The 288358-nt window shown below is 44.9% G+C and overlaps 1 protein-coding gene across 2 annotated transcripts; it reads right to left on the bottom strand.

The window, feature by feature from the left end:
* Positions 1–97370: 97370 nt before the first annotated feature.
* WWTR1 (WW domain containing transcription regulator 1) lies at positions 97371–232844 on the bottom strand. 2 transcript variants are annotated; one of them, XM_063915941.1, is made up of 6 exons: positions 232030–232844; positions 143772–143908; positions 128146–128369; positions 106092–106225; positions 105750–105862; positions 97371–103602 (listed from the first exon to the last, which is right to left on the bottom strand). In XM_063915941.1, the coding sequence occupies exons 1-6, from the start codon at positions 232437–232439 to the stop codon at positions 103421–103423; spliced, it is 1200 nt and encodes a 399-aa protein (XP_063772011.1). In that variant the 5' UTR covers positions 232440–232844; the 3' UTR covers positions 97371–103420. The 2 variants fall into 2 exon arrangements, with proteins under 2 accessions (XP_063772011.1, XP_063772012.1); XM_063915942.1 differs by having other exon boundaries at positions 128161–128369; positions 232030–232842.
* Positions 232845–288358: the final 55514 nt, after the last annotated feature.

Raw genomic sequence — 288358 nt, 5'->3', positions numbered from 1 at the left:
ACTGGAGATCACAGTTTCTGTAGGCAGAATAGATGATACTCAGGCACTGATGCAGTGCCTGGCGCCTGAATTTATACTTCCCATCACCATCTGATTGGTGGGAAGCGCCTGATGACGTCACCCGCCCAGACGCCGGGCCGAGCGACGGAAGCCGGGAGCCGCCAGCGAGGATGGCTGCAGGGAGGACCAGCGCGCCCGGAGAGGTAAGTAAGGCGGACGAGGCGGCGGCGTGACACCAACAGTTTCCGAGATAAAAACTGCCGCTAGAGCTCACCTCTGATTCATCAGGACTTTTGTATAATTCATCACTAGACACCTCTAAGTAAGTGTGCCAAGGTTCAAAACTGTTGGAATTATTTTTAGGTGAAAACCTATTTTGACTGGGCTATTAGTTATCAATTCTAAGGGGTATATTTACTATTTGTAGAAGTGGAGAGGATGCCCATAGCAGCCAATTGGATTCTAACTATAATCTACTAGAAACAACTAGATAAATGTTAAGTGGAAATTTATTGGTTGCTATTGGCAACATCTCCACTTCTAAAACACTCCCACCTTAGTACATATATCTCTAAGGGTGCAGAGTCCAGGGAAGGAGGGGAAGCCCATGGAATTATGACTGTCAGCATCAAATTTTGGTAATTAACAACTGGGCAGAGAATAGAAAGAGAACATGCCCTCCACAATCTTGTGATCACTTAATGGTACTATTGCATTGGCTGCAAGACCAAAGGTATAATTGATGCCTGTTGGTGTAATTGACTCCATCCTCTTGTCATTTGCACTTAACTAATACCCCTTTCACACCGCCTGAGATGGGTCGCACCCGGGAGCCTGACATGGGAGCTCCCAGGACGCAACCCTGCATATTGCCGGATTGATGATGTCAGTGGTGACTTGGCTGGGGCGGCGCTTGGATATCACATGATCTCCACGTGCTGCTCGTACACACACACAGTGAACAGGAAATGGGTTGCATCGACCCGGCTCCTGTTCACAGTGCACAGCGAGCTGGGTTAAACACGAGTTCAACCCTGTTGCTACCAGGGTTGAAATACCGGGTCGCTCGACACTGTATTTTTCCCCTGGCACCTTTCAGACTGCACATGAACATGGGTTATGCGCACTCATGTGCCAATAACCCGTGTTCATACCTGGCGGTCTGAAAGGGGTATAATTGTTCATCAACTATGTGCAAATATTAAAAAGTCAAACAAAAAAATAAAACAAACATATTAAAATAACCACTAACTGATATTTATAGCCCAAGCTCTAGGGCATTGCTGCCATACTAAGCCTGGGCCTTTGTGACGTTTCAGCAGATCCTAGCCTACAGATACTGTACCTGTAAGGGTGTGTACACACCGTAAGATCCTTGCTATGCCTGATTTTCACTTGCGATTTCCCCTGAACTCCCCGGAGCCCAGCTCCACCGATTTTGACTTAACTTTTCTTGAGATATGGACTATGTTTGCTTACGATTTTGGCTTATGTGAGATTTTGGCTTATGTGAGATGTCATTGACATGTGAGATGAACTAGATAGTACACCGATCTAGCAAGGATTGACTTGCCTGCACAGTCTATCTTTTATTGCGATGCCGACTTGGCGGGACCGCGCATCGGGATCGATTCGGGATCGCAAGGCGACTTTCACCTTACGATATGCACTAACTTTTCTTGCGGTTTTGACTATATAGTCAAAATCGAAAGAAAATATCTCACCGTGTGTATACACCTTAAGCTTAACAAAACTGTAAATATTTATGATTGGTCACATTGAAATAAATACACACATTGTCATCCCAAAAACCCCCCACAAGGTTTCCCTCAGGAAAAAAAACACAAACAATTGGTTCCCCACAGGAAAAAAATAAAACACATCCATTGCTCCAGCTCACCTCAGAGAAGACTGACCTGACCTGTAGGTTAGAAGCATAAGAAAAGAAAGAGAGGCGTGATGGCTGCAGTCTGTTGGAGGCCCTGCAGGAGATAATGTCTGTAGTTGGAGAGGGGCACCACGTAGTTTCCATGTTGCTAATGGGAGTACCCCTTGGTGCTGATGGTGGGAGTATTGATGCTGAGAGTACCCCCATTGCTTTGACTGGGCTGCTCCAGGGAATCACAATATAATACTTACTTTAGCACCCTGTAGCACTTTTATTGTTTGGGTTTTTTTTTGTATATGTAACAATTTTCACACATTTTGGCCAAGATCATGCGATAAACCTGAGGCGCCCAAAGCATAAGCCATGATAACTGGCTGCCGAAGCAGCGATAACACATTTGATCGGAGGCTTATACTGATCCCACGTGTTTTCACAAGATCGTGAGTACGTTTTTGGGCAATCAAAATGGACCCTAATTGGATACCGCAATAGTGACCATCAGTCAAAAATTGCAATATCCAGTCGTTTCGATCCACCAAAAACAGATTGGTTGCCTAATTGATTGCCCCCCAAAGTAATTTATATGGGCTATTCCATAGAAAGTGAAACCAAACGGAATAAAATACATTTTTAAAATCACTGTTTTAATTTGGCGTAAAGAAACATTTCCATAGATGCCTACCCTCCTGCATCCTGCAGGACACTCACGGTTTACTGTGGCACTCTTCCTGCTCTGCATCCCTGCTGCTGTGCCTGTCCTCTGCTGCTGCAGCTGTCCCACTGACAGGCAGCGGCGCCAGCAGCTTGATGCCTCTCTCCCCCTGATGCCAGTGTTCAGCATCGCCACTACTGGGGGCGTTAAGTGCAAGCGCTGCCACTTCTGGGAGCATTATGTGTATAAGTGGCACTACTGGTGGCATTATGTGTGTAAGTGGCACTAGTGGGGTGTTATGTGTAAGCGGAGCCACTACTGGGAACATTATGTATAAGTGGTGGCACTACTGGGGGTTTTATGCGTAAGAGGCGGCACTACTGGGGTCATTATGTGTAAGCGGCACCACTACTGGGCCATTATGTATAAGTGGCGCCACTACAGGGGGTGTTATGTGTATATGTCATCACCACTGGGGCCATTATGTGTAAACGTTGCCACTACTGAGGGTGTTATGTGTGAGCGTTGCCACTACTGGGGCTGTTATGTGTAAGTGGCACCACTACTGGGGGAGTTATGTGTAAACATCGTCACCACTGGGGCCGTTATGTGTAAGTGTCGCCACTACTGGGGGCATTATGTGTGAGCGTCGCCACCATTGGGGCCGTTATTTGTAAGCATCACCACTACTAGGAGCATTATGTGTAAGCGCCAGCACTACTGGGGGTTTATATATAAGCAGAGTCGCTACTGGGGGCATGTTAAGTGTAAGCGCCACCACTTCTGGGGTTTTCAAGTGTGAGTGCCATCACTACTGGGGGTGTTATGTGTATAAGAGGCACTACTGGGGCCATTATGTGTAAGCATCACCACTACTGGGGGCATTATGTGTAATCGACGCCACTACTGGTGACATTATGTGTATAACCAGCACTACTGGGGGCGTTATGTGTTTAAGCAGCACTACTGGAGGCGTTATGTCTATAAGCGGCACTACTACTTGCGGTGTAATGTGAATAAGATTGTGCTACTGTGTGGTGTAATTTGAAATGGGGGTACTATTGTGTGGCAAAACCCCTTCCTTGTGACACCACAACCCTTTTTTAGACACAAGCTGACCTTTTGTAAAGTATAGGTGGGCACTAATGTATAGTTTGCAAGGGGGTGACGAACACCCTAGCACCGGCCCTGGCTGTGATGTCAGTGTGTATCCCTGCTGTGCTATGTAGCAGTTTTGTCACTGTGTAGCCAGTACTGTTCTTTAGTTTTCACTTGCCACTGCAGGAAACGTTCCTGAGTGGCTACCCATAGACAGGAGATAGACAGGTACACCCATAGGTGGAAAGGTGAAAAAAGATAAAGGGATCCCCCATTCTTTTGAAACCAGCACTGTGTTCCATTAGCCAAGGAGGTAATGCCACAGCCAAGGGACAAGCTTATATTGGTCCCTGTGGCCGTAGTATTTACCCCCCCCCCAAAAAAACTAGTCAGCCCTGGTTGGGGTTTCCTGGGGGGTTTGGGGATCAGCCAATAAAGGTGTCCCCCCTCCAGACACCCAAGACTAGGGCTGAAGCCCTTAGGCTGTGGGTGCCGAAATGATAGTCCATTAGTTTGAGTTTGGTAAAAATAAATATTGTCTTTTACAGCAGGGAGTACAGGTCCAGCAAGCCTCCCCTACATGCTGGTAATTGGAGAACCAAAAGTACCAGCATGCAAAGCATTAAGGGCCTGCTGGTTCCTATAGTCCCCACGTAAATTAAATATTAAAAAAACACAAGAGACACACCCTGGAGACAGTCCCCTGTAGCTGCATTCTGCAGCATGAAATGAGCTAAGAGCCCAAAGTTAGGAGGTGGTGACCATGAAGGTGGACCCCCATAGTCATGTTTTACTTTTGATGTCAGGTGATGCAGGGTGAAGGTGGGCCCGGGGGATGATCCACCACATCTGTAATCTGCTGCATAAAGTGAGGTGACAGCAGATAGGTGACAGACAGCATGGGGGCAGCAAGAGAGAGGGGTGTCAGAAGAGTGCAAGGGAGGCATGTCGCAGCCAGGAGCAGGCATGCCAGGCATCGGCAGTGGGCTGCACCTTTATAGTCTACAGTGGTCCTATCCTACGGGCCAGAGGTGGGCACCCCTCTCTGTCTGGACCCAGGAATCATTATCATCATGCATTTGCACAGCCCTCAGTGCACCCCACAAATTATATTGCTTAATTGACAGGAAGTGATGCAGTCAATTTACCTACAATCAAAACCCGACTGTCAAAATACTTACAACCATTGACCGATGGTCAAAATACCGACATGGTCAAAATACCGACATTTAAAATACCAACAAGGTCAAAATACCAACATTTAAAATGTCGACAGGTCAAAAAGTCAAAATTAGATTTTCATGATTATTTTCATTGAAACTGACTTGTTCATACTTTACCATCCCAGTGGACCTGGAGGGGGAATACAATAGTGTGCCGAGTGCAGCGAGGCACCGTGCCCGAAGCATGGCGAGACCACAAGTTGCGTTGCATAAAGAGCACAGCAGGTGCCTGACCGGTAGTGGAGTGATCAGTTCTACGATATATAAACAGGAAGATGTTACTCTTTTTTGTGCAAAGGTAGATGTTCATGGTGCATGGACTTGATAGCTTTTTTGAATGTTTGTACAAATCTCTCAGCCAAACCGTTAGTGGCTGGATGGTGTGAAGCTGATGTAAATTGTTTAATTCCATGTACTTTTTGAATTCCATGGACACCAACTGTGGTCAATTGTCACTGCACACTTGCTCCAGTTGACCATTTCTAGCAAAGATAGTTCACAGCACAGCAATTGTTTTGTCAGATGTAGTGGATTTCATCTTTATTACCTCTGGCCATTTTGAATGAGCATCCACTGCAATAAGAAACATATAATCCATGAATGAACCAGCAAAGTCAATATGTACCCGCTGCCATGTAGATGATGGCCATTCCCAGGGCTGTAACGGGGCTAAAGGTGGTGGATTTTGAACTCTTTGACATCCTTCACAACCCTTTGTGAATGTTTCGATTTGACCATCGATTCCTGGCCACCACACATAGCTTCTAGTGAGATTCTTCGTTTTTATTGTGCCTATGTGACCCTCATGTAAACTTTCCCAAACACTGTTTCACAGAGTATTACCACTCTTGACCTACACAATAGAGTTCCTAGACAGACATAAAGTTGATCTCTCCTGGCCAAAAACCAGTAATATTCAGCATTGCCATGTTTAGATCAACCTCTGAGAGTTAAGTCCATTACTTTTTATAGTACCATGTCTTTCTTTGTTTCCAGATTGATCATGTCATTGGTAATAGGTAGCTGTTCCATCAATATATTGTGATACACTTCAAGAAGGTCACCACCATTGTCCTCTTCACTTATGGGCAAGGGATAACGCGATAGAGCATCAGCGTTGCCATGTAGTTTTGTTCGTTTAAACTTAATGTCGTATGTGTGTGCACCCAGGAATAATGAGCAACGTTGAAGACTAGCAACAGTCATGGCTGGGAGTCCCTTGTGGTGGTTAAATATCAATACCAATGGATGATAATCCATAAATTATGTAAAACTTTGCCCATACAAATATTGATGACATTTCTTTACTCCCCATTCTAAACTTAAGGCCTCTCGATCAATTTGAGCAGAATTCTTCTCTGCTACTGTCAAGGACCATGAAGCAACCCTATTGGTTTCTCACTTCCATTTCTCAGTTGATGTGACAACACTGCTCCAATGCTGTATGGCGAGGCATCACACGCCAGTCTGATGGGTAGTTTTGGTTCAAAATGAGTAATCACTTTGGACCTAATTCAGATCTGATAGCAGCAGCAAATTTATTAGCTAATGGGCAAAACCATAGGGGTAATTTCAGAGTTGATCATAGATGTGCTAAATTTAGCACATCTATGATCAGTTACTCTGACATGTGGGGGGATGACCAGCACAGGGCTAGTCTGCCCCGCATGTCAGTCCCTGCCCCCCCCCCCCCCCCCCGCACAGGTACAAAACATCTTATGCCATTGGCATGCCCCTTCCAACCCCGTGACTGCCTCTGCCTGTCAATCAGGCAGAGGCGATCGCAGCCCAGAGATGCTCATAGTATCCCACTGGGTTCCCGGGGTGAGCACGCGCAGTGCAGCTGCTGAGCAGGCGCACTCCACAAAAAGATTCAGACTTTGATCACTGCCACTGCAGCGATCCAGTCTGAATTAGCCCCCATGTGCCCCATATAACATGTGCAGAGAGAGTTAGATTTGGGTGGGGTGTGTTCAAACTGAAATCTAAATTGCAGTGTAAAAATAAAGCAGCCAGTATTTACCCCGCACAGAAACAAAATAACCCACTGATAGCGTCGTTCAAAATAAGTGAAGAACAATGAAGTCTCTTTGGCAGATTTATTTCAGGTGAAGTTCACATGGGCTCATGATAAAAATAAGATTTTAAACCTACCGGTAAATCTTTTTCTCGTAGTCCGTAGAGGATGCTGGGACTCTGTAAGGACCATGGGGATAGACGGGCTCCGCAGGAGACATGGGCACTTTAAGAAAGACTTTGGATCTGGGTGTGCACTGGCTCCTCCCTCTATGCCCCTCCTCCAGACCTCAGCTAGAGAAACTGTGCCTAGAGGAGACGGACAGTACGAGGAAAGGATTTTTGTTAATCCAAGGGCAAGATTCATACCAGCCACACCAATCACACCGTATAACTTGTGATATACTAACCAGTTAACAGTATGAAAACAACATAGCATCGGTCCAAGACCGATGAAAACTATAACATAACCCTTATGTAAGCAAAACTATATACAAGTCTTGCAGAAGTAGTCCGCACTTGGGACGGGCGCCCAGCATCCTCTACGGACTACCAGAAAAAGATTTACCGGTAGGTTTAAAATCTTATTTTCTCTAACGTCCTAGAGGATGCTGGGGACTCCATAAGGACCATGGGGATTATACCAAAGCTCCCAAACGGGCGGGAGAGTGCGGATGACTCTGCAGCACCGATTGAGCAAACAGGAGGTCCTCCTCAGCCAGGGTATCAAACTTATAGAACTTTTAAAAGGTGTTTGACCCCGACCAAGTAGCAGCACGGCACAGCTGTAGTGCTGAGACCCTTCGGGCAGTTGCCCAAGACGAGCCCACCTTTCTAGTGGAATGGGCCTTAACCGATTTTGGTAACGGCAATCCTGCCGTAGAATGCGCCTGCTGAATCGTGTTACAGATCCAGCGAGCAATAGTCTGCTTTGAAGCACCAACCTTGTTGGCTGCATACAGGACAAACAGTGCTTCTGTTTTTCTGATCCTAGCCGTTCTGGCCACGTAAATTTTCAAAGCCCTGACCACATCAAGGGACTTGGAATCCTCCAAGTCCTGTGTAGCCACAGGCACGACAATATGTTGGTTCATATGAAAGGATGAGACCACCTTAGGTAGGAATTGAGGACGAGTCCGCAATTCCGCTCTATCCATATGGAAAACCAGATAGGGGCTTTTATGTAATAAAGCCGCTAATTCCGAAACTCGCCTAGCCGAAGCCAAGGCTAACAACATGACCACCTTCCAAGTGAGATATTTCAAATCCACTGTTCTAAGTGGTTCAAACCAATGTGACTTAAGGAAACTTAACACCACGTTAAGGTCCCAAGGCGCCACCGGAGGTACAAAAGGAGGCTGAATATGCAGTACTCCCTTCACAAAAGTCTGTACTTCAGGTAGAGAGGCCAATCCCTTTTGAAAGAAAATGGATAAGGCCGAAATCTGAACTTTAAAGGAGCCTAATTTTAGGCCCAAATTGACTCGTTTGTAGGAAGTGAAAAAAACGGCCTAGATGGAATTCTTCCGTAGGAGCATTCCTGTCCTCACACCAAGAAACATATTTTCGCCATATTCGGTGATAATGTTTAGATGTCACGTCCTTCCTAGCCTTTATTAGCGTAGGAATGACCTCATCCGGAATACCTTTTTCCGCTAGGATCCGGCGTTCAACCGTCATGCCGTCAAACGCAGCCGCGGTAAGTCTTGGAAACAGACAGGGACCCTGTTGCAACAGGTGCTGTCTTAGAGGAAGAGGCCACAGATCTTCTGTGAGCATTTCCTGCAGATCCGGATACCAGGTCCTTCGTGGCCAATCCGGAACAATGAGTATTGTTCTCACTCCTCTTTTTCTTATTGTTCTCAACACCTTGGGTATGAGAGGAAGAGGAGGAAATACATAGACCGACTGGAACACCCACGGTGACACTAGGGCATCCACCGCTACCGCCTGAGGATCTCTTGACCTGGCGCAATACCTTTGTAGCTTTTTGTTGAGACGGGACGCCATCATGTCTATTTTAGGGCAGTCCCCACCGACTTGCAATCTGTGCGAAGACTTCCTGATGAAGTCCCCACTCTCCCGGATGCAGGTCGTGTCTGCTGAGGAAGTCTGCTTCCCAGTTGTCCACTCCCGGAATGAACACTGCTGACAGTGCGCTTACATGATTCTCCGCCCAGAGAAGAATTCTGGTGGCTTCCGCCATCGCCACTCTGCTCCTTGTGCCGCCCTGGCGGTTTACATGAGCTACTGCGGTTACGTTGTCTGACTGGATCAGAACTGGTCGGTCGCGAAGTAAGGTCTCCGCTTGACGTAGGGCGTTGTATATTGCCCTTAGTTCCAGGATGTTGATGTGAAGACAAGTCTCTTGATTTGAACAAAGGCCTTGGAAATTTCTTCCCTGTGTGACTGCTCCCCAACCTCGGAGGCTCGCGTCCGTGGTCATCAGGATCCAATCCTGAATGCCGAACCTGCGGCCCTCTAGAAGGTGAGCACTCTGCAGCCACCACAGGAGAGATACCCTGGACCTGGGGGACAGGGTGATCCGCTGATGCATTTGCAGTTGTGACCCGGACCATTTGTCCAATAGGTCCCATTGGAAAGTCCTTGCATGGAACCTAATGAAGGGAATGGCTTCGTACGTCGCCACCATTTTTCCCTGGACTTGAGTGCAATGATGTACTGACACTTGTTTTGGCTTCAACAGGTTCTTGACTAGAGTCATGAGTTCCTGCGCTTTTTCTATCAGAAGAAAAACCCTTTTCTGGTCTGTGTCCAGAATCATGCCCAAGAAGGGCAGAAGAGTCGTAGGATTCAGCTGTGACTTTGGAATATTGAGAATCCAGCCGTGTCGCGGTAACACCCTCAGTGAAAGTGATACGCTGTTCAGCAACTTCTCCCGTGATCTCGCTATTATGAGGAGATTGTCCAAGTACGGTATAATTGTGACACCCTGCTTGCGCAGGAGCACCATCATTTCCGCCATTACCTTGGTGAAAATTCTCGGGGCCGTGGAAAGCCCAAACGGCAACGTCTGAAATTGGTAATGACAATCCTGTACCGCAAATCTCAGGTACGCCTGATGAGGAGGATATATGGGAACATGCAGGTATGCATCCTTTATGTCCAGAGATACCATAAAATCCCCCCCTTCCAGGCTGGCGATGACCGCTCTGAGCGATTCCATTTTGAATTTGAACCGTTTTAAGTAAAGGTTCAGGGATTTTAAATTCAAAACGGGTCTGACCGAACCGTCCGGTTTCGGGACCACAAATAGAGTTGAGTAGTACCCCTTCCCTATTTGAAGCAGGGGAACCTCGACCACCACTTGTTGAAGACACAATTTGTGAATCGCATGTAACACTATCTCCCTTTCCAGGGGAGAAGTCGGTAGCGCTGATTGAAAAACCGGCGAGGAGGCACCTCTTCGAATTCCAGCTTGTATCCCTGGGAAACAATTTCTATTGCCCAGGGATCCACCTATGAGTGAACCCAAATATGGCTGAAAAGTCGAAGACGTGCCCCCACTGGAGCGGACTTCCTCAGGGGAGCCCTAGCGTCATGCGGTGAATTTTGCAGAGGCCGGGGAGGACTTCTGTTCCTGGGAACTAGGTGTGTTGTGCAGCTTTTTCCCTCTGCCCTTACCTCTGGCAAGAAAGGACGATCCACGTACTCTTTTGCTTTTATTTGAACGAAAGGACTGCATTTGATAATGAGGCGATTTCTTGGATTGTGAGGGAATATAAGGCAAAAAATTTGATTTACCTGCCGTAGCTGTGGAGACGAGGCATGAGAGGCCCTCTACAAACAATTCCTCACCCTTGTAAGGCAAAAACTCCATATGCCTCTTTGAGTCGGCATCACCTGTCCACTGTCGGGTCCATAAGACTCGCCAAGCAGAAATAGACATAGCGTTTATTCTGGAACCCAGTAAACTAATGTCTCTTTGAGCATCCCTCATATATAAGACAGCATCTTTTATATGCCCTAGGGTCATTAAAATGGTATCCTTATCAAGGGTCTCAATATCCGCTGATAAGTAATCTGTCCATGCTGCTACAGCACTACAAACCCAGGCCGACACAATTGCCGGTCTGAGTAATGTACCAGAATGTGTGTAAATGAAATAAGTAGAAAAAAACAATCTGTGCGCAACAGGATCACAATTAAATATAAATTGTTTTATTAATAATCCAATATTGGATAGAAATAAGAAAAATAAAATATAATCTTTAGGAGTGACCACACAATTATAATAATAATAATTATCACAAATACATTTTAAACCATCTATAACTCATAAGGTAAAACCCACAAAAATATCACAGTCTCTCTGAGATATAACTAATCTGAACTGGTGTTGGTACAATAATTCAGAATATATTCCCCAAATAGTAATCTCAATTCAGTGCACTGATTGATTAATTAATTATGGAATGTCCACATAGGCTGGCCAGCCTGTATTTAAATGAGATGCATATTAATTCACCAAAAATTCATCCAAAGGAGTCAGTTAATTTGTATGTAAAGTGTCTGTGACACAGTACTGGAATTAGAGTAATGAAGAAAAGGTCACCGTGCAGTTGGACCGCTTACATACCGACCAGTTAAGTAGAGATGTGCACTTGAAATTTTTCGGGTTTTGTGTTTTGGTTTTGGGTTCGGTTCCGCGGCCGTGTTTTGGGTTCGACCGCGTTTTGGCAAAACCTCACCGAATTTTTTTTGTCGGATTCGGGTGTTTTTTTAAAAAAACACTAAAAAACAGCTTAAATCATAGAATTTGGGGGTCATTTTGATCCCAAAGTATTATTAACCTCAAAAACCATAATTTCCACTCATTTTCAGTCTATTCTGAATACCTCACACCTCACAATATTATTTTTAGTCCTAAAATTTGCACCGAGGTCGCTGGATGACTAAGCTAAGCGACCCTAGTGGCCGACACAAACACCTGGCCCATCTAGGAGTGGCACTGCAGTGTCACGCAGGATGTCCCTTCCAAAAAACCCTCCCCAAACAGCACATGACGCAAAGAAAAAAAGAGGTGCAATGAGGTAGCTGTGTGAGTAAGATAAGCGACCCTAGTGGCCGACACAAACACCTGGCCCATCTAGGAGTGGCACTGCAGTGTCACGCAGGATGGCCCTTCCAAAAAACCCTCCCCAAACAGCACATGACGCAAAGAAAAAAAGAGGCGCAATGATGTAGCTGTGTGAGTAAGATAAGCGACCCTAGTGGCCGACACAAACACCGGGCCCATCTAGGAGTGGCACTGCAGTGTCACGCAGGATGTCCCTTCCAAAAAACCCTCCCCAAACAGCACATGACGCAAAGAAAAAAAGAGGCGCAATGAGGTAGCTGTGTGAGTAAGATAAGCGACCCTAGTGGCCGACACAAACACCGGGCCCATCTAGGAGTGGCACTGCAGTGTCACGCAGGATGTCCCTTCCAAAAAACCCTCCCCAAACAGCACATGACGCAAAGAAAAAAAGAGGCGCAATGAGATAGCTGTGTGAGTAAGATAAGCGACCCTAGTGGCCGACACAAACACCGGGCCCATCTAGGAGTGGCACTGCAGTGTCACGCAGGATGTCCCTTCCAAAAAACCCTCCCCAAACAGCACATGACGCAAAGAAAAAAAGAGGCGCAATGAGGTAGCTGTGTGAGTAAGATAAGCGACCCTAGTGGCCGACACAAACACCGGGCCCATCTAGGAGTGGCACTGCAGTGTCACGTAGGATGGCCCTTCCAAAAAATACTCCCCAAACAGCACATGACGCAAAGAAAAATTAAAGAAAAAAGAGGTGCAAGATGGAATTGTCCTTGGGCCCTCCCACCCACCCTTATGTTGTATAAACAGGACATGCACACTTTAACAAACCCATCATTTCAGTGACAGGGTCTGCCACACGACTGTGACTGAAATGACGGGTTGGTTTGGACCCCCACCTAAAAAGAAGCAATTAATCTCTCCTTGCACAAACTGGCTCTACAGAGGCAAGATGTCCACCTCATCATCATCCTCCGATATATCACCGTGTACATCCCCCTCCTCACAGATTATCAATTCGTCCCCACTGGAATCCACCATCTCAGCTCCCTGTGTACTTTGTGGAGGCAATTGCTGCTGGTCAATGTCTCCACGGAGGAATTGATTATAATTCATTTTAATGAACATCATCTTCTCCACATTTTCTGGATGTAACCTCGTACGCCGATTGCTGACAAGGTGAGCGGCGGCACTAAACACTCTTTCGGAGTACACACTTGTGGGAGGGCAACTTAGGTAGAATAAAGCCAGTTTGTGCAAGGGCCTCCAAATTGCCTCTTTTTCCTGCCAGTATAAGTACGGACTGTGTGACGTGCCTACTTGGATGCGGTCACTCATATAATCCTCCACCATTCTTTCAATGGTGAGAGAATCATATGCAGTGACAGTAGACGACATGTCCGTAATCGTTGTCAGGTCCTTCAGTCCGGACCAGATGTCAGCATCAGCAGTCGCTCCAGACTGCCCTGCATCACCGCCAGCGGGTGGGCTCGGAATTCTGAGCCTTTTCCTCGCACCCCCAGTTGCGGGAGAATGTGAAGGAGGAGATGTTGACAGGTCGCGTTCCGCTTGACTTGACAATTTTCTCACCAGCAGGTCTTTGAACCCCAGCAGACTTGTGTCTGCCGGAAAGAGAGATCCAAGGTAGGCTTTAAATCTAGGATCGAGCATGGTGGCCAAAATGTAGTGCTCTGATTTCAACAGATTGACCACCCGTGAATCCTTGTTAAGCGAATTAAGGGCTCCATCCACAAGTCCCACATGCCTAGCGGAATCGCTCTGTGTTAGCTCCTCCTTCAATGTCTCCAGCTTCTTCTGCAAAAGCCTGATGAGGGGAATGACCTGACTCAGGCTGGCAGTGTCTGAACTGACTTCACGTGTGGCAAGTTCAAAGGGCATCAGAACCTTGCACAATGTTGAAATCATTCTCCACTGCGCTTGAGACAGGTGCATTCCACCTCCTATATCGTGCTGAATTGTATAGGCTTGAATGGCCTTTTGCTGCTCCTCCAACCTCTGAAGCATATAGAGGGTTGAATTCCACCTCGTTACCACTTCTTGCTTCAGATGATGGCAGGGCAGGTTCAGTTGTTTTTGGTGGTGCTCCAGTCTTCTGTACGTGGTGCCTGTACGCCGAAAGTGTCCCGCAATTCTTCTGGCCACCGACAGCATCTCTTGCACACCCCTGTCGTTTTTAAAAAAAATCTGCACCACCAAATTCAAGGTATGTGCAAAACATGGGACGTGCTGGAATTTGCCCATATTTAATGCACACACAATATTGCTGGCGTTGTCCGATGCCACAAATCCACAGGAGAGTCCAATTGGGGTAAGCCATTCCGCGATGATCTTCCTCAGTTGCCGTAAGAGGTTTGCAGCTGTGTGCGTATTCTGGAAAGCGGTGATACAAAGCGTAGCCTGCCTAGGAAAGAGTTGGCGTTTGCGAGATGCTGCTACTGGTGCCGCCGCTGCTGTTCTTGCGGCGGGAGTCCATACATCTACCCAGTGGGCTGTCACAGTCATATAGTCCTGACCCTGCCCTGCTCCACTTGTCCACATGTCCGTGGTTAAGTGGACATTGGGTACAACTGCATTTTTTAGGCCACTGGTGAGTCTTTTTCTGACGTCCGTGTACATTCTCGGTATCGCCTGCCTAGAGAAGTGGAACCTAGATGGTATTTGGTAACGGGGGCACACTACCTCAAGAAATTGTCTAGTTCCCTGTGAACTAACGGCGGATACCGGACGCACGTCTAACACCAACATAGTTGTCAAGGCCTCAGTTATCCGCTTTGCAGCAGGATGACTGCTGTGATATTTCATCTTCCTCGCAAAGGACTGTTGGACAGTCAATTGCTTACTGGAAGTAGTACAAGTGGGCTTACGACTTCCCCTCTGGGATGACGATCGACTCCCAGCAGCAACAACAGCAGCGCCAGAAGCAGTAGGCATTACACTCAAGGATGCATCGGAGGAATCCCAGGCAGGAGAGGACTCGTCAGAATTGCCAGTGACATGGCCTGCAGGACTATTGGCATTCCTGGGTAAGGAGGAAATTGACACTGAGGGAGTTGGTGGGGTGGTTTGCGTGAGCTTGGTTACAAGAGGAAGGGATTTACTGGTCAGTGGACTGCTTCCGCTGTCACCCAAAGTTTTTGAACTTGTCACTGACTTATTATGAATGCGCTGCAGGTGACGTATAAGGGAGGATGTTCCGAGGTAGTTAACGTCCTTACCCCTACTTATTACAGCTTGACAAAGGCAACACACGGCTTGACACCTGTTGTCCGCATTTCTGTTGAAATACTTCCACACCGAAGAGCTGATTTTTTTGGTATTTTCACCAGGCATGTCAATGGCCATATTCCTCCCACGGACAACAGGTGTCTCCCCGGGTGCCTGACTTAAAAAAACCACCTCACCATCAGAATCCTCCTGGTCAATTTCCTCCCCAGCGCCAGCAACACCCATATCCTCCTCATCCTGGTGTACTTCAACACTGACATCTTCAATCTGACTATCAGGAACTGGACTGCGGGTGCTCCTTCCAGCACTTGCAGGGGGCGTGCAAATGGTGGAAGGCGCATGCTCTTCACGTCCAGTGTTGGGAAGGTCAGGCATCGCAACCGACACAATTGGACTCTCCTTGTGGATTTGGGATTTCGAAGAACGCACAGTTCTTTGCGGTGCTTTTGCCAGCTTGAGTCTTTTCATTTTTATAGCGAGAGGCTGAGTGCTTCCATCCTCATGTGAAGCTGAACCACTAGCCATGAACATAGGCCAGGGCCTCAGCCGTTCCTTGCCACTCCGTGTGGTAAATGGCATATTGGCAAGTTTACGCTTCTCCTCCGACAATTTTATTTTAGGTTTTGGAGTCCTTTTTTTACTGATATTTGGTGTTTTGGATTTTACATGCTCTGTACTATGACATTGGGCATCGGCCTTGGCAGACGACGTTGCTGGCATTTCATCGTCTCGGCCATGACTAGTGGCAGCAGCTTCAGCACGAGGTGGAAGTGGATCTTGATCTTTCCCTAATTTTGGAACCTCAACATTTTTGTTCTCCATATTTTAATAGGCACAACTAAAAGGCACCTCAGGTAAACAATGGAGATGGATGGATACTAGTATACTTATGGATGGACTGCCGAGTGCCGACACAGAGGTAGCTACAGCCGTGGACTACCGTACTGTGTCTGCTGCTAATATAGACTGGATGATAATGAGATGAAATCAATATATATGTATATATAATATCACTAGTACTGCAGCCGGACAGGTATATATTATATATTTATTATGTAATGACTGATGACGGACCTGCTGGACACTGTCAGCTCAGCAGCACCGCAGACTGCTACAGTAAGCTACTATAGTAGTATGTATAAAGAAGAAAGAAAAGAAAAACAACCACGGGTAGGTGGTATACAATTATGGATGGACTGCCGAGTGCCGACACAGAGGTAGCTACAGCCGTGGACTACCGTACTGTGTCTGCTGCTAATATAGACTGGATGATAATGAGATGAAATCAATATATATGTATATATAATATCACTAGTACTGCAGCCGGACAGGTATATATTATATATTTTGTAATGACTGATGACGGACCTGCTGGACACTGTCAGCTCAGCAGCACCGCAGACTGCTACAGTAAGCTACTATAGTAGTATGTATAAAGAAGAAAGAAAAAAAAAACAACCACGGGTAGGTGGTATACAATTATGGATGGACTGCCGAGTGCCGACACAGAGGTAGCTACAGCCGTGGACTACCGTACTGTGTCTGCTGCTAATATAGACTGGATGATAATGAGATGAAATCAATATATATGTATATATAATATCACTAGTACTGCAGCCGGACAGGTATATATTATATATTTATTATGTAATGACTGATGACGGACCTGCTGGACACTGTCAGCTCAGCAGCACCGCAGACTGCTACAGTAAGCTACTATAGTAGTATGTATAAAGAAGAAAGAAAAAAAAAACAACCACGGGTAGGTGGTATACAATTATGGATGGACTGCCGAGTGCCGACTCAGAGGTAGCTACAGCCGTGGACTAACGTACTGTGTCTGCTGATAATATAGACTGGATGATAATGAGATGAAATCAATATATATGTATATATAATATCACTAGTACTGCAGCCGGACAGGTATATATTATATATTTATTATGTAATGACTGATGACGGACCTGCTGGACACTGTCAGCTCAGCAGCACCGCAGACTGCTACAGTAAGCTACTATAGTAGTATGTATAAAGAAGAAAGAAAAAAAAAACAACCACGGGTAGGTGGTATACAATTATGGATGGACTGCCGAGTGCCGACACAGAGGTAGCTACAGCCGTGGACTAACGTACTGTGTCTGCTGATAATATAGACTGGATGATAATGAGATGAAATCAATATATATGTATATATAATATCGCTAGTACTGCAGCCGGACAGGTATATATTATATATTTATTATGTAATGACTGATGACGGACCTGCTGGACACTGTCAGCTCAGCAGCACCGCAGACTGCTACAGTAAGCTACTATAGTAGTATGTATAAAGAAGAAAGAAAAAAAAAACAACCACGGGTAGGTGGTATACAATTATGGATGGACTGCCGAGTGCCGACACAGAGGTAGCTACAGCCGTGGACTAACGTACTGTGTCTGCTGATAATATAGACTGGATGATAATGAGATGAAATCAATATATATGTATATATAATATCACTAGTACTGCAGCCGGACAGGTATATATTATATATTTATTATGTAATGACTGATGACGGACCTGCTGGACACTGTCAGCTCAGCAGCACCGCAGACTGCTACAGTAAGCTACTATAGTAGTATGTATAAAGAAGAAAGAAAAAAAAAACAACCACGGGTAGGTGGTATACAATTATGGATGGACTGCCGAGTGCCGACACAGAGGTAGCTACAGCCGTGGACTAACGTACTGTGTCTGCTGATAATATAGACTGGATGATAATGAGATGAAATCAATATATATGTATATATAATATCACTAGTACTGCAGCCGGACAGGTATATATTATATATTTATTATGTAATGACTGATGACGGACCTGCTGGACACTGTCAGCTCAGCAGCACCGCAGACTGCTACAGTAAGCTACTATAGTAGTATGTATAAAGAAGAAAGAAAAAAAAAACAACCACGGGTAGGTGGTATACAATTATGGATGGACTGCCGAGTGCCGACACAGAGGTAGCTACAGCCGTGGACTAACGTACTGTGTCTGCTGATAATATAGACTGGATGATAATGAGATGAAATCAATATATATGTATATATAATATCGCTAGTACTGCAGCCGGACAGGTATATATTATATATTTATTATGTAATGACTGATGACGGACCTGCTGGACACTGTCAGCTCAGCAGCACCGCAGACTGCTACAGTAAGCTACTATAGTAGTATGTATAAAGAAGAAAGAAAAAAAAAACAACCACGGGTAGGTGGTATACAATTATGGATGGACTGCCGAGTGCCGACACAGAGGTAGCTACAGCCGTGGACTAACGTACTGTGTCTGCTGATAATATAGACTGGATGATAATGAGATGAAATCAATATATATGTATATATAATATCACTAGTACTGCAGCCGGACAGGTATATATTATATATTTATTATGTAATGACTGATGACGGACCTGCTGGACACTGTCAGCTCAGCAGCACCGCAGACTGCTACAGTAAGCTACTATAGTAGTATGTATAAAGAAGAAAGAAAAAAAAAAACACGGGTAGGTGCTAGGTGGTATACAATATTATATATATATTATATACAATTATATATATATATATATAATATATATTAAACTCATAAACTGGTGGTGATTATTAAACTGGTGGTCAGGTCACTGGTCACACTATCAGCAACTTGCAAGTAGTACTCCTGAGTCCTAAGCAGACAATCACAATATATATTATACTGGTGGTCAGTGTGGTCACAAACAATGGCAGTGTGGCTGGCACTCTGGCAGCAAAAGTGTGCACTGTACGTTATATGTACTCCTGAGTCCTGAGTCCTGCTCTCAGACTCTAACTGCTCCCCACTGTCAGTGTCTCCCCCACAAGTCAGATAATACAGTCACACTATCTCTCTCTATCACTTCAGCAAGTACTAGTAGTAGTAGTACTCCTCCTAATGCTCCCCAAATTACTACTGTGTCTCTCTCTGTCTCACTCTCTTCTCGAATCTCTATAAACGGAGAGGACGCCAGCCACGTCCTCTCCCTATGAATCTCAATGCACGTGTGAAAAATGGCGGCGACGCGCGGCTCCTTATATAGAATCCGAGTCTCGCGATAGAATCCGAGCCTCGCGAGAATCCGACAGCGTGATGATGACGTTCGGGCGCGCTCGGGTTAACCGAGCAAGGCGGGAAGATCCGAGTCGCTCGGACCCGTGTAAAAAAACCTGAAGTTCGGGCGGGTTCGGATTCCGAGGAACCGAACCCGCTCATCTCTACAGTTAAGTAGCGTGGGTATATAGCGAGTGTCCCATCCAGCCGAGCGGTATTTATCCTCCCCGTGCCGCTGGTGTACAAAGCTGTTTGCTGGGGATAATGATATCAGGCAACCGTCTCATTATCCCCAGCAAACAGCTATGTACACCACGCTACTTAACTGGTCGGTACCACAGGGAAACTCTTTTCTGAAGACAGGTTCCCCACCAGGCCCTTTGGAGAGACAGAGACAGAGTATGCCAGCACACACCCCAGCGCTATATGACCCAGGAAAAAACACAGAATGTTTACCCAGTAGCGCTTTCCAAGTATGTATATGCGCCAATTATGTGCCCCCCCCTCTACTTCAAAACCCTCTTTCACCATGGTATCAAGCAGGAGAGAGTCCGGGGAGCTTCCTCTCAGCGGTGCTGTGGAGAAAAATGGCGCTGGTGAGTGCTGAGGGAGAAGCCCCGCCCCCTCGGCGGCGGGCTTCTGTCCCGCTCAAAATTGTTAAAAACATGGCGGGGGCTCTTTATATACATGTACAGTGCCCAGCTGTACATGTATATATGTACATTTGCCACAGGAGAGGTTTATATTGCTGCCCAGGGCGCCCCCCCCCCCCCCCCCCCTGCGCCCTGCACCCTTACAGTGACCGATGTGTGTGAGGTGAATGGGAGCAATGGTGCACAGCTTCACTGCTGTGCGTTACCTCTATGAAGATCAAGCTGTCTTCTGCCGCCTCTGAAGTCTTTTCCTCTCATACTCACCCGGCTTCTATCTTCCGGCTCTGCGAGGAGGACGGAGGCACAGCTCTGGGACAGACGGCGAGGGTGAGACCTGCGTACCGATCCCTCTGGAGCTAATGGTGTCCAGTAGCCTAAGAAACAGAGCCCTGAAACTCAGAGAAGTGGGTCTGTTTCTCTCTCCTCAGTCCCTCGATGCAGGGAGTCTGTTGCCAGCAGGCTCCCTGAACATAAAAATCCTAACTAAAATACTTTCTTTACAGGAAACTCAGGAGAGCTCCCTGAAATGCACCCAGTCTCCACTGGGCACAGTATCAAACTGAGGTCTGGAGGAGGGGCATAGAGGGAGGTGCCAGTGCACACCCAGATCCAAAGTCTTTCTTAAAGTGCCCATGTCTCCTGCGGAGCCCGTCTATCCCCATGGTCCTTACGGAGTCCCAGCATCCTCTAGGACGTTAGAGAAAGAATATCATGAACTGCACATTGACACATTGATTTTAGAGATGAGCGCCTGAAATTTTTCGGGTTTTGTGTTTTGGTTTTGGGTTCGGTTCCGCGGCCGTGTTTTGGGTTCGAACGCGTTTTGGCAAAACCTCACCGAATTTTTTTTGTCGGATTCGGGTGTGTTTTGGATTCGGGTGTTTTTTTCAAAAAACACTAAAAAACAGCTTAAATCATAGAATTTGGGGGTCATTTTGATCCCAAAGTATTATTAACCTCAAAAACCATAATTTACACTCATTTTCAGTCTATTCTGAATACCTCACACCTCACAATATTATTTTTAGTCCTAAAATTTGCACCGAGGTCGCTGTGTGAGTAAGATAAGCGACCCTAGTGGCCGACACAAACACCGGGCCCATCTAGGAGTGGCACTGCAGTGTCACGCAGGATGTCCCTTCCAAAAAACCCTCCCCAAACAGCACATGACGCAAAGAAAAAAAGAGGCGCAATGAGGTAGCTGTGTGAGTAAGATTAGCGACCCTAGTGGCCGACACAAACACCGGGCCCATCTAGGAGTGGCACTGCAGTGTCACGCAGGATGTCCCTTCCAAAAAACCCTCCCCAAACAGCACATGACGCAAAGAAAAAAAGAGGCGCAATGAGGTAGCTGTGTGAGTAAGATTAGCGACCCTAGTGGCCGCACAAACACCGGGCCCATCTAGGAGTGGCACTGCAGTGTCACGCAGGATGTCCCTTCCAAAAAACCCTCCCCAAACAGCACATGACGCAAAGAAAAAAAGAGGCGCAATGAGGTAGCTGTGTGAGTAAGATTAGCGACCCTAGTGGCCGACACAAACACCGGGCCCATCTAGGAGTGTCACTGCAGTGTCACGCAGGATGTCCCTTCCAAAAAACCCTCCCCAAACAGCACATGACGCAAAGAAAAAAAGAGGCGCAATGAGGTAGCTGACTGTGTGAGTAAGATTAGCGACCCTAGTGGCCGACACAAACACCGGGCCCATTTAGGAGTGGCACTGCAGTGTCACGCAGGATGTCCCTTCCAAAAAACCCTCCCCAATCAGCACATGATGCAAAGAAAAAGAAAAGAAAAAAGAGGTGCAAGATGGAATTGTCCTTGGGCCCTCCCACCCACCCTTATGTTGTATAAACAAAACAGGACATGCACACTTTAACCAACCCATCATTTCAGTGACAGGGTCTGCCACACGACTGTGACTGATATGACGGGTTGGTTTGGACCCCCCCCAAAAAAGAAGCAATTAATCTCTCCTTGCACAAACTGGCTCTACAGAGGCAAGATGTCCACCTCATCATCACCCTCCGATATATCACCGTGTACATCCCCCTGCTCACAGATTATCAATTCGTCCCCACTGGAATCCACCATCTCAGCTCCCTGTGTACTTTGTGGAGGCAATTGCTGCTGGTCAATGTCTCCGCGGAGGAATTGATTATAATTCATTTTAATGAACATCATCTTCTCCACATTTTCTGGATGTAACCTCGTACGCCGATTGCTGACAAGGTGAGCGGCGGCACTAAACACTCTTTCGGAGTACACACTTGTGGGAGGGCAACTTAGGTAGAATAAAGCCAGTTTGTGCAAGGGCCTCCAAATTGCCTCTTTTTCCTGCCAGTATAAGTACGGACTGTGTGACGTGCCTACTTGGATGCGGTCACTCATATAATCCTCCACCATTCTATCAATGTTGAGAGAATCATATGCAGTGACAGTAGACGACATGTCCGTAATCGTTGTCAGGTCCTTCAGTCCGGACCAGATGTCAGCATCAGCAGTCGCTCCAGACTGCCCTGCATCACCGCCAGCGGGTGGGCTCGGAATTCTGAGCCTTTTCCTCGCACCCCCAGTTGCGGGAGAATGTGAAGGAGGAGATGTTGACAGGTCGCGTTCCGCTTGACTTGACAATTTTGTCACCAGCAGGTCTTTCAACCCCAGCAGACTTGTGTCTGCCGGAAAGAGAGATCCAAGGTAGGCTTTAAATCTAGGATCGAGCATGGTGGCCAAAATGTAGTGCTCTGATTTCAACAGATTGACCACCCGTGAATCCTTGTTAAGCGAATTAAGGGCTCCATCCACAAGTCCCACATGCCTAGCGGAATCGCTCCGTGTTAGCTCCTCCTTCAATGTCTCCAGCTTCTTCTGCAAAAGCCTGATGAGGGGAATGACCTGACTCAGGCTGGCAGTGTCTGAACTGACTTCACGTGTGGCAAGTTCAAAGGGCATCAGAACCTTGCACAACGTTGAAATCATTCTCCACTGCGCCTGAGACAGGTGCATTCCACCTACTATATCGTGCTCAATTGTATAGGCTTGAATGGCCTTTTGCTGCTCCTCCAACCTCTGAAGCATATAGAGGGTTGAATTCCACCTCGTTACCACTTCTTGCTTCAGATGATGGCAGGGCAGGTTCAGTAGTTTTTGGTGGTGCTCCAGTCTTCTGTACGTGGTGCCTGTACGCCGAAAGTGTCCCGCAATTCTTCTGGCCACCGACAGCATCTCTTGCATGCCCCTGTCGTTTTTTAAAAAATTCTGCACCACCAAATTCAAGGTATGTGCAAAACATGGGACATGCTGGAATTTGCCCATATTTAATGCACACACAATATTGCTGGCGTTGTCCGATGCCACAAATCCACAGGAGAGTCCAATTGGGGTAAGCCATTCCGCGATGATCTTCCTCAGTTGCCGTAAGAGGTTTTCAGCTGTGTGCGTATTCTGGAAAGCGGTGATACAAAGCGTAGCCTGCCTAGGAAAGAGTTGGCGTTTGCGAGATGCTGCTACTGGTGCCGCCGCTGCTGTTCTTGCGGCGGGAGTCCATACATCTACCCAGTGGGCTGTCACAGTCATATAGTCCTGACCCTGCCCTGGTCCACTTGTCCACATGTCCGTGGTTAAGTGGACATTGGGTACAACTGCATTTTTTAGGACACTGGTGAGTCTTTTTCTGACGTCCGTGTACATTCTCGGTATCGCCTGCCTAGAGAAGTGGAACCTAGATGGTATTTGGTAACGGGGGCACACTGCCTCAATAAATTGTCTAGTTCCCTGTGAACTAACGGCGGATACCGGACGCACGTCTAACACCAACATAGTTGTCAAGGCCTCAGTTATCCGCTTTGCAGCAGGATGACTGCTGTGATATTTCATCTTCCTCGCAAAGGACTGTTGAACAGTCAATTGCTTACTGGAAGTAGTACAAGTGGGCTTACGACTTCCCCTCTTGGATGACCATCGACTCCCAGCAGCAACAACAGCAGCGCCAGCAGCAGTAGGCGTTACACGCAAGGATGCATCGGAGGAATCCCAGGCAGGAGAGGAATCGTCAGAATTGCCAGTGACATGGCCTGCAGGACTATTGGCATTCCTGGGGAAGGAGGAAATTGACACTGAGGGAGTTGGTGGGGTGGTTTGCGTGAGCTTGGTTACAAGAGGAAGGGATTTACTGGTCAGTGGACTGCTTCCGCTGTCACCCAAAGTTTTTGAACTTGTCACTGACTTATTATGAATGCGCTGCAGGTGACGTATAAGGGAGGATGTTCCGAGGTGGTTAACGTCCTTACCCCTACTTATTACAGCTTGACAAAGGGAACACACGGCTTGACACCTGTTGTCCGCATTTCTGGTGAAATACCTCCACACCGAAGAGCTGATTTTTTTGGTATTTTCACCTGGCATGTCAACGGCCATATTCCTCCCACGGACAACAGGTGTCTCCCCGGGTGCCTGACTTAAACAAACCACCTCACCATCAGAATCCTCCTGGTCAATTTCCTCCCCAGCGCCAGCAACACCCATATCCTCCTCATCCTGGTGTACTTCAACACTGACATCTTCAATCTGACTATCAGGAACTGGACTGCGGGTGCTCCTTCCAGCACTTGCAGGGGGCGTGCAAATGGTGGAAGGCGCATGCTCTTCACGTCCAGTGTTGGGAAGGTCAGGCATCGCAACCGACACAATTGGACTCTCCTTGTGGATTTGGGATTTCGAAGAATGCACAGTTCTTTGCTGTGCTGCTTTTGCCAGCTTGAGTCTTTTCATTTTTCTAGCGAGAGGCTGAGTGCTTCCATCCTCATGTGAAGCTGAACCACTAGCCATGAACATAGGCCAGGGCCTCAGCCGTTCCTTGCCACTCCGTGTCGTAAATGGCATATTGGCAAGTTTACGCTTCTCCTCCGACAATTTTATTTTAGGTTTTGGAGTCCTTTTTTTTCTGATATTTGGTGTTTTGGATTTGACATGCTCTGTACTATGACATTGGGCATCGGCCTTGGCAGACGACGTTGCTGGCATTTCATCGTCTCGGCCATGACTAGTGGCAGCAGCTTCAGCACGAGGTGGAAGTGGATCTTGATCTTTCCCTAATTTTGGAACCTCAACATTTTTGTTCTCCATATTTTAATAGGCACAACTAAAAGGCACCTCAGGTAAACAATGGAGATGGATACTAGTATACAATTATGGACTGCCTGCCGAGTGCAGACACAGAGGTAGCCACAGCCGTGAACTACCGTACTGTACTGTGTCTGCTGCTAATATAGACTGGTTGATAAAGAGATGTCTATGTAACTATGTATGTATAAAGAAGAAAGAAAAAAAAACCACGGTTAGGTGGTATACAATTATGGACGGACTGCCTGCCGAGTGCAGACACAGAGGTAGCCACAGCCGTGAACTACCGTACTGTACTGTGTCTGCTGCTAATATAGACTGGTTGATAAAGAGATGTCTATGTAACTATGTATGTATAAAGAAGAAAGAAAAAAAAACCATGGTTAGGTGGTATACAATTATGGACGGACTGCCTGCCGAGTGCAGACACAGAGGTAGCCACAGCCATGAACTACCGTACTGTACTGTGTCTGCTGCTAATATAGACTGGTTGATAAAGAGATGTCGTAGTAGTATGTGTGTATAAAGAAGAAAAAAAAACCACGGTTAGGTGGTATATACAATTATGGACGGGCTGCCGAGTGCCGACACAGAGGTAGCCACAGCCGTGAACTACCGCACTGTACTGTGTCTGCTGCTAATATATAGACTGGTTGATAAAGAGATAGTATACTCGTAACTAGTATGTATGTATAAAGAAAGAAAAAAAAACCACGGTTAGGTGGTATATACAATTATGGACGGGCTGCCGAGTGCCGACACAGAGGTAGCCACAGCCGTGAACTACCGCACTGTACTGTGTCTGCTGCTAATATATAGACTGGTTGATAAAGAGATAGTATACTCGTAACTAGTATGTATGTATAAAGAAAGAAAAAAAAACCACGGTTAGGTGGTATATACAATTATGGACGGGCTGCCGAGTGCCGACACAGAGGTAGCCACAGCCGTGAACTACCGCACTGTACTGTGTCTGCTGCTAATATAGACTGGTTGATAAAGAGATAGTATACTCGTAACTAGTATGACTATAAAGAAAGAAAAAAAAACCACGGTTAGGTGGTATATACAATTATGGACGGGCTGCCGAGTGCCGACACAGAGGTAGCCACAGCCGTGAACTACCGCACTGTACTGTGTCTGCTGCTAATATATAGACTGGTTGATAAAGAGATAGTATACTCGTAACTAGTATGTATGTATAAAGAAAGAAAAAAAAACCACGGTTAGGTGGTATATACAATTATGGACGGGCTGCCGAGTGCCGACACAGAGGTAGCCACAGCCGTGAACTACCGCACTGTACTGTGTCTGCTGCTAATATAGACTGGTTGATAAAGAGATAGTATACTCGTAACTAGTATATATGTATAAAGAAAGAAAAAAAAACCACGGTTAGGTGGTATATACAATTATGGACGGGCTGCTGAGTGCCGACACAGAGGTAGCCACAGCCGTGAACTACCGCACTGTACTGTGTCTGCTGCTAATATAGACTGGTTGATAAAGAGATAGTATACTCGTAACTAGTATGTATGTATAAAGAAAGAAAAAAAAACCACGGTTAGGTGGTATATACAATTATGGACGGGCTGCCGAGTGCCGACACAGAGGTAGCCACAGCCGTGAACTACCGCACTGTACTGTGTCTGCTGCTAATATAGACTGGTTGATAAAGAGATAGTATACTCGTAACTAGTATGACTATAAAGAAAGAAAAAAAAACCACGGTTAGGTGGTATATACAATTATGGACGGGCTGCCGAGTGCCGACACAGAGGTAGCCACAGCCGTGAACTACCGCACTGTATTGTGTCTGCTGCTAATATATAGACTGGTTGATAAAGAGATAGTATACTCGTAACTAGTATGTATGTATAAAGAAAGAAAGAAAAACCACGGTTAGGTGGTATATACAATTATGGACGGGCTGCCGAGTGCCGATACAGAGGTAGCCACAGCCGTGAACTACCGCACTGTACTGTGTATGCTGCTAATATAGACTGGTTGATAAAGAGATAGTATACTCGTAACTAGTATATATGTATAAAGAAAGAAAAAAAAACCACGGTTAGGTGGTATATACAATTATGGACGGGCTGCCGAGTGCCGACACAGAGGTAGCCACAGCCGTGAACTACCGCACTGTACTGTGTCTGCTGCTAATATAGACTGGTTGATAAAGAGATAATATACTCGTAACTAGTATATATGTATAAAGAAAGAAAAAAAAACCACGGTTAGGTGGTATATACAATTATGGACGGGCTGCCGAGTGCCGACACAGAGGTAGCCACAGCCGTGAACTACCGCACTGTACTGTGTCTGCTGCTAATATAGACTGGTTGATAAAGAGATAGTATACTCGTAACTAGTATGTATGTATAAAGAAAGAAAAAAAAACCCACGGTTAGGTGGTATATACAATTATGGACGGGCTGCCGAGTGCCGACACAGAGGTAGCCACAGCCGTGAACTACCGCACTGTACTGTGTCTGCTGCTAATATAGACTGGTTGATAAAGAGATAGTATACTCGTAACTAGTATGACTATAAAGAAAGAAAAAAAAACCACGGTTAGGTGGTATATACAATTATGGACGGGCTGCCGAGTGCCGACACAGAGGTAGCCACAGCCGTGAACTACCGCACTGTACTGTGTCTGCTGCTAATATATAGACTGGTTGATAAAGAGATAGTATACTCGTAACTAGTATGTATGTATAAAGAAAGAAAAAAAAACCACGGTTAGGTGGTATATACAATTATGGACGGGCTGCCGAGTGCCGACACAGAGGTAGCCACAGCCGTGAACTACCGCACTGTACTGTGTCTGCTGCTAATATAGACTGGTTGATAAAGAGATAGTATACTCGTAACTAGTATATATGTATAAAGAAAGAAAAAAAACCACGGTTAGGTGGTATATACAATTATGGACGGGCTGCCGAGTGCCGACACAGAGGTAGCCACAGCCGTGAACTACCGCACTGTACTGTGTCTGCTGCTAATATATAGACTGGTTGATAAAGAGATAGTATACTCGTAACTAGTATGTATGTATAAAGAAAGAAAAAAAAACCACGGTTAGGTGGTATATACAATTATGGACGGGCTGCCGAGTGCCGACATAGAGGTAGCCACAGCCGTGAACTACCGCACTGTACTGTGTCTGCTGCTAATATATAGACTGGTTGATAAAGAGATAGTATACTCGTAACTAGTATGTATGTATAAAGAAAGAAAAAAAAACCACGGTTAGGTGGTATATACAATTATGGACGGGCTGCCGAGTGCCGACACAGAGGTAGCCACAGCCGTGAACTACCGCACTGTACTGTGTCTGCTGCTAATATAGACTGGTTGATAAAGAGATAGTATACTCGTAACTAGTATGTATGTATAAAGAAAGAAAAAAAAACCACGGTTAGGTGGTATATACAATTATGGACGGGCTGCCGAGTGCCAACACAGAGGTAGCCACAGCCGTGAACTACCGCACTGTACTGTGTCTGCTGCTAATATATAGACTGGTTGATAAAGAGATAGTATACTCGTAACTAGTATGTATGTATAAAGAAAGAAAAAAAAACCACGGTTAGGTGGTATATACAATTATGGACGGGCTGCCGAGTGCCGACACAGAGGTAGCCACAGCCGTGAACTACCGCACTGTACTGTGTCTGCTGCTAATATATAGACTGGTTGATAAAGAGATAGTATACTCGTAACTAGTATGTATGTATAAAGAAAGAAAAAAAAACCACGGTTAGGTGGTATATACAATTATGGACGGGCTGCCGAGTGCCGACACAGAGGTAGCCACAGCCGTGAACTACCGCACTGTACTGTGTCTGCTGCTAATATAGACTGGTTGATAAAGAGATAGTATACTCGTAACTAGTATGTATGTATAAAGAAAGAAAAAAAAACCACGGTTAGGTGGTATATACAATTATGGACGGGCTGCCGAGTGCCGACACAGAGGTAGCCACAGCCGTGAACTACCGCACTGTACTGTGTCTGCTGCTAATATATAGACTGGTTGATAAAGAGATAGTATACTCGTAACTAGTATGTATGTATAAAGAAAGAAAAAAAAACCACGGTTAGGTGGTATATACAATTATGGACGGGCTGCCGAGTGCCGACACAGAGGTAGCCACAGCCGTGAACTACCGCACTGTACTGTGTCTGCTGCTAATATATAGACTGGTTGATAAAGAGATAGTATACTCGTAACTAGTATGTATGTATAAAGAAAGAAAAAAAAACCACGGTTAGGTGGTATATACAATTATGGACGGGCTGCCGAGTGCCGACACAGAGGTAGCCACAGCCGTGAACTACCGCACTGTACTGTGTCTGCTGCTAATATAGACTGGTTGATAAAGAGATAGTATACTCGTAACTAGTATGTATGTATAAAGAAAGAAAAAAAACCACGGTTAGGTGGTATATACAATTATGGACGGGCTGCCGAGTGCCGACACAGAGGTAGCCACAGCCGTGAACTACCGCACTGTACTGTGTCTGCTGCTAATATAGACTGGTTGATAAAGAGATAGTATACTCGTAACTAGTATGACTATAAAGAAAGAAAAAAAAACCACGGTTAGGTGGTATATACAATTATGGACGGGCTGCCGAGTGCCGACACAGAGGTAGCCACAGCCGTGAACTACCGCACTGTACTGTGTCTGCTGCTAATATAGACTGGTTGATAAAGAGATAGTATACTACTAATATTATATATACTGGTGGTCTGGTCACTGGTCACTAGTCACACTGGCAGTGGCACTCCTGCAGCAAAAGTGTGCACTGTTTAATTTTAATTTCTCTATCGTCCTAGTGGATGCTGGGGTTCCTGAAAGGACCATGGGGAATAGCGGCTCCGCAGGAGACAGGGCACAAAAGTAAAGCTTTACGATCAGGTGGTGTGCACTGGCTCCTCCCCCTATGACCCTCCTCCAAGCCTCAGTTAGATTTTTGTGCCCGGCCGAGAAGGGTGCAATCTAGGTGGCTCTCCTAAAGAGCTGCTTAGAAAAGTTTAGCTTAGGTTTTTTATTTTACAGTGAGTCCTGCTGGCAACAGGATCACTGCAACGAGGGACTTAGGGGAGAAGAAGTGAACTCACCTGCGTGCAGGATGGATTGGCTTCTTGGCTACTGGACATTAGCTCCAGAGGGACGATCACAGGTACAGCCTGGATGGTCACCGGAGCCTCGCCGCCGGCCCCCTTGCAGATGCTGAAACGAGAAGAGGTCCAGAATCGGCGGCAGAAGACTCCTCAGTCTTCTAAAGGTAGCGCACAGCACTGCAGCTGTGCGCCATTTTCCTCTCAGCACACTTCACACGGCAGTCACTGAGGGTGCAGGGCGCTGGGAGGGGGGCGCCCTGGGAGGCAAATGAAAACCTAATTTGGCTAAAAATACCTCACATATAGCCTCCGGGGGCTATATGGAGATATTTAACCCCTGCCAGAATCCACTAAAGAGCGGGAGACGAGCCCGCCGAAAAAGGGGCGGGGCCTATCTCCTCAGCACACAGCGCCATTTTCCTTACACAGCTCCGCTGGTCAGGACGGCTCCCAGGCTCTCCCCTGCACTGCACTACAGAAACAGGGTAAAAAAGAGAGGGGGGGGCAAAATTGTGGCAAAAATATATTATTAAAGCAGCTATACAGGGAGCACTTATTATAAGGCTATCCCTGTCATATATAGCGCTTTTGGTGTGTGCTGGCAAACTCTTCCTCTGTCTCCCCAAAGGGCTAGTGGGGTCCTGTCTTCGTTAAGAGCATTCCCTGTGTGTCTGCTGTGTGTCGGTACGTGTGTGTCGACATGTATGAGGACGATATTGGTGTGGAGGCGGAGCAATTGCCAAATATGGGGATGTCACCTCCTAGGGGGTCGACACCAGAATGGATGCCTTTATTTATGGAATTACGGGATAGTGTCAACACGCTAAAGCAGTCGTTTGACGACATGAGACGGCCGGACAATCAATTAGTGCCTGTCCAGGCGCCTCAAACACCGTCAGGGGCTGTAAAACGCCCTTTGCCTCAGTCGGTCGACACAGACCCAGACACAGGCACTGATTCTAGTGGTGACGGTGACGAATCAACCGTATTTTCCAGTAGGGCCACACGTTATATGATTTTGGCAATGAAGGAGGCGTTACATATAGCTGATACTACAGGTACCACTAAACAGGGTATTATGTGGGGTGTGAAAAAACTACCTATAGTTTTTCCTGAATCAGAAGAATTAAATGAGGTGTGTGATGAAGCGTGGGTTGCCCCCGATAAAAAAATGCTAATTTCAAAGAAGTTATTGGCTTTATACCCTTTCCCGCCAGAGGTTAGGGCGCGCTGGGAAACACCTCCTAGGGTGGACAAGGCGCTCACACGCTTATCAAAACAAGTGGCGTTACCCTCTCCTGAGACGGCCGCACTTAAAGATCCAGCAGATAGGAGGATGGAAAATATCCAAAAAAGTATATACACACATACAGGTGTTATACTACGACCAGCTATAGCGACAGCCTGGATGTGCAGTGCTGGGGTAGCTTGGTCAGAGTCCCTGATTGAAAATATTGATACCCTGGATAGGGACAATGTTTTACTGTCTTTAGAGCAAATAAAGGATGCATTTCTTTATATGCGTGATGCACAGAGGGATATCTGCACACTGGCATCACGGGTAAGTGCTATGTCCATTTCGGCCAGAAGAAGATTATGGACGCGACAGTGGTCAGGCGATGCGGACTCAAAACGGCATATGGAAGTTTTGCCGTATAAAGGGGAGGAGTTATTTGGAGTCGGTCTATCGGATTTGGTGGCCACGGCTACAGCCGGGAAATCCACCTTTTTACCTCAAGTCACTCCCCAACAGAAAAAGACACCGACTTTTCAACCGCAGCCCTTTCGTTCCTTTAAAAACAAGAGAGCAAAGGGATATTCATATCTGCCACGAGGCAGAGGAAGGGGGAAGAGACAGCAACAGGCAGCTCCTTCCCAGGAACAGAAGCCCTCCCCCGCTTCTACAAAAGCCTCAGCATGACGCTGGGGCTTCTCAAGCGGACTCGGGGGCGGTGGGGGGTCGTCTCAAGAATTTCAGCGCGCAGTGGGCTCACTCGCAGGTAGATCCCTGGATCCTGCAGATAATATCTCAGGGGTACAGGTTAGATCTAGAGACGAATCCACCTCGCCGTTTCCTGAAGTCTGCTTTACCAACGTCCCCCTCCGACAGGGTGACGGTCTTGGAAGCCATTCACAAGCTGTACTCTCAGCAGGTGATAGTCAAGGTACCTCTTTTACAACAAGGAAAGGGGTATTATTCCACTCTATTTGTGGTACCGAAGCCGGATGGCTCGGTAAGACCTATTCTAAATCAGAAGTCCTTGAACCTGTACATAAAGAAGTTCAAGTTCAAGATGGAGTCACTCAGAGCAGTGATAGCGAACCTGGAAGAAGGGGACTTTATGGTATCCTTGGACATCAAGGATGCGTATCTCCACGTTCCAATTTACCCCTCACACCAGGGGTACCTCAGGTTCGTCGTACAGAACTGTCACTATCAGTTTCAGACGCTGCCATTCGGATTGTCCACGGCACCTCGGGTCTTTACCAAGGTAATGGCCGAGATGATGATTCTTCTTCGAAGAAAAGACGTATTAATTATCCCATACTTGGACGATCTCCTAATAAGGGCAAGGTCCAGAGAACAGCTAGAGATGGGATTAGCACTGTCTCAAGAAGTGCTAAAACAGCACGGGTGGATTCTGAATATTCCAAAATCCCAGTTAATTCCGACAACACGTCTGTTGTTCCTAGGGATGATTCTGGACACGGTTCAGAAAAAGGTTTTTCTCCCGGAGGAAAAAGCCAAGGAGTTATCCGAGCTTGTCAGGAACCTCCTAAAACCAGGAAAGGTGTCTGTACATCAATGCACAAGAGTCCTGGGAAAAATGGTGGCTTCTTACGAAGCAATTCCATTCGGCAGATTCCACGCAAGAATTTTCCAGAGGGATCTGTTGGACAAATGGTCAGGGTCGCATCTTCAGATGCACCAGCGGATAACCCTGTCTCCAAGGACAAGGGTATCTCTTCTGTGGTGGTTACAGAGTGCTCATCTATTGGAGGGCCGCAGATTCGGCATACAGGATTGGATCCTGGTGACCACGGACGCCAGCCTGAGAGGCTGGGGAGCAGTCACACAAGGAAGAAACTTCCAGGGAGTGTGGACGAGCCTGGAAACGTCTCTTCACATAAACATTCTGGAACTAAGAGCAATCTACAATGCTCTAAGCCAGGCAGAACCTCTGCTTCAGGGAAAGCCGGTGTTGATCCAGTCGGACAACATCATGGCAGTCGCCCATGTGAACAGACAGGGCGGCACAAGAAGCAGGAGTGCAATGGCAGAAGCTGCAAGGATTCTTCGCTGGGCGGAAAATCATGTGATAGCACTGTCAGCAGTGTTCATCCCGGGAGTGGACAACTGGGAAGCAGACTTCCTCAGCAGACACGACCTTCACCCGGGAGAGTGGGGACTTCATCCAGAAGTTTTCCACATGCTGGTAACCCGTTGGGAAAGACCAATGGTGGACATGATGGCGTCTCGCCTCAACAAAAAACTGGACAGGTATTGCGCCAGGTCAAGAGATCCGCAGGCAATAGCTGTGGACGCGCTGGTAACGCCTTGGGTGTACCAGTCGGTATATGTGTTTCCTCCTCTGCCTCTCATACCAAAAGTATTGAGAATTATACGGCAAGGAGGCGTAAGAACGATACTAGTGGTTCCGGATTGGCCAAGAAGAACTTGGTACCCGGAACTTCAAGAGATGATCACGGAAGATCCGTGGCCTCTACCTCTGAGAAGGGACTTGCTTCAGCAGGGTCCCTGTCTGTTTCAAGACTTACCGCGGCTGCGTTTCACGGCATGGCGGTTGAACGCCGGATCCTAAAGGAAAAAGGCATGCCGGAAGAAGTCATTCCTACTTTGATTAAAGCACGGAAGGAAGTAACCGCGCAACATTATCACCGCATTTGGCGAAAATATGTTGCGTGGTGCGAGGATCGGAGTGCTCCGACGGAGGAATTTCAACTGGGTCGATTCCTACAATTCCTGCAATCAGGATTGTCTATGGGTCTCAAATTGGGATCTATTAAGGTTCAAATTTCGGCCCTGTCGATTTTCTTCCAGAAAGAATTGGCTTCAGTTCCTGAAGTCCAGACTTTTGTTAAGGGAGTGCTGCATATACAGCCTCCTGTGGTGCCCCCAGTGGCACCGTGGGATCTCAATGTTGTTTTGGACTTTCTCAAATCTCATTGGTTTGAACCACTAAATAATGTGGATTTGAAATATCTCACATGGAAAGTGACCATGCTACTAGCCCTGGCTTCGGCCAGGAGAGTGTCAGAACTGGCAGCTTTATCTTACAAAAGCCCATATCTGATTTTCCATTCGGACAGGGCAGAACTGCGGACTCGTCCGCATTTTCTCCCTAAGGTGGTGTCAGCATTTCATCTGAACCAGCCTATTGTAGTGCCTGCGGCTACAAGTGACTTGGAGGACTCCAAGTTACTGGATGTTGTCAGAGCATTGAAAATATATATTGCAAGGACAGCTGGAGTCAGAAAATCTGACTCGTTGTTTATATTGTATGCACCCAACAAGATGGGTGCTCCTGCGTCTAAGCAGACGATTGCTCGTTGGATCTGTAGCACAATCCAACTTGCACATTCTGTGGCAGGCCTGCCACAGCCTAAATCTGTAAAGGCCCACTCCACAAGGAAGGTGGGCTCATCTTGGGCGGCTGCCCGAGGTGTCTCGGCATTACAACTTTGCCGAGCAGCTACGTGGTCAGGGGAGAACACGTTTGTAAAATTTTACAAATTTGATACTCTGGCTAAGGAGGACCTGGAGTTCTCTCATTCGGTGCTGCAGAGTCATCCGCACTCTCCCGCCCGTTTGGGAGCTTTGGTATAATCCCCATGGTCCTTTCAGGAACCCCAGCATCCACTAGGACGATAGAGAAAATAAGAATTTACTTACCGATAATTCTATTTCTCGGAGTCCGTAGTGGATGCTGGGCGCCCATCCCAAGTGCGGATTATCTGCAATAATTGTACATAGTTATTGTTAACTAATTCGGGTTATTGTTGTAGGGAGCCATCTTTTAGAGGCTCTTCTGTTATCATACTGTTAACTGGGTTTATATCACAGGTTGTACGGTGTGATTGGTGTGGCTGGTATGAGTCTTACCCGGGATTCATAAAGCCTTCCTTATTGTGTACGCTCGTCCGGGCACAGTACCTAACTGAGGCTTGGAGGAGGGTCATAGGGGGAGGAGCCAGTGCACACCACCTGATCGTAAAGCTTTACTTTTGTGCCCTGTCTCCTGCGGAGCCGCTATTCCCCATGGTCCTTTCAGGAACCCCAGCATCCACTACGGACTCCGAGAAATAGAATTATCGGTAAGTAAATTCTTATTATAATATTATGTACTCCTGGCTCCTGCTATAACCTATAACTGGCACTGCAGTGCTCCCCAGTCTCCCCCACAATTATAAGCTGTGTGAGCTGAGCACAGTCAGATATATATATACATTGATGCAGCACACTGGGCTGAGCAGTGCACACAGATATGGTATGTGACTGAGTCACTGTGTGTATCGTTTTTTTCAGGCAGAGAACGGATATATTAAATAAAACAAACAACTGCACTGTCTGGTGGTCACTGTGGTCGTCAGTCACTAAACTCTGCACTCTCTTCTACAGTATCACAGCCTCAGGTCAATCTCTCTCTCTCTCTCTCAACCCTAATCTAAATGGAGAGGACGCCAGCCACGTCCTCTCCCTATCAATCTCAATGCACGTGTGAAAATGGCGGCGACGCGCGGCTCCTTATATAGAATCCGAGTCTCGCGAGAATCCGACAGCGTCATGATGACGTTCGGGCGCGCTCGGGTTAACCGAGCAAGGCGGGAGGATCCGAGTCTGCTCGGACCCGTGAAAAAAACATGAAGTTCGTGCGGGTTCGGATTCAGAGAAACCGAACCCGCTCATCTCTAATTGATTTCATCTTATATACTTTCATTACATCAATACATAGTCCAATCAAATCAACAGGCCAATCAAATACACAGACCAATCACAATTCATTTATTAGAATATATTATTAATTCATATACTCCCCTTATGGGGGATTTCCCATTAATTAGCTCATCATCTTGTGATTAAAATCAAAATACATTTCACCTCTCACCTACTTTTGATTATCTTTATTCTTCAAAATACAATTCCCTATTCTGCAAAACACTAGCTAACCACAGTCTCATGATACACAGTGCAGCCGGCCTTACTTCTTGTTTTGACTAAAAAATCACAGTTTCTGCAAACATATAAAAATCAAGCTTGAAGCAACAGTTTATTTTCTGAACAATAGACAAATGCTGCTTTCAGATCGCAAATGCCGGATCCTACCCGGTAAGAGAAACGTGTACTTACCGGGTGGGATCCGGCATTTGCGCTCCGTTGCTGGCTTTCCGACCCGACAATATACCGGGTCGGTTGCCATAGCAGCGGAGGGCGCAGCAGCAGCAGGGGCGGGGGGTGGAGGCGGCGCCGGGAGATGAGCTCATCTCCTGCGCCGCCTCTGCCTATGCTGTGAATGGGAGCCGTGTCGCATCGGAACGGCTCCCATTTACACTGCACCTGACCCGGTAATCAACCCGGTAATAACCCTTCTTTTTTACCGGGTTGAATTACCGGGTCAGGCGACCCGCTAATTCCGAATTGGACCTTTCACATCGCACACTGACCCGTTTCGACACGGCAATATGCCGTGTCAATACCGGGTTTTTAGTGCGATGTGAAAGGGGTAAAACTGACATTCAGCTTCCATTTTGTATTCACTAATCTATATCATTCTTCTCTCTGCCAATATACTTGGCACTCTAATACACAAATCAGAAGCATCACAATTTCTAGGGAGGGTTAGGTAGACAAACAGCACAGGAAAAGGGTACTGTATGTTCACGGGGATGGGCTTGGCGCCAATGTTCGCCATACTGGACGGGAATCCCTATTGTTTGATGCAAACCTTCCAGTGTTGACTAAGAGGGTTTTGATACAGTTAATTGAAACTCACCTGTATTTCATGTCTAACATAATCATCTCGGTCAGTTTCTACCTGCTGAGCACCTTCTCTACCTTCCTGGTCACCTTCTAATGTCTGATATATGGGGGCAACTTCCCTTAGTTGTAAACTTTCATAAGACTTTTCCATATCAGCATATACCACCTGCCTTTCCTGCTGCTCCTGGCTAGTTCCCTGAGTCACCTGTTCCAGCGGATCCTCCTCATCTATTAACACAATGGTCATCTCTTGGTATATCTTCAACTTTCTAAATCCTTTACCACATTGCACACAAACTACCAGTCCACACGTGATGGTGAGATATATGATTCCCACAACAAGGGCAGCAAAAACAATATATTGTAATATTCCAGATAAGAGCTTTGCAATACTACCTCCTACCATCCAAGTGGATCCCAACCTTCACTAGCACCTAACCTCCTCATTTCTTGCTGCAACTTTCCTACTTTGCTCAGATGATCACCTATTTCATCTCTGTGGTCCTCAAAATAATTACAACATTCTTGTCCTACCACTGCTCACGTGCCACCTTCTGCTGCCAACAACTGATCCAGCGCCATCCTATTCTGTAAAGTCAATTTTCTTATTAGGGTCAGCTCTTCCAATGTCTGATTGATTGACACCACCAATTCTCCTACCATCTGATCTAATACTGTCAATATTTGAGACACAGCCTTTTCCACAAGATAAATAGTAGAGATGAGCGCCTGAAATTTTTCGGGTTTTGTGTTTTGGTTTTGGGTTCGGTTCCGCGGCCGTGTTTTGGGTTCGAACGCGTTTTGGCAAAACCTCACCGAATTTTTTTTGTCGGATTCGGGTGTGTTTTGGATTCGGGTGTTTTTTTCAAAAAACACTAAAAAACAGCTTAAATCATAGAATTTGGGGGTCATTTTGATCCCAAAGTATTATTAACCTCAAAAACCATAATTTACACTAATTTTCAGTCTATTCTGAATACCTCACACCTCACAATATTATTTTTAGTCCTAAAATTTGCACCGAGGTCGCTGTGTGAGTAAGATAAGCGACCCTAGTGGCCGACACAAACACCGGGCCCATCTAGGAGTGGCACTGCAGTGTCACGCAGGATGTCCCTTCCAAAAAACCCTCCCCAAACAGCACATGACGCAAAGAAAAAAAGAGGCGCAATGAGGTAGCTGTGTGAGTAAGATTAGCGACCCTAGTGGCCGACACAAACACCGGGCCCATCTAGGAGTGGCACTGCAGTGTCACGCAGGATGTCCCTTCCAAAAAAACCTCCCCAAACAGCACATGACGCAAAGAAAAAAAGAGGCGCAATGAGGTAGCTGTGTGAGTAAGATTAGCGACCCTAGTGGCCGACACAAACACCGGGCCCATCTAGGAGTGGCACTGCAGTGTCACGCAGGATGTCCCTTCCAAAAAACCCTCCCCAAACAGCACATGACGCAAAGAAAAAAAGAGGCGCAATGAGGTAGCTGTGTGAGTAAGATTAGCGACCCTAGTGGCCGACACAAACACCGGGCCCATCTAGGAGTGGCACTGCAGTGTCACGCAGGATGTCCCTTCCAAAAAACCCTCCCCAAACAGCACATGACGCAAAGAAAAAAAGAGGCGCAATGAGGTAGCTGACTGTGTGAGTAAGATTAGCGACCCTAGTGGCCGACACAAACACCGGGCCCATTTAGGAGTGGCACTGCAGTGTCACGCAGGATGTCCCTTCCAAAAAACCCTCCCCAATCAGCACATGATGCAAAGAAAAAGAAAAGAAAAAAGAGGTGCAAGATGGAATTGTCCTTGGGCCCTCCCACCCACCCTTATGTTGTATAAACAAAACAGGACATGCACACTTTAACCAACCCATCATTTCAGTGACAGGGTCTGCCACACGACTGTGACTGATATGACGGGTTGGTTTGGACCCCCCCCAAAAAAGAAGCAATTAATCTCTCCTTGCACAAACTGGCTCTACAGAGGCAAGATGTCCACCTCATCATCACCCTCCGATATATCACCGTGTACATCCCCCTCCTCACAGATTATCAATTCGTCCCCACTGGAATCCACCATCTCAGCTCCCTGTGTACTTTGTGGAGGCAATTGCTGCTGGTCAATGTCTCCGCGGAGGAATTGATTATAATTCATTTAAATGAACATCATCTTCTCCACATTTTCTGGATGTAACCTCGTACGCCGATTGCTGACAAGGTGAGCGGCGGCACTAAACACTCTTTCGGAGTACACACTTGTGGGAGGGCAACTTAGGTAGAATAAAGCCAGTTTGTGCAAGGGCCTCCAAATTGCCTCTTTTTCCTGCCAGTATAAGTACGGACTGTGTGACGTGCCTACTTGGATGCGGTCACTCATATAATCCTCCACCATTCTATCAATGTTGAAAGAATCATATGCAGTGACAGTAGACGACATGTCCGTAATCGTTGTCAGGTCCTTCAGTCCGGACCAGATGTCAGCATCAGCAGTCGCTCCAGACTGCCCTGCATCACCGCCAGCGGGTGGGCTCGGAATTCTGAGCCTTTTCCTCGCACCCCCAGTTGCGGGAGAATGTGAAGGAGGAGATGTTGACAGGTCGCGTTCCGCTTGACTTGACAATTTTGTCACCAGCAGGTCTTTCAACCCCAGCAGACTTGTGTCTGCCGGAAAGAGAGATCCAAGGTAGGCTTTAAATCTAGGATCGAGCACGGTGGCCAAAATGTAGTGCTCTGATTTCAACAGATTGACCACCCGTGAATCCTTGTTAAGCGAATTAAGGGCTCCATCCACAAGTCCCACATGCCTAGCGGAATCGCTCCGTGTTAGCTCCTCCTTCAATGTCTCCAGCTTCTTCTGCAAAAGCCTGATGAGGGGAATGACCTGACTCAGGCTGGCAGTGTCTGAACTGACTTCACGTGTGGCAAGTTCAAAGGGCATCAGAACCTTGCACAACGTTGAAATCATTCTCCACTGCGCCTGAGACAGGCGCATTCCACCTACTATATCGTGCTCAATTGTATAGGCTTGAATGGCCTTTTGCTGCTCCTCCAACCTCTGAAGCATATAGAGGGTTGAATTCCACCTCGTTACCACTTCTTGCTTCAGATGATGGCAGGGCAGGTTCAGTAGTTTTTGGTGGTGCTCCAGTCTTCTGTACGTGGTGCCTGTACGCCGAAAGTGTCCCGCAATTCTTCTGGCCACCGACAGCATCTCTTGCACGCCCCTGTCGTTTTTTTAAAAATTCTGCACCACCAAATTCAAGGTATGTGCAAAACATGGGACGTGCTGGAATTTGCCCATATTTAATGCACACACAATATTGCTGGCGTTGTCCGATGCCACAAATCCACAGGAGAGTCCAATTGGGGTAAGCCATTCCGCGATGATCTTCCTCAGTTGCCGTAAGAGGTTTTCAGCTGTGTGCGTATTCTGGAAAGCGGTGATACAAAGCGTAGCCTGCCTAGGAAAGAGTTGGCATTTGCGAGATGCTGCTACTGGTGCCGCCGCTGCTGTTCTTGCGGCGGGAGTCCATACATCTACCCAGTGGGCTGTCACAGTCATATAGTCCTGACCCTGCCCTGCTCCACTTGTCCACATGTCCGTGGTTAAGTGGACATTGGGTACAACTGCATTTTTTAGGACACTGGTGAGTCTTTTTCTGACGTCCGTGTACATTCTCGGTATCGCCTGCCTAGAGAAGTGGAACCTAGATGGTATTTGGTAACGGGGGCACACTGCCTCAATAAATTGTCTAGTTCCCTGTGAACTAACGGCGGATACCGGACGCACGTCTAACACCAACATAGTTGTCAAGGCCTCAGTTATCCGCTTTGCAGCAGGATGACTGCTGTGATATTTCATCTTCCTCGCAAAGGACTGTTGAACAGTCAATTGCTTACTGGAAGTAGTACAAGTGGGCTTACGACTTCCCCTCTGGGATGACCATCGACTCCCAGCAGCAACAACAGCAGCGCCAGCAGCAGTAGGCGTTACACGCAAGGATGCATCGGAGGAATCCCAGGCAGGAGAGGAATCGTCAGAATTGCCAGTGACATGGCCTGCAGGACTATTGGCATTCCTGGGGAAGGAGGAAATTGACACTGAGGGAGTTGGTGGGGTGGTTTGCGTGAGCTTGGTTACAAGAGGAAGGGATTTACTGGTCAGTGGACTGCTTCCGCTGTCACCCAAAGTTTTTGAACTTGTCACTGACTTATTATGAATGCGCTGCAGGTGACGTATAAGGGAGGATGTTCCGAGGTGGTTAACGTCCTTACCCCTACTTATTACAGCTTGACAAAGGGAACACACGGCTTGACACCTGTTGTCCGCATTTCTGGTGAAATACCTCCACACCGAAGAGCTGATTTTTTTGGTATTTTCACCTGGCATGTCAACGGCCATATTCCTCCCACGGACAACAGGTGTCTCCCCGGGTGCCTGACTTAAACAAACCACCTCACCATCAGAATCCTCCTGGTCAATTTCCTCCCCAGCGCCAGCAACACCCATATCCTCCTCATCCTGGTGTACTTCAACACTGACATCTTCAATCTGACTATCAGGAACTGGACTGCGGGTGCTCCTTCCAGCACTTGCAGGGGGCGTGCAAATGGTGGAAGGCGCATGCTCTTCACGTCCAGTGTTGGGAAGGTCAGGCATCGCAACCGACACAATTGGACTCTCCTTGTGGATTTGGGATTTCGAAGAATGCACAGTACTTTGCTGTGCTGCTTTTGCCAGCTTGAGTCTTTTCATTTTTCTAGCGAGAGGCTGAGTGCTTCCATCCTCATGTGAAGCTGAACCACTAGCCATGAACATAGGCCAGGGCCTCAGCCGTTCCTTGCCACTCCGTGTCGTAAATGGCATATTGGCAAGTTTACGCTTCTCCTCCGACAATTTTATTTTAGGTTTTGGAGTCCTTTTTTTTCTGATATTTGGTGTTTTGGATTTGACATGCTCTGTACTATGACATTGGGCATCGGCCTTGGCAGACGACGTTGCTGGCATTTCATCGTCTCGGCCATGACTAGTGGCAGCAGCTTCAGCACGAGGTGGAAGTGGATCTTGATCTTTCCCTAATTTTGGAACCTCAACATTTTTGTTCTCCATATTTTAATAGGCACAACTAAAAGGCACCTCAGGTAAACAATGGAGATGGATACTAGTATACAATTATGGACTGCCTGCCGAGTGCAGACACAGAGGTAGCCACAGCCGTGAACTACCGTACTGTACTGTGTCTGCTGCTAATATAGACTGGTTGATAAAGAGATGTCTATGTAACTATGTATGTATAAAGAAGAAAGAAAAAAAAACCACGGTTAGGTGGTATACAATTATGGACGGACTGCCTGCCGAGTGCAGACACAGAGGTAGCCACAGCCGTGAACTACCGTACTGTACTGTGTCTGCTGCTAATATAGACTGGTTGATAAAGAGATGTCTATGTAACTATGTATGTATAAAGAAGAAAGAAAAAAAAACCACGGTTAGGTGGTATACAATTATGGACGGACTGCCTGCCGAGTGCAGACACAGAGGTAGCCACAGCCGTGAACTACCGTACTGTACTGTGTCTGCTGCTAATATAGACTGGTTGATAAAGAGATGTCGTAGTAGTATGTATGTATAAAGAAGAAAAAAAAACCACGGTTAGGTGGTATATACAATTATGGACGGGCTGCCGAGTGCCGACACAGAGGTAGCCACAGCCGTGAACTACCGCACTGTACTGTGTCTGCTGCTAATATATAGACTTGTTGATAAAGAGATAGTATACTCGTAACTAGTATGTATGTATAAAGAAAGAAAAAAAAACCACGGTTAGGTGGTATATACAATTATGGACGGGCTGCCGAGTGCCGACACAGAGGTAGCCACAGCCGTGAACTACCGCACTGTACTGTGTCTGCTGCTAATATAGACTGGTTGATAAAGAGATAGTATACTCGTAACTAGTATGTATGTATAAAGAAAGAAAAAAAAACCACGGTTAGGTGGTATATACAATTATGGACGGGCTGCCGAGTGCCGACACAGAGGTAGCCACAGCCGTGAACTACCGCACTGTACTGTGTCTGCTGCTAATATAGACTGGTTGATAAAGAGATAGTATACTCGTAACTAGTATGACTATAAAGAAAGAAAAAAAAACCACGGTTAGGTGGTATATACAATTATGGACGGGCTGCCGAGTGCCGACACAGAGGTAGCCACAGCCGTGAACTACCGCACTGTACTGTGTCTGCTGCTAATATATAGACTGGTTGATAAAGAGATAGTATACTCGTAACTAGTATGTATGTATAAAGAAAGAAAAAAAAACCACGGTTTGGTGGTATATACAATTATGGACGGGCTGCCGAGTGCCGACACAGAGGTAGCCACAGCCGTGAACTACCGCACTGTACTGTGTCTGCTGCTAATATAGACTGGTTGATAAAGAGATAGTATACTCGTAACTAGTATGTATGTATAAAGAAAGAAAAAAAAACCACGGTTAGGTGGTATATACAATTATGGACGGGCTGCCGAGTGCCGACACAGAGGTAGCCACAGCCGTGAACTACCGCACTGTACTGTGTCTGCTGCTAATATATAGACTGGTTGATAAAGAGATAGTATACTCGTAACTAGTATGTATGTATAAAGAAAGAAAAAAAAACCACGGTTAGGTGGTATATACAATTATGGACGGGCTGCCGAGTGCCGACACAGAGGTAGCCACAGCCGTGAACTACCGCACTGTACTGTGTCTGCTGCTAATATATAGACTGGTTGATAAAGAGATAGTATACTCGTAACTAGTATGTATGTATAAAGAAAGAAAAAAAAACCACGGTTAGGTGGTATATACAATTATGGACGGGCTGCCGAGTGCCGACACAGAGGTAGCCACAGCCGTGAACTACCGCACTGTACTGTGTCTGCTGCTAATATAGACTGGTTGATAAAGAGATAGTATACTCGTAACTAGTATGTATGTATAAAGAAAGAAAAAAAAACCACGGTTAGGTGGTATATACAATTATGGACGGGCTGCCGAGTGCCGACACAGAGGTAGCCACAGCCGTGAACTACCGCACTGTACTGTGTCTGCTGCTAATATATAGACTGGTTGATAAAGAGATAGTATACTCGTAACTAGTATGTATGTATAAAGAAAGAAAAAAAAACCACGGTTAGGTGGTATATACAATTATGGACGGGCTGCCGAGTGCCGACACAGAGGTAGCCACAGCCGTGAACTACCGCACTGTACTGTGTCTGCTGCTAATATATAGACTGGTTGATAAAGAGATAGTATACTCGTAACTAGTATGTATGTATAAAGAAAGAAAAAAAAACCACGGTTAGGTGGTATATACAATTATGGACGGGCTGCCGAGTGCCGACACAGAGGTAGCCACAGCCGTGAACTACCGCACTGCACTGTGTCTGCTGCTAATATAGACTGGTTGATAAAGAGATAGTATACTCGTAACTAGTATGTATGTATAAAGAAAGAAAAAAAAACCACGGTTAGGTGGTATATACAATTATGGACGGGCTGCCGAGTGCCGACACAGAGGTAGCCACAGCCGTGAACTACCGCACTGTACTGTGTCTGCTGCTAATATAGACTGGTTGATAAAGAGATAGTATACTCGTAACTAGTATGACTATAAAGAAAGAAAAAAAAACCACGGTTAGGTGGTATATACAATTATGGACGGGCTGCCGAGTGCCGACACAGAGGTAGCCACAGCCGTGAACTACCGCACTGTACTGTGTCTGCTGCTAATATAGACTGGTTGATAAAGAGATAGTATACTACTAATATTATATATACTGGTGGTCAGGTCACTGGTCACTAGTCACACTGGCAGTGGCACTCCTGCAGCAAAAGTGTGCACTGTTTAATTTTAATATAATATTATGTACTCCTGGCTCCTGCTATAACCTATAACTGGCACTGCAGTGCTCCCCAGTCTCCCCCACAATTATAAGCTGTGTGAGCTGAGCACAGTCAGATATATATATACATTGATGCAGCACACTGGGCTGAGCAGTGCACACAGATATGGTATGTGACTGAGTCACTGTGTGTATCGTTTTTTTCAGGCAGAGAACGGATATATTAAATAAAACAAACAACTGCACTGTCTGGTGGTCACTGTGGTCGTCAGTCACTAAACTCTGCACTCTCTTCTACAGTATCACAGCCTCAGGTCAATCTCTCTCTCTCTCTCTCAACCCTAATCTAAATGGAGAGGACGCCAGCCACGTCCTCTCCCTATCAATCTCAATGCACGTGTGAAAATGGCGGCGACGCGCGGCTCCTTATATAGAATCCGAGTCTCGCGAGAATCCGACAGCGTCATGATGACGTTCGGGCGCGCTCGGGTTAACCGAGCAAGGCGGGAGGATCCGAGTCTGCTCGGACCCGTGAAAAAAACATGAAGTTCGTGCGGGTTCGGATTCAGAGAAACCGAACCCGCTCATCTCTAATAAATAGTGGACAGAGGAAATAAGGTTCTAGCAGTACGCTCACCATCAGAAAATCTAAAAGATACATCTCCTTTTTTCACTTCTCTTTTGCAGTGATGTCTCAAATACGTGAGGTTACTTGACACTAAATCATGCTCTATGGGAATATTTCTCGGGTATTGTTCAAGATTATTAGTGGCTCTTACAAAGGGGACTACATAGGAGAGGACACATTGTCCTTTAGCACCTATAGGAATCCATGAGTATACCCATTTTCCACAAACTCAATACATACCCTTAGGCAGAGGCATTCCAAATATTGTGGTGTAAATGATTCCTAAGTATAGCATAAAGTGCCCTGTATTATTACCATTGATATCTCCACATGTGCTGTTATCAAGAGTACACTCCTCTTTCTGTAACTGGTATAGAGTGTCGTTAGGCGTCAGTACCCCATTTGTGTCTATTGCAGAGGCGTAGCTAGGGTTTTTGGAGCCCAGGGCAAGATGGAAAATGGCGCCCCCCCCTCCCCCCCCCCCAAAAAAGCAGCAAAAGTAGCATGTGCGCGTGCCGAAAAAATGGGCGTGACCACACACCAGAAGGGGTGTGGCCACGCACCAGAAGGGGTGTGGCCACTGAAAAGGGCCCACAGTGCCAGTTACATTGTGTTAGGGTCTCCTGCCCTGTGCTGCCACGTCGTCATGGCAACCGGGAGACAAGTGCTAGCGGAGTGACCTGAGCGCAGCTGATACCCCGGTTCGGGTCTTTTGCTGTGCAGTGGTAATAGGCCTGGGGATTTGGTATTACACTCTGCCAATCCAGACCTAGCAGTAAGACTGGAGTCAGTCGTTTAGCTTGCTGGGGTTCTGTTACTACTCTGTGAACTTAGCAAGTTTGCGGCTGTATTCTAAGACTTGCCTGTCTAATCCTGTCTCACTGTGCTAGGTGTCAGGGGTCAGTTTAGTGGCAGTAAGCTGAACCTGTGCACTGCAAGTGAGAATTAGGATTGTGGAGACTCTCCTTGTGTCTATCATTCCATCTCTGACCAAGGAGTTTACTGCCACACCCGTTGGTAACCCTTTAGGGTTTTGCTGTTGCCCTTAGCAACAGCATTTCGGGTTCTCTACGTATTAAAACACAACATCTTGCTTTTCCCATCTGAGCAGTTCTAATACAAGGGAGATACCCAGTTCCTTAGCCTCTGGGCTTCTCTGTTCACTTTGTGTGTATTTTGTTAATCTATCACCTTCTGTGTACGTTATGTCATATTCCCCAGTCTGTCTGTAAGTCCATTTGTTTTGCATAACAGTTCAAACACCAGTACATTCCTGCAGGCACTGGAGTGCATAACAGTCCTGACACCAGTACTTTCCTGCAGGCACTGGTGTGCATAACACATTGCTCCACAGTTCCAGATACAATGCCTCACAGTGCCAGATACATGCCCCACAGTGCCAGATACATGCCCCACAGTGCCAGATACATGCCCCACAGTGCCAGATACATTGTCCCACAGTGCCAGTTACATTGCCAGATACATTTCCCCACAGTGCCAGTTACATTGCCAGATACATTGCCCCACAGTGCCAGTTACAGTGCCCCACAGTGCCAGTTACATTGCCCCACAGTGCCAGATACATTGCCCCACAGTGCCAGATACATTGCCCCACAGTGCCAGATACATGCCGCACTGTGCCAGATACATTGCCCCACAATGCCAGATACATGCCCCACAGTGCCAGATACATGCCCCACAGTGCCAGATACATTGCCCCACAGTGCCAGATACATTGCCCCACTGTGCCAGATACATGCCCCATTGTGCCAGATACATGCCCCACAGTGCCAGTTACATTGACCCACAGTGCCAGTTACATTGCCCCACTGTGCCAGATACATTGCCCCACTGTGCCAGATACATGCCCCACTGTGCCAGATACATGCCCCACTGTGCCCCACTATGCCAGATACATGCCCCACTGTGCCAGATACATGCCTCACTGTGCCAGGTACATGCACCACTGTGCCCCACTGTGCCAGATACATGCCCCACTGTGCCAGATACATGCCCCACTGTGCCCCACTGTGCCAGATACATGCCCCACTGTGCCAGATACATTGCCCCACAGTGCCAGATACATGCCCCACAGTGCCAGATACATGCCCCACAGTGCCAGTTACATTTCCCCACTGTGCCAGATACATGCCCCACTGTGCCAGATACATGCCCCACAGTGCCAGTTACATTGACCCACAGTGCCAGTTACATTGCCCCACAGTGCCAGATACATTGCCCCACTGTGCCAGATACATTGCCTCACTGTGCCAGATACATGCCACACTGTGCCAGATACATGCCCCACTGTGCCCCACTGTGCCAGATACATGCCCCACTGTGCCAGATACATGCCCCACTGTGCCAGATACATGCCCCACTGTGCCCCACTGTGCCAGATACATGCCCCACTGTGCCAGATACATGCCCCACTGTGCCCCACTGTGCCAGATACATGCCCCACTGTGCCAGATACATGCCCCACTGTGCCAGATACATGCCCCACTGTGCCCCACTGTGCCAGATACATGCCCCACTGTGCCCCCCCCCGGTCACTCACCGCCTGTTGTGTCTGTGAGGAGAGGAGAGCGCAGCGCCTCTCCTTCCCCTCACCGCTCCCGGTCTCCGGCGGCTGTGTGGCACCGGTTCGTCAGCTAATCAGAGCTCGCAGACCACCAGCCAATCAGGAGCCGGTCCGCAAGCTCTGATTGGCTAACGCCGGAGACCGGACACACGCAGCGCTGCTGGCAGCGCTGCTAGTGCTCTGGCGGCGGTGAGGGGAGGGAGAGACGCTGCGCTCTCCTCCCCTCACATTTCGGCGTGATGGGGGCGAGTGGGGCATGATGCCCTGGCCGCCGCCGCGGCGCCCCCCTCTCCTGGGCCTGCCAAGGCGCCCAGGGCACGTGCCCCACTCGCCCTACCCTTGTTACGCCTCTGGTCTATTGAATGCCAACAAGACCTGAGGTTCATTAGTGAACACTTCCTTGACATTTTAACTACAAATGTGGCTCCAGTACAGTTAGTGTATCCTAAATTTTGTCTTTTTACTTTTACTGTAATTCTCCTCCTACTTAACACATACTTGCCAGGTTTTGAATTGACACTTAAACAGAATTCAGGTTTCCCTGTGGCTGCAGTTACTTGTAGAGCAGGTGCATGCAGCTTGCCGGCGTTTGAGACATCCAAATATGGAAAGTCCACTATGTTTTGTACATTAGGTGTTTTATTGACACAAATGCGACTACTATTTTTCCTCTTATGACAGGACCATTCTCTGTCCATCATGTCTGGTGTGCTTATGTAATGAGCTAGGAGGGGTATACATGCATCTACACTGATGGGTAGGTGGGTACAATTCCAACATTTACTTTTGTTGTCCATTTTTAGTGAGGAACTTTAAGAGTTCTGCTGTGTCTTTGAGTGATGTTTCAAAATTAGGAGAACAAAGTAACAAATCATCTACATATTGGATTAAGGTAGATTCACCTGGAAAGGTGCGTCCTTGCAGGTTTTCAGCAAGGGACTGGCTAAATATTGTCAGGCTATTAAGCCATCCCTGCATCATCCTTGTCCAGGTGCATTGGTTACCTCTGTAGGTTAATGCAAAAAGGTACTGACTGTCTGGATGTATTGGTATGGAGAAAAATGCTGAACACAGATCAACTACTGAAAAGTGAGTGCTATCTGTGGGAATCTGCATTAAGATTTTGGCAGAGTTTGGTACCACTGGGAGCAAGGGTTCAACAATTGCATTAATTGCCCTAAGGTCCTGAATTAAGCAATAGCCACGCCCACTACTCTTCGTCACCAGAAAGATGGGCGTGTTGGCCTGGCTCTGGGTTTTAACCAACACCCCCTGTTGTAGTAGTTCTTGAATTACTGGATACACCCCTTGTTCAGCTTCTGTATTTAAAGGGTACTTGGTCTACTGGAAATTACTGCTCCTGCTTTTAGTTTAACTCTAATTGGTGGAGCATTTAAAATTTTCCCCACATCATTGGACCCTGTGGTCCACAGCTGGTCTGGAATTGTTGATAGCATTGCAGACACTTCAGGGGAGAGGATACTTAAGGAATTCAGTTCCACCTTTTTCTGGGCAAGGAGGGTCAATGAGCAGTGCATCAGTGACCAAGTCCTTGTTGGAATTTGGTACCTGTAAGTATACCCCATCTGGAGTGCAAAACACTGTGCATCCCAATTTGCACAATAAATCCCATCCCAATAAATTTGTGGGGGCATCAGCTGCCAACAAGAAGGAGTGGTCACTTGTAAAAGGTCCAACTGTTGCTTTTACATCTTGTGTCACCCTTAAGGGGATTACTTTGTTTACCACACCTACTTCATATATAACCTTGTTTGTGGTAGGCAATGAAACCTTATCAGCTATCAGGGATTGTGCTCACTGTAGCTTGAGATCGATGGCGGAACACCGATGGAGCTAGAGATCGATGGTGGAACACTGATGGAGCTAAGTATCGATGGTGGAACATCGATGAAGCTGAGTATCGATGGTGGAACACCGATGAAGCTGAGTATTGATGGCGGAACACCGATGAAGCTGAGTATCGATGGCAGAACACCAAAGAGCCAGGTAGAGCTGCAAGCTTGATGGAACTCAGGTCTCAGGACAGAGTGGAATCTTCTGGAGCAAGGTAACCTGGAAGCAGCTGAGAGCAAACAACCATACAGGGAATGACAATCATAGCACTGGCGACTAGGCAGTCCTTACCCAGCATTCTTATAGCAGCCAGTGTGCAGGGATTGGCTGGGATGATCAGCTGGACAGCAGGATGCTCAGGATAGGCTCACTGGAATCAGATGACTGGATCAAACATGCCAGCCCTCATGTTTGGTTTAGGAGGGAAACTATGTTTGTGTTACATGTGGCTGCAGATCTGCCACACTATGCAGTGGACGCAGACCACAATGATAGCAACTGGGCCTGGAGTGTAGTGACAGCTTGGGCAGGCACTTGAGAGGTAAGAATGTCTGTTTAATTACCTGGACCATGACAGCACCCCCCTCCCTTTAGGGGTGGCCCCAGGACACCTCTTAGGCTTGAACAGAAACCTGGCATGGAAGGCTTGGACAAGTTTCGGAGCATGGACATCCAATGCATTGGTCCAGGATTGCTCTTCTGGACCATACCCTTTCCAATCAATTAGGTGTTGGAGATGACCATACCGAATACGTGAGACCAGGATCTTAGCCACTTCGTACTCCACTCCTCGCTGATTTTGCACCTTAGGTGCCTTGGGAAGCTTGGAATGGAATCTATTCAGAACCAGAGGTTTCAACAATGAGATGTGAAAGGTGCTGGGGACCTTCAGGAAAGGAGGCAGTTTCAACTTGTAGGCCACCGGATTGACGACTTGCTCAATTGCAAATGGACCAATGTAGCGAGGAGCGATCTTCATCGAGGGCACTCTCAACCTCAGATTTTTGGTAGACAGCCACACACCATCTCCCGGTTGGAGAGCAGGAACCGCTTTCCGCATCCTATCAGCAAACTTCTTATACCTGACAGATGCCTTGAGAAGCGATGATCGAATGATTTTCCAATTTTTAGAGAATTGTAGGAGTGTAAGAACCACCGCTGGCAGAGAAGAATCTGGAAGCTGGCTGAATTCAGGAACTCTGGAATGGAACCCATAGTTTGCAAAGAATGGTGTGGATGAGGATGTAGAGTGATACTGGTTGTTATGGCAGAACTCTGCTCAAGGAAGCAAGTGGGCCCAGTCATCTTGAGAGGAGGATAAATAAATTCTAAGAAAGGACTCCAAGTCTTGATTCACCCTCTCAGTCTGTCTGTTCGTCTGGGGGTGACAGGCTGGGGAGAACTTCAACTTCACTTGGAGAATAAGGCAGACTTCACCAAAACTTGGCGACGAACTGGACTCCTCTGTCAGAAATAATTTCCACAGGTAGCCCATGCAGCTTGAAGATCTCTTGCACAAATAATTGAGCCAGCTTGGAAGCCGACGGAAGACCAGTGAGCGGAATGAAGTGGGCCATCTTGGTGAACCGGTCAACTACCACCCCGATGGTATTGTATTTATTGGACTCAGGGAGATCTGTAACAAAGTCCATCAAAAGATGAGTCCACGGATGATGGGGCACAGATAAGGGCATTAATTGCCCAGCCGGAGACTGACGACTGATCTTGTGCTGTGCACACTTAGAGCAAGAAGCAATAAAGTCCTGTACGTCCCGTTTGAGGGTTGGCCACCAATCAATACTGCCTTGTGATGAATTCGTAGGTCTTATGAATGCCTGCATGACCAGCGAAGCAGGAAGCATGTGTCCACTGAAAGATCTTTTTCCTGAGTGCTGGCTTGACAAAGCTTTTCCCTGGAGGAGGCATAGAGTCCACTCCCACTGTGGAGAATGCTACTGGATCAATAATTGGATACTTTTCAGTAGAACTTGACTAATTTTCTTGCTCCCAGGAGCGGGAAAGGGCATCAGCCTTACGATTTTGTGACCCAGGACAGAACGACAATTTAAAGTGAAGCCTGGAAAAGAAAAGGGCCTATCTGGATTGACGGGGGTTTAGACATTGAGCAATCTTGAGGTACAGCAGATTTTTGTGGTCAGTTAGAATGGTGATTTCATGGGAAGCGCCTTCGAGTAGATATCTCCACTCCTCTAATGCCAACTTGATTGTGAGCAATTCTTGGTCGCCAATAGCATAGTTGCACTCTGCGGGTGAGAATTTTTTTGAGAAAAACCCACAGGGGTGGAGATGACCATCTGGAGCCCTCTGGGAAGAACTGCCCCCATACCGACGGATGAGGCATCCACTTCTAAGATGAAAGGTAATGAAGTGTCTGGTTGTTTCAAAACTGGAGCTGAAATGAACTTCTGTTTTAGAAGATGGAAAGCTTGTATAGCTTCTTCAGACCACTTCACTGGATTGGCCCCTTTCCGGGTTAGCACAGAGATAGGAGTAATGATGGTAGAGAAATTCCGGATACATTTTCTGTAGTAATTGGCGAAGCCCAGAAAGCGTTGAACCCCTTTCAGTGAAGAAGGGATTGGCCAATCTTGAATTGCTTGAAGCTTTTCTGGATCCATTCTAATACTGGAGCCTGAAATAATGTAGCCAAGGATGGACTTTACCTCAAACATACACTTTTCAAGCTTGCAGAATAAATGGTTGGCACGTAGAACCTCTTTCACCCAAAATCGATGTTCTTCCAAATTGTTTCTGAAGATTAGAATGTCGTTCAGATATACAACGTGTCGGTAGAGCAGATCATGAAATATTTCATTTACAAAAGTGTTGGAAGACTGATGGAGCGTTACTGAGTCTGAAAGGCATGACGAGGTACTCATAATGACCGTCCCTGGTGTTAAAGGCCGTCTTCCACTCGTCACCCTCCCAGATACGGATGAGATTATATGCACCTCTCAGATCCAGCTTCGGAAAAATGGTGGCTCCACTGACTCGATCAAATAATTCGGTGATGAGAAGTAACGGGTATCGATTCTTTACTGTAATGTCGTTGAGGCCATCTTTTTTCTTCACAAAGAAGAAACCGGCTCCAGCAGGTGAGGAGGATGATCGAATGAACCCCTTGGCAAGATTCTTTTTGATGTAGTCTGACATAGCTTGAGTCTCAGGAAGCAAGAGAGGAAAAGTATGTCCTCTGGGTGGAGTCTTGCCTGGAACAAGGTCTATGGGACAGTCCCAATCCCTATGAGGAGGAAGTTCATCTGCGCTGGATTTACTGAAGACATCGGTAAAGTCGGTATATGGATGAGGTGGAATATCAGCAGATTTGGAAGCTGAAGTACATGCTGGAAGGACCCACTGAAGACAGATACCTAAACAAGAGGACCCCCAGGCTGTGACTTGAGAAGTCTTCCAATCGATCTGGGGGTTGTGGAGGCAGAGCCAAGGCAGGCCCAGAACCAGAGGATGGGTGGCTCTGTGTATCACTAGGAAAGACAACAGTTCAGAATGCAGGACTCCCACTTTGACTTGGAGAGGCAATGTTCTGCAATTTATAGTAGCATCTGGAATTCTGCTGCCATCCACAGCAGTGAGATACACAGGATGTGAAAGTTTTTCGGTGGGAAGAGACCACCGTTGAACCAGTTCTGCAGTCATGAAATTCCCTGTTGCTCCGGAATCCAATAAGGCAGAAACAGTCTTGAAGCGTTGGGAAACATGCAAAGAAACTGGTAGAATACAGTCACTTATAGATGGAGAAGATTTAATTTCTCCTAGCCAGCCTTCTCCATGACGGGCTAGGATTTGGAGTTTTCCTGACGCTTTGGGCATGCATTAATAATGTGCAAAGGAGCAACACAGTAGAGAAACAGGTTCGCAGAGCGGAATCTTTGTCGCTCCTGTGGAGACAGGCAGGAGCGATTTACCTCCATTGGCTCCTCTTTTGCTGCGGAAACCGGACTTGGATTGATTGGCTCTTCCACGTTAAATTGCACGTTCCCGAAAATGGAGGTCAACTTTGGTACACAAGGAGATGAGCTCGTCCAACTTCGAAGGTAAGTCACGAGTAGCTAGCTCATCTTTTATATACACAGAAAGACCATGCCAGAATACTGCGTACAGCTCCTCATCATTCCAGGTAAGTTCGGATGCCAGAATTTGGAACTGTACAAGATACTGTCTCACAGAACGAGATCCTTGATGAAGACGTAATATATCTGCACCTGCTGAAGTCACTCACCCAGGCTCATTGAATATTCACTGGAAAGTTGCCACAAAGTTCTTATATGATGACAGGAGGGCGTCCGATCTTTCCCATAATGGTGATGCCCAATCTAGAGCTGAACCAGACAGGAAAGAGATAATATATGCAACTTTAGCACGTTCTGTCAGGAAGTTGCTGGGCTGCAGTTCAAAATGGATCTCGCATTAGTTCAGGAATCCCCTACAGGCTTTAGGGGAACCTTCGAAGTTGGCAGGAGTTGGCAGATGGAGACGAGGCACAGCTGTAACAGTTGGAGGTGACGAGTCCACCTGGGGTACACTGGAAGCCCCTGTACCACGGAGGGTAGCCTGTGTCGAAGTCAAAATATTACATAGAAAGAACATACAAACTCTACACACATATAAGTTGCTATACTTGCAAATACGCACAGTGAGCACAGCAATATATGGTAACACACGCATTTACACAGACATGCCACAGAGATGGATTCAACACTTATTTCATACAGTACATAATTATAATAATATCAACCGCCAGACATCATGATGATTTAAAATTATATAATGAAGTAATGTCATGTATGTGTATTATTTGAATGAAGCAAGATACACCTGTCATATTTGGTATTTAAGCAACCAGATTAATGTGTAGATTCATTTGATACTTGTTATTAAGTTGTAGGACATTGCAACAAATAGTTATGATTAAATATATGAAAGCTAAAATCACTCTTATTAGTACAATGGACAGGAAACTCATGCCAGCCCCCTCAGACGTCCCCAAGGCTGAACCTGTTCAGCACACGAACAAACCAGTGACTCATCATGAATGAGAAAGTCCCCTCCCCCAAAAACTAGATAACACATTGCTGATCACACAGGAGTTGGTTGCTGTTTTGTCTCAGAGGATGATGGAGTTGCTTCTAGACCAGTTCCTGCATGATTTACACAGAGAGAGAGAGAGAGTGATATGGAGAGACGAATTTATATGAGAAAGATAATGGTATTGTATTCTGGCCTGTAACTGTAACTGTATGTATTAACAGCTTACTGTATAAATTGTAATCATGTAATTATGTGTATACTGTGCATTGTAATATATTGAATCCATATCCTTTTCATAACAAATATATACATCAATGAGCTTTGGAACTCAGATAATGGGGTAAATTTACTAAGATGGGAGTTCTATTTAAGATGGATGTTGCCCATAGCAACCAATCAGATTTTACTTCTCATTTATCTAGCACCTTCTAGAAGATAATACCTGGAATCTGATTGGTTGCTATGGGAAACATCCCATCTTAAATAGAACTCTCATTTTAGTAATTATACCCCAATGTGTGGGTGTATTGTTTTCTCTTATGGGATGCAGTGTTTTGCTATGTATAGTGCACATTCAGGGCACATGGTAATAAGAGGTGCAGGCGTTTACAATATATATTAGAGCGGGCATTTTAAATATTTGTAAGGAAAGCAATTTGGTATTCACAGATGGGTGCTCGTCCGGGATTTCATGGTCTTAATGATGCACTGCACATTATAAACACGATGCTGTGGTCGATCAGCTTGTGGTGGATGCATCGTGAAGCTGAGAAAATCATCCGTGTGTATTGTTGTGTTATAGCAGTAAGCCAATGATATGAAATTTCAAGGGACAATGCATTTCTCATAATATTTAAAATGCTAAAATGTATTTTTATTGTTGCAAAACAAAGTTCAAATAAGTCATATTGTGTTTGATTCAGATTGGATTGTTTATCTGTTAAGTAGGTTTAAAAGTACATTTAAAAGTTGCTGCATAGCCTTGATATAGTTTTTTTTTTAACTCAGGCCTAAAATAACTTCTGGTGCTTGTATATTGTGTGATTTCTGTGTGACAAAGGAAGCCGCATGGTCTGTCCTCCATTTTGGACTAACCACATGGCCTGTCCACCATTTGTGTAAATCTCATGGATGTGGAAGGGGGAGGAGCAGTGGCCATTTTAGGAAGGTCATTTTCTAAATAGCTGATTTTCAGTCTGCTCAGAACAATCAGTTTCCTTGGTCACATCAAGCACCATTTATGAGTTACCAATGCATTTATTTAACCCATGCCATAGTCAATTCCAAATAGTTTCAATTGGGCCTAGTGAGTGTAAATGGTGAGATAAATGCTTGGCTTGGAGTATGAAATTGCACACAAAAAATAAAAGAAAAAAATACTTTTTTTTCTTCTTCTTTCCCAGGATTTAGTTAACTCTCTGTTTGCTATAGGATAGCCATTGAAATGCAAATTAACCTGTGTAACTGCTTTTTTTTTAGCAGTGAAAAGCAAATAGCTTTGATATGCAAATAAGAGGTAAGGTGTCTCATAGGAGACCAGTGAATGGTACATATATATAATATTATTATAATTATGTGTATATTTATATCAGTGTATGTTCTGCAAGATAGCTATCCAATCTGAATCATATCATTTAAATTATAGATTATTGCAGTCATTATAGATCTGTGAAACCGGATACATTTGTTGCTATATAGTTAAAACTGAAATAACAGTGTTTAAGGAAGTAAATATAAAGCACAACATGCAAGTCTGGCCCGGTCGTTAAAGGTTTATACAGAAAAAAAAAACTGGGTGTTGTGCTAAGTGAGCGATTATAGTTAGTATTGCTCACATTTATAGAGACTGTGGTTTGTTTTATTGCGTACGCACTTTGGTACACATGATACGGAACGTGAGGACAGCGTACAAAAATGTGCATGTGGCACAAGGCCGCACACGTGGCATAGAGGTACGCACGGTTGCGTAATTACGCAAGTTTGCGTAGGGTTGTGTGCGCATAATAAAACCACACAATTTTTGTTCAATTAAGGTGGGATAGGAGCCATGCTACAATAGCACAAAACTACCCGGTCTCTAAAGCAGATTAGTATAAAACTTTTGTTTAAACTGTATCGCCTTTGGGGCTAAAGCTGAAAATCAGAACGAATGAAATATTTTTGTACAGAAAAACAAAGTGTATTTGAGTGAGCGAACTTGGAGTGAGTGGATTTGAACCCCGGAATTCGGGATCCCGTCGTTCGGTACACCAAGTGAGTGGAGGCTTGGTGGCGTGAGGCGGCTGACTCACGTTAGTATAGGATTTGAAATACGTAAGTCGTGAGGAGACTTGCACAGGAGCATGGTAGGGAATTGTGAACTGTGTGATCCATGTAGTTTTTTTAATACGCTCCGGCTGAGGTTTCGCCGCTTGTGATTCGATTCCAGTGGTCGTACGGCGGATACGTAACAAGTACCTATACGCTGTGCGATTGGGCCGCGCGTTTGTGGGTGCGATATATAGCGCAACTTGATACCCCTTTTACGAGCTTTTGTGTAAAATCGCGGTATCATTAGCGCTGTGTACAGCATACGCAAGCGTGATTTGTGTACAAGTGCATAAAGGGAGTTTTCGCTGGTCTCGCTCAGGAAAATCTCCAACGACAGATACTTTACTGGAAAGGGTAAGTTATTCCTAAAAAATTCCAGTAAATATAGGTCAATTAGGGGCCCTAGGTTGGGTACATCGCCTTCGCTATCGACAGTGTATAGTAGTACTGGCCAACGTGGGCGAGAGTGGGTGGAAGCGCTCTGAGAACTTTCACCGTCGCCTTATATTGAGTATTTTGGTGTTTGTGGGAAAAGGCCCACAATTATGGGAGCCAGTTGCACAACTAAGGGACGTTTAGCCAGGGTTCAGGTTGAAGAGCCGCAGCCCAAGGGGCCAGCGAGGTTTATTATGTGTGGAAAATATGGTCCACACGCTGAAGTTTATTGTGACGAATGGGTATGTATGACTGACAAAGATAGGGTACTGTCGAAGTAAAAAATATTACATAAAGAGAACATACAAACTACACACATTATGAGTCGCTATACTTACAAATACGCGCAGCGAGCAAAGTAATATATGGTAACACACGCATTTACACGGACATGCCACAGAGATGGATTCGACACTTATTTCATACAGTACATAACTATAATAATATCAAGCGCCAGACATCATGATGATTTAAAATTATATATAATGAAGTAATGTCATGTATGTGTATTATTTGAACGAAACAAGATAGACCGGTCATGTTTACTATTGAAGCAACCAGATTGATGTGTAGATTCATTTGATGCTTGTTGTGAAGTTGTGGGACATTGCAGCGGATAATTATGATTAAATGTATAAAAGCTAAAAATCACTCTTATTAGGACAGTGGACAGGAAGCTCAGGCCAGCCCCTTTGGATGTCTTCAAGGCTGAACCTGATTAGCACATACAAAGAGACTAGTGACTCATCATGAATGAGAGAGAGTCCCCTCCCCCAAACTAGATAACACATTGCTGATCACACAGGAAGGCAGTTCCTGTTTTGGTCTCAGAGGAATATGGAGTCCCAGCATTACTTTACAGAGAGAGAGAGAGAGATGGAATGGTATTGTATGCTGGCATGTAACTGTAACTGTATGTAACTGTAACTGTATGTAACTGTGACTGTAACTGTATGTTTTAACTGCTTACTGTGTGAGTTGTAACCATGTAACTATAGGTATACTGTACATTGTAATATATTGAATCCATATCCTTTTAATAACAAATATATACATCAAGGAGCTTTGGAACTCAGATAATGTGTGGGTGTATTGTTTTCTCTTATGGGATGCAGTGTTTTGTGATGTACAGCGAACTTTTATCGTATATGGTAATAAGATGCGCCTAGCGTCTGCAATATATATTAGAGTGGGCATTTTAAATATTTGTGAGATAGCAATTTGGCATTCACAGTACCATCCCCTAGGGTGGGCAGCTTTGAACCAGAGGTATTGCAGAACTTAAGGATAAGAATATGTCTGATAAAATCCCGAAAACAAAGGGTCAGACATACAAATTGTTTAAACCTGTGGCAGCAAGAGGGGTTGGTGAGTTTGATCCTAAGGTATTGCAGGTGGTATGTCTAACCAAAGTCATATAAGACAAGAATGGAAATATAAGAACTGTTTGAACTTGTAGCAACAATAAACAAGTAGGAAGAAAAAAAAAGAATGCAAGTACACCGCCATATGTAGATGTGGAAGCAGTTACGGCCAGCATACAAGCTATAGAAAATATGAAAAATATGAAAAATATGACTGTAACCTATATATGTACTAATGAATGTTGAAGTTTTATTTAGGAGGAGAAGGTGACCTGATTGTTTTCAGCCATTTCTCATGTACCTAGAGGAGTATCCAACCGGTAAAAGAAGAGCAGTAGCCTGTGGGGGAAGTGGCTGAGAGCAGTGGAACAGGTAAGTATGGTATCATTTGTGTACATATATAGTAAAACCCAAAAATAAAACAAAAAAATCAAGAAAGTAACATCAGAAATGGAGAAAAATCTGTCCGCACATTAGTAAAGCGGACAGAGACAAGGTAACCCCCGGGTATTTCTTTCAGTTAACATATAAGAAGTATTCATTCCTAGTAATGCCCCTAGTCAAGATGAGCTTGGAAATGTAATGTTTGTTGGACCATGTACAGACCCTTAATACGGGATGAGAAGGATTGAATGAATACTTTGCATGACCTAGAAGCTTGTTAAACTATTTTTTTGTTTTTGTCTCTTTCGGTAATAGAAAACTCTCCATCTGGATAAGATCACTGGTAAACACTAATTCGGCAAATGGGAGGTGGCTGTCTCTGTGCTAATGGACCGGCTCAATAAGGCATTGAGGGTCAGGGTGCAGACTTCTTTGCAAAATTGGAAAGGGGTCACAGTAGCTAATCTTAGATAGTGTGCTATTGAACATCACAAGAATAGTGCTAGGCGCAGAGAACAACAGGTGGAGAGGTTGAGGACGGTAAGTATACTAGGACATACAGGAAAGACCCATCAGTCCAAACCCCAGATCCCTAATGGTCAATAATATGTTACACTTGTAGGAAGGAAGGGCATTTTGCCAGAGATTGTAGGAGTAGTAGAACACATAGTCAATATAGACCCCTAGACAGAAAACACAAGCAACATTATTAAACACATAGATGGGACCAAGGGACATATAGTAAGGAATCACAAGCCATATAGAAAACACACATTCGGCTAATGGGAAGAACAAAATAAATGCAACATTACCCTTTGACAAAACTTGCTGGGGTTAAGATGGGGCCTATAAACTTTTGCTTCTTTTTCCTAGCAGAAATGGCCCCTGATTAACTTAATTTTGTTAGATATGATATACATATACTGTGCTCCCGCTCAGGAAGTACAAAGTATGTTAGACCCCCACAAAGACTAATGTCGCATCTACTGTTCTAGATGCATGTCCATCACAGGTAGAGGAAATTATCTCACAGATACCAGGTTCCCTATGAACTTAGGATGGACAGGACACTGGATTGATGGCTGGGATAGTCCCAATAGCGATACGACAAACATAGAATTTTTTTTTAAGGGGAGTAGACCAAGTAGAGAATCACTTCCCCGTAGTGCCCAATCCAGTTGTCAAATTTTTATAAAATCTTCTTCACCTCTACAAACTCATCTGTCACCAACCTCTATTCTGTTTCTCTACAGTTTCCTCTTCATCTTTTGGGTTCACACAGGGTGGTACAATACATGGACCCAAGTACAGTTCAAACTCCACATGCCTAGGTCCTTCAGAGTTCTGCCCAAACCCAGTATATCTCAACAGCACAATAACACCAGTATTACTGCAGTGTGCCTTGTCATGCACAAAGGGTGGAGAATGGGAATACTGGTGAAGGAAAATTTTGTATAGACACTGATATGCCTGTTGGTGAATGGCAAACCTGACATTTTCTTTTTCATTTTCTTCTTCCTTCTCTCCTCTAGAGATGTTTCTTTTTTCTTTTCTTTTTTTTTTGAGTTATGCTCATGGTACTCTACATTGCAAACACACGATAGAAAATTAAAAATAAAAATTTGTGTTCCCTACAGGAAAAGGCAGTCTGGAGGACAAAGGGGTATGGCCAGGAGTCCTCAGGACTGTGGACAGGTGGACACAGTAAGCCAGTAGCCCCCAGAGCATACCTTCCAAGTCTAGCTGAGGTGGCACACGGTCTGAGTCATCTAGGCAAAGAGGGTATGTGCAGGCTGATGAGAGCCTACTGGTGTGCGCCAGGATTCTATTCTCATGCAGGTAAGAGAGCAATGACCTGTCTTACTTGCTTGAGGAAGAATATTGGTAAAGCAATACCAACAGAGCCATCCCATATCCCTCCTGCAGACGGATCTTTTCAGGAAATACAAATCGACTTCGTACAGTTAACACCCTTTAGGAATTATTGTTATGTATTGGTGTGCACTGATGTTTTCTCAAACTGGGTAGAGGCATTTCCTGCCGCCACGGATGCTGCTGTGTTGACTGCAAAGAAAAATTGCGCAGAAATTTGTGTGTAGATAATGGTACCCCTAGAAGTAGGAGCAAAGCTTGAAATTGTACTATTGTGATCATAGATACTGCCACTAGTATTATGTAGCATCGGAACCACTCCCAGATATTCACTCAATGAATCACCCTCTTCGAAATTTGTTTTTGTTTTGGTATGTGTGTCTTTTTTTGGGTTGTTTTTGGAAGACAACCTCATGTCATGATTGATCCGCACAATGTTCAGAAATACACCAATGAGGTGACAGTACAGTACCTTATTGAGATGAGCCAGCATTTGAGAACTTGACAAAAGAACTTGAAACTGTTGATTGCTGGTATGCCAAATACTAACTGTCTTGATTGTGAACCAAGAGACTGTGTGATTGTTCTTACGCTCAGGTTGCCTAATAAACAGGTGGGAAGGACCATACCAAGTTTTGTTGACAGCACTATCCCAGTGAAAGTAGCAGAGAGAGAGACTTGGGTCCACAATTCCCATTGCAGGAAAGTCGGTAGTCCGGAAGGAACTCGTAAATGGAGTGAGATCGCAAAAGTATCACCAGAGACTCTGTTCCGTGAAGACTGAGAGGCGGCACTGTTGAACACTACCTGAGCGTACTAAAGGATTGCAGAAAGACCAGTCATTGTAATTGATTTGTTATGAACAAGAGTTGTTTTGTTCTATTTCTCTTTTCTCTCTTTCCCGCTGACAAACATTTTCTTTCAGGACATTCTATTTTTGTGAGGTTTTTTTATGAGGAGTCGAGTGTGGGACTGGAACTGGTTCTGTAGGATGGAGTGATTTCCTTATAGGATCCCAGGATTAGCCGATCAGTTTGTTAAAGTCAGAGAAAAATCAAAGGTCTAGTAGTTATGGAGTTCGGAGGTAATCAGGAACAATCAGACAATGGCTATTCACACATTGCAGATAAAGAGCTCATTAATATATGTGGAAGAAAGGTTTATGAGTGTCTCTCCCCGAACTCCGAAGGTTTATGTTATTTAGGAAGGACACTACTTATAACCCTTGTTCAATGATTAAACAGACCTAGCATACGTTCCAGAAATGGAAACAATGTTCAGGAAATGATAGGAATATGTAGATCATGAAAATTTTATATGTCACTTTCACGATTTGTTTGTGTCTTCTTCATCTACCCAGTAGAACCTCAATCGAATCCAAACATCAGTGTACAAAGACGTAGGTACATGTATGTGTGAAATGTTCATCGCAAGTCAGACATTATAGGCCAGTGATGGGGAACCCTCGGCCCTCCAGCTATTGTTGAACTACACATACCAGCATGCCTTGCTACAGTTTTGCTATTTAGCCATGCTAGAATTGTTGCAGGGCATGCTGGGATGTGTAGTTCAACAACAGCTGGAGGGCTGAAGGTTCCCCATCCCTGTTATAGGCCAAAGCACTGTCCCAGCATACTCTATAGGTTGAATGTTGTCCCACACCCAACCAGTGGTTCCGTGACTGCCGAGTGCATATAGTGGATGTCTCGTCCTCCTCCATGTCTTCCCCAAATATAGTCAAGTGTCTGATTTGTGAAATGAATACATACTTGTGTCTAGGTCACCGATTATTGTATGAAATATTTTTTTTCTTTTGTTAATAATTGATGGCAGTTATTGTTTACTGCCAAAGGGTGGACTGTCGAAGTCAAAAATATTACATAGAAAGAACATACAAACACTACACACATATAAGTCGCTATACTTGCAAATCCGCGCAGTGAGCACAGCAATATATGGTAACACACGCATTTACACGGACATGCCACAGAGATGGATTCAACACTTATTTCATACAGTACATAATTATAATAATATCAAGCGCCAGACATCATGATGATTTAAAATTATATAATGAAGTAATGTCATGTATGTGTATTATTTGAACGAAGCAAGATACACCTGTCATATTTGGTATTTAAGCAACCAGATTAATGTGTAGATTCATTTGATACTTGTTATTAAGTTGTAGGACATTGCAACAAATAGTTATGATTAAATATATGAAAGCTAAAATCACTCTTATTAGTACAATGGACAGGAAACTTAGGCCAGCCCCCTCAGACATCCCCAAGCCTGAACCTGTTCAGCACATGAACAAACCAGTGACTCATCATGAATGAGAAAGTCCCCTCCCCCCAAAGCTAGATAACACATTGCTGATCACACAGGAGTTGGTTGCTGTTTTGTCTCAGAGGATGATGGAGTTGCTTCTAGACCAGTTCCTGCATGATTTTACAGAGAGAGAGAGAGTGATATGGAGAGATGAATTTATATGAGAAAGATAATGGTATTGTATGCTGGCCTGTAACTGTAACTGTATGTATTAACTGCTTACTGTATAAATTGTAATCATGTAATTATGTGTATACTGTACATTGTAATATATTGAATCCATATCCTTTTAATAACAAATATATACATCAATGAGCTTTGGAACTCAGATAATGTGTGGGTGTATTGTTTTCTCTTATGGGATGCAGTGTTTTGCTATGTATAGCGCACATTCAGGGCACATGGTAATAAGAGGTGCAGGCATTTACAATATATATTAGAGCAGGCATTTTAAATATTTGTAAGGAAAGCAATTTGGTATTCACACCTGTAAATTATCCAGCCGAGAGGAGAGGTCTTGCAGACAACGAATTACCTGACCCTGTGCAGCTTCTTGATGTTGTAGATGAGCTGACAACAGTTGTACAGGGCTGGTCGGTGGGGTCTTTTCTCCGGCTGAATCCATTTGGCCAGTGATAATTGTCACGCCTGAGGTCTGACTCTGGACAGTAGAGATCTCAGGCGTAGGGGCAGAATAGTATCTGAACCTGGGAGCTTTGATTAAGTTCTTGTACATTAATCAGGATGTGGTGCACTAGAGCATAGGCCCGAAGGCGTGACCCAAACAACAGAGATTGTAAAATAAAATAAGTCTTTTATTCAGCACTCAAGATGGTATAGATAGCAGCAGTTGGTAATAGACTCAGATAATTGGTATTATAGATAATCTTAGGCATAGAGACTGAGGCAATGCTGTAGCATATGTAACATCGATGGCAAGATGTAATATTGGATGTAGTATGTACCACTAATGAAGTCTCAATATGGGTGAGCACACAACAATAGACTTTAGATGCAGTGTGAACCACTGATGAAGTCCCAACATAAATGAGCACAGCAGCATACTTGGATGCAGTGTAAACCACTGATAAAGTCCCAATTAGAATGAGCGCAAGGTTACTGAACACTGGAGATGAGATGGATACCGATGATACTGGATATTGATCCGGAGCACCACTGTAGCTTGAGATTGATGGCGGAACACTGATGGAGCTAGAGATCGATGGCGGAACACTGATGGAGCTAGAGATTGATGGCAGAACACCGATGGAGCTTAGTATCGATGGCAGAACACAGATGAAGCTGAGTATCAATGGCGGAACACAGATGAAGCTGAGTATCGATGGTGGAACACCGATGAAGCTGAGTATCGATGGCGGAACACCGATGAAGCTGAGTATCAATGGCGGAACACAGATGAGCCAGGTAGAGCTGCAAGCTGGATGGAACTCAGGTCTCAGGACAGAGTGGAATCTCCTGGAGCAAGGTAACCTGGAAGCAGCTGAGAGCAAATAACCATACAGGGAATGACAATCATAGCACTGGCGACTAGGCAGTCCTTACCCAGCATTCTTATAGCAGTCAGTGTGCAGGGATTGGCTGGGATGATCAGCTGGACAGCAGGATGCTCAGGATAGGCTCACTGGAATCAGATGACCGGATCAAACATGGCAGCCCCCATGTTTGGTTTAGGAGAGAATCTATATTTGTGTTACATGTGGCTGCATATCTGCCACACTATGCAGTGGAGGCAGATCACGATGATAGCAACTGGGCCTGGAGTGTAGTGACAGCTTGGACAGGCACTTGAGAGGTAAGAATGACTGTTTAATTACCCAGACCGTGACACATGATGTATGGCTATGGCAGCAAGATCTTCTGGGGTTTTCTTTCGCCATAAGTGATCATTGATAGTCAAGCGAGTTTTCACCAGGGATTTGAGACCTTCCACAAAAGCACCAGACAACATTGGAAGGAGCACATCATGTTGGAATATATCCTCAATCCCCCCCATTGTTTTGAACCTCAATTTTAAATCAGCCCCAATATTCCCTAACAGGCTCTGTGGGACCTTGTTTAATCAGCATTTTTTCCCAGTTAGGCTGGCAAGGAAACTGCTCTTAAAAGGCTGTCATTAAATCTTTCCATTCTCTATCCAATCCATCTCTATTAGTGTCTAATGCTGGCTTGAAACTTTGTACATCCCACCCTGCTGCTTTTGTGAGTTTCTTGTATTCTTCAGCTGTGAGTAAAGCAGTAAATAATTGTGCCATGTCCCTATGTGTTGGCTGGTGTGTTTTGTACAAACATTCAAGTTTAGTTTTGATTTCTGCTGGTTTCCATCTATAATCTGCTAGTTCTGTGCAAGTTTGGTGTAATTCAGCCTTTGACCAAGAAACATGTATGGACCCACCTGTGCACCCTGATCTGTAGTTACCACTCTCAGACGCATTGTCTCAACTAGTTTGCCCTGGGCGGATGTGCTATGAGTGCCAGAAGCCACAATGTTCGATGGGTTGATGTCTGTGTAATGTGCTCCCATTACTGGTGATTTGTCTACATAGGGAACTATGTTCTTGCATACTATGTGTGTGACAGTTTCACCATCTGCATTATCATACTGAGCTTTATATGTGTTAGTGAGGGGGTCATAAACATACATCCCACCAAAATCAAAATCCTTGTCATACATGTTCATCTGTGCTACCCAGATCCCATCAGCTCCTACAAGATAAGTGTCATGTTTCTGTGTCTTGAGGTTTATTAGCAACCTCTTTTCCTTTCTCCTTTGTTCTACTGGAGGGGCACTTGGGGCTCTAGCCAGCGCCATTATTGCTGGGAGTACATGTTCTAGTGGGTTTGGGCTTTCTTGGCTTCTGTCTTAACTGTCATTGCTTGTGTTACCAGTAGGGGAACATGCTTGGGTTGTAATTGCAATGTTCCTCCATCAACTACATGACAGGACATTTGTGCAACATAGGCTGGTGGTGGGGTAACGTTAGATGCCTCCAGCCATAGTGTGTAAGCTTTCCACTCTTCCCTTTTTTTTTATTTTAACCCTTAAGTCTTTCCATTTCTGCATATCAAAGGTTCCTATCACAGGTATTTCAGGGTGTTTTGCATGCCATTTCCTGAGAAATTTCACAGCCACACTCCCATGTCTCTGATACATCACTCTTGCTGGACTGCCGTGTGGGATCTCTAACATAGAAGAGCCCTTCAGTGTGGACATCTCTTGACCCATTGGAATGGCTAATCTTTATTTTGCAGTCCAGCCTAAATGTCCAATACAATGGTAAACAGGAACGCTCCCCTTGTTTAAAGAGATATTACTCCACTGAGGAAACCTCACCACCTCGTCAGGTGCCATGGCTCTGGACAGACACACATGTTCCACACTCTGCTAAGCTTGGCCTTTTAGTGTACAAGGTGCTCTTCACAGTGGGTGAATATCCCTGATACTATCCAGCATAGGAGAGTTTAACCAGAGCCTCTCTCCTACCTGGGCCCTGTCCAGACTCTGTCGGCGTGAAGCCTCGGCCAATCACACTGGCAATCACTCACAGACTTCACTCTCAATCTAGCAAGATATGGCAGACAAAAAATCCCATTAAATCTTTAACTATGATGATAACAGAAATTGCAATCTTAACAATGTAAACAACGCACTGTAACTGGTACTAAAATGCAGTTAAATTCAATTTGGTTCCATACTCACAATCTCCAAAAAGACTTCAAGAAGTTACAAACCAACAATAACACACAGAGGCAGCAGACCCAAGCAGGGAAACATGGAGCAGAAGTAAAATAACAGCTCTTACCTGTGATCACTGTTGATCCAGGTACCCCGACACCAGTCCACCTTCCTTCTTCATGTGTCAATGTTGGATTGATCTTGGTGGGACCTCCAAAATGGTAGCGCCATTTAAAATAAGTGAAGAACAATTAAGTCTCTTTGGCAGATTTTTTTCAGGTGAAGTTCACATGGGCTCACGATAAAAGAATATCATGAACTGCACATTGATACATTGATTTCATTTAATATACTTTCATGACATCAATACATAGTCCAATCAAATTAACAGGCCAATCAAATACATAGACCAATCACAATTCATTTATCAGAATATATTATTAATTCATATACTCCACTTATGGGGGATTTCCCGTTAATTAGCTCATCATCTTGTGATTATGACTTTAATATCAAAAAACATTTCACCTCTCACCTACTTTTGATTATCTTTATTCTGCGAAATACAATTCCCTATTCTGCAAAACACTAGCTAACCACAGTCTCATGATACACTATGCAGCCGGCCTTACTTCTTGTTTTGACTAAAAAAAAATCACAGTTTCTGCAAACATATAAAAATCAAGCTTAAAGCAACAGTTTATTTTCTGAACAATAGACAAACTGACACTCAGCTTCCATTTTGTATTCACTTATCTATATCACCACCCAAATCTAACGCTCTCTGCAAATGTTATATCTGCCCCACCTGCAGTGCACATGGTTTTGCCCATTAGCTAACAAATTTGCTGCTGCGATCAGGTCTGAATTACCCCCCTTTATCAGATTTAATCAATCTTTTTGTTTCTTCCCTCTTTTGTGTCTTTTGTCCACTTCCAACGTGCATTTTTATGTAGTAGGTGAATTTAGCAGGTGTAGTACTGTGGAGAGGTCTGGTAATAACTTGTGATAATAATTAACTAGACCCAGGTAAGATCTCAGTTGTGACACAGACTGGGGCTGGGGTGCATACAGTACTGCCTCAATTTTATCAGTCAATTTGTGCAGGCCTTCTCTCTCAATTACATGTCCACAATAGGAAATGCTTGGAAAAATGCAAAAAAGTCTTTATTTACTCTGAGTCCATATTCCTGTAGTCGGGTTAATACTCTTTACAAATTATTTAAATGGTCCACATCATCTTTGCCTGTTACAATTATGTCATCCAGGTAACATTTCGTACCTGGTATTCCTTGTAGGACTTATCCATTGCTCTCTGCCATAATGCTGGTGTGGAAGATAGTCCAAACACAAGATGGTTATATTGTAATAAGTCTTTGTGAGTATTGATGGTTAGATATTTCTTAGATGCCTCCTCAATTTCGATTTGTAAGTATGCTTGAGCTAGGTCAATTTCGGAGAAGCAGTCATCCCGAGAGAGCTGCAAAGATGTCCTCTATTTTAGGCAGAGGATACTGTACAGTCTGTAGTACTGGATTTATTGTCATTTTGAAATTTCGCACATGCAGATACTTCCCATTTTGTCTTTCTTTACTATCGGCACTATAGGCATAGCCCATTCACTCCATTCCACTGGGGAGATTATACCAGAGTCTTCCAGTTTCCATAGATCCTACTCAACCGCTGGTCGGATAGCATATGGTACTGCACCAGCATTACAAAACTTGTGGATGTTGCATGTGGATCCAACTCTATACTGGCCTTAATGCCCTTTAACGTGCCTATCCCTGGTTGGAAAATGGGTTGTGCAGCAGCTAACAATTTTGAAAGTTCCTTAGTAGCTGCGTCACTTTTGGATACATTAGACGCGGTAGACTGTATCATGTCAATGGAATGCCAATCAAGTTGAATTTTCCTTATCCATTTACAGCCCAATAATGCTGGTCCACCTTGTGGAAGTATGTATAAATGCAGCTTATGGGTATTGCCTTTGTATTTCCCAAAAACCTTTATTTACCCCAATGGGAACATCGGTTCACCCGTATATGTGCGGAGTGTTACGGATGTTTCCTTTAAAGGAATCGCAGCAAACAGGTGTTTGTAATCACTTGCATTTAGAACTGACAGAGCAGAGCCTGTGTGTAATTCCATTTTTAAGTCAATACCTGCTACTTCCAAAGTGACCCAAATCACTTGACGGTCTTTTGCGGTCACAGAGTGCATCTCTAGGCTGCATAACCCTTTTTCTGTACCAGTACTATCAGTAGACTCTGACTCGTTGTCGGCTACCTTATGCACCTAGGGGGGTTGTATATTTTCTCCCAGGAGCTTTGGGTACTTGCAGGAAGTTGGATGTTTTCCACGACTGGCATACCCTTTCAATATGGCCTCTTTTCCCGTATTTTCTACACACTTTGTCCATCCCACCCAACTGTCCCGATTTGCACGGGACAGTCCCAATTTTTTTGGGACTGTCCTGCTGTCCAACCCGCAGGCTGCAGTGTCCTGTAGTGGTGGTGGTGGGGGGGCAGTTGGGAGGCTGCTGTCAGTCACTGATCTGCCTAGAGCAGCGGTGAATAGATGCTGTACGCATGCACACAGCCTCTATTCACGGGACTCAGAGGGGTTGGGGGCATGCCAGCAGTTCACAGAGCGCTGGCCATGCCCCCATGGTTCTGGAAAATGGGGGCATGGCTCCACAGGAGTGCCACAATTGCACGCCACGCCCCCATTTTCCCTTTTCTATAGACCACTCCCCCTTTTTGGCCAGAGAGTCCCTCCTTCAAATATCCCGATATTGGGAGGTATTATTTGTCTTTAAACCAGCACTGAATGGCATCATGTAAGGACTTCCCACAGCAGACACAGAACTGCCTTAGGATTACATTCTGGTCCCTTTTGTTGCAATTCTGGTTGCAGTCTCCATTGAAATAGTGATAGATAATGCCAGCTCTAAGGGCAGTTAAGGCTCAGCCAGCAATTTCTTTTGAATACTTGCACTTTTTATTCCACAAACTAAATGGTCTCTTTGAGCATCTGATAAGCCTGCTCCAACTGCGCAGTGTTCAGATAACTTACTCAGCTCTGAAATGTATTTAGAAATGCTTTCAGTTTGATTCCTTCTGTGAAACGTGAATATTTCAGCAATCACTAATGGTTTAGGGTTTAAATGCTTTTGTAAAATGTCCACAATGTCAGTAAATAACTTGGTGGCTGGCTTCTCAGGTGCTATTAAACTCCTCAGCAAACTGTGAGGGTCATTCCAAGTTGACCGCACGTAGCAACTTTTTGCTGCTCATGCGATCAACCTGACGCCACCTATGGGGGAGTGTTTTTTAGCACAGCAGGGCTGCGAACGCTTGTGCAGCCCTGCTATGCTAAAAAAGTTTCAAGTAAAACAAGGCCAGGGCTGCAGTTACTCACCCAGTGCGAAGGATCCAACGATGAAGTCCTGACGTCAGACATCCGCCCTCCAAACACCTTGACACGCCTGCGTTGTACTCACCGCGCCTTGAAAACGGTGACTATCTGCACCGGAATGCCTCCCGCCTGTCTGTCTTCTTGCGATCGCTGCTGCGACCACATTTCTCGCTGGCGGCGTCGCTGCCCGGCGATGATCGCTGCCAGGTAATGACGCGCGTCCGCCATGCATGCGCATTTCCGACCCGTTCGCACCGAAGAACCGCTGCGTGCAAACGGGTCGGAATGACCCCCTGTATGTTTGGGCACCCATTACACCAAGTAAGACTGCTATTCTCTTGTCTCGTTAGCATCACAGTACAATTCCACTCTCTCAATATACTGTATGTAGCCCAGTACTATCAAAAGCAGCAATTGTGCCAATATATACTGACATTTTGCCTTTATATCCTTTTGTGAGGATACTGGGTTTATGTGCACTTATTATGGGAGCAGCCTTCAGAAAGGCTGTCCTTTAAAGCTCAGTGCGGTTACCCCAGTGCCCGGTATGGGTCGGGAAATACACAGTAAGGACACAATAGCAAGGTACAAAACGCACCTTTCTTTTCATACACACTAATTATACAGGAAAATCCGTAACACACTTTGTACAATATATAGAGGTAGCATTAATAAAAATTACAGTTAAGATTATATCAGAGAAAGAACCACAGAAAAGCAACAACTCCTGCCCCTACACAGTCACTAGCCACCTCAGGGAATACTTGCGTTTGGCGACTCCTGGCAGATACTGGTTCCTGGAAGGGGCGATGATGTTTGTCTTGCTGATTCCAGCTACTTTTGGCCTGATGGTCCTCTACCCTGCAGAGGTAGGGCGTGCTGACAGGATCTCTCGACTCCTGGCAACAGCCTCGTTCTCTAGTCAGAATCTCTCCTCCAATCTCTCTGCGGGCCCTTTTGAAACCTACTAAACTCCCATGATGCTTTGCTCACCTGGTGATGTGGCAGGGTGTCCCGATTGGTGGGATTTTGAATCCTAATATTTAAAAGTGTCCAGGGACACCAGGGGACCCCCTGTGGCTTTGGAGTCACTAAGTCTAGAAAGAGCCCTGTTAGAAGAAAGGACAGGTAATTATGCTGATAAGAAGGTTGGCTGCCCTGAGGCCATAACCTGAGTCGATGTTAACCCTACGTAGTTATTTGTGATGTCACAAGCCCTGCAGCTGACTGAGGGTTCCTGTGAAGGGGGGGTTGCGACAGAGGGGGTCAGCCTTGCACTTCCTGTTTATCACATAGCCAGATGTCCTAGACAGCTTACCTGGCTGGGCACACACCTGACAACAAGCACTTGCACCCACTAGTGCAATACAATACAATCACACATATACATTTCATAGGCATTTTGTAGGGAGCAAATCAGGGCTAGAAAGATATTGCCTGAGGGGCACAACCATATAAAAAAAGGACAATTACTTAAATACCAGATGTGTCCACTTACATCTTTGCTGTTTTGCTAAATATGGCACAACATGCAAAACACGGCTAAGCTGTTTTTAACGAGTAACAAGTAGATAGATTTTAAAATTATTATTTGCCATGATAGAACATGTATAAAGTAACATATTAAAGAAGTAAATTAAGAAAAATCACAAGGCATGGCTAAATCTCTGAGTCTATGGCATGCAAAACTGTGCCATACATGGCGGGATATAGAAAAGATGTATGTGGACACATCTGTACATATAGTAGATGACAGGTTCAGCATTTAACAATATATTGTCCTGTTAATGTCCACAATAGTAGAGGAAACACCGCTCCACTGAGAATGCAGGCAGTGGGCAATAGAGGGTCACACTCAGTTATATCCTGCATCTTGGACTTACATACTGAATGCAGGAACAGGCTGGGCAAAAAAAATATGTGACGTGACGCTGGCATGGCCGCATCCGTCACACCTTTGACCTTCCTTCCTTAGAGAATGAAAGATATAACTCACGTGCCCCTGATTTTTATGTTAGGTGGTGCTGGCTCCTTTTTATACCCCACAATTGTGCTGTATCAGCCCACTGGTGCTCCGCTGATCACTGGAGCAATGCCGAAGAAGAGTTTTATCCTCGTCGCCAGTGTTCAGTCTGGGACTTATATTTCAATAAGTGTTTTCATGTAAACAGGACATAGTAAGTGTTGCATGCTTCTTTACTGAAAAACTGAAGGTAGCCAAAGACACAGAATAGATATCATACGCCAACTATTACAAACACAAAATAAGATCCGTTGTATCCTTCCACTGGAATACATATACAGCAATGGGAATTATATACATCACAGTTGTCATTTTTTTTATATTTTTGACTCATGAAGCAAATGTCATCTCTGTTTTTATATGCATGGTATCAGTGGCATATCTACCATGGGTGCATGGTGTGTGGTGCACATGCCTCCACGGGTTTAGAGGTTTCTGAGCTGCAGACCCTGTACTGACCGATTTATCAGTGTGACCAAACATGTGGTGACCCCCTTCCAATAAGAGTCTGACATTATTATTACATTTTATTTATAAAGCGCCACAAGGGGCTCGCAGCACCATAATTACGGCACACATTACAACAATACAGGCTACACCAGAACTTAACATTACAGTAACTGAAAAACTGAAACAGAGCACAGGTAACAATTATCACCACAATACTCAGTACATAAAACAGCTGAGATGTAAGGGAGCAAAGGAGTAATCAGTGTACTACTAGGAGCGGGCAGCCATTGAAAGAGATGAACGGTTACGAGCGAAAGGAGATGTAGATATAGACAGTTGCTGAGTATGAGAGATCTGTAATTGAAGTGCAAGAGAAGAGGGCTTTAAGAAAAAGAGGGAAGAGAGCCCTGCTCCAAGAAGCTCACAATCTAGGGGGAGGGTGGAGACAGGTACTATGAGGTGAAAGCAAGCAGAAGGTGGTCTGATGGTAGGAAGTAAGCGAGGGAGAGATGGCCAATGCATGAGGCAGGGGGCCGGGAGAGCAAGCTCGAGACTAGGTTATGCAGGAGGGTATGCTTTGATGAACAGGTGGGATTTCAGTGCCTGTTTGAAGCTTTGCAAGGTCAGGGAGAGTCTAATAGTGTGAGGGAGCTTGTTCTAGTGAAGGGAGGCAGCATGGGTAAAATCTTGGATTCGCGCATGGGATGCAATGACCAGGGAAGAGGAGAGGCAATGATCATTGGCCAACCAGAGAGGACGGGAAGGCTTATGTAGGGAGATGAGGTTGGAGATGTAGGGAGCAGTGGAGTTAGAGAGGGCCTTGTATGTGATGGTGAGTAGTTTAAAGAGGATTCTGTAGGGGAATGGGAGCCAGTGCAAATTTTGTCGAAGGAAAATGGCAAATATGGAGCTGAGGGAATGGGACAGGGGGTTGTACATGTTTCCTACACAACTCTTAAAATGTCCTTGCATGGTATCACCAGATAAAAAAATCATGCGGATCCTACCTTATGGCCCTCAGTCTGAGTTGTTCGCTCGCTTGCTGCTTTTAGCAGCATTGCAAACACCAGGCCGCCGCCCTCTGGGAGTGTATCTTAGCTTAGCAGAATAGTGAACGAAAGATTAGCAGAACTGCTCATAAATAATTCTTTGCAGTTTCTGAGTAGCTCCAGACCTACTCCTAGATTGTGATCAGCTCAGTCCGTTTAGTTCCTGGTTTGACGTCACAAACACGCCCTGCGTTCGGCCAGCCACTCCACCGTTTCTCCAGACACTCACGCATTTTTCCCTGACACGCCTGCGTTTTTTTAGCACACTCCCGGAAAACGCTCAGTTACCACCCAGAAACGCCCCTTTCCTTTCAATCACTCACCGATCAGCAGTGCGACTGAAAAGCGCCGCACGAACAACAGCAAAACTGCTAAGTTTTTAGTTAAATAACTAAGCGCATGCGCCCTGCATGCCTTGCCATGCGCATTTAGCAACAAATCGCAGCATAGCGAAAATCGGCAACGAGCGAACAACTCGGAATGACCACCAATGGCCCTCATTCCGAGTTGTTCGCTCGCAAGCTGCTTTTAGCAGTATTGCACACGCTAAGCCGCCGCCTACTGGGTGTGAATCTTAGCTTATCAAAATTGCGAACTAAAGTTTCGCAATATTGCGAAAAGACTTCTCTGTGCAGTTTCTGAGTAGCTCGAGACTTACTCTTCCAGTGCAATCAGTTCAGTGCTTGTCGTTCCTGGTTTGACGTCACAAACACACCCAGCGTTCGCCCAGACACTCCTCCGTTTCTTCAGCCACTCCCGCGTTTTTCCCAGAAACGGTAGCGTTTTTTCAAACACTCCCATAAAACGGCCAGTTTCCGCCCAGAAACACCCACTTCCTGTCAATCACATTACGATCACCAGAACGAAGAAAAAACCGTGAGTAAAAAACTAACTGCATAGCAAATTTACTTTGCGAAGTCGCACTGCGGACATTGCGCATGCGCACTAAGCGAAAAATCGCTGCGATGCAAAAAAATTTACCGAGCGAACAACTCGGAATGACCCCCATGGTTTTGCCCATCTGCTAAAAAAAGTTGCTGCTACAATCAGGTCTGAATTAGGCCCACGGTTTTGCCCAACTGCTAACAAATTTGCTGCTGCTATCAACTCTGAATTACCCCCATTGGCTTAGTATTGTGAAATAAGAGGATTTTGGTACTTACCAATAAATCCCTTTCTCTGAGTCCATAGGGGACGCTGGAGAATAGTACCATGGGGTATAGATGGGGTGATCAAGTGAGCCGGTACTTTAAAAAATGTTATGTGTGTGACTGGTTCCTCCCACTCTATAACCCTCCCCAGACTAGTTAAGAAACTGTGCCTGAGGAGAGATGGCAACACGATCAACAGAGGAGGAGGTAAGCAAGACAACCAGAAAGAGAGCTTTCTGTAAAACAGTAACTTCAGAAGCACACAGACATACATTGAACGTGTGTGTGTGTGTGTGTGCGCATATATAGATATATATATGGATATATATATATATACATAGGATTGTCATATATTGTAAATCACACGGGTCTTAGCAGTCACACCAAGGATTTGAACCCATGTACCAGTGGTACAACCACACCGCCGTAAGAGAGCAGCGCAGGATGGGTGCCCAGCATCCCCTATGAATACAGAGCAAGGGATTTATCGGTAAGTACCAAAATCCTGTTTTCTCTATCATCATAGGGGACGCTGGAGTATAGAACCATCGGGACATCCCAGAACTTCCCAAGCGGGCAGGATAGCGCTGAGAATTCCGGAAAACTGTACAGTCAAGCCGAAACTCAAGGTCACAACCGAGAGAACTGTGGAGTGTGACAAAAGGATGTCCGGCAACCTAAGATGCAGTATGACCCAGAGGCAACCGATACAGAAAACCACCAAGAGAGCTGCCAGATATCATATCGAGGCTGGCCAGGCAGTTATCGAAACAAAGGTGGAGCCATGATGTTGTGCAATGATGAAGCCACAATCGTGCCCTGAAAAACATACAGTATAGACTGCAGAGGCTAGCCAGAAAGATTGTAACACTTCAAGAATCCGAAGGAGTAACACTGAATGTTGTAGGCCAACAACGCCCTTTGCGAACAGCTGAATGTCCGGCAGTGGTTATGACAGAGAAGACAGACAAGTGAGTCTTTTCCTTAAAGAAGCGCAGTCAGAGACCGGCTGCTAACAGAACTAGAACTGAAAAGGGGCCACCAAACCACCAAAAGTATGCACCCCAGGCAACATATGCCGTCCAATTGTATAGGAGTGATTGGACTAAAGGTGGCATGTTTCCACAGACATAGTAGAGTAACCGCCACAGAATGCCATATTTCCATCCTGGGAAAGAACTCCGGTATGTCACCTAATTGGGAGACCCAACATGCTGAGCCACCGGAGTTCCCCCATATACCATCTCCACACCTTGAACAGCCAATCTGTCAAACGTAGATGCCAGAACAAGCCCTAACGCAGAGGCAACATACCAGGGTCACCCGCGAGAAAGATCAGCAGATCTGGAGACCGAGACAAAAATTTAGGACGAAACAGACATATTTTGTATACACTGCATGAGTAAACAGGGAAGAAGCAGAAAAGGCAGTTGACACCTAAGCCAACTGGGAAGACCACAGAGCAGACAAGGTCTCCCTTGTTACAGACCCCTACTAGAGAAGATAAAATGAGGAGGACCCCACCAATCCACTAACTGTTATACTTTTTGTATAGAAAACCCCCTCTCACTGAAGGGAGGATTCGTCAGCTGATGTGGTATAGCACGATCTGTGGACTCCATACTGTTATAAGTATGCTACAGTAGAAGAGTAGAACACAATCTGAGTATACCTATATCTGAACAATACGCAACAGTAGGGATGTAGTCCGACCAGACTTAAAGGACCCATTCACAAAGGATAAGCGATGTGATCCAAGTAGTTCAAGTAGTCCTGGATCCAGGACATCCATGGGCAGTGCAGAATCCTATGGTTATACCTGCACCGGTCTGCAGAGACCAATTGGGGTGTACAACCCAAAACCTGGGAAAATCCTCAACTGAGCAAATTTGACCAGCCTGTAGGGGAGTAAAAATGTAGTCCCTGTGAAAAGGAGATCCCAAAGGAAAATGGAAAAAGGGCCCTATGGGAAGGTCGTATTTAACGCCAACCAACTCTCCGAGAAGTAGAGAACAAGAGTGACCTCAATTAACCCTGCTGCCTACCGCAGACCACAGGATTCCTACCATAGAGTGTACTCATGGAGAGTGTACTCCTCCATTATACACTATGGCCTCTGCATAACTGACAGGCCGGGACCCTCCAGCCAATTAGGAGAGTGCTATGACGGGGCGCTCCCTGATTGGCTGGCAGATCCTGAAGTGACATGAGTCACGGGGGGTCCCGGAATTCGCGCAAAAGGGGATCAATGTGTAAACATGGATCCCCTTTAGTTCAAGGGTCCGGGTTTTTTATGCTTTATTTTTTTTAACCCATGGATGCCTACTGTAAAGAAGAGGACTAGACACAAGGGGTAGGTGAGTATTTTATTTTTATTTACAGCGATCGTGGATGCTGCAGGACAAGTGGACGTGAATGTCTACGCTGGATGTAGGTAAGTATGTGTAAGTGTGCGTATGCATGTGAGTGTGCAAGTATGTTTTATTAAAGTTTTACTGTCACATTGTCTGTGTGTTTATTTTAATATTTCTTTTGTTGTAGAACTACAGGTACCAGCAGGCCCGTTAATTCCCCGCATGCTGGTGCTTGTGGTTCTCCAAGTACCAGAATGCGGGGAGGCTTGCTGGGACTTGTAGTTCCACAGCAAAAAGACAATATTCTATTTTTTACACTTTTAAAAGCTATCAGCCCTTCATCCACCCCCCTAGGGATGGGGGGGGGGGGGGGCAGCCTCGGCCTTCATCCCCGGCCCGTGGGTGCCTGGAGGGGGGGACCCCTTTATTTTAGGGGTCCCCACTCCCCCAGGGAACCCCGGCTAGGGGTGACCAGTTGGGGGGAGTGATGCTTTGGCAGCAGGGACCTATATAAAAGTGTCCCCCTGCTGCGGCATCACCTCCCTGGCTAGTGGAGCCCGGTGCTGGTTCCAAAAATATGGGGCACCCCTACTTCTTTTGTCCCTCGTAGTTTTGGAACCAGGACCGGTCCAAGAGCCCAGTGTTAGTTGTTTAAATATGGGGAACCCCCAATCAATTTTTTCCCTGTCTTTTTGCAACCAGGACCGTCTCAAAGAGCCCAAGGCTGGTTATGCTCTTGGATGGGACCTGCGCTTTTTTTTTTTTAACACTTTCTTTACTTTTACAGACAGAAGCATGCACGGGTCTCACTGATCTAAGTAATAAAAACATGACCTAAAATCCGCATGTTTTTATTACTAAAAATCGCATGTTTCTTTTACTAAAATCTGCAAATAATCACATGAGAATTGTGTTTTAACCTTAAGATTCGCACCCTATTACATTTGCGATTTTTAGTAAAAAAACACAAATTACAAACGTGCGATTTGGTGCGATTTTTTAGACACCCAAAAAATCGCACCCTATTACATCTAGCCTAAAGTATCAATTCCTCCCTTCCCGATACACCTCACCTTACCAGCAAACCAGCCAGAGGCGTAGGGTTTTAGGAGCCCAGGGCAAGATGAAGAGTGCCCCCCCCCCCAAAAAAAAAATACCCACAAAATCAAATTTGTGCGCGTGCCTCATGCGTGCGTCGAAAAAATAGGTGTGGTCACGCCCCAGAAGGGGCATGGTCACAAACCATAAAGGGGCGTGTCCACTGAAAATGGGGCATGCCAACATGACTATAACCTACCCTTTGTGTCCCCTCTCAGCACACTATCACCTCCCCCTGCATCATCTCTCAGCACACGATCACCTCCCCCTGCGTCGTCTCTCAGCACACTATCACCTCCCCCTTGTGTCATCTCTCAGCACACTATCACCTCCCCCTTGTGTCGTCTCTCAGCACACTATCACCTACCCCTTGTCTCGTCTCTCAGCACACCATCATTCAATTTTTGCACATTTCGGCAGTAGAGTCCCCTATTTACACAGTACACAGGCCGAGTCCCCTATTTACACAGTACACAGCCGAGTCCCCTTTTCACACAGTACGCAGGCAGAGTCCCCTTTTTACACAGTACACAGGCAGAGTCCCCTTTTTACACAGTACCAGATACACATTGCCCCACAGTGCCAGATACATATATGCCCCCACAGTGCCAGATACATATATGCCCCCACAGTGCCAGATACATATTACCTCACAATGCCAGATACATATTACCCCACAGTGCCAGATACATATATGCCTCCACAGTGCCAGATACATATTACCCCACAGTGCCAGATACATATTACCCCAGATGCATTTTACCCCAGTGCCAGATTCATATTACCCCAGTGCCAGATACACATTGCCCCACAGTGCAAGATACATATATGCCCCCACAGTGCCAGATACATATTACCCCACAGTGCCAGATACATATATCTGGCACTTATATACATATATCTGGCACATATTACCCCACAGTGCCAGATACATGTTACCCCATAGTGCCAGATACATATATGCCCCCACAGTGACAGATACATATTACCCCACAGTGCCATATACATATATGCCCCCACAATGCCAGATACATATTACCCCACAGTGCCAGATACATATTACCCCACAGTGCCAGATACATATATGCCCCCACAGTGCCATATACATATTACCCCACAGAGATACACATAGCCCCACAGCGACAGATACTCATTGCCCCACAGGGCCAGATACACATTGCCCCACAGAGACACACATTGCCACATACACATTGCCCCACAGAGATACACATAGCCCCACAGTGTCAGATACACATTGCCCCACAGTGCCAGATACACATTGCCAGATACACATTGCCCCACAGAGACACACATTGCCACATACACATTGCTCCACAGAGATACACATAGCCCCACAGTGCCAGATACACATTGTCCCACAGTGCCAGATACACATTGCCAGATACACATTGCCCCACAGAGACACACATTGCCACATATACATTGCCCCACAGAGATACACATTGCCCCACAGTGCCAGATACACATTGCCCCACAGTGCCAGATACATATTGCCAGAGACACATTGCCCCACAGAGATACACATTGTTCCCCCCCCCCCCCCGCGCGCTCACCGCTGGCACTGCCCGCTGCTATGTGAGGGGAGGAGAGCGCAGTGCAGCAGTGATAAAAGTGGAGAAGTGAGCCAGTGGAGAGGTTGGCAACCAATCAGCTGCTCTGCATAATTTTATAGTATGCAAATTATAAATGTTACATCAATGCTGATTGGTTGCTATGGGCAACGTCTCCACTGGCTCACTCCTCCACTTTTATCACTGCTTAGTACATCTCCCCCATAGTCCACTAGAGTACAGCAGCCGGCTTATCGCATCCATTAGAAGGGAGCTGATCTGGCGCCCCTCTCCAGTATGGGAAGTGGGATTACCCCCGCAGGTGCTGTTTAACGTCTGTGTCACAGCTCCTTTGTAACAGCCACCGCTGTGGAGGAGAAATAGAGCATATAACAGTGCCTTTTCTCCTCTGTTGGCTAGCCGCCAGTTGACCCGGGAACACTGCTTACGGGGTCCTGGGGTATACATACCCAGCTTCAGTTTTCAGCCATGCTGCCGGTGGTGGCGGGCTGCTTGGGGCTACATTCCAGCAGTAAACTGCTGGACCTTAAACACCCAGGCACTGATATCCCTGCAGCCGGGGACTCAAGCTCCAAATCCCGTGGGGTGGGTGGGACCCAGATCCCCCCCCCCAGCAGCTCCCACGCCCCCAGCAGCTCCCACGTAGCAGCCTGGCAGGGGCAAACTGCCAGACTGTTGTTTAAAACTTATAAATTAAAATAAAATAAAAATATATATCTCTGGAGCTCCAGAGTAAGTGACCGGCTCTACCGGGCACATTTCTAAACCTGGTCTGGGGAGGGGTATAGAGGGGGAGGAGCCAGTAACGCACATAAAAAAAATGTAAAGTGCCGGATCGCCTGATCACCCCTTCTATACCCCATGGTACTATACTATATAGATGATAGAGAAATATCATGTACTCATGATGCTTTCAGTGGGCATGTGATACACAAGCATGTTACTGTGGATGCTATATCACTGTCCATAGATAGATGGCAACATTGCTTCTCAGTGCAAATAAATTACAGGGAGTGGAAAGCAGCAAAACAGGGAGACAGCGGAAGATAAATGAATAACAATTATGTGCAAATCAACTTACTAGCATATAGAAATGTAAATTAAGTTTAGTTAATGGTTTCTTCCCTTTCTTGCTGCATTTATATAAGTTGTGAAAATGTTCCTGGACAAAACCCCTATCTGCCTTGATATGACTATATTAATTAAAATTAGAATTACGCTGTATAGCACAGTTTTTAGCCCAAATGGACACATCCAAGCAGTTTAACTGGCTAATTATTTTTGCCCCCAAAATTGTGATTAAGTTAAGAAAATATTTGTAAAAATGTTTTTAATATTTATTGCAAAAAAATTCTATGGGGGTATCTAGCGTCCTCTTTTGTCCTTTTGAGACCGGAGGACCTGCCCCTGCACCATTCTGTGCTCTGCAGAGCCATCTTCATGTATAGGCACACTGGGCAGCTGCCCAGGGCCCTATGATTCTAGGGGCCTTTGAGCAGTGGCTAGATGAGCTGGAGGTGGGTGCAGGGCTGCCATCAGAAATTGTGGGGCCTGGGACTGACAAGTAAGACAGGGCCCCTCCATCTGAAAAAAAAAAAAGATGGTGCTGCTTCGCACCACCCCTATGTGAAAGCTGATATACAGGTAAGGCTTGTTTTAAGAAGTCCTCCCTGCGCAACAGTCCACTGTCGTTTTATAGCCTTGTGCAGCTCTCCAGGTATTGGTGGTAGGAGACAGGGGTGGGCCTCACTCTCTGTAAGGGCCTGGGACACCAGTCCCCACAGTATCCCCCTGATGGCTGCCCTGGGTGTGTGTGTGTGTGGGGGGGGGGGGGGGGGGGAGAGGGATTTACCCCCGTAGCTGGTGTCTCTGGACCTTCTTGGGTGGCAGGTAGAAAATGCTACACAGCTACTCTGATTGTGAAATTAATTACACAGTCAGAGCTGCCAGGCAGCATTTTCTGCCTGCCTCCCAGCCTGCAGCCGAACAGTGAATGTCTGTCAGCAGGGCCGTATCTAGGTGTGTGCCAGTGGTGCATTGCACACAGCACATCTGCATTGTGGGTACATCCGCTGGCACACACATGTGGCATTGGGTTGAGCCGCACAAGTATTGCAGTGCGCGGCAACCTTGTTAGCGGTGTGTCACATAGATTGCAGAGTGCTGCAGCTTGTCAGCTGCGCTCAATGGTAGCTGGCTACCCCCGCTGAGGCACTGGGCTGCTGCTACATCAGCATGATCCCCCGCTTAGGTACCGGCCTGCACAAAGCTGCTGCTTCATCAGTGTGCTCCCCCACTGAGGCGTCGGGCTGCTGCTCCGTCATTGTGCTCCCTCGCTGAGGCGTTGGACTGCTGCTTCATCAGTGTGCTCCCCTGCTGAGGCGCCAGACTGCTGCTTCGTCAGTGTGATCCACTGCTGAGGCGCTGGGCTACTGCATAGTGTAGCTCTCTCCCACTGCAAGGTAATCACGCACATTCCCCTCCCTCTCTCTCGCTTTCTTTCTACCTGGTGCAATGTGTCTAAGGGGCTCTACCTGGTGCAATGTGTCTAAGGGGCCCTACCTGGTGCAGTGTGCCTAAGGAGCTCTACCTGGCATAAAGTGCCTAAGGGGCTCTACCTGGTGCAGTGTATCTAAGGGGCTCTACCTGGTGCAGTGTGTCTAAGGGGCTCTATCTGGCACAGTGTACCTAAGGGGCTCTACCTGGCACAATGTGCCTAAGGGGCTCTAACCAATACAGTATGTCTAAGGGACCTACCTGGTGCAGTGTGTCTATGGGGTTCTAGCTGCTGCAGTGTGCCTAAGGGGCTCTACCTGGCACAGTGCGCCTAAGGGGCTCCACCTGGTACACAGTGCCTAAGGAGCTCTACCCATTGGTGTTTCTATAATGGGTGCAGTGTGTGCGAGGCACATGGGCCCCCAGGTCCAGGGGGGCCCACCCCGCACACACTGCACCCATTTGCTTAATACTTACCTCTCTGAAGTCCCCCGTCGAAGCCATCCCTTTTCGGCAGTGCAATAGAGTTTGAACACTAGGGGGAACAAACTATATTGCGCCTGCTGAAAACTCCGGAAAGATGGCACGGCGGCCATTTTTCCAGAGTTTTGCGCATGCGCTTTAGCAAAATCCTCGGGGAAATGGCCACCGCGCCGTGGTCCTGGAGGTTTGTGCATGCACAATAGAGTCTGTTCTCAGACTCTATTGCCGCTGCTGCGGAGAAGGATGGCACTGCCGGGGGACTCCGGAGAGGTAAGTATTAAATCCTGTGCATCAGTCAGAGAGGAGGGGGCCCCTGAAGCAGAAGGCTGCACACGGGCCTCCTCCTCTCTTAAAATGCCCCTGGCTCTACCTGGTGCAGTTTATATAAGGAGCTTTACCTGGCGCAGTGTGTCTAATAGGCTCTACCTGGTGCAGTGTGTCTAACGGGCTCTACCTGGTGCAGTATGTCTAAGGGGATCTACCTGGTGCAGTGTGCCTAAGGGTCTCTACCTGGTGCACAGTGCCTAAGGGGCTCTACCTGGTGCAGTTTATATAAGGGGCTCTACCTGGCACAGTATGTCTAAGGGGATCTACCTGGTGCAGTATGCCTAAGGGTCTTTACCTGGAACAGTGTGTCTAAGGGGCTCTACATGGTGCAGTGTGCCTAAGGGGATCTACCTGGTGCAATGTGCCTAAGGGGCTCTACCTGGTGCAGTGTGCCTAAGGGTCTCTACCTGGTGCACAGTGCCTAAGGGGCTCTACCTGGTGCAGTTTATATAAGGGGATCTACCTGGTGCAGTATGCCTAAGGGTCTTTACCTGGAACAGTGTGTCTAAGGGGCTCTACATGGTGCAGTGTGCCTAAGGGGCTCTACCTGGTGCAATGTGCCTAAGGGGCTCTGCCTGGCACAGTGTGTCTAAGGGGCTCTATCTGGCGCAATGTGGCTATGGGGCTCTACCTGGCATAGTGTGTCTAAGAGGATCTACCTGTGCAGTGTGTCTAAGAGGCTCTACCTGGCATAATGTGTATAAGGGCTCTACCTGGCACAATGTGTGTATAGGGCTCTACCTGGTGCAATGTGTATAAGTGCTCTACCTGGCGCAATGTGTACAAGTGGCACTACTGTGTGGTGTAATGTGAATAACGGACACTACTGTGCGGTGTAATATGAATTGGTACTATTATGTGGCCATGCCCCTTCCCCATGAAGCCACCCCCCCGAATTTCTGTCAGCATGCTGATTGGTGGATGGGTGGAGCCATTCACTGTATGGAAGCATGTAGAGAGACAGCATGGTACCGCAGGAGGTGAAAGTATATATACTGGAAAAGGAAAACATGGCAGGTGTCCGACAGCCGTTTCCACCAGCCTTCTGGTGGTTTTCTTTTTTTTTTTTTTATTCTCATGAATGGGTGTGTAGGGGCCTCAGTTATTCACTTTGGCCAGGACCTACAATGCTATTAAAAGGCCCTGGTCCCCTGTACCCCTGGTTGAGCCAGCTGTGTACACCTCCATGTGACAGCAGAAGCAGTGCAGGACCTACCTGCAGCTGGGTCAGACTTCAGAGACATTTCTCGGCCACTGTGGGCAGCTGATGCGATGGCAGCGAAGGCTGAATTTGTCTGAGGATGGCAGCACCAGAGAGAAGGAGCTCCTTGGACACTCACCTCCTGTACACCCCCTCCCCACCCTGTTAATATGGCTCTGCTTCACCTTTTGTCCATATGTCCCCATTGTAACATCATACCTCCCAAATGCCGTGATTTCATGGGACAGGGGGTGCGGGAGTTGGTGGAAGCATAGCAGTAGATGAATTGCTGCCATGAATTGATGTCTATGTATTCCCTTTGGCACTACCTGCCACCTACTGTCCCCAACCATGTGTCACTAATGGGTAAAAAAAACCTGTCATATACAGCAGCAATGACCACACCTGCTCAGGGAGGTGCACACAAAAAAACCCAAACCTTGAATTCGCTGGGAAACTACAATGTGAATTTGGAATTGAATAGCAAATGGAAATCTCAATGCGAATTTGCTGAGAAAATGGCTCAATGGACCCAAATAATTCAGTTGTCCCTTATTTATGAACAGTATCCTCTACTCTGGGCCAATAACCTTTTATGGGGCACTACCACCAACCCCCCCCCTCCCCCCTCCCAGAGTCAAGAGATCCCCAACTGTGGCATTACCCATCCCCCTGTGACAATGCCTTTCCCCATTACAATCCTACAGAGCGGAGCGGAGAATGTGTCAGGGTAGACTGATCATTGTGCTGGCTGATCTCTGCATTCACAAAGACAGAGCAATAGTGTTTCGGGAGGAACTGAAGTTGCCCTTCTCGCACTTTTGTGACATGCGCATGTCATTCTGGGCTGCAAATTTGGCTGTGATGTCAGTGGTTAGAGACCTCATTTTCGAGGGCTCGTGAAGAAAATCCATCCTGCACTGCCGAGGCATGCAGGCAGCACTGTCCCATGGGATGAGACCTTGGCTGTGAAAGCCCAGCTGGCTGCGCACTTATTCCATGTGACCATGCCGGTTAATTGGTTCATGAAAGTGGGATGACTCCTGCCTCTCACTGTACAGTGGTTTAGCTGCATTGTGCATCGGGGGCAGGGCAAGGATGACACAATTCACAGCTGGGCTACTGTCTCTGTAGTCTGGGAGAGTTCCCACAAATTTGGAGCATTCGGGAGATTCCAAGAGCGTAGGAAAGTATGTTGAACAATTATCATATAACTAGTTCCTCCCCTCATATTATTATTACATATATTTATATAGCGATAGCACACTCCAGTGCTTTATGATTGAGACAAATAGCAAAAAACATAAAACTGGGTACAAACATACAGTTGTATGATCTAAATGACATTTCAGCTAGTTACATCAAATGCACATTTACTGATTGTTTTTGCTTGATACTTTGTATGTAGTAGAAAATATTAGCATGTTATGTTTTAAGATATACTGTATAGTATTTTATTTATTATATAGTTATTTTATATGTCTTGTCTGCAAGCTAGGGTTTGGTCTTTGGCTGCTTTAGATGCCTTTGACTGTTTAGGAGTTCATCCTGGTCTGTGGTTTATGTGGTAGTAATATGTTCCAGGTCTGTAAATGATACTGTTTTGTGTGTCTGGGATAGAAATGCTAACTTCTAAGAGAGCTGTCTGGGTCTGCTGGGCTGCGGTACAGGGATGTCTGAATTGAATTGTGGATTGCACTACGCAGAAATGTTATTTACATTTGGGAACGATAAAGTCTAAGGTTAAAAATATTAAATGTGTTGATGCTTTATTTAAATGTAACGAATAGTCAGACTTACCAGACAGGGGCAAGAAATGCAATCGCTGGGCGCGAGCAGGGCCAGATTAAGGGCCACATGTGCCTGGAGCTGAAGATTTTCAAGGGCCTATTGTGAGAATCGGGGAGATGTGAATCTGGCCACACCCACCCAAGACTGTTTGGGTGTGGCCAGAGCCATATGGGCATGTACTCCCTTATAATATAAGCCACAATGTCTCCCTAGTTATGTAAAAATATTAAAATTGCATACTTTTGTGGGAAAAATAGGATTTTAATTACCTACCGGTAAATCCTTTTCTCGTAGTCCGTAGAGGATGCTGGGGTTCCATTTCGTACCATGGGGTATAGACGGGTCCCTTGGGAGCCATGGGCACTTTAAGAGTTTAATAGTGTGGGCTGGCTCTTCCCTCTTCCCTCTATGCCCCTCCTACCAGATTCAGTTTAGAAACTATGGGGGTAATTCCAAGTTGATCGCAGCAGGAATTCTGTTAGCAATTGGGCAAAACCATGTGCACTGCAGGGGAGGCAGATATAACATGTGCAGAGAGAGTTAGATTTGGGTGTGGTGTGTTCAATCTGCAATCTAATTTGCAGTGTAAAAATAAAGCAGCCAGTATTTACCCTGCACAGAAATAAAATAACCCACCCAAATCTAACTCTCTCTGCAAATGCTATATCTCGCCCCCCTGCCGTGCACATGGTTTTGCCCAACTGCTAAAAAATTTCCTGCTGCGATCAACTTGGAATTACCCCCTGTGCCCGATGAGACGGACATAATTTGAGAGAAGGAAATACACAGATAGGGGGAAATTTACTAAGCTCCCGATTTTGACCGAGATGCCGTTTTTTCATCAAAGTGTCATCTCGGTAATTTACTAAGCACTAATCACGGCAGTGATGAGGGCATTCGTAATTTTTTGCAAGTTCAGGTAAAAAATTACGAATGAATACACCATCGGTCAAAACGCGGCTGTTTAAGTATGAATCTCGGTCATTTACTAAGAAGTGCAAAGCAAAAAACAAACAAACACTGCCGTGAAAAATTACAACTCGTAAAAAAGTGCTAAAAAAAAACAGACCTACTTTTTTTTTCCGTGATTGGATAGGCATGCAGGGATCCATGAGATCCGTGCATGTATATCAGTGGGAAGGGGTGGGAAAGTTGTTATTTTATTAAAAAAAATTGCGTGGGGTCCCCCCTCCTAAGCATAACCAGCCTCGGGCTCTTTGAGCCGATCCTGGTTGCAGAAATATGGGGAAAAAATTGACAGGGGTTCCCCCATATTTAAGCAACCAGCATCGGGCTCTGCGCCTGGTCCTGGTTCCAAAAATACGGGGGACAAAAAGAGTAGGGGTCCCCCGTATTTTTAAAACCAGCACCGGGCTCCACTAGCTGGACAGATAATGCCACAGCCGGGGGTCACTTTGATATAGTGCCCTGCGGCCGTGGCATCAAAAATCCAACTAGTCACCCCTGGCCGGGGTACCCTGGGGGAGTGGGGACCCCTTCAATCAAGGGGTCCCCCCCCCCAGCCACCCAAGGGCCAGGGGTGAAGCCCGAGGCTGTCCCCCCCCATCCAATGGGCTGCGGATGGGGAGGCTGATAGCCTTTGATGTAAAAGAAAAGATATTGTTTTTAGTAGCAGTACTACAAGGCCCAGCAAGCCTCCCCCGCATGCTGGTACTTGGAGAACCACAAGTACCAGCATGCGACGGAAAAACGGGCCCGCTGGTACCTGTAGTACTACTACTAAAAAAATACCCAAAAAAAGACAAGACACACACACCGTGAAAGTATAATTTTATTACATACATACACACATACATACATACTTACCTTAAGTTCCCACGCAGGTCGGTCCTCTTCTCCAGTAGAATCCAAGGGGTACCTGTTGAAGAAATTATACTCACGAGATCCAGGGGTCCAGGCTCCTCGGGAAATCCAGGGGTAATCCACGTACTTGACAAAAAAAAAAAAACGGTGTCCCGACCACGAACTGAAAGGGGACCCATGTTTGCACATGGGTCACCTTTCCACGAATGCCAGAAACCCACTCTGACTGATGTCTAAGTGGGTTTCTTCAGCCAATCAGGGAGTGCCACGTTGTAGCACTCTCCTGATCAGCTGTGTGGTCCTGTCCTCACTGACAGGCAGCACACGGCAGTGTTACAATGTAGCGCCTATGCGCTACATTGTAACCAATGATGGGAACTTTCTGCTCAGCGGTGACGTCACTTTAGGTCAACCGCAGGGCAGAAAGTTCCCATCATTGGTTACAATGTAGCGCATAGGCGCTACATTGTAACACTGCCGTGTGCTGCCTGTCAGTGAGGACAGGACCACACAGCCGATCAGGAGAGTGCTACAACGTGGCACTCCCTGATTGGCTGAAGAAACCCACTTAGACATCAGTCAGAGTGGGTTTCTGGCATTCGTGGAAAGGAGTCCCATGTGAAAACATGGGGCCCCTTTCAGTTCGTGGCTCGGCTTTCCGTTTTCTTATTTTATGCAAGTACGTGGATTACCCCTGGATTTCCCGAGGAGCCTGGACCCCTGGATCTCGTGAGTATAATTTCTTCAACAGGTACCCCTTGGATTCTACTGGAGAAGAGGACCGACCTGCGTGGGAACTTAAGGTAAGTATGTATGTATGTATGTGTGTATGTATGTAATAAAATTATACTTTCACGGTGTGTGTGTCTTGTCTTTTTTTGGGTATTTTTTTAGTAGTAGTACTACAGGTACCAGCAGGCCCGTTTTTCCGTCGCATGCTGGTACTTGTGGTTCTCCAAGTACCAGCATGCGGGGGAGGCTTGCTGGGCCTTGTAGTACTGCTACTAAAAACAATATCTTTTCTTTTACAACAAAGGCTATCAGCCTCCCCATCCGCAGCCCATTGGATGGGGGGGGACAGCCTCGGGCTTCACCCCTGGCCCTTGGGTGGCTGGGGGGGGGGACCCCTTGATTGAAGGGGTCCCCACTCCCCCAGGGTACCCCGGCCAGGAGTGACTAGTTGGATTTTTGATGCCACGGCCGCAGGGCACTATATAAAAGTGACCCCCGGCTGTGGCATTATCTGTCCAGCTAGTAGAGCCCGGTGCTGGTTTTAAAAATACGGGGGACCCCTACTCTTTTTGTCCCCCGTATTTTTGGGACCAGGACCAGGCGCAGAGCCCGATGCTGGTTGCTTAAATATGGGGGAACCCCTGTCATTTTTTTCCCCATATTTTTGCAACCAGGATCGGCTCAAAGAGCCCGAGGCTGGTTATGCTTAGGAGGGGGGACCCCACGCATTTTTTTTAATTATTTTACAGTGTTTAATTACAAAAAAAAAAAAATAAACCCCAGCACGGATCACACAGATCCGGCCGAGATTGATTGTAAAAAAAGTCGGCAGTGTTTTGCTAATCACTGCCGTAAAAATAGGTAAAAAACCACGAATGACATCGACATCGGAACAAAAGAAAAACCCGAATACGACAGCTTAGTAAATCCATCGTAATCAATTCAAAAAGTTGCAATTTTACACTGTCGATGTCATTCGTGATTGAACTTTGACCTGAAACGGGAAAATACGAATCTTAGTAAATTTACCCCATAGTGGTGAGATTCACACCAGATCACACATAGCAAACGGAAAGCCAAGCTAACCAGCTTTAAACGATTCAGCATCGGCTGAACAACAGTACTTAACCAAGTAACAATGTAGTACTTAACCAAGTAACAATGCAGGAAAACGAAGTGCTGGGCAGGCGCCCAGCATCCTCTACGGACTATGAGAAAAGGATTTACCGGTAGGTAATTGAAATCCTATTTTCTCTTACATCCTAGAGGATGCTGAGGTTCCATTTAGTACCATGGGGATGTACCAAAGCTCCCAGTACGGGTGGGAGAACGCTGAGGATCCTGCAGAACGGGTGGTCTTCAGGTTGCCGACTGTCGGGATCCGGGCGCACCGACAGCCGGCATACCGACAGTTTTTCTCCCTTGTGGGGGTCCACATCCCCCCTGGAGGGAGAATAAATAGCGGGGTGCACATAGCACGCCACCGTGCCCGCAGTGTGGCGAGCGCAGCGAGCCCGAAAGGGGCTCATTTGCGCTCGTCGCGCTGTTGGTATGCTGGCAGTCGGGCTTCCGGCGCCGGTATGCTGGTCGCCGGGAGCCCGGCCGCCGGCATACCATACCACACCCCTGCAGAACAGATTGACCAAACTTTAGGTCCTCAGAGGCCAAAGTATCAAATTTGTAGAACTTAGCAAACGTGTTCGACCCAGACCAAGTAGCTGCTCGGCAAAGTTGTAAAGCCGAGACACCCCGGGCAGTTGCCCAGGAAGAACCCACTTTACGAGTAGAGTGGGCCTTAACAGATTTTGGACACAGCAAGCCTGCCGTAGAATAAGCATGCTGGATAGTAAACCTGATCCAGCGAGAAATAGTCTGCGTAGAAGCAGGACACCCAACCTTGTTGGGATCATAAAGGACACACAGAGCGTCCGACTTTCTGTAACAAGAAGTTGTCTTCACATAAATCTTCAAAGCCCTCCAACATCCAAGGACTTTGAGGTAATTGAGGAGTCAGTAGCCACTGGCGCCACAATAGGTTGGTTGATATGAAAAGCCGACACAACTTTTGGAAGAAATTGCTGAGGCATCATGAGCTCAGATCTATCTTCATGGAAAATCAAGTAAGGGCTTTTGCAGGACAATGCCCCCAATTCTGACACACGTCTAGCAGATGCCAATGCCAACAGCGTGACCGCCTTCCAAGTAAGAAACTTGACATGAACCTCTTGTATACATTCGAACCAATCCGATTGCAGGAACTGCAGCACCACATTAAGATCCCAAGGTGCCGTAGAAGGCACAAAGGGTGGTTGGATATGCAGAACCCCTTTCAAGAATGTCTGAACCTCAGGGAGAGCAGCCAATTGTTTCTAGAAGAAAATGGACAAGGCCGAAATCTGGACTTTTATGGAGCCCAAGCGCAGGGCAACATCCACACCTGCTTGCAGAAAGAGGAGAAACCGTCCTAGTTGAAACTCCACCGTTGGAAACTTCTTGGATTCACACCAAGACACATACTTTTTCCAAATTCGATGATAATGTTTAGACGTTACTCCCTTTCTAGACTGTATCAGGTTAGGAATGACCTGATTCGGAATGCCCTTCCGAGCTAAGATCTGGCGTTCAAACTCCATGCTGTTAAACGTAGCCACGGTAAGTCTTGATAAGCGAATGGCCCCTGTTGAATAGGTCCTCACGAAGAGGAAGAGGCCTTAGATCCTCCAGGAGTAAATCCAGAAGATCCGCGTACCAAGCCCTTCTTGGCCAGTCCGGAGCAATGAGGATCGCCTGAACTCTTGTTCTTTTTATTAGTTTGAGAATCCTTGGGATGAGTGGAAGTGGAGGGAACACATACACTGAGTGGAACACCCACCGAGTCACCAGTGCATCCACCGCCACTGCGTGTGGGTCTCTCGACCTGGAACAGTACCTCTGAAGCTTCTTGTTGAGGCGAGAGGCCATCATATCTACCTGAGGGACACCCCCATCAGCTTGTCACCTCTGTGAACACCTCCGGGTGGAGGCCCCATTCTCCTGGATGGAGATCGTGTCTGCTGAGGAAGTCCGCTTCCCAGTTGTCCACTCCCGAAATGAAGATTGCTAACAGCGCCACCGCGTGCTTTTCTGCCCAGTGGATGATTCTTGTTACCTCTAACATTGCCACTCTGCTCTTCGTTCCGCCCTGTCGGTTTATGAAGGACACTGCCATTACATTGTCCGACTGAACCTGAATGGCCTGATCTTGTAGAAGATGTGCCGCCTTGGGTGACTGCTCCGCAACCTCTGAGACTTGTGTCTGTGGTTAGAAGGATCCAATTCTGAATCCCGAACCTTCGGTCCTCGAGAAGGTGAGAAGTTTGTAACCGCCAGAGGAGCGAAATTCTGGCTTTCGGCGACAGGCGAATCTGCTGGTGCATGTGAAGATGAGATCCCAACCATTTGTCCAGGAGATCCAGTTGGAAGGACCGTGCATGAAATCTTCCATACTGTAGAGCCTCGTAGGAGGCGACCATCTTCCCCAGAAGGCGAATGTAATGACGAACCGATACCTGGGCAGGTTTCAGGACCTCCCGGACCATTGATTGTATCACCAAAGCTTTCTCCTCCGGTAGAAACACCCTCTGCACTTCCGTGTCGAGGATCATCTCCAGGAAGGACAGACGCCTTGTCGGCTCCAAATGTGACTTTGGAAGGTTCAGGATCCACCCATGATCCTGGAGTAGTTGAGTTGAGAGAGCAATGCTCTGTAACAGCTTCTCCCTGCTTCTTCCTTTTACCCAGGGATCTAGGCAAGAAGACGCCCAGATGTGACTGAAATCTTTTAGTCTGGCTCCCACCTGCCCGATTACCAGGCTGGGAGGTCCACCGTCATGCTGAAGACTTAGAGGAAACAGAATCTGGCTTCTCTTCATGGGAACCTGTTGTTGCAGGTTTTCTGGATTTCCCCCGGCCGCCTCTAAAGAAAGTGGAAGGGGGTTTGGAGTTTTTAACTTTCGCAGTCCAAAAGGACTGCATTGTAGATGTAGGATAAGATTTCCTAGTCGGTGGCGTAGCTGAGGGAAGGAAGGTTGACTTACCCGCAGTTGCCGTGGAGATCCATGCATCCAATGCATCCCCAAACAGAGCCTGACCTGTGAAGGGTATGTTCTCCACACTCTTCTTGGATTCCGCATCCGCAGACCATTGGTGCAGCCAGAGTCCTCTCCGTGCCGAAACAGCCATGGAAGAAGACCTTGCATTAAGTAGGCCAAAGTCCTTCATGGCCACCACCATGAAACCTGCAGAATCCTGTATGTGACGCAAAAACAATTCAATGTCACTCCTATCCATAGTATCTAATTCCTCTAGTAATGTGCCTGACCACCTTACTTAATGCCACGCCTTTAGCTGTGTATAGTGATTTGAGCGTAGTCCCAATCTTGCGGTCAGCTGGCTCTTTTAAAACGGATGAACCAGGGACAGGTAAAACCACCTTTTTAGACAACCTAGATACAGTAGCGTCTACTATAGGCGGGTTTTCCCAATTTTAACTGTCCTCTTCAGGGAAGGGAAAAGCAATGAACCCTGTAATTTTTTCTCTGGGTTTTCCCATGATTTTTCAAACATGGAGTTTAACTCCTTAGAAGCAGGGAAGGCAAGGTAGGATTTCTTATTGTCTGTAAAGTAAGTCTCCTCTACCTGCTCAGGTACTTTTTCAGCAATGTGTAAAATGTCCCTAATGGCCTCAATCATTAAATGCACCCCCTTAGCAAGGGATGCATCTTCCCCCTGCATATCCCCATCACCGTCCCCTGTATCAGAGTCGGAGTCCATGTCAGCCTGCATTATCTGGGCCAGAGCACACTTTTTAGGGTATGTATTGGGGGCCTTAGATGAGGTAGTGGGAGCTGAACACTTCAAAACCGCTACAGATTGTTTTAAAACCTGCATTTCATTCTCATTATGTGACATCCTAGATGAAATCTGGGATATCATTTCCCTTATAGAATCGACCCATGGGGGTTCGGACTTAGAAGGTAATATTGCAGTCCTGAGTACATGGAAGAGACTCTTCAGGAGAAGATACACACTCTGCAGCGCAAGACACAGAGTCCCTAGACATGGTAATGTGTTATATACAGACACACACACACACACACACACACACACACACACACAGGAAAATGTCCGACACAGTTTCACCCAGAGTACCCTCAGAGAGTCAGAGTATAAGGAGCCAGCCACACAGCGCCCCAGTAGGCAGTTAATAGAATAAACGGCCGGCGCTTACTGAGTAACCTTAATAGGATAAACAGTTCTTACAACATTCTCCCCCCCCTGTCTATAACACCCTCGTACTGCAGAGGTATGCTGGAGTTAAGAGGAGGGCAGCTCTCCCTGTCAGAGTCTCATCTGTGTGATCTGCAGGGAGAAAATGGCGCTGATGAGTGCTGGATCCGCTCTGAGAAGTCCCTCCCCCTGTAATGGCGCATCTTCCCGCACGTAATAGATTATACTAGCCTGAGGTATTTGTGCTGCTAACAGCGGGATTAGCCCGTTAGCATATTTGACCAGTGTAGGGTATGTGCCCTGGCCCAGGACGCCCCTCACAGCGCCGTACACCAAGTGCCGCTGAGCCTTCCGGGGCGCAGCCTGTCAGAGCTGCGCAACCACCCTTGTGCCGCCATTCCCGCCGGCGACCACTCTTCTTTCTTCTGGCTCTGTTAGGGGGTGGCGGCCGTGCTGTCGAAGTGAACGGTCGCCTCATGGGCTTGCGATCAGCACCCTCAGGAGCTCAGTATCCTGTCAGTGGAGATAGCGAACCATTAACTTCTAGCGTTGGTTCCTACTCCCCCCTTAAGTCCCATGAAGCAGGGAGGCTGTTGCCAGCAGCCTGCCTGTACCTAACTAAACTCAAAAAATAATAAATCTAGAAAAACTCCTAGGAGCTCCCCTAGCTGTGACCGGCTCCTCCGGGCACATTTTCTAAACTGAGTCTGGTAGGAGGGGCATAGTAGGAGGAGCCAGCCCACACTATTAAACTCTTTAAAGTGCCCATGGCTCACAAGGGACCTGTCTATACCCCATGGTACTAAATGGATCCCAGCATCCTCTAGGACGTAAGAGAACATAAAAATAGTATCTTAAAAGATATGATTTATGGCCAACTACAGTATGTGGCTAGCGATCATCATGCTACCATGATGATGGGCCTATTTTTACGTGGAGGCCTGGAGCTGTAGCTCCATCCGCCCGATTGTTAATCTGGCCCTGGGCACGAGAGCACAACTGGGTGTATCCATAAAGAAAATGGCCCTCTATATACCATCATAAAGTCATACCCTTAGCAAGGTCTGCTTCTTCCCCAATCATATTAAACATACCTCCCAACTGTCCCAATTTTCACGGGACAGTCCCATTTTTTGGGACTGTCCCGCTGCCCCACCCGCAGGACACAGTAATAAGTATTAAGTAATAAAAAAGACCCTGTCAAATTCTGAGCTGTTTTGTGTGAAAAAAATAGTCAATTAAGTGGTTAAGGCTAATTTTTTATCTCTGGGACAAGGTTCTCTGTGGTGGTAGTCCCCATAGCGGTGACATGGCTATAGCTATAGTTACACCCTTGAGACACTCTCATCTGATACAAACTCTAAGTTCACAGCCCCTCTTTGTGCTCCTGTAGGTTGTCCGTTTTATATTGGCTGGCAGCAAGGTCCAGTGTGTATATTGGCTGGCAGCATGGTCCAGTGTGTATATTGGCTGGCAGCATGGTCCAGTGTGTCCAGATGCAGATGGCAAAGGAGCAAAATATTGCATTTATAAGGAGTAGTGCGGAGTGGGAAATCTTTGCTCTGGGTCCTATCATGCCCCTCATGTTCACATTGTGTATGTTTATTTGATACTAGTCATTATCATCATCAGTGTGCACTTGCCCCTCCCCCATAGTAGATGCCAAGTTGGGAGTTGTCACATTTATATTGATGCCCTGTTTGAGCTTGCTCCAGCATCTGCACATGCTCAGAAAAGCAGAGGGCATCTGGGGAGTAATCTAGCATTGTCGGGCCCCCCTCAGCTCTGAGCCCTTTGAACTTGAGTCCAGTACAGGTCCTAAATTGATAGTATCATGTGCTTTTAAACAGTATATAATTTTTAACATACAGTACAACAGCTTATTGCACATCGTACTCATTAATATATTATTATAGCTTCCCCAGTGAAGTGGGAAGATGCTGGATGATAGTGTACTCTCTCTCTCTCTCTCTCTCTCTCTCTCTCTCGTGTCTGGGAAAACTCCCCAAAAGTCTTTTGCATAGTAGGAAACTATACCTTGCATTTATAAATTGTCTCTAGAGCAGATACAAGCATTCAATATATATGCAGTCAATGCACATACTTCACAATTATGATTGCCAATTAAAAGTGTTTCATCAAATAGGACCATGTGGTTGCATTCTATCTACAGTATATGCTGGGCTCTATCTCTGATAACATACTCCAGGGGCTACTCACTAACAAAGTCCAAATGTGCAAATAAACTGCAGCAACCATTAAGACATTTGCATACATAGTATAACATGCACTAGATAAGAAAGCTAATTGCTGATTGGTTTATATGGAGCACTGTACATTTGACCTTTGTCAGTAAACACTCCTAAAGTATGGCCATCATTGGGATTTAACTACAGTATCCCATTTACTCATTATTATGATCTGATAACAGACATAACAAACATACATAATACACAATACACATACACGCTGCAATAAAGTAAATAAGAGAACAAGGCAGAATTACTTTCTGGAGGGTTTATTGCATAGTTGGCCAAACAAGAAAGCAGAGTCGGCTATTCACATCAATAAGATGGTATAAACAAACAAAAGGAAATACTATGGGTATTTGTTCTGTCCATGTGGCCCTAGCTTCATAGTCAACATATGTTCATATGCAGAACACTCAGACAAACAAAACAATCACTTTGATTATAAAGTACATAAAAAGATGGAGCATATTAAATTTTTTGCATTATTAATTGTAGTGCCTGAAATTAACTTACAGAAAAATACGCTATTTAATGTAGTCATATCAAAATATGTAAATAACACTGCATTGAACTGCTTTGATGTAGTGCCAATCAGCATAGAGCTGTAAAATGGCGGCCATAGTGTTCTTTTAATATATATTCATGTTCAAGTACTTATTTAAAGACATAATACAATGTGCTTAATCTGATATAACCCTGGTAACCAATCACCATATAGATGTCACTTTTCTGGTACAGATGAAACCTATCATTTGATTGGTAGAATGGGGGAGTAGGACTATAGCACACATCGCATTATGCTATTAAATAAACCCCTAGATGTGCCCAGGTGTTCAGCTACAAGAGTCTGATAACACATAATGGAAGTATGGAACAAACCATCAAGCTTTGGAGAGTGTGATAAAGTGGAGAAACATAAAGTACCAACTAATCTTCTCCTAACTGTCATTATTCAAACACAGGGGCAGATGTATTAACCTGGAGAAGGCATAAGGAAGTGATAAACCAGTGATATGTGCAAGGTGATAAACACACCAGCCAATCACCTCCAATATGTAAATTAACAGTTAGGATCTGATTGGCTGCTGCCTTTATCACCTTGCACATATCACTGGTTTATAACTTCCTTATGCCTTCTCCAGGTTAATACATCTGCCCCACAGTCTGTAACATGGCAGTTATGAGCCGATTGGCTGGTACATTGGGGCAGATGTATTAAGCCTGGAGAAGTGATAAAGCAGTGATAAGTGCATGGTGATAATGCACCAACCAATCAGCTCCTAACTGTAAATTTACATATTGGAGCTGATTGGCTGGTATGTTATCACCTTGCACTTATCACTGATTTATCATTTCTCCAGGCTTAATACATCTGCCCCATGATCTCTCTCCAGTTTATCACCTTCCAAGGCTTAGTACATATCCCCCAATGTGATTTGTATTGAAACACCAATTTTAGGGTGATTATCAATAACAACATTTTAGTGTCCATCAGTTCCATTATAGATTGAAGTGCAGTAAAGAAAACCAAAAGTGTTTAATGAGAATAAGAGATGCAATGCATTGCCCCATTTAATTACCAAGTTATCAGATCTTAACATGTGTTTGGTAAAATCTGCATATCCGTGTTTGTATTTTAAGGAACTTTTTGTCCTCTTCACTATTTGATTAGACAGTACTCTGTACATGATTATCTTGAAAAAAGATTTTAACAAATTAAAAGGTAAATTATTCACAACTGAAATAATGACCAATATCAATGAATTGAATTCCAATTGGCCTGGCAGGCTGCATTTTGCATGATCTAACAGTTAGATAGTGTTACAGTATATCAATTTACTGTATTTTAAATATGGTCTATAACAAAAAAGTGTGAAAAAAGTAACACAACTGGATACTATATTCCATGCACCCTGTAGTTGGGATGTCTGTATATTTACTCACTATATGAAAAACAAAGTACAGTATGTTCCATACACAGGGCCTGTGCTGTGAAAAATACAGATCCTTGTACTCCCCCTTTATGCACCTGACTCTATAACCAATGATCATTTTTAAGTAAATATGCATATATATTCTATTTATATCACCCTCTATACCACTAGCTTTGGCCTGTGTTTTAAGTGAGCATAAAGAGAGAGGGACGTACAATGGGCCTGGGTCCTGACGCAAGTGTAGCGCATGCCCCATGTTCGGTACTTTGCGCATGCGCCGGACCTGTACAGTGTTTTAATTGTCACCTTGGAGCATTGGCTGGTACCAGCAACTATTTTTTTTTTTTTTTTGCCGGCAACTTTTTTCCATGTTAGCAATGGCAGTGTGAGTGGTGGATTTCCCACTAGGCATGTGAGGCATGCGGCTAGGGGCGGCACACCAAGTGGGAAAATATACAGCAAATTTGTTGCCCGGAAGGAAGTAGGGGTTAGGTTGGTGCTGCTTTGGTGGTCTTGAGGTATCTGGACTGGCCCCGAAATAAAGGGGGGCAGTGATGTGATGGGGTGGTGGCTAGTAATGTGCCTAGGGGTGGCCTGACCCCTAATCCACCCCTGAGGAGTGTGGTGTTTTGCCAAGTCCGTATTCCCAAGAATAGAAAATGCCACCCTGCCACCCATTATGTATGAAGCAGGTGTTGATTTAGGGGGAATGGGCCCAAGGCATCCAGGACCCACCCAAAGGATACGAGAGCTTCCAATGTCCAAGCATTGTTGTATTTGTGATTATTGCATTAATTGGTTCTTGGTAAGGCTTGCCACACATGTTAAGATCTGGTATGGGCTTGGACCAAATTGAGCCAATAGTACACCAAAAAAAAAGAAAAAACACTGCAAATTCCAAACAGACAGATGTATATTTCATAGATACACAATAATGATTTGTTACACAGATTTCTGCTGGCCTTGTATAACATAGGAAAGCAGTAAAGTCATAACAATTGTTTTTTCTCATTCACTTCTTTAATGCAGTGTGGTATCTCCTTAGTTGCTATTTGACTTTTATGTTGTTCTGTTGGTTGCCAAGGTAGAACTGTCCTTCACGCTATTGGTGTACAGCAGGAAATGTACCAGACTGCCTTTGAGCTTGAACCAAGCATACTGTAAATGATCTCAGACTTATTTAAGGACATCTCGTATTGCACGACTATAAATGCTTCAGCTCCCTTGTAATTCATTGGTATAGACCTCAGTAACTTTCCTATCAATTTCAACCTCCAAAATCTGTACTGCTTAAAATCCATGCAACATGCTGTAAAAACATTAACTCCTGGCAGTAACTAAAATAACGTTATAAAGGCATAAGTTACAAAATGGAGTAGCAAATATTTCATAAACAAGGCTTATTTCATCGATGACTGAGTCAGTCTAGGTGGCACTACAATTCAGAACATCATTACCTCCGTTAGTTTATGGCTACACCCCACTTTCCATAAGCAACTGTTCCAACTACTGTACTTCCTAATCTCAATTAACACTTTATTATTTAGCAATTAATTCTGCAATCTACTTGTGATAAATGACAGTAAGTTTATTCACCTACAAACAATTACCAGCATACTTTGAAACACTGCTTTGGTACTTAAATCACATACATTGTGTTAAATTGTGATGCTAACAATAGAGAGATTGCCCATACCGTAGGAATTAAAGTGTGTCCATTGCCTAAAGTATAGCCCCTACCATTTAAGGACAGATTGGGACAAAAGTGGATACACCCCGGACTCTCCTAGGTCACACCTATTTCTCCCATACATACACCCATTACGCTCCAAACCATCCCCACTGGTACTGTGTCGGCGAGGGTACTACCTACAATGGAGGCAGGCATTTTCTGGGTTAAACTTCGATTCACGGGAACATAGCCTATCAACTGACAGTGATCTAGTAACATGATGCAGTGAGCCTGAGGATGTATACATGTTTTTTCCCATTTGACTTATAAACTAGGAGACAATGGAGGTTTGTATTATTTAAGCTTAAGTGGAACTTTTATTTAGAATGTCAGTCTATATTTAATTGTATTTAACAATTTAAATGTGACTTTTGTATGTATTAATAAGTATCCAGACACAGTATCCAGACAGACTTAAGCATATGACATTCCATTGAAACAATCCTCCCAACCTTTAGGTTCCAGACACGGAACAAGTGCATGCTTCCGCCTCTTACAGTAAAATAAGGAGTGGTCAGAATTTCTGCCATGTTGGACAGGTCCTTGTCCTGATCTCCCATCAATGTATCTTTTGAATTCTGCGCACATCATGGCATGTGCTCTATCCACCCATTCACCTGCTATGACATTCCTCACTACCTTCTGGCCAAATGGGGGCTAAGCTGTCCCGATCAGAACAGAGTCCTCAAATTGGGACAGTTGGAAGGTATTTACAGTAATTCTATTGTGTACTGTAAGGTTACTTTACATTATATTGAGCAAAATGCATCTTTCTTTGGCTGATTTTACTTTTTTTTGCGTTTTTGCCGTAAAATGTGTCCATCCCCACATCTGGCCCAGTGTTGTCTCTAGTTTTCCATCAATTGATATGCTGTATTTCAGAGTTTATTTTCTCAGCCCGCAAAAAGTCTCTAAAGTACTCTATGTGGATAAAATGCACATTTTAATTACTTCACCATGTCTCAACTTAAACTTGCTAGTAATGTAATGCTACACACAATTTGTATATTGACTATAGTTTGGTTAACTATTATATAAAAATGTACAGTACCAGCAACTGTAAATGGTCATTTTATTTCTCCATGAATATCCAGTCTTTCAGTACCCATGTCACCAAGCCCATTAGATTCCAGCCATTGCACTTCTAGAATTTATGTCATTCTTCATCTGCCCAAATAAAACAGAAGGTCTATCCTGCCAAATAAAGTGGTGTACTGCAATTCCAAGGCCGTACACCCACAGTAAGTGCAAAGAATATCTCTTGTGGATTAAACAGCAAGAGACTTGGTTCAATAATGCCTTTTAAAAATCCATTTACTCAAAAAAGTTACAAATAATAAAGCTTAGTCTTTTTATATAAATATTATATTTATTAAAAAATATTTATGGATTCTTAGGACGTCATCTGCATTTGTGACTAAAGCTGTCTAACTGGTGCTCTCAATGCTTATTCAGTCCCACATCTCCAATGTAATATACCACGTGCTGCACTCCAACTGTGGCTAATGATTAACATATCATTGTTGGAAGGGCAGGTCAGAAAATACAGTATATATTTTTCTTACCTTTAAAAGAATCATAAGGAATACAAATATGTAAAGTGGGTTCAGATATATATATATATATATACACACACATATATATATATATATAATCATATATAAACTGATTATATTTCCCCTAATTACCCTCCAATTGTTTTCTGCTCTCAGTAACCCACATGTGTCACTATTTAATTTTGTATTCAAAATACTCCCTTTGATAGTGTCAGAGATAGCGTTACATTATGTTATAAAAAAAACTGACTTCATCAGCTTCAATTAGTTAAAAAACAATAGTGCTTAATAAAATAAACAATAAAATCTAATATGCATTAAAAACAACAGTAAAAAAATTGTAATCACATTGTAAAAAAAAAAGAAAAAAAAAAGTGGTAGTTAGTACCAAACTGGTCAATGCTGTAGTGTTTAGCGGTTACTGAACATACTGCTACTTTCAAACTGGAAGTATATATATATATATATATTTTTTTTTTTTTTTTATCTAAAAGCTATACAGTAATATACTGAAAAACAACTCTAAACATAATGTTTGTGCTTCTGCAAAAATAAAGTCAATGGAAAAAAGATTTTAAAAAGGTAGCTTGGTTTCAAAACTACTTGTTATTCTATTTCCAGCACAAATTTTCTAATATTACAATGATTTTATTTAAAGCTTATATTAAAAAGGTTAAAATGCTTTAAGCCTTATAGTTATAAATAAAGTGTACATATACTGGACAGGTTGTATTTGATTCACTTCTTGTAACTTATAACCTTCTTAAAAACTAAAACCATTTATAGATCTGAATACAGAAGTGTAACATGCAAACGTGGCCCTGTGTGCCACCGTTAACTCTATGTAATCAAAGACTTGGCAAAGTGGTCATGAATCAAATAGAAAAATATACACACTAATAAACCAATATATATGATTCAGAAAATGATCAGTTTAGCTATCTTAATACAGCTCGAGTCAATATGGCAGCTTGTCTATGACAAACTCTTTCTGAGGCTCTTCGCATATTTCCACATGAGAAAAAGCAATTAAAGCAAGGTTGTTGGAAAGGAAAAGGGGCAGCCTGAGCATCAACATCTACAGCCAGGTGAGGTAGGTCTCATTTTTGTTCAGCACACATTCCACATCATTGAGACTTGGAATCAGATCTTCAGACTCCAGTGTCCCCAGGTCTACATTCGTCCCCGGAAGAGCATCAAGAAAGTCAGGAAAACGTGTTTGTGGGTTCAGGTTAAGGGCTGGCTGGCCGAGAATTTCACCTATAAAAAAAAATTGGGACTTAAAAGTAGAAAGAATTCCTGCGAGAACATAATAGAAACTTGGCTTTAAGCTGTAACTATGATCGGTTTGTCTTAAGAAAGGAAATAAAGCTAAACTGGCCAAACACGGCAACAACAAAACTCAACAGACCCTGGAGTCATTGGGTGGGCCAAGAAATAAATTCCCAATGGGCACCATAAAACTTTTGTCACGCTTGTGTGATCCAACTGAATCTTTATAAAATGCAACTGACTTATCTGTGACCACAGAATTAATCAGAAGCGTCACAAGGTGGCTTTGGGAGTAATTCTGGCTACTCCGCAGTGACGAGAGCCAGATTCTGCAATGTGACATTATCCTGCAGCACTCGGCCCCTGTCACCGAGCAGGAACCAGCAGTGCAGCCAGAGTCTCCGGTGGCAGCCCAGCCTCTCCGGGGATGCTGGGCATGCCTCCGGTGTGAGATAATCGGGGGCTTCCGGGGAGGCCGCGCCCCTGTAGTGATGACAGTAGGGGGACTTCTGTGAGGCCATGGCCCCTACCTGCAAAGCCATGCTTCCTTTTTGGGAACACGCAGAGGGGCTCTTGGCTGCAGCAGGTGTCACCCACCCCGATGCCGCCACTGGAATTAATACTAGTATGATGTCATACCTATTAGTATGTCATTTTTATTTCCTTGGGCAACGATTCTCTATTGATGTATCAGAACCCATTATTTTATTTTTTAAACAAAAGTGTAAACATAGCCCAAAAAATTAGGAAAGTCAGGTGAGCCGTCTTAATAGAATATGAAATAATGTAATAGGGATGATGGAGGAATTAAATTTGCATTGAAAATGAGGTGATTTAACCAGCTTTACCTTGGTTTTTAAATTTATTCGTATGTATTCATTATTATGGGTTGTTTATTGCAACATCCTTACAATAAAAGACTCATAAGAGGCATGCTGCCAGATACAGATGTGTCCTCCTACATCCTTGCTGCAGTCAGTTTAAACAGCCCTTCTAGTCATGCCATGCCGTGGTGTGACTCTGCAGTGCCGATTGTTTTTATTTCAGTTTAAATGCATCAAAGTCGCATTGCTATGTGAATTGGATGCACAATCAGCTTATGCTGATTAAAATGATATGCAGCATGCCTACATTCTGTGTGTGACTGCGGATGTATCTACATACGAAATGTTTTGCTGGAAATCACTGTAATGTAGCATTTCGTATATACAACAACAATGGTAAGCAACTGTGCGCACCCTCTTGGTGAACAATTAAGATAAAAGACTGGATATTTGGAGCCTATTTTTAAGATCGAATTAGACTGGGGACCGGAATATTCCAATTTATAACACATGGAATCAGTGTGATATTTTGGTATAAATTTCTGTGGTATTACACATAGACTCTTTGGGACTATACACCAAGAGGGTGCGCACAGTTGCTTACCAGTGTTGTTGTTTCTAGTATTTGTGGTGGTTGGGATCACCCTAGCTTCTGTTGCTGCACTTTTGAGTTGGAGCGCTGTTTTTGAATTTTTGTTGTATTTCGTATATACAGCCACAGTTGCACACAGAATATAGGCATGCCGTATACCACTTTAATCAGCATAAGTGCTTGTGCACATGTTCAGCCAAAAAAAGACGCCTGTCGTTAGCAGAACTGCCTGGGAGCTGCCAGGTGACTCACCCTAGGCATCTCTTGCTGCATGGCGTATTGAGGCAAGATGTATGAGGACACATCAGTATGTCACAATTTCCAAATGGGTGACAAAGGTTTATAGCATTCAAAAAAGTGAAAAGAATGGAGAAGTTGCCAATAGCAACCTATCAGGTTCTACCTATCAGTTTATAGAATGTACAGTGCTTTATAAATATTACCTCAATGCTGATTAATTGCTATAGGCATATGTACTCTGTAATTAGGCACTGCGGAACCCTTGTGGCGCCATATAAATAAAGGATAATAATAATAATAATAATAATAATAGGCAACTTCTCCACTGACCCACTTCTCTGATTGGTTGCTATGGGCAAATTTTCCACTCTTTTCACTGATTGATACATCAACCCCTAACTTTGAAGAACCTACAAAAGGTTCACAAAATACCACTATGCAAGCACAAAAGTATTATTTTATTTGTTGTATTTTTATACCTGTGTCCATTTCTTCCATATTACTGAGAAAATCTTCAGGTGTTGTGGAGATGCTATAACATCCCAGGCCGAGGCCACTGTCCGTGCTTTGTTCTCGTGAGTGGTATGGCCCACTGTGGAGGAAAAATAGATAAAATGGAGATTGGTACTTATCCTGTGCTGCTCATGTGGACAAAGCCATAGTGTGAGCTGAGGCAATATTCCCGATAATACATAGTAAAGGCCCTGTGAGCCTTATCCCTCGCATATCACTAGCGCCAGCTATTTGGTCGGCTGAGAGCCAACTCTTCCATGTTTACATAGATTTGTGAAGAAAATGTGGCTGTTAGTACAGTCACTTACCTATTGAGGAAAGGGTCAGATCCGTTATTTGTTATAGATCTTATCTCCTGGTTCATGGCAGGGGGGCTCACTGTGCTTTGAACGGGGCCAATGCTTTCTGACTCCATAGGAAGTTGTCGGCATAACGCAGCTTCCTGGATGAAAATATAAGTGACAGAAAGAGATATTAGGTCACATCAGACATTGATTTCTCACATAAGAAAATCATAGATGAAGAAATAGCCGCACCCTCTGGGTAAAGTGGTTTAATCATCTTGGCAATTTTTTGTAAAACGTGCAGCGCTTCCTACAACTAAACAGTACCTGAGTTATACATACAATATATAAACTGTTTCCACTTGTCCCAATAACCTGGAGCCAATGGGTGGGTAACTTACAGTGAAGCAGTATGATCATCTTGAACAATAGAGATGAAACATGACTCAATTTGAAGGAGGTAGCACGAGAGCCTAAATGCACGTGTTCCCAACCTCTTACCTCACTAGCTTGTCCACAATTTATTGACCTCATTATTACGCCTAATGTAACAACCAGATTAAGTAAACAAATTATCCTTTAGGATTTACTTCTGTGAGCATTTACTTTCATTCTTGTTTTGGAAAACAGACAAACAGCTTCTGCTTCCATCAGTAAACTTTGCTACTTTCACATCTACTTTGCATTCCTCACACAGAGCCGCAACTGAGGGTTGGAGGAGCCTAAGGAGTCACGTTCCCCCGGTTTTGAGGGGGCGTCAAAATCTCTGCCTGGCTCTCTCGACCAGCTGGTCCTCCACCCCAGACCACAGCAATCACTTCCTGTAGCCAGGGCCTGCGCATTAGGCACGTTATGCAGCCGCACATGGCGCCATCATGGTAAAGGGAGAAGGCCTTGCTCTCGCTCTCTCTCTCTATATATATATATATATATATATATATATATATATCTTAGTAAACAATTACATCCTAATGTGCCTACTAGTAAAAAACGTACAAAGTGCAAAATGTGCTCAGGTGAACAAATATTTTGAGAATAGACTTAGCTTTTTAGTTAGCGTCTTATATAACCAAGATGTATATAAAAGAAAAATGAAAATATAGAGACCATCGTGTGCAACATCTTAACTCTGCATATTTGTTTAAAAGCAACAGATACTGTGTAAAATCCAAGGAACGCAATCCCAACCAACAAGGTTTTTCCTTTTTTCAAAAACACAGTTTTAATCTTAATAAATACATACTTAAAAACAAATAAATAACACATATCAGCTAACGGTAGGTAGCACACGTACAGGAGGTCACAAATACAAAGGCTGATCTGTCCAAGATGGCATTCCTGGATACAACAAGAATACCAACGTGTTTCGTCCTTAGTGTGGACTTCATCAAGGGGATCTATATATATACTGTGTGTGTATTACTGGGGGTCTGCAGGTCTGAGGGATGTTTGGTGCATATTATCTCTCTCTCTCTCCCCTCTTCTATCTCTCTCCCATCGCTCTCCCCTCTCTTCCCTGGGAGGGGTACTAATGTGCAGTGTAATGAGAATAAGGTTGCACCACTATGTGGCGTAGTTTGGATTTTTTATTTTTTTATTTTTTGTGGGGATGGGGGCGGGGCACTAAATTACTGCCCGGGTTCTGAAAATCCCAGTTTTGGCCCTGCCTCACAAATCATACTACAGGAAGATGCAAACCTAAACCAATGATTTACTTACAGCTGATGAGAGGGTAACAGGGAAAGCTGATGTGCTGCTTTCCAATAATCTTTATTTAAGAAAAAGAAATGTCCCTTACAGCAACTGCACTCCAAGAACACTCCTTGCATGGCTTAGCTGCCCTGGGCAGACTGTCTAACAAAAGAATGGCTATTATTTGCAAGTAATCCTAACTGCCTGATGACAATCTATGGGCGGGTGCTCCGCAGGACAGCTTTGTAAAACAACTCATGAAAACTGCTAGATAACTAGAGGGGATATATTTGGGTATCTGCCTTTCCATCATGGGATATAATGACACTCAAAACATAGCCAGAAGCTCTTCACGGTTATCAAATTCTAACAAAGGCTAATAATACTTACAACTAGTGAGAGGCCCAGTTTAAGGAAAATGCCATTAACCCCGTTGCTGTTAGAACAAGGTAAATTAATCTTAGCACAATAAATGTGTAGTTTGGATTCTGTGGGGTCTATTTACTAATACTTGGATGGAGATATAGTCGCTGGAGATAAAGTATCAGCCAATCGGCTCCTAACTACCATATCACAGGCTGGGTTTGAAAAATGACAGTTAGGATCCGATTGTCTGGTACTTTATCTCCATGCACTTTAATAAGACGTGCTAGTATATATTTGATGTTGATTGGCTGCATATTGCAGGGTACTTAGAGAAGTTACTGCTCTGCTAGGCTACATCTGTATGGACGCTTTTCACCTGCTTGTGATTCACTGTGTTCACTGCATTGAATATGCAGCATAAACAGTACATTAAATTAAGTAGCGATCATTGGTGAACACATGATTGAACAAATGAAAATAAAATCAAGTAAGTAGTACAGTATGTCAACTGATAAACTGTGTCAAGAGTAAACAGAGAATGCATATACAGTAACGCCTAACCCTAATAACCACACCGTAGAAGGGCAGACTAGATGGGCCAAATGGTTCTTAACTGCTGCCAAATACTATGGGCCTAATTCAGACCTGATCGCAGAAGCAAATTTGTTAGCTAATGGGCAAATCCATGTGCACTACAGAGGGGCAGATGTAACATGTGCAGAGAGAGTTAGATTTGGGTGGGTTTGTTTCTGTGCAGGGTAAATACTGGCTACTTTATTTTTAAACTGCAATTTAGATTGCAGTTTGAACACACCACACCCAAATCTAATTCTCTCTGCACATGTTATATCTGCCCCCCCCTGCAGTGCACATGGTTTTGCCTATTAGCTAACATATTTGCTGCTGCGATCAGATCTGAATTACCCCCTATGTTTCTAGGAGTACAATAAGTGGTATAAAGTATATATATATATATATATATATATATATATATATAAGCACCGCGCTTGCCAAAGATTATTTAGATCAGGCTTTCTTAACCGTGAAATCTGTACCCCTCATACACAGTCAATGGGTGCTACAATCTGCTAGATTTAAGTCAAAATAACAGTTTAATGTATTAGCAAAGAAAAAACTTATATGAAACTAATTTATATACGTTAGTGGGTACTTGGAAGATATGAACAAACTTTAGTGGGTACTTGGGATACATAACAAAATTTTTTTTAATTATTAGGGAGTATGGCATAAAAATAGGTGAGATTTCCATATTTAGATAATTAATAATTTATTAAGACATAAAAACCTTGTATAGACCTGATTTTTATTTATTTTTTAATCTCCCTACATGAAACTTGCGGATGTGGTTAGCCATTATTTATGTTGCTCAGGCTGACATCAGCTGTCCCAAGTACCAAGGAAGGAGAGATGGTCTTTAAATAAAAACAAATGCACAAGGCATCTGTATTGACAGACTTCACAAGCTGCAGCTGACAGTAACAGATGAAGCAGTCACAGATCATTTTAGTTATCGCTTGGGTGCTGATCTGTATTTATTTCTTTACTCTAAGGAGAATTAATAACATTGGCTTCATTTTTAAGAAGATAATAATAATAATAATAATAATAAACATTCAGAATTTCACTGTAAAGCATCCTGCACTTGCTGGATCACAAACATTCTTCTTATCAAAAGTATTATAGAGAATTAAGGGGCTTATTTATTGAGTGATCAAACTCCTTTTGAATGATAAAACTCATTGCATACGATAAATGGTTCTCCCGCTAATCAGCACCTAACTGTCATGTGTTCATTTCCTAACTGTCATGTACTTGAAAAATGACAATTGGGAGCTGATTGGCTGGAGCACCATTAACATACGCAACAAGTTTTATCATTCACAATGAGTTTTATCACTAGTTGATAAATGGGCCCCTCTTGAGGTGTTCCCTACTCTCTCAGATGGAGTCTTTTTGTGTTATAGCAGGAGAGTGCATTGTTTTTTCCTTACGACATTAGGGATGAATAAAAGGACTGGTCCTTATATTAAAGCTCTACTTTGAATTGACATGTGTGAAATAACACACCTTTAATCCAAATAATTATGGTATTAAGTCGTAAATAAACTAAAAACTAAGAATTGTTCATACACACGATAGCGCTTTCTGATTGTTACTGGGTTTGTAGCTTTAAGTCAATAATAACTGTACAGACTCCGAGAACATATCTTGGTGTCATTGGATTGCACTGTAAATGTGCTTCATGAATGTGTTAGATAAAAATGCACTACAGGTCTTCACAAGTTCAAACAAGTTTTTAGACCTCTATTTTAGGTATCGCAGCAGCTGGGATTTATTTTTTATTTATCATGTGTAAGGGCCTTTCAAATTCTACTTGCTGCAAGAAAATGTTAAGTGATCCAGTGCGAACAACACAGAAAGGGTTCCAGGCAGTTCACAAGATATAGGGGTTCATCAATTATATGAAACATTTCCACGATAAAGCAGCCCTGCTAATCTCCCTGCCCCAGGCTGTTTGGTGACAGATTTGATGGGTGTGTAGACCCACATTACTGGACTCCTGCCTCAATAATACACTGTAATGTGCTATATTTTACATGTAACAGCATTATATATGTATATATATATATATATATATATATACATATACATCCTGGTCCGCACAACACTGTCCATATTTTATATAGGGTGCCCGGTTAGAGATCATTCAAATGAAATACTGCCACACCATGAGGCTCCAGCTGGGGCTTATGTTGTAGAAGAAAACCAGCACTCCTTAAATATCCAAAATTGCGTTTTTATGCCAATTTAAAAATGACAAACTTTTTGTGCAAAATAGCAGCTTGGAAATACAGTTCCAACAATCATATACATCTTACGTATCCTGAATCATGCTGGGGATGCGAGTCGGACCCAGCTGGGTCTCCCTACAGCTGTTTCGGCTATCGCTGTCCTCAGGGGAGTAAACCAAACCATTCTACCAAGCACCCTCTATTTATACCCACTAAATTACCCTAATGTGCTCACCTGTCCTTATCGTTATCCTAAGTGTCGCCCGGTGTCATGCTGGGGCGTGTGCGTAGAGCTGCCCGGATAACCGGACGGCTACCTGTGACGTCATCAGGTTGCGTCGCACTATGCAGAAGCGTCTCCCGGCGTCCCGTCCGTTGCCATGGACAAGGTCCGTTCCACCCCCACACGCAACGTGACCGCGACGTGTGGGTGCGTCACACACCCCCTCCAGGCATACAGCGGTTCACTCATTGGCCTACTCGTCCTAAGTTCGCCGCCCTCCTAACATGACGTACAGCCCATGGCCTCCCTGTAACCTAGCAACTCGGCTACATCACCCCACCCACCAAAAACGGCAACATCAGGACAACACAGCGTGTCTCAAAAAAATTACTAAATCTACATACAAAAACAAAAATGTACATCCGAAATCACAGATGTTATTGGCAACTATGCGTGTATATTATAGCACAATTCTTATTGGTGACCCGTTAGTCTTACCTATCTGGATGATCATTAGCACCCATAGCATCCTCCTAGCTTATAGTAGTCACCACTTAAGGCTGGCCATATGTCAATCTATTAACATGTAGCCACATATCTCCTGTGCAATAAATATCAACGCATATAGATCAATCTAAGCAAAAACTTAAAAATACTAATGAACTACATACATATTGTATTTAAACATGAACGGGAGTATCTGTGTGGAGAAGGTATCAGCTTATAAATCATACTAAATTGTGAACAGCAGACCTGGCCTCAAGACCACACATCATCTATAAAAAAAACAAGATAGACCTAATTCCTCATTGAGCCCAACTGGGGCAGTAGCATTCAGCATATATATCCATCGACTTTCCTGCTTTAGTTGCTGTTTATTGCGATCTCCACCCCTCCTCATTGGTCGTACATGGTCAAGAGGCATGAATTTAAAGTCCTTTATTTTGTGACCACAATTCGCAAAGTGTCTGGCCACCGGTGGTGTGCTGGGTTCCAATATCTGTAATGCTTTTTTAATTGATGAGCAGTGCATAGAAATTCGTTCTTTTAACATCCGGATTGTTTTGCCCACGTATATTTTTTTACAAGGGCATATAATAATGTATGTAACATATCGGGTATCACAAGTTATTCTGTATCTTAATGTATGTTTAACTCCCAGCTCGGGATGCACAAATTCTTTGCCAGTCAGCATAAAAATACAGTTGGCACAGCCACCACATTTGAAGGCTCCCCTTTGGAGGCTCAGCCAATTTGGGTTACCCATCACCCCAGGGCTGATGTCAGACTGCGTGATCCGTTCCTTAAGATTCCTGCTCCTCTTATAGCTAAAGAGGGGTGTATTGGCGCAGAATCTATTCAAAGCAGGATCCGTCTGGACAATGTGCCAATGCTTCAGTATAGACTTTTTGACAAGACCCGATGTAATTGAGTAGGTACTCGTGAATACCAGACGTTCAATTTCAGCACTTTTCTTTTTGGAAGCCAGCAGGTCCTCTCGTTTAAGACCCAGACATTTCGTAATCGCTTGTTTCACTTCCAATGGGTCATAGCCCCGTTCAATGAATTTTTGCCCCATATTAGCTAGAGCCTCTGGCAGTTTGGTGTGATCCGAGGTAATACGCGTCACTCTTACTAATTGAGAGTAAGGAAGTCCATTCTTTAGAGGCTGTGGGTGAAAGCTGGATGCAAGAAGAAGCGTATTTTTGTCTGTAGGTTTTCTAAAAACACTTGTAGTGAATTTTCCTACATCAATTCCTACCAATACATCCAAAAACTCCATTTTTACCTTATTGAATCGATAGGTAAATTTAATTGAGCCAGGCCTGCTGTTCAACTTCTCCACAAATTGAGTCAATGCTTGCTCACCACCAGTCCACAGCATGAAGAGGTCATCAATAAATCTAACATAAAATGGGATGTATTTTGCAAAATCTATATCATTCATGATATTGTTTTTCTCAAAATTGTACATGAATAAATTGGCGTACGATGGGGCCATATTAGACCCCATCGCTGTCCCATGAAGTTGCAGAAAAAAGGAATTATTAAATAAAAAATAATTCTTATGTAAGATGATCTCAATCAATAATAACAAAAAATCAACTGGTGGACCCTCATAGTGTGGACTGGTGGTGATAGCATCCCTGACTGCTTCTATCCCCTCTGAATGGTCAATACTAGTATATAAGCTAGAGACGTCTAGCGTCACCAAAAGGCAATCAGTGGGCGGCGGTCCAAATTGTTCCAATTTATTAATAAAGTCAGAGGTATCTTTGATAAAATATGGGGTACGTTGAACTACAGGCTGTAACAGGTAGTCGACATACTGTGACAAAGGTTGTCCCAGTGATCCTCTCGAGGAGATAATGGGTCTACCCGGAGGATCCACCAAACTCTTGTGCACCTTTGGCAGGATATACAAGAGGGGGATCCTCGGGTAGTCCTGAATCAGAAATTTCACAGTCTGTTCATCTATCCAACTGTTGTTACAACCTATTTGGATAATGGAGTCAATTTCCTTCTTAAAATTAAATGTGGGGTCAAACTGGAGTCTTTTATAACAGGTTTCATCTGACAGCTGTCTCATTACTTCCTCAATATACTTAGATTTATCCATTATAACAATGCCCCCGCCTTTATCGGCGGGGCGTATCACAATGTTAACATTATTATTTAAAGTTTTAATCGCTGATGCCTCCTCCTTATTTAGATTTGAATATTTAATCCTGCTTTTCCGTAAAATCGGTATCGTATCCATCCTTACTAGACGCATAAAGGTCTCTATTGATGCGTTAGTTGAGGGCGGATCAAAGGTACTGGCAATTCTAAAGGGGGTTGTTTTATAATCGGAGGCTGTCCGCTTACTGAAGAAGTCTTTGAGACGCAGCTGCCTGTGAAATCTGTAGAGCTCGACCTCAAAATCAAATGGTTTTTGTCGGTGAGTTTGAACAAATGACAGACCCTTGGCTAACACCGCAGCCTCTGGGTCAGTTAATTTATAAGAAGATAAATTAAACAGAGCTATTTGCGGGTCGTCCTGGGGTATTTTTCTCTTTGATTTTTGATGCCTGACACCCCCTCTCCTACAGGGTTTTCTAGCTCCTTTTCTGATGATGTTTTGTTGCGTGAAAACGCCTTGTCTCCTAAAAAATGTCTAGATTTACTAGAAGTATCTGAGTCACTCAGGGATGTGTTAGATTCAATGTCAGTAAATTGTCGTCTTTTAAACGTCTTACCCTGTTGCCACTGTCGTCTATTAGTTTGAGGTATCAACCATGGATATACCCGAAACTCCCTATAATCCTCTTTGACTTTCTTGTATTTACCTCTCTTAAAGGCTAGCAGGTCTGATTTAAATGTTGCTATATTTTCATCCAATTTAGCTAACCAATCAACACTGTTGTCGGCTTTGATAATATCTAAACCTGCAATCTCACAGGCTTTGATATCCTTCTCCACAGCTTTGATGTCGGCGTTCACCTGCTGGATGACCAAGAGCATTAGGTCAAAACTACACTGATTCAGGATCAAACACCACTGCCTGCAAAATTCCTTACAATTACGTCCCAACGTAGGTTGGTTTTTAATTCTAAAGCCTCTCGGCACTAAATTCTCTTTATGATATTGAGACAATGTTAACCCATGAAGTTCAAGTTCCACTAGTCTTTTACGTAACCTTAATAGGTCAGTGTGAACTTCCTGTGGGCTCTCCTGATCAAAAGCTAACTGATCGGTGTTGGAAAAAAGTATTTTAGATATATCTTTATCCTGAAATCTCTTGGTTCCAGTGATGTCGCCGACACCAAACTCCATCGTTCTACACGTGTGCACTCAAAAGACAAAAACTTGAGCACTATAAATAGCACCCTTACACCATGTGTAACAAGTGCAAAAACTAACTAATACATACAACAACCTGACAACATATACTTAAAAATCAATATCGTGGTGCAGTCCAAATCCAAATTAAGGAAATCAATACATATACATCCTGGTCCGCACAACACTGTCCATATTTTATATAGGGTGCCCGGTTAGAGATCATTCAAATGAAATACTGCCACACCATGAGGCTCCAGCTGGGGCTTATGTTGTAGAAGAAAACCAGCACTCCTTAAATATCCAAAATTGCGTTTTTATGCCAATTTAAAAATGACAAACTTTTTGTGCAAAATAGCAGCTTGGAAATACAGTTCCAACAATCATATACATCTTACGTATCCTGAATCATGCTGGGGATGCGAGTCGGACCCAGCTGGGTCTCCCTACAGCTGTTTCGGCTATCGCCGTCCTCAGGGGAGTAAACCAAACCATTCTACCAAGCACCCTCTATTTATACCCACTAAATTACCCTAATGTGCTCACCTGTCCTTATCGTTATCCTGACCTATTAAGGTTACGTAAAAGACTAGTGGAACTTGAACTTCATGGGTTAACATTGTCTCAATATCATAAAGAGAATTTAGTGCCGAGAGGCTTTAGAATTAAAAACCAACCTACGTTGGGACGTAATTGTAAGGAATTTTGCAGGCAATGGTGTTTGATCCTGAATCAGTGTAGTTTTGACCTAATGCTCTTGGTCATCCAGCAGGTGAACGCCGACATCAAAGCTGTGGAGAAGGATATCAAAGCCTGTGAGATTGCAGGTTTAGATATTATCAAAGCCGACAACAGTGTTGATTGGTTAGCTAAATTGGATGAAAATATAGCAACATTTAAATCAGACCTGCTAGCCTTTAAGAAAGGTAAATACAAGAAAGTCAAAGAGGATTATAGGGAGTTTCGGGTATATCCATGGTTGATACCTCAAACTAATAGACGACAGTGGCAACAGGGTAAGACGTTTAAAAGACGACAACCCAGACAATTTACGGACATTGAATCTAACACATCTCTGAGTGACTCAGATACTTCTAGTAAATCTAGACATTTTTTAGGAGACAAGGCGTTTTCACGCAACAAAACATCATCAGAAAAGGAGCTAGAAAACCCTGTAGGAGAGGGGGTGTCAGGCATCAAAAATCAAAGAGAAAAATACCCCAGGACGACCCGCAAATAGCTCTGTTTAATTTATCTTCTTATAAATTAACTGACCCAGAGGCTGCGGTGTTAGCCAAGGGTCTGTCATTTGTTCAAACTCACCGACAAAAACCATTTGATTTTGAGGTCGAGCTCTACAGATTTCACAGGCAGCTGCGTCTCAAAGACTTCTTCAGTAAGCGGACAGCCTCCGATTATAAAACAACCCCCTTTAGAATTGCCAGTACCTTTGATCCGCCCTCAACTAACGCATCAATAGAGACCTTTATGCGTCTAGTAAGGATGGATACGATACCGATTTTACGGAAAAGCAGGATTAAATATTCAAATCTAAATAAGGAGGAGGCATCAGCGATTAAAACTTTAAATAATAATGTTAACATTGTGATACGCCCCGCCGATAAAGGCGGGGGCATTGTTATAATGGATAAATCTAAGTATATTGAGGAAGTAATGAGACAGCTGTCAGATGAAACCTGTTATAAAAGACTCCAGTTTGACCCCACATTTAATTTTAAGAAGGAAATTGACTCCATTATCCAAATAGGTTGTAACAACAGTTGGATAGATGAACAGACTGTGAAATTTCTGATTCAGGACTACCCGAGGATCCCCCTCTTGTATATCCTGCCAAAGGTGCACAAGAGTTTGGTGGATCCTCCGGGTAGACCCATTATCTCCTCGAGAGGATCACTGGGACAACCTTTGTCACAGTATGTCGACTACCTGTTACAGCCTGTAGTTCAACGTACCCCATATTTTATCAAAGATACCTCTCTGACTTTATTAATAAATTGGAACAATTTGGACCGCCGCCCACCGATTGCCTTTTGGTGACGCTAGACGTCTCTAGCTTATATACTAGTATTGACCATTCAGAGGGGATAGAAGCAGTCAGGGATGCTATCACCACCAGTCCACACTATGAGGGTCCACCAGTTGATTTTTTGTTATTATTGATTGAGATCATCTTACATAAGAATTATTTTTTATTTAATAATTCCTTTTTTCTGCAACTTCATGGGACGGCGATGGGGTCTAATATGGCCCCATCGTACGCCAATTTATTCATGTACAATTTTGAGAAAAACAATATCATGAATGATATAGATTTTGCAAAATACATCCCATTTTATGTTAGATTTATTGATGACCTCTTCATGCTGTGGACTGGTGGTGAGCAAGCATTGACTCAATTTGTGGAGAAGTTGAACAGCAGGCCTGGCTCAATTAAATTTACCTATCGATTCAATAAGGTAAAAATGGAGTTTTTGGATGTATTGGTAGGAATTGATGTAGGAAAATTCACTACAAGTGTTTTTAGAAAACCTACAGACAAAAATACGCTTCTTCTTGCATCCAGCTTTCACCCACAGCCTCTAAAGAATGGACTTCCTTACTCTCAATTAGTAAGAGTGACGCGTATTACCTCGGATCACACCAAACTGCCAGAGGCTCTAGCTAATATGGGGCAAAAATTCATTGAACGGGGCTATGACCCATTGGAAGTGAAACAAGCGATTACGAAATGTCTGGGTCTTAAACGAGAGGACCTGCTGGCTTCCAAAAAGAAAAGTGCTGAAATTGAACGTCTGGTATTCACGAGTACCTACTCAATTACATCGGGTCTTGTCAAAAAGTCTATACTGAAGCATTGGCACATTGTCCAGACGGATCCTGCTTTGAATAGATTCTGCGCCAATACACCCCTCTTTAGCTATAAGAGGAGCAGGAATCTTAAGGAACGGATCACGCAGTCTGACATCAGCCCTGGGGTGATGGGTAACCCAAATTGGCTGAGCCTCCAAAGGGGAGCCTTCAAATGTGGTGGCTGTGCCAACTGTATGTTTATGCTGACTGGCAAAGAATTTGTGCATCCCGAGCTGGGAGTTAAACATACATTAAGATACAGAATGACTTGTGATACCCGATATGTTACATACATTATTATATGCCCTTGTAAAAAAATATACGTGGGCAAAACAATCCGGATGTTAAAAGAACGAATTTCTATGCACCGCTCATCAATTAAAAAAGCATTACAGATATTGGAACCCAGCACACCACCGGTGGCCAGACACTTTGCGAATTGTGGTCACAAAATAAAGGACTTTAAATTCATGCCTCTTGACCATGTACCACCAATGAGGAGGGGTGGAGATCGCAATAAACAGCTACTAAAGCAGGAAAGTCGATGGATATATATGCTGAATGCTACTGCCCCAGTTGGGCTCAATGAGGAATTAGGTCTATCTTGTTTTTTTTATAGATGATGTGTGGTCTTGAGGCCAGGTCTGCTGTTCACAATTTAGTATGATTTATAAGCTGATACCTTCTCCACACAGATACTCCCGTTCATGTTTAAATACAATATGTATGTAGTTCATTAGTATTTTTAAGTTTTGGCTTAGATTGATCTATATGCGTTGATATCTATTGCACAGGAGATATGTGGCTACATGTTAATAGATTGACATATGGCCAGCCTTAAGTGGTGACTACTATAAGCTAGGAGGATGCTATGGGTGCTAATGATCATCCAGATAGGTAAGACTAACGGGTCACCAATAAGAATTGTGCTATAATATACACGCATAGTTGCCAATAACATCTGTGATTTCGGATGTACATTTTTGTTTTTGTATGTAGATTTAGTAATTTTTTTGAGACACGCTGTGTTGTCCTGATGTTGCCGTTTTTGGTGGGTGGGGTGATGTAGCCGAGTTGCTAGGTTACAGGGAGGCCATGGGCTGTACGTCATGTTAGGAGGGTGGCGAACTTAGGACGAGTAGGCCAATGAGTGAACCACTGTATGCCTGGAGGGGGTGTGTGACGCACCCACACGTCGCGGTCACGTGGCGTGTGGGGGTGGAACGGACCTTGTCCATGGCAACGGACGGGACGCCGGGAGACGCTTCTGCATAGTGCGACGCAACCGGATGACGTCACAGGTAGCCGTCCGGTTATCCGGGCAGCTCTACGCACACGCCCCAGCATGACACCGGGCGACACTTAGGATAACGATAAGGACAGGTGAGCACATTAGGGTAATTTAGTGGGTATAAATAGAGGGTGCTTGGTAGAATGGTTTGGTTTACTCCCCTGAGGACGGCGATAGCCGAAACAGCTGTAGGGAGACCCAGCTGGGTCCGACTCGCATCCCCAGCATGATTCAGGATACGTAAGATGTATATGATTGTTGGAACTGTATTTCCAAGCTGCTATTTTGCACAAAAAGTTTGTCATTTTTAAATTGGCATAAAAACGCAATTTTGGATATTTAAGGAGTGCTGGTTTTCTTCTACAACATAAGCCCCAGCTGGAGCCTCATGGTGTGGCAGTATTTCATTTATATATATATATATATATATATATATATATATATATATATATAGTTATTGTGGATTACTTTGCTTAATTACAAGGGATTTACAAACAAAAGCTTTTTATTGCACCTTTCTTGTATAAATGTACCGTGCAGTATGTTAAACTTCGACCAGTAGCAGAACGACAGTACTGTATGCCCAAGATGTGCTATGCTTCACATGAAATATATTTTTAATATGGATCTAAACACAAAGAAGATTCTCTTTTCATTGCAATCTAATTCCATCATGGAATGCTTTACAATGAGTCATGTGACAAGAAGTAGTCTGTACTTCTGTCCCAACACCAGAAGTGAAAAGGTCTCCGTGCCTTTGGCAAGTAGGGCTGGGTTAATGTTCGTGAGGCCCCCAGGGCAACTTACTACCAATAACATGATCAATAAAACATGCTGGTGACGTTATTATCGAGTGTGTGTATTGTGTTAATACTTTCAGTACCATAAATATATTAAACACACTGTATTGCCCCTAGTTCACAGTATGCCACATGGAAAACCCAGTGCACACATGTGACAGTGTCCATACGTTGGTAATGTAAGCTATATGTGCCGCACACCAGCCCCAGTGTGTGGAGCCCCCTAGGTGATTGCCCTGTTGTTAATCCAGCTTTGTTGACAGGAAATGCCCCAAAATGGCCCAATATATTAGATCTCCATATAAGGGTAATGCTTTCTCCTTTAAAGTGGTAATACAGTATAAACTGACTTCCAAACCAGATTTTTTTTTTTTTTTTTACTATTAACTGTAATGATTAGAAGGGTAAAATGAAAAACTGATGGTGGTTACAGTTTATCTATATTAGCCATATTAATAACTTGTGGTGTAGGGCAGAAATAAGTATCATGCATTATGCACAATACACATAACTCTGACTGTTGCACAGCACTGCAACCAGTTGAAGCTAAAGAAAGCATGCAATATCAAATTCTAAAATAGGATCTAAAAAAAATAATTTAATACAAAAATTTGCAATGGGATCTGTACAATGTGGAGGACTACGAAGCAGGCAATGCTACTGTACAATAATTCTCAGTTCCTGTCTTCATATACATAAACTACTGCACATTGCCACTACAACTTTACAATGTGCCACAGTAGACTTGGGAAACAATGTGCAGAATGAGGCAAAAAAGGGGGAGAGATATACCGACAATGGTTTCTGATGTCAGACACAGATCTATTATATAAACCTTAAAAATTAATGTAAAATACATTTAAAAAAATACAGTGAGTATATAAAAAAGTTATATGAAATTTTTCTTGTAGTCCACAACACCAAGTGTTCCCCCCGTCCTCCACCCCAACCCAAGTTGACAATATGCCACATAGTGGGTGACAGGGAGAGGCAGAGGGTTACAGCGTAAGACAGGGAGAGGCAGCAGGTGGAAGCGGAAGGTAAGGAGAGGCAGAGGGTGACAGGGGGAGACAGTGGGTGCCAGGGAGAGGGTGACAGGTAAAGACAGTGGATAACAGGGGTACAAGTACAATGTCCTGCACGGTGCAGCTAATACCCCTTTCAGACTGACAATAGCCGGGTCGCACCCGGGAATGTGTACACGGGTGCTTCCCAGGTGCGACCCGGCTTGAGACCCCTTCAGACTTGTGTCCCGACCCAGCATATTGCCGGGTTGGTGACGTCACCGCTGACGCTACCGGAGGCTGTGCTTGGAGATAATCATCTCCAACCACCGCCTCCTCCTATGCAGACAACGGGTGCCGGGTCGCCTTGACCCAGCATACCCGTTCACAATGCACTGCATCCCGGGACGATCCCGGATTCAACCCTGGTCGAGACCTGGGATGAAATACCGGGACGCTCGTGCCGGGATATTCTTGCAGGACCCTTTCACACTGAGTAAATTCCCGGGTTGATGCGCGTTCATGTGCAATAACCCGGGAAATTTTTGTCAGTCTGAAAGGGGTATAACAGGGAGCTTGTGCTTTCCTCAGTTTGGTACTCAGTCAGGCAGACTCTGACAGTGCAGTCACTCCGAGTGTGAGCTGCCTCTAATTCACAGACAGCAGGGAATCAGAAAAAACGTAAAGCTGTCTGTTAATTAGAGAGAGTAAGTGGTTGTGATCATCAGTGCTGATAGGTGGCAGGACTCCTCTATCAGTCCGGCACACACAAGGACAGCCTTGCCTACCTATGGTAAGGGGCAGGTCCCACAGGCATTGGGGGTCACCCTGCTCTTTGCATGGGTGCCATTCCTCTGATATTGCTCAAAATGGTCTGCAGGGGGAGGGTCAGGGGATAACACATAGCTGGTCTGGGCAGCAGTGGGCCCCTTTGTCCTCAGGGGCCCTGTTGCAATGCACCTGCTGCACCAATGGTAGTTCCACCTCTGCACGTGTTGATTCTATTTGCTGCCTCTACATCCATGACATGTAAAGCTGCCCTATACATTGGAAGATGTGTCTCTAGCAAAGTTTGACTGGTTCTAATGTGTCTAATGTGCCCACAAACAGGAAAGTTCCAGTCATTTGTGATGAATAGAAGGATTGTATGTAACCTAACTAATGTACTTGGCTGATGGCATATCATGGTTGCTTAATGGTAACTCTGCCTCTACCAATCTTGCTTTTGAAGATATGTAAAATCAGCCAATAAAAAGGAATATCTAATTCAGACAAATCCTTTATTCTCTTAGAGCTCAGACAGAAGACTGACACTACTGCAGCAGTGTGTGGGTGTCCCACTTCATCTCTTTGCTATGTTCCTGTTAATTAAGCAAAACAACAGCTTCAGGCTATGATTACAAAGCACTGTTTTACTCTGCCGGGCTGAAAGTACATAAGCAAAGGATTAAAGTCAACAAAACTTTCCAAAAGCATATTACCACTTTCTGACAGAATAGGTATGTAAAATAAGGGACTACAAGTAAACAATATTTAACAAAAGGCTAATGTCCAACAAAATCAGCAAGTCATCTGTATAATAATAATTTAGCACTGGATACACTCCTTTTCCCCCATAATACAATACACTGTATGTTCTACACATACTTTATCCACTTAAAAAAAAATGATTTACTTATATTGCTTAACAAACTGAAAATGTGTAGAGATCCATGCTTAATGAATCAGCAACTAGCAAGTTGGACAATGAAAGGCAATGTATGGATGTTGCTATGGATTTCACACATTTCTACTTGGATATTAAATATACAAAAAGCCTCCAAGACTGAGGAAACATAGCGGCACATGACATTACGTTTACTTTACCTTGTCTATACCTATACCTATTCCTCCTCAATGCCTAATCTAATCTCATGTGATAAATACCTCTGACGATGCCATGTATGTTTACCCCATAAATCTGTAGCTTGTAGAAGCCCCTTTAACTTCCATTCATATTTGAGGCCATACATTTAAGCACAGCTGTCTTCAGGCTCTACCACAACTTCTCAGTACAGTTGAAGTTTGGTCTTTGACTAGCCATTCCAGTACCTTGATTCTTTATATTTCATCCATTGAGATGTAGATTTGCTGATTTACAAAGGACCATTTTTGAGTTTCGACCAAACATCAGTTGTGTATTAAGACCAAATGACCACATTTGTTCCAGAAGTTTTTTGCTTTTTTAAAATGCAACTTTGCTAATCTAGTCCTTACAACAATGTTGTCTTTGTCTCCTTCCTACCCTTCCATGAAAGCTGCACCTGTTCAGTATTTTTCTGATGGGAGATTCCTAAACCAGCTCATGGATTGTTTGTGATGTCTTAGAGCATCATACGGTCTCATCTTTGGGTTCATTTGTTGAGGTGCCCACTCCAAGGATTTTCAAAACTCTCACTATTGAATGACAGACTTCAAACTGTTTGGAAATTATCTTATAACCCTTTCTAAACTGATAAGTAGGAACAATTGTTTTTATGAGATCACTACAGATGTATTTTTTTCTTAGCATAGTGTTGGCACAAGCCAGACAATCTCCGGTCCGAACTGCCAAACATTCTGCTTTTATATTGCGGTGGGAGCAAATCCAGATGATCATATAGTAAAGTACACTTCATTATCAGCAATCTGCTAAACTGACTTTCTTATTGATATAGAAGCAGTAAGAACATACTTTTTTACATAGAACTTGTTCATATTGGCTTATTTTTGTTTAATAAATAATGACAAAGTAAAATGTATCATTCAAGTTTAGTTCAAAGAGCTGCGCCAATTCCTGCAATCTGCAGGAAGTGGCGCAATTCTGGCTATTTAGCCTTTAAAATTGGAAATAAAACTTGGTATTGTCTATTAAATTATTGGCACTTTAAATCTATGGGCTAAATCGCTTGAATTGCGCTAGTTCCTGCAACTCTCAAGCTATTACATTGCCTTGGTGACAACTAGAACATTGTTAAAAATGAAAACAGCTGTGTGCAGCTAAATAGCCAGTAGGTTCCCCAAATTCCATAATAGATTCCTCAGGGCATAAATTACAAATGCATTTAGCATTTATATATACAAACACTGCATAGCAATATGTTTTCACGATCGCTATCTGGGGGCTGTCAGGTACCATTCAGTGTCACGTTGTTTTCCATGAATAAAGGCTTTCACTTATTTAATTAACTCTTCCAGAAGGCGTCCTGAGGTTTCACCAAGCAAGATGCAAAACCCAATAAGAGAACTCCCTGAAACTGGTATTTTCTCTCAGCTGGGTGTGTCTGCTCATTGCACAGCAGCTGTCGTGTCTGGAGTGGTTGGGAAACGGACCAGTAACTGCTGTCAGGTTAAAAAGAGACTAGAAAGACCTGCCAAAGGAATTCCACACCCTTCCACCCGTGCCAAAGGAATTCCACACCCTTTCACCCGAGCCCTTCCGCCTCATTCCAGTTACCTAGCAACCACTCACAGTACTAAGTCAGCAGTTTTCTGGACAGGTTATATTAAGGACAATAAAGCAGGAGTGAAGGATTATCTTGAGGACAGCAATGAAATTATTACAGGGGGGTTTCTGTATGACAAATATCCTTTATGAAGGCTAACAATAGTTTTGCGTTTTTATGAACCTGTATTTTAAAGGAAATAGGAACATGCTCTCTTCTGGCTTGCCATGACTAGAGAGTGAACATGCATTATCTACTTTGGGGTAGAGTTCCATAGTGGTGAATGAGCTACATTTGTCCTTTTTGTATTACCGTTTGTAATTATTATCACTTTTACAGCGACAAAAATAATGAAATTATTGTTATTGCACAGTACAAAAGGTAACACTGCATTTTGTCATCGTGTCTCTGATGGGTTCCGGATGATAAATCGCCAGTCAATAGGTCAACCCTATATGGTTGAGGCGCATTAGGTAGACAGGTACAAAAGGTCGACAGGGTCAAAAGGTCGACAGTGCTTGAGGTCAACGGGTTCAAAAGGTCGACATGCCAATGGTTGACGCACATATGGTGGACACAAGGTATTGTGTATTGCTTTTTTTTTTCAAACTCTTTCATCATTTACCATCACGTGGACTACCAGTGGGCCGAGCACAGCAGTAGCATTTCCACTAATTTGATTTGCATTTGTTTAAACATACAAAATAAAAAAAATAAAAAACTTGTGTCGACCATTTTTGTGTTGACCATTTCCACAACTACCTTATATCCCCAACAACCTTTTGTACCTGTTGACTTTTTGTACTTTCTACCATTTCCATGTCGACCTTATGCATGACGGCCATATGGGGTCAACCTATTGGCTGTCGACCTAATTATGGTCAATCTAATTAACCACTCCAGTCTCGGACAATTCTGCTGCCTGCCCTGAGAGCCACATAACTACATGTAGATCACTTTTCTATATGCCGCACACCATCTCAATCAAAGCTTCTAAAGCATGGATAAATGGACAAGTGGCGTTGCAACCAATCACATTTATCAGGTACATTCTATAAATGATAGGTAGAAGCTCAATGTTTGCTATAGACAACGTCTCCACTCTTTACAAGCTTTGCTGCATCTCCCCCATTATAAGCTGTCCCAACATTGCTGTTCTATTATAATTTCTAATATGTTAATTTGTGCAACTACCTGAAAGTCTATGTGATACAAGTGCAATTCAAGTTGTTTACTTTGAGTATTATAGTCATTAAATACTTCCCCACCCACCTATTACTAAACACTGGTTATTCTGGGCTCCTACCTCGAAGCTCTATTTCATGGAGCGTGCAGAGAACCAGGTAATGATCTCTTTGTCACATAATTAACTTTTTTCTCCCATCTATTTGAAAATAAAGTTTAACTCTAGCAACTGGGTTTGTATGTGTAGGTTATGTTATTTCACAAAATTTTGACGCATGTGCATTTCTGTGTTGGAATTTCTTAAAATTTGTTGCAAGGCCTATGCACACAGCTAGGGCCAGTAGTGTAAGAGTTGTGTAACTACCACATGTGGTCACTAGCGCATCAACAGGTGATCAGGGGTGTTCACGTGTAAAGCTGGGCACGCACTAGAGCGATGTTGGGCTGATTTGCCATTTTGTAATGACAAACTGCCTACATCGTTCAGTGTCTTTGGGTGACTGAACGCTCCCGCGGTCGCTGGTCACCAGGTTTGATGTGCTGCACATCAAACCTAGTGATATCGCTAGCGACCTTTTTTATGCTTATAAAAGACGGAACATGATCGTTCTGTCCTTCATAAAACGCATTCTAGTGTGTACTCAGCTTCTGGGCTCAAAGGCATTTGTTCTGATATCGGAATGAATGCCAGTCACTCCAGTGTGTACCCAACTTAAGGCACAAACTAGTTTAGCACATCCCTTTCAGATGCATCTTAAGCACCCGAAAATAGGTTCTTTATCAAGTGTCAATTCTGCATATTCGGGTGATCAAATTAGGGATACTGATTGTTGGAGCTAAAATTGCATATGTTCTGCAATTTTGCCTGTAGTTTTAAAATGACAATTTGATTAAATGTTGTATGAAAATATTTGACAATTCGGTATTTGATAACTAAAGCTCTTTATGCCGATATCCTAAGAGGCGTATATATAAAATTGTGCACAATCATGTTTGCTTATACACAAAATGGGCTACTTGTATGTTTAAACTGAAATCTCCTCGTATGAGTCTATTATTGGGAATCATCAACCCTGTCATCATTTTTAGATAGACTTTACTAAAGGTTCTATTTACTAAAGCCTTGGATGGAGATAAAGTGGACGGAGATAAAGTACCAGCAAATCAGCTTCTGTCATTTTTCAAACACAGCCTGTGACATGACAGTTAGGAGCTGATTGGCTGGTACTTTATCTCCGTCAACTTTATCTCCATCCAAAGATTAGTAAATAGACCCGAGTCCCTTACTCCATGAATTTCTGCTGCGTTAGAATCAGACATAGCCATTGGAGCCCGCATGTTGATAATTATTGGGGTTGCCAATCCCTGAAAATATATAGATTGGAAATTTCATACAATATTACTGACAATTATCATTGCTTTTTACTGTGATGTTTATGTGCTGTTTCAAAACTAAATCAGAACAGAAAGCGAAGGCACTAGCTACAACAAAATGTGTCTCTGGGGTTTTAAATAAAGGAGGTTCAACCCTTCACAATCATTCTACCTAAACATATGTGTTTTGTTGAAGTGACAGGTGGAGTCTACGTTTTTTTTTCTTATTGATGGGTATAATAAATCGGACTTGTGTTATTTATCTTGATAATATAGAAAGCAAATTGGAAAACTTCTCCCAACTATTCTGTTTAGGGAGTTAGATTAACTCTTCTGGACACAAATGGCTTCTGAATTAGGGAAGCCAATCCCGGGCCATTTTTTCAATCCCGGGTATCGGTATTGAAAAATGGCCAATACCGGGATTCCCGGGATTGGCTTTTACCTAGGTGGCCGCCCCCACGCACCGCACATGCTGTGCTGAGGACCCGGAAGGAGGAAGCCGGGCAGCGTTTGAGCGTCCTGTGGACGCTCAACGCTGATCCCTCAATCCCCGGGATTGGAGCTTCCAATCCCGGAAATTGAATCCCGGCCATTTTTGGGCCTAAATCCCGGGATCCCGATCCCGGGATTGGCCACCATATTCTGAATGTGTGCTTACCATGAAAGTTAAGGACACAGCCCTTTATTATCTTACCAACAGCTTAATTGGACTCTCAATAATACACAAGTACTGAAGTTACATTTGAAAGCATTTATTGTACGTATGGCACTGCAACATAAGCTACATGTATGCTACAGTAACATACTGTATATGTAGGAATCTGTGCACACACTGTCATGTAGCAGAGCTGCATAAACACACAGGCAGAGATGCATCTGGTTGTACTGAACTGTCCATCATCAGTGGGTTTGACATTTTGGAAAAGACACTTAATACTACGCACATGCTCAGTTTGACAGTAATAGTAAAAAAAAGACTAGGAAAATGGATTTGCCATTTTCAAGTTTGGTAAAGTCCGTACGGAGATATATTTGGAATATTGGCAGGACCTGGGCAATATAAATACCAGTTGTTGCAAAGCGTATCAGGAGCAGAACTAAGATTGCAGGGAGTGTGCTTGGATAAACATAATGATATGCCATGTAACATTGATACCCGGCAATACAAACCGTGTTTGCAATCACCTGTCTCATCAGCTCCTCTTGCCGCATTCTGATTCGTTCTCGCTCCATCTGGATTCTCTGGAGCCTGAGTTTCTGTTGCTGCTGCTGTTGGTTAGTGAGCGCATTGGGCAAATTGATCAAGGAAGCTTGATGACTCTGGGAAGGGTGGGTCTGTTGGGATATGGCTGGGCTGGAAGTCATCTGCTGTTGCTGATGCTGATGATTCATTACTAGAAGAGAAGAAAGATGGACCAATCCAAGATTACTAAATGTTTATGTGTGATAATGCAGTCTTCTTTTGGGGAAACTGAAACTGGACAAATCAGCAATTACCAGTAATTTTTGGAATAAAGAAATCCAGACATCATGGGGTGTACTCAGAAGTGAGAGTGATGGTCAAAATATGAATCATTTCTATTGTTAGTATAGGGAGGATCAAAGTTGCCTCTACTCAGAATGCTATTTTTTTCTAAGTTTAACCCTTTATACTAAATAACAGTGCAGTTCTGTGTGACCCTACTACTAAGTGACAGTGCATTTTACAACACTAGGAAGCAATATGTGACGCTTTCAATGTAATCACTGATGACAGTTTGCATTTACACTAGATACAAATGGTCAATGTTATGGCAGCAAATCAGTTTGATGATATTGCTGCTAGGATGGCTCATAACTCATTGGCTCTGACTTTGCACTTCACAGGTCTAGAATCCTAGCGCACTTGGCCAAATAATAATTGTTATAATAAAACTGCGGAATAGATTTCTGACTGATTCCTGCAACCGTGTGTGTGTTTATGTGTACAGGTTGAGTATCCCTTATCCAAAATGCTTGGGACCAGAAGTTTTTTGGATATTGGATTTTTCCGTAGTTTGGAATAATTGCATACCATAATGAGATATCATGGTGATGGGACCCAAGTCTAAGCACAGAATGCATTTATGTTACATATACACCTTATACACACAGCATGAAGATCATTTTAGCCAATATTTTTAATAAGTTTGTGCATTAAACAAAGTGTGTGTACGTTCACACAATTCATTTATGTTTCATATACACCTTATACACACAGCCTGAAGGTCATTTAATGCAATATTGTTAATAACTTTGTGTATTAAACTAAGTTTATTTACATTTTGCCATCAGAAAACAAAGATTTCACTATCTCACTCAAAAAATTCTGTATTTTGGAATATTCCATATTTCAGAATACAGGTTGAGTATCCCTTATCCAAATATTCCGAAATACGGAATATTCCGAAATACGGACTTTTTTGACTGAGATTGAGATAGTGAAAAACTTTGTTTTTTGATGGCTCAGTGTACACAAACTTAGTTTAATACACAAAGTTATTAAAAATATTGTATTAAATGACCTTCAGGCTTTGTGTATAAGGTGTATATGAAAACTAAATGAATTGTGTGAATGTAGACACACTTTGTTTGATGCACAAAGTTACAAAAAATATTGGCTAAAATGACCTTCAGGCTGTGTGTATAAGGTGTATATGAAACATAAATGCATTCTGTGCTTAGACTTAGGACCCATCACCATGATATCTCATTATGGTATGCAATTATTCCAAAATACGGAAAAATCCCATATCCAAAATACCTCTGGTCCCAAGCATTTTGGATAAGGGATACTCAACCTGTATTAGGATATGGGATACTCAACCTGTATATACAGTATATCAGGTCACGGAAACTGGTTTTGTGCACTGCCTGTGGTGGACCTGCTTGGTCGGCCAGATCGCTGCTCACTTTGAACGTCTGTCCTGCCGATATCAAAGGCACAGCACCAAACCCAAATCTGTTTCCATGACCTGATGTTATCACCGTACACCAGTGACAAGTTGACGATGATATTCAGCTGCTTATGTGCCCTTTAGATGCAGAAATCTGATCACATGACACTACACACCTCATTGTTTGACCATGTTTCCTTCAGTCCCAACACAACTGATGTTGCGACAGTATGACCGATATGAGGTGCAGTCTGATGGCCGTGAGGGGAAGCAGTGGTCTACCTGCTCTAGCCTGGTGTGAAATTAGAATAAAATAGAGAATATATTTAATGTAATGAGTAAGTGCTTTGGACGCATCTTTAATATTGGTGTATGCAAGACAAGGAAGCTTATATATTACTCAGAATGCATGCAAGTAAACTCAGATGAAAGCTATGCTAGGCAGAAGATGAAAGATGGGTTCTGTTATTACATTCAGTGATAATGTATGTAGGATAGAACAGAAGTCTAATACCAATACATTGATTAACATAGGCTCTTGTGCTAGAATTACATCTTGGTACAATGAACAAGGAAACACTGCTCGTCCCCAACCCGAGATGCATACAACCCGATCCTCAACTAATCCCAGCCACATATTTCTCCTCTATGTGAAACTTTATCTATAGGCGTGTCCCGATATTTAAAATACAGCCTGGAAAGATAGGAACCCCCCCCCCCCCCCCCAGTAAAAATAACATCATATGCAGGGTTCGCAGAGAGGGCTTCCTTACTGCTGCACTGATTCTTACTCCTCAGAGACTCATATGTAACTGCAGAGGCCGGCAAAGTAATATCCTTTCACTATCACAGTATACAATAATCACTTACTAACTGATTGATTCTTTCACACACAGTAAAACTATTGTGATTACAGAAGAAAGGAAATTGTGAAATGATCTTGTCTTTTTTTTTATTGCTAAAGGCATGTCCATCTCTGCGTACATTTCTCTTTCCTTACAATTCAATGTACAGCTCAAATGCAACCGCCTCAATAACTTGTATTGATGGCTGGGTACACTTTGTACCATAGTGAATCTAACAAAACCCGGATATGCCGGAATAGAAGAATCAGCATAGCTGTATGTTACAGGGCCGTCTTAACAGCAGTGTAGGCCCCTGGGCAAAGCAGTGCACTGGGCCCCTACCCATCTTCCAGCAGTAGGGGATGGGGGCTGCTTGGGGTTCAGAGTTCTGAAGCCAGAGCAATCCACTGACGAAAATAAAAAACTGCATACCAGGTGTGTGGAGCTGGAGCAGGGACCAGCTGCTGGAAGGCTAATATCTCTGGTTCCAGGCATAGTAGAGACAAGCTGACAGTGTCCACTGAAAGGGAAGAATACCAGCTTTTGGAGTATACCCTCTAACTCAGACAGAACCAGAGATATCTGACTGGGAAGAGTAATTAACAGGCTCGGATGGGGACCACTGCTTTAAAGATGGACAATACTGGTTTGCCAGGGCCGGTTTTCAAAAATCTGGTACCCTTGGAAAAAGGGGACCCTCAGATATCAGCCTAGGGTCTCTATACTCCTGGGGCTCTTGGGCAACTGCCCATTGAGCAGATACCAAAAGACAGCCCTGGTATGTTACACACATTAGGGCAGATGTATTAAGCCTGGAGAAGTGATAAAGTGAGTGGTGATAAGGCACGGGTCAATCAGCTCCTGTCAAGTTACAGGCTGGGTTTAAAAAAAAAATGAGTTAGGAACTGATTTGCTGGTGTGTTATCACCTTCAGGCCCATATTTATCAAGCCCTGGGGAGTGATAAATTGCACAGTGATAAAGTACCAAGCTTCTGTCAATTTTCAAACACAGCCTGTAACATCTTAGGAGCTGGTTGATTAGTACTTTATCACTGTACAATTTAGCAATGTCCAAGGCTTGATAAATCTGGTCACTTTATAATTTCTACAGGCTTAATATATCTGCCCCATTCTCTTTGGCACTAGGGGGCTCTCAATAAAACTGTCAACATGTCAAGTGGCCAACTAACAAATGTATGCACTGAAGCAAATGAATGAACTGGAACAGGCTTCCTATGCATCAAAGACAACACTTTGTTACATAGCAACTAAGGTATCTTTGTATATTTGGGGAAAATATGATTTTACAGTTCTGCATTCAAGTATAACACCCGTGGCTTTTTAATTAAATTAGATAAACAGTGAAACAAAATGTGCATTGTCAGTGTTATAATGGTAAGTATTTAAAATTGAATGGAAGTGTTTATTTTTTTGCTGCATTTATCACGCTCTATCATGGCACTTTGAGAGCTGTATGGTTGCTCCCTCTAAGTGCTCTATGATGGCTTAAAAGAAAAAAGATTGTACAAGAGTAGTCACAGTAGTTTGTAATGATGAGAGGATCTAAAGTCAGGTGCTAACCTGACAGATCTTTTTCAACTGAGGTTTCATTCTGCCTGTGTCAGCAAACTCTGGTTCAGCTGAGAGCCATTTTTATCCCCCCATACCATTTGTTTGTCTTCACGTTAACTTATGAGGACTGTCCAATGTCAGGTGTCAGGCAGCAGAGAGCTTGATGGAAAACACATGTCTGTGGCTTTATGGAAGAAAAAAACCCACTGGCTTCATTTTTTTACAACACTTATTACACTGAAAATGAGGGAAAAAGGGAGGTTGGCCTCTTCTGTCCTTCCCACGGCTTTGCCAGCAAAGAGAGCTGTACAGTATGTAGCGCATATTTCTGAGAAGCAGCATTAGCCTTCCAAAAAGAAGGAATGAACTTTGTTCCAAAGTTCTGCAAATGCCTTTTTTTTTTTAAAGTAGGGATAGAAAAAAACAGTTACAAGGCCTTATTCAGAGCTGTACGCTAATGCCATTGCAACTGCTATTCTCTAGGCTACGGAACTGCTAATGTTAGCAAGCAAAGCTGGCACCCAGAAATGAAAACAGCCGCCTACCGGAGCAGTTGAAAACCCATTTGCAACTGAGCACACATTTGTAGCCTGCTCGAGTAGGTCTATGGCTACGCACACTGGTCGCAGCAGTAGCAACCCCAGACGCCATGTTTCTCTGTGTACATGATTGCAGTCGACGTCAGATACACTCCCCCGAAAGCGGCTATGACACATCTGCATTCATGCCTACACTCAACATTACCACCCCCAAACGGTCACTTACTGTCAATCACTCTGCAAAGAAATTCTCACTGTGAAATCGCAAAGTCACCTTTACACATGCGCAGTGCGACTGCGGTGCACGCTCAGCCTGCCGATAGTCACTCACTTTTGAAAACAACGGCATAGCGTACAACTCTGAATTAGACTTACAGTTCTATACACAAAATCCTTGTATGCAGGAAAAGGTGGCCACGTTGGAAAACAAATGGCCACTCGGCATGTGGCTGGGCAATTAGATCTCTTTCTGGTTCCCTGGGGGCTATTAGTGTGGTTGACAGAAGACAGTGCTCATCTTCCTACCATATATCCTTGCTGCAGTCACGCTAAATAGCCCTTGAAGTTGCACCATGCCGTGGTGAGACTCTGTAGCACAGTGCGTCTTTTTTGCTGCTTATTTTCCGTGAAAATGCATTTTAGACACAATGTAATGTAATAGAATGCACAAGCAGCTTCTGCAGATTAATATGATATGCAGCATGCCTATATTCTGAATGCAACTGCAGCGCTATCTGTATCTGAAATGCCACGTTACAGTGTTTTCCGTGTTTTCCATGAAAACACTGTAGCATAGCATTTTGTATGCAAATACAGCTGCAGTTACACACAGACTATAGGGATGCTACATATCATTATGATCAGCAGGAGCTGCTTGTGCATCATATTACATTACTTTGCATCTAAGAAACATTTTCACGAAAAAAAAAAAACACGCTCAGCGCCACTGATTACACACCGGTACTCACGCGTTGTGTAATTCGACTTTTAGCACAAGGAGCAAAGATATAAGAAGACACATCTGTATTTGAGAATCGGCTTGGAACTATCTGTATCGGTCAACTGAAGCAGATATAGTAAATACTGTATTTGCATATTTTTTCTTATCTTCAATTATTTTTTGAATAACTTTCTTGTCTGACAATAATAATTCAAACCCTTTTTAACAAATGATGGTCAAGCATCAGGCTAGTTTTTATACACTGTGGTATGAGGACAATTACCCAATGTATTGTAGCTGCAGATCCTGCAGCATGTGGCCAGCTGATCAGCCACCTATGGGCTGATGCATTCCGATCAGCCGCCTGTGGACGAGATTATCAGGTATATGCTTGAATATTATTACATTTACTTGTGATTATATTATTGACTGGTATTGTGCTTGTGTTTGGAGAATACAGGATATGATATTGAAGAAAATTGCTGACACCACATACAGCTTTTCCTGCATAAATTATATACTGTAGTTAAGAGTACTTAAACAAGTAAAATATATACTTACCAATAATTGTGGCACGGAAGCATTTGGAAATAGAAAACAGCCCATTAGTTAAAGTAAAATACTTATTTTTAGTAAATCAAATCTTTTTTTGTTTAGCAACAACAATAGTTTAATATACTAGAGTAAACCTGAAAGAATGATGCAATCACCATGATGATCTCAACATAGCACTTCATAGACATTCATAATGCAATGAAAGTAATCCAAATGTAGCACAACTAACAGCATTTTTTCTTATAGCATCAATATTAAAATAGTGAAAGTGGAGTTCTCTTGCTTCCATCGTAAAATTAATGAGTTATTAACCCTACAAAATATCTAGCACATAATACACTTTGTGGGCAGACCCAACTGAATCCAATGAGTCTCTCAATTGTAGCTGTTCAACTTAGTTAAAAGTGTCATGGTTTGGTGTTGTATGCCCACCCTAGACATCTAACAAGCATTCCTACATGTCCTCTGTTATGCAGTTCATCATCTTAAGGTGCCTACATACCCATACCATGATTGTTATCACTATGCAATCATATTAAATGAGATCTTACAAATAACACAATGAGGCGTATTCAATTAGCCTAGAGGCTAATTGCCGTGCCAGAGGTATTCAATTAGCGGTAAATACCCCACTCGCAAGTCCTCGCAGATAGTGTGAACCAAAGTCTGCTTACCAAAAAAAACACAAGATCGGGTCGGGCGCAGGAAAACGTATTGATTCCACAGTTTACGTTCACAATTTTTCAGCGCGGGAAAAAGGCTATTGAATAGCCATTCCCCACGCCGCAGGGAGTTTTGCCGGCAATTGGTCGCAGGGTAAACCCATGGCTAATTGAATAACTATGCGACATTAAAAATTTCATAAATGAAAAAAAAAAGTTTAAACATTTTGATCATGCAGTGGGTGAAGTGAATTGTAACCATACACCCAGCATAACCATACACCTCATGCTGCAAGACAGTGGTCCCTGCCTGCTGGGAGGACGGTCACGCCACACCTCCTGCATTCCCTGTGTGCGGCCATCTTTGCTCCAGTGTTCCATGCCGGCTGGGAGGAGCAATGATGTCACACCTCCCAGCATTCCGGCGCCGGGATCCCGACCACTGGAATGCCGGCAGCGGGGTGAGCGCAATTGAGCCCCTAGCGGGCACGGTGGCACACATATTCATTCTCCTTCCAGGGGGGTCATGGAGCCCCAAGAGGGAGAATAGTTGTCGGTATGCCGGGTGTCGGGATTCCGGCACCGGTATACTGAGCGCCGGGATCCCAATAGCCGGCATACTGATTACCACCCGTAAAAAAATTTCCATGTGGCCCACAAAGGTCTAACTATGCTCCAGATTGTAACGCTATGTGCGAGGTCAGACTGTACAATCAGCAAGAAGCAAATCTTTTTTCTTACAGCGACAGATGTAGTCAAATTAGTTTACTTAGCGCTTGTACAAATAGTAATGAAAGTATGGTTTGTACACAAATATAGCAGTGTCTGTGATTTCATCACAAAAACACAAGGGAATCAGTGCACATACATGATTCTGATGGTCCATTAGGCCTCGTTAGATGAAATTAGATGAAAATGCACATAAATCTCAGTGTGTATGGACCTGACTGTATATGCAGGCATTATGTAGATCCACTAAGATGCTTTGTTAGGTCGGTTTGTTCAGGCTGGATCTGGCCTCAAAATTGCATGTCTGTGTTGAGCGGTCAGACCGAGTGGATAAATAAGCTTCAGAGAGACAGTGAATTATAACAGCACATACTGTAGCACCCATGAGGATATCCTACAAATTGAAAACAGAGTAGAAAAAGAGATGAGTTTACTTTGTGTCGTCTAGTGGCTTGAAACTTGTGTGAACACACTGTAGCTCTGACGCTGCTGGATGGTAAAACCAAAATATTCACAAAACCCAATTTGAAAATTATTTTGCCAAAACGAAAACCAAACGAAAACAATTTGCTCAGCCATTCTGGAAAAACAGCAATCCATCTCGTTCTAGTGACACTGGAATGGCTCTCTAGTCTTCAGCATGAATTTCTATTTGTGTGTGGTGCCACATTTAGCAGTAACAGGGGAAATCCTGAGCAGGAAATGCTACTGAGAAGAGGGTCCTGGGTAACGCTTGTTTTGGTGAAAACTTTATCCCTTTGCTATAAATAAACACACTGTAATCTAGTGATCGCTCAAAGGTGCTTACTGAAACAGGAGGATGTGGAAGAGACATTAACCTCATCCACTCACATAAAAGCATATCTCCATGTTACAGGATTTCACTGCCTGTGGGCTGTATGGAAACCATGTTCTCCCACAAATACAGGAATACGTTCTTAACTCTTTTATAATATGAGCAGAAGTCCGCCACTCAATATTCTGGAACTCCATGTTCTAGAGAGCAGAAGTTTTATGGATTGCTATATCACGGTGAACATGTAGGCGATGTTACATTTTATTTAGTCATATGTAATACAGGTTGAGTATCCCATATCCAAATATTCCGAAATACGGAATATTCCGAAATACGGACTTTTTTGAGGGAGAGTGTGATAGTGAAACCTTTGTTTTTTGATGGCTCAATGTATACAAACTTTGTTTAATACCTAAAGTTATTAAAAATATTGTATTAAATGACCTTCAGGCTGTGTGTATAAGGTGTATATGAAACAAATGAATTGTGTGAATGTAGACACACTTTATTTAATGCACAAAGTTATAAAAAATATTGGCTAAAATGACCTTCAGGCTGTGTGTATAAGGTGTATATGTAGCATAAATGCATTCTGTGCTTAGATTTAGGTCCCATCACCATGATATCTCATTATGGTATACAATTATTCCAAAATACGGAAAAATCCCATATCCAAAATGCCTCTGGTCCCAAGCATTTTGTATAAGGGAGACTCAACCTGTATGTATATTTTGCAGCAACATCCAAACTAACAATTTGGCCAGTTTTTATACCACTGAACAGTGCACCCCGGGTAATTGGTAAACGGTAATCTGTGATGCCTGGTGACACATCTCTAGTTAGTTTAGCTGTAAATAGCTCTAATATATTTCAGGTAATGACAATATCCAATGCACTGCCATCATGGTGCACCATTTGGTACAATAAAATCTGCTCCATCTGTAAACACAGAAGGGTGGTTATAGCCTGTGGCTAAAATCTATCAGTTATTATTGTGCTGTATAATTACCACTTGTCTTACACACTAAATACTTATAATTAATTTTTTTGTCACACGGATATTAACATTTAATAGAATTTATCAAGGTGTTAAGTTATAGTGTAGGGGTTCGTCTGTTATTTTTACGTTTATTTCTACTTTCTGAAGATTTCTGTTGGATAACAAAGTAGAACACACTAATTAGGAAACATGAATAACTATTCTCCCCAGAGATGTAACTATATAAAATATCCCCACCATGACAATTCAGCTCTCCACCATGATGTCACCAAAGGCTGTGACTACTAAGTTACAAAATACAGGGGTCTATTTACTAAGCCTTGGATGGAGATAAAGTGGTTGGAGATAAAGTCCCAGCCAATCAGCTCCTAACTACCATGTAACAGGCTGGGTTTGAAAAATGGCAGTTAGTAGCTGATTGGCTGGTACTTATCTCCAGCCACTTTATCTCCATCCAATGCTTAGTAAATAGACCCCTACAATTTGTAAAGGTTTTACATGAGTGGTGCTATGCATATATCAATATATATATATAGAAGAACAGATACTGAGAATTGCAGTTTATGCATACTTGCATACTTTACATGAACGATCAGGGAGAGACCCATGCATTGCGGTCATCCTCCAGGACCCCTGGAAGTGCAGTGCACCCTCCTGTATACTGTCCACTTCCCGAGTGAAAAGGGAGGTGATGCATAGTTGCCTAACCTCCCTCATTCTGCAGGAGACTCCCTGAAATAGTAGCAATCTCCCTCACTCCCTGAATGGTCCCTCAATCTCCCTAAAAAAGAAAGAAATCATAGATACATACATTTAAATGGTATCATCAGTGCCATTTCCCTGTATTGGTTATAAGGCACAATGATCCCTATGGCTACATGCATTTTAAAGGTTTCTTGTGGCCACTTACAGTATATGGAACCTCTTGTAAAACACAATACACAAACAAATCCTGCAAAATATAATAGTCTTTTCTTCAACAACTAGATCTTACTAACTTTGGGGCTCATTTACATTTGGATGTAAGTCATTTTCATGACACGCCTCTCAGATGTAGCAGTACGCGCCCGCACTGATAGGTGTTACTTTCACAATCTCCCTGAAATGCTTTTTCAAAAGTAGGCAAGTATGAGGTGATGGGGTACGATGGTGCAACTTGTCTCATCATGGCAATATTGACATGTAGTACAATATTCAGTGAGCATGGCATAAAACATTGCAAAAGATACATTGTTTTCAGTAAGAAAAGCAAATCCAATGCCATTTGCTTCTGAAGCTGTGACTATTTCATGCTCATTAATAATGCTACTTTCGCATTGCCTATATGAAACCAGTCAGACTGACAGATTCCAAAATAAATGCAACAAGTAAGGGTTAACTAAAAGCTGGCAAGCTGTGGTGGAAACAATGGGTTAACAGCTAGGAAATTGAAAATGACCATTTTCCATTTTCATTTAGTAATCCTTTAGGCCAACCTGAGCTTTATTTCATGATCTGCTCCCTAAACAATAGGACATTCTCCTCATCATAGCAGCAGGATATGGAAAAGTCTGCTACATGTGTTTATAACTTTCAGGGCCGATTACTGAAACTGCTCATTGTTTTGGGGTTTCCTGATAATATTAGTTCTGATAAAGAGTAGCAGGTGCAATATACGACCTCTTCTACAGTTCTAAGCTACTGACAGAGAGAACTCACAAGTGACTTTTATAGCCTTCACTTTTTAGTATTTTTGTTTCTTAAAGGGGATGATCCAATTTTAAACACAGCGTTATGATTTTAGAACACAGAGGTGGGGACAGTACCACTAATTCTGGCCAATTCTTTAATGCACTGTACTGTAGTTCACCTATTACTGTGTCATGAAAGGGCAGTGGAAGCGAATACTTCTAAACCACCCTGCAGTACCTGTAGCATTTCTGCTGCATGTTTCACCTCCAAACAATCAACAGGAAGTGAGCTGGCACTTGTAAAACATTATGCACTGTGTTTGAGTCTATGGTAGTGGCCTGTTATATAAGTGCATGTGGGAGTAGTCTTTCCCAGGTTACTGAATCTATGGTTGGACAAAATGCAGTTGTTAACAATTTTTTTGCTACTGCGCTTGGCAGGGGAGTTTTAACAGAGGTGGGGCCCGCCAAGTTCCGAAGACTAATTTCACTGCTTCACATGCGCGGCAGCCATTTTGGCTGCAAATTTTTGCAGCGGTTGCAGCGCCTAATGTGGCTCTCCAGAAAGTAAGTATAACATGGGTGCAGTGTGCACGGTGTGGGCCCCCCTGGACCTAGGTGTCCGTGTGCACCAAAAGCATAGCATGAAGAAACACCAATGGCGCTTGGGTAAAAATCTCTGAAAACTCGTACAGTGCATGCATCCCGCAGCATGTATGCAGAGAGGCGCAGTTGCGATTGAGGTGTGAGGTATTAGAAATGTGCATTCCTGGGTGGTGATTGGGAGCTATTCAAACACATGAAGGTGGTCATTCAGTGGGTGTATTATAGGAATGTCTCAGGCATGTCACTAGACTGGTTGAGAACTCACTTACATTGGAGGCCATACTCTGATGGGAGAATCTGCACCCAACATGCAGCTGGTGCAACCAATGATTACAAACAAAGGTACACCTAGCGGTATTACAGCGTCCTAAGTTTGTGTCTTAGTCCTTGCACATTCAGATGCACACTTGTACACAACAGGAAGGGCTGCTACAGCATTAGCATAAAGTCACAACTGCGACTACGGTGAGCAGCGTGCGACTCTGAATTAGCCACTTAATTGGTGGTTCCCAAACTTCTTGGAATCACGGCGCCCTAGAGCATCAGAATTTTTTTCACGGCACCCCTAGGCCACAAGTTTCTTATTGAGAAATTTAGAAAAAAATATTACATTAAGTAAATTGTGTTTATATGTCATCCTTAGGTTCAACTGTTTGGTGAGGGACAAGATTTGCGACTGGTTGTCCACAAGTTTTAGGACTGGCAGCCACCAGCACTGGTTTTGCCTATTACATGGACCATAAATCATTGGAATTGGTCCAGGACCACAAATCCAAGGCCTATGGACACAGTTTTAGAACCAATACCCTAAGTGGTAATGCTTTGGAGATTTACATAAGAAACATTGGGGTCTATTTAATAAGGCTCAATGTGCCAATCACAGGGATGTTCAGCTGTGCACATATTAGCCATGTGTAGTAGCCCTACAATACCAATTTTCCAACGCACCTCTATGGGTGCAAGGCAAATTCGGTGATGTGTACGTCTCGCAATGTGCCCTTCCGGAACACAATGTACAGCACATCACAGCTAATAGGACTGTCCCCCATAAATGTGTGTTTTTGCAGTAAATTGTTTAAGTAATTAAAGTAGTAGATTTGGATATAGTTTCCATATTTAATCTTCCATAATTTTGTATTGCCTATTTAATGCCGCAACCTGTTTTAAAAAAACAATTAAACAAAACAATCTGACTGGTGTGTAATACTAAAGGTAAGCAGAAAATCTGTTGCCATAGCTCCGAAACACATCTTTTGAATGTTCCGTATGTATGCAATCACTAAACAAGCCATCACCATGTGAAGCATGACATTACTCATTTTTAAAGTGTTTCACATGGGAATCTCTTACAGGATCGCCCACCTAGATATGAGGATCCACTGATATAAACAACTTGTTATAAGTGCACTAAATTCCGTCTCTTGGAGCAGACCTCTCACCAGACCTCATCTTACGGTTGTTTGTTTCAGTTTGGACTCCTTTCATCAGCCGGCCAGAAAGACTTATGCATCTTTCGATATCACTATGCATTCTCACTTCAAAAGAAATGTCACGCAATTTGGTGTTTTACCATCCGTTTGGAAGGCACTGAATGCAAGAAAGCCATTACGCAGCTACTTTGAGTCATTATTGTTTTCCAGAATTAACATCACCTAATTTCTAACAGATGGGTTTTGAAATAAACAGTCGATGTTTTGGAAAGAGACGTCGTGAGCAGCTTGCAGAAGAAATGAACAAACAAATGGAAGGAAAGCAGGTTTTGTGGCTCTGGGTAAACTATTTGAAGATTAAGTGACCTCTACCCTGAGGTTTTCTTTTATTTGCTCACAGTCATGTTAGGATGTGGTACTGCTTAGTCACATTCATATTATTTTGATGAAAGTGTTTATAAGTGCTTTTGTATATTAAAACAAAGCCAAAATCTAGTGCAAGCCAGGGGAGGAGACTGTACAAAGCACACTCAATTTTCCATGTTATAAATAAGTTCTTCAGCGAGAGACACATATGTTCCTGATTAAATGTAGAAACCCAGGATCAATCTCTGCTTAAATGGTCGAGCCAAGGGATGGCAGGCCTTCAAAAGAAAGTTATGTTATAATTCCAAGTCTAGGAAGAGAAGAGAAGAATAAAGACATAGGTGTAGACCTCCATTTCTTTCAAGATGGAGCAGTTCAAAGTGGGTTCTGGGGTAGCGGCCAAGAAATCAGTTTAACACGCTCTGAGTTTTTCATTATTTTCTTGAAAAGTCTACAAGGATGTTGGCATGGCATGCTTTGGCAGCCTCGCAATTAGGAATTTATGTGTGGTTAAGTATGTGACATTTGACTATTGGAAACATACAAATAAAATCAAGCTACAGACTTACAGAGCTACTCTTTCTAAAGATCTGCAGCCAGAAGAAAAGTCACGAACAACCTTTGAATATATATTTGTTTTGTTATAACAGACCACAATGATATATCATTATGGGGGTGATTCTTCGGGGAAAGTATCCGATATACACTTTTGGGATCAGGAAAGGCGTTTTGTGTTTCTGCCTTTTACCAATAACAATCCAACTAGAATTTATGAAGGTTGAACTTGATGAACTTATTTTCAGCCTTATTAAATAAGTATAAACTGAAAATGTCTGTGTGAGAGCTGGCGCTACATGTTTTCTGACACGCTGGAAATTCCTGGACCATCAGCAACCTTGGGGGGTCTGGAGTCTTTCTCAAATGTTTTCTGGTAATCATCAATAAGGGCCAGGCGCTGGAACAGATAGTTACAGTACTGTGCACATTCCTCATTCTGTTTACTTTAACTTTATTTTAACTTTAACCATCTTTATTTAACATTTAACTATGCTGCAGTGACCGTTTTTGTCATTGCATAATCGCAACTCAAATAGTAAAAGCAAGTCGCTTAGTCAATCTTACCAGTCTGCATAGTGCTACCGGGAATTAACAATGACTGGTGCTCAATCCATCAAATCACAAACAAAAAAACAAAAACATCACCTCCTGGATGTGTCAGATGCAGTCCACTACTACTGCACGACCAAGAAATATAACAACTTTGTGGGGCTCCCTTCCAGGAGAGGCTAGTGGAGGAGATCTCAGGAGCAACTGTGGGGGGGGGGGGGGGGGGGGGTGGCACCATGATTCGCAATTTATAACATTTTGAAATGAGAGGTGGAGCCATGATAATGATGAGGGGTGGAGCCATGATAAAGCAATTCAATGCGAATTACGCCAACACAGTTCTTCATGCATTACTGTAGGAGCAGACAGCATGCAGTAGGGTTGTCTACTCTCCCGGGAGAATCCCCAGATATTTGGGAGCCTACTGGAGATTCCGGGAGAGGAGGCAAATATGGAACTCCGACTTGGTCAGTTTACAGCTAAGAGGATAGTGAATCAAAAAGAAAGGGTGCGGTGAGCCATATTTGTCTTGCAACCGCTGGTGGAGGTCATGGATTCATATGAAACCACTTGTCCAGTTATGTGTTCTTTAAAACACTGGAAATAAATCTGTCATCCTTTAATATTTTTGGGTGAAGTTCCTTTACCCATGGCACATTCTACAGAGCTGCAGAATAGTGGAGCATGCTTGAGAACCTATATTAACTCATTTGTATGAGAATTATTTTTAGAAGATTGAGCCCTAAAAGAGCTGCAACACAATAAATTGGTATTTTTCAGACATTCCTTTAATGCTTTCATGGTTCTAGTGTCTCCACACCGGGGGTTGCCGTACAGAAGCATCCAATTTGTTAGCTAGGTTCTGGTACACCCCTGCTGAAGACACCCCTGCCTGAGCACATCTGAATGGCATTGCCTGCAATGGCCATAGGCTTTTTCTTTGCAAGTGTTGAGAATTCACAGTAAAAATGTGGAGATAAAAGTTAAATCACACAATAACTAACATTGTTAAATGTTCCATACAATATATCCAGAAAATACGCACTAAGTGAACAAAACATACCAAGGTTGGGTTGTGACATCGCCAGTGATCTTTGGCTTATTGGGGTGGAAGTGGTAACAGGAAGGTGGCTCATATGGGTCATTGGCTGCGTCATTGTCTTCCGGGGGTCTTGCCATGTTGTAATTTTCTCCATGTGACTGTCACAAACAAAAAAGAGAACAAAGGTTATGATAACAATATTAAACAATGACATTAACTTGTCAAAGAATATTACAAATAATATGGCAGCGGTACAGGAAAAATACATATTATACAATGACTTGTATCTTTCTGGCAAATTCTCAATTTGCTGATTCCGACCAGAAAGTTATCGGGATCTGCGAGTCGGGGATTTTTTAACATGCTGGTTATTGCCAATTCCCCGACAGATCGCCAATAATCAATGATTGCCGATCATCGGATTAACAGAACAGGGAATCGGGCCACAGATGTATGGCCCACATTATATGTGAGGCTAACTATCATTCATAACATAAATTATATAGAATTGCGTTACGTTACAATGGACTTTATAAATAAAAAAATAAAAAAATGTTTTTAAGTCAACGTTTGTTCTCAGTGGCTATTTTTGTCATTATATAAAGGAAAACTAAGGAATAAAAACATGTAAATTAGTTACCAAAAAATGCAAAATTCTCACAAAGATATGAAAAAAGTAAAATGATTTTGACTGTTAATTATCAGCGACATCTGAAATGGTAAATGTTTCTAATTTAATTTAGTCAGTGTGACAACTTTCAAATGATTATTTGAGGCTCTAACGTAACATTACAAATTTCCTTGATTAGAATGTATTTTTCTATCTAAACCAACACACAACTGACTTTGTCCATATACTGATCCATGATATATAGCAGTTATAAAAATTCACGTGCTTTGGCATTTCTCACATTTTATTTTCTTTCATGATAGAATTCAAATGGATTTATATGGAAATTCTCACCACTGATCTAATCAAAATATTCTGCAATTTAAAATGAAAAAAACCTAAAACTATTTTTTTTTTTATTAAAAGTGGGTAAATACAGTTATTTATTACACCTCTTTGTTTTAATAGCTAGTAGAATCCCTGTAGTTGCAGTTATGAGTGTGAGTATATTATTTGGTAAGTCTCCACCAATTTTGCACATCTAGATACTGTAATGTTTATCCATTCTTACTTGCAGTAAGGCTTAAACTCGATCAAATGGGTCTCTTGGTAAACAGTACATTTAAAGCACAACTGCCTTTCTTCCGGAAAAGTCTGGGAGACTCAACAAATTTTGTGGAGCTTTCCCTTACTCCAGGAGAACAGGGAACGCTCATTGATGATGATGCAAATCATGTCAAAAAGGCCAGGCCCCTATGCAGCGTTGCTTTGATTTGCAGCATTACCCCACAAATTAGGGAGTCACAATCAAGGAAGTTAATCTATATGCCTCTCACAACTTGCCACTAGGACCTCCGATATTTGAAAGTCCCAAAAATCTGCAAGTATGTTCTTAAGTCATTCCACAGATCATCAGTGATCATCACCTGAAGTAGACAAGCATCCCATGGAATGTTCTTGGGGTGGATTCCATTGTTTTTGGGTGCCCAACTAGTGATGTTCTATAGTTTTGCCGACTTGGGCGAGATCTACGTGTGCCTATTACTTCTGACACATGTCGCACCCAAATGCACCAGGTTTAGATGCATAAAGCAGTTAAACTAATACAAAGTACTGGGAGAGCTGCATTTAGCCGACCAAAACCACGACTTTTGTCAGATGTCTGCTTGCCACCTCAGATGAGTGCAAGCAGAAATAAAGGGCACCTGCGCCACTCGCACCCATCGTCACAACAATTGACTATTGCCCGTCAGGCGCTAATTATTTATGAAAGCCCAAAAATAATTGATTTCCTCCTCTGCTATGAGTCAAACAGTCTTTAGATTAAGCTCAACAAGTTCAATCCTGTTCTCATCAGACCATAGAAACTTCCTCCACCTGGTATGTGAATCTTCCTGCTTTCTGGCAAACTCTAGGCACAAAGATTTCATGTGAATTTTCTTTAACAATGTTTTACAACCCTGCCATAATGCGCAGATGTGTAAAGTTTCTCACATCTCTGCCATGAAAGATTGTAATTCTGTCAGCTTATCCCGAGGCCTGTTGGTGGCCTCCCTGACAAGTGCTCTTCTCACATTAGTGCTCGGTTTTGGAGGACATCCTGTGCTAGTCAAACTAACAGTTGTTCTGTACTCTTTCCATTTCTTTCTATTTTTGTTCAAAATATTTTTTTTTATTGGTTTTCAAAAGCAAGAACAAGGAAAAGCACAATGCCAATAAAATATGACTAGGAGGGTGAAAGGGAACAGAAAGAGAGATGGGAAGGAGGGTGGGGGTAGCACTCTAAAGGTCCATACACACTTAACGATATAATGAGCGACGTCGCTCATTTTCCCCCTCCTTGAGCGACGTCGCTCATTTTATCGTCAAGTGTGTATGCCGCCAGCGACGACCGATGCGCGGCCCCGCGGGTCGGCAACGATCGTCGCTGTCGGTAGGGCATGCATGAAGGATGTGGACTGTCGTCCACGACCTTCATGCAGGGCTGGCGGGGGCGTGACGTCACTGAGCGATATGAGCTGTCATATTGCTCAGTGCATACAGGCGGCCGCCGACCGGCCGGCCCGGGAGGGGGAAACGTTAGACGATGTCGCTCACAGAGCGACATCGTCTAATGTGTATGGGCCTTAAGAGGGATGGAGTCACAGGCAGATAACATGTAGTAGTAACTGAAAATGAGTATGGGCCCAATTCAGACCTGATCGCTGAAAAACGAACAATTATCGAACAACTGCACGTGTACGGATCATAATGCACAGGCGCGAGGCCAAACTGCTAAAAAATCCTGTCTTTTTTGATCACTAGGCATACGCAAATTGATTGATAGGAAGCGACTGCTTGGGGGTGGTAACTGGCCGTTTTCTGGGAGTGTCAGGAAAACACAGGCGTTCCCAAGCGTTTTCAGGGAGAGTGTGTGACGTCAGCTCTGGCCCGATCAGCCTGTTTTTTCGCACACTGTAGGAGTAAGACCTGGGCTATACACAAACTGCAAAAATCCTTTGATGGTGAGTGAGTTGCGAACAGATTTGCAGCTGATCGGCGTTTGCAAAGCTTTTCGCACGGCGTACGCAGACTTGCACAGGGCGGATTTCACTCTGGCTGGGCGACGACTATCCGATCGCAAACCTCTGCAAATTTGCAGAGGTACGATCAGGTTTAAATTAGGCCCTGTGCTGTATCAATAGCAAACAACCAGAAAACAATTGAGGTGAGAGACAATGAGTGGACGAATAGCGTCTCTAAAGGTTTGCGGGAACATTGTTTCCTTCTGAGTATTCATAGGGAGTTTGGCTTCAAAGTGGTCTAAATATTATTATTTTTTCCCCTAACATTTGCTCTGATCTGATTTGCTTTGAATGTTCTTTGGTCTTCACGATGAAGACAATTATTATGTGACCTCTCAAGACAACTGGATTGTAACAGGAGTTTTTTGGGGTATAATTATGAAAGCTTATACTTAACCCATTATTGCATGCTTTGTTTTCATTTGTAACCAATGGGGGGGGGGGGGGGGGGGGTGAGTGTGTGTGTGTGTGTGTGTGTGTGTGTGTGTTCTGAAAAAAATGTATTTACACATTTGATTGTCTTTTATTTTAAATCACACATTTCATAGCAGTCATACCCAGGATTAGAACCCATGACCTGTTACACTGACAGCAGACACTTTACTGATGGAGCTATTTGCTCCTGTAGAGGAAGCATGAGAATTCTAACTATATGAAGTTACGTGTAATTGTCAGAGAAGTATCTTCATATAGTTAAAATTCTCTTTTTTACTATACAGGAGCAAACAGCTTCACCAGTAAGGTGTCTGCTTCCAGTGTAATAGGCTGTGGTTTCTAATCCTGGGTGTGACACTTGTAAAATGTGTATAATAAAGAGGGTGTGATTTGTAAGGTGCAGGGGGACCAGTGAGGAAGTCGGCCACAGAAAAGACAGCAGCAGCTGTCAATTAACTTAATTCAATGGTGTCACAGAATGGGAGGAGAGGTGCCCCCCTTCAGTGCAGGAGCCCGGCGGCAGATGCCTCCGTTGCCTCCCAGAGTTCTGCCTCTGGTGTTACTCATTGCCCCACCAACAGTTCATTTTAATATTGTGGAAACATTTACAACACAGAGTGGGAAGGTTGGAGATTTATATATTTTTTTACACAGTAATTGCATATGTTAAGCATAATTGCCTACTTTCCTGGAACATCTAGGAGATTCCCTGATAAGAGATGCTCCAACCTTTGAATGTCCCAAATATGTTTGTGGTAAAATTGTCTGTAAACTCTGATTCATTCACAATTATGAAGTTTGCATTCACAGTAAATGTAATGTTTTGCAAATAAAAAATGTAAAAATAAAATAGCAAGCACTATGGTGTTTTACGTTCGCAGTTCAAAAGTTCACTGTAAAAAAAGGAGATTTATGGTAGACTTACCATAGTTAAATCTCTTTCTGCGTGGTACACTGGGTTCCACAGGGAATACATCGGGGTGTAGAGTTGGATCTTGATCCGAGGCACCAACAGGCTAAAGCATTGCCTGTTCCCAGGATGCCATGCACCGCCTCCGGACACTGGAGCTCAGTTTCGTTAACCAGTCCAATGCAGTAGCAGGTAAAAGAGACGGCAGATGTTAGTCACATAAAACCACATTCTCATGACAGGAGAAGGGACCAGCGGGTAATGCCATACAAACCCAAAGAAGCTATGTGCGCCAGGGTGGGCGCCCTGTGGAACCCAGTGTACCTCGTAGAAAGATATATAACTATGGTAAGTCTAACATAAATCTCCTTTTCTGCAGCGGAGTACACTGGGTTCCACAGGGAATACATCGGGATGTCCTAAAGCAGTTCCTCATGGGAAGGGATGTACCGTAGCGAGCACAAGAGCCCGGCGTCCAAAGGAAGCATCCTGGGAGGCGAAAGTATCAAAGGCATAGAATCTAATGAACGTGTTCACAGAGGACCATGTAGCCGTCTTGCACAATTGTTCAGCAGATGCGCCTCAGTGCGCCAGGTCCAACAGACCGAGTAGAATGAGCTGGAAAACCAGCCTGTGCATATGCTTGTGCAATCACCATTCTAATCCATCTGGCCAATGTTTGCTTATTCGCAGGCCAGCCACGTTTGTAAAAAAAACAAAAAGGACATCGGATCTCCTGATAGGGGCAGTCCTCTCCACGTAAATACGGAGAGTCCGTACCACATCCAAAGACCGCTCTTTGGAGGGAAAACCAGAAGAGATAAAAGCCAGAACCACAATCTCTTGGTTAAGATGGAAAGATGACACCACCTTAGGTAAATTACCGGGGCGAGTTCTAAGAACTGCCCAGTCACAGTGAAAAATCAGAAAGGGTGGACGACAGGACAAAACGGCTAAGTCAGACACCCTCCTAGCAGAGGCAATAGCCAGCAGAAACACGACCTTAAGCGTAAGATATTTAAGGTTTACAGACTCAAGAGGTTCAAATGGAGACTCTTGTAGGGCATTCAACACAACAGACAGATTCCATGGAGCCACATGAGGGACATATGGAGGCTGAATCAATAAAACACCCTGAGTGAAAGTTTGAACGTCAGGAATAGATGCAATTGTTCTCTGAAACCATACGGACAAGGCAGATATATGAACCTTGAGGGAGGCCAGACAAAGGCCTAAGTCTAGACCTTGTTGCAGAAAAGCCAAAAGTCTGGCTGTTCTGAATTTGTATGCATCGTAATTCTTAATAGCACACCAGGTGAAGTAAGAATTACAGACCCTATAATAAATCCATGCCGAAGCCGGTTTGCGGGCCTTCAGCATAGTTTGGATAACTGCCTCTGAGAATCCTTTGGCCCTCAGGAGTGAAGCTTCAAGAGCCATGCCGTCAAAGCCAGCCTGGCCAGGTGGGTAGACACAAGGGCCCTGAACAAGGAGGTCTGGGCGTTGAGGAAGTAGAAGAGGACGCTCTATCGATAGACCCTGCAGGTCTGAGAACCAATGCCGTCTGAGCCACACTGAAGTGACTAGAAGTAGTATTCCTCCTTCTTGCTTAAACTTCCGCAGTACCCTGGGCAGGAGTGACACTGGAGGGAAAACGTATGGCAGCCAATAGTTCCATGGAATTGCAAGTGCGTCCACGAACGCTACTTGAGGATCCCTTGTCCTTGATCCGAAGACCAGAACCTTGTAACTGTGTCGAGACGCCATCAGGTCCACATCTGGTAGGCCCCACTTGTCCACTGGGAGTTGAAAGACTTCCAGATGAAGACTCCACTCTCTGGCGTGAATGTCCTGATGACTGAGGAAGTCTGCTTCCCAGTTGAGTACTCCGGGAATGAACACTGCCGATATTGCTGGCAGATGGCATTCGGCCCAATGAAGGATTTTTGACACTTCCAACATTGCCATGCGGCTTTGAGTGCCTTGATGAGTTATGTATGCCACTGTGGTGGCATTGTCTGATTGTACTTGAACAGGCCTGTTCTGTATCAGAGGCAGTGCAAGAGTCAAGGCATTGAACACTGCCTGCAATTCCAGAATGTTTATCGGGAGGAGAGATTCCTCCTTGGTCCACCGATCTTGGAGAGAGTGCTGCTCCAGCACCGCGCCCCAACCCCGCAGGCTGGCGTCCGTAGTCAGTAGGACCCAGTCGAGAATCCAGAAGGGATGGCCCCTGCTCAGCTGTCGGTCCTGTAGCCACCAGCTAAGTGACAGATGGACCTCAGGAGTCAAGGAGATCATTTGAGACCTGATCCGATAAGGCAGGCCGTCCCACTTCGAAAGGATCATCCTCTGCAGAGGGCGGGAATGAAATTGAGCGTACTCTACCATGTCGAAAGCTGACACCATGAGGCCTACTACTTGCATTGCTGAGTGTATCGACACTCGCGGGCGGGAAAGGAAGCGTCTGATCCTGTCCTGAAGTTTCAAGGCTGTGTGTGTCCAGCAGTGCCCCCAGGTGCACCATGCTCCGAGCAGGGACCAGCGAGGACTTCTTCCAGTTGATGAGCCACCCGTGGGCTTGCAGGAATTGTACCGTCAGTTCCAGATGACGGAGGAGAACCTATTGCGAGTTCGCCAGGATCAGCAAGTCGTCCAGATACGGCAGGATGCTGATACCCTGAAGGCGGAGAAGAGCCGTCATCACGGCCATGACCTTAGTGAAAATCCGAGGGGCCGTGGCTAATCCAAATGGCAGGGCCTAGAATTGATAATGTAGGTTGCCAATAGCAAACCGCAGATATTGCTGATGCGAAATAGCAATAGGTATATGCAGGTAAGCATCCTGTATGTCCAGGGATACCATATAGTCCTCAGATTCTATGGCCAGCACAATAGAGCGCAGGGTTTCCATATGGATTTTGGACACTCACAAATTTGTTCAAAGATTTGAGACGTATGGATTTCGAGACTAGGAACAGAGTCGAATAGTATCCTTTGTCTATCTGGGACAGAGGTACCGGTACTAGCACTCCTGTGTCCAGGAGTGTAGAGCCTGCACTTTCAACGGATCCGAAGGAAGAACCATTGTGCAGAACTGGTGAGGGGGACTTCTCTTGAAAGAGACTGCGTATCCGTGAGAGACAACTTCTCGCACTTATGCATCTGAAGTGGTCGTTAACCAGACCTGAGCGAATTGTAGAAGTCGGCCTCCCACCCTGGGATCCCCCAGGAGGAGGCCCGCCTCGTTATGCAGCGGGCTTGTCCTATTTGGAAGCATGCTGACGGGCAGCCCAGGATTGTTTAGATTTGGGCTTAGTGGCTTTGGAAGTACGAGCCTGTCTCGGGTACGTCTGACCCCACGAAAAGTGGTACTCTTAGCCTGCGGAGCAGAAGGATTAGTACTTGGGAGAAACGCAGTCTTGCCAGATGCCAAGTCAGTCACAATTTTGTTCAGATCCTCCCCAAAGAGGATGTCTCCCTTAAAAGGGAGCACCTCTAGGGTATTTTTGGAGTCCAGGTCCACTTTCCAGGACCTCAACCACAGAATACGGCGAGCCAGTATAGACGTGGTAGACGCCTTGACCGCCATAACACCTGCTTCCGAGGACGCCTCCTGAATATAGTGGTAGGTGGTGGTAATATGAGACATATATTGTCTGGCAGAGTCAGAGGTAGCTCTTCCTCCAATGCCTGAACCAATGCTTCAATCCATTTAGCAAGGCTAAAGCCCAGGAGGCTGCTATAGTGGGTCTATGTACAGCCCCGGTAAGGGAGTAAATAGTCTTCAGGCATCCCTCCACACGCTTATCCGTCGGCTCCTTCATTGAGGTGACAGGCAGAGTAGATGACACCACAAGACGGGCGACATGAGAGTCTACCGGCGGTGGATTTTCCCATTTGTTGATTAACAACAGGGATAGGACAACGAGCTAGAATCTTTTTAGACAGGGAGAATTTCTTTCCCGGAGAAGACCAGGATTCCTGATGTGTCAATTAAATGGTCAGAATGCGGTAAGACTACTTTAGCAACCTTCTGATGTTTAAACTTATCAGGTTTCTTAGACACTGTAGTGGGATCTACCTCATCATTAATTTGTAGCCTCCACTAGGTCAGGGACTTCAACCTGAGTTGTAGGTTCCTCATCAGAAGCAACTGATTCAGTGTCTGACGGATCAGTATATTCCCTGTCACACGCCAGAGGCGGCGTTCGCCGCGCTTACCCCTGCGTGCCTGCTGGTCTGTGTTGCGGCCTCCGCCTTCGGTGGTCCACGGGCTCCGGCGTCTGGCTGGCGCGGCTCCCGGCGGTTCTCCGGGGTAGGAGCGCCGCCATGACACCCGGCATCACGTGGGCGGGGAGCAGGTGATGTCATCAGACTGTTCCGCCAATCCAGTGGAGGCGGGAGATTCAAAGTCAGACGCCGGGCAGAGCCTCGGCGCCTGAGTATCGTCTTTTCCCCTGAAGTGGATGCCAGTGCTCTTGTTCCCGGCGTGTCTCTCTGTAGTTGTACTCCAGTGTCTCCGGCATTTCCAGGTGCCAGTTGCTGTACTGTTTCCAGCGTTCCCAGCGGCTGGTGTGTTCCTCTGCGGTCCAGTCACCAGCGCTTCTCGGAATCAGCGTGGGCCGCGGGCTAAACACCGCTCTCAAGTTCTACAGGTCATCAGTGTCTTTAACCACCACTCTCAAGTTCTACAAATCATCAGTGTCTTTAACCACCGCTCTCAAGTTCTACAAATCATCAGTGTCTTTACCCACCGCTCACAAGCTCTACAAATCATCAGTGTCTTTAACCACCGCTCTCAAGTTCTACAAATCATCAGTGTCTTTGAAACACCGCTCTCAAGTTCTACAAATCATCAGTGTCTTCAAACACCGCTCTCAAGTTCTACAAGTCATCAGCGTCTTTAACACCGCTCTCAAGTCCTACAAATCATCAGTGTCTTTAAACACCGCTCTCAAGTTTTACAAGTCATCAGTGTCTTTAAACACCGCTCTCAAATTCTACAAATCTTCAGTGTCTTTAAACACCGTTCACAAGTTCTTCAAATCATCAGTGTCTTTTAAAACATAGCTCACAAGTTCTTCTGTCACCAGTATCTTTTACATCGCTCACAAGCTCTTTAATCACCAGTATCTTTAAAAGCATCGTTCTCAGTGTCTTTCACCATCTCTCACAAGTACTTCATTTATTAGCATCTTTAACATTGCTTACAAGTTCTTCTATAGGCCTGGACATTCTCCCATAAGTTCCCTTGCTGCTATGTGACATTGTGTTGCTCCCTTCCTGCAATAAAGTTCTTCAATATTTTCACCAAGCATTACTGTCAGAATCCTGTATGAGGAAGACCTATATCAGGCCATCCCTGTTCCGACCCAGCTGTGGTTCCTCTTCCCTACCATTGGAAGAACCCCCGAGTTCACAACACCCCCAACCTAGGTCAGTGACAGTATACTCAGGCCTCATGGACCCGGGGGATCGGAACCCAGAGGCAAGTACCATCCAGGACCTGGTTTCCCGAGTTCAAAGTCAGGAAGCAGCACAGAGCCAGGTGATGCATTTTCTCCAGGAATTATCTGGTCGGCTGGATCAAATTCAGACTTCTCTGGCTTCAGTAGTTCCGGCCTCAGTTCCAGTATCCGCTCCAGTGGTTGTCTCTAGTAATGTTCCATCCTTGTCTGGAACCAGGTCACGCCTTCAGCTCCCTACTCCTTCTCATTATAACGGGAATCCAAAGAATTGCCGTAGTTTCCTCAATCAGTGCGAGGTACATTTTGCACTCCTTTCACATAACTTCCCTACTGATCGGTCCAAGGTGGCATACATTATTTCCTTGCTTGAGGGTTCAGCATTGGATTGGGTGTCTCCGTTATGGGAGCGATCTGATCCGTTGGTTTCTAGTTACACCAACTTCATTACGTCATTCCGGAGGATCTTTGATGAGCCCGGCAGGACGACCGCTGCCTCTGCAGACTTGCTCCGTGTCCGACAAGGCTCTCGTTCAGTGGGACAGTATGTGATTCACTTTCAGACCATAGCCTCTGAACTGCGCTGGAATAATGATGCCCTTCGGGCTGCCTTTTGGAACGGGCTCTCCGATCGTCTAAAGGATGAGTTGATCACTAGAGATTTGCCGGATTCCTTAGAACAGTTGATTTCGCTTTGTGTAAAGGTGGATCTTCGCATGCAGGAACGAGGTGGCGAACGTAGTCGGTCAGATCGATCAAGGGTCCGTTCTCTTCCGTCTAAGCAAACGGTTATTCCGAGTCCTGTCGAACCCATGCAGATTAATCGATCTCGGCTGTCCCCAGAGGAACGTCAGCGTCGTCGTGAGGGTAGACTCTGCCTCTACTGTGGAGCCGCGGATCATTTTCTCAAGTTTTGCAAGTCTCGCCCGGGAAACGGGCAGTCCTAGCTTGTTCCGGAGGAGTCGAGCTAGGGGTTTCTTCTAAACCTTCTCCAACAGTGGAATGTTTACTCTCCGTGTCTCTGTTTTCTGAGTCTATAGCCAAACCCGTTAAGGCTCTGCTGAACTCAGGGGCTGCAGGGAATTTTATTTCCCTTTCCTGTGCCCAGAATCTGGGTTTTCAGTTACGGTCGGTTGAACGACCTATTACGTTGACTGCTATCAATGGTACCCACATTTCTAACGGTCTGATTTCAAGTTGTACAGTGCCAATCAAGCTGCAAGTGGGAGCTCTGCATCAAGAACGCTTGGAGTTCCTAGTGATTCGGGAGATGCCCCACGATCTTGTTCTCGGCCTTCTTTGGCTTAAACTTCACAACCCTCACGTCGACTGGAGTTCGACACAAATAATATCTTGGAGTCCATTTTGTCATTCAAATTGTCTCACTCCTGTCTACCCGCTCCGTGTATCTTCCAAGTCAGATGAAGGGCTCATTCCGGAGGCCTATCGGGAGTTTTCAGACGTGTTCTCGGAACAGGCGGCTGATCAGTTACCACCACATAGACCCTGGGACTGCCCCATTGAGCTCATTCCGGGGAAAATGCCACCTCGGGGTCGCACTTATCCCTTATCATTACCCGAGACCCAAGCTATGTCGGACTATATCAAGTCTAATCTGCAGAAAGGATTCATTCGCCCCTCTACCTCTCCGGCGGGGGCAGGGTTCTTTTTTGTGAAGAAGAAGGACGGAGGGCTGAGACCATGTATTGACTATCGTGGTCTAAATGATGTCACCATTAAGAATAAGTATCCGTTGCCGCTCATCACAGAGCTTTTTGACAGAGTTCGCGGAGCCCGAGTCTTCACCAAGCTCAACTTAAGAGGAGCTTATAATTTGATACGTATCCGACAGGGGGACGAATGGAAGACAGCCTTCAATACCAGGGACAGGCATTACGAGTATCTGGTAATGCCGTTTGGCCTCAGCAATGCCCCAGCCGTCTTCCAGGGATTCATTAATGAAATCTTTCGGGATATGCTATACCTAAGTGTAGTGGTATATTTGGATGATATTCTGATATTTTCTAAGAATCTCACAGGAGCACAGAATACAGGTCAAAGAGAGAATCATCTTTATGGCAAGATTTCCAAATGTACCTTTGAGGTCCCTTCTGTTCCATTTCTTGGTTACATCATTTCGGGCACGGAGCTTCGTATGGATCCGGAGAAACTCACTGCCATTCGGGACTGGACTCAGCCTCTTTCCTTGAAAGCGGTACAACGGTTTCTGGGTTTTGCAAATTACTACCGGAAATTCATTAAGGGATTCTCTACCATTGTGGCACCTATCACTGCCCTAACCAAGAAGGGTTCTGACCCAAGTCATTGTTCCTCTGAAGCTGTAGCAGCGTTCGCTCAGTTGAAGGCAGCCTTTATGTCCGCTCCGGTACTTTAACAACCAAATTTTTCAAAACCATTCTTTTTAGAGGTTGATGCTTCCACGGTAGGCATAGGTGCCGTGCTTTCGCAGTACGCTCCAGACGGGAAGTTACATCCATGTGGTTTCCATTCTCGCAAGTTCTCTCCTGCTGAACGGAACTACACCATTGGAGACAAAGAGATTTTGGCAATAAAATCTGCCTTGAAAGAATGGAGATATCTTTTGGAAGGTGCTAAACACCTAATTACAATTTTCACTGATCACAAGAATTTGCTGTACCTCAAGACGGCCCAGTGCTTGAATCCCCATCAAGCTAGATGGGCGCTCTTCTTTACCCGGTTCTCGTTTGTTATTAAGTACCGGGCTGGGACTTTAACACCAAGGCTGATGCTTTATCCCGTTCCTTGACGGCTTCGGATGAGGAGAATTCCGTTGAGAAGGCTTTGATTCTCAGTCCAGTTTCTATGTCAGCGGCTCCCACCGCTCTGGGTCCTCCTCCTGGGAGAATGTCTGTGCCAGTTAAATTCCGACCAAGGTTGTTGCAGTGGGCTCATATTTCCAAGTTTTCCGGTCATCCTGGAGTTCAAAAGATGTGGGAGTTTCTACGAAGATCCTACTGGTGGGACACTATGAAGAAGGATATTCAAGGTTATGTCAACTCTTGTCCTCAGTGTGCTCAGCACAAAATTCTTCATCTGCCTCCTGTGGGGTTGTTGCATCCACTGTCCATTCCTAAGAGGCCTTGGACTCATATCTCTATGGACTTTGTCACTGAATTACCCCTCTCCAAGGGTCACAATACCGTCTGGGTAATTATTGACCCTTTCTCTAAGATGGCACATTTTGTACCTTTGACCGGGTTACCAACAGCTCCCAAGTTGGCTTTGTTATTTATCCGGGAACATTTACGCCTGAACGGGTTACCACAGGAAATCGTCTCTGATCGGGGGTACAGTTCACTGCAAGATTCTGGAGAGCCCTATGTACGGCCTTACAAATAAAACTCAAGTTTTCATCCGCTTACCATCCACAAACCAATGGGCAAACTGAACGCGTCAATGAAGATTTAGAGACTTTTCTCTGTGTTTATCTTTCTCCCTCGCAAGATGATTGGGTGGAACTGTTGCCATGGGCCGAGTTTGCCCATAATCATCTGTACCACTCTTCGACTGGTGAGTCCCCATTTTTCATTAATTATGGATTTCATCCCCAAGTTCCAGAATTACCCATTTGTCCTCCGGAGGATGTTCCTGCTGCAGCCTCTACTCTCCGGCACTTCAGTCAAATTTGGAGTCGAGTCCATGCTAACCTCAAGAGAGTCTCCGGCCGCTATAAGTTCTTTGCGGATAGGAAGCGACGAGCAGCTCCCCAATACAAGGCTGGTGACAGGGTATGGCTCTCTACCCGCAATCTTCGGTTAAGGGTGCCCACTATGAAGTTCGCTCCGAGGTTTATTGGTCCTTACCCCGTGTTGCAAGTCCTGAACCCGGTTGTCTGCAAATTGGGATTGCCTTCCCACCTCCGGATACCAAATTCCTTCCATGTCTCTCTCCTTCGTCCCCTTATTTTAAACCGGTTCCATTCAAAGTCCCCGAGGCCAACCTCTGCAGAGACTGAAGCTGGAATGGACTTTGAAATCAAAGCTATTCTTGACTCTCATTATCTTCACAAGAATCTACAGTATTTGGTGGAGTGGAAAGGTTTTGGCCCCGAGGAGAGGAGCTGGGTCAAAGCTACTGAAGTTATGGCTCCCCGACTGGTGCGGATCTTCCATTCCAGACATCCAACAAAACCTGGAAAGTGTCCGGGGGCCATTCTTGGAGGAGGGGGTACTGTCACACGCCAGAGGCGGCGTTCGCCGCGCTTACCCCTGCGTGCCTGCTGGTCTGTGTTGCGGCCTCCGCCTTTGGTGGTCCTCGGGCTCCGGCGTCTGGCTGGCGCGGCTCCCGGCGGTTCTCCGGGGCAGGGGAGCCGCCATGACACCCGGCATCACGTGGGCGGGGAGCAGGTGACGTCATCAGACTGTTCCGCCAATCCAGTGGAGGCGGGAGATTCAAAGTCAGACGCCGGGCAGAGCCTCGGCGCCTGAGTATCGTCTTTTCCCCTGAGGTGGATGCCAGTGCTCTTGTTCCCGGCGTGTCTCTCTGTAGTTGTACTCCAGTGTCTCCGGCATTTCCAGGTACCAGTTGCTGTACTGTTTCCAGCGTTCCCAGCGGCTGGTGTGTTCCTCTGCGGTCCAGTCACCAGCGCTTCTCGGAATCAGCGTGGGCCGCGGGCTAAACACCGCTCTCAAGTTCTACAGGTCATCAGTGTCTTTAACCACCACTCTCAAGTTCTACAAATCATCAGTGTCTTTAACCACCGCTCTCAAGTTCTACAAATCATCAGTGTCTTTACCCACCGCTCACAAGCTCTACAAATCATCAGTGTCTTTAACCACCGCTCTCAAGTTCTACAAATCATCAGTGTCTTTGAAACACCGCTCTCAAGTTCTACAAATCATCAGTGTCTTCAAACACCGCTCTCAAGTTCTACAAGTCATCAGCGTCTTTAACACCGCTCTCAAGTCCTACAAATCATCAGTGTCTTTAAACACCGCTCTCAAGTTTTACAAGTCATCAGTGTCTTTAAACACCGCTCTCAAATTCTACAAATCTTCAGTGTCTTTAAACACCGTTCACAAGTTCTTCAAATCATCAGTGTCTTTTAAAACATAGCTCACAAGTTCTTCTGTCACCAGTATCTTTTACATCGCTCACAAGCTCTTTAATCACCAGTATCTTTAAAAGCATCGTTCTCAGTGTCTTTCACCATCTCTCACAAGTACTTCATTTATTAGCATCTTTAACATTGCTTACAAGTTCTTCTATAGGCCTGGACATTCTCCCATAAGTTCCCTCGCTGCTATGTGACATTGTGTTGCTCCCTTCCTGCAATAAAGTTCTTCAATATTTTCACCAAGCATTACTGTCAGAATCCTGTATGAGGAAGACCTATATCAGGCCATCCCTGTTCCGACCCAGCTGTGGTTCCTCTTCCCTACCATTGGAAGAACCCCCGAGTTCACAACACCCCCAACCTAGGTCAGTGACATTCCCCATCCTCATCAGAAGAATTATCTGAAATGTAAGTGGATTGTGAGGAGGATGCGGCCCGCTTAGATGACCTCTTGACCCCAGCGGGGCGTGAGGTAGGCTTTTGTACCATCAAATTGATTTAATTGTTGTATCTGGGTAGAAAGAGCGTCTGCCCAGGGTGGATTAACTACAGGGACAATCTGTGATTGCAATGGCACAGGAGGTCCCCCAGGGGGCGTAAGACATGACACCAGCGTATGCAACGTACTGGAGAATGCTTGCCAAGGTGGCTCCTGAGTGACTACGGGAGCTGCGGGCTGACTGGGAGATGTATGGCACCCAGTACCTGGTGGCAGACATGATAGTAGATGCAGCCGCAGAGCTAAACAGTATAAAATAGCCAGACAAAAACAATACCACCTTATGTTATGTGACACAAACAGAGGATTAAAGCGGTATGATGTGACTGAAACACACAGTAAAACACACTAAATAGTATATACTGTGTAACACTATATATGAGACCCTGACGCACCTGGCCTCCCAGGGTAAAGAATACAGTGATAGCAATAGGTGGGGGTGGTCTTCACTATGCCGATTGTCGGGATCCCGGCGCACAGTATACCGGCGCCGGAATCCCAACACCCGGCATACAGACATATATTCTCCCTCGTGGTGGTCCACGACCCCCCTGGAGGGAGAATAAAATAGCGTGCACCGTGCCCGCAGTGTGGCGAGCGCAGCGAGCCCGCAAGGGGCTCATTTGCACTCGCCACACTGTCGGTATGCCAGCGTTTGGGCTCCCGGCGCCGGTATGCTGTTCGCCGGGAGCCCGGCCGCCGGCATACCATACTACACCCATAGGTGGGATACACTTATGAAATCCACACAGCAGCACACTCACAGTTACAATGCAGAAATTAATTCAGACAAACATTAAGACTGCACTGGACTAGTAAAATCACATATAAATATATGTATACACAGATATAACAATGCACAGTAGATACTGGATGTATATCTCTTGTACTAAATGTTCAGGCAGAAGCACACTTGTTCTTAACTAACGCTGTCTAAAATTACATGTAGAATACTTAAGTGACTGTAAAATCACAGCGCTGATGAGGCAAGCGGATTTACAGAGGAGACTTAACCCAGCCGTCCCGGAGACCAGACGCAGCTATGTGAGAAAATGGCGCCGAAATCTCAGTCAGGGAGTGAGGGAGAGTGAAATGCAACTCCAGGGCGGAAACACCAGCAGTAGATGGTGACTGGAGCTGCGGGAGGGGCTACAGGTCAGCGCCTTATCCCCTCTGCTAGTCTTCACCACCGAGTACTGTGGAGCCTATGAAATATGGATTTCTTAAAATCCGACCTGTGCTCCCTGCCCTGGTGGATATAGCGGGATCCCTGTACAGTACAGTGCCAGCGTCGCGGTCCGTCTCCTGGGACCACAACCGGAATGCGATTTACCGGTGGGTCCCGCCTGGGGGACCCTGTTACCTCCTCCCTGATGTGCAGCCACGAGATACTGGAGAGCATCAGCGACAGTGTGCCTATGAACCGGTGCGCCTCCGCTGCTAGTACCCGTGAACCGGCCGCGGGAGGTGATGGGGCCGCAGCACTGCATGTCAGAATGACATAGAAAGTGCTGCGGCCCTTGAAGTCTTCTAAAAAAGCTCTTTTCAGGGCTGCCTAGTGCAGCCCCCCTGTTAGGTGACCTGCTCTGCAGGCACCAACTTACAAACTGAGCTCCAGTGGCCAGAGGCGGGGTTATAGAGGAGGCAGTGCAAGGCATCCTGAGTTCAATGCTTTAACCTGTTGGTGCCTCGGCTCAAGATTCAACTTTACACCCCAATGTATTCCCTGTGGAACACAGTGTACCTCGCAGAAAGAGATTTAACTATGGTAAGTCTTAGTGATGAGCGGGTTCGGTTTCTCGGAAACCGAACCCCCCCGAACTTCAGCCTTTTTACACGGGTCCGAGGCAGACTCGGATCTTCCCGCCTTGCTCGGCTAACCCGAGCACGCACGAACGTCATCATCCCGCTGTCGGATTCTCGCGAGGCTCGTATCCTATCGCGAGACTCGGATTCTATATAAGGAGCCGCGCGTCGCCGCCATTTTCACACGTGCATTGAGATTGATAGGGAGAGGACGTGGCTGGCGTCCTCTCCGTTTAGATAGAGAGTGAGACACTTGATTTACTGGAGCATTAGGAGTACTCAGAGAGTGCAGAGTTTTGCTGATAGTTATACTAGTGACCACCAGTTTTATTTATTATTTAATATAATCCGTTCTCTGTCTGAAAAAAAACGATACACAGTCACATACCATATCTGTGCTCAGCCTCAGTGTGCTGCATGATAATATCATCTATGTATATCTGACTGTGCTGAGTAGTGCTCACTGCTCACACAGCTTAATTGTGGGGGAGACTGGGGAGCAGTTATAGCAGGAGTACATATTTAACAGTGCACACTTTTGCTGCCAGAGTGCCAGTGTGACTGACCAGCAGTGACCACCAGTATATTGTCTGCCTGAAAAAGTTAAACACTCGTGTGGTGTTTTTTTTTTTTATTCTATAAACGCATTCTGCTGACAGTGTCCAGCAGGTCCGTCATTCATTATATTTCTATCTTCTTCATACTAGTAGTTTAGGAGTCTGCAGTGCTGACAGTGTCCAGCAGGTCCATCATTATATAATATATACCTGTCCTGCAGTAGTGATATATATATATTTTTATATCATTATCATCCAGTCTATACTAGCAGACGCAGTACGGTAGTCCACGGCTGTAGCTACCTCTGTGTCTGCAGTCGCTCGTCCATAATTGTATACCTACCTGTGGTGTTTTTTTTTTTTTCTATCTTCTTCATACTAGTAGTTTAGGAGTCTGCAGTGCTGACAGTGTCCAGCAGGTCCGTCATTATACAATATATACCTGTCCTGCAGTAGTGATATATATATATTTTTTATATCATTATCATCCAGTCTATACTAGCAGACGCAGTACGGTAGTCCACGGCAGACGCTCGTCCATAATTGTATACCTACCTGTGGTGGTTTTTTTTTTTCTATCTTCTTCATACTAGTAGTTTAGGAGTCTGCAGTGCTGACAGTGTCCAGCAGGTCCGTCATTATACAATATATACCTATCCTGCAGTAGTGATATATATATATATTTTATATCATTATCATCCAGTCTATACTAGCAGACGCAGTACGGTAGTCCACGGCTGTAGCTACCTCTGTGTCGGCACTGGCAGTCGCTCGTCCATAATTGTATACCTACCTGTGGTGGTTTTTTTTTTTTCTATCTTCTTCATACTAGTAGTTTAGGAGTCTGCAGTGCTGACAGTGTCCAGCAGGTCCGTCATTATACAATATATACCTGTCCTGCAGTAGTGATATATATATATTTTTTATATCAATATCATCCAGTCTATACTAGCAGACGCAGTACGGTAGTCCACGGCTGTAGCTACCTCTGTGTCGGCAGTCGCTCGTCATCCATAAGTATACTAGTATCCATCCATCTCCATTGTTTACCTGAGGTGCCTTTTAGTTGTGCCTATTAAAATATGGAGAACAAAAATGTTGAGGTTCCAAAAATAGGGAAAGATCAAGATCCACTTCCACCTCGTGCTGAAGCTGCTGCCACTAGTCATGGCCGAGACGATGAAATGCCATCAACGTCGTCTGCCAAGGCCGATGCCCAATGTCATAGTACAGAGCATGTAAAATCCAAAACACCAAATATCAGTAAAAAAAGGACTCAAAAATCTAAAATAAAATCGTCGGAGAAGCGTAAACTTGCCAATATGCCATTTACCACACGGAGTGGCAAGGAACGGCTGAGGCCCTGGCCTATGTTCATGGCTAGTGGTTCAGCTTCACATGAGGATGGAAGCACTCAGCCTCTCGCTAGAAAAATTAAGACTTAAGCTGGCAAAAGCACAGCAAAGAACTGTGCGTTCTTCGAAATCACAAATCCACAAGGAGAGTCCAATTGTGTCGGTTGCGATGCCTGACCTTCCCAACACTGGACGTGAAGAGCATGCGCCTTCCACCATTTGCACGCCCCCTGCAAGTGCTGGAAGGAGCACCCGCAGTCCAGTTCCTGATAGTCAGATTGAAGATGTCAGTGTTGAAGTACACCAGGATGAGGAGGATATGGGTGTTGCTGGCGCTGGGGAGGAAATTGACCAGGAGGATTCTGATGGTGAGGTGGTTTGTTTAAGTCAGGCACCCGGGGAGACACCTGTTGTCCGTGGGAGGAATATGGCCATTGACATGCCAGGTGAAAATACCAAAAAAATCAGCTCTTCGGTGTGGAAGAATTTCAACAGAAATGCGGACATTTGTCAAGCCGTGTGTTGCCTTTGTCAAGCTGTAATAAGTAGGGGTAAGGACGTTAACCACCTCGGAACATCCTCCCTTATACGTCACCTGCAGCGCATTCATCATAAGTCAGTGACAAGTTCAAAAACTTTGGGCGACAGCGGAAGCAGTCCACTGACCAGTAAATCCCTTCCTCTTGTAACCAAGCTCACGCAAACCACCCCACCAACTCCCTCAGTGTCAATTTCCTCTTTACCCAGGAATGCCAATAGTCCTGCAGGCCATGTCACTGGCAATTCTGACGAGTCCTCTCCTGCCTGGGATTCCTCCGATGCATCCTTGCGTGTAACGCCTACTGCTGCTGGCGCTGCTGTTGTTGCTGCTGGGAGTCGATGGTCATCCCAGAGGGGAAGTCGTAAGACCACTTTTACTACTTCCACCAAGCAATTGACTGTCCAACAGTCCTTTGCGAGGAAGATGAAATATCACAGCAGTCATCCTGCTGCAAAGCGGATAACTGGGGCCTTGGCATCCTGGGCGGTGAGAACCGTGGTTCCGGTATCCATCATTACTGCAGAGCCAACTATAGACTTGTTTGAGGTACTGTGTCCCCGGTACCAAATACCATCTAGGTTCCATTTCTCTAGGCAGGCGATACCGAAAATGTACACAGACCTCAGAAAAAGACTCACCAGTGTCCTAAAAAATGCAGTTGTACCCAATGTCCACTTAACCACGGACATGTGGACAAGTGGAGCAGGGCAGACTCAGGACTATATGACTGTGACAGCCCACTGGGTAGATGTATTGACTCCCGCCGCAAGAACAGCAGCGGCGGCACCAGTAGCAGCATCTTGCAAACGCCAACTCTTTCCTAGGCAGGCTACGCTTTGTATCACCGCTTTCCAGAATACGCACACAGCTGAAAACCTCTTACAGCAACTGAGGAAGATCATTGCAGAATGGCTTACCCCAATTGGACTCTCCTGTGGATTTGTGGCATCGGACAACGCCAGCAATATTGTGTGTGCATTAAATCTGGGCAAATTCCAGCACGTCCCATGTTTTGCACATACCTTGAATTTGGTGGTGCAGAATTATTTAAAAAACGAGAGGGGCGTGCAAGAGATGCTGTCGGTGGCCAGAAGAATTGCGGCACACTTTCGGCGTACAGGCACCACGTACAGAAGACTGGAGCACCACCAAAAACGCCTGAACCTGCCCTGCCATCATCTGAAGCAAGAAGTGGTAACGAGGTGGAATTCAACCCTCTATATGCTTCAGAGGTTGGAGGAGCAGCAAAAGGCCATTCAAGCCTATACAACTGAGCACGATATAGGAGGTGGAATGCACCTGTCTCAAGCACAGTGGAGAATGATTTCAACGTTGTGCAAGGTTCTGCAACCTTTTGAACTTGCCACACGTGAAGTCAGTTCAGACACTGCCAGCCTGAGTCAGGTCATTCCCCTCATCAGGCTTTTGCAGAAGAAGCTGGAGACATTGAAGGAGGAGCTAACACAGAGCGATTCCGCTAGGCATGTGGGACTTGTGGATGGAGCCCTTAATTCGCTTAACAAGGATTCACGGGTGGTCAATCTGTTGAAATCAGAGCACTACATATTGGCCACCGTGCTCGATCCTAGATTTAAAACCTACCTTGGATCTCTCTTTCCGGCAGACACAAGTCTGCAGGGGTTCAAAGAACTGCTGGTGAGAAAATTGTCAAGTCAAGCGGAACGCGACCTGTCAACATCTCCTCCTTCACATTCTCCCGCAACTGGGGGTGCGAGGAAAAGGCTCAGAATTCCGAGCCCACCCGCTGGCGGTGATGCAGGGCAGTCTGGAGCGACTGCTGATGCTGACATCTGGTCCGGACTGAAGGACCTGACAACGATTACGGACATGTCGTCTACTGTCACTGCATATGATTCTCTCCCCATTGAAAGAATGGTGGAGGATTATATGAGTGACCGCATCCAAGTAGGCACGTCAGACAGTCCGTACTTATACTGGCAGGAAAAAGAGGCAATTTGGAGGCCCTTGCACAAACTGGCTTTATTCTACCTAAGTTGCCCTCCCACAAGTGTGTACTCCGAAAGAGTGTTTAGTGCCGCCGCTCACCTTGTCAGCAATCGGCGTACGAGGTTACATCCAGAAAATGTGGAGAAGATGATGTTCATTAAAATGAATTATAATCAATTCCTCCGTGGAGACATTCACCAGCAGCAATTGCCTCCACAAAGTACACAGGGAGCCGAGATGGTGGATTCCAGTGGGGACGAATTGATAATCTGTGAGGAGGGGGATGTACACGGTGATATATCGGAGGATGATGATGAGGTGGACATCTTGCCTCTGTAGAGCCAGTTTGTGCAAGGAGAGATTAATTGCTTCTTTTTTGGTGGGGGTCCAAACCAACCCGTCATTTCAGTCACAGTCGTGTGGCAGACCCTGTCACTGAAATGATGGGTTGGTTAAAGTGTGCATGTCCTGTTTATACAACATAAGGGTGGGTGGGAGGGCCCAAGGACAATTCCATCTTGCACCTCTTTTTTCTTTCATTTTTCTTTGCGTCATGTGCTGTTTGGGGAGTAGTTTTTGGAAGGGCCATCCTGCGTGACACTGCAGTGCCACTCCTAGATGGGCCAGGTGTTTGTGTCGGCCACTTGGGTCGCTTATCTTAGTCACACAGCTACCTCATTGCGCCTCTTTTTTTCTTTGCGTCATGTGCTGTTTGGGGGGTGTTTTTTGGAAGGGCCATCCTGCGTGACACTGCAGTGCCACTCCTAGATGAGCCAGGTGTTTGTGTCGGCCACTAGGGTCGCTTAGCTTACTCACACAGCTACCTCATTGCGCCTCTTTTTTTTCTTCTTTGCGTCATGTGCTGTTTGGGGGGTGTTTTTTGGAAGGGCCATCCTGCGTGACACTGCAGTGCCACTCCTAGATGGGCCAGGTGTTTGTGTCGGCCACTTGGGTCGCTGAGCTTAGTCATCCAGCGACCTTGGTGCAAATTTTAGGACTAAAAATAATATTGTGAGGTGTGAGTTGTTCAGAATAGACTGAAAATGAGTGGAAATTATGGTTATTGAGGTTAATAATACTTTGGGATCAAAATGACGCCCAAATTCTATGATTTAAGCTGTTTTTTAGGGTTTTTTGAAAAAAAACACCCGAATCCGACAAAAAAAATTCGGTGAGGTTTTGCCAAAACGCGTTCGAACCCAAAACACGGCCGCGGAACCGAACACAAAACCCAAAAAATTTCCGGTGCTCATCACTAGTAAGTCTACCATAAATCTCCTTTTTTTACAGTGAACTTTTTTGAGAAAGTTGGATGAAACACGTTTAAGATGATTTGCACATGTGTGAGCCTGTTCGTATATGTGCGCACTGGAAAGCACATGTGTGAACCAGCTCAAACATGGTGAAAAATATAGATTTTATGTTTTCCAACGTTCTAAAAAGTAACAAAATTCCAGCAAATATTCTAAGAACACTTGAGCAGTTTCCAGATTCAAAATGCATCCACAGTCTCAGCAGCTCAACTCCCACGTCAGTGAAAAACCTTCTTGAGAGCACATAACAGTGATAAGGTGGACAGGGCCATAAGATCACTTCATCAAGCCTCACCCATCTTCGTAATTACCATATTTCACTGGTGTGAGGATGTTGATGATGTCATCATGCCCCTGACATTTAATAAGGATTCCCCAATTACAAGATGGTGCTATTCGATAGCGATCAGGTCATTTATGGGTAAGCGAATGAGGACGGCAGATACATTTTCTGGAACACACAAAATTGATTTGCTATATTTCAATTGCATTATATTGATGAATTAGTCCTGCACAACTAAAAGGGATGTATAAATCCCTTTCAATATTCCACCAATAAGCCGGCATACACAGGGTCGGACTGGCCAGGCAAACCACCGGTAGGCCCCACTGCCTTCCTCTAGGGATCAGGTTTCAGACTGTGCACTTGTATTATACATGGTAGATATGTTGCATTACACTGCACTAAACTATTGTGTATTTCAAGCCTCTGTGGAGGCTGACCACACCCCCTATGCAGGCTGACCACGCCCTGTTTGTAGGCTGGCCACGCCCCTACGTGTGGGTTATTATAACTGCATTCCCCCGGTGGGCCCTTCATGCCCCAGTCCGACACTGGGCATACACTATTCCATTATTGGGCCGTTCAGTCGGTTATTGTCTAACCTGCATCATAACTGGATAGGGTATATGCATGAACTTTAGTTGATAAACGGCTTCATACGCTCCTGCATTGGTCAGATCTGAGGATCAGGATCTGGTGTGCTGCACATACTATCTCATTTCTGACGTCCCGATCCTGTTAGAGGAGATCTAAAGAAAGTAGACACTGAGCTAGAACTTGCTCAGCGGGTGCCCAGAAATCCAAAAATCACTCTGTCGGATCGGAGCCTTTATCGTATTGGCACACACTACTACAGTGTGCATATAACTTTAGTCGTTAATATGACACCAGTGTCACCTTACTGTGTGCTTTCGCTTATGCAAAAAAGCCACTCTGCGAAGCTGCATCTTTTATTCAGTGATAAATTGCTATTTTGCTAATACAGACAACCCAAAAATTAGAAGAAATGTAGAGAAGTCTGAGTCTTTTGTTATGCAAACACATTGCAATTACAAATAGCAGTAACTTGGAGTCAGACATACAATGTAATGACCACTGGTGCCAAGATAGGAGCTTTGTCACTGGGAGTAAAGATGAGATCTTATGACTCAGACACTTCAAAGCATGACCACCCTCTGGGTAAGTCAGGAAGGGATAGGTCATAAAATTCAAACTCGTGAAGGTTTTACTCATTTATTGCACTTTACTGACTGACAGCGCACACTGTGCCAGATCCCTGCTGAGACACCCACTCCAGATACACTGGCAGGAGTTGGGAAACCTATTGACATTGTAGTTGACTAAGTGATGCGTCACTCAGTGGAACACCACCAGTAATGACAGGATTAGATGCTGTGCCATTTCCCTTTCTGATATTCACGGTTGAATGCAATGACAGCACTGTAAAGCAAACCATTATTGTTGTATATGTTTGGGCTAACTGTCTTACAGTTATCTAACTCTTTCCAGAGAGAGTACTTAGTACTGTAATTGTGTACTGCAAACCACAACACAAAATAAACGTATTTGTGTAGTAAAGACAAACTTAGCGATGGTTTATAACAAGACTTGTTTAAGTGCAGGTTTGCCAATTGTAAAGCCTTGCGGAGTATGCTACGATATATAAAATACATAGTAATAATATAAAATAATGGATGGCTTAGCATTGCTCTAAAGAGAACTGAGTTACAATATATTGTCAGCTGGAATATCTCCCGTGTCAATATTTGTTGGTTTCATTATTAATATTGTCATTTGTCCAAAGTACACGGCAAAGGTGTGCGAGTTGAAATAAAGTCAAGTTTCCTTATTTCTTATCAAGCGCTCTGTTTGAAGTTATAGATCTGTTGCTATATTTTTGTCGGCTGCTGCTTCAGTGACAAGACAGGATATGTGAGAGCCTGTTCACCTTGCTGAGCTTTGCAGTCCTGCACACACACCTAGCTCAGAGGACGTTAGCCGACCTACCCAGCAGGTGCTGACTGGGGCACTGGAGCGCAAACGTTTACCTTATGAAAAGGCGGAAACTGCAGCCAGTCTGCCCACACCTAAGGACATGCTGGAAAACCGGCTCTTCTGGCAGTGAGAATGAAAGATAACAAAACAAGCAAAGTAAACAATTAACAAAAGAAAAACAGAGATTGTACGAAGATCACATCTTGTGCACAACTACACAAACTGCATCCTGCGGGTAACATGGTATTAAGTACAGTGTAATTTTCCCCATTTACAGTCATTTAGTCCTTTTTTGTTGTCTACATGTATGAATAGGACTTGTAAACATGAGCTTTAAAAAAAAAAAAAAAAAAGTTAACGCACTGACAAGACCTGTTGCTTCTGTATTTGATTTTCAACAGAACCTCTGCATTTTGCTCACTACTGTGACACATAGCTTCCCTGTAGCATAGTGCACTGCATGGCATCCTTAATGTGTTTCCATAAAACTGTATTTGGGTTGGGCACGTGTTGCCGGCTGCCGGGATCCTGGCGGAATACCGGCGGGGGGGGGGGGGGGGGGGGCAACAAAGCCCCTTGCAGGCTCTATGGGAGGGAATAGACCCTGTAGGTAGGCATTCTGACTGCCGGCATTTTGAGTGTTCGGGATTCCGGCTTCGCATGATGACCACCGGGATCCCGAGCGCCAGTCACATGACTGCATCCCCTTTATTTAAGTGTTGACACTCCAGAATAAATGCTTTAGGATAACCCACTTTTTAATATAACGTTAATACATCTATAGCTGGCCATACACTAGACCAACTTTCATCCAACCATCCAAGTAGTTGGCTGGTTGGAAAGAAAATCTGGTAATGTATGGGAGTAAATAACAATCAGCAATTTAAAGAAACAAGTTGTTTAAATCAAACACATTTAACAAACTTGACTGAACAACAGCTTTTGGGGCAAATTCAATTAGCCTCAAAATGTCTGTAATTTACTGCAAATGCCGTTTTCGCTGCTTTCAAGTTTTTTGCCATGAAATCGGACTTTAGACAGATATGTGCGCTCCCTCGATATGCCTATTCAATTGCAAATTTGCAAAAACGAGATTTCCATGAAAATTGTTGCTGAAAGTGAAAAATGGGTAAATCTGCCGGTACCCCTCAAAAAAGTCATTATTGGGCAATTAAAAATAATTTCAAACTTCTAAGTGCCTAATTAGTCATTCAGGGGGGGGGTTCCCAGGGGTTCTGAATCAAATCTTGAAATTTTTAACTTAAAACAGGGAATTTTTCCAACTTCTCATCTGCTTAGATGTGGTGTATTGAAATTTGCGGTAAAATTACCGTGAATCCATTTTTGCAGACAAGTGAATAGGTAGTTTTGCGATTCGCTGTAAAATCTAATTTTTTTACTGCGAAAATGGCTTTTCGGGGCTAATTGAATTTGGCCCCTTGTCTGTTTTCCAGCATATGGAAGCAAATTGCTGATTGTTATTTCCTCCCATACATTACCAGATTTTTATTCCAATCAACCAACTAGCGGACATGGTGGGGAGCCTGGACCGAACCCCATCACAGGAGGTACTCAGTAGGTCATTGTGAGGCAGGTAGAGAATGTTGCCTGGCAGCTCTGATTGTGTAAGTCAATCAGCATTCTCTACCTGCCTCCCAAGAAGCTCTGGAGGCACCAGCCCAGTGGGGCAGATGCCTCCTGACCCAGTCTGCCAATGTTTGAAGGCCCCTAGAATGGTGGGGCCCCGAGCAGCTGCCCAGTGTGTCCATACAGTAAGATAGCCCTACACAGGTTGGCCCTTTCACACAGACACATGACCTGAGTCTATCCAGGTTTATTCCAGTTCTAAGGCTCGGTGTAAAAAGGGTATTATTTCTGGCGGGCTTTGGGTAGGAGAGCTTAAGGCAGTGAGTCTGCAATGCTCGCCTCCAGTGCAGGATGGGCCGGTGTTGCGGATGGAACAGGCGCCCGGGATCCTTCTACTGGTGGGACGGCTCCATGCAATGAGCATCTATGCTGCTCACAGCACCCTCTGCTTGTTGGCACCAGCGTACTCTGTAATTTGAGACGGCCCTGGGTGGTGGACGGGGCACCCATTAAAAAAAGCCCTGGGGAAAACACTGAAAATAAAACCACGCTGGCCCTATGAGGGTGAAATAGAAACCAAAATACTTTAAAGATTAAATATTTAAAAAATAGCTGCCAGGGGACAGATGTAAGAGGTTGGTTTGGGCATACTGAATTTGTCAGGATAGTCCCAAACAGCAGACCTTGACAGTGTAATGACTAACGCAAAATGGACAGATTTTTGGCCAAAAGTGGGCATTATTGGGAAATTCTGTGAGGATTGATGGTGTGGCTTATATTAAGCCAATTTTGCATTTCTAAATGTTGTTTGGGGTACATTATATGTTATAAAATAGTACAAAAATTCACTAAAGAAAAGACAATTCCAAGTAATCCCTGGATTTCAAGCTTCACTCTTTCCAAAGGTCCTGATGTAGAAACAAAAATGTGAAGTCAACAGGAGGTATTCACAATGCACACCTCCTGTAACTATGTGTAGTGTGCATCCAGAGACAACTGCTCAGCCGTGATCATGAACAATAAAGGCAAATCTAGAAGCAACGTGACTTTGTCATACTCAGAAAATAAAACCATTGACAGTGTCATAAAAAGTGTAAAGTTTCTGCGGGCATCATGCCTTCATTAGGGCACACTGTTTGTATTGTACGATTCAGTAATATTGGATTTTGCATGACCATATAAAGAATTTGTTCCACATATGAGAAACCAGTTTTGTTTTAACATGTACGATGTGGAGAGTGCAATCGCTGTCCAGACATAGTAGACCTTCGAGGTGATTGCAAATTCATCAAGATGTTTTTCCAATCATACTATAAAGACAGCCGCAGAAAACAAAATCCTTGCTGTAAACTGGTCTAAGGACTACCCACACTGAGCCAATCTCTGGAGATCAATTTATATAGGTCTCAAAATAAATTTAAGTAGTTGTAGTATTTCTTGCTAAATAGATCTGTATAGGATGGCTGTCCTGCACTGTATGGAAGAAAGAATCATACTTTAAGATTACATCTCTCATGGAGAAGATTCTCCCATATGCCATTTCGCTGATGTACACTAGACTCTTGGAAACCACTTTCAGATGCGTCTGGCTACAGTAGAAAGCAAGCAAGAAGAAATTTCCTCACACATGTCCTCATCTCTTTTACAGTCTACAAGTGACTCATCCAATGGGGAAATAAGTAACTGTAATATATTGTAGCTTAATGAAACAAAACCGAGGTCTTTGGCACCCATCTGGAGACTTCTTCAGTCTGGTCACTGACTATTTAATTTCTAGCTAGCCTTGATAGCATAGTATTGGAAAAATATATTGGCAGGGGGCAAACATATATTTCTAATGACAACAACAAAGTGTATTAGCCCTCCTGAATACAAAAAGGATATCACTTTAAAAGAACATAAAGTTATCATAAGTGTCATCAATCTATCCTAGCTTTAATCTTGATGTATCCGTTCCAGATCTGTATAACTGCTCACACGGAATTGGTCCAATGATTCATTCATTCACAGCAGAGTTGCCAGCATTTCATAACATCAAGGCCAGCCTCCGGGAGAGTAAAAGGGCTGCCAGAGCCTGCCTGCATCCACCAGAATGTGTATATTAATTCTGCAGTTATGTTATAAAACCGTACAAAGGGATAAGACAGACTTACTATCACATCAGAATCCTTTTATAGTCTCTCTTGCCAATTGGACGGGCCGAAGATTACCTTATCTAGATATGAGATGTGTACCTTTAGGAGGTGACTAAGGGCAACTCTACACAGTTATAGAAGTGTAGGCAAGTATATTTATGGGGCAAGAATTCTAATTTGACAACGCTACAGTTAATATTCAGGGATATAAACTTTGTGAAATCTTTCAGAATAATTATGGCTAGATATTGTATTTACAGGCCTGAATACCTTGCAGAAGGGATACTGGAGTGAACCATATCTAATCCAGTCTAGGCTGGATATGTAAGGATCCAATTAACCAAAGTGAATGTTACTGCTAGAGTCTAAAATTGGGAATCTGGCCATAGACAAGACCAACTTTCATCTAACCATCCAACTAGTTGGCTGGTTGAAATGAAAATCTGGTAATGCATGGGAGCAAATGTCAAACAACAAATTGCTCTTAAACACCAGAAAATGGACAAAAACTCTTGTTCAGACAAGTTGCTTAAATCAAAAAACTTTAACCAGCTTGTCTGAATGATCGCTAATAGCCGATTTCCGGCATTTGGGAGCAAATTGCTGATTGTCATTTGCTCCCATACATTTTCAGATGGTTGGAATGAAAGCTGGTCTGGTGCATGGTCAGCTTTAGTCTTTAAAAAACAATGTAGGTATCAATATTGGACAGTTTGGATATTGAATTTTGCATTATGTAATTTCCAGAGCAGAAGAACCCCTCTAAAGCAAATCATTAATTCATGCAATGGTTTCACAGATATAATCGTGCCTGCCAGGTGGAGGTATGTCAGTTGCATTCAGCTGTATTTCCTTTCATGCATGCGCAGTGCAAAAAAAGCCCAAATTTGGACACAAATAAATAAATCTGCCACAAGGCAAAGCATGTGGACGTTACTACTGGCGAAGGTAAGGGGCGAAATTGCTGGAGAACACACAGTGTTAATGAGTTGGTAAAGACAGATAGTTTACTTTGCAAATCGAGAGCGAGAGAGAGAGAGAGAGAGAGAGAGAGAGCGCAAGAAGTATCACTAGGCAGGTTTTTAATTATTAACGTGGCAGTAGTCGCACCCGCGCATTTATTTAAATAATTATATGATCCGTTTCACTGCGAACAAGCCCTTATTTTGTTAATGTTATGACCCAATCTATATTTGTGTATCTAGGCTGTAACGAAAATCTTTAAACAGTTAAAGAGGTACAGACACAATTGGCGGAGGCTGGAGTGTGCCCAGCAGGTGTGTCAGGTAGAACCAGTAACTCTTCAACAGTGACCTAGTTATACTGCTTTAAATAGAATAATAAAGCCGATTATAAGCTGAAACCTGCAATCACGTTTGTGAGGCATGAGGCACATGGCTCAGAAGCGGACAGGTGTCATGTGAATTGTCTATGCAATGGCATATTTATAGTTCTGAAGTCAAGGTGTATAATTCTAGGATTCATCTATCTAGTGCCAGATTTGATTGGTGGACCTACTAGTAAAAACAAAGAAAAACATGGTTGATTTCTTGACATCAATACTGAATCCACGGGGGCCTGATTTCCCATCTAAAGTGATGGAAGATCAGGGGTGCGCAATTCAATAGTTTTTTAGTTTCTTTTAATTGTGCCCAGAAGTGCCAGGTTTAGCCGTTTTGACTATAAAAATTATCTGAAAAATACAAAGAATATAATATAAATATCGTCTTTGTATTATTCTAATAATTTTTATAGTCAAAACTCTGGAGTAAAAAGTCTATGACAGGTGAGGCAGTGCCTCCCCTGCTTTCCTTGTCCGCACATCTCTGATCAAAACTCACCATATTTCCAGCAGTATACATTGCTGGACCTTCGTATAATGGTCACATGAACCTTGAGGTTCATATACTGTATGTGTGTGTAAATCTGGCTCTGATACTAGCTAGTGCCTCCTCATCCATTTACCTCACCGCACATCACTGCTAGGGGCCCTCCTCCTCTTCTAGGTATCAGGTTCCAGACTGTGCACTTGAATTATAAGGTACATTTGTTACCTTATACCGCACAGGACTATGATCTATTTTCTACAGTGCAGTGCTGTTATTAATCTGGTACATTATCATGCATGCAGTAACAGTATCTACTATGTATTTATCAAGGGGCCCAGCCCATGCACTCTCTAATGGCTAGGTAAACCAAAGTGGTTGCTGGCCACACCCCCTCTGGAGACTAGTCACACACCCCTAAAAAATAAGAATTTACTTACCGATAATTCTATTTCTCGGAGTCCGTAGTGGATGCTGGGGTTCCTGAAAGGACCATGGGGAATAGCGGCTCCGCAGGAGACAGGGCACAAAAGTAAAGCTTTTACAGGTCAGGTGGTGTGTACTGGCTCCTCCCCCCATGACCCTCCTCCAGACTCCAGTTAGGTACTGTGCCCGGACGAGCGTACACAATAAGGGAGGATTTTGAATCCCGGGTAAGACTCATACCAGCCACACCAATCACACCGTACAACTTGTGATCTAAACCAGGTTAACAGTATGATAACAGAGGAGCCTCTGAAAGATGGCTTCCTAAACAATAACCCGAATTAGTTAACAATAACTATGTACAAGTATTGCAGATAATCCGCACTTGGGATGGGCGCCCAGCATCCACTACGGACTCCGAGAAATAGAATTATCGGTAAGTAAATTCTTATTTTCTCTATCGTCCTAAGTGGATGCTGGGGTTCCTGAAAGGACCATGGGGATTATACCAAAGCTCCCAAACGGGCGGGAGAGTGCGGATGACTCTGCAGCACCGAATGAGAGAACTCCAGGTCCTCCTTTGCCAGGGTATCAAATTTGTAAAAATTTACAAACGTGTTCTCCCCTGACCACGTAGCTGCTCGGCAGAGTTGTAATGCCGAGACCCCTCGGGCAGCCGCCCAAGATGAGCCCACCTTCCTTGCGGAATGGGCCTTAACAGATTTAGGCTGTGGCAGGCCTGCCACAGAATGTACAAGTTGAATTTTGTTACAAATCCAACGAGCAATCGACTGCTTAGAAGCAGGTGCACCCAACTTGTTGGGTGCATACAGTATAAACAGCGAGTCAGATTTTCTGACTCCAGCCGTCCTTTAAATGTATATTTTTAAGGCTCTGACAACGTCCAACAACTTGGAGTCCTTCAAGTCGTCTGTAGCCGCAGGCACTACAATAGGCTGGTTCAGGTGAAACGCTGATACCACCTTAGGGAGAAAATGCGGACGCGTCCGCAGCTCTGCCCTATGTCGAATGGAAAATTAAATAAGGGCTTTATAAAACAAAGCCGCCAGTTCAGATACTCTCCCGGCCGAAGCCAGGGCCAGTAACATAGTCACTTTCCATGTGAGATATTTCAAATCCACATTCTTTAGTGGTTCAAACCAATTGGATTTGAGGAAATCTAAAACTACATTTAGATCCCACGGTGCCACCTTAGGCACCACAGGAGGCTGTATATGCAGTACTCCTTTGATAAAAATCTGGACCTCAGGGACTGAGGCCAATTCTTTTTGGAAGAATATTGATAGGGCCGAAATTTGAACCTTAATAGATCCCAATTTGAGACCCATAGACAATCCTGATTGCAGGAAATGTAGGAAAACGACCCAGTTGAAATTCCTCCATCGGAGCACTCCGCTGCTCGCACCACGCAACATATTTTCGCCAAATACGGCGATAATGCTTCGCGGTGACTTCCTTCCTTGCCTTTATCAAGGTAGGAATGACTTCTTCTGGAATGCCTTTTCCTTTTAGGATCTGGCATTCAAACGCCATGCCGTCAAACGCAGCCGCGGTAAGTCTTGAAAAAGACAAGGACCCTGCTGAAGCAGGTCCCTTCTCAGAAGTAGAGGCCACGGATCGTCCGTGACCATCTCTTGAAGTTCCGGGTACCAAGTCCTTCTTGGCCAATCCGGAGCCACTAGTCTTACTCCTCTTTGCCGTATAATCCTCAATACCTTTGGTATGAGAGGCAGAGGAGGAAACACATATACGGACTGGTACACCCAAAGTGTTACCAACGCGTCCACAGCTATTGCCTGCGGATCTCTTGACCTGGCGCAATAACTGTCCAGTGTCTTGTTGAGGCAAGACGCCATCATGTCCACCATTGGTTTTACCCAACGGTTTAATAGCATGTGGAAAACTTCTGGATGAAGTACCCACTCTCCCGGGTGAAGGTCGTGTCTGCTGAGGAAGTCTGCTTCCCAGTTGTCCACGCCCGGGATGAATACTGCTGACAGTGCTATCACGTGATTCTCCGCCCAGCGAAGGATCCTGGCAGCTTCTGCCATTCTGTTTCTTGTGCCGCCCTGTCTGTTTACATGGGCGACTGCCGTGATGTTGTCCGACTGGATCAACACCGGTCTTCCTTGAAGCAGAGGTTCCGCCTGGCTTAGAGCATTGTAGATTGCTCTTAGTTCCAGAATGCTTATGTGAAGAGACTTTTTCAGGCTCGACCACACTCCCTGGAAATTTCTTCCCTGTGTGACTGCTCCCCAGCCTCTCAGGCTGGCATCCGTGGTCACCAGGATCCAATCCTGCATGCCGAATCTGCGGCCCTCCAATAGATGAGCCTCCTGCAACCACCACAGAAGGGATACCCTTGTCCTCGGCGACAGGGTTATCCGCAGGTGCATCTGAAGATGCGACCCTGACCATTTGTCCAACAGATCCCTTTGCATGGAATCTGCCGAAAGGGATTGCTTCGTAAGAAGCTACCATTTTTTCCCAGGACTCTTGTGCATTGATGTACAGACACCTTTCCTGGTTTTAGGAGGTTCCTGACCAGGTCAGATAACTCCTTGGCTTTTTCTTCGGGAAGAAAAACCTTTTTCTGAACTGTGTCCAGAATCATCCCCAGGAACAGCAGACGAGTTGTCGGCATTAATTGGGATTTTGGAATATTCAGAATCCATCCGTGCTGCTTTAGCACCTCTTGAGATAGTGCTAAACCCATCTCTAGCTGTTCTCTGGACCTTGTCCTTATTAGGAGATCGTCCAAGTATGGGATAATTAATACGCCTTTTCTTCGAAGAAGAAATATTATCTCGGCCATTACCTTTGTAAAGACCCGAGGTGCCGTGGACAAACCAAACGGCAGCGTCTGAAACTGATAGTGACAGTTTTGTACAACGAACCTGAGGTACCCCTGGTGTGAGGGGTAATTGGAACGTGGAGATACGCATCCTTGATGTCCAAGGATACCATAAAGTCCCCTTCTTCCCGGTTCGCTATCACTGCTCTGAGTGACTCCATCTTGAACTTGAACTTCTTTATGTACAGGTTCAAGGACTTCAGATTTAGAATAGGCCTTACCGAGCCATCCGGCTTCGGTACCACAAAAAGAGTGGAATAATACCCCTTCCCTTGTTGTAGAAGAGGTACCTTGACTATCACCTGCTGAGAATACAGCTTGTGAATGGCTTCCAAAACCGTCTCCCTTTCTGAGGGGGACGTTGGTAAAGCCGACTTCAGGAAACGGCGAGGTGGCTCTGTCTCTAATTTCAACCTGTACCCCTGAGATATTATCTGCAGGATCCAGGGATTTACCTGCGAGTGAGCCCACTGCGCGCTGTAATTTTTGAGACGACCGCCTACCGCCCCCAAGTCCGCTTGCGAAGCCCCAGCGTCATGCTGAGGCTTTTGTAGAAGCCGGGGAGGGCTTCTGTTCCTGGGAAGGAGCTGCCTGTTGCTGTCTCTTCCCTCGTCCTCTGCCTCGTGGCAGATATGAATAGCCCTTTGCTCTCTTATTTTTAAAGGAACGAAAAGGCTGCGGTTGAAAAATCGGTGCCTTTTTCTGTTGGGGAGTGACTTGAGGTAGAAAGGTGGATTTCCCGGCCGTAGCCGTGGCCACCAAATCCGATAGACCGACCCCAAATAACTCCTCTACGCATCGCCTGTCCACTGTCGTGTCCATAAAGCTCTTCTGGCCGAAATGGACATAGCACTTACCCGTGATGCCAGTGTGCAGATATCTCTCTGTGCATCACGCATATAAAGAAATGCATCCTTTATTTGTTCTAACGACAGTAAAATATTGTCCCCGTCCAGGGTATCAATATTTTCGATCAGGGACTCTGACCAAACTACCCCAGCACTGCACATCCAGGCAGTCGCAATAGCTGGTCGTAGTATAACACCTGCATGTGTGTATATACCTTTTTGGATATTTTCCATCCTCCTATCTGATGGATCTTTAAGTGCGGCCGTCTCAGGAGAGGGTAACGCCACTTGTTTTGATAAGCGTGTTAGCGCTTTGTCCACCCTAGGAGGTGTTTCCCAGCGCTCCCTAACCTCTGGCGGGAAAGGGTATAAAGCCAATAACTTCTTTGAAATTAGCAGTTTTTTATCGGGGCACCCCACGCTTCATCACACACGTCATTTAATTCTTCTGATTCGGTAAAAACTACTGGTAGTTTTTTCACACCCCACATAATACCCTGTTTAGTGGTACCTGTAGTATCAGCTAAATGTAACATCTCCTTTATTGCCAAAATCATATAACGTGTGGCCCTACTGGAAAATACGGTTGATTCGTCACCTTCACCACCGGAATCAGTGCCTGTGTCTGGGTCTGTGTCGACCGACTGAGGCAAGGGGCGTTTTACAGCCCCTGACGGTGTTTGAGGCGCCTGGACAAGCACTAATTGAGTGTCCGGCCGCCTCATGTCGGCAAACGACTGCTTAAGCGAGTTGACGCTATCCCGTAATTCCACAAATAAAGGCATCCATTCTGGTGTCGACCCCCTAGGAGGTGACATCCTCATATTTGGCAATTGCTCCGCCTCCACACCAATAACGTCCTCATACATGTCGACACACACGTACCGACACACAGCAGACACACAGGGAATGCTCTATACGAAGACAGGACCCACTAGCCCTTTGGGGAGACAGAGGGAGAGTCTGCCAGCACACACCAAAAAACGCTATATATGACAGGGATAGCCTTATGATTAAGTGCTCCCTTATAGCTGCTTTTATATTGATATATTGCCATTTATTTTGCCCCCCCTCTCTGTTATACCCTGTTTCTGTAGTGCAGTGCAGGGGAGAGACCTGGGAGCCTTCCTGACCAGCGGAGCTGTGACAGAAAATGGCGCCGTGTGCTGAGGAGATAGGCCCCGCCCCTTTTCCGGCGGGCTCGTCTCCCGCTATTTAGTACATTTAGGCAGGGGTAAATATCTCCATATAGCCTCTGGGGCTATATGTGAGGTATTTTTAGCCTTTTTAAAAGTTTTCATTTGCCTCCCAGGGCGCCCCCCTCCCAGCGCCCTGCACCCTCAGTGACTGCCGTGTGAAGTGTGCTGAGAGGAAAATGGCGCACAGCTGCAGTGCTGTGCGCTACCTTAAGAAGACTGCAGGAGTCTTCAGCCGCCGATTCTGGACCTCTTCTTGCTTCAGCATCTGTGAGGGGGCCGGCGGCGTGGCTCCGGTGACCATCCAGGCTGTACCTGTGATCGTCCCTCTGGAGCTTCATGTCCAGTAGCCAAGAAGCCAATCCATCCTGCACGCAGGTGAGTTCACTTCTTCTCCCCTCTGTCCCTCGTTGCAGTGATCCTGTTGCCAGCAGGAATCACTGTAAAATAAAAAAACCTAAGCTAAACTCTCTAAGCAGCTCTTTATGAGAGCCACCTAGAATTGCACCCTTCTCGGCCGGGCACAAAAATCTAACTGGAGTCTGGAGGAGGGTCATGGGGGGAGGAGCCAGTACACACCACCTGACCTGTAAAAGCTTTACTTTTGTGCCCTGTCTCCTGCGGAGCCGCTATTCCCCATGGTCCTTTCAGGAACCCCAGCATCCACTTAGGACGATAGAGAAATGGTTCTTTACAACTGCATTCCCCCGGTGGACCCATCATGCCCCAGTCCGACACTGCATTCAGATACCCAGCAACCACATACAAATACTGTACAAGTAGCCAGGATTGTAGTATAAATGGTCTATTTACTAAAGGGAGAAAACTTATATTTCCGTGGTAAAAGCAATCACTGGGTATTGTCGATGACAGCTTTTTCCTGGTCAGAACAGTGATATTAGTATGTGGGAAAATGCTATATATAAATATATTATTTATTTTTTTCGAACAATTACTAGTTTTAATTATTATTATTATTATTATTATTATTTATTTTTTCTGAAAGTGGAACTGAAGCCCAAGTGAAGATTTCCAGTCCACTGTGCATGTGTGATGACTTAGACATGGGAAAAGGGTTCCAGGACTAGCTGGCAAATCGGTCAGAGCACCAGACCCTCCAACATGACCCGCTCCACTAGGTACAAAATGCTCTGTTTCTGGACTTCCCTCTTAATTTATGATTTCCATCACCTGTGTTGAACTAGTTGAATGATAAGAAAGCTGTATCTTCACAGGTGATGGCAATAATAAATTAAGAGGGAAGTCCAGAAACAGAGCATTTTGTACCTAGTGGGGCGGGTCATGTTGGAGAGTATGGAGCACAGGTTCTCAAACTCGGTCCTCAGGACCCCACACAGTGCATGTTTTGCAGGTCTCCTCACAGAATCACAAGTGAAATAATTAGCTCCACCTGTGTTCCTTTTAAAATGTGTCAGTGAGTAATTAATACACCTGTGCACCTGCTGGGTTACCTGCAAAACATGCACTGTGTGGGGTCCTGAGGACCGAGTTTGAGAACCCCTGGGTTAGAGGATTGTTAATGCTGCTAGGCAGTATATATGGGGAACAGATTATCACTGGTGTCCCAGTGACACTTCATTGGTAAATTAGACATAAAAAGGCTTTATTATAAGAACGGGCTGAATGATGGCGGTAAAGGGTCAGACAGGTTTTTCAATTTTTTCATCTGTTTTCAGGCTGTGAACAATTATTGTTCAGGTCCAAACAGTGAACGAGTATCATTCACACCAGTCATTTGCCGCCTGGTTTGCACAATTATCATGCAGTATATGGCCAGCATTACTTATCTGTCACTGCAAAGCTCATACTTAAAATATAATAATGATTTTTAAGGTGACTGTGATAGTCATGTACTAATGCACTACTAACGAGTTATATCAGTAATACCAGGATTTGATGTCATTAATATCTTTCTCACAAAAATCTAACTTTATTTTACATTTGATGCACCTTAGCACACATGCAGCCTATGTCCATCTAATCATATAATCCGGGTCAACAAACAGCATTCTGAATAGGGCCTTCAGATGTGTAACTATGGTGACAGCACTTCCTGAAACTCTGGTGGGACCTTCTGCTTGTAAACTAGGTGGGATTTATACAATATGTAGTGCATTTATATCTCTAAGAGACAAACGAAGAACTGCAAAGGAAAGAAATGTCCATAAGCAGAACACTTTGTGCCATGTTAAAATTAAATAGATGTGTTTTATAGGCTGAACTAGGAATATAACTCTCTATTATTACAGGACTGACTTCCTGCTCATACAACACTCCCCTTCATCCACTACCACTTCAAATGAGATGGAATCAATAACAACTCTGTTGTAGAACATGCCATGTAGATTAAGGTAGGCTTTGAAGAAAATTGGAAACAAGTTGAAATTACTTGTTTAGCAAAAGCGTAATACTTATCCCAATGTAGGATGAATCAAATACAGTTTGAAGAATGAACGGAAAATTGCTTCTTCAAGCATGATATAGCTGTCACACACGAGAGCTATGGAGCTATTTAACTGTACTTCTGGCCTACACACACAGCATGCAGACATTTAGGGTGTTGAAACAATATTCATCTAGCGGCCTAGTCTATAATTCAATAGAAAATAGCGTCTTGATAGTCTATACCCCATGAATTGTTTGCCTCAGTAACGCCACTAGTTGCTAATGACTTAGGTTGAATATTGATTGAATCTATATAATAGGTGCCTCAACTGTCTGTAGATAATAGGTAGACTAGTTGGCTCTATGGTTCTGAACTGGAGGCCTTCTTGATACACCTGTAGGGGATATTTATCAAACCTTTGAGAGGTAAAGTGGATGTAGCAATGAATTAGCTTCTGTCCTTTTATAGACTCTGCTAGATAATTGACAGCTAGAAGCAGGCGGATGTATTGGTCAGGCAGCCCCTAGGAATAACATAATTGGCTGCCCCATACCCCAATTTTATTATTTTCATTAATAGGTTTTACGCCCTAATTTGGTAAACTACACATGTCCTACTCATTCACAGTCTACTCAAGGTAGCATACAGTGACCTACGCTGGAAATATTGTGCTGTTACTAGGAAATTTCAGACTGAGTAATAAAATGAGCATCCAAGTGGCGACCCCAGAAACTGCACCCCATGGCATGTGCCTCACGTGCCTAATGGGAAATTCACCATTAGCTAGAAGCGGATTGGTTACTATGGGCAGCTTCTTGAAGTTATCAGTCTCGAAGATTTGATACATCTCCTCCTGAAGGTGAACATTTAATACATTTTCCCCTGAGGGTGAATATCTGCTGGGCTGGTTCCCGGATTCTGCTTGTCTGGCATCTGAAAGGACCATGAGCTTGTCCATTAACCCTGTCTCTACCTATGATTTTAGACTGTTCATTCTGGTTAAACAGCTTGGAGTAAACTAAATACTTATAGCTATTGCCTTGAGTCCAGTTGGAGAAAGAGCGCTATATAAATAAAATTATTATTATTATTAACAAATAAAAAAGCAAATACTACGTGGTACAAGTTACATTTTGCATGAAATATACTAAACAATATAGCTAATTATGTTTATACAAGGTCAAAATGTTCAAATTGACAAAAAAAAATAAGATTTTACTTACCGATAAATCTATTTCTCGTAGTCCGTAGTGGATGCTGGGACTCCGTCAGGACCATGGGGAATAGCGGCTCCGCAGGAGACAGGGCACAAAATTTAAAAGTTTGACCACTAGGTGGTGTGTACTGGCTCCTCCCCCTATGACCCTCCTCCAAGCCTCAGTTAGGATACTGTGCCCGGACGAGCGTACACAATAAGGAAGGATTTTGAATCCCGGGTAAGACTCATACCAGCCACACCAATCACACCGTACAACTTGTGATCTGAACCCAGTTAACAGTATGACAAACGTAGGAGCCTCTGAACAGACGGCTCACAACAATAACAACCCGATTTTTTTGTAACAATAACTATGTACAAGTATTGCAGACAATCCGCACTTGGGATGGGCGCCCAGCATCCACTACGGACTACGAGAAATAGATTTATCGGTAAGTAAAATCTTATTTTCTCTGACGTCCTAGTGGATGCTGGGACTCCGTCAGGACCATGGGGATTATACCAAAGCTCCCAAACGGGCGGGAGAGTGCGGATGACTCTGCAGCACCGAATGAGAGAACTCCAGGTCCTCCTTAGCCAGGGTATCAAATTTGTAGAATTTTACAAACGTGTTCTCCCCTGACCACGTAGCTGCTCGGCAGAGTTGTAATGCCGAGACCCCTCGGGCAGCCGCCCAAGATGAGCCCACCTTCCTTGTGGAATGGGCCTTGACAGATTTAGGCTGTGGCAGGCCTGCCACAGAATGTGCAAGTTGAATTGTGCTACAAATCCAACGAGCAATCGTCTGCTTAGAAGCAGGAGCACCCAGCTTGTTGGGTGCATACAGTATAAACAGCGAGTCAGATTTTCTGACTCCAGCCGTCCTTGAAATATATATTTTCAATGCTCTGACAACGTCCAGCAACTTGGAATCCTCCAAATCGCTAGTAGCCGCAGGCACCACAATAGGCTGGTTCAGGTGAAACGCTGAAACCACCTTAGGCAGAAAGTGAGGACGCGTCCGCAGTTCTGCCCTGTCCGAATGGAAAATCAGATATGGGCTTTTATACGATAAAGCCGCCAATTCTGACACTCTCCTGGCTGAAGCCAGGGCCAGTAGCATGGTTACTTTCCATGTAAGATATTTCAAATCCACCGATTTGAGTGGCTCAAACCAATGGGATTTGAGAAAATCCAAAACTACATTAAGATCCCACGGTGCCACTGGGGGCACAACCGGGGGCTGTATATGTAGTACTCCTTTTACAAAAGTCTGGACTTCAGGAACTGAAGCCAATTCTTTCTGGAAGAAAATCGACAGGGCCGAAATTTGAACCTTAATGGACCCTAATTTGAGGCCCATAGACAATCCTGTTTGCAGGAAATGTAGGAATCGACCCAGTTGAAATTCCTCCGTCGGGGCCTTCCTGGCCTCACACCACGCAACATATTTTCTCCAAATGCGGTGATAATGTTGTGCAGTCACCTCCTTCCTGGCTTTTACCAGGGTAGGGATGACCTCTTCCGGAATGCCTTTTTCCCTTAGGATTCGGCGTTCAACCGCCATGCCGTCAAACGCAGCCGCGGTAAGTTCGTTCTTACTCCCCTTTGCCGTATAATTCTCAGTACTTTTGGTATGAGAGGCAGAGGAGGAAACACATACACTGACTGGTACACCCATGGTGTTACCAGAGCGTCTACAGCTATTGCCTGAGGGTCTCTTGACCTGGCGCAATACCTGTCCAGTTTTTTGTTGAGGCGGGACGCCATCATGTCCACCATTGGTCTTTCCCAATGGACCACAATCATGTGGAAGACTTCTGGATGAAGTCCCCACTCTCCCGGGTGCAGATCGTGTCTGCTGAGGAAGTCTGCTTCCCAGTTGTCCACTCCCGGGATGAACACAGCTGACAGTGCTAACACATGATTTTCTGCCCAGCGGAGAATCCTTGCAGCTTCTGCCATTGCCCTCCTGCTTCTTGTGCCGCCCTGTCTGTTTACGTGGGCGACTGCCGTGATGTTGTCCGACTGAATCAACACCGGCTGACCCTGAAGCAGAGGTTTTGCCAGGCTTAGAGCATTGTAGATTGCTCTTAGCTCCAGTATATTTATGTGAAGAGACGTCTCCAGGCTTGACCACACGCCCTGGAAGTTTCTTCCCTGTGTGACCGCTCCCCAGCCTCTCAGGCTGGCATCCGTGGTCACTAGGACCCAGTTCTGTATGCCGAATCTGCGGCCCTCTAACAGATGAGCACTCTGCAACCACCATAGCAGAGACACTCTTGTCCTTGTGGACAATTTTATCCGCTGATGCATCTGCAGATGCGATCCGGACCATTTGTCCAGCAGATCCCACTGAAAAGTTCGTGCATGGAATCTGCCGAATAGAATCGCTTCGTAAGAAGCTACCATTTTTCCCAGGACTCTTGTGCATTGATGCACAGATACTTTTCCTGGTTTTAGGAGGTTCCTGACTAGATCGGATAACTCCCTGGCTTTCTCCTCCGGAAGAAATACCTTTTTCTGAACAGTGTCCAGAATCATCCCTAGGAACAACAGACGTGTCGTCGGGATCAGTTGGGATTTTGGAAAATTCAGAATCCACCCGTGTTGTTGGAGCACTACTTGGGTTAGTGCTACTCCGACCTCCAGCTGTTCTCTGGATCTTGCCCTTATCAGGAGATCGTCCAAGTAAGGGATAATTAAGACACCTTCTCTTCGAAGAAGGATCATCATTTCGGCCATTACCTTGGTAAAGACCCGGGGTGCCGTGGACAATCCAAACGGCAGCGTCTGAAACTGATAATGACAGTTTTGGACCACGAACCTGAGGTACCCTTGGTGTGAAGGACAAATTGGAACATGAAGGTAAGCATCCTTGATGTCCAAGGACACCATAAAATCCCCTTCTTCCAGATTCGCTATCACTGCTCTGAGTGACTCCATCTTGAACTTGAATTTTTGTATGTACAGGTTCAGAGATTTTAGATTTAGAATCGGTCTTACCGAGCCGTCCGGCTTCGGTACCACAAATAGCGTGGAGTAATACCCCTGTCCCTGTTGTAGGAGGGGTACCTTGACTATCACCTGCTGAGAATACAGCTTGTGAATGGCCTCCAATACCGTCGCCCTGTCGGAGGGAGACGTTGGCAAAGCAGACTTTAGGAAACGGCGAGGAGGGGACTTCTCGAATTCCAACCTGTAACCCTGAGATACTACCTGCAGGATCAAGGGGTCCACCTGCGAGTGAGCCCACTGTGCGCTGAAATGTTTGAGGCGACCCCCCACCGCCCCTGAGTCTGCTTGTAAGGTCCCAGCGTCATGCTGACGCCTTTGTAGAAGCCGGGGAGGGCTTCTGCTCCTGGGAAGGAGCTGCTTGTTGCAGTCTCTTACCCTTTCCTTTGCCTCGGGGCAAATAGGAATGTCCTTTTGCTCGTTTGTTCTTATAGGAACGAAAGGACTGCGGCTGAAAAGCCTGCGGCTTTTTCTGCTGGGAGGTGACCTGGGGTAAAAAGGTGGATTTTCCGGCCGTTGCCGTGGCCACCAGATCCGATAGACCGACCCCAAATAATTCCTCCCCCTTAAACGGCAATACTTCCATATGTCGTTTGGAATCCGCATCACCTGACCACTGGCGCGTCCATAAACTTCTTCTGGCAGATATGGACATCGCACTTACTCTTGATGCCAGAGTGCAAATATCTCTCTGTGCATCTCGCATATAAAGAAATGCATCCTTTAACTGCTCTATAGTCAGTAAAATACTGTCCCTATCCAGGGTATCAATATTTTCAGACAGTGACTCCGACCAAGCCACGCCAGCACTGCACATCCAGGCTGAGGCGATTGCTGGTCTCAGTATAACACCCGTATGTGTGTATATACTTTTTAATGTATTCTCCAGCCTCCTATCAGCTGGATCCTTGAGGGCGGCCGTATCAGGAGACGGTAACGCCACTTGCTTTGATAAGCGTGTGAGCGCCTTATCCACCCTAGGAGGTGTTTCCCAGCGCGCCCTAACCTCTGGCGGGAAAGGGTATAATGCCAATAACTTCTTTGAAATTAGCAGTTTTCTATCTGGGGTAACCCACGCTTCATCACACACTTCATTCAGTTCCTCTGATTCAGGAAAAACTATCGGTAGTTTTTTCACACCCCACATAATACCCCTTTTTGTGGTACTTGCAGTATCAGAGATATGCAAAGCCTCCTTCATTGCCGTGATCATATAACGTGTGGCCCTACTGGAAAATACGTTTGTTTCTTCACCGTCGACACTGGATTCAGTGTCAGTGTCTGGGTCTGTGTCGACCAACTGAGGTAAAGGGCGTTTTACAGCCCCTGACGGTGTCTGAGACGCCTGGACAGGTACTAACTGGTTTGCCGGCTGTCTCATGTCGTCAACCGACTTTTGTAGCGTGCTGACACTATCCCGTAATTCCATAAACAAAGCCATCCATTCTGGTGTCGACTCCCTAGGGGGTGACATCACCATTACAGGCAATTGCTCCGCCTCCACGCCAACATCGTCCTCAAACATGTCGACACACACGTACCGACACACAGCAGACACACAGGGAATGCTCTGATAGAAGACAGGACCCCACTAGCCCTTTGGGGAGACAGAGGGAGAGTTTGCCAGCACACACCCAAGCGCTATAAATATATATAGGGACAACCTTAATAAGTGTGTTCCCTTTATAGCAGCTCAAATATTATAAATATCGCCAATAAGTGCCCCCCCTCTCTGTTTTTACCCTGTTTCTGTAGTGCAGTGGAGGGGAGAGTCCTGGGAGTCCTGGGAGCCTTCCTCGCAGCGGAGCTGGGCAGGAAAATGGCGCTGTGTGCTGAGGAGAATAGGCCCCGCCCCCTTTTCGGTGGGCTTCTTCTCCCGGTTTTTTTGGAACCTGGCAGGGGTTAAATACATCCATATAGCCCCAGGGGCTATATGTGATATATTTTAGCCAGAATAGGTATATAACATTGCTGCCCAGGGCGCCCCCCCCAGCGCCCTGCACCCTCAGTGACCGCTGGTGTGAAGTGTGCGGAGAGCAATGGCGCACAGCTGCAGTGCTGTGCGCTACCTCATGAAGACTGAGACGTCTTCTGCCGCCGGTTTCTGGACCTCTTCTCTATTCGGCATCTGCAAGGGGGTCGGCGGCGCGGCTCCGGTGACCCATCCAGGCTGTACCTGTGATCGTCCCTCTGGAGCTAGTGTCCAGTAGCCTAAGAAGCAAATCCATCCTGCACGCAGGTGAGTTCACTTCTTCTCCCCTAAGTCCCTCGTTGCAGTGAGCCTGTTGCCAGCAGGACTCACTGAAAATAAAAAACCTAACAAACTTTTTCTAAGCAGCTCTTTAGGAGAGCCACCTAGATTGCACCCTGCTCGGACGGGCACAAAAACCTAACTGAGGCTTGGAGGAGGGTCATAGGGGGAGGAGCCAGTACACACCACCTAGTGGTCAAACTTTTAAATTTTGTGCCCTGTCTCCTGCGGAGCCGCTATTCCCCATGGTCCTGACGGAGTCCCAGCATCCACTAGGACGTCAGAGAAATGTGTAAAACTGTTTTTTCTCTCTCTAACACAATTGTTTTCATATGGGCCCTACACACTGATAGATCCGCAGCCGAGCTGCCCGACGGCGGATACAGCCGACGGGTGACCCGGCGGCGGGGGGCAGTGATGGGGGGGAGTGAAGTTTCTTCACTCCCCCCGTCACCCGGCTCCACAGCAGTGCAGGCAAATATGGGCGATCTCATCCATATTGGCCTGCATGCACAAACGATGGGGCACCAGCGATGAACGAGTGCCTCCACACTGAAAGATATGAACGGTATCTCGTTCATTAATGAACGAGATCGGTCATATCTCTTTAGTATTATCTGCCAGTGTGTGGGCCCATTAGTCTATATAACATTTGAGACTTTATAGCAGAATTTCAAACTTTTGAGCAGATTGGCCAATTATGATGAGGTGATCATATCATATACAACCCATTAAGAACCTAGCAACCTGGGGAACCATTATGTGACAGGTAGCATCTATCCTTGTGTATCAATGCCTATTTCCCTATAGATTGTAAGCTTGCGAGCAGGGCCTTCCTACCTCTGTCTGTCTGTCTTTGCCCAGTTTTGTTCTATAATTGTTGTTCTAATTGTAAAGCGCAATGGAATATGCTGCGCTATATAAGAAACTGCTAATAAATAAATAAATAAATAAATGAGGAAGGTATAAACAAGTTATTTATTGTAAGCTATTGTATAGGGGGAATGCACTCACTGGGGAGTAATGGGTGCCAGCTGCGGTTACCATATGAGATGATCTTATCTTATTAAAAATATATAGGTGGATACAGGATAAGAGTCTGATATCACAGCAAACTATGAGCCGGATTCTGATTTGGAAATAAAGCAAAAAAATAAAATAAAATAAAAGCAAATTCATGTAATGTGCACCTGGGCAAAACCATGTTGCAGTGTGGGTGGGGCAGATGTAACATGTGCAGAGAGATTTGATTTGAGCGGGGTATGTCCAAACTAAGGGCATTATTCAGTATGAGTTGCATCTGAAATGCGATTCATACTTCCAAAAAACAGGTCAGTGCGCACGTGCGCAGGCAGGGAGATGTGATTACATCTCAGTAATGTGAACGCTTCAGCCTTATTGAGAAGCAGAGGAGCTCATTGGGCACTCGGAGGCAGTGACGCGGCATTGTGGGGGAATGGCGATGAGAACGTAGATGGGTCCAGGCCATTTTTGGGGCAGCTGCATGACGTCACATGCAGCCGCTGCAACAGGTAAAACGGTCGCACTGTGCCTGCCTTTGCAGCCAGTGGGCATCACTTATTTTGCGGGGACAGTGATGCGATTGCATAGTTGCCAGCCATTAGCATGCTGGGCAGCTTTGCCCTGTTCTGTGCGGCCCCAAGCATGCGATCATTATAAATTGCAGTTTTGCTAATCCTAAATCTAAATTGCAGTGTAAAAATAAAGCTAATATTTATGGGTTACATGCAAAGGCAGCCAGTATATACCTTGCACGGAAAAAATATAAAATGTACTTGCTCCTCTTGCATTGCAGCATGGTTTGTTCCAGATACACTGTATAAAGTTATTTGCTTTGTTTGCTTTACTCACAAATCAGAATCCAGCCATATCCTGCATGTGCTGCTAGACAATTTAATCTGTTTGTCCTGTATCAGGTCCACTTTGTAAAGTGTCCTTATTCCTAAAGATGTATGATGTGGATTCCAAAATATGCAATGAAAGAGGAACTACTTAATCCAGAGGTTCCCAAACTGTGTGCTGTGGCTCCCTGGGGTGCCTCGGGACACTTGCAGGGGTGCCCTGGGTTGGTGGTCCAGGACCAATTCAAATTATACATGGTCAATATAATAGGCAAAACCAGTGCTGGTGGCTGCCAGTCATAAGATATGTGGCCAAACATAAGCAAATCTTGTCCCTCACCACACAACTGACCCTAAGGATGACATATAAACGCAATCTACTTAATGTAATATTTCTTTCTAAATTTCTCAATAAGAAATTTTTGGCCTAGGGGTGCCGTGAAAAAAATTCTGATATTCTAGGGCGCCGTGATTCAAAAAAGTTTGGAAACCACTGACTTAATCCGATTGTATTTCTTATTCCAGACTTGTGGTTAAAATTTAGGATAAGAACAGTGCATTTTGCCTTAATGTTCAAGTAATAGGAATTGGATTTTGTTGTCATATAGGAACAATTTGTTTAACTTGTTTCCAGATATTATTTTAAGTTTGAAATATTTTGCTGGCACTTATGGTAAATTGAATGTAGTAAGTATAGTAGTAAATTGAGAGTACTAATGTGTAACACTGCTTTACCATATAAACTGATTGGCTGCATGGATAATGAAGACATCTCAGGCAAAACAGTATGACAAATGTGATCTGGGAGATAATGGAACTTGCCATATAAAAGTCTTCACACATCAGTCAATTACAGCACATCTGTCGCCTACTCTCAGTGGAACGTGAAGTCTATGGGAGGAATCCTATTCCCTGGGAAGGGTGCAAGTTGCTGTTGCAGCGGCATGTTAATGCTGGCAACAGAACTCAAACCCGCACCCCTCATGGCCCTTTCTAGTGCCGGACTCGCACATTTTAGCATGCAGCTCTATGGGGCAGTGAAAAAAGTCTGTGAGTCGGCAGTACCATAAGTGCAGCACACAGCCGCACTTATGTATTTGCACCCACAAATACATGGCAGATAGTTGGATTCTCCCCCATAAATTCAATAAGTCCTAGTGACAGCACGGAGCATTAGTTCTGAGCAAATTATGAGAGATCTTTTTAATTGTTAAGCTGGGTATGCATCTGTGCGATCACTCACTCCCGATCAGCCAAGTACTGTGTCAAGCTGGATTGACCCTCTGTGAGCCCTGTACACATTGTGCTAGAAATAGGTCAGTGTGTAAGGGCAGTGGTGGATATCCCACTAGGCACATACTTAGGGGTGACACTTGCATCACTAGGCCGCTGGCAAGATGAGGACAGGTGATTCTTTTGGTTTTGTCATTACAACTTACTTTGTTATTTTGTAACTGCCGTATGTTGGTGGTGGTGGGTGGAGGCAATGGTCAGTAAATTGTGGTGGCGGAAGGTGGGAGTGGTTGGGGGTGTTCTGGCAGGTGGGAGGCATTGGAACCGGCCCTTACATAAAGGAGGCAGTGACGTGATTGGGGACGACAAATAATGGTGTACCTAAGGGCAGTTTAACCCCTAAATTTGCCCCTTTGTATACGCTATAATTGGATCAGGAAGTCAGGCAGATAAATATTAAACAGCTCATAATATGCAACCTCCCGACCCCAACCGTGGCAGGATCGGTTTAGGCCGTTTCCTGCAGCGGTCCTGCATACACAGCTATACGCTACGATAATGGGTGAGTAGTCCAGCGATTATGTAGGTGTTTGCCCAGCTTTGGTCTGAGGAGAAAGCAATTTAGAACCATTGAAAATGAAGTTAACATTTATTGAATTGTTCTTGAACAAAGGAAATGAGTCATGTATTAGGAGGATGGTTCAAGGTCATTTCTAGAGGGACAATTATCATAAACAAAACAGATTACAATAGGTCTACAGAAAGCAGATAAAGAGATAAAACAAAATCTTATTTTTTTTTATAAAACATCTAAAATGAAAACCCCAGTGTTCTCTCAAATTTCTTTCTAAATAATATTTCTCTCTAATAACTATGGCATGTTTACTCAATTTGCTTAGAAACATTTGTGTTATTTTAAGTAGGACACTAAATGCTACTGTACCTTTTGTTCTGTGGAACAGACACTGTGATTTTAAGATGCGGAGCCCCTGATTAACCTCCATACATGGCCGAATGTCCCAGCGTGGAGGTGAAGATTCCAATGGGACTGCTTGTTTGTGTCTATTCTTAGGCTGCTCTTAAAATACTCTGTTGGCACACAGTATAAACTTCTTGCCTTCGTCCCACATTTACAGCTGTTGCAAAGCACTCTGGGTGGCTCCACGCTATACCCTTGAAAACAACTGGTGGGAACACTGAGCCGGTCTCTGTGCAGCTGTCAAACTTTACATCCAAACTTAAGAAATGGACCTGCCCTCTTAAATGCAATATCTGTATGCAATGCAATTCAACGAGCAACATAAAGTATACTACATTTTAGCCAGGTAATGAGCAATAGTCCAAGTATTTACATTATGAGTGTGAGTCAAAAGATTAACAAAAATGTCCCCCTAAAAAGCTGCACTGAAAACATATTATTCTTATTCAGAACACTGCACGATGCATCTTTCCCATCAAGTTTTAGCTTTTAACGCTGTAATTTCTGGATAGCTCAAAAGTGGTGTGGGCAGCAAATAACTGGTGTCATGCAAATGTCCAGATTACAACAATTTAAAGACATCTAGCTAAGTTCTGCGCTATTGACTGAGTTCATTGTTAGTAGACTGAATGCTCCAGACTTACCACTGTAACCAATGACACATTTGGAAACAAAACCCTCTTTATTTCTATTGGTAATTTAACATTTAAAATCTGGACAGGACCCAGAGAGCGAGAACAAAGGGAGAGAAACTGAAACAGACAATTCACATTGTGTTTCTTGCTGCAAACAGACTGATACAGTATGTCTGTAACGCATTAGTAGGGATGCATTTATCTAGCTAATAATGTCGCCATTGAACTATCCAAGCAATTGTGCTCTATGTCTTTGAAGTGTAGAGCCTCATACATATGAGTATTCATTTTCCATATTTCATGCGCCTTCTTTATATTTATTTAAAGTACTTGGGTGCCAAAAACCCAAACAATAATGGACGTGATTGCACACACACACACACACACACACACACACACACACACACACACACACACACACACTTTCTGACAAGCATTTGCTACTATCTGCATTCATTTAGACATTGACGCAGCTTCCAAAAGCTTAACATTTTGTAGAAACAATGGGGTTCTCTGGGGCAGGGCCGGACTAAGGGTAGTGCGGGCCAAGGGCAATATAGATTGTGGGGGCCCCCACTACTACTACAATTACTGGCATAGTCTCGTCCAGTTGCACCACCATCCCCCCCGCAGGCATGCACACACACATATAAACACATACACAAACCATCATTTACAGGGCAGCATGGAGCGCAGACCGAACAACACCGGCGGCTTGCAGTCACTGTCTCGTGGGATTTCCATGTCCCGTGAGACTGACTGTGCAAGAGCTCCTCGGCGGCGCTGTTACTGAACAGCTGAGCTGCCGAAGGAAGACTCCTACAATTGAAAATGCAGGGTGTGGGGTCCCCGGGAAGGTAGCCCCTGCCTTAATCCAGCTCTGCTGTGGGGAGGCTCAGGGCATAGCATATTATACTGCAAGGATGCTTTGAGAATATGCTTCTAACTTTATAAGGGAGATTTATCAAACCTTCTAAAGAGGACAAATAGAGGGTGTTGCCCATAGCAACCAATTAGAGTCCAGTTATCATTGTATAGAATATACTCTGCAGCTCAGCCTTTGATTGCCAGCATTGTGGAACAGGTAAAGGGGCCACGATAATGTGATTCACTCCAAAACATGTCATCAATCACCTGGACTGGCCATTTTACTGGGGAAGTGGATGTGATCCGATAGGCTGGTCTACCCTCCATGGAGTTGGGGTGAGCTCCCTTTAACAAGACAAGTTTGGTTTGCAATATTTAAGTAGATGTACGCAGTATATTAACCCCCTTTGGCATTGTTATCATTTTATTTTTTTACACTAAAGAATCTAAATGGAGTGATTACCAGTAATCACCCCAAATAAACTCTTTCAAAAATGCACTAGTAATTAATATTAGGTAAGTATACAAATGCTTTTTTTTTAAATGAACTTTTAAATGTACTTAAATTGACCTAATAACTTGTCTTCAGAATTATAATTAAAATGTTTCTATTCATTTAAAAATAATCACCTTTATGTGAGGTCCCAGAACTCTCTGCTGCATTTAAAAAAAGAGCGTCTGCCCAAAGAACAAAGAATAAACATAGCATTTCAGAGAAACTAGTATTGAAATGTACCAGGGGAAGGATATGAAAATATTTCAGACTTAATATCACATAAAGCACTTTAAAGGCCACCACAAACAAATGGAGAGAATCTGACAGCATGCTGAGCATTTGTGCAAAGTGAACGTTTTAGGGAGACCACTATGAGGGAGTAAAACCTGCTGCAGTCGCCAAGAAGGACTATATACTTATGCAGGACAATGAGTAAAAGGCCAAATGGAGCAGCTTAAGTACAAAAAAAATAATTGCAAAATGTCTTGGATTTGCACAGACTTCAAAGTAAATGAAGTGTGACATTACCTTCAGGAGGTGAAGTCTTTTTAGAACCAATCAGGGGAAGGATAAAAATGCACCAATCAGGGGAAGGATATGAAAATAATTCAAGGCAAGCTAGTAGTCCTTCAAATCTAAAAATGCAATATTAAAGTACAGAAGATAATGAGATCAATACCTTCTGTATTAAGGAACCTATTCAGTAAGGATTGAAAAGTCAGCTTTTTAGCAGAATTTGCAATCCTTTGACTCACATGCTGAGGGTGGCCCATCGCAGGGCAAGGCCGTGCAGCATGCTAACCACCGCTCCCCACCTGCGACCCGCACTAATTGCGATCACACATCAATTAGTGCGTGATCGCAGAAATTAGGGAAGCCTATTGCCGGCGCAGCCTGGCTGCGACGGCAGGAGGCCCGCCCCCATCTTTTTGATTCTAGTGGCTGCGTGTGAAGCTACGCAGCCGCCCTGATAAAGCCGCCACCACGCCCCCGTTAGGAAGCCACCGTCCCCGCAACGCTCCATCTTGGAAACGGAGTGTTGCCACCCCACGAACGCCTCTGTCTGTCAATCAGGCAAAGACGTTAGCAAATACTGCGGGGTGCCCGCAGTAAATGCAGGTGCATGCGCAGGATGGGCCCTACACATGCACCCGCAACATCACTGTAATTATTGCGGTTGGATTGCGATTTGCGATCCAACCTGAATGAGGTCCTATGTTGCAGAATTTATAAGTTAAAATAAGGATCAGCACTTTTAACTGTAAGGTGTTTGGCAGGTTGGATTCCTGACACTTGTGAAGGGGCTGTTTTCAACTTGGTGACAAACTCACTTCTCCCTCTACTCAGAGTTTCCAGTGGATAATGCAAGAGGTCTTGTAGAGTTCAGTTGTCTGACAGAGCAGTCCCCTTCTGTGGAAAATTAGCACCATCCCTCCAAATGCATTTGTGCAAAGCAGGTCCTGGCACAGCAAGTAACACTAATCATTCTCAGAGCCCAAACTTTAAACTTAGGAAAGGATTAACCTCTTCAGCACCTGTTCCCAGACGAGCCACAGCATCTTTTTGTTTAAATAATATGCTATTTTCCAAGCAAGCCCACGTTCTATATTAAACATTCCAATGCCACTTGACATATTCAGGGGGATATCCTATTAGGCTCGGTAAAACATCGGGTGCAAAGCGATTTTTCCAGATGTTTCACCAATTTATTTATTTTTTACAGGCTATCCAGTTTGATCGCCTGTAAAAAAAATGCCCTTTCTCCTGAAAACACATAGGTTCAGTGAAACTCTCTCTGCACATGTTATATCTGCCTCACCTGCAGTGCACATGGTTTTGCCCATCTGCTAACAAATTTGCAGGTACGATCAGGTCTGACAGTATGGCAGGTTATGCAGAGTTGTGCACACACCATCTGTTTTCAAACAGAACCTTTGCTGGTGCAAGTGCACATTGATAATGATGGTGACAGCTATGAACCCAAGTGCAAGCACAGGGGTAGTCCGCCCATAGAGATGCATAACTTTCCATACTTGCAAATATCCAGATGTTTTCCATATATGCAATGCGAGAGTAATTATTATAGCCGACTTGCAGATATCTTTATTAAAGTGCACCACCACCCACAGAAAAATAGTGCACAGAGGAAACCTACATCAACACAAGGAGAACATACAAATACTTGTTCAGATACTGGCAATCGTTCTAACCACCGTGCTACCATGCCATACAATATAGTTGCTGCTCTGCTGCTATACTCTTGCATATCTAAACATCCGCTGCTTTATACATCCCAATTGTAAAGCGCAATGGAATGTGTTGGCACTATAAAAAAAATAAAAGTTAATAAGGTTAATAATCTGAACTTTTTCTGCACTGCTGCTTTACTGTTCTTACATAATGAAGATTCTTCCCTGAAAAGCACTTTATACCTTTAATAAGTTGGTTGTAACACATGAAATAAAGGAAAACAGCCTCCATAACCGGCCTAATCACGAGAAGTTCAAAATGTTGGCCTTCAGCGATTCCACTGTCTGCTGTATCCAGGATATCCTGCCAGACAGACACTGTTTGCAAATGACTGAGGAAAATGGTCCACTGCCATGAAAAACACATGAAAAAAACAGAATCCATTTTAAAGAGCCAGTCTTTTGCCCCAACCGCTCCCCGTCCAAGATAAAGAAACCGTGTCTCGTTAAGTCACTTGGTAAATGATCTCACTTCAAAAAGAGATTGCATTAAAATCGATCCTTTTTAAGGCCCCAGTTTAAAAGACAGGAGGGATTTTTCATGTTCATGGGAAATTCAAGTAATTCCACCTCTATGGACTTAAACAGGGGCAGATGGACAGAGCAGCAATAATGTAGGAATTTTACAACCAGAAAATTCTCAGCTGGGAGGTCACCATAGTAGTTCGATTGAATGGAAAAAAGTGGTAAGCGCCATTGTACTGTATTTTGTGAATTTGTACAAGAAGAAATAAAAAGTTTATTGAAACATTCAAATTTATCCCAAATATTTGAGCTTTTAGAATGTGCATGACTAAAAGGGAGTCATTGGGATGTGGGTCTGTATATATTATCCTAACCCTTCACACCTGGCAGCATGGAGGAATGTGGTATAAAAACATGATATTGAGCTGTGACTGGCTGCTCCCTCCTGTATGTATTTTAGAATGGGAAAAATTAACATGATACAAAACAAGATGAAGTAAGAAATGTTTACATTCCAATATGGGATGCTTCAGGTGGACAAAGACCTGTTCCTGTTTTCCCACTGAATTAAATTATCATTGTTCTTGGACCTGATTCAGGTTCAGTTGTTGTTGCTATTTTTACACAGATCTCCTTGGAAAACGGTGCATACACAAGACCCGCCCTCACACGCAGTGAGGCGTCAGGCGAGTGACAGTCTGCAGATGTTTGGGGGTGCTGAGTGGCGATGGGTTCCTTTTCACAAAACAAAGGCGTGTCGCCTAATGGAGATTTCCTGGCCTCAGCAACAGAGCTGCAGCAACCTCAGGGTTACTTAGCTGACGATGGTGTCGCAGAGTGATCCAATGCTGTATCCTCGGATGCAGCAGTGGATAATACATTCAGGCAGATGGCGTCTATTTGTGTCAGGCTCCTCCTGCTGCATTAGCATAGACAAGTATCGCTCGTGCTGCGCTAAATCCATCCGAACCTGACTAACGCCCAGCATCACTGTGAAATAGCTCATAGATAAGTTTAAACCACCCATCAGCTTTCTACTTATACAACTTCTGCTGAAGAATGTATATTTGCTGGTAAACAAATCACATATCACAATTTACCGGTCCTAATATGGGTGGAACATATGGGAAAGTGGGTTGGGGCTTCCTTAGAAAGCTGGCACGTTGGCACAGATTAGGATTTTGAGTGAAATAGGAACAGACCATGCACTGATCATGGGCGGGGCTTATTCTTTCCTGCTTTGAATGTTGGGGTGTATATAAAACATAGCTGATTGTAAAATAACTCTCCTTATACAGTATTATATGTTAGTATTAGGCAATTGTTTCCAACATTTACACCAGAATCTGCAAGGCACTCCTGCACGGGTTTGGGACTCAGGGTCGATACCAATTAGGTCGACACCTGAAAAAGGTCGACACGGAAAATAGGTCGACATGGAAAAAGGTTGACATGAGTTTTTAATGTTTTTTTGGTATCGTTTTCTCCGTAATGTGACGGGGAACCCCAATTAGTGCACCGTGTCCCCTCGCATGGCTTGCTACGCTCGCCATACTTCGGGCAAGGTGCCTCACTCTGCTACCGCTGCACTCAGCACAGGTTACCGTTCCCAATTGTAGTCCACGTGGATCGTAAAGTATGAAAAAGTTCAAAAAATAAATTTTTTTTTGAAAAACTCATGTCAACATTTTCCATGTTGACCTTGTTCATGTCGACATATTGTCCATGTCGACCTATTTCATGTGTTGACCTAAGGTGTGTTGACCATTTGGTGTCAACCTACGTGGTGTTGACCTGGAGTCCGGATACCCTCCTGCACCATACCATAGGAAAGGTGACTGCACAAATACAAAATGGATGCCATTACAGGAGCCATTTTTACAAAAGGTGCTACATACATTACATAACCTTATTCGTCTTGGTATTAGCTAAGAAGTCATAATACTTACAAATAAGACTGTGTCAAGTCCAGTTATTTTTAAGTTTAATTTTCCCAGAAGGAAGTGTAATCTTCTATAAAGAGTTTTCTCTTGAGCACAGAAAAAGACATAAGGGCACCATTTTCTTTTTTTCCTGGACAGGTGCTGGGCTTCTGGTAATCTTAAAATATCTCAGCATTTAAAGTTCAAAAAGATGTCTCAGCACCATGAATCAGTTATGTTCTCTTTATTAGCTGATCTTAATCCATGTCTTGGTGTGACATAAAACGTACCAGATGCTGTTGTGAAATGGTCTGATCTCTCTCAGGTTTTCCGCACCAGATTCTAAATAAAAGCTCTTCTTTGATAATATATTTTTTTCCATATAGATCTTTGATGTAAAAAGAAAACCTGTGAAGACAAGTACAGAAATGCTCCTCTTCTCACTACCCCACAGTTCATAAAAACCTTGCCATATATGACGGGAAAGCGTTGCACAGCAGTAATTAGTGTCATCATTCATCTCTTCATTGAGCTTGTTTTTATAGCACTTCATGTGCAAGGGAGAAGTCACTTACCCTACACTAACGGTCTCTTAGACAGGGTGAAACAGCCTGTCTGTAAGCGGATGTCTCCTCTATCTATTATAGACTATCTACTTCATACTCTGAACACCCACTGAATTAAACATTGATTGAATGAGTTATGTCTGTCAGAGGCACAACCGCTGCAAGGTAGGCAGAAGTTTAAAAAGTGTCTCTCATTTGAGTCTCTTGGCAAGACTACCTTTATTGAAAAACAAATTTAGAAAAATTCAGGTATTACATATGAAGACCATTTATTACAAACAAAGAGCACAAATCAATGACACTTAAACGGGGCACATATCTACGGATATACAGTGGACTGGGTGGGCTTAGAAGGTCATTAGAGGACTCTTGCTCGTACAATTTGTCTAGAAAACATATAGTTCGTTTGTAAATACAAATGAATACAAAAGCAACTACCAATCTCAAGTATAGGTTTTCACGCTATAGAGGAAATAAAACATGGCGCAGTTTGGGAGTCATAAAATAATTGAAACAGCTGACAAGGCAGTACAGAAAGAACACTTCTGGTCTATAATGCTTGATATTTCAAAACCTGGTCTATACTATATTTATATGAGATTTGAAATTGCATTTGAACATCCTACTTTAATCCATCACGGGTGCGCTGAACCCAATCAATGGTGGTGTTTCACAATCTTTGTTAGTTAAGAAGCACTGAATGCATGCCGCCCTACTGTCCTGATTTTCATAGTACAGTCCCTATTCCTGGAGTTTGGGTCAAGAAATGTACGTTTCGACCAGGACTGGGGCAGGCTTGAGTGCATTCATGCAAAGTGTGGGTAATTTATTGTTCAGATATGGCATGGGTAAATGCTAGGAGGGTTGTGAGCATTCAGAGGTGAAACAATGACTTTCCTCCTGTTTATGGTTGCCAATCCCGGGATTGGGATCGGCGGGATCCCGGGATTTAGGGCTAAAAATGGCCGGGATTGAAAGCTCCAATCCCGAGGATTGAGGGATCAGCATTGAGCGTCCACAGGACGCTCAGACGCTGGCCGGCTTCCTTCTTCCGGCTCCCCAGCGCAGCGTGAGAGGTCACGCTGCGCCGTCAGCAGCTGCTGGGAGCCGCCAGCAGCGATCAGAGGTTGTTCCCAACCCACCCGCTCCCAGTATATGGTGAGTTATGTGTGCGGGGCGGGGTGGGGCGAGGGGGCGGCCACCTAGCTAAAAGCCAATCCCGGGTATCCTGGGAATCCCGAGATTGGCCATTTTTCAATCCCGATACCCGGGATTGAAAAAATGGCCAGGGATTGGCTTCCCTACTCCTGACCTGTCCTAATACCCCCGCCCAAGCGAAATGGTGTGCTCTGTAAATAAGTTATAGTACTAAATAAAAATGGACAATCACAATACTAGAGTGTGTGGGTCTCGGACAGAGGCTTACGTCTAATTAGCATATTTACTAAATGCTTCAAAGTATCCAATTCACTTAAGCTGGCCACCAAACACAAAGAAGCAAGCCTGTTTTCTATCACCCTGCTAGGCCACAATGGGAAGAAATATAACACTTGGCCATTATGCATGGCAACCACCTCTGTCAATATTGTTTTTGGGAATGGTATAGATTTTCATTGTACTTTGCAGTTTCCTGTTTTCAGTAGGAAAATGAATCAGTCCTTTGCTTATTTAAGATAAAACTGGAAAAATACCCTAGGAATGATATTGTTCTTCAACAGGAGATGGAAGAGCTCATGAGTCAGTATCCTGCGTTAGTGATCTCTCCCCTCAATTCACTCAAGACGTTGCAGGTTATGTCAACTCAACGCTTGGATGATGCATGTGAAAAGACACATAAATGAAAATCAATATTTTTATTATATACCACCACTATCAAAATACTACTAATACAGGCACATTTCTCTCCAAAATATGGAATATTACAAATCATTTTCCGAGACTGCCCTAAACACAGCAAAAAATTATTCCATGATATTATTTGTGCGGCTACCTCTTCCATCACCAAGGTCTGCAAAAGGGTATCCTGTAAATGAAAGGCTAACGCTGCTCCTCACCTGTTGGGGGAATTCAAGTGTGTTGCGTGCCAGCGGCCACTAGGCGGCACCCTACAGAGCAATTCAAGTGTTGACGCACACAGACACCAGCGCTGACATTACTGTTATGTTGTTACATCATTTTGAAGGGCTGGTAACCAGTAAGGTATAAAGTGTGGGATCTCTGGATCATCATGGTATAATCAGACCCTCCTTGTCCCCTCATTCATCCACCGCCCATCCCCCATACTTCCTCTCTCCCCTCTTAATCTCTCCACTCACCCCCCCCCCCCCCCCACACACACACACACACACACACACACACACACACACACACACACTTCCCCTGCCTCATAGATAAAGAGCATCACAGATATACATTTTCCAACTCTATTGCTTATTTGAAATCACCTATTACTGTTTCTATGTGGTTGCATCGTGTCCTATTTATTGTGAAGCATTTGTACTTTGGCGATCTGCACTTGTAACAGATTTCTGAGTGTACACACAAGTGGCACAAATTAGCTTCCTGTCCATTCTTCAAATACAAAGGAAGAGGAAGTCTGCTACACATTAATAAAATAATGATATTAAAAAAAAAGTATCTGTGATGGAATCCTAAGAAGACTATATTCGTTTAAAGGGGTTTGAAAACTTTAAAAGGAATCTAAGCTAATTGCTATTTAAAAATAAGATTCCTCTAGCAAAGGTGCAGTAAGCAGAACTGTATACCGTCTTATATTCATATTGCATTGTTTTCCCATACCTTTTGTAAGAGTAACAAGACAAGGAAGGGATGTGAAGCTCTGCTAATGACCTTTTATTGTAATGAGCATTCTTTAGCATGTGTCTTTTCAAAAATCTTATTCCCAATCAACTACCTTACTACTCCTTTCTTTCATCTCAGTTTATGTAAGAGGATCCGCGTTAAATTGAAGAGACACATGTGCAAACACATGTGGTCACAAGAGGCCAATGCCACTAAACCCGAAATACAATTCACACCATAGCATAAAGAAATATGCCTCACCGCACTATGGGGGTCATTCCGAGTTGTTCGCTCGTTGCCGATTTTCGCTATACTGCGATTAGTCACTTACTGCGCATGCGCTTAGTTATTTTACACAAAAGTTTGGTATTTTACTCACGGCATAACAAAGCTTTTTCATCGCTGTGCTGATCGTAGTGTGATTGACAGGAAGTGGGTGTTTCTGGGCGGAAACTGTCCGTTTTATGGGAGTGGGCGGAAAAACGCAGGCGCTCGAGTTGCAAAACGCAGGAGTGGCTGGAGAAACGGGGGAGTGGTTGGGCAAACGCTGGGTGTGTTTGTGACGTCAAACCAGGAACGAAAAGGACTGAGCTGGTCGCAATGGCTGAGTAAGTCTGGAGCTACTCAGAAACTGCTAAGAAATTTCTATTCGCAATTCTGCTAATTTTCCGTTCGCAATTCTGCTAAGCTAAGATACACTCCCAGAGGGCAGCGGCCTAGCGTGTGCAATGCTGCTAAAAGCAGCTAGCGAGCGAACAACTCGGAATCACCCCCTATGCCTATTGGATAGACAAAACAACCGTATTTACAAACTGACCAATGTGAAATATAAATAAAGAAAAAATATGTTCTAAAACCTTAAACATATTTTTTTGTGAATGTTACGCCGAGTTATTTCATATTAAACAAATTCTATTTTTGCTACAGTTTTCCTTAAACAAACACATTGGATGACATCCAAGATGAAAATTCCTCAGCAATAACTGTCTTTTGCAGTGTAAAACCAATTACATCCCACAAAGTCTGAACATGGTGGATGTTTTCTGTTGAGAGACAAGACGCTTTGAGCATCTGACAGGTGGAAAGATCTAAAACATAATCCAATAAGCACTAGCCTTGGCTGATCTGATCAACAACTCTACGCAAAAGACGGAAAAAGAAACAAAAGTTGACTCAAATAACTTCAAAAATAATATTAAAGAAGAACTGCAGAAGTAGAAAACATTTAGTATTAGCTACTTTCCTCTATCCTCTTAGCACTCTGCTGGCAGAGAGAATGTCAATGTTCCAAACCCATTCACATGAATGGAAAGTTCAATGAGTACAGGCATCAGCACATGCCCATCCAGTATGAAACAGGCCAAGCGTTAAGAGAGAGGAGAGCAGCACGGGACAATTACAACCATCTCCAGATGAACCCGTGAATGGTTCATCCAAGGTAAGTTCTTCATTTTTAAATGTAAATTCTTGAACTTTATTCAGTTAATGTTTGGTTGCTTTGGTAGCGTTATCCTTTATTTCAGTGATTTGCAACCTTTTTTTACTCGCGGTTTTAAAATTGCCAAGGCACACCATCCGTTCCCCACAGAAAACCCCCAAAAAAACACACATTGGCCCTCACAGTAATAAAAAATCCACACATACATTGGCCTATACAGAAAAAAACAATGACATTGCTCCCCACATAAATCATGTTGCTCCTTACATGAATCCTATTGCTCCCCACATAAATCATGTTGCTCACACATAAATCAATTATATTTCTCCCCACATAAATCCTATTGCTCCCCACATGAATTATCCACATTATTACCCCCCATAAATCTATAAATCCTATTGCTCCCCACAGGAGAAATAACATAACAAACATTAGCCCCTACCAGTCAGCTGTCCTCCTCCCTGTCCCTCAGTGGCGGAGGTTGTTCATAGTGGAGTGTTGCGAATACTGAGCAGCGGGCGGTCGGGCAGGTGTGGATGTGGGTGGGCAAGGAAAGCTGTGGATGCAGGCGGAAATTGGAAGATGTGTATGCAGGCGGGTGGGTTGGCTGGGTGGTGAGATGCGCCAGCCGTGACCTATGATATCACACCGCCGCGTCATCAAGGCACAGGTCACAGCCGGAGCACGACTGATCCTCTAAGAAGAGCCCGGGCCAACAGTTCATTCTGAAGGTGCATGAAGCTGCTCTGGCTCCGCGGCACACCTTGCAACTGGTTGCGGCACACTAGTGTGCCACGGCACACTGGTTGAAAAAGCCTGCTTTATTTATACTTACTGTAGTGCTGTGTTGATCGCACACTATGTAATGTGGGGCTAATTCAGACCTGATCGCTGCTGTGCATTTTTGCACAGCAGCGATCAGGTCTAGACTGTGCATGCGGCGGCGCCGCAGTGCGCCGGCGCATGCCAGACAGCAGACGGCTGTCTTAGCCCTGCGATTGCCTCTGCCTTATTGACAGGCAGAGCCGGTCGCTGGGCTGGAGGGGGCGGACCGGCGGTCCGGGCAACGCAGGCGTGCCCATACCATTGGGGAGCGGGCCTCAGCGGCTGCGTGACGTCACACGCAGCCGCTGCGACCCAGGCAGCAACAAGTAGCTCCCTGCCAGCGCACAGGAACCTACTCCTAAAGTACAAAAGCATTGCCGCTGTGCGATGATTTTGTACTAGTGCAGGGGGGGCAGAGAAAGACATGCGGGCCGGACTAGCCGTGTGCTGGGCGTCCCACCACATGTCAGGGAACGATCAGGTCTGAATCACTCCCATGGTGCGGTCCTTTTCCTCCAAACATCCATGGTGAGTATTTCAGTATAGCGTTATAGGCATGCTGGCATTTGGTACTAAAGTATATCAATTCTGGTTGATGCTGGGACAGAATGTGCGGATGCGCATATTACTGTATATTACGGGGCAAAAATCAGAGATGTCGAAGGTTGCAATGTGCTGTTTCGTTTAAATAGCGTGACCATCACACAGAATGAATTGTCCCCTATACGAGCCATAGATTCATCTTATACAATCAACAATACAGGGTTAGTTTACGGAGCTAGTGAGTGAACTCGGTGCTGCTGTGTTTGATAGATGCTAGGGAGCATGCGCTGTCTGCAAGAAAATCAATCTTGTGTGAGACTCACAATCAGGCCCATAGGGGCAAATGTACTAAACCTTGGACAGTGGTAAAGTGGAGAGAGATAAACTACTAACCAGTCAGCACCTAACAGCCTGTAACATGGCAGTTATGTGCTGACTGACTGGCACTTTATCTCTCTCCACTTTATCATTCTCCAAGGCTTAGTACATCTCCCCCATAATACCTAAGTAACATATAGAAAGTACTTGGAGGTTGTTAAATATAATATACAGGGGCAATTTGTGATTGGGATTATGAACGTACAGGTACCTAATTTTCATTATAGAAAACTGCATTTATCAAGTAAAAGGATCAATGTGTGTAACCTTCTTGTGTTCTGCCAGAATGGTCTAAGGGCCTGATTCAGGGTTGTTAGCAAAGCAAAAAAAAAAAAACATAACTAGGCAAAATCATGTTGCACTGCAGGTGGGGCAGATGTAACATGTGCAGAGAGATTTAGATTTGGGTGGGTTATATTTTTTCTGTGCTGGGTAAATACCGTCTGCTTTTGCATGTAACCCACAAATGTTAGACGGTTTTATTTTTACACAGCAATTTAGATTTCAGTTTGAACACACCTCACCTAAATCTAAATCTCTCTGCACATGTTACATCTGCACCATCTGCAGTGCAGTATAATTTTGACCAATTGTGTGCTTTTTTGCTTTGCTTACAAGCATGAATCAGGCCATAAGTTGGCACCAAATAGTAAATGTACACTAAAGGAATGCATCACTACAAATTGCGCCATCAAGCCCCAGGACTGCCCATTCCAATGGAGTGGAGTGGATCTAGTAGTCTGATCTACTCTAGCGGAGTGAGGGAGAACTCTGGATTTGTGAGTCTCCCAGATTCCAAGCGAGTGGGCATGTATGTGTATATGGGACATGCAAATATCAAACTAATTCTGTAAATGTGTCTCACACTTTGATTGACAAGGATTTACTCTTAGTAAAACTACACTGAATAAAATGTATCGTAATAGTCCAATATGCAATATATATTACGCGCCATCGTATCAGTCGGGTATTTCAGAAGTCCCTTCATCAAGCATTACTTTTGAGAGGGCAGTTACTGGTAGAAAGTATTAATCAGAGCTGTGGGTTTGTACATTTCAATTTGGCCGGCGTGACATTTCCTTCTTTAATTGCTTCCATACAATTTATATCTGCTAGTCACGCTAGGATTCTCACTTCTAACACATGGTGTTTCAAAGGCATCTCTTGTCCTTTAATAACCTCCAGAAAGTCTGTCCAGTGAACTTTGGGCAAGACCCATAAGCCCTGAGTGAAACAAACAGGTTTTTTCACTTCATCTAGGACATATTGGAGCAGGAAGTAAGTCAGTTCTAAGCATGAAATTGTCCGCAGGCACTGAATGGAAAAGCGATCCAAAGCAGCTTGCTACGCGATGCAACATTACAACTCTGACCTACAGTAATAAAGCGTGCAGCGGGATCACACTGGCAGGCCAGAATCAGGATCGGAGACATTATAACAATACCCAGACATATGGAGGAGACGTCCTGGCCTGTTTCTCATTTTATGAAGAGACGGTTACACAACATTTTACTTCATCCGCCAGACTTGGTTCAGGCACATCTCCCTGCTCCTTAGGAAAGCGCAGGGCAGGGCTCATAGCTAGGGGGAGTAATTAAAGGGCAACTACTAAGCGCTGCGGAATATGTGCGCTATATAAATAACTGGTAATAATAATAACTATCACAAACATTTCAAAAACTAAAGCACGTTTGTTGGACACAGGAAGAGTCCACCGCCATGTACTGTCCTGAGATCAGTCAGAAGCTTTGCCATATCATTCTTTAGAGCAAAGCTAGCATGGTCAAAAGAATTCACGTTCTGGTGAATGTTCAACTTAATGCTTTATAAGTTTTAGGTGTACAAATTGCTGTCTACTCTGGAGCTAGAAGCACATACCCAGTGGAAGTATGGGGCCCAACCATGAAACATTTGGATGGCACTTAGTTAAACATAGAAACCTAGAATTTGATGGCAGCAGAGCCGGCCCTAACCAATATGATGCCCTTGGCAAGATTTTGACTGGTGCCCTCTTGCACGGACGCCAGTTCCGCCTCTGATCCTGAACCCCTTTCCCAGCACCATCACCCCTCACCCATAGCAGTCCTCATTTTGGTGTGCCTACCCCTATATTTTAAATAGGAACAGTGCGCACATTTGGGGGGTCATTCCGAGTTGATCGCTAGCTGACGTTCTTCGCTGCGTAGCGATCAGTGAAAAAAAAGCTTATCTGCGCACGTGTATGCACCGCAATGCGCACGCGCGTCATACGGGTATGAAGTCCTTTGTGGTTTTGCACTGCTTCTAGCGACGATTCCAATCGCACAGCCGAAACGAAAGGAGATTGACAGAAAGAGGGCGTTTATGGGTGTCAACTGATCGTTTCCTGGGAGTGTTTGAAAAAATGCAGGCGTGGCCGGGCGTTTGCTGGGCGGGTATCTGACATCAATACCGTGTCACTCATCGCAGCAATCATCGCACAGGATAAGTAACTACAGGGCTGGTCTTGTTTTGCACAAAATGTGTTTGCAGGCGCTCTGCTGTACAGGCGTTCGCACTCCTGCAAAGTGAAAATACACTCCCCCGTTGGTGGCGACTATGTGTTTGCACGGCTGCATCTTCTAGCTGGGAAGGGGCATGGCCACACAATAATACTCCCAGTTGAAATTACGCCACCCTGTACTGCAACTTTAGTCACATTAAATCATGCAATAGTGTCTCTTATTCACGTTACATCACACAGTAGTACTACATTACTCCTTATAGTAGTGCCTCTTATTCACATTATACCACACAATATTGCTCTTTATTCACATTAGACCACACAGTAGTGCCCTTTCTATACATTGCGCCACAAAGTACTGTAGTATAGCTTATACACATAATGCCGCACATTAGTAATGCATTTCGTATGCAGATAGAGCCGCAGTCACACACATAATATAGGCATGCTGTATATCATTTTAATCAGCAGAAGCTGCTTGTGCCCCTAGGCATTCCAAATGCCCTAGGCATTTACCTAGTTTGCTTATGCCTAGGGCCAGCTCTGGACGGCAGCTAAGAACCACTTGGCCCGTCCAGTCTGCCCTAAAAATTTTTACAAACTTTGGTTCATTTTTTTTTTTTGGAGTCAATTAACCTACAGTATATATTTGGATTGTGGGAGGAAACCGGAGTACCCAGAGGAAACACACACAAGCATAGAAAGAATATACAAACTCCACACACTTAGGGCCATGGTAAGAATTGAACCATGACCTCAGTGCTGTGAGGCAGTAATGCTGACAATTACACCACCGGTACTGCGTAAACGTATAGAGAAAGGAAACATATGGGCTTTGAGAATTATTTTAATACTGCTTAAACAGCCTGATACTGGGACACAGCATTACTACGGATTACTTATTAACTGTCCCCATTTTACAGGGACAGTAACACATTTTATTTAAGGAGTTCAGATTAAAGGAGTTCAGATTAAAATGTTATTGTCACTGATTCAGCCTTAGAACTGATTGCCGCTTTAAATTTAACTACAACATAGACCCCCATATGCAGACAACACAAGTCATGAGTCCCACGCAGTAGCGTCTGTTGGTGGGCTGTCTAGAAGTTTATGCAAGTATCGCTACAAATTCCTTACCTGATGTATATCTGCTCACCCAACAAGGTGGAGAGACACTCACTTGTAGCCTCCATACACACTGCAATACGATTGGAACATTATTATAAGCCACCATGGCTCGCACCATCAAAACTTGTAGAAGCTCTATGGCAGGGGCAGTTTCTCCATCTGACCACGGCCTTCTATGCGCGTGGCTCTGAGCCTGTAAACGCAGCTGCTTGTACTGACATGCCTGTGACACTCCATAACACGCCCACTGAACAGACCATTTTAGCATTTCTAATGACATCCCAGTCACCGCCTGGGAACGCCCATCACTATTCCGCCCAACTTCTGATACTGTCTGTCCCGACCGCAACAGCACCTTTGTGCATACACTTAGGGTAACGCGTGAGCCATAGGAGCAGGAGATAATGGCTGTATTCCTGTTATAACGTTCTATATAATGTAATATTACTGATGCATCTGTATAATCCTTTAACCTGCTTTTATTGATGTTGCATATGAAGTATGAGAGCAAGAAGTTGGTTATATATGTGTACTTTATTATTTGTATTTATTGTTTTATGCGATTGTTGATGATTAACAGTGATGATTAATTATTTCATGATTTCTTTGCGTAATCCTGGTATGCAACGTAGAAAACTTGTCGGTATCAAGTACACACTTTGCCGTTGTAGCAATAGATCTTCTACTGTGGAATTGTTTTTGTTTTCTATGAAGTAGAATTTCAGTAAGATATTTCTCAATACGTCCGTCACAGTGATTGCCTCCTGGGTGAGTGATTCTTTCCAACATAACACTACAACTTCATTAAAAGTGTCACCACATTCGTAAACTAGACCCAAGTTCTACCATTGTTTTATATTACATCTCTCTATGGGATTAATTTACTAAAGGTTCTAAAAAATGATACTTGGTGATGTTGCCCATAGCAACCAATCGGATTCTGTCTATCATTTCTCTATTGCCTATTAGAAAATGATAGACAGAATCTGATTGGTTACTGTGGGCAACATCACCTCTTTTCATTTTTAGGGGTTTATTCATAAAGCAGTGAAAAGTGTGGAGAAGTGAGCCTGTGGAGAAGTTACCCATGGCAACCAATCAGCTGCTCTGTACAATTGTATAGTATTCATATTATAAATGTTACTTCAATGCTGATTGGTTGCTATGGGCAACTTATCCACTAGCTCACTTCTCCACACTTTTTAGTGCTTCATGAATAGACCCCTGTGAACCTTTAGTAAATTCACCCGTATGTGTATATAATTGATATGGAAAACTCAGGGGTTCCAGGACATGTGAACCCCATATTTCTGACAGTTAGAGAGGGGGCTGGAATTCCTCATTAAACATTAACATACGTATAGAATTTCATAGACGTCAGTAAATAAGCACAGTAGATGTGACTGCAATGTTTGCCGTTAAAAATAAAAAAGAAGTGTGTTAATATAAAAAAAAGAAAACCGAGAGCTCTAATGCCACCATAACTATAAAGCCATATGTTCGGTACAGCTATTCTTTACTCCTCTCCTGCAGTTTCTACGAATCACAAGTTACTGGAAATGTTTCGCACTTGGTAAACTGATAACGTTGTCTGAGCACTGTGCCATAATACACTACAAAAGAAATAAAAGTGCCATGAGAGTTCAGAAACTGAACATGCAGGTTATACAACATTGATGTCTGAGAACTCTCTACGTGAAGGAAACTAAATGTGAAAAATAAATAAATAAATGGAATAAAACATCAGTTTTGCGTGTCATATCCTACAAAAAAAAAGCAGCTTCTGTGCTGCTCCAAAACTTGTTTTTACAACACAAAGCTCACTTTGTTAGAGCAGGCATTTAGAGGCAGCATCAGTAAACCCAATCTGTGACTTTAAGTTCAGCAGCCAGAGTCAAGTTACAGCATGTTAGCCGAGAACGGTCATGGCCCTTTTTATACAGCAAGTTTACAGTAAAGACCAAAATAGAAATCTAGTGCTGTACAAAATGGTTCTGCAAAGGCCTCTGATAATTCTAAAACCAGGCTCTGCAGTTATTTTACCATATTGAAATGCCAATCAAGCGCAGAACAGAGAATCTATAAGATATATCACACCTTAATTCTACAGTATTCTATAAATGACTCACAGGGGGATAAAGCCACTACACATGAGAATGCAGTTCACTGTGAATAAGTGACATCCCTGAGGCATAAAGGCTGACTATTGGTTCATACGTCAACATTGGTGCCTCCACTATGTAGGTGAAAGGGTGCACTAAATATTTATACAGCAAAACTAAAACTTAAGACAAATCCTGAACGCTAGTCCTTGGTCTGGTTTAGTGCTGACACTGTAACTGTTGTATACACAGGGAAAATGAAAGGTGTCTCTAAGTAACATAGGGCCTGGCTCAGAGAGAGTACAGATCGCTCAGCAGATGGGTTTGGACGCAGTTGCCGAGTGTAAATATGCTAGTGCGGCAGGAGGCGTCTTGTGTAAGCAGATGCCTCTTGTCAGCTTCTGTGATTCGCTGCTGCGTCCCACTCTGCAGGAATAGTGGTCATCTCAACAACCCTTGGGATATTCAGCATTGCCGGTGTTTTCATGCAGCCGGGGCCAGTTGAGCTGACATTCCCCCATTTTCGAGAATGGGGATTGCATCAATATCCTGACGGTTAAAATCCAGACGGTCAGAATGCCAATGGATCCCAGTGAGCATTTTAATCCTAATCCTAACCCACCCCTCTTGCAGTCTAACCCTAACCCACCCCTCCTGCAACCTAACCCAACCCACCGCAGCCTAACCCTAACTCACTTCTCCCACAACCTTGCAGCCCTCGCTGCCCTGTGTGGCAGGGATGCAGAAGTCGCGAATGACCGAGCGGCCGCGGCCCCCCACAGCCCGGGTGGCGACTGGCGGGCGGGTCAGCGGCCCGGAAAGAGAATGACAGGGGCCCTCATGTCGGCCCTAGTAGAAGGATTTGGATTCAGAGGAGAGGCTGTCGCGCAGGCGCCCTAGTGAGGTGGCAGCGGCGAGGATACCGGTCTGCATTTCCCGCGATCCTGCTCTCGAACCTGCGCTCACTGGCAAACAAGTTCAACTAACTGTCCCTTCTTCTGGGCAGCGCAGGGTCAGGCATTACAGGGTCGCCCGTCCTCTGCTTTACGGAGACGTGGCTGGACAACCATATTGCGGACAACCCGATGTCTCTGCCTGGCTTCGGTCTCTTCAGGGTCGATCGCTCCAAGGTTCTCTCAGGAAAAACAAAGGGTGGTGGCATCTGCTTCTACATCAACGACAGATGGGGCACCTATGTCACGATCCTAGGCAAATCATGTAGCCCACATCTGGAGGTGCGAAGTATCAACTGTAACCACTTCTATTCCCCCTGGGAATTTGCCTAAATTTTCCTTGTGGGAGTGTACACCCCTCGCCTGCGCAAACGAAGCCCTGCACCACCTGGCCGTATGCATATCCGACATAGAACAAAAACACCTAGACTCTCTGATAATAGTGCTGGGCGACTTCAACAGAACTAACCTGAGCAAGGAGCTACCTAAGTACAAACAACAAGTCACGTGTCCCACTAGGGAAGGGTGCACCCTTGACCACTGCTGCACTACCCTCAAGTCTGCCTTCTGGTCTATCCCGTGTGCTGCACTCTGCCTATCTGACCACTGCCACGTCCACCTACTCTCTACCTATACACAGAAGCTGAGAGCAGTTAAGCCTGTAATCAAGACTGTTAAGAAATGGACCAACGAGGCTAAGATGATGCTCCAGGCCTGCTTCGACTGTATGGAATGGGGGATCTTCGAAGCCTCGGGAACAGACTTGAACAACCTGACAGACACTGTCACATCCTACATCAGCTACTGTGTGGACATGTGTGTACCTACCAAGACTTACCACATTTACAACAACCACAAGCCTGGTTCAACGCCCAGCTCAGGCATCTTCGTCGGGTCAAAGAGGAGGCCTATAGCAGCGATGACAGAACACTATACCACCAAACTAGGAACTCTCTGACTAAAGAAATCAGGCTACTAAAAAAACAGTTCTCGGACAAGCTGACAAACGATCTCTCCAACAATGATGCCGTATCTGTATGGAAAGGAATGCAATCTATAACCAACTATAAGAAAATATCGAAGTCCCCCACCATGCACCAAGACCTAGCAGATGAGCTGAACCACTTTTATTGCAGGTTCGCAAAAGAAGTCCCCTGCGACCCAAACAATTACCTCTACGATGCCCCGAACACCGACATGAACTCCAGGCACTGCAAGTCGCCTAAGAAGAGGTGGAGGCACTGTTCAAAAGGGCCAAACCCAGGAAAGCACCGGGTGCTGACGAAGTGTCACCATCTGCCCTGAGAGCATGTGCGGGTCAGCTCAACAAATCGCTGGAGCTACAGAAAGTCCCTTCCCGCCTCAAGAGGTCCACTTTCGTCCCGGTCCCCAAGAAACCCTCTATCACGAACCTGAATGACTACAGGCCGATAGCACTGACGTCTATAGTCATGAAAACGTTCGAGCGTCTGGTTTTTAAATCACCTGAAAACTGTGACTGGCCCCCAACTGGACCCCCTGCAGTTTGCCTATCGATCGAATCGGTGTGTCGTGGATGCAGTCAATCTACAGCACATAGACATTCCCGGTACCTACGCGAGGGTCCTGTTTGTCGATTTCAGCTTGGCCTTCAATACAATTTTCCCTAGCATCCTCCACCCCAAATGACTTTGCCTAGGGGTCCCAGAAGCTACCTGTTCTTGGATAGTAGACTTCCTCACAGATAAGACATAGGTGGTGAAAGCGGGGGAATTCACCTCTCAAGTGTGGTCCATTAGTACAGGAGCCCCTCGGGGCTGTGTCCTCTCACCCCTGCTCTTCTCCCTGTACACAAATGACTGCACCTCAGAGGCGTAATCAGTAAAGATGATCAAATTCGCCAATGACACCACCGTCATCGGCCTCATCAAGGACGGGGACGAATTGGCCTGTAGACGGGAAGTAGACCAGTTGGCCCAGTGGTGCAGCCACAACAGCCTTGAGCTCAACCCCCTCAAAACTGTCGAGATGATAGTGGACTTCAGGAACAAATCAGCTAGTGCACTTCCGCTAACGATTGCTGACAGTGTGGTATCCTTAGTGGACTCCTTCAAGTTCCTAGGGACCACAATCTCCCGGGACCTTAAATGGGAGTCCAATGCTGACGCCACTATCGGGAGAGCGTAGCAGAGGTTTTTCTTCCTCAGGCAACGAAGGAAGTTCAATATCCCAAAGAAGCTTCTGCTCCTCTTCTACGCCGAGATTGTGGAGTCGGTACTGTGCTCATCGATCCTGGTATGGTACGGTTCTGCCCACGTGAGGGACAGATGCAGGCTCCAAAACGTGGTCAGAACCGCAGAGAAGATCATCAGGGCCGACCTTCCCTCAGTCCAGGACCTGTGCCTGTCCAGGGCTAAAAAGCGGGCAACAAAGATAGTAAAGAACCAGCTACACCCCTGCCACAGCATGTTTAATTTGCTTCCTTCAGGCAGACGTTACAAGGCCGTCCCCGCCAGGTCCACTAGAAGCCTCAAAAGTTTCTTTCCCCAAGCGGTCCGCCTGCTTAACTCCTGAACACTGACTGACATATAACGGTATACCTATCTGAATGACTTTATTTGCCCGCCCCCGCCCCGCCCCCCCCGCCACCTGTTTATCTGTTACCTACTTGGCTGTTGTATAGCAAACCAAAGACAAATTCCTAGTATGCGCAAGTATACCAAGCCAATAAAGCGGATTCTGATCTCTAGAATATCCCAAAAATTAAAGAACAGTATATTTTCAGGAAGTATCAAAATAAATTCAGTGCTGTAGTTGCTTCTGTTTTGTAGAAGTGCATGCAGTGCTGCAAAATAAAGCAAAGGTAATCTGGTGCTACAGTATTTTGTAAACAAAAATATATATAATAATAATAATAAATATATATATATATATATATATATATATATATATATATATATATATATATAAAAAAAACAGTTGTGACCGGCACTCCTACAGCAGAACTAAATACCTGGGTGCCTTCCTGTGGCACTGCAAGGCCCAGCAGACAAGGTAAGGTAATGGGCGGCACTTTCAGCAAATACAACAGCACACCAGGCCGATTAGTGTTTCAACGTTTCAGGTGTCTTTATTCACACCGTATCCTGACGAAAGGTGTGAATAAAGACACCTGAAACGTTGAAACACTAATCGGCCTGGTGTGCTGTTGTATTTGCTGAAAATCCTTTGGAGTGCCGCCCATTACCTTACCATATATATATATATATATATATATATATATATATATATACATACATACATACACACACACACACACACACACACATCAAAATCCAATTGTACAGGCACTCACCAATTTGCTTCAACACGTATTTATTTTGCCTTACAGGTAACAGATAATGGCTTTCAATAGCAGCATGTCGGTAGTTGTGTCGACGTTTCGGTCCCTAAGGACCTTTTTCAAGACCAGCACAAACAATGTGTATAATCACCAAGCAGCCCATATTGCACAATGGACCAGCCACCTCTTATATAGCAAACATGCATCACATAGACCCTCCCCTTCATCAACCAACAGGAAGTTCCCATATCACAGTAACTATCTAGTTTATGGACATGCAGATGTAATTGATAGCAAACCCACCTTACTTATAACATCAATAGCTCAAAGATATATCATAAAATACATCACACACCACGGGAGCAAGCGAGCATGATATGTATCAGATATAACATTTGCAGAGAGAGTTAAATTTGGGTGGGTTATATTGTTTCTATGCAGGGTAAATACTGGCTGCTTTATTTTTACGCTGCAATTTAGATTTCGGTTTTAACACACCCCACCCAAATCTCTCTGTGTACATGTTATATTTGCCCCACCTGCCAGTGGCATATCTATAATGGGTGCAGTGCACCCATTTCTTCTAAATACTTACCTTTCTGGTGTCCGGGTGTGGGTCCCCTCCTCTCCCGAGTCCCGTAGCCGGCAGCCGGCAGCAGCGTTGTAAGTGCTCTGTCTGAGCACTAGAAACTCTGGCACAATGTCAGAGTCTACAGCGCATGCGCAGGTCTCAGAAAAAATGGCCACCGTGCCATTTTTTTTGAGACTTGCGCATGCGCTGTAGAATCTGGCACTGTGCCAGAGTCTCTAGCGCTCAGACAGAGCGCTAACAGCGCTGCTGCCGGCTACGGGACGGGAGAGGAGGGGGCCCACACCCGGAGACTGCACACAGGTCCCCTCCTCTCTAGATACGCCCCTGCCACCTGCAGTGCACATGGTTTTGCCCATTAGCCAACAAATTTGCTGCGGCAATCAGATCTGAATTAGGCCCTTATTGTGTAAATAACCTTTGTTCCAATGTTACTGACAGAAATGTTCTATACAATAAGCTTCACAGGTTAATAAATGGAGTTATCAGGGAACATAGGACGATTAGAGACACATCATACCATATAACATCTGTAGTGCTTATCTATGACTACTACCTGTACCAGGAATACAATGTAAAAGGCAAATCAATAGCTTTTACCATAACAATAAACAATACATTTTCATTTTTTGATGTTGCTCTCAAGCAATCTAATACCTGTAGTATATTTTGATTTCTTTAGGATATTTAGGACAGACATGCAGTTGGCACCCTAAGGAAGTCCACTGCTTTGTATTTTAATTATTTAGATACCTGTCTCATCCTCTCCACGGTACACGATACAGAGGGTCATGCAGATTACTCTTTCAATACTCCACCTCGGCCCAGAACATTGAAATGGCTGGTGCAGGGGTATAAGAGAGAGAGAGAGAGAGAGAGAGAGAGAGAGAGAGAGAGAGAGAGAGAGAGAGAGAGAGAGAGAGAGAGCAAAGGAAAGTATGGTCTTATTAACATACAAGTTGGGCTTGTTAGCAAATAGTGGGGGGGGGGGGGGGGGGCGGGAGGACATTTTCATGGAGAATGTTTCTATTGGCTTCTACTTAAAATTTCTGAGGTCACACTCTGATGACTGCTCATCTTTAACTCTATGCAGGCTACATGCATTTCACCTTAGGTACAAGCAAATACACAAAGCTAATTCAACAGCTGTTGCAATCTTATAGATCTTGTTGTCACCGAGATAAAGATTGTGGTTTCTGCTGGAAGCAGAGTTGGCTATCTGAATCATTCACCATTAGAAATCAGAGCCTCAAGTCTTCACTACTGGTTCTCTAGGTGGCTCCCAATAAGTTAGCAGCTCTGTTAGGATAGCAATGGAAAGCATTAGTTTAAGAAACACTAAACCTTTAGAACCTATTCAGAACTCCTATGAAGCAGCCTGGATGGCTGGCAGAAATAATAAGAAGTAATAAGTGACTGACATGCTCACACATGTACTGTTATTAAAGTCCCAGCAGATTTCATTCTGTTCCCTATGGGATACTTACAGAACCAAACATGACAAATAAATAAAGCTGAATTATTGCCCTCTGCAAAGAAAACTGAAGTGTGTTTTATGTGCGCCAAGCAAACAACTTCCTAAAACTACCTGCAAATGTTCTGCCAAGTTATGATAACGGATGCCAGCGTCATGTTGTCCTCTATAGCACTGGAATGCTGCTCGTTTCTCCATGTTAAACATAATCTCAGTTAATAAATGCCAGTAACTCAATAATTATTAAAATTTAAGCATCAGACAAATAGGAGGAACAATGAATGCTCTATGTCCTACACAGTCATGAGCATGAAACTCCAACTTTTTGAGCACTCCATGTACAATTTTTTCTTTGTCCCTGTAACTCTTTCACTACTTATGTCATAAAGGTAAAACGCTGAAGAGGGCTTCACCTCGTACGTTTAGTATTATAGCGTTGGTGCAGAGTCAAACATCTCTCCTTTTGTAGAGTATGTATGTTGCGTGTTTTTGCCCTGCACATGCTCCGTAGTCACATGAACACAACTAGGGGCAATGGGCATGAACGCATCTCCGCTTGGCACTGAAAGGGCATAGCTGGACTGTGATGTGGCATCCTCGCACTGTCTAAGCTCAGTGAGCATGTGTCAATGGAACTGCGGGCCATGCATATGCGTAGTTATACCAGTTTTCTTGCACCAAGACCATGGTTGGTACAAGCGTACACTGATGATGATAAACCAAGCGTGTGGGTAGGAGTGGCCACAGAGAATCTTTTAATGAAAGAGTTGCCACTATATTGGTAAGAGTTTGGCCTCTTGGCCTGATTCTGAATGTATGCAATGCCTATATTTACAAAGCACTGCGCACACACCAAGGTACCCTCGCAATGTCACTCACAGTAAAGGTTTATTCTCAGAGTGGTTTAGGAGAGGTAATTGGGAGTGGTGGCAAAAACGCAGGCGTGTCACAAACATTTTCAGGGCATGTCTCTGCCTACATCTGCGATTGTGCATGCAGCTCTTGTGGCTATTCTGCGAGACCATACACTCATCCATGCAATCTATGGGGTTAATTCAGACCTGATCATTGCTGTGTGTTTTCGCACAGTGGGCGATCGGGTCTGAACTGTGCATCCGCTGTAGTGTGCATGTGCATGCCAGAGATCCGATCAGCATCTCAGCCCAGCGATCGCCTCTGCCTGACTGACAGGCAGAGGCGATTGCAGGGTGTGAGGGGAGGTGGCCGGACCTTGCAGGGGGGCGGTCCATGGCGGCTGCGTGACATCACACTCAGCCGCTGCGACCCGGGGCGCGGCAAAAGTTCCCTACCAGCGCAGAAATGCTACGCAGGTAGGGACTTACTCGCCGGGTGCAATAGCATCGCTGCCGTGCGATGCTATCGCACCCATGCGTTGGGGGGTGGGCTCGATATGCGGGGCGGATTAGCCCTGTGCTGGGCGTTCTCCCATCTGTCAGGGTGGCTGATCGTAGCCGTGCACTACGATCAGGTCTGAATTAGCCCCTATGTTCTTTGGATTTTCATCGATACTACAAATGTGCACGCAGTTGCTTAGATTTTGTGATGGCTTTGGAGGGCGTCTCTATTCATTATTTGGGCGGCGGCTTCACTTGCATTGAAAAAAGGCAGCTGCATAGGCTTTAGCATACAAATCAGAATTAGGCCCTGTATGACCAACCTAGTAGGTTGCAGAGTCTCCTGGGAGCACAGAGTACGGCTTGATGTACACTGACTAGACCACATAGGAGCACCAGTGCAGAACCAGTGTTTGCAGTGCGTATCCTGTGTACGTCTCTTTTTCTCCATATCCCGCACAAAGAAGGAACATAAATTAATATTTAGCAGAATGAAGACAACTTGTAGTAAAATATCAGTTAATTTTTTTTTTCCACTGCATGTTGAAATGTAAGTATACAAATATAAAAAGCTGTTGAAAATATCATTTTTAAACTTTGCTATGTTATGCACAGGGTTCCCATCATTTATAGGTTCCAAAATTTGATAAGAATTTCAAAGAAAAATTTTGCAAATATGAATGTTCAGCTAAATACGTCACACGCAGTAAAGCCTGGGTCAGTGTTTCCCAAGGGGCACTTACAGGGGTGCCATGGCAGGGTTGTTGGTCCTGGATCAAATCAAATTATTTTTAGCAAATGTAATAGGCAAAACCAATGCTGGTGGCTGCCAATCATAAAAATGTGGACAATCAGAAGCGCAACTCTGTCCACCACTACATAACTGAGCCTAATGAAGAAAGGTAGACACAATTAAATTAAATGAATAATATTTTGCTGAATTTCTCAATAAGAAACTCTTGGCCTAGGGGTATTGTGAAAAAAATTCTAATACAGCACCACAATTCAAGAAAGTTTCAGACCCACTGGTCTAGGTGAACTCTGGTGCTCTGTGAGTCTAGGCCAGAACTTTCTTATTGAGAAATTTAGAAAGAAATATTAAAATTAAGTAAATTGTGTTTATGCGTCATCCTAAGGTCAACTGTGTGGTGAGGGATAAGATTTCCTTCTGTTTGTCCACATTTTTAATGATTGGCAGCCACCAGCACTGGTTTAGCCTATTACATTGACCATAAATAATTTGAATTGGTCCTGGACCACCAACCCAAGGCACCCCTGGAAGTGCCCCGAGGCTCCCCAGGGTGCCTAGGCACACAGTTTGAGAACACCTTCCATAAGTGTATATGCAGTAGTGCTGCCCGATAAACGGCTTCAAACTCTCCTCAGGAGGTCGCACCTTATGAGCTGCTTAAAAATGTAGATGTCCGACCTCCCAGTCCCATAGAAGTACACACTGATCAGATAATAGCTCCGAGGATCGAATCTGGAGAATGACCTACACAGGGTGATCTGCACAGTGTGTACTCAGCTGTAGAAGCACATGAACAGGAGCTTTGACAGGAACTGATATCAGGAGGCTCAGATGTCTTCAGGCCTCATCTCAGTTTTCTGCAGTTTTAACCCCTTCTCATCAGAATCAGATTAACAATGGGGCAAAATAAAATACAGCACCAGGCCACCACATAAAAATAGTCCTATAATTATGACATCATGTTGATGACCAGCAGCCTAGCAGGTGACATGGTCGACCATAAGTCCCAAGTATTAAAACTGTATTTTTATTTCCCTTACAAAATTATGTCATTATTCTATTTTTATGTATTTACGGTGGGATGTATCATGTATAACATATGCTATGCGCTACATCCCACCCCTTATCGCATGTATAGCGGCATTTATTAACGCTGTATGCATGAATAACTGCAATTAACTCTTGGGAAAGCTCTTCCCTTGTGTTGTGAGAACTTCCGGCTTTATGACCCAGGAAGTCATATTGCACAAGCTGCAGGGGACACTGAGAGATCTTTTGGATTCCTCTAAGGGGATTTAGCGTACATCAGTGGTTCTCAAACTCAGTCCTCAGGATCCCAACCAGTTCATGTTTTCTAGGTCAGCTGTGGATCTTTAACATATGACAGTTGGCCATACACCTATGCCCGTGTTGAGTGGTCTGGAAAATGTAAACTGTTAGAGCAAGGTTGAGAAACACAAGTATACTTGCTCACTTGGCAGTGACCACGTCCACACAGCGCTAGTCACACCTCCTCAGAGTCTCACATTTGTCCCTTGATCATTATCAGCCCTAGGCCTATGTGGACCTTAATCAAGAGTTGCTTCTCATCCTGGCAACCCAGTGAGTGGCTAGTGACTATGGGGCCCGTGTACGATTAGGAGAAAAGGGCGGAAAATGCATGTACATACTATATATACTATTGGATTGTATCTGCTGTTCAGCTGCCTGCGCTAACTAAATATGTAATAGGCTCCTAAGGCAGCGCTAATGTGTTACAGATGTTACTAAAGAGAGAGGTCAACTACTGTTGGGTGTTTTCTTAGCGCAAAATTAGGATGGAGCATTGGGGATAATTCAGACCTGATCGCTCGCTAGCTGTTTTTTGCAGTCCTGCGTTCGCATAGTCGTCGCACACCGGGGAGTGTATTTTAGCTATGCAAGTGTGTGATCGCATGTGCAGCCCAGCGGTACAAAAAAACTTTGTGCAGTTTCTGAGTTGCCGAGGACTTACTCAGCCACTGCGATCACTTCACCCTGTCTGGGGCCAGAATTGACGTCAGACACCCGCCCTGCAAACGGTCAGTTGCCACCCACAAACGTCTTCGACCTGTCAATCTCCTTGCGATCGGCTGTGCAAATGGATTCTTCGTAAAAAAACCATCGCACAGCAACGATCCGCTTTGTCCCCGTGCGACGCGCCTATGCATTGTGGTACATATGCATGTGCAGTTCTGACCTGATCGCAGCACTGCAAAAAACGCTAGCGAGAGATCAGGTCTGAATTACCTCCATTGTCCCTGTTTGTCATTCCTTTGCAGACACGGCATCTGCTATATGGTAAGCAGCTCCATTGCATACCACTGATCTCCACTTCAAACACAAGACTGCAAATCGGAGAAGCCTCAGCAACTGTGCACTGCAGTTGTCTCTCGACCTCTAATGTGCGTTTTGGTGTAATTTTAGAAAGATCGCTCTAGGGTGCATCTTTCCTCCCTGTAACTCAGTTCTGGAGACATTGGGCCATGTGAAAAAAAGAATTCAATTGTAGAATATTAAAAGCAAAATGATCATGAACACCTTAAAGCCACCACATACAAACAAAATATAATGCTTTATATAATCAAAATGGAACGGCAAGAGCATCTGATGAATATGACTTTTCATCTACCTCTGTACATTGGTATCTGTACACTAATATCACCTCAAGAGTCACGGAATTATAAAACTCTGGTTAAGTGATAGTGGATGGCTACAATGGGACTAATGCAGATGCGGTTGCAAACACCAGTGCAGCAGCGATCCTTTTCAGTGACGGAACTGTGAAGCACTGCGTGTGTAGCGGTCGCCCACAAGTGAACCGAGACATGCACCGAAGCCATTACAACAATCTCAGCAACTGCATACTCCATTGCAAACTGTGATACAGATGCAAGGAACATTAACTCCCTGAGTGCCTCCATCGTGCAGAATGGACACGGGAGCTGCGACACTGGAGGCAATTTTTTTCAGAGGGCATATCTCATAGTGTAACTGAAATTGCAGTTGCACTCTGAGATACACCCCTGAAAAATGTTCATGACATGCATGCGTCCTCAAACGGACTCTTCCTGTCAATCACTCTACAACTGCATTGTAAAAGTACCTTGGTGCATGCGCACTGGTGCAGAGACTGATAATCGCTCCTTTGCGACACCATAGAAGTTGGGATCACATCTGAATCAGGTCCAGTCTGTATTTACATTCATCCCACTTGAATGCCGTGGTATGGTATACAAGGCCGACATTCATCATAGTGTAAAGGGCCCTACACACTTAAAGATTTCACTGAAAGATATGAACGATCTCATTCATTAATGAACGACATACCGTTCACATCTTTCAGTGTGTAGGCACCAACGAGGAACGATGCATGGCCCCGCGCTCGTTCATCGTTGGTGCCGGCTCGTTCATACCTGCAGGCCAATATAGACAATCTTGTCCACATTAGCATGTAGGGCTATGGAGACGTCACACCCACTCCCGCGGCCAGGTCGTCCGATGGCCGTATCAGCAGTCGGGCAGCTCGGCGGCCAGTCGCAGAGTGTGTAGGGCCCATTACACTGTACCAAAGGCAATTTAATAGTTCCATCAACACTGCTGCACTGAAACCTGTAAATCTGGATGCGTAAAGAGTATATGGAACAAACCACACAGAATTACAAATTTCCATTGCAGAAAGAGGACTATATATGTCCAAACTGTCATTCTTTAAAGATGTCTAAAATGTTGCAAAGTTTGAACTATGGAATTAAAAGCAATATTTGAACTAAGGAAATAAAACAATGCTATAAAATACACCTATGTAATGTTCAGAATTAGTGCATTTCTACACCTGCTCTGCAGAGTGCAAATGTGTGGGCTGAAAAGCCAATTACTGCTTATCTCTCTACAAGTAATAAATGACTTATCTGCCCACACTGTGTTGCCCCTGCATCACCTTTCTACCACACAGATGCAGTGATTGCGCAAACGCTGTTTATAGCATAAATGACTAGCTGATTACTAAAATGCTTCAGAGAATAAAAGTCAGGGCAGTACGGATGGGTGTGGTATGTTAGGTAGATTAGATTTAGGTCGACAGTGTCTAGATCGACCACTATTGGTCAACAGTAAGTAGGTCGACATGGTTTCTAGGTCGACAGGGACTCTAGGTCGACATGTACTAAGTCGACATGAGAAAATGTCGACATGAGTTTTTTTTCCTTCTTTTCTTGGTGTCGTTTTCTCCGTACAGTGACCGGGAACCCCAATTAGTGCGCCATGTCCCCTTGCATGGCACGTGCTTCGGGCAAGGTGCCTCGCTCTGCTGCCACTGCGCTCGGCACAGGTTACCGTTCCCAATTGTAGTCCACATGGATTGTAAAGTATGAAAAAGTAAAAAAAAATGTGAAGAACTCATGGCGACCTTTTGTCATGTCGGCATATAGTCCCTGTCGACCTAGAAACCATGTCGACCGATAGTGGTCGACCTAGACAGTCTTACTTACTGTCGACCTAAAGACCGGATCCCGTATGGATGGTGTAATGGTTAGCATTACTGCCCCACAGCACTGAGGTCATGGGTTATTTTCCCACCATAGCCCCAACTGTGCAGAGTTTGTATATCCTCCCTGTGCGTGAATTTTCTATGGGTACTCCAGTTTCCTCCCACAATCCAAAAATATACTGGCTTCCAATAAGATTAACCCTAGTGTGAATGTGTCTGTGTGTACATGTGGCAGGGAATATAGATTGCAAGCTCCACTGGGGCAGGAACTGATGTGAATGGGCAAATATTCTCTGTAAAGCGCTGCAGAATATGTGTGCGCTATATAAGTAACTGGTAATAAATAAATAAATAAATAAAAGTCATATATTGGCAAAAGACAGATTTTGAATGTTAAGCATAAATAACTATTTTTAAACTTATTACTAATTTTTTTATTGACATTGATTTACAGTGATTAAACTGAAAACCCAGATCAAGTCGGCTTACGCAATTACAGGAAGTATCGTTATACCAATGGAGTATCGCACAGTTGCGCTGGTTATAGTTTTTTGTTAAACTGCTACAATAATAAAGTCATACTGCTGCAATTGGGGACATTTTGATAAATGTGTCCTTTATTCTAACTCGGTGGGCTCATGCAGTGTATCGAGACATTAAGCATAGACCCTAAATCTTGCCTGCTATTGACTTTCTAATCGCCCCAAAATGTAACAAATTCTTAGTACCTGGATAATCATGAACAAGTGCAGGCGAGAACATACTCTTATTGACAGTATTATAGGTGAGAATTGTGGAATCACAGATAAAGTAGTAATATATAAGCAACAAATTGGGATATATTTCTGAAAACATTTCCAGTAATAAGATAGTGTGTACAGACAGCAAATGAGCACCTATTTTTTCTTGTGCAGTTTTGATAATAAAAGCAACATTTTATTGGATGTGCTGGGCTACAATAAGATTTCCTTTGCACCAATTTCCCCAAGTGAGTTCCTTACTGGAACTTTCAAATCCAAGGGGAAAAAGTCAACGTTGACAATGGTCACAGTGTGCCTTTGGAACAGTAGCACTTTGCGACCGCCAATTTCCCCAGCACTCCATAGAGGTAGGAAAATTGATGATGTTGGGGTATCACAGAGGGGATGTAGTACAAAAAGGTTCTCAAAAACAATGTTCACATACATAATAACGACACTACCATGTTGACAGTTATAATGTAGACATTGTTAAAATGTTGACAGCCAATGTGTCAGCATTCGCAGAATGTGGATAGGTGAAATTACAATATTGTCAGAATGTTGACATTAGAGTTAGGCTGCTGCGGGAGGGTTAGGGTTAGGCTGTGGGGAGGCGGGGGGGGGCACGGTTAGGTTGCCGGGGAGGGTTTAGGCTGTGAGAGGCTAGGGTTAGGCACTAGAGGGAGTTTAACAAGGGAACAAGGCCAATGTTGGTGGCATTCCAGCCATACCTATGGCGTTCTGAGCGTCACTCTGCGGACATTGCAGCATTAAAGATGAGTTCCCCAGACTGTTTATTTAGAACTTCATCCAATGACTACAAAGGGAATATTTGTTACAATGTTTCTACACTGACTGTAGCTCAGATTGAGACTTCAGAGATATCCAGTACAACAAAACTAAGCTCTAGTGATGTCAGCTGGAACACTTGGATTTCGCTGTCTCCTATGAAATACTTGTCAGATTATTCATTAAGCCTTGTTGCTGCTGGACAGGGTACTATGGCATGGAAACTCTCTTTGATGTCAATGTGATTTTCCATTCACTACATCTCTGACTGGCGCCTCCAGAGCTTAAAGAGACAGTAACTTAATCAATCAAAATAGCTCATATGCCATGGTCTTAGGCATCCTGTGGATGTCACCCTGTGCTTGAATTACACCTCACAGAGTTGTTTGTCAGCTAAAGATCGGCAATCTGAGGCAGCAGGCAATAGATGTTGTGTGGGGGCACATTAGTTACCTTGATAAATGGTGAAACCATTTGCAAAGTTTGAGATATAATTATTCACAGTTATTCTTCACCAATACCAAGCCAGCATTCTCTGCCTCCTGACCTGCACCAGTATCTATTGGTAGAATTCCAGATTACAGATTACCATGTCAGACTAAGCAAAATACTGGAAGTGAAACTATGAAACAGTTAATGGAAATATAAAGAGGAAATTCTTATATTCATGTGGAGAATAAGCCTTAATTGAAGAGAACAGTTTAGATTATAGATTATATGCTAATCAAAATTTGGCAACGTTAAATCCTGGAAAATCCTTTCTGGTGTCTTTTCCTCAAAGTCTTGTGATGATATTACTGTAGACAGTACGGATATTGAATGGTTCCAAATTCAAACGGAAATCTGCTCTGCTCACTAAAGCACAGGGAAACGAACCACAACAATAATCCCTCTTTTAAAATCACTGCATCTCATCTGCAACATGTGACCATAATTAGTTTTTTTTAATACAAGATCCTATTTATCAACACACAAGATGCGGAAAATCCAGGTGTCTGAATGTTAGTGCAATGTGAGTGCATGCATAAACCAGGAGTCTGCTTGGATGCTTCTATGTGATTGGAGAAAAGTGTAAGGAGATCGTTCCCTATTGATCAATGGAAAGTTTCATAGTAACTAAAGGGACCCACTATAAAGAGTATGAAGCACTTACTGTAGTCCAAAACTTAGATTGATAACTCTTGCTATAGCATTGTACAGTATATACATATATATGGTATCCGTTTGGATGGTCGACCATGTTAAGGTCGCCAGTCATTAGGTCGACATTGAGATGGTTGACACGGAAATATGGTCAACACATGAAAACGGTCGACACATGAAAAGGTCGACATAGCAGAGTGAGGTACCTTGCCTTCGCGAGCCATGCAAGGGGACGCGGTACACTATTTGGGGTTCCTGGTCATGTTACGGAAAAAATTACACCAAAAACAGTTAAAAAATCCATGTCGGCCTTTTCATGTGTTAACATGTCCAGTGTCGGCCATTTTCATGTGTCGACTATTAGTCCATGTCGACCATGTCTATGTCGACCTCAACATGGTCAACCATTCATTCCAGAACACATATATATATATATATATACACACATACGTACGTACGTACGTACGTACGTACGTACGTATGTATGTATGTATGTATGTATGTATGTATGTGTATGTATATATATATATATATATATATATATATATACACATACACACTACATAACATTGTAGCGAACACAGGCCTGCAGTTACTGATTCCATATGAGTAGAGACTAGAGAATGCTGGTTAATAGCGTGGACGTACTATACTTTTTTGTGGAAAGGTAAAGTAGAAAGGAATGTATGAAAAGTCAGAGGTGAAAGAAGCCATCACATATCTATTGTGAGGTGTTTTCTGGTTAAGCATTACAGACCACAGTCCTAGTACAGCATTTGCCAGCCTCACTTCCCCAGAAGTTCATTTTCTCAGCTGTTTCATGTAAACATTGACAGACAGTAAAAAAGGAAACCAGATATCACCTTTACATACATACATACATAATGCTATATGGTGACTGGATAAACAGGCCCAATAACCACTGCAGCGCTTCACGTCTACTGTATTTTGCCATTATTTATTTATACAATGCCAGCAATGTTGTATTTACCAATGGGGAGTAACCATAGTTTATACCCTTCTCACACAGAAATTCCTGGTCCAGTCTGGGTCACAGTGGCTTGAAACCCTTTTACACTGCAGCCTGGACCTGGGATATTGCCAGGGCTTCTCCTCTGCAGGCGCTTTCAGATTACATCATCTCCAAACGCTGGTGAACCAGCTCTCCATAGGGTTTGAACTGGCTCTCCATAGGCTACCCAGGTTGAATTCACAGGTTACTGGATCCGGATTAACCTTTTCACACAAGCTGAGACCTGGGTTAACCCGGCAATAACCCAGGTTATTGCGGCAGTGTAAAAGGGTATTAGTAATCACACTCCAAGACCCCACTTCTGAGGGCTCATAATGTAAAACAAGAAGAAGTAGCCTGTAGTTCTACAGCTGTTATTGTGGATCTACAACAAGCCCAGGTACTAAAAAGATTTTATTCAGATACAACATGCCATAGGTTTAATCAAATCTGCTACCTGTAGTTCAGCACCAAAGAGAGAGATCCTCTTAAGTGCGCATCATACAGTGTGTACCCAGCTTTAGCTGGATCTGGTGTTTGACACTACGGGATACGGTCATTAGGTCGACATGGTCATTAGAGCGACATGTACTAGGTTGACAGGTCAAAAGGTCGACATGAGTTTTTCACATTTGTTTTACCTTTTGGACTTTTTCACACTTTACGATCCACGTGGACTACAATTGGGAATGGTAACCAGTGCCGAGCGCAGCGGTAGCGGAGAGAGGCACCTTTCCCGAAGCATGGCGAGTGTAGCGAGCCATGCGAGGGGACACGGTGCACTAATTGGGGTTCCCCGTCACTTTACGAAGAAAACGACACCAAAAATAAAAAATAAAAACTCATGTCGACATTTTGACCTGTCGACCTAATGTATGTAGTAGACCAATAGTGGTCGACCTAAGGACAGTAGAGCCTAAGTTGTGTCGACCCAACGACCCATACCCGACACTACAGATTAGAGGATATGGATGCTCGTGATATTCAAAGCAAAAGATCCCATTGCAGGATACGGTTCTAGACCTCACATATAAGAGGAAATGAACATGCATGATTCTCAATGTATTTAGGCAATAATGTTTTACTGTACACATTTAGGTAAATGTTTAGCCTTGGAAATTTATTAAACAGGTCACCACTAAGAAATCATAGATTCCTTTATTTACTGCGTCACTATAGGAAGTTGCGGGGATCATGGTGTGTAACCAGTGTACAAAGTACAGTTTTTGAAGCACATATAGTGCCATCTCTAGATACTTACATTTCACTGCAATGTACAATGTGCGCATGTGCCGTAGAGCGAAATCTGGGGAACGTTCACTGAGCAAGCACCCACTTATCGGCCTATGGATGCACAGCATGTGCTAACTCTCCATTTTGGGCATGTCACTTGTAAATGCTGACTGCAACAAGGCATACCACCAGAGCATTACACTTCCTGTGGGGACTATTTAGGGTAGTCCTAATAATCACAGATTACCGCAATTAAGAGGCACCTTTGATTAACTGAATTGGTAACCCATTTTGAGCTGCTTTTTGAACAACTGTGGTACAAAACGTTACTTTACCACTGCAGTAACATGTAATTATAATCCTAGGGATCAAATAAAAATTTGTAACATCCACCACCTAGATTCATCATTCTAAAATATGAATAACTGTGAATACTATATATTTTTTTCGCAATTAATTTAAAATAGTGTCTTTGGCGGCAGCTATGCAAAGGTGCCTTTAACACCACAGATAAACATACGAGACATACATCAGGCATAGCCCTTGTTATGCAGTTGTCAACAGAAAATGTACTGTATGCATTGCATTATCTGCAGAACCATTATTTATCGTGGTTTAGTTAGAAAGCCTCACAATAATCCACAATGCTAAACAAACAAACACACGCACCTCTGCACACACTTGGTATTACACACAGGAAATGTAATGACTAGTGTTTGTATTGTTTTGGCAGAACTCTATTTTAGCTAGAGGGGCCTACTGTATCAATTATTGAAAGCACCACCGTGGGTTTATCATCCCTTATCCCAATGATAATTTAAAAAAAAAAGTTATTCCAACAATTTAATAAAAAACAACAACATTGCTGGGCACCTGAGCAATACTCATCTGCTCCGGAGATACTGTAATAAGGTTTACCTTGCCACTTTGCCAGGCCAGACATTGGGCCTCATTTATCAATGGATTTTAGCTATTTAAAATTAATTGGTCACGATTCAATTCGATGACAACTGAATAGCGCTGGGAATTAGCTCCTGGGGCTATTCAATACAGCGCCATGTGACACCCGTCGGGATTTCTTCTCGCACCCTCAGAGAGGTGCGAGCAGAAATCCGACTAAAGTGCCGGCGCGATGCTGATTTGTGCCCTTAGTGCGGCGGAAACAGTGTCGCTTCGGGCACTTAAGTCGGAGAATCTCCGTTCCCCCGACAAAACACCCTGTTTAGTCCGGGAGAATGGGCATTCTCCGATTTACCACTGCACTGTATTGAATAGCTCCAGGAGCTAATTCCCGGCGATATTCAACTGTCATCTAATTAAATCGAGCCCATGGTGTATGATAAATGGTTCTCCAGCCAATCAGCAATAATTGTCATATGTGTAAACAAATGACAGTTGTGAGCTGACAGGCAGGAGCACATTTATCATACACAATGAGTTTTAAATAGCTAAAACGTGTTGATAAATAGGCCCCATTGTATAGGTGCTATGAGTGGCGATAAGAGAACAGATATCCGCTAAACTTGGAGAATAGGTTTCGCCATTCAAACTCCAGAAGTAACCCTTTACATATATTGGTCAGTAACAAGTCCTATAATTGGGAAAAACACCCATTTCGCACACAATATTGCTAATTTTTCAGTACAGAGATCTGGCAAATTATGCCTATGCTTTATGGATTACAAACAACATAGTACGGATTGTTATGGAAATAAAAGAGTTAAATCTGAGTGTTAGAACAACTTCATTGTAGCAGTAACTGAATTGGTTAGTGCAGCCTGGAAAATGCACTGTTCATTATCCAGCCAAGTATAACAATGCAATGATCAGATTTATACAGATGTCTAACCCTGTGCTGTGTATTGAATTACAGTTGTGTAGAGCAGCAAACGAGTTAAACCAACAGCACACAGACACCTCCAGTTTAAGGCTGTGGATTGCATAATCCTCTGACAGCAAAGGAAATAGCAACATTCCTTTGCTGGGGGCTTTGGTGTTAAAGGGGTTAATACAACCAGTGTTCGGATTCTATGCTCTATGTGTATCTAATGGGCCATCACCAGCATGGGGACACTGTGGCATATGTGAACTGAGGTTTTTGTGTGGCATAATGTGAACTGGGGGCACTACGGTATGTTTACCACGTCTGTGGTGCTGGGGTCATTTATACACTACACTTTCATATTGGCACTCTTATAGATAGGGGCCCCTATAAGCCTTAGCAATAGGTCATCTGAGAATGCGGGCCCTTTGTGCAGGGAAATGTCACTTACTTCAGGAAATATCTCTGTCCCGTGTGGGTATATGCCATCTCCCAGCCGGGTGGCAGAGGCAGCTCATCCGTCACATCATAGGACTGCTGGCGGAGGTGAGCGTGCTGCTGACTTGGGCTTGGAACGGTCCCGGTCCCGGCACCCAGCTGTAGGGAAGCAGGAGACGAATGGGATCGGACGTGCTGTATCCCCAGCCTGGGAGGGTGGCTTCCAGAGTCTGTGCTAGATTGCCTGGAGTGGGAGCCCGAGTCTGGCTCTTTGAAAAAGGACTCTGGAAGGATCTTCTTCCTCCAAGAGTTGGGTTTCGGGTTCATCACAGAGTTGAAGAGATTCTCTAAGTCCGTGTCCAGGTCCTGGGTGACATGGATCACTTGCTGTCCCGGTGGTGGGAGACCTGGATTCTGGTTCATCCTGGCAGAACCAATGACAACAAACTCTGCGGAGTTCGCGAACTTCAGGTTCAGCAGCCAAAAGTAACACCCCAGATGAGTTTCCCAAATGGATAAATAGGAACAGATCGGGGCCAGTTACGATGACTGTAAGAAAAGGATTTACAACGTTGCGAGGCTGAAAGTTCCAATAAAGTGCAGGAGCATTGTGACGTCACGGCTGGATAGTTCCTGTCAGCTCTCTGACCTGAATCGGTCTCCGGGAGATAAACGAAGGTTTACAGGCGTCCAGTCCCCGCTCTGGTGCCCGGCCGGATCACAGGTCCCGGGTTCCCAATCCTCACTGACTTCCCTAACATTAACAAAGTGAGAAAATGTCAGCTCACAGGACGGGGAGAGGCACTTTCCCTGCCTATGAATAATGCATGAGCTGCAATCCTTTGCCCTGCCCTTCTGTACCTCCTCCTCCAGACCGGGACTTTACCTTACAGGGCCACAGCCCCAGGCTCTCACTCCCACGTACAGTTCGGGTTACAAGTGTGGGGGAAAACGTGCAGGAGTCTGCCTGGCCGGGAGATCACTTTCCCAGCACGCTATATACAGATACTCTACCTCTCCATACACTTCTTTTACATGGAACTAGAGAAAGTCACGCGATTGTGTTTTTACGACAAATGGGTCTCTTTAGTTGCATGTAAAAAAGTATATGACTGCAAGCTCTCAGGGTTAGGACATAATACTGTTCCTGCTTCTTTCAATTTATTAAAATATTTGTTACTTTAGATAACTGATGTCATTGCGCTAGCTCCAACTTCCCCCCCCCCCCACACACACACACACACACTCCCCCGCTGGCCACCTAAAAGTTGAGAGCCTGCGGTCAGTATGGTGACCGACGGTCACATGAACCCAACCCGTCGGGCTGTATCGATGCAGCTTACCTGTTTATACTGCGCTGGGACCCGGGTCCTTCTCGGAACTAACCCTCAGTGGCACCGAGAGAGGAGGGGAGAGGGTACAGAATACCTGGGCATGCCAGGGGGGCCCTGGCCAGAGCACACCAGCAGCCATTTTGTTTCTTTATTAAAAATCATCAGGCAGGCGGCCGAGCGGTGGGTTGCCCCCCCCCCCTTCCCCCGCGTGTACGCATACCACCCAACATGACCCTCTCCAAGAGGAACAAAATGCTCTGTTCCTGGGCTTTTCTCTTAATTTATGATTGCTGGCACCTGTATTATACAGGTTAATGGATAAGAAAGGTGTTTCAGCACAGGTGATGGCTATCATAAATTAAGAGGGACGTCCAGGAATAGAGCATTCTGTCCCACCTGGAGAGGATCATTTTGGGAGGTATGTGTACGTGTGAGTCACCTGGCTGTGACTTCTGGCCGCACACCACTGCTAAGGTCTCCCTATGTGTGTAAGATTCCATAAATGCGCAAAACGTTAAATAAATTAGCAGCCTATACTGGTTACACTCTTGTTGGCACTCCTAAGCCTCCCATATTGGACAATCCACAAGCTTCCATCAAATAAACATTCCGTGGCTTAGAGATTGGTGTAGGAAAGAAGGGTTTGTGTTCTTGGAACACTGGGCGGACATCTCAGTCATGAGCCATCTTTTTTGTCGGGATGGATTGCACCTGAATGAGGAGAGGGCTGCAGTGCTGGGGGGCAGGATGGTTAGAGGGTTGGAGAAGCTTTTAAACTAGGAGCCTGGGGGGCGGGTTTAGCTAGAAGCTACGGGTCAAAAAGTGAGAATAGTAAAGATGGGGGTAGTGATCAATTTGGGGGAGGAGTAGGGGGGAGCGAAAGTTCAGCTGGCAAGGGTAAGGGTAATTGCATGGGTATTGGCACAGGATCTACTGACACAGGTATTGCCCACGATATTCCCAATTTATTACTTAATGATTATGACAACAACATGTTTTATAGAAAATGATGTTAGGTCAAATAGAGATAGTAAAGAGGAGGGTTGTATTAATTATGATGGGGGTGGAAAGGGAGGGAGGAGAATAACAGTCGGTAAGGGTAGTTTTAGAAAGACACTCGTACACATAGATAAGAAGATATTCTCTTTTCAGGAGGGATAGGGCTACCAAAAGGGAGGAGGGGTATGTCTCTTTGTTAAATTATCTCTTGAACCAAACTTAATAGATGTAATTTACGAGGGGACTGGGGATAATGTGGAGTCGCTATGGGTTGAGATCACTAGTGGGGGCACTGATGCAAAGAAACTAGTCATTGGCACATGCTATAAGCAACCAGATATTAGCATACATGAGGAGGAACAACTCTTACAGCAAACAGAAAAAGCTGCGGGAATGGGGGACATCCTAGTGTTAGGGGATTTTCACTATCCTGATATTAATTGGAGTAACGATTCATGTGTAAAAACTAGGAGCAGCAGATTCTTAAATACATTAAAGGATCAATACTTGACTCAATTAGCAGAGAACCCAACTAGAGGTAAAACTATTTTGGACCTAGTTATTACCAATAATGTGGACATTATATCAAACATTAGTGTTGGGGAGACCTTGGGAAACAGTGATCACTATATGATCACATTCGACATCAGTTTCAAGAAACATACCTATAAGGGATTCACCAAAATATTTAACTTTAATAAAGCTAACTTCAATATGCTAAGACGGGCACTAAACGACATTGACTGGGAAGTTTTGTTTCAAGGTAAAGACACATCGGAAATGTGGGATTCTTTAAAAGGGTTGCTTGATAGCAATAGCCACAAATTTATTCCCATGAGTAGTAAACGCAGGAGTACTAAACACAAACCAATGTGGCTTAACAAGGATGTCAAAGTAGCAATGGCTAAAAAGAGGTGTGCTTTCAAAACATTTAAATCCAATAGTGGGGAGGAGTCATTCCTGTATTATAAGGAATGCAACAAAAGATGCAAAAAAGTTATAAGAGCAGCTAAAATTTTAAACGAAAAGCAAATCGCTATAGAGAGTAAAATCAACCCTAAAAAAAATTCTAAGTACATAAACAGTAAAAGGTTAAAGAAGTAGAGCGTAGGCCCATTAAAAAATGAACTGGCGAGCTTTGATAAACGACGACAAAATAAAAGCGGAAATACTGAACAATTTTTTCCCCCTCAGTATTCACCAGGGAGGATCATACAGTTAGAGTAGTGCATAAAGATAGTGATGATAATGACTCTTGGCTTGATACTCTTTTAAGGGAGGAAGTAGTCCTGGAGAGACTAAGCAAAATAAATATTAAAAAATCACCAGGCCCTGATGACATTTATCCGAGGGTTATTATGGAGTTTAGGTCACAGCTAGCAAAACCCCTATACTTGAATTTCTATAGTTCTATTAGATCAGGCAAGGTACCAAAGGATTGGCGCATAGCTGAGGTAGTGCCCTTATTTAAAAAGGGAACTAAAGATAATCCTGGTAACTATAGACAAGTTAGTTTAACCTCTATAGTGGGTAAAATATTGGAAGGAATTTTAAGGGATAACATAGAGAATTATCTGCATACTACTAAAATTGTTAGCAAAAGTCAGCATGGGTTTGTAAGGGGCAGATCATGTCAAACTAACTTAATTAGCTTCTACGAGGAGGCGAGTGAGAAGCTTGACCAGGGAAAAGCAGTGGCTGTGGTCTATCTAGATTTTGCAAAAGCCTTTTCGATACAGTGTCTCACGGGAGACTGGTCATCAAATTAAGGGAACTTGGCCTAGGATATATTATTTGTACATAGATAAGTAATTGGCTGGATAACAGATTACAACGTGTAGTGGTCAATGGGATGTTCTCTAGCTGGGCACCAGTAGTCAGCGGAATACTGCAAGGGTCCGTACTTGGCCCGCTACTGTTCAATGTATTTATCAATGATCTAGGAATAGGCCTGGAAAGCACAGTGTCAATCTTTGCAGATGATACTAAACTGTGTAAGGTAATTAATTCAGAAAGTGATGTGGATTCTCTACAAAATGACTTCTGTAAACTTGAAACATGGGCATCTAAATGGAGAATGAAGTTCAATATAGAGAAATGCAAAATTATGCATTTTGGGTTAAAAAACACATTTGCATCCTACACTCTAAATGGGGAAAATATAGGGGAAATTGTGGTGGAAAAAGATTTGGGGGTGCTCATAAATAATAGGCTTAGTAACAGTACACAATGTCAAAATGCAGCAAAAAAGGCCAATAAAGTGCTTGCGTGCATAAAACGGGGCATTGAGACAAGGGACGAGGCTTTAATCCTGCCATTGTATAAATCTTTGGTGCGTCCCCACCTGGAATATTGTGTTCAATTTTGGGCACCATATTACAAAAAAGATATAGGGGAGCTAGAAAGAGTTCAAAGGCGAGCTACTAAATTGATTAAAGGGTTAGATACTCTGGACTACAGGGAAAGACATACTAGGTTAAATATGTATACACTAGAAAAGAAGCGTCTAAGAGGAGACATTATTAATATCTGCAAATATGTAAAGGGTCACTATAAGGAGTTAGTGGGGGATTTGCTTATTAAAAGAACTCTGAATAGGACGTGGGCACTCTCTGAGGCTAGAGGAGAGAAAATTCTGTATACCTGCATAGGAAATGGTTCTTCACGGTAAGGGCAATAAAGATTTGGAACTCCCTGCCGGAACAGGTAATAATGCCGGACTCTGTAAATAAATTTAAAGATGAATTGGACAAATTTCTAGCTGGATAAAGTATCCAGGGCTGTAGCTCTTAACATAGTGACATTATATATCTGGGATTGGTAAGAACCATAGTTATCAATTGATACTAAACCGTTACTACAGCATGTGCACAGCTTGACACAGAATACAGCTTGAACCTGATGGGCATTTTGCCTCTTTTCAACCTCACTATGTAACTATGTAACTTGCTCTCCTAGTGGAAAGCACATTTGAGCTGTGTATAGCTTGTATCAGTCATGAAAATGTGGACACATGGGGACAGTGTATATTAAAGGTGGCATTGTTATGCGTGTGAAATATTTCATTACATCTATCTATCTATCTATCTATCTATCTAGAGAGATATTATAGTAAGTGATAATATATATATATATATATACATACACACACACACACACACACACACACACACAAGCATATATACTGTATATCAATATGTATACATCTCTATAGATATTTAAATATATATATATATATATATATATATATATATAAATACATATTGTAACTAGTGATGTGCACCGGAAATTTTTCGGGTTTTAAGTTTTGGTTTTGGGTTTGGTTCCGCGGCCGTGTTTTGGGTTCGAAAGCGTTTTGGCAAAACCTCACCGAAAATTTTTTGTCGGATTCGGGTGTGTTTTGGATACGGGTCTTTTTTTCAAAAAACCCTAAAAAACAGCTTAAATCATAGCATTTGGGGGTCATTTTGATCCCATAGTATTATTAACCTCAATAACCATAATTTCCACTCATTTTCAGTCTATTCTGAACACCTCACACCTCACAATATTATTTTTAGTCCTAAAATTTGCACCGAGGTAGCTGTGTGACTAAGCTAAGCGACCCAAGTGGCCGACACAAACACCTGGCCCATCTAGGAGTGGCACTGCAGTGTCACGCAGGATGGCCCTTCAAAAAAATACTCCCCAAACAGCACATGACGCAAAGAAAAAAAGAGGCGCAATGAGGTAGCTGTGTGACTAAGATAAGCGACCCAAGTGGCCGACACAAACACCTGGCCCATCTAGGAGTGGCACTGCAGTGTCACGCAGGATGGCCCTTCAAAAAAATACTCCCCAAACAGCACATGACGCAAAGAAAAAAAGAGGCGCAATGAGGTAGCTGTGTGACTAAGATAAGCGACCCAAGTGGCCGACACAAACACCTGGCCCATCTAGGAGTGGCACTGCAGTGTCAGACAGGATGGCACTTGAAAAAAATACTCCCCAAACAGCACATGACGCAAAGAAAAAAAGAGGCGCAATGAGGTAGCTGTGTGACTAAGATAAGCGACCCAAGTGGCCGACACAAACACCTGGCCCATCTAGGAGTGGCACTGCAGTGTCAGACAGGATGGCACTTGAAAAAAATACTCCCCAAACAGCACATGACGCAAAGAAAAAAAGAGGCGCAATGAGGTAGCTGTGTGACTAAGATAAGCGACCCAAGTGGCCGACACAAACACCTGGCCCATCTAGGAGTGGCACTGCAGTGTCAGACAGGATGGCACTTGAAAAAAATACTCCCCAAACAGCACATGACGCAAAGAAAAAAAGAGGCGCAATGAGGTAGCTGTGTGACTAAGATAAGCGACCCAAGTGGCCGACACAAACACCTGGCCCATCTAGGAGTGGCACTGCAGTGTCAGACAGGATGGCACTTGAAAAAAATACTCCCCAAACAGCACATGACGCAAAGAAAAAAAGAGGCGCAATGAGGTAGCTGTGTGACTAAGATAAGCGACCCAAGTGGCCGACACAAACACCTGGCCCATCTAGGAGTGGCACTGCAGTGTCACGCAGGATGGCCCTTCAAAAAAATACTCCCCAAACAGCACATGACGCAAAGAAAAAAAGAGGCGCAATGAGGTAGCTGTGTGACTAAGATAAGCGACCCAAGTGGCCGACACAAACACCTGGCCCATCTAGGAGTGGCACTGCAGTGTCACGCAGGATGGCCCTTCAAAAAAATACTCCCCAAACAGCACATGACGCAAAGAAAAATGAAAGAAAAAAGAGGTGCAAGATGGAATTGTCCTTGGGCCCTCCCACCCACCCTTATGTTGTATAAACAGGACATGCACACTTTAACGAACCCATCATTTCAGCGACAGGGTCTGCCACACGACTGTGACTGAAATGACTGGTTGGTTTGGGCCCCCACCAAAAAAGAAGCAATCAATCTCTCCTTGCACAAACTGGCTCTACAGAGGCAAGATGTCCACCTCATCATCATCGTCCGATTCCTCACCCCTTTCACTGTGTACATCCCCCTCCTCACAGATTATTAATTCGTCCCCACTGGAATCCACCATCTCAGGTCCCCGTGTACTTTCTGGAGGCAATTGCTGCTGGTGAATGTCTCCACGGAGGAATTGATTATAATTCATTTTAATGAACATCATCTTCTCCACATTTTCTGGAAGTAACCTCGTACGCCGATTGCTGACAAGGTGAGAGGCGGCACTAAACACTCTTTCGGAGTACACACTGGAGGGAGGGCAACTTAGGTAGAATAAATCCAGTTTGTGCAAGGGCCTCCAAATTGCCTCTTTTTCCTGCCAGTATACGTACGGACTGTCTGACGTGCCTACTTGGATGCGGTCACTCATATAATCCTCCACCATTCTTTCAGTGGTGACAGAATCATATGCAGTGACAGTAGACGACATGTCAGTAATCGTTGGCAGGTCCTTCAGTCCGGACCAGATGTCAGCACTCGCTCCAGACTGCCCTGCATCACCGCCAGCGGGTGGGCTCGGAATTCGTAGCCTTTTCCTCGCACCCCCAGTTGCGGGAGAATGTGAAGGAGGAGATGTTGACGGGTCACGTTCCGCTTGACTTGACAATTTTCTCACCAGCAGGTCTTTGAACCTCTGCAGACTTGTGTCTGCCGGAAAGAGAGATACAACGTAGGTTTTAAATCTAGGATCGAGCACGGTGGCCAAAATGTAGTGCTCTGATTTCAACAGATTGACCACCCGTGAATCCTGGTTAAGCGAATGAAGGGCTCCATCCACAAGTCCCACATGCCTAGCGGAATCGCTCTGTTTTAGCTCCTCCTTCAATGTCTCCAGCTTCTTCTGCAAAAGCCTGATGAGGGGAATGACCTGACTCAGGCTGGCAGTGTCTGAACTGACTTCACGTGTGGCAAGTTCAAAAGGTTGCAGAACCTTGCACAACGTTGAAATCATTCTCCACTGCGCTTGAGTCAGGTGCATTCCACCTCCTTTGCCTATATCGTATAGGCTTGAATGGCCTTTTGCTGCTCCTCCATCCTCTGAAGCATATAGAGGGTTGAATTCCACCTCGTTACCACCTCTTGCTTCAGATGATGGCAGGGCAGGTTCAGGTGTTTTTGGTGGTGCTCCAGTCTTCTGTACACGGTGCCTGTACGCCGAAAGTGGCCCGCAATTCTTCTGGCCACCGACAGCATCTCTTGCACGCCCCTGTCGTTTTTTAAATAATTCTGCACCACCAAATTCAAGGTATGTGCAAAACATGGGACGTGCTGGAATTTGCCCAGATGTAATGCACGCACAATATTGCTGGCGTTGTCCGATGCCACAAATCCCCAGGAGAGTCCAATTGGGGTAAGCCATTCTGCGATGATCTTCCTCAGTTGCCGTAAGAGGTTTTCAGCTGTGTGCGTATTCTGGAAAGCGGTGATACAAAGCGTAGCCTGCCTAGGAACGAGTTGGCATTTGCGAGATGCTGCTACTGGTGCTGCCGCTGCTGTTCTTGCAGCGGGAGGCAATACATCTACCCAGTGGGCTGTCACAGTCATGTAGTCCTGAGTCTGCCCTGCTCCACTTGTCCACATGTCCGTGGTTAAGTGGACATTGGGTACAACTGCATTTTTTAGGACACTGGTGACTCTTTTTCTGAGGTCTGTGTACATTTTCGGTATCGCCTGCCTAGAGAAATGGAACCTAGATGGTATTTGGTACCGGGGACACAGTACCTCAATCAAGTCTCTAGTTGGCTCTGAATTAACGATGGATACCGGAACCACGTTTCTCACCGCCCAGGCTGCCAAGGCCTCAGTTATCCGCTTTGCAGCAGGATGACTGCTGTGATATTTCATCTTTCTCGCAAAGGACTGTTGGACAGTCAATTGCTTACTGGAAGTAGTACAAGTGGTCTTCCGACTTCCCCTCTGGGATGACGATCGACTCCCAGCAGCAACAACAGCAGCGCCAGCAGCAGTAGGCGTTACACTCAAGGATGCATCGGAGGAATCCCAGGCAGGAGAGGACTCGTCAGACTTGCCAGTGACATGGCCTGCAGGACTATTGGCTTTCCTGGGTAAGGAGGAAATTGACACTGAGGGAGTTGGTGGTGTGGTTTGCAGGAGCTTGGTTACAAGAGGAAGGGATTTAGTGGTCAGTGGACTGCTTCCGCTGTCACCCAAAGTTTTTGAACTTGTCACTGACTTATGATGAATGCGCTGCAGGTGACGTATAAGGGAGGATGTTCCGAGGTGGTTAACGTCCTTACCCCTACTTATTACAGCTTGACAAAGGCAACACACGGCTTGACACCTGTTGTCCGCATTTGTGTTGAAATAATTCCACACCGAAGAGCTGATTTTTTTTGTATTTTGACCAGGCATGTCAATGGCCATATTCGTCCCACGGACAACAGGTGTCTCCCCGGGTGCCTGACTTAAACAAACCACCTCACCATCAGAATCCTCCTTGTCAATTTCCTCCCCAGCGCCAGCAACACCCATATCCTCATCCTGGTGTACTTCAACAGTGACATCTTCAGTTTGACTATCAGGAACTGGACTGCGGGTGCTCCTTCCAGCACTTGCAGGGGGCGTGCAAATGGTGGAAGGTGCAAGCTCTTCCCGTCCAGTGTTGGGAAGGTCAGGCATCGCAACCGACACAATTGGACTCTCCTTGGGGATTTGTGATTTCGAAGAACGCACAGTTCTTTGCTGTGCTTTTGCCAGCTTAAGTCTTATCTTTTTTTCTAGCGAGAGGATAAGTGCTTCCATCCTCATGTGAATCTGAACCACTAGCCATGAACATAGGCCAGGGCCTCAGCCGTTCCTTGCCACTCCGTGTCGTAAATGGCATATTGGCAAGTTTACGCTTCTCCTCAGACGCTTTTAATTTTGATTTTTGGGTCATTTTTTTACTGATCTTTTGTGTTTTGGATTTTACATGCTCTGTACTATGACATTGGGCATCGGCCTTGGCAGACGACGTTGATGGCATTTCATCGTCTCGGCCATGACTAGTGGCAGCAGCTTCAGCACGAGGTGGAAGTGGATCTTGATCTTTCCCTATTTTTTTAACCTCCACATTTTTGTTCTCCATATTTTAATGCGCACAACTAAAAGGCACCACAGGTATACAATGTAGATGGATGGATAGTATACTTTATGTATGACGACGAGTGACTGAAGACACAGAGGTAGGTACAGCAGTGGCCTACCGTACTGCTATATACAGTATAATGGACCTGGTGGACACTGTCAGCAGACTGCGTTTATAGTATAAAGAAAAAAAGACACCACAGGTATACAATGTAGATGGATGGATAGTATACTTTATGTATGACGATGAGTGACTGAAGACACAGAGGTAGGTACAGCAGTGGCCTACCGTACTGCTATATACAGTATAATGGACCTGGTGGACACGGTCAGCAGACTGCGTTTATACTTATAGTATAAAGAAAAAAAGACACCACAGGAGTGTTTTTCAGGCAGACAAACGTATACTGGTGGTCACTGTCAGCAAAACTGTGCACTGTACTCCTGCTATAGCTGCTCCCCAGTCTCCCCCACAATTAAGCAGGGTGAGCACTCAGCACAGTCAGATATATCATGCAGCACACTGAGGCTGAGCACAGATATGGTATGGAGCGTTTTTTTCAGGCAGAGAACGGATAAAAAAAAACTAGCAAAACTCTGCACTGTACTCCTCCTAACAGCTGCTCCCCAATCCTCCCCACAATAAGCTAAGCAGTAGCAATCAGATCAACTAACTATAACTATATAAACGGAGAGGACGCCAGCCACGTCCTCTCCCTATCAATCTCAATGCACGTGTGAAAATGGCGGCGATGCGCGGCTGCTTATATAGAATCCGAATCTCGCGAGAATCCGACAGCGGGATGATGACGTTCGGGCGCGCTCGGGTTAACCGAGCCATACGGGAGAATCCGAGTATGGCTCGGACCCGTCTAAAAAGGGTGAAGTTCGGGGGGGTTCGGTTTCTCGGAAACCGAACCCGCTCATCACTAATTGTAACAGGAGTCTTGCTAAAATGTGCTCTGCTACAAAAATTTCACCAGCGACCGACTCTAGAGTTGTGCAAAAACAACAAATACCTTTTATTCAGGTAGCTCAAAAACAAAGATATACATAAAACAGAGATCACTGTCTTTAGTATAAACTACCAGGGAGGTTGGGCCCTGCCTCACTCCCTTTTACTTAATAAGGAACCCTTCAGGTCCCGGCATCTTGACACTAGTGGCCCAGCCATCCAGATCCCACTGTCCCTAGCTGGCCTATCACCTGGACACTAACTGCCTTCAGGAGTCCTGAATCATGGGAGAGACTCTGCTTTAAAGCCAGCAGCCAGGTGCTGGCTGATGAAGCAGCTTCTTGGGCTAAGAAGCCTATAAGACCTGGTCTGGACCAAATGGATGGGAACCTGGTCCATCCACACTTCCCATCCACCCCTAGGATCCTGTGTGTAGCTTACAGGTGGCAAAGTACCTCTCCTGCCACAAACCCTTTCCCTCAGCTTTTCCTGGCTCAGAAAAGCGGCATGTGACATTGGCAAGGTTTCACATTTGCCAATTATTTTGGGCTGACAAACCTTTGGGACATAACTTGGGCGCATACACCTGGGCAGGGCCGTAACTAGGGGGGCTAAGGGGGCATGTGACCCGGGCGCCGGTGTTGAGGGGGCACGCAATGCGCATCCACCCTGATTGTCACCGACCTACCGCTGCAGCAGTGATGCCATAGACATTGATCACAGGTGCAGTCAGCGCATCCGAGTCTGCCCTTCAGATGTTCCGCCTCCCCTCCCCTTCCCTCACGCCTCCCCTCCCCTCTACTCACGCCTCCCCTCCACTCCACTCACGCCTCCCCTCCCCTCCCCTCTCCTCATCTGACTGCAGCGGGATTTCCGGGTATAGGAGGCAGCTGTGGAGGGACAGCGGGAAGCGCAGTGAAGAAAATGAATGAGAAGGAAGAGTTCCCTCCTGCTGCCCACCACGGACTTTCCTCTCACATGCTGCTGTATGATGCCCTCCTGATGTCGGGTCTTCTGTCCGGATCTTCCTGCGGCTCTATCTCCCGCTGTGTGCACGGCCTGCTCTGCTGTCTGATCAGGGTTCCATGTGGCACAGCCCGCAGTCCTCTCTGCCTCCTCCTTCTGTACTGTGCTTTGGTGGTGAGTCTCCAGCCCCAGTGGCTGCCCCCAGTTTTCGCTGTTAGTGTATGTGTTATTGGACTGCCTTATAGTGTGAGAACTGAGGCACCATTTTGAGGCAGTCACTTGTGTTATCTGCTGGCTGCTCTGAAACCCCTGTGCCTCCCCATCTGATACACTACATTTTTGGGCCCAAGTTTCTGAACACCACTGGGTCCTAATTGCTTTCCTCATAGCTGCAGTTGGAAGGGGAGGTGTGTGTGTGTGTGTGTGTGTGTGTGTGTGTGTGTGTGTGTGTGTGTGTGTGTGTGTGTGAAGTGTAGCATATAGGGTATTTAGTGTAGTGCAGCGTATAGGGGCATGTTTTGTGGTGTAGTACAGTGTGTAGTGATGCAGTGCAGCGTATGGGGCATGTAGTGTAATGATGTAATGTAACATATGGGGACACACAGGGGGCACATAATAGAACACGCTGCTGGGAGGCCATTTTACAGAAGCGGGAGGGGGCGCCAAATTCATGCCTTGCCCCGGGTGACGAAAATCCTAGTTTCGGCCCTGACCTGGGTCCCAAGTTCCTCTCCCAAGTACACGCCCGAGGCCCTTTTAACTGGCCTTGGATTCTATTTCCATTAAAGTTTGGTGGCATCAACTCCACATTGCCACCTTCCCTTTCCCTCCACTTTGGCATAGTGTCCAAAGTGGTCGTTTTAGTGGACAACTTCCTGTTGCCCACTAAACTTCCCCTTCTCTTCACCTTTCCACCTTAAGGGATGTTTCCGTTATCGGGCTCGGATTTACTGGCCACTGAGGAAGTCGCTTCATTCTTTTCTGGGTGTTTGTGACACCTGACATTAATCAACTCTGGACTGGGGAAGGTTTTTAAGTTCACTCTGGGCCTAGTAGTCACACCGGCCCTCACTGGTCTTGGCCTATATGGACAATTCCATCGGTAACACCTAGTCTCTGCCCTGACTTTAATTGTTCCAAGGTCATAATCCAATTTTGCCCCACCCTTTCCCTCAGAGTGAGGCACTGGTCCTGAGTCTCAGAAAGTCCTTTCATTTGTTGAACTTTTAGTGCTTCCTTCAGTCTTTCCAGCTTTAATAACATTTCCTTCATTAACGTGACTGCTTCGTCCTCTGATCTCCCATCTTTGACCCTAGTCACCGACTCCTGCCGTTCTATGACTGGCACATAACCCATTTTGAGTCTCTTGTCCAGGTCTCTTATTCGACTCCGTAGTTTAGGAATCTCCTTCACTGTTTATTTTAGCTGGCTGTTACTTAGGGCCAGCTTTTGGAACTCTCCCCTCAAGTTTTGAAGCTCTCGGATCTCATATAGAGAACTCTCCCTGGGTAGAGCAACCTCAGAAATGGGACTCTACACCGATTCCTCTGAGACAGGTTCTTGCTCCTTACTTAGTGTGTCCTTTATGAACTGTCCCAGTTCAGCAATTGGATCTTGAACCTCTCGTGATGGTCCATGCCGGGGTGCAACAACCCCAAGATCGAAATCTTGCACCTTATCCTCCTCATACACGAGGGGAACCCCTTCAGAAGAAGGTTCCTGGATGACTTCGGAAGTAGACTCCTGTATTGCCACTAGCTCAGCCATGACTAGCTCACATGGGCGAGACACCTCCAAAGGTACGGTCTTTGTCTGTGATTCATCTGAAAAAGTCTCACATGTGTACTGGATATCCAGATCCGGGGGCTTCTGAACCTGTGATGTCCCATCAGGGATTAACTTCTGAACGCACATCGCGTCAACAGGAGAATGATCCTGGGTTTCCAAGACCTCAACAGAAGCTATCTCCAGCTCAGATAAGACTTTCTGTTCTAGGATGGGCTCTTGAGTAGTCATCAAATTGCCATCTGTCCAGGTAGATTCCTGGGGTTCATCATTCTGCCACAGATCCAGCAGATTAGAGGATTCTTATTTTGGAGGTGGGTGATCACTTGACATCAAGTCAACCTCTCCCAGCTCCATTACCGCTTCCTCCTCACTCCCTGTCAATGAAGGAGCAGCCGGGAATCCCACATCCTCATCTCGTGTCTCCATAAACACATCTTCTGTGAGCCCCTGTGGCTGCCATGCTCCATCTTAAACAGGTTCCACTGAATTCAGGGCTTTGTTCCACTCTTCACCCAAGCTACTACAATATTCTTTTTCCAGAGAATGAGGTGGTCCTGCTTCGGAGGAACTTCTCACTGCCATCCTAGGGGTTAACAACAAAACACTGCCATCTGATGTGGCTCTCTCTTGCTGCTTGAAAAATCCCTGTGGATTTTCTGTGCGCTGCGCAATAATGGCTGCAGCTTCCTTCATGCTCTGGAACGGCAATACCAACTGAATGGACTTTAGTGCCTGTAAATGTTCTACCTCTGAGGAAGGGCCATCATTTCCACTTTCCAGGCAGATGGCCTTACTAGTGGCATAGCAGGGAGCCTTCCGGGCCTTAGGCACTGGCAGCTCTGGCACAACTTTCCTGTTCCTTCTGGCTGGAACAGGGAATCCAGTATAGCCGGGTTCCACTACAGTATGGTACCATTCTTCCGCAGCCTGCACCACTGTTGGCATCATTTCCCCCGAAGATGGCATCTCCACTTCGGCTGATAATGTCTCTGACCCAACCTACGGCATAATGTCTTCAGCAATTGGTGTAGCTACGCCTGTGTCTGAACTGAAACTAGGCATAGCCAATGGTTTTAGCTTAGAAACCTCCTCCTGAAGCTCCGCCAAGTCTTGCGACAGAGCCTTATTGGCCAGCACCAAACTCCCATATCGTGTCTGGTCACAGGAGATTTCCTCTAATCATCCTTGGCTATTTACTACAAAGTTTTCAGATCTGGGTTTAGCCTTTGCCAAGGTTTTCTGCAACTCTGACACCTGACCTGAGAGCTTGGAAATCTCTTCTCTACTCCTTCCCAATTTGGTCAGAGAATCAGACAAAAGAGATTCCTTCTCCTCCAGCTTTTGCGTTAAGGTGTTCATCTGCTCTTGAAGGAAATCACATTTTTCCTTAAGCTCTTCTAGCTCCTGGTCCTTTAATTGGACATTGCTTTCAAGGTCACTTATCGTGTGACACCAAAAAATGGGTTCCATGCTAAAATCTTCACCAAGTTCTGGATTACTCCCCAATAAGCTCTCCACTTCACTCTCCAACTGTGGGGCTTTAATAGGGTCACATAAGTTTCTGACTTGAGGTGTTAGAGCTGTCACCCCTTTTGTTTTTTTAGCATGAATTCTCTTTTTGTTACCCATTTGAAAACTGTAAGTTAAAGGGAAAATAAAAATTCATTTTTTTCTTTTTAGCACAGATTAAGCTATTAACAAAGCACTGAAAAGTAGCATGTACATAGTCATCCCAAATACCTTACACTGGTAGTGCAAATAAATAACTTCTCACTTCAGGCTCTTAAAACTAGAACTCAGGGATTGCTGGGACACATAGTGCCACAAAAATTATCTATTTAAATAGAACCACATTTATAAAAGGTTTCAACTTTGCTTGATTGGTCTTAATGAGCTAATTAACAGGGACACCAGACTCCCATTACCAGATTTTGCAGGCACGGGTAATTATAAGCTTGGAAAAGAAATTCAGTCATAAATTATCAGCTGCTTGCAACCCCTTAGAGCAAATCAGCACAGCTACTTTCAATAAATGGTGCAAATCATATAGGGGGTAATTCCAAGTTGATCGCAGCAGGAAATTTTTTAGCAGTTGGGCAAAACCATGTGCACTGCAGGGGGGGCAGATATAACATTTGCAGAGAGAGTTAGATTTGGGTGGGTTATTTTGTTTCTGTTCAGGGTAAATACTGGCTGCTTTATTTTTACACTGTAATTCAGATTGCAGATTGAACACACCACACCCAAATCTAACTCTCTCTGCACATGTTATATCTGCCTCCCCTGCAGTGCATATGGTTTTGCCCAACTGCTAACAAAAATCCTGTTGCGATCAACTCAGAATTACCCCCATAAGACAAAACAGGCCACGCACCCTGTTTAACCTCTTTGCTGCCAATGCAAACCTTTGCACCAAAATCAAACACATTAAGTTTAAACAAAACATATAATTATTTTTACCCCGTGGGGTTGGGTTTAACCACTACTCACAACACCCTTGGTCTGGTACTGATGCCCACGAGTTCAGCTTGGTCTGGAGTTCGCTGGTATGTGTGCCACTACCTTGCGGCTGTTGGGTCCTCTGTCATGCGTGACACAACTAGCAGAAGGGCCCCACGTTGGGCGCCATTTGTAACAGGAGTCTTGCTAGAATGTGCTCCACTACAAAAATTTCACCAGCAACCAACTCCAGGCTTGTGCCAAAACAACAAATACCTTTTATTCAGGTAGCTCAAAAACAAAGATATACATAAAACAAAGATCACTGTCTTTAGTATAAATTACCAGGGAGGTTAGGCCCTGCCTCACTCCCTCTTACTTAATAAGGAACCCTTCAGGTCCTGGCATCCTGACACTTGTGGCCCAGCCCTCTGGATTCCACTGTCCCTAGCAGGCCTATCACCTGGACACTAACTGCCTTCAGGAGCCCTGAATCATGGGAGAGACTCTGCTTTAAAGCCAGCAGCCAGGTGCTGGCTGATGAAGCAGCTTCTTGGGCTAAAAAGCCTGTAAGACCTGGTCTGGGCCAAATGGATGGGAACCCGGTCCATCCACACTTCCCATCCACCCCTAGGATCCTGTGTGTAGCTTACAGGTGGCAAAGTACCTCTCCTGCCACAATATGTATACATATAGGTAAAGAGAGATAGGTATCTGTGTATATAGGTACAGTGCATCACTGCTTTTTCCACATTTTGATATGTTACAACCTTATTCCAAAATCGAATAAATTCATTTTCCCCCTCAAAATTCTATACACAATGGCCCGCATTCCGAGTTGATCGCTCGCTAGCTGCTTTTAGTAGCAGTGCAAACGCTAAGCCGCCGCCCTCTGGGAGTGTATCTTAGCTTAGCAGAAGTGCGACCGAAAGGTTCACAGAACTGCTCCAAAATATTTTCATGCAGTTTCAGAGTAGCTGCAGACCTACTCCTACCTTGCGATCACTTCAGTCTGTTTAGTTCCTGTTTTGACGTCACAAACACGCCCTGCATTCGGCCAGCCATTCCCCCGTTTCCCCAGGCACGCCTGCGTTTTTACCTGACACGCCTGCGTTTTTCAGCACACTCCCAGAAAACGGTTAGTTACCACCCAGAAACGCCCCATTCCTGTCAATCACTCACCGATCAGCAGTGCGACTGAAAAGCATCGCTAGACCTTGTGTGAAACTGCATCGGCTTTTGTGAAAGTACTTCGCACATGCGCAGTGCGCACCATATGCATGCGCAGAAGTGCCGATTTATTGCCTGATCGCTGTGCTGCGAACAACGGCAGCTAGCAATCAACTCAGAATGACCCCCAATACCCCATTATGACAATATGAAAAAAGTTTTTTGAGATTTTTGCAAATTTATAACAAATAAAAAACTAAGAAATCACATGTATCACATGTAAGTATTCACAGCCTTTGCTCAATACTTTGTTGATGCACCTTTGGCAGCCAGTACAGCATGAAGTCTTTTTGAATATGATTCCACACACCTATCTTTGGGCAGTTTTGTCCCATTCCTCTTTGCAGCACCTCTCGGGCTTCATCAGGTTGGAGGGGAAGCGTCGGTGCACAGCCATTTTCAGATCTCTCCAGAGATGTTCAATCGGATTCAAGTCTGGGCTCTTGCTGGGCCACTCAAGGACATTCACAGAGTTGTCCTGAAGCCACTCCTTTGATATCTTGGCTGTGTGCTTAGGTTTGTTGTCCTGCTGAAAGATGAACCGTCGCCCCAGTCTGAGGTCAAGATCGCTCTGGAGCAGGCTTTCATCCAGGATGTCTCTGTAGATTGCTGCATTCATCTTTCCCTCTATCCTGACTAGTTTCCCAGTTACTGCTGCTGAAAAACATCCCCACAGCATGATGCTGCCACCACCATGCTTCACTGTAGGTATGGTATTGGCCTAGGAATGAGCAGTGCCTGGTTTCCTCCAAACATGATGCCCGTCATTCATGCCAAAGAGTTTAATCTTTGTCTCATCAGACCAGAGAGTTTTGTTTCTCATGGTCTGAGAGTCCTTCATGTGCATTTTGGCAAAATCCAGGAGGGCTGCCATGTGCTTTTTACTAAGGAGTGGCTTCCGTCTGGCCACTCTACCATACAGGCCTGAATGGTGGATTGCTGCAGAGATGGTTGTCCTTCTGGAAGGTTCTCCTCTCTCCACAGAGGAATGCTGTAGCTCTGACAGAGTGACCATCGGGTTCTTGGTCACCTCCCTGACTAGGGTCATTCTGCCCCGATTGCTCAGTTTAGACGGCTGGCCAGCTCTAGAAGAGTCGTGGTGGTTCCAAACTTCTATTTACGGATGATGGACGCCACTGTGCTCATTGGGACCTTCAAAGCAGCAGGCATTTTTCTGTACCCTACCCCAGATTTATGCCTCGAGACAATCCTGTCTCAGAGGTCTACAGACAATTCCTTTGACTTCATGCTTGGTTTGTGCTCAGACATGCACTGTCAAGTTTGGGACCTTATATAGACAGGTGTGTGCCTTTCCAAATCATGTCCAATCAACTGAATTTACCACAGGTGGACTCCAAGTAAGCTGTAGGAACATCTCAAGGATGATCAGTGGAAACAGGATGCACCTGAGTTCAATTCTGAGCTTCATGGCAAAGGCTGTGAGTACTTATGTACATGTGATTTCTTAGCTTTTTATTTTTAATAAATTAAAAAGAATCTCCAGAAAACTTTTTTTACGTTGTCATTATGGGGTATTGTGTGTAGAATTTTGAGGGTAAAAAGAATTTATTCCATTTTGGAATAAGGCTGTAACATAACAAAATGTGGAAAAAGTGAAGCGCTGTGAATACTTTCCGGATGCACTGTATAACTATATAGATGGGATGGTATCAGGATCCCAGCACTTGGGATGGCGGTGGTCAGAATAACGACAGCAGCATCCCCACAGGCAGAATCCTGACAACCATTAGGTGATTATTTTAACCCTACCTCCCAATTCCTCCCAACCCTAAAGAGCCCCATACACTAGATTGATAATGCCCGATTTCAGCCCAATTCAGGCATTCGGGCCGATATATTGGGTGAAATCTGGCATTTTCGTTGTGCTTTACATCCGATCCGATCCAATGCGCATTCCTGTGAGCATCGGATCACCCTAGATCCGACATATCACGAGTGCTGCACTCGTGATATGTCGGATCCCACAGGAATAGCTGGGATCGTATAAGATACATTGTATGCAAAAGGACCGCATACAATGTATCTTATACTATCCTGCCGCCCGGGAGGCTGCCGGGAGGTTGAAGGAAAATCTAATACGACATGACGGACCGTCATGTCGTATAAGTGTATGGGACCCTTAACTCTCCTTAGTCGCATCCTGAACCTAACCAGTCCCCTCCCCCCCCCAACCCCGACCCCCGTGCAATCTAACCCTAACCCTCCCTAGTGGTAGTTATATGTTATTTACATAACATATGTATAAAATAAAGTTGTTGCACTGTCATTTTTGTCTGTTTCATTATAACATCTAAATACATCCAGTTAACAATGCAGCTTTTATGGGGCTGTCCTGCCATACTAATAGTGAGTACTTTTGTCCCAGCTGCTGGGAAGCATGCCATGCTCCTGTGAGTGGGTGCTTCTCATGTGCTAGACACCCCCCCAAAGAGGTGTGGCCATGCCCCTGCATGCTGTGGTCACACCCCCTCTGGGAAGGGGGTCCCAGGAAGTTGTACTGGGGCCCAAGATTTCTCTTGGCAGCCCTGCCAACCCTGCAAGCAAGCTTGGTTGGATTCCCATGTCACTGAACCTGGGTTAACCCTTTTCCACTGAGCAGCTCCTGAGTTATCATGGTAATAACCCGGGTTTTAGCGGCAGGGAAAAAGGGATATAAGGGAGGAATTTAATTAGGCGCAGGGTTGGCCACTCTGGCAATAGCTCTGGGTTTTACGTCTCGAGCTATTCATCTAATCAGCATTTTCCCTGCAAGGTAAACCATGGGTTAATGCACGCTAATCCAGTCCAGTAGATTACGCACAAAATGCTGCAATCTGGTTTTCCCTGCGTGTTAAAATGCGTAGTCTGCATTTTAGTGCCTTATTCAGGTACAGATGAAAATTCCAAATCATCCGAATTATCGGATGACTGCACGTGCACTGTATCTGAGTTTGCGTGTGCGCTAAGGTTGATATGCAAACACAATGCGATTGCAGGCCCAGCAAAGTGCAATCACATAGCGATTGCCAGGAAGTGACTGTTAGTAGGAGGTAACATGGCATTAGTGGGGAGTGGTTGGGAAAATGCAGATGTGTCATGGCCATTTTTGGAGAAGTGTATCTGACGTCAGCTGTGATTGCTGCAACTTAAAAACATGGCGCCCGGTGCAACTGCATTCTCATAGGGGGTAATTCAGACCTGATCGCTGCTGTGCATTTTGCACAGCAGGCACTCAGGCACAAACTGTTCATGCGTATGCACCGCAATGCACAGGCGCATCGCACGGGTACAAAGCAGATCGCCGCTCAGCGATGGGTTTGTGCGACGGATCCGTTCACACGGGCGATCGCAAGGAGATTAACAGGAAGAAGGCATTTGTGGGTGTCAACTGACCGTTTTCAGGGAGTGTCTGGAAAAATGCAGGCGTGTCCATGCGTTAGCAGGAAAGGTTCCTGACGTCTCTTCCGGTCCTGGACAGGCTGATCACAGTGGCGGAACGCAGTGGCTGAGTAAGTCCTGGGCTGCGCAGAGACTGCACAAAATCTATTTGTACAGCTCTGCTACACATGCGTTTGCACACTTGCACGGCTAATATACCCTCCCCCTGTAGGCGGCGACTAACTAATCGCAGGGCTGCAAAAATTGCTTGCTAGTGATCAGGTCTGGATTAGGCCCGTTATTTTAAGAAGCACTGGGTCATCCGCAACTGTCGATGGTGCTCGATTTCTGCGTATGCATCGATGTCGTGGGCATCTTTTGCCTTTCTGGGTGGCTCTTCACATGCAAATTTTTAGCAGAAGCAGGATTGAGAAAATCGCAATTTCTGTTTTAATATCGATACAACTTGAATAAGGCCTTTAATGCAGATTTTTCCTTGCAGATCCTGAGGCTACGAGGAAAAATCCTGCCTCTATTGATTAGCACACATTCCTCAGCTACTGTAAGTGAATCGGGCAGCACATTCAATCAGCTGCAGTGCTTACCCCAAGTCTAACTGAATCTCTCCCCCCTAAGTATATTGAAAAAGCCAGATATATTGTCTATTGAAAAAAATCAGAATAGCCACTTTCACATGCACACCCAGAAAAGCCGATCCATATTAAGACTATTGAAAAAGTTTAATCCATTGTAAATCTAAAGAAATGGATCCAAACTAAATTCACCTACACACACGCACACTCAGAAAAGCCAGATCAACACACTAAATAAACATGCACACCCAGAAAAGCTGGATCCATGCTTATTTTACACTCTCAGAAATGCCATATTCAATTTAAACCTATTGAAAAAGTTAGATTTACACTAAATAAAAAAAAATTTGGAGACAAGGGATAGATAATATTCTGGACCTTCCATAAGACTCTATTGTGAGTACGCAATTAGCGCCAAAATCGCTGCAATTTACTGCAATTGTTTTTGAGTGTATGCACGCTCCCGCAATTCTATCTATTCATGTGCATATTAGCGAGAACGGGATTTGCACAAAAATTGGTGGCGAAAGTGAAAAGTGAAAAATGGGTAAATCTGTCCGTTCCACCCAAAAAAGTTAACTTAACATCGGATAACAGTATAAATGTTTATTATTGGTTATAATAAAAGTATTTATAGAACTTAAATTGGGTCAACTGGCTGTTACATGCATTTTTGTTTAAATGTAAAAGAATGATAGAAAACTTTTTTTTCTTTAAAAAAAGTGCTTAAATTAAACTTGGGGTACATAAAAATGGGTATAAGTATATATTTGGGTCATTTTAGGGGACTTTAAAAAAACCCAAGTGGAAACAGACCGATCACTCCCATCTGCAAGTCTAAAAACACTTGTCCCACTCATAAAGCACCCCAAAATACCTGTCCCATACCATGTACCCCAATTTCCATCACTTTGCATTTTTTCACCCCAAAAATGACGTCATTATTGGTCACTTAAAAATAATTAAAAACGTCTAAGTGCCTAATTAGTCATTCAGGGGGTTGTCCCGGGGGCTCAAAACCAAATCCCGACATTTTTTACTGAAAATAGGGATTTTCCCCAAGTTTATCACCTGCTCAGAGTTGGTGAATTGAAATTTGCGTTAAAATTACAGCTTTTGCGGACAATTGAATAGGAGTTTGGCAAAATTACTGTGAATTGCGGTAATTTTGGGTCTTTTTACCATAAAACCACATTTTAGCCAGTACTTGAATACCCCCTATGCCTTTTACATGTTAATCCCTCAATGCCTAACTCAAAGACATGGATTGTGCAGGATATATTAATTATTCAAACGCACAAATATATAATAATGGTCAAGTTTTAGGCTGCCCCATTTGGGTGGGTGCTGGTCAGTGGGAGGCTCAGGGCATGGGACAAGCTAGCAGGGGTAGTGGTGCAGAGATTTCTTCATCATGGCCCTGTCTCCCGCTAAACAATGCTGCGATTATCATCATTGTAAAGGAGGGTGCAGGTCCACAAAAACGTGATTCTTTGCTATTCACACGAGAAGTAGGCGACACAAGGTGGGTGTGGACAGCAGTGCCGTAACTAGGCATTTTAGCGCTGTGTGCAAGAAATGGCATTGGCACCCGCCCCCCCCATGAAAAATAGGGGCAGTGCGTGCCGTAGGCGCGTGAAAAATATATAGGGGCGTGGCTTCATGGGGAAAGGGCGTGGCCACAAAATAATTCCAATTCATACTACGGTGCACAGTAGTCTCCATTATTCAAATTACGCTGCACAGTAGCGCCACTACAACAGGTAAAGCCCCTTTTACACATTACGGCAGACAGTCCCCCTTTTTACACATTACGGCAGACAGCTTCCCCCTTTTACACATTACGGCAGACAGCGTCCCCCTTTTTACACATTACGGCAGACAGAGTCCCCTTTTTTTTACACATTACGGAAGACAGCGTCCCCTTTTTACACATTACGGCAGACAGCGTCCCCCTTTTTACACATTACGGCAGACAGAGTCCCCTTTTTACACATTACGGGAGACAGTCCCCCTTTTTACACATTACGACAGACAGCATCAACCTTTTACACATTACGGCAGACAGAGTCCCCTTTTTTACACATTACGGCAGACAGCGTCCCCCTTTTTACACATTATGGCAGACAGCGTCCCCCTTTTTACACATTACGGTAGACAATCCCCCTTTTTACACATTACGACAGACAGCGTCAACCTTTTACACATTACGGCAGACAGAGTCCCTTTTTTACACATTACGGCAGACAGCGTCCCCCTTTTTACACATGACGGCAGACAGAGTCCCCTTTTTACACATTACGGCAGACAGCGTCCCCCTTTTTACACATTACGGCCGACAGCGTCCCCCTTTTTACACATTACGGCAGAGTCCCCTTTTTACCCCTTTACGGCAGACAGCGTCCCCCTTTTTTACACATTACGGCAGACAGAGTCCCCTTTTTACACATTACTGCAGTCAGCGTCCCCCTTTTTACACATTACGGCAAACAGCATTCCCCTTTTTACACATTACGGCAGAGTCCCCTTTTTACACATTACGGCAGACAGCGTCCCCCTTTTTACACATTACGGCAGACAGCGTCCCCTTTTTTACACATTACGGCAGACAGCATCCCCCCTTTTTACACATTACGGCAGACAGCATCCCCTTTGTACACATTACGGCAAACAGTCCCCCTTTTTACAAATTACAGCAGACAGCGTCCCCCTTTTACACTTTACGGCAGACAGTGTCCCCCTTTTTACACATTACGGCAGACAGAGTCCCCTTTTTACACATTACGGCAGACAGCATACCCCTTTTTACACATTACGGGAGACAGAGTCCCCTTTTTACACATTACGGCAGACAGCGTACCCTTTTTTACATATTACGGCAGACAGCGTCTCCCTTTTTACACATTATGGCAGACAGAGTCCCCTTTTTACACATTACGGCAGACAGCGTCCCCCTTTTTACACATTACGGCAGACAGCATCCCCTTTTTACACATTACGGCAGACAGCGTCCCCCTTTTTACACATTACGGCAGACAGTGTCCCCCTTTTTACACATTACGGCAGACAGAGTCCCCTTTTTACACATTACGGCAGACAGCATCCCCTTTTTACACATTACGGCAGACAGCGTCCCCCTTTTTACACATTACGGCAGACAGTGTCCCCCTTTTTACACATTATGGCAGACAGAGTCCCCTTTTTACACATTACGGCAGACAGCGTCCCCCTTTTTACACATTTAGGCAGACAGCATCCCCTTTTTACACATTACGGCAGACAGCGTCCCCCTTTTTACACATTACGGCAGATAGTGTCCCCTTTTTACACATTACGGCAGACAGCGTCCCACTTTTTACTAGAGATGAGCGGGTTTAGTTTCTCGAGATCCAAACCCCCCCGAACTTCACCCATTTTACACGGTTCCGAGGCAGCCTCGGATCTTCCCGCCTTGCTCGGTTAACACGAACGCGCCCGAACGTCATCATCCCGCTGTCGTATTCTCACAAGATTCGTATTGCATATACTGAGCCGCGCGTCGCCGCCATTTTCACTCGTGAATTGGAGATGATAGCAAGAGGACGTGACTGCGTTCTCTCAGATTCTGTGTTCAGTGTGCTGCAAATATCTGTGCTCAGTGTGCTGCAAATATCTGTGCTAAGTGTGCTGCAAATATCTACGTTCTCTGCCTGAAAACGCTCCATATCTGTGCTGCATTGTAGTTGTGCACAGTATATAGTAGGAGGACAGTCCAGAATTTTGCTGACCACCAGTATCTATATAGCAGTACGGTACAGTATTCCATTGCTCTACCTCTGTGTCGTCAAGTATACTATCCATATCTGTGCTGTATTGTAGTTGTGCGCAGTATATAGTAGGAGGACAGTGCAGAATTTTGCTGACCACCAGTATATATATAGCAGTACGGTACAGTAGTCCATTGCTCTACCTCTGTGTCGTCAAGTATACTATCCATATCTGTGCTGCATTGTAGTTGTGCGCAGTATATAGTAGGAGGACAGTGCAGAATTTTTCTGACCACCAGTATATATGTAGCAGTACGGTACAGTAGTCCATTGCTCTACCTCTGTGTCATCAAGTATACTATCCATATCTGTGCTGCATTGTAGTTGTGCGCAGTATATAGTAGGAGGACAGTGCAGAATTTTGCTGACCACCAGTATATATATAGCAGTACGGTACAGTATTCCATTGCTCTACCTCTGTGTCATCAAGTATACTATCCATATCTGTGCTGCATTGTAGTTGTGCGCAGTATATAGTAGGAGGACAGTGCAGAATTTTGCTGACCACCAGTATATATATAGCCGTACGGTACAGTAGTCTATTGCTCTACCTCTGTGTCATCAAGTATACTATCCATATCTGTGCTGAATTGTAGTTGTGCGCAGTATATAGTAGGACAGTGCAGAATTTTGCTGACCACCAGTATATATATATATATATATATATATATATATCAGTACGGTACAGTAGTCCATTGCTCTACCTCTGTGTTGTCAAGTATACTATCCATATCTGTGCTGCATTGTAGTTGTGCGCAGTATATAGGAGGACAGTGCAGAATTTTGCTGACCACCAGTATATATATATATATATATATATATAGCAGTACGTGTCACACTCGCGGCGCTGCGGCTGCCGCGCTTACTGCTCCGGGTGCGCTGGGTCTCCCGGCGCTCCTCGCCCTGGTTGGCTCCGGGTCGGCGCGTCTTGCTGGCACTGCCTCCGGCGGGTTCCCGGGGTGTGGGCGCCGCCATTGCGCCCGGCATCCACGAGAGCGTGGTGAGCGGGTGACGTCATCTGCCCCTTCCGCCAATCGGGAGAGGGCGGGAAGTTCAAAGGCAGACGCCCTACAGAGCCCCGGCGCCTGAGTATCGTCTTTCCAATGATCACCAGTGCTAGCAGCGTTCAGCGTGTTCTCAAGCTGAACGTCTCCTGTGTTCCAGCGTTACAGAGTATCTTTCAGTGGGACATTCCCTGTGCTACCAGCGTTACAGAGTATCTTTCAGTGGGACATTCCCTGTGCTACCAGCGTTACAGAGTATCTTTCAGTGGGACATTCCTTGTGCTACCAGCGTTACAGTGTATCACTCAGTGTAACCTTCCCTGTTCTACCAGCGTTACAGTGCATCACTCAATGGAACCTTCCCTGTGCTACCAGCGTTATAGTATATCACTCAGTGGTACATTCTCTGCATTACCAGCGTTACAGTGTATCTCTCAGAGGGACACCTCCTGTGCTTCCAGTATTACAGGGTATCCCTAAGTGGAACGCCTCCCAAACTTCCAGTGTTACACTGAATCTCAAATCCTCAGTTATTTCTTCAGCATCACTCACAAGTTCTTCATTCTTCTGTGTGCTTCAACATCGTTCTCAAATCTTCATTCATCTCTTCAGCATCGCTCACAAGTTCTTCATTCTTCTTTGTGCTTCAACATCGTTCTCAAATCTTCATTCATCTCTTCAGCATCGCTCACAAGTTCTTCATTCTTCTGTGTGCTTCAACATCGTTCTCAAATCTTCATTCATTTCTTCAGCATCGCTCACAAGTTCTTCATTCTTCTGTGTACTTCAGCATCGTCCCCAAGCCTTGGCCACAACTATTCTTTAGCATTACACGTCGGTTACAACGGCTAAGTTCTGCATGAGGGAAACCTACATCCGGCCATCCCTGCTCCGGCCCAGCTGTGGTTCCTCTTCCCGATCATAGGAAGAACCCCCGAGTTCTCAACACTCCCAACCCAGGTCAGTGACAGTACGGTACAATAGTCCATTGCTCTACCTCTGTGTCGTCAAGTATACTATCCATATCTGTGCTGCATTGTAGTTGTGCGCAGTGTATAGTAGGAGGACAGTGCAGAATTTTGCTGACCACCAGTATATATATATATAGCAGTACGGTACAGTAGGCCATTGCTATTGATATATTACTGGCATATAATTCCACACATTAAAAAATGGAGAACAAAAATGTGGAGGGTAAAATAGGGAAAGATCAAGATCCACTTCCACCTCGTGCTGAAGCTGCTGCCACTAGTCATGGCCGAGACGATGAAATGCCATCAACGTCGTCTGCCAAGGCCGATGCCCAATATCATAGTAGAGAGCATGTAAAATCCAAAAAACAAAAGTTCAGTAAAATGACCCAAAAATCAAAATTAAAAGCGTCTGATGAGAAGCGTAAACTTGCCAATATGCCATTTACGACACGGAGTGGCAAGGAACGGCTGAGGCCCTGGCCTATGTTCATGGTTAGTGGTTCAGCTTCACATGAGGATGGAAGCACTCATCCTCCCGGTAGACAAATGAAAAGACTTAAGCTGGCAAAAGCACAGCAAAGAACTGTACGTTCTTCTAAATCACAAATCCCCAAGGAGAGTCCATTTGTGTCGGTTGCGATGCCTGACCTTCCCAACACTGGACGGGAAGAGGTGGCGCCTTCCACCATTTGCACGCCCCCTGCAAGTGCTGGAAGGAGCACCCGCAGTCCAGTTCCTGATAGTCAAATTGAAGATGTCACTGTTGAAGTACACCAGGATGAGGATATGGGTGTTGCAGGCGCGGAGGAGAAAACTGACAAGGAGGATTCTGATGGTGCGGTGGTTTGTTTAAGTCAGGCACCCGGAGAGACACCTGTTGTCCGTGGGACGAATATGGCCATTGACATGCCTGGTCAAATTACAAAAAAAAATCACCTTTTCGGTGTGGAATTATTTTAACAGAAATGCGGACAACAGGTGTCAAGGCGTGTGTTGCCTTTGTCAAGCTGTAATAATTAGGGGTAAGGACGTTAATCACCTAGGAACATCCTCCCTTATATGTCACCTGGAGCGCATTCAGCAGAAGTCATTGACAAGTTCAAAAACTTTGGGTGACAGCGGAAGCAGTCCACTGACAACTAAATCCCTTCCTCTTGTAACCAAGCTCCTGCAAACCACACCACCAACTCCCTCAGTGTCAATTTCCTCCTTAGACAGGAAAGCCAATAGTCCTGCAGGCCATGTCACTGGCAAGTCTGACGAGTCCTCTCCTGCCTGGGATTCCTCCGATGCATCCTTGAGTGTAACGCCTACTGCTGCTGGCGCTGCTGTTGTTGCTGCTGGGAGTCGATCGTCATCCCAGAGGGGAAGTCGGAAGACCACTTGTGCTACTTCCAGTTAGCAATTGACTGTCCAACAGTCCTTTGCGAGGAAGATGAAATGTCACAGCAGTCATCCAGCTGCAAAGCGGATAACTCAGGTCTTGGCAGCTGCGGTGGTGTTAAACGTGTGTCCGGTATCCACCGTTAATTCACAGGGAATTAGAGAATTGATTGAGGTACTGTGTCCCCGGTACCAAATATCATCTAGGTTCCATTTCTCTAGGCAGGCAATACCGAGAATGTACACAGACCTCAGAAAAAGAGTCACCAGTGTCCTAAAAAATGCAGTTGTACCCAATGTCCACTTAACCACGGACATGTGGACAAATGGAGCCGGGCAGACTCAGGACTATATGACTGTGACAGCCCACTGGGTAGATGTATTGCCTCCCACAGCAAGAACAGCAGCGGCAGCACCAGTAGCAGCATCTCGCAAACGCCATTTCGTTCCTAGGCAGGCTACGCTTTGTATCACTGCTTTCCATAAGAGGCACACAGCTGACAACCTCTTACGGAAACTGAGGAACATCATCGCAGAATGGCTTACCCCAATTGGACTCTCCTGGGGATTTGTGACATCGGACAACGCAACCAATATTGTGCGTGCATTACATGTGGGCAAATTCCAGCACGTCCCATGTTTTGCACATACATTGAATTTGGTGGTGCAGAATTTTTTAAAAAACGACAGGGGCGTGCAAGAGATGCTGTCGGTGGCCCGAAGAATTGTGGGCCACTTTCGGCATTCAGCCACCGCGTGCCGAAGACTGGAGCACCAGCAAACACTCCTGAACCTGCCCCGCCATCATCTGAAGCAAGAGGTGGTAACGAGGTGGAATTCAACCCTCTATATGCTTCAGAGGATGGAGGAGCAGCAAAAGGCCATTCAAGCCTATACATCTACTTACGATATAGGCAAAGGAGGGGGAATGCACCTGACTCAAGCGCAGTGGAGAATGATTTCAACGTTGTGCAAGGTTCTGCAACCCTTTGAACTTGCCACACGTGAAGTAAGTTCAGACACTGCCAGCCTGAGTCAGGTCATTCCCCTCATCAGGCTTTTGCAGAAGAAGCTGGAGAGATTGAAGGAGGATCTAAAATGGAGCGATTCCACTAGGCACGTGGGACTTGTGGATGGAGCCCTTAATTCGCTTAACCAGGATTCACAGGTGGTCAATCTGTTGAAATCAGAGCACTACATTTTGGCCACCGTGCTCGATCCTAGGTTTAAAGCCTACGTTGTATCTCTCTTTCTGGCAGACACAAGTCTGCAGATGTTCAAAGACCTGCTGGTGAGACACTTGTCAAGTCAAGCGGAACGTGACCTGTCAACAGCTCCCCCTTCACATTCTCCCGCAACTGGGGCTGCGAGGAAAAGGCTAAGAATTCCGAGCCCACCCGCTGGCGGTGATGCAGGGCAGTCTGGAGCGAGTGCTGACATCTGGTCCGGACTGAAGGACCTGCCAACGATTACTGACATGTCGTCTACTGTCACTGCATATGATTCTGTCACCACTGAAAGAATGGTGGAGGATTATATGAGTGACCGCATCCAAGTAGGCACGTCAGACAGTCCGTACGTATACTGGCAGGAAAAAGAGGCAATTTGGAGGCCCTTGCACAAACTGGCTTTATTTTACCTAAGTTGCCCCCCCTCCAGTGTGTACTCCGAAAGAGTGTTTAGTGCAGCCGGTCACCTTGTCAGCAATCGGCGTACGAGGTTACTTCCACAAAATGTGGAGAAGATGATGTTCATCAAAATGAATTATAATCAATTCCTCCGTGGTGACATTCACCAGCAATTGCCTCCAGAAAGTACACAGGGACCTGAGATGGTGGATTCCAGTGGGGACAAATTAATAATCTTTGAGGAGGGGGATGCACACAGTGAAAGGGGTGAGGAATCGGACGATGAGGAGGAGGTGGACATCTTGCCTCCGTAAAGCCAGTTTGTGCAAGGAGAGATTGATTGCTTCTTTTTTGGTGGGGGCCCAAACCAACCAGTCATTTCAGCGACAGTCATGTGGCAGACCCTGTCGCTGAAATGATGGGTTTGTTAAAGTGTGCATGTCCTGTTTATACAACATAAGGGTGGGTGGGAGGGCCCAAGGACAATTCCATCTTGCACCTCTTTTTTCTTTAATTTATCTTTGCATCATGTGATGTTTGGGGACAATTTTTTTAAGTGTTATCCTGTCTGACTCTGCAGTGCCACTCCTAGATGGGCCAGGTGTTTGTGCCGGCCACTTGGGTCGCTTAGCTTAGTCATCCAGCGACCTCGGTGCAAATTTTAGGACTAAAAATAATATTGTGAGGTGTGAGGTGTTCAGAATAGACTGGAAATGAGTGGAAATTATGGTTATTGAGGTTAATAATACTATGGGATCAAATTTACCCCCAAATCCTATGATTTAAGCTGTTTTTGAGGGGTTTTTTAAAAAAAAACACCCGAATCCAAAACACAACCGAATCCGACAAAATATTTTCAGGGCGGTTTTGCCAAAACGCGTCCGAATCCAAAACACGGCCGCGGAACCGAATCCAAAACCAAAACACAAAACACGGAAAATGTCCGGTGCACATCTCTACTTTTTACACATTACGGCAGCCAGTCCCCCTTTTAACACATTGTGGCAGACAGAATAGAGAGAGAGAGAGAGAGAGAGAGAGAGATACTTACCATCTCTCCAAGCAGGCAGTCAGGCTCCTCGTGCTGGCAGCTCCGGGTGCGGGGGGAAGGAGGAGGAGGGAGGGGGACTGGATCCGCAGCAGCGCTATGTAATTGGTAGAGGCGCCGCTGCAGCAGTCCCCTCTCCTTCCGTATTGGCTGCCTGTCGCCGCTGTGAATGCTGGGATGAAGGAACCGCATCCCAGCATTCACAGCAGCGGTGGGCAGCTAAAACGGAAGGAGAGGGGACTGCTGCAGCAGTGTCTCTACCAATTACATAGCGCTGCTGCGGCTCCAGTCCCCCTCCCTCCTCCTCCTTCTCCGCTGCCTCCGGCGCTGCTGCTCTGCTCCCCTGCCTCCGGACCGGCTCCTCCAGCGCGGCGCACACAGCAGAGGCGGCTTGTAATGAGCCAATTTGACTCATTACAAGCCGCTGGCCGTTGCGCCCCCAGGGCAACTGCGCTGTGTGCCTTGCACACCTGTCACACACGTAGTTACGGCGCTGGTGGGCAGCTTCCAGGAAGACTTGCCTATTCTTCTGGCTATCCGTGAGAGTGCTAGATTCAGGAGTGTCCCAGACATTCCAGGAGAGTAGGCAAGCAGTGCCTACCCGTCATTGCCGAGTGATTATTCATTTTATTCAATTATAAAAAAAAATTCTATCCCATTTTTTTAGTTTACTCATCTGTCTTAATATCTTCTGTAGTAAAAATTAATTTTTATTTTCTTATTGTTTACTAAACAGATCATGGTGATTAGCATAATCTGTCGAAGGGTTATAATAAAATGCTGATTTAACTCCATACCTCCCAACTGTCTGGATTATCGCAGGACAGTCCAGGTTTTCTAGGGCTGTCCTGCTGTCCCACCCGCTGCCCGTAGTGTCCCACGGTGGGGGGAAAATTGGGAGGCCCCTAGTCACTCGCTACTCTGCTTAGCAGAGCAATGGTGAATATATGTGGGAGACTGAGGTGCTTGGGGGACGCTAACAGCTCATAGAGCGCTGGGTATGTCCCCACAATGACGAAAACGAGAGGCGTTATTCACAATAACTGTATTCCCCCTTTAGCTGAGGCTGTGCCCATGAAAATGGAGTGCACAGGAGTCCAGACCGGAACATTCTCGATATTGGGAAGTAAATACCTGTAATACGTAAAAGTTGCATTTCTGATTCGCACTGTACAGTCACATTGATCATGTAAATGCAGCTCTCTCTGATTACTGGATTCCACCGTCCTAGCCTGAGAGTTGTATGCAAAAGCAGTTTAATAATACATCACACGTTACAAAAACCCTTAAGCAGCCTTCCATAATCTCCTGACTTGATTTTTGCAACCTCCTACTATCTGAATCTTCATCTCACCCATTAATCCAGCATCATTCTGAGTGGTGCATCACACTGCCAATTTCTACTTTGGCTCCACATATCCTCAAGAGCACAGTTTATGCTTCACATCCACCCCTTCAAGCACTTGCAAATACTTTATTCTCATGCATCTGTAAGCTCTTAGGTTAGTATATAACCAATTTGTGCTGTACCACCACTGCTTAGGTTACCAAGCACATAGCTGGCTACACAGTAAATACAGAGCATGGTGGTGCATGATACCACTGTGTTGAGTGTTGCAGTGCTGCACGGACATGTAGGGTTGGACTGCCCCATAAGTGTACAGGGGAAACCCCTGGTGGGCTCCACTGCCTGATAGCCCGCCCCTTTTGCTAGGGGTCAGATTCTAGACTGAGCACTCAAATTATACATTGACAATTTACTAGAGGGTTAGTAACTTGGTGGAGCAGGACCAAGGATGAACTTGGAATCTCAAGGGGGGTACTCACGGGAGAGATGTGTGCTGACCGATCTTAACACAGACCGCTCAGCACACATCTCTCACCCCGCTCAGCACAGTGCGATGTGCTGAGCGAGGGGGAAAGCCGACGGGGGGCCGCTCACTTCACACAACGGTGAAGTGAGCGACCTGCTAGATTGAGCCTGCATGCAGGGGCCGCGCATCGCTATCGCTGGGGGGCATACACACGGCAGATCCGTGCTTAAAATCTAAGCAATCTAGCAAGATTGCTTAGATTTTAAGCACGGATCTCTCCGTGTGTACCCCCCTTTAGTCTATTTTTACAGAAACTACATCATGATTAGCCCTCTTGCCAATGAAATCAAAGTGGGCAGTCCTGATATACCTCTCTTCCCTACCTTATAAAGGGGTGTTCTTGTAGACTAATTATATCCTCTTTAGTGGTAGACAGTACATCTGTGACATCACAAAGCAGTCAATTGCAGACAAGTAGAGTACATCTGGGACATCACAAAGCATTCAGCTGCAGGTAAGTAGACAGTACCTCTGTGACATCACCATGTATTCAGCTGCAGACAGCTAGACAATACCTCTGTGACATCACAATGCATTCAGCTGCAGGCAGCTAGACAGTACCTCTGTGATATCACAATGCATTCAGCTGCCGGCAGCTAGACAGTACCTCTGTGATATCACAATGCATTCAGCTACCGGCAGCTAGACAGTACCTCTGTGATATCACAGTGCATTCAGCTGCAGGCAGCTAGACAGTACCTCTGTGATATCACAATGCATTCAGCTGCCGGCAGCTAGACAGTACCTCTGTGACATTACAATGCATTCAGCTGCAGGCAGCTAGACAGTACCTCTGTGATATCACAATGCATTCAGCTGCAGACAGCTAGACAGTACCTCTGTGATATCACAATGCATTCAGCTGCCGGCAGCTAGACAGTACCTCTGTGATATCACAGTGCATTCAGCTGCCGGCAGCTAGACAGTACCTCTGTGATATCACAATGCATTCAGCTACCGGCAGCTAGACAGTACCTCTGTGATATCACAATGCATTCAGCTGCCGGCAGCTAGACAGTACCTCTGTGATATCACAGTGCATTCAGCTGCCGGCAGCTAGACAGTACCTCTGTGATATCACAGTGCATTCAGCTGCAGGCAGCTAGACAGTACCTCTGTGATATCACAATGCATTCAGCTGCCGGCAGCTAGACAGTACCTCTGTGATATCACAGTGCATTCAGCTGCAGGCAGCTAGACAGTACCTCTGTGACATTACAATGCATTCAGCTGCCGGCAGCTAGACAGTACCTCTGTGACATCACAGTGCATTCAGCTGCAGGCAGCTAGACAGTACCTCTGTGACATTACAATGCATTCAGCTGCAGGTAGCTAGACAGTACCTCTGTGACATCACAATGCATTCAGCTGCCGGCAGCTAGACAGTACCTCTGTGATATCACAATGCATTCAGCTGCCGGCAGCTAGACAGTACCTCTGTGACATTACAATGCATTCAGCTGCAGGCAGCTAGACAGTACCTCTGTGATATCACAATGCATTCAGCTGCAGACAGCTAGACAGTACCTCTGTGATATCACAATGCATTCAGCTGCCGGCAGCTAGACAGTACCTCTGTGATATCACAGTGCATTCAGCTGCCGGCAGCTAGACAGTACCTCTGTGATATCACAATGCATTCAGCTACCGGCAGCTAGACAGTACCTCTGTGATATCACAGTGCATTCAGCTGCCGGCAGCTAGACAGTACCTCTGTGATATCACAGTGCATTCAGCTGCAGGCAGCTAGACAGTACCTCTGTGATATCACAATGCATTCAGCTGCCGGCAGCTAGACAGTACCTCTGTGACATTACAATGCATTCAGCTGCAGGCAGCTAGACAGTACCTCTGTGATATCACAATGCATTCAGCTGCAGACAGCTAGACAGTACCTCTGTGATATCACAATGCATTCAGCTGCCGGCAGCTAGACAGTACCTCTGTGATATCACAGTGCATTCAGCTGCAGGCAGCTAGACAGTACCTCTGTGATATCACAATGCATTCAGCTGCAGGCAGCTAGACAGTACCTCTGTGACATCACAATGCATTCAGCTACCGGCAGCTAGACAGTACCTCTGTGATATCACAGTGCATTCAGCTGCCGGCAGCTAGACAGTACCTCTGTGATATCACAGTGCATTCAGCTGCAGGCAGCTAGACAGTACCTCTGTGACATTACAATGCATTCAGCTGCCGGCAGCTAGACAGTACCTCTGTGACATCACAGTGCATTCAGCTGCCGGCAGCTAGACAGTACCTCTGTGACATTACAATGCATTCAGCTGCAGGTAGCTAGACAGTACCTCTGTGACATCACAATGCATTCAGCTGCAAGCAGTTAGTACCTCTGTGACATCACACTGTCTTCAGCTGCAGGCACTTAGAGAGTACATTTGTGACATTAAAAAGCATTCATCTGCAGGCAGCTAGACAGTATCTCTGTAACATCACAATACATTCAGCGGCAGGCAGCTTGACAGTAATACCCCTTTTCCACTAGCTCCTTAAAACATGGATAAATGCGCGGGGGCGCGCATTTACCCGTGTTTTTCCCTAGTGGAAAAGGGTCCCCCTGCAAATTCCCGGATCAAGTGATCCGGGAATCCTACCCGGGTGCTGTCTAGTGTGTACGGGAGCTGTGTCGAGGCGACAAGGCTCCCGTTCACAGTGTATGGGAGGGCGGCGCTGGGAGACCATGTGATCTCCCAGCTCCGCCCCTGCTGCGTCACTAGCAGCGTCACCAACCCGGCAATATGCTGGTTGGGGAGCGCTGTCTGAAAGGGCTGTAGCACGGGTCGCAGCTGTGTCAGGCGACACGGCTGCGACCTGTGCTACTAATGGAAAAATAAGAATTTACTTACCGATAATTCTATTTCTCGGAGTCCGTAGTGGATGCTGGGGTTCCTGAAAGGACCATGGGGAATAGCGGCTCCGCAGGAGACAGGGCACAAAAAAGTAAAGCTTTACTAGGTCAGGTGGTGTGCACTGGCTCCTCCCCCTATGACCCTCCTCCAGACTCCAGTTAGGTACTGTGCCCGGACGAGCATACACAATAAGGGAGGCATTTTGAATCCCGGGTAAGACTCATACCAGCCACACCAATCACACCGTACAACTTGTGATCTAAACCCAGTTAACAGTATGACAACAGAAAGGGCCTCTTAAAGATGGCTCCTTAACAATAACCCGAATTAGTTAACAATAACTATGTACAAGTATTGCAGATAATCCGCACTTGGGATGGGCGCCCAGCATCCACTACGGACTCCGAGAAATAGAATTATCGGTAAGTAAATTCTTATTTTCTCTATCGTCCTAAGTGGATGCTGGGGTTCCTGAAAGGACCATGGGGATTATACCAAAGCTCCCAAACGGGCGGGAGAGTGCGGATGACTCTGCAGCACCGAATGAGAGAACTCCAGGTCCTCCTTTGCCAGGGTATCAAATTTGTAAAATTTTACAAACGTGTTCTCCCCCGACCACGTAGCTGCTCGGCAGAGTTGTAATGCCGAGACCCCTCGGGCAGCCGCCCAAGAAGAGCCCACCTTCCTTGCGGAGTGGGCTTTTACAGTTTTAGGCTGTGGCAGGCCTGCCACAGAATGTGCAAGTTGAATTGTGTTACAAATCCAACGAGCAATCGACTGCTTAGAAGCAGGTGCGCCCAACTTGTTGGGTGCATACAATATAAACAGCGAGTCAGATTTTCTGACTCCAGCCGTCCTTGCAATGTATATTTTTAAGGCTCTGACAACGTCCAACAACTTGGAGTCCTCCAAGTCGCTAGTGGCCGCAGGCACCACAATAGGTTGGTTCAGATGAAATGCTGATACCACTTTAGGGAGAAAATGCGGACGAGTCCGCAGTTCTGCCCTATCCGAATGGAAGATTAGATAAGGACTTTTATAAGATAAAGCCGCCAATTCAGATACTCTCCTGGCAGAGGCCAGGGCTAGTAACATAGTCACTTTCAATGTGAGATATTTCAAATCCACCTTTTTCAATGGTTCAAACCAATGGGATTTGAGGAAATCTAAAACTACATTTAGATCCCACGGTGCCACCGGAGGCACCACAGGAGGCTGTATATGCAGTACTCCCTTGACAAAAGTCTGGACCTCAGGGACAGAGGCCAATTCTTTTTGGAAGAATATTGACAGGGCCGAAATTTGAACCTTAATGGATCCCAATTTGAGACCCATAGATAATCCTGATTTCAGGAAATGTAGGAAACGACCCAGTTGGAATTCCTCCGTCGGAACCCTCCGATCCTCGCACCACGCTACATATTTTCGCCAAATGCGGTGATAATGTTTCACGGTGACTTCCTTCCGTGCCTTAATCAAGGTAGGAATGACTTCTTCTGGAATGCCTTTCCCTTTTAGGATCTGGCGTTCAACCGCCATGCCGTCAAACGCAGCCGCGGTAAGTCTTGAAAAAGACAGGGACCCTGCTGTAGCAGGTCCCTTCTCAGAGGTAGAGGCCACGGTTCGTCCGTGAGCATCTCTTGAAGTTCCGGATACCAAGTCCTTCTCGGCCAATCCGGAACCACTAGTATTGTTCTTACTCTTCTTTGCCGTATGATCTTCAATACCTTTGGTATGAGCGGCAGAGGAGGAAACACATACACTGACTGGTACACCCAAGGAGTTACCAGTGCGTCCACAGCTATTGCCTGTGGATCTCTTGACCTGGCGCAATATTTGTCCAGTTTCTTGTTGAGGCGAGACGCCATCCTGTCTACAATTGGTCTTTCCCAACGGTCTATTAACATGTTGAAGACTTCTGGATGTAGACCCCACTCTCCCGGATGAAGATCGTGTCTGCTGAGGAAGTCTGCTTCCCAGTTGTCCACGCCCGGGATGAACACTGCTGACAGTGCTATCACGTGATTCTCCGCCCAGCGAAGAATCTTGGCAGCTTCTGCCATTGCACTCCTGCTTCTTGTGCCGCCCTGCCTGTTTACATGGGCGACCGCCGTGATGTTGTCCGACTGAATCAACACCGGCTTTCCTTGCAGGAGAAGTTCCGCCTGGCTTAGAGCATTGTAGATTGCTCTTAGTTCCAGAATGTTTATGTGAAGAGACTTTTCCAGACTCGTCCATACTCCCTGGAAGTTTCTTCCTTGTGTGACTGCTCCCCAGCCTCTCAGGCTGGCGTCCGTGGTCACCAGGATCCAATCCTGAATGCCGAATCTGCGGCCTTCTAATAGGTGAGCCTTCTGCAACCACCACAGAAGTGACACCCTTGTCTTTGGTGACAGGGTTATTCGCAGGTGCATCTGCAGATGCGACCCTGACCATTTGTCCAACAGATCCCTTTGGAATATTCTTGCATGGAATCTGCCGAATGGAATTGCTTCGTAAGAAGCCACCATTTTTCCCAGGACTCTTGTGCATTGATGTACTGACACTTTTCCTGGTTTTAGGAGGTTCCTGACCAGATCGGATAACTCCTTGGCTTTTTCCTCTGGAAGGAAAACCTTTTTCTGAACCGTGTCCAGAATCATTCCTAGGAACAGCAGACGAGTTGTCGGGATTAAATGGGATTTTGGAATATTCAGAATCCACCCGTGTTGTCTTAGCACCTCTTGAGATAGTGCTAAAGCTGTCTCCAGCTGTTCTCTGGACCTTGCCCTTATTAGGAGATCGTCCAAGTATGGGATAACTAATACGCCTTTTCTTCGAAGAAGAATCATCATCTCGGCCATTACCTTGGTAAAGACCCGAGGCGCCGTGGACAATCCGAACGGCAGCGTCTGAAACTGATAGTGACAGTTTTGAACAATGAACCTGAGGTACCCCTGGTGTGCGGGGTAAATCGGAACGTGTAGATACGCATCCTTGATGTCCAAGGATACCATAAAGTCCCCTTCTTCCAGGTTCGCTATCACTGCTCTGAGTGACTCCATCTTGAACTTGAACTTTTTTATGTAGAGGTTCAAGGACTTCAGATTTAGAATAGGCCTTACCGAGCCATCCGGCTTCGGTACCACAAATAGAGTGGAATAATACCCCTTTCCTTGTTGTAATAGGGGTACTTTGACTATCACCTGCTGAGCGTACAGCTTGTGAATGGCTTCCAACACCCTCTCCCTTTCGGAAGAGACGGTTGGTAAGGCAGACTTCAGGAAACGATGAGGAGGATCCGTCTCTAATTCCAACCTGTACCCCTGAGATATTATCTGCAGGATCCAGGGGTCTACCTGCGAGTGAGCCCACTGCGCGCTGTAATTTTTGAGACGGCCCCCCACTGTCCCCGAGTCCGCTTGAGAGGCCCCAGCGTCATGCTGAGGTTTTTGCAGGAGCCGGGGAGGGCTTCTGTTCCTGGGAAGGAGCTGCCTGTTGGTGTCTCTTCCCTCTTCCTCTGCCTCGTGGCAGGTACGACAAGCCCTTTGCTCTCTTATTTTTGTAGGAGCGAAAAGGCTGCGGTTGAAAGGTCGGTGCCTTTCTCTGTTGGGGAGTGACTTGAGGTAAAAAAGTGGATTTCCCGGCAGTAGCCGTGGCCACCAAGTCTGATAGACCAACTCCAAATAACTCCTCCCCTTTATACGGCAAAACCTCCATGTGACGTTTTGAATCCGCATCGCCTGTCCACTGTCGTGTCCATAAGGCTCTTCTGGCTGAAATGGACATAGCACTCACCCGAGATGCCAGTGTGCAAATATCCCTCTGTGCATCACGCATATAGATAAATGCATCCTTTATTTGTTCTAACGACAGTAAAACATTGTCCCTATCTAGGGTATCAATATTTTCAATCAGGGATTCTGACCAAACTACTCCAGCACTGCACATCCAGGCAGTTGCTATAGCTGGTCGTAGTATAACACCTGCATGTGTGTATATATTCTTTTGAATAACTTCCATCTTTCTATCTGATGGATCCTTAAGTGCGGCCGTCTCAGGAGAGGGTAACGCCACTTGTTTGGATAAGCGTGTGAGCGCCTTGTCCACCTTAGGGGGTGTTTCCCAGCGCGCCCTAACCTCTGGCGGGAAAGGGTATAATGCCAATAACTTTTTTGAAATTATCAACTTTTTATCAGGAGCAACCCACGCTTCATCACACACGTCATTTAATTCTTCTGATTCAGGAAAAACTGTTTGTAGTTTTTTCACACCATACATAATACCCTGTTTTACGGTATCTGTAGTATCAGCTAAATGTAACGTCTCCTTCATTGCCAAAATCATATAACGTGTGGCCCTACTGGAAAATACGTTTGAATTTCTACCGTCGTCACTGGAATCAGTGCCCGTGTCTGGGTCTGTGTCGACCGACTGAGGCAAAGGGCGTTTTACAGCCCCTGACGGTGTTTGAGGCGCCTGGACAGGCATTAATTGATTGTCCGGCCGCCTCATGTCCTCAACTGACTGTTTAAGGGAAGATAAACCATCACGTAATTCCACAAATAAAGGCATCCATTCTGGTGTCGACCCCCTGGGGGGTGACATCTGCATATTTGGCAATTGCTCCGCCTCCACACCAATATCGTCCTCATACATGTCGACACCACGTACCGACACACACCGCAAACTCACAGGGAATGCTCTAATGAAGACAGGACCCACTAGCCCTTTTGGGGAGACAGAGGGAGAGTCTGCCAGCACACACCACAAAACGCTATATATACAAGGGATATCCTTATATTAAGTGCTCCCTTATAGCTGCTTTAATATATATATATATAGCCATTAATGTGCCCCCCCTCTCTGTTTTACCCTGTTTCTGTAGTGCAGTGCAGGGGAGAGACCTGGGAGCCGTTCTGACCAGCGGAGCTGTGACAGAAAATGGCGCCGTGTGCTGAGGAGATAGGCCCCGCCCCTTTTTCGGCGGGTTCTTCTCCCGCTATTTTTCCAGTCAGGCAGGGGTTAAATATCTCCATATAGCCCCTATGGGCTATATGTGAGGTATTTTTAGCCTTGTATAAGGTTTATATTTGCCTCTCAGAGCGCCCCCCCCCAGCGCTCTGCACCCTCAGTGACCGCCCAGTGAAGTGTGCTGAGAGGAAAATGGCGCACAGCTGCAGTGCTGTGCGCTACCTTATGAAGACTGAGGAGTCTTCAGCCGCCGGTTTCCGGACCTCTTCACGCTTCAGCATCTGCAAGGGGGTCGGCGGCGCGGCTCCGGGACCGGACTCCACGGCTGGGCCTGTGTTCGATCCCTCTGGAGCTAATGGTGTCCAGTAGCCAAGCAGCAAATCCACTCTGCATGCAGGTGAGTTTACTACTTTCCCCCTAAGTCCCACGTTGCAGTGATCCTGTTGCCAGCAGGACTCACTGTAAAGAAAAAAACCTAAACTAAACTTTCTCTAAGCAGCTCTTTAGGAGAGCCACCTAGATTGCACCCTTCTCGTTCGGGCACAAAATCTAACTGGAGTCTGGAGGAGGGTCATAGGGGGAGGAGCCAGTGCACACCACCTGACCTAGTAAAGCTTTACTTTTTTGTGCCCTGTCTCCTGCGGAGCCGCTATTCCCCATGGTCCTTTCAGGAACCCCAGCATCCACTTAGGACGATAGAGAAAGGGGTATAACTCTGTGACATCACAATGCATTATGCTACAGGCAGCTACACAGTACCTCCGTGACATCACAATATATTCAGCTGCAGGCAGTTAGTACCTCTGTGACATCACAATGGATTTAGCTGCAGGCCACTAGACATTACCTCTGTGACATCAGAATGCATTCAGCTGCACACAATTAGTACTCTGTGACATCACAATGCATACAGCTGCAGGCAACAAGACAGTACCTCTGTGACATCACAATACATTCAGCTGCAGGCAGCAAGACAGTACCTCTGTGACATCACAATACATTCAGCTGCAGGCAGCAAGACAGTACCTCTGTGACATCACAAAGCATTTAGCTGCAGGCAGCTAGACAGTACCTCTGTGACATCACAATGCGTTCAGCAGCAGACAGCTAGACAGTACATCTGTGACATCACAAAGCAGTCAATTGCAGACAAGTAGAGAGTACATCTGGGACATCACAGAGCATTCAGATGCAGGCAAGTTTACAGTACCTCTGTGACATCACCATGTATTCAGCTGCAGGTAGCTAGACAATACCTCTGTGACATCACAATGCATTCAGCTGCAGGCAGCTAGACAGTACCTCTGTGATATCACAATGCATTCAGCTGCCGGCAGCTAGACAGTACCTCTGTGACATTACAATGCATTCAGCTGCAGGCAGCTAGACAGTACCTCTGTGATATCACAATGCATTCAGCTGCAGACAGCTAGACAGTACCTCTGTGACATCACAATGCATTCAGCTGCAGGCAGCTAGACAGTACCTCTGTGATATCACAATGCATTCAGCTGCCGGCAGCTAGACAGTACCTCTGTGATATCACAGTGCATTCAGCTACCGGCAGCTAGACAGTACCTCTGTGATATCACAGTGCATTCAGCTGCAGACAGCTAGACAGTACATCTGTGACATCACAAAGCAGTCAATTGCAGACAAGTAGAGAGTACATCTGGGACATCACAAAGCATTCAGATGCAGGCAAGTAGACAGTATCTCTGCAACATCACAATACATTCAGCTGCAGGCAGCTTTACAGTAACTCTGTGACATCACAATGCATTACGCTACAGGCAGCTACACAGTACCTCCATGACATCACAATATATTCAGCTGCAGGCCGTTAGTACCTCTGGGACATCACAATGCATACAGCTGCAGGCAACAAGACAGTACCTCTGTGACACCACAATACATTCAGCTGCAGGCAACAAGACAGTACCTCTGTGACACCACAATACATTCAGCTGCAGGCAACAAGACAGTACTTCTGTGACATCACAATACATTCAGCTGCAGGCAGCTAGACAGTACCTCTGTGACATCACAGTGCATTCAGCAGCAGGCAGCTAGGCAGTATCTCTGTGACATCACAATGCATTTAGCTTTAGACACTTACAGTGTGCATTTGTGACATAAAAAACATTCATCTGCATGCGGCTATACAGTACCTCTGTGACATCACAGTGCATTCAGCTGCAGGCAGCTAGACAGTACCTCTGTGACATTACAATGCATTCAGCTGCAGGCAGCTAGACAGTACCTCTGTGATATCACAATGCATTCAGCTGCAGACAGCTAGACAGTACATCTGTGACATCACAAAGCAGTCAATTGCAGACAAGTAGAGAGTACATCTGGGACATCACAAAGCATTCAGATGCAGGCAAGTAGACAGTATCTCTGCAACATCACAATACATTCAGCTGCAGGCAGCTTTACAGTAACTCTGTGACATCACAATGCATTACGCTACAGGCAGCTACACAGTACCTCCATGACATCACAATATATTCAGCTGCAGGCCGTTAGTACCTCTGGGACATCACAATGCATACAGCTGCAGGCAACAAGACAGTACCTCTGTGACACCACAATACATTCAGCTGCAGGCAACAAGACAGTACCTCTGTGACACCACAATACATTCAGCTGCAGGCAACAAGACAGTACTTCTGTGACATCACAATACATTCAGCTGCAGGCAGCTAGACAGTACCTCTGTGACATCACAGTGCATTCAGCAGCAGGCAGCTAGGCAGTATCTCTGTGACATCACAATGCATTTAGCTTTAGACACTTACAGTGTGCATTTGTGACATAAAAAACATTCATCTGCATGCGGCTATACAGTACCTCTGTGACATCACAGTGCATTCAGCTGCAGGCAGCTAGACAGTACCTCTGTGACATTACAATACATTTAGCTGCAAGCACTTAGGGAGTATATTTGTGACATCACAATACATTCATCTGTATGCAGCTAGACAGTACCTCTGTGTCATCACAATGCATTCAGCTACAGACAGGTAGACATTACATCTGTGACATCACAATGCATTCAGCTACAGGCAGGTAGACATTACATCTGTGACATCACAATGCATTCAGCTGTACCCAGTAAATACCTCTGTGACATCACAATGCATTCAGCTGAAGGCAGCTACACAGTACCTTTGTGACATCACAATACATTCAGCTGCAGGCAGCTAGACAGTACCTCTGTGACATTACAATGCATTTAGCTGCAGGCACTTAGAAAGTACTTTTGTGAGATCACAAAGCATTCATCTGTAGGCAGCTAGACAGTACCTCTGTGACATCACAATGCATTTAGCTACAGACAGGTAATCATTACTTGTGTGACATCACCATGCATTCAGCTGCAGGCAGCTAGTACCTATGACATCACAATGCATTCAGCTGCAGGAAAGTAGACAGTACCTCTGTGACATCACAGTGCATTCATCTGCAGGCAGTAAGTACCTCTGTAACATCACAATGCATTTAGCTGCATGCACTTAAAGAGTATAATATCGCTCATAATATATATATATATATATATATATATATATATATAGTCCAGCATGTCAGGCGGCACTACGTTTACAGATGAAATAACCAATAATGCCGGTGCCCTCCAGGGGGAAGCAGGATGGAGCCCCTTCCAAATGTATAACAACAGTCAGGCGGCACTCACAGCGGAAAAAATGAAACAGACGCCTTGCAGAGCTGTCAACGTTTCAATGTATAGACAAATACATTTTCATCAGGACAACAAGACATAAGAAACATACATACCTATATAGCCCTCTTCATCTCTGCATGGCGCCGTCCGCCCGCCGCGTCCCGCTCAGTCCAATTACGTCATCCGCAGGCGCCGGCGTCCAGCGTCATGACAACCAGACGAGGTTCACTATAACATGAAAGAACAACAACAACACATTAAAACCACAGTGAAAAATACAATCAAACACCTGTGAGCAAACAAAAGAAAACTAGAACCAAGTACACAGAGTAACGCATAATAGATCAAATGCCAGCTGCAGAGATGTCTAATAGAGATGAGCGGGTTCGGTTCCTCGGAATCCGAACCCGCCCGAACTTCATGTTTTTTTTCAAGGGTCCGAGCGACTCGGATCTTCCCGCCTTGCTCGGTTAACCCGAGCGCGCCCGAACGTCATCATGACGCTGTCGGATTCTCGCGAGACTCGGATTCTATATAAGGAGCCGCGCGTCGCTGCCATTTTCACACGTGCATTGAGATTGATAGGGAGAGGACGTGGCTGGCGTCCTCTCCATTTAGATTAGAAGAGAGAGAGTGAGATTGATTTGAGACAGAGACACTTGATTTACTGGAGCTTAGGAGTACTGTAGAGAGTGCAGAGTTTAGTAGTGACTGACCACAGTGACCACCAGACAGTGCAGTTTTATTTAATATAATCCGTTCTCTGCCTGAAAAAAACGATACACAGTGACTCAGTCACATACCATATCTGTGTGCACTGCTCAGCCCAGTGTGCTGCATCATCTATGTATATATCTGACTGTGCTCACACAGCTTATAATTGTGGGGGAGACTGGGGAGCAGTGCCAGTTATAGGTTATAGCAGGAGCCAGGAGTACATATTATTAAAATTAAACAGTGCACACTTTTGCTGCAGGAGTGCCACTGCCAGTGTGACTGACCAGTGACCTGACCACACTGACCACCAGTATAGTTAGTAGTATACTATATTGTGATTGCCTGAAAAAGTTAAACACTCGTCGTGTGACTTGTGTGGTGTTTTTTTTTTTATTCTATAAAAAACTCATTCTGCTGACAGACAGTGTCCAGCAGGTCCGTCATTATATAATATATACCTGTCCGGCTGCAGTAGTGATATATATATATATTTTTTATATCATTATTTATCATCCAGTCGCAGCAGACACAGTACGGTAGTTCACGGCTGTAGCTACCTCTGTGTCGGCACTCGGCAGTCCATCCATAATTGTATACCACCTACCCGTGGTTTTTTTTTCTTTCTTCTTTATACATACATACTACATCTCTTTATCAACCAGTCTATATTAGCAGCAGACACAGTACAGTAGTCCACGGCTGTAGCTACCTCTGTGTCGGCACTCGGCAGTCCATCCATAATTGTATACCACCTACCCGTGGTTTTTTTTTCTTTCTTCTTTATACATACATACTACATCTCTTTATCAACCAGTCTATATTAGCAGCAGACACAGTACAGTAGTCCACGGCTGTAGCTACCTCTGTGTCGGCACTCGGCAGTCCATCCATAATTGTATACCACCTACCCGTGGTTTTTTTTTCTTTCTTCTTTATACATACATACTACATCTCTTTATCAACCAGTCTATATTAGCAGCAGACACAGTACAGTACAGTAGTCCACGGCTGTAGCTACCTCTGTGTCGGCACTCGGCAGTCCGTCCATAATTGTATACCACCTACCCGTGGTTTTTTTTTCTTTCTTCTTTATACATACATACTACATCTCTTTATCAACCAGTCTATATTAGCAGCAGACACAGTACAGTAGTCCACGGCTGTAGCTACCTCTGTGTCGGCACTCGGCAGTCCATCCATAATTGTATACCACCTACCCGTTGTTTTTTTTTCTTTCTTCTTTATACATACATACTACATCTCTTTATCAACCAGTCTATATTAGCAGCAGACACAGTACAGTACGGTAGTCCACGGCTGTAGCTACCTCTGTGTCGGCACTCGGCAGTCCGTCCATAATTGTATACCACCTACCCGTGGTTTTTTTTTCTTTCTTCTTTATACATACTACATCTCATTATCATCCAGTCTATATTAGCAGCAGACACAGTACAGTACGGTAGTCCACGGCTGTAGCTACCTCTGTGTCGGCACTCGGCAGTCCGTCCATAATTGTATACCACCTACCCGTGGTTTTTTTCTTTCTTTCTTCTTTATACATACTACATCTCATTATCAACCAGTCTATATTAGCAGCAGACACAGTACGGTACAATAGTCCACGGCTGTAGCTACCTCTGTGTCGGCACTCGGCAGTCCATCCACAATTGTATACTAGTATCCATCCATCTCCATTGTTTACCTGAGGTGCCTTTTAGTTGTGCCTATTAAAATATGGAGAACAAAAATGTTGAGGTTCCAAAATTAGGGAAAGATCAAGATCCACTTCCACCTCGTGCTGAAGCTGCTGCCACTAGTCATGGCCGAGACGATGAAATGCCAGCAACGTCGTCTGCCAAGGCCGATGCCCAATGTCATAGTACAGAGCATGTCAAATCCAAAACACCAAATATCAGTAAAAAAAGGACTCCAAAACCTAAAATAAAATTGTCGGAGGAGAAGCGTAAACTTGCCAATATGCCATTTACCACACGGAGTGGCAAGGAACGGCTGAGGCCCTGGCCTATGTTCATGGCTAGTGGTTCAGCTTCACATGAGGATGGAAGCACTCAGCCTCTCGCTAGAAAACTGAAAAGACTCAAGCTGGCAAAAGCACCGCAAAGAACTGTGCGTTCTTCGAAATCCCAAATCCACAAGGAGAGTCCAATTGTGTCGGTTGCGATGCCTGACCTTCCCAACACTGGACGTGAAGAGCATGCGCCTTCCACCATTTGCACGCCCCCTGCAAGTGCTGGAAGGAGCACCCGCAGTCCAGTTCCTGATAGTCAGATTGAAGATGTCAGTGTTGAAGTACACCAGGATGAGGAGGATATGGGTGTTGCTGGCGCTGGGGAGGAAATTGACCAGGAGGATTCTGATGGTGAGGTGGTTTGTTTAAGTCAGGCACCCGGGGAGACACCTGTTGTCCGTGGGAGGAATATGGCCGTTGACATGCCTGGTGAAAATACCAAAAAAATCAGCTCTTCGGTGTGGAAGTATTTCACCAGAAATGCGGACAACATTTGTCAAGCCGTGTGTTCCCTTTGTCAAGCTGTAATAAGTAGGGGTAAGGACGTTAACCACCTCGGAACATCCTCCCTTATACGTCACCTGCAGCGCATTCATAATAAGTCAGTGACAAGTTCAAAAACTTTGGGCGACAGCGGAAGCAGTCCACTGACCAGTAAATCCCTTCCTCTTGTAACCAAGCTCACGCAAACCACCCCACCAACTCCCTCAGTGTCAATTTCCTCCTTCCCCAGGAATGCCAATAGTCCTGCAGGCCATGTCACTGGCAATTCTGACGAGTCCTCTCCTGCCTGGGATTCCTCCGATGCATCCTTGCGTGTAACGCCTACTGCTGCTGGCGCTGCTGTTGTTGCTGCTGGGAGTCGATGGTCATCCCAGAGGGGAAGTCGTAAGCCCACTTGTACTACTTCCAGTTAGCAATTGACTGTCCAACAGTCCTTTGCGAGGAAGATGAAATATCACAGCAGTCATCCTGCTGCAAAGCGGATAACTGAGGCCTTGACAACTATGTTGGTGTTAGACGTGCGTCCGGTATCCGCCGTTAGTTCACAGGGAACTAGACAATTTATTGAGGCAGTGTGCCCCCGTTACCAAATACCATCTAGGTTCCACTTCTGTAGGCAGGCGATACCGAGAATGTACACGGACGTCAGAAAAAGACTCACCAGTGTCCTAAAAAATGCAGTTGTACCCAATGTCCACTTAACCACGGACATGTGGACAAGTGGAGCAGGGCAGGGTCAGGACTATATGACTGTGACAGCCCACTGGGTAGATGTATGGACTCCCGCCGCAAGAACAGCAGCGGCGGCACCAGTAGCAGCATCTCGCAAACGCCAACTCTTTCCTAGGCAGGCTATGCTTTGTATCACCGCTTTCCAGAATACGCACACAGCTAAAAACCTCTTACGGCAACTGAGGAAGATCATCGCAGAATGGCTTACCCCAATTGGACTCTCCTGTGGATTTGTGGCATCGGACAACGCCAGCAATATTGTGTGTGCATTAAATATGGGCAAATTCCAGCACGTCCCATGTTTTGCACATACCTTGAATTTGGTGGTGCAGAATTTTTTAAAAAACGACAGGGGCGTGCAAGAGATGCTGTCGGTGGCCAGAAGAATTGCGGGACACTTTCGGCGTACAGGCACCACGTACAGAAGACTGGAGCACCACCAAAAACTACTGAACCTGCCCTGCCATCATCTGAAGCAAGAAGTGGTAACGAGGTGGAATTCAACCCTCTATATGCTTCAGAGGTTGGAGGAGCAGCAAAAGGCCATTCAAGCCTATACAATTGAGCACGATATAGGAGGTGGAATGCACCTGTCTCAAGTGCAGTGGAGAATGATTTCAACGTTGTGCAAGGTTCTGATGCCCTTTGAACTTGCCACACGTGAAGTCAGTTCAGACACTGCCAGCCTGAGTCAGGTCATTCCCCTCATCAGGCTTTTGCAGAAGAAGCTGGAGACATTGAAGGAGGAGCTAACACGGAGCGATTCCGCTAGGCATGTGGGACTTGTGGATGGAGCCCTTAATTCGCTTAACAAGGATTCACGGGTGGTCAATCTGTTGAAATCAGAGCACTACATTTTGGCCACCGTGCTCGATCCTAGATTTAAAACCTACCTTGGATCTCTCTTTCCGGCAGACACAAGTCTGCTGGGGTTGAAAGACCTGCTGGTGAGAAAATTGTCAAGTCAAGCGGAACGCGACCTGTCAACATCTCCTCCTTCACATTCTCCCGCAACTGGGGGTGCGAGGAAAAGGCTCAGAATTCCGAGCCCACCCGCTGGCGGTGATGCAGGGCAGTCTGGAGCGACTGCTGATGCTGACATCTGGTCCGGACTGAAGGACCTGACAACGATTACGGACATGTCGTCTACTGTCACTGCATATGATTCTCTCAACATTGAAAGAATGGTGGAGGATTATATGAGTGACCGCATCCAAGTAGGCACGTCACACAGTCCGTACTTATACTGGCAGGAAAAAGAGGCAATTTGGAGGCCCTTGCACAAACTGGCTTTATTCTACCTAAGTTGCCCTCCCACAAGTGTGTACTCCGAAAGAGTGTTTAGTGCCGCCGCTCACCTTGTCAGCAATCGGCGTACGAGGTTACATCCAGAAAATGTGGAGAAGATGATGTTCATTAAAATGAATTATAATCAATTCCTCCGCGGAGACATTGACCAGCAGCAATTGCCTCCACAAAGTACACAGGGAGCTGAGATGGTGGATTCCAGTGGGGACGAATTGATAATCTGTGAGGAGGGGGATGTACACGGTGATATATCGGAGGATGATGATGAGGTGGACATCTTGCCTCTGTAGAGCCAGTTTGTGCAAGGAGAGATTAATTGCTTCTTTTTTGGGGGGGTCCAAACCAACCCGTCATATCAGTCACAGTCGTGTGGCAGACCCTGTCACTGAAATGATGGGTTGGTTAAAGTGTGCATGTCCTGTTTATACAACATAAGGGTGGGTGGGAGGGCCCAAGGACAATTCCATCTTGCACCTCTTTTTTCTTTTATTTTTCTTTGTGTCATGTGCTGTTTGGGGAGGGTTTTTTGGAAGGGCCATCCTGCGTGACACTGCAGTGCCACTCCTAGATGGGCCCGGTGTTTGTGTCGGCCACTAGGGTCGCTTATCTTACTCACACAGTCAGCTACCTCATTGCGCCTCTTTTTTTCTTTGCGTCATGTGCTGTTTGGGGAGGGTTTTTTGGAAGGGCCATCCTGCGTGACACTGCAGTGCCACTCCTAGATGGGCCCGGTGTTTGTGTCGGCCACTAGGGTCGCTTATCTTACTCACACAGTCAGCTACCTCATTGCGCCTCTTTTTTTCTTTGCGTCATGTGCTGTTTGGGGAGGGTTTTTTGGAAGGGCCATCCTGCGTGACACTGCAGTGCCACTCCTAGATGGGCCCGGTGTTTGTGTCAGCCACTAGGGTCGCTTATCTTACTCACACAGTCAGCTACCTCATTGCGCCTCTTTTTTTCTTTGCGTCATGTGCTGTTTGGGGAGGGTTTTTTGGAAGGGACATCCTGCGTGACACTGCAGTGCCACTCCTAGATGGGCCCGGTGTTTGTGTCGGCCACTAGGGTCGCTTATCTTACTCACACAGTCAGCTACCTCATTGCGCCTCTTTTTTTCTTTGCGTCATGTGCTGTTTGGGGAGGGTTTTTTGGAAGGGACATCCTGCGTGACACTGCAGTGCCACTCCTAGATGGGCCCGGTGTTTGTGTCGGCCACTAGGGTCGCTTATCTTACTCACACAGCGACCTCGGTGCAAATTTTAGGACTAAAAATAATATTGTGAGGTGTGAGGTATTCAGAATAGACTGAAAATGAGTGTAAATTATGGTTTTTGAGGTTAATAATACTTTGGGATCAAAATGACCCCCAAATTCTATGATTTAAGCTGTTTTTTAGGGTTTTTTGAAAAAAACACCCGAATCCAAAACACACCCGAATCCGACAAAAAAAATTCGGTGAGGTTTTGCCAAAACGCGGTCGAACCCAAAACACGGCCACGGAACCGAACCCAAAACCAAAACACAAAACCCGAAAAATTTCCGGCGCTCATCTCTAATGTCTAAGCAGTTTACATTAAACAGAATAAACTATACATTAGTGGCACCAATCCCACATTGGGGACACTTGTCCGCAATATGGGGAATGTACAACGATCCTATGGTACAGAATGGTAGGCAATACTACTGCAACTAATAAATGACAATACTCAGCAAAAATTCATGAAAAAAGAGGAGGACTGAGAACATCCAAACTCCACACAGAAGCATATCATGGTAAGATTAAAACATAATCCAGATGTTAATAGCAACTATGCCGCAGATGGGATTAAATAAAACATGCTAATCCTTTGTGTTCATTAAGGCCACGGGGAGACAAAGTATCTAAAAGAAAGATCCACTTCGCTTCCCTTTTTAACAGTAATAGACCCCTATCCCCCCACGTTTGAGTGGAGGAATGTGGTCTATAATACGGTGTCGTAGCTGGGCTAAAGAGTGACGTGCCTCAATGAAGTGGCGAGCTATCGGCTGATCACTTTTGCCTGAATTGAGATCCGCCCTGATCGAAGACCTATGTGCCGCCATCCGTTCTTTAAAGGCACACTCCGTCTTGCCTACATAATGAAGGCCACAGGGACAACTCAACAAGTACACCACAAACCTAGTGGTGCAAGTCACCCGATGAAGGATCCTAAATTTTTTCCCAGTATACGGATGATGAAAGCTGTCTCCCGCAATCATGTGGCTGCAAGTTGTGCAGCCCAAACATTTAAAACAACCCAAACAAGCAGGGTTGAGAAAACCAGTGTCCCTCCCGCTATTCAATGGTGGAAATTGTATATCAGTTTTCATGACATGATCCCTGATGTTTCTACCCCTCCTTGTAGGCTGGCATAATTTTAGCATTATTGAGACTCCTAAGCTGTTTGTCTGATCGAACTACTGGCCATAGAGATTTACTAAGTTTATTAACTTGATTACTCTGGCTGTGAAATTTATTCACCCATATCAAACGATCCTCAGTTTTTTTCACAACTGGGGTAAGCGCAACAGATCTAGGAGTGGCAAGAACCTTTGACTTAATCGCTAGAAGATCATCCAAGGGGTAACCTCTCTGATGGAATTTGGTCACCATGGAATCTAATGCTGGCTCAACCTCACTAGCATCATTGATTATTCTACGCACCCGTAGCATCTGTGAATAAGGGAGACCTTTTTTGATCTGGGGGGGATCACGGGAGGGTCTTGAGTCCCTGATCGCTGGGCATAATGCTTCGGACTCTCCTGTGAAACTCACACATACTATTGACCAGAGGAGCGTTAATTTTTTGGATGTATGCATTACCATCAACGATGGAAAGGTTAGCACTGGGCTCTTTGTGAAGCCTACCGACATGAATAATATGTTGTTAGCCTCGAGTCATCATCCGTTACCCCTCAAAAAAGGTCTCCCTTATTCACAGATGCTACGGGTGCGTAGAATAATCAATGATGCTAGTGAGGTTGAGCCAGCATTAGATTCCATGGTGACCAAATTCCATCAGAGAGGTTACCCCTTGGATGATCTTCTCGCGATTAAGTCAAAGGTTCTTGCCACTCCTAGATCTGTTGCACTTACTCCAGTTGTGAAAAAAACTGAGGATCGTTTGATATGGGTGAATAAATTTCACAGCCAGAGTAATCAAGTTAATAAACTTAGTAAATCTCTATGGCCAGTAGTTCGATCAGACAAACAGCTTAGGAGTCTCAATAATGCTAAAATTATGCCAGCCTACAAGAGGGGTAGAAACATCAGGGATCATGTCATGAAAACTGATATACAATTTCCACCATTGAATAGCGGGAGGGACACTGGTTTTCTCAACCCTGCTCGTTTGGGTTGTTTTAAATGTTTGGGCTGCACAACTTGCAGCCACATGATTGCGGGAGACAGCTTTCATCATCCGTATACTGGGAAAAAATTTAGGATCCTTCATCAGGTGACTTGCACCACTAGGTTTGTGGTGTACTTGTTGAGTTGTCCCTGTGGCCTTCATTATGTAGGCAAGACGGAGTGTGCCTTTAAAGAACGGATGGCGGCACATAGGTCTTCGATCAGGGCGGCTCTCAATTCAGGCAAAAGTGATCAGCCGATAGCTCGCCACTTCATTGAGGCACGTACTCTTTAGCCCAGCTACGACACCGTATTATAGACCACATTCCTCCACTCAAACGTGGGGGGGATAGGGGTCTATTACTGTTAAAAAGGGAAGCGAAGTGAATCTTTCTTTTAGATACTTTGTCTCCCCGTGGCCTTAATGAACACCAAGGATTAGCATGTTTCATTTAATCCCATCTGCGGCAGAGTTGCTATTAACATCTAGATTATGTTTTAATCTTACCATGATATGCTTCTGTGTGGAGTTTGGATGTTCTCCATCCTCCTCTTTTTTCATGAATTTTTGCTGAGTATTGTCATTTATTAGTTGCAGTAGTATTGCCTACCATTCTGTACCATAGGATCGTTGTACATTCCCCATATTGTGGACAAGTGTCCCCAATGTGGGTTTGATGCCACTAATGTATAGTTTATTCTGTTTAATGTAAACTGCTTAGAAATCTCTGCAGCTGGCATTTGATCTATTATGCGTTACTCTGTGTACTTGGTTCTAGTTTTCTTTTGTTTGCTTACAGGTGTTTGATTGTATTTTTCATTGTGGTTTTAATGTGTTGTTGTTCTTTCATGTTATAGTGAACCTCGTCTGGTTGTCATGACGCTGGACGCCGGCGCCTGCGGATGACGTCATTGGACTGAGCGGGACGCGGCGGGCGGACGGCGCCATGCACAGATGGAGAGGGCTATATAGGTATGTATGTTTCTTATGTCTTGTTGTCCTGATGAAAATGTATTTGTCTATACATTGAAACGTTGACAGCTCTGCAAGGCGTCTGTTTCATTTTTTCCACCGTGAGTGCCGACTGACTGTTGTTTTATATATATATATAGGGGTCTTAGCGGAAAGGGAAGCTGTGATCAATTCTGACCTTTGGGGTCCACCTGTTGACTTTGTTTGCGAGATGATTTACAATGTTCTAACCTTGAACCATTTTCAATATGCTGATTCTTTTTATGTGCAGAATTCTGGGACCGCGATGGGGTCGAATTTGGTGTCGGTGTATGCAAACATCTACATGACTCAATATGAGAATACTCATATTTACCCCAACTATGGTCCCAGCATTCTGCACTATTATAGGTTTCTATTGTGGGGGGATACCCATGAGAAGTTCCTGGAGATGGTCTAGGACCTTAATGGGCTTAATGGCCTAATACGATTTACAAGCAATATCCAGACCAACCAAATTGAGTTTTTTGATGGTTTTGTTTTTTAAAAAATATGGGACTTTGGGTACCACTTTATTCCATAAGGACATGGATAGAAATACACTTCTATATTCCACCAGCCACCATCCGAAATTGCTCAAAAACGGATTGCCTATTACGCAATTTTTACGGGTAATACGTAACAACACACAGAATTATGCTACCGAAAAGCAAATAACAAAGATGGCAGTCCGTTTTGAGGAAAGAGGCCATCCATCTGGTATAGTGAAGATAGCTCTGAAGAGAGCAAGACACATCTTTAGTAGTGGACAGACTAAAACCAATCCATCAGCGTCTGATAGAATAGTCATTACCTCCCAATTTGATATCAATGCACCAGCTTTTGAGCGATCAGTAAAGAAACATTGTCCAATAATTGCTACAGACAAGTCGTTTAAAAGCATAGAGAAAAAGCCCTTATTATCGTTTGCTCAGGGCCCGAACCTAAAGCAATTACTGATGCAACCGACCAAGAACTTTGAGTCTACATCTAAATCAACTTGGTTGAACCCTAAAAAAGTAGGATGCTTCCGATGTCTCGGATGCACAACATGCAACAGTTTGTTGACGGGAAGAATCTTCTCTCACCCACATACGGGTAGGAAAATTGCTATTAAACAACATGTCACATGCAAGACTGATCATGTCGTGTACATACTGATGTGCCCATGTGGCCTCTATTACGTTGGCAAAACCACGGCTTGTCAATAAAACAAGCTATGATAAATAAAAGTAGCGACAAACCTGTGGCACGCCATTTCATGATGAATGGACACCAACTGGCATCCCATAGGAGCATGATTATTGATCACGTCCATAAGAACTCTAGGGCGGCGATAGGAGTCGATTGTTGCTCCAAAGGGAGGTAAAATGGATTTTTAAATTGGACACTAAGTCACCTAAAGGACTCAATGAAAGCATAAATTATCGGTGCTTTCTATGGAGTGTAGTATGGTATGCCGGCGGCCGGGCTCCCGGCGACCAGCATACCGGCGCCGGGAGCCCGACCGCCGGCATACCGACAGCGTGGCGAGCGCAAATGAGCCCCTACGCGCGCCACGCTATTTTATTCTCCCTCCAGGGGGGTCGTGGACCCCCACAAGGGAGAAAAAGTGTCGGTATGTCGGCTGTCGGGATTCCGGCGCTGGTATACTGTGTGCCGGGATCCCGACAGTCGGCATACTGAAGACCACCCCTT

This window comes from Pseudophryne corroboree, chromosome 4 (assembly GCF_028390025.1).
Source record: "Pseudophryne corroboree isolate aPseCor3 chromosome 4, aPseCor3.hap2, whole genome shotgun sequence".
In the NCBI taxonomy this organism is placed as follows: Eukaryota; Metazoa; Chordata; class Amphibia; order Anura; family Myobatrachidae; genus Pseudophryne; species Pseudophryne corroboree.
This window is presented reverse-complemented; position numbering and strand designations above follow the sequence as displayed.

Coding starts and splice junctions, on each gene's coding strand:
- WWTR1 (XM_063915941.1), bottom strand. CDS start 232,439: ATGAACCAGAATCCAGGTCTCCCACCACCGGGACAGCAAGTGATCCAT. Junction 128,370..143,771: donor GATGTCACAACCCAACCTTG/GTATGTTTTGTT, acceptor CTTCTCTTCTAG/TAATGAATCATCAGCATCAG. Junction 103,603..105,749: donor TATGGAAGAAATGGACACAG/GTATAAAAATAC, acceptor TTTTTTTTATAG/GTGAAATTCTCGGCCAGCCA.